We start from the raw sequence: 288358 nt of genomic DNA, 5'->3' as shown, positions 1-288358 counted from the left end.
TATCATGTTAAATTGTGTCTTGTAGAATAACATCGTTTACCTCATAGTTATAATGAAATATAGATATATATACTTTGTTTTCATGTAAAATAAATCTGTATATTATCTCTGTCACATATAGTGAGGAATAATTTTATAATTAGTATAGAGCTAAGAACTTATTACAATGTTAATTTCTATTTAATTTAACAAGCTACGAGTTGGTGATATCAAAGGATTTGCTAAGTTTAAACGGCATTAAATCTAAAATTCAAACGTAACACGTTCCACGCGGCTCTCAATGTCCCTTTGTAAGTAACAAGAGTATAACATCGAGCTAGAGTAACGCGAAACGTCATACGTAGCATTAGAATTGTTGGACATATTCGGACTTTGCCTGAAATTCAATTTTGAAGATTTTCATTTATTTTTTATATAGGAGAGTCATTGAAGGTTCCGGTTCTATTGAATTGCGGGAAATCTGTTTGAACAATTTATAACGTAAGCATTGCCATCAGAGAAGTAACAGGAAAGATGAAATTAGCACAACGGCATAAGTAGCCTAAGGCGAAGGTTTGGAGTTTATTTCACAACGATGCTCCAAAGGCGGTTAGTGGATTGTTAATGGTTTTATTATTCGTTATTCTTAGCTGGTAAATAAATAATAATAATAAATAATAATAAATATTGGACAACATCACATACATTACTCTGATCCCAATGTAAGTAGCTAAAGCACTTGTGTTATGGAAAATCAGATGTAACGACGGTACCACAAACACCCAGACCCAAGACAACATAGAAAACTAATGAAATTTTTCCACATCGACTCGGCCGGGAATCGAACCCGGGACCTCGGAGTGGCGTACCCATGAAAACCGGTGTACACATTACTCGAACACGGAGGTCGTCAGAGGTGACTCCAAAGCGGTTACTTTAGATAGTTGAAGCTTCCCAGTGTTCCGACTCACATTGCTCTTCTATTATACGTCGTCGAGAATTGCAACGTGGTCCGCGAGTAGTTGACTGATTTGCTTCTTTTGGATATTACTTGGTGTAGTAGTTCCGATTTGAAGCATGAGTGAGCGTTGTAACTACAGGCATAAGGGATATGCCAACTTGTTCCCAAGGTTGGTCGCGCATTGGCGATGCAAGGAAACCGTAAAAAGTATTTTTTTGTCGTCTAAGTATTTACTCAGCAAGACATTTTCATTGAAATATTAAAATATATTCTGTTTTAGGTATAATTGTTGTAACTTGGCCTATTAAAAAATTAAAGCTCATGTTAAAAAACATTGACAGGGCATATAAATGAGGCATACTAATACTTAAAGATAAAAAGCGTGGAGCTGGTATTTGATAATTTCTAGTCAGGATTTATAAACGTTTCATTGCACTTTTTTTGATGTACTCTGTAATTAAAATGGTGGAAAAGAGTAAGTATTGAGTTCTTCTCGGTAGAATCTACTTTCTAAACCGGTGGCAGCTTTACATTGATTCAACATTGTAACATGAAAATTCAAGTGCTTTTATGGGTCTACTTGAATAAATAATATTTTGATTTGATTTTCATTTCTAGTGGCTAGCATATAAGGATGGTGATCCCAAGATTTTGTAATCATATTCTGAGACACGTCAATTTGTTTATGAAAATTTTTAGAAGTAGCTTTGCGGCGAGAAGTTGTCGTCCTGTGCATCTGAAAGCACGTAACATCTGATCTCTCTGCAATCATGCGAATTGCCGGACTGAAATCGGTCTAGTGTCTAGTGCTCTCTTTTATTATGCAGCTGCCACCGTGGTTATTAAAAGAAAAACCATTAAACATTAAATTTGACGGTGACATTAAGAAATATTTAATTGCATATTTATTGTCAATGTTCAGTATAAGTCATATTCAATGTTAAGATTCATGTCTTCAGAATATTTCTGACAGTGGAAGGCACTTCTATTATTTCTTTATAATCGCGTCAAAGGGTGCACTCATTCCTTCGAGCACACGAGAGAACTAATCTGCTAATGCACCTATATTTAGTAGAAACGCTATCGTCTACTGCATTTACAGTACGGATTCGGAAATCATTTGGTTTCAAACGTACATTTGTCAGAGTTACCCGATTTTGGCGATTTTGGCAGTCATAAATATCGATGAGGCTGAAGCGATTGCAGTTGGAATTATTATTGGTTGATCATCCATTATTACAATACGGATTTTCCTGTTTGCAAATAGGTACAAATGGTTACAAAACTTGGCAAAGGGGCGACTTAACTGTAAGTATTCAATCACCTCTCAAATTGAAATTTCGTAGTTAAAAATATTTCTGCTGGGCAGTGGATAAATAAGTATGGTGGTGGTAGATAGGGCTAAGCAAAAATCTACTATTAGTATTTTTTATTTATCGTAAGGAGGTTATCTAAATAACACTGTTTGGAACAATATCGCAATCCTGTCAGTATTTTACAGGTTATTTTTAGGATAGTTGACTTAGGAGTTATATGATTGAATATATCTTTTCAATCGACGGACATCTGGGCGCCGTGAAAGCCTGTACCTCTACATCATCGGCATCCTATCCATTTGCATGAAAGCGTTTTGCTCCGTCATTTTACAACATGGAATGATATATACTTCCGGTGTCTGTGTTTCCTGGGCATTATAATTCGGTTATCTTCAAGCCAAGCTCGCTTCATTTTAGACTTTATCAGTACTTGTGGCTATATTTGATGTGTTTCTCGTGCAAAACATATATAATCTTGTGTAGGCTTTTTTTCATACTACATATTTTATTGTTCATATATGAATAATTTAAAATCTAATGTGTCTATGTAAATTTCAAAGCCGAACTTGAAACTTGGCGGAAAATAATGACGGACTCAGATAGGATTTTGTGAAATTCAGTTTTAACTTGCACTCTCTCAATCTTGAACATTATCAAATCGACCCGTTCAAATTGACATTTCTTATATCCAGACATATAAGTCAAAATTAATAATCTGTCTTATTATTGTCAAAAACTCTTGCCTCTCTTACTAAGGAGAAGGTTTGAAGTTTATTCCACCTTGCTCCAGCGCGGGTTCGTAAATAAATAACCAGATTAATACATCATATACATTTTTAGGTAAAATAGGACTGCAGCGATTTTCCTTGGGTGGAGTCTCGTCTAGTCTCAGAGTCTAATCCTAGTTAACCATAAAAGTTACTTAGCCGTTCTAACAATAATTTGTTTCAATTACCGCAGACATAACGGGCTAAATGAAATAGGTGTGAGTGTGAAATATGGTTACGTTTTTTTCCAGACATTTTATTACAGCGCTTAGTAATTGCAGTTTTATAGCGTATATATTTCTCGTTCGTCTTTTAAACGTTTTCCCTTGATCGAATCGATTGTCTAATGGACTTGAGGTCTAGGTGGAACAGTTATGTATTCTATATTATTTAGTGTGCTGAGTTTGCTTGTGTTTGTTACTGTTATTTAATTTTATTTTATTGCAAATAGTGAATATATTTATTTTGAACTGGCTTAAAGCATGTATGTACATGCTTTAAGCCAGTTCAAATTAAACACCCAATCACATCTGTACATAAATATATATATATATATATATATATTTGAAGTTATAGACAATGGCGATGTAAGAAATATTAACAATTTCTTACATCGCCAATGCGCTACCAACCTTGGGAATTAAGATGTCATGTCCCTTGTGCATATAGTTACACTGGTTCACTCACCCTTCAAACCGGAACACAACAATACTGAGTACTGCAGTTTGGTGGTAGAATATCTGTGAGTGGGTGGTACCTACCCAGACGGGCTTGCAGCCCTACCACTAACTAAAATGTAGAAATTGATATATTATTGTATGGTATTCAATTAATAATACCCTATGTTTTTAAAGTTATACTTATTTACGATATGAAAAAATTATAAGAGTGACTTTCAGAGGCGTATAGCGCGAACTGGTAACTACACCATGGTGTTGACAACTTCACAGTGGACTGATGGTGTTGACAACTTCACAATTTATCTTATTTTAGAATGTTTATTTTATTAAAAAATTAAATTTGTGAGTCCTATAGTAGTTACAAAAAGAAGAAATTGCATTCATCAACATAATAATAATTATTTTTTCTATTAATAAGTCGATATTTTTCATCTGAATATATAAAAGACAGATAGGTTGTAATAACGATAAAAAATATGAAAATATTCTAAATATATCTGATAAAATTATACGTGTAATTGGCGATTGAGCGCTACAAATAACTGGGTCACTTAGTCGGTTCTAATTCAGAAAGCAACGATAAATTACAAAGAATAATGAAGTCACCCAAAAAAGATACGTAGAGATACACCCGGATACGGTACAATAAGAAATACAGCCGCTCGGTGTAGCAGGATATTCTACGTTTCGAGCACGTTTAGCAATTCACGCGCCGGCCTCTACGCCTTTGTTACCGCCACTGGCTGTTTGCTTTCAATTAGACACTACGTTTGTGCTCCTGCATCTCTATGCTGCCCTGGTACATGCAGATAGATTTATGCTAATGCCGTTGAAATTTGGTCAGCTCCTATTTACGTCCAACTAATTAAATTAAGCAATTGTCAATTCGACTCCTATTGAATCGTCGCGGGATGCGAATTCGATTTTCAAATTACTAGTAGTAGCATTTATTATTGCTGCGTGTACAATATTTACTCTCACAAGAAGCAATTTACGACCTCCGTAGTCGAGTAGTATGTACTCCGGTGTCGATGTCAGAGTTGATGTAGAAAAAGTTCATTTGTTTTCTATGTGGTCTTGGGTCTGGGTGTTTGTGTTACCGTCGTTAATTCTGATTCTCCATAACACAAGTGCTTCAGCTACTTACATTGGGATCAGTGTAATGTATGTGATGTTGTCCAATATATTTATATTAATATTTAATAACAGGAGGGCTGGTTCGTTTATAGCCCAGAGGATCGGAATTGCGATTCAACGGGGAGTCGGTTTAACTCCCAGGGCGCGCCAATGAATATTTCACTTCAAACGCAACAAGACTAAATGAAAGCTTGTTTTAAAAAAGGTTTTTACTTTTTACTAATTAAACTCGCATTTGTATTCTCATAAGTCCTTTATTTGATACCCATATTATAGGCAAGCACTAACAACTTATTTATCGCCATATTGATTTACAGTGACGTCACGTTTATTATTTGACTTATTCTCAGAACGCACTTTCATTTGATACCCATATTGTAGGAGTTAATTTAAAAAATATATCCGCCATCTTGGGTGTTTCACCATGCAGGATTTAGAATGACGTCACACAGTTAACCATGCATTGTCATCTAAACTGAACGTATATACAAAATTTCAGCTCAATCGGTGAAATATATCTGCTTCAAAATTGATTTTCCTGCTTTAGAAGTCCGCCATATTGAATTAAGAGTGACATAATATTATTGTTCGATTGATTCTTAGCAAGCCCCTTTATTTGATACCTATATTATAGGAGTGCCTTAAAAATAATGAGTCCGTCATCTTGGGTATACCGGCATGTTGGATTTAGAATGATGTCACATAGTTAACCATTTGTAACTTTTGTAATTCAAAACTGAACGTGTATAAAAAAATTCAGCTCAATCTTTAAAGATATGTTCTAAATTGAGTTGCAAGTATATACTTAAAATAAAAAAATGTTTATTGTGTCATACAATACTTAATCTATAACAGGTTAGGAATCAAAATCTAGCAACTAGTCAGGACTAGTACTTGTGTTAGGATGACTTACATTACAAGTTAAATAAAAGCTTGTAAAAACCATCGGCATCACAATACATTTCTGACTAGTTTTTATTACAATCTACTTTTAACACAAGTGCCTCACGAAACTTGAACTATAATTGTATAAAAATATTTTTATTTAGTTGTATTTTTTTCTGGAAAATATTTTCAAATATTATGACACGGAATCCATTTCCTACATAAATAAAACTTCCAACATCCACTTGTACGGTTTGGGGGTAACTTTTAATTGCATTTGCCGGTCAAAGTGTACTCGACTCCCCAGAGCACATGGCATCACGCTTCGTATCTTCTTTAAGTGTATAAACTAATCTGAATTGTGTTTAAAGTTAATATACTTTAAAAATGTAGTTAAGATACCCTCGTTTCGAAAGCAGTTACTTTTCATACCTTTCATTCATATTACATTGTATTTTTACGTGTAACAGCTTCCAGTGATTTTGACTTAAAGACTGCGACCTTATTAGAAATTCAAAATGGCGGATATTGCTTTGTCTAAATTTGATTCACATATTTATTCGTATTCGTATTTTAATGATGTTTAATGATGTCTTTTAAATTTTTTATTCAATTGATAAGAGTAATAAAAAATCAAATTAACGTTAAAATTAAAAAACAATCAAAAAAATAAAATTAATTATCATTTTAATATTAAAAGGTCACAGCAAAATATATTTTTTGTTAATCAGTTGTCATAGACGTTACAGCTTATTTACTATACAACGATGATACGAAAAATATACTGTTTATTTTTTTTTAATTTTAAAATACATTCTTTAAAAAATATTGGAAAAGGAGCGATACATTTCATTTTCTTACAATAAAATCAGTTAAAAGATACGAAATAAGTGCAGATATGTGCATATAAGTATTATTTAACAAATAATTTAATTACTACTGAATTACTTATCGGTTTTTATTTTTAATATAGTGCTGTAAAATGACGATTCAAAAGTGTTTGCAAAACTCTACTTGAACGAAATATATTTTGATTTTGATATTATTTAAACTTAATCAAAAAGGACAAAATAAGAATCTTACAATATTTATTTAGAACTAACGACTAATACAAAAGAAAATGATAATCTTATAACGGCAATTAATTTTATTAAATTTCCTTTTAATTTAGTAAGATAAAATCGTTATGTATATGGTAAAATATTACATTTCGTCGTAATGATTTGCACCTCAATAATGAACCCTTTATACATATGCCTTTGCCGTTTTACAAATTCAAATCATTTGTATAAAATACACTAGTAAAGAAGACATATTATTCGATACAAGTTTATATAGATCATAAAAAAGGGTGGAGTTAATGCTTGTTGACTTCCAGCCAGGATATATAATATGTATATTTAATTGTATTTAACTAACATGTATTTTTAGATGTTGAATAAGAGTAACTATTGATTTTCTTGCCAGTTCTTCTCGGTAGAATCTACATTCCGAACCGGTAGTAGCTTTACTTAATATAGTTCGTTAAATGACGATTCAAAAGTGCCTGTAAAAGCATACTTGAATAAAGTATATTTTGATTTTGACATACTTATGTAGAATAAAGTTTAAATAATATTATGTAAAACCATATAATAGAAATATACAGAGAGAAAGATCGCAAGACACTTTTTGCTTACGTGACGATTTCTGCCAGCTAATTCTTCTGCAAGCCACGTAAGAGGAACTCGTTCCATAAATAAATCTAGAGCTAATATATTCTTAATTCAAATTTTATAAATAATGATTTTTTTTTGCTTTCAGCCAGTTTTGTTCCAATATAGAGCAAGCGACACTTAAAGTCACCAACAAAGTTTATTGAAGTAGGCTCTTCCAAGCGCTTCTGAATTCGTCATTTGACAAGTTTAATTTAACTATAAAGCTACCACCGGTTCTTGTTGTAAATACGGAGATGAACCGGCAAAAGATATTTTTTACTGTAGTTACTCTCTCACCCAAATAAATCCGTACGTTAAAACTAATTACGTGAATAAATTAATACTTATATCCTGTAAGAAAATTAACACTAAAGCCAGATTTTTTATCAAAGGTATATTCAATGTTTTAGTAAAATAATACATAGATTAAAAATATAAAAATAGAATAATTTGACTTCTAAGTTTAGCACAAACAAAATAATCATTCGATTTTTAAATATTTTTTTTGATAATGGCAAGCGGATTTGTAAATAGGCCACCTTATTGTAAAAGGTCACATGCGCCACCAACCTCAGGAACTGTAATATTTTGTCCCTTGTTTGGCAATGATATGTATTTCTCCGACTTTACTCGAAAATAATTTAAAACTATTCCTCTTTTAACAGATTCCATTTAATCTCAGCACGAAATGAATCTGTAAGCGTAACTGTAATATAGCCGCCCCAAAAAGTATGATACCCGAAGTTTCGAGTAAATTCACCCACGTACTTTCGCCACATTATAGCGTTTACGTGAGGACTGAGTCACATAAAAAAGTCAACCGAGAAACTGACACTGATCCCTTAGTAAATTACTTCAATATACAAGCTATTATCCGAACTTCGAAGGACGTTCCGCCCTACGCGTAATAAATAAATGCCCTAAATGAGAGGACCGAAGAAAACCTTCAAACAATTCTTAATTGGTAAGACTAAAGGCGCTTTTAAAATAGATCGCTCAAATTAATATCTGTCATTATTTTTTTTTTGTATTATCATTTTTTCAAAGAAATAAGAATCCATGATAAACGTTTCCGAGGACTTAGTAATTTATCAGTTGTGAATAAAATTGAAGGGAGCTTTAAAGCTTTGTATTAAAGTAAGTACCCGTATATAGCGACAATATTTTTTTTAAAAGGAGGCAATTATGCAGATTCCTTTTTGTTTATACATGGATTGTGATAAAAATAATTTTCATTCATATTATTTATATTATATTCATGACAAGTGGTCGTCTGGAGCTTCGCTCGCGTTTTAGGGGTAGGATGGGATAAACATAAAAAGTAGCCTATGTCCTTCCTTAGAGTTCAAGCTTAGCTCATGATAATGTCCGTGGAAGAGCATCAGACAGTCAGAGTTATAATTTCATGTATAATATTAGTATATAGATAAAAAGTTTAGACTTAGTATTCGTTGATTTTCATGCAAGGTATTAATTTAATTGTACATAATTAATACATATGATGTGAATAATAAAAAAGAGTAACTTTTAAGATTCTAACCGGTTGTTCTTAGTATGTCTATATATCTACATCCGAAACCGGTGGTAACACATTTAATTTATCTCATCAGATCAAATCAAAGAAAAATATTCTTTATTTAAGTTGGGTCATAAAAATAATTTTGATCCTTTTTGTTTTGAAAAAAGTAACTTTGACCCATTTATAGGAATGACTAATATTTTTATTTATTTACCGATCCAATTAAGCATAACAAGCTTGAGCTAGGTGCTCACGACGACAACAGCTCAAGGGGGAAGGATTTAACCTGCGACTTTTTACATCGTTGGTTTGTTCTGTTGACGCATTTGTTTTTTAAACAAAATGAATATTCTTGTTACCGTATTAAAATCAAATATAAAGCTGCAAGCCATGGGAAGTAGATTCTATGTTGTAAAATATAATATTCATCTTGTAAAATAACTATTTAAAGATGCATGTTAGTCGTTTTGAATTCAGATAATTTTAATTTTTCAATATGAGGTCTGTTTTAACAAGTCCTAATATAAGGGCGTGGTTGGTTTATTTATGATTATAAAAAAAAATGTAACTTCATTATGCATGATCCTTTACAAGAACGGGCTTTTAATTCGTACAAGGTTTGAAAATAAGTTTAATTGCTTTTTTACTCGACGGGACGCCTTTGGAGTAATCAGGTTATATCAACGACAATACAATAGCAGCGACGTTTAAGACCGTTCAAACAAAATATTGTCTTATAAAATAACAGATAATACAATTTGCCTTGTGTTTTTAATCCGTCTGTACCTCTTTAATTCTGTCACGGTTCATCGAAAGTAATAACATCATGTTTATGTCAATCATAATATTGATAACTATAGGTAAAAACATCACTAACAACCAGTTCGTGATCTTTTTACCTAAGGAAACCAAATAATATGTCGGTATTTCGCGTTGTTTTTAGTGTTATATTTATATCTGCACAGACAGTCCGAGGCTTATTTTTTAAACGTCATATTAAAGATACAACATCTTTAATATGACGTTTAAAAATCTTTGGACTAATACTAATATCCTAATATCAATAGGCATAACTTCTATGTTTATTTATGTACCGTAGGAAACTATATGAGAAATTGTGTTATTTATTTTAGGACGACAGTTAACTGGTTTGTACTCTGCGTCGCTCATTCTTAGATTCGTGAAACGATGTGTTAATGAAACGTGATTCCCTGACGCCTTTGTATGAACAGGAATACACAAGTTATAATGAAAACTATTTATTCAAAATGGAAGTGATTATACTTATTGATAGTGAAAAATCTACCAGCGGTTCGGAAATTAACACCGGCGATACACATACAATACTGCATATGCGTTTAATTACACATTAGTAACATTTTTTATTACTTAAGTTATTATGTAGTAGTTTTCGCTTGGGGCTACATCTAGGAGGGGGGATTTTGGGTATAAAAAATGTAGCCTATTTCTCCTTGCTTGGGGTTCAAGCTTGTTTCAAACCATATTTCATTAAATTCGGTTCACTGGTTTAGCAGTACAAGCGTAACGTACGTTACTATAGAGTAAACAACAGACACAATAAACTAAAAAAAATATATCTGGCTATACACACACATTCAATTTCAAATATTATATTACAAAAAATCGAAAATCCATACTTCTATACTTAATATTATAAATGTGAAAGTAACTCTGTCTGTCTGTCTTTCGCTCTTTCACTGCCAAACCAATGAATTGAATTTAACGAAAGTTGGTATGAAGCAAACTTTAACTCCAAGGAAGGACATAGGCTACTTTTTGGCATTACACATAAAAACGAACCCCTAAAATGCGAGCAAAGCCGCGGGCGATAACTAGTATAAAATATACATCACCGTGCGCCATGATGTTATTATTACAAACTAATTTCACCAAATACACGAAAATGAGATAGTTTCAGAATTACGATGATTACTTTCAATAAATAATGGTTTATTACTTACAAACAATTCCCAGATTACGGATCTGGTATTGTTGTTAAGATGAATATTGTATTTAAGTGTGAATGAAATTATTCATAGCAATCGAAAACCTAATTATTACCTTCGTAATAATGTTGCTATTCTTTGTTCGATTCAGGCTTAATCTAAGGACGAGTGCAAACGAAGTGGATTCAATGTCGCTCATAATGTAGAAATTACGAATCTATAAAATTGGGTTAATAAAAATGAAATTAAATCGAATTTCGATATAAATTAAAATGCATTTAAAAGTTTAAAAAAAAAATGTTCTTTTAAATTATTTTTATGTATCACATAAGCTCGTTATAAGTATAATCAAAGTGCATTTCAATCATAGAAATGTAAAATAGCTTGCTAGTATTTTTTTTGGCAAGTTAGTGAAGATGTTCTTGGTTGAGGAAAAAGTGTTAACTGCATTGCAATTTTCAATTGAGTAAAATTTAGTGGAAGGCAGTCATAATTTACGATGTAATTTACATGCAACTACACATAAAAGTTACTTTATCTTTATTTAAAATTGGACGCAAGTCTTACTATGAGACTTTGCCTTAATCTTCATAAATATAACGCAGTTTATATAAAAGATACATAAAGGGCGTAAAAAGCAAACTGAAAAACGGTAAAGTATCTGTCAAATCATATTATTTAGATTAATTTTGGGAACTATTTTCATAGAACAAAGTTTCAATCGTCCAAATTAATAAAACCTAACAGTTGTGGCAAATATTAAAAAAAAAGTTAAATGATTTTAGGAATACGAATGAACTCAACACAAGCGTAAAAAATAGTGTTGATAATTTCGTTCGTCAGGATTGTCACAATTGAATCATGATCTTTTTTATAGTATACAAATCACAATTTACTCCGACCATACTTCAGCTGGATTATCTTAATGAACCTAAGAAATAACGCTTAGTCTGTAGATGGCCTTAATATATGTAATATCATTACGAAGTTCCCGTACCACAATAACACTGTGTTATGTATATAACTGCCGTAGTTCGGTACAAATTATAAGTAAATAATGCAAGATTATAATTGTAACAAATGATTAAATATTTGTAATACGTTTTTACCGAATTGGATGCTAAAGTCTAGATATTTGATTATTAATGAACGAATAAAGAGATTTATGATAGAACTAGAGGTACAATTACAGGAATATATCACGTTCGTTTTTCGTTGGCGGTTCGTTAACGGTGAAAAGAATTGTTTACATTTTTCAATATTGTTATAGCTATATGAGAGATTGTCCTTCGGCCCATTTACTTGGCATCTTTCTATTATATATTTAAAAAAAAAGACGATAAATGTTGTTATTCGATCAATGTAATTAATGTTAGAATTTTAATATAAGTCTTTTATACAACGTTTGAACCTAAATTTGTGATATAGATAATAAAATAATTAACCCTTTTTATATACGTCTAATATCATACAAAAAAACTGAAGAGATTCAGTTTTGTCTTGGACATTACATAAGCAGATGGAAAACGGGTAACAAAGAAATGTACCCTTCGTACTTTCCGAAACACAAATACTCGAATAACAAAAGCTAGAACAAGCAACCGCTTAGTCGTAACAGGGGAACGCCATCAAAAAATCAAATGTAAGAAACGATCCTCTGAATAAAATATAGATGTCTAAAGTGGCGCAGAGCAACACATTGTACGACTCATATCTGCGCAAGGAATTTATGTTTTTTGTGTAAATGCTATTTTTTTAATTCTTTTCGTGCATATTCTTGTGTAGAAGTGGTTTTGTTTATATTATTGTTACTGATCATATTAACGTGACTGACATAATGCGTCGAGGGTGCAGTGACTAACCTCTATCCAATAAAACGTTATATATTTGGAAAATTCTCAGTAGCAGAGTCAGGAATTTGGATGTGTGACTGTGATACATCGGCAAGCAAGCAATGGTTTTACATTAGATCTGCGTGAGGTTAATTTTAGTGTAATATTCTCTCATTATTAAAAATGAAATAAACCTTAATAATAATCACAGTATCATCTGTGGTTAGCAGTAAGAAATATGATGTTTATCAATTAAAATTATGTAATATGCTCAAACTAATTCTAATTGCAGACAAATTGTATTCTATATGGTAATAGTAGATTATATTATGTATGTACTTATACTAAATTCAATTTGGGTCCATTCAGTCGTTGCTATGATATTGATTAGCTATTATTCTAATAAACAAACACTAGATTAAGCCCGCGGCGTTGCCCGAATCGATCGATTGCTTCTTTTATACATTAGTAATCATACTGTATTTATATCAATGCAAATGAAAGCGATATAATATTTTCATTATATATATTTATTATTTTATTTTAAGAATAATAAATAATAAAGCTAATTACTTTTTAGATGATCACACTTCTTGGAAGTTAAACGGTCGTCTCCAGGCCGTTTTAAATATAAAACATTGTAAACAAAAATATATTGAAATAAAACTTTATAATCCTGCTGAGTTTATGAGGTGATTCTTTTCAATCGGGGGAATCAATAAACAAATGTAATGCTTCTAAAGTGTATGAATATTTTGAATTTAATTGCCAATCATTAGTTAACAATTACTCTACCTAACCAGACAGTAATTCTTTGTATTGTAGTGTTTCTTGAGTGAGAATCTGTGTAATTGCAGGTACAAGTGATGAAACATCTTAGGTCCTGTAATTGGCGGTTCATTGACGGTGTACAAAGTGGTTTGTATCTTAAACATTATCTACAGCCAGGTGACACATTTGACCATCTTTCCTTAAATGAAATGAAATATAATGAACAAAGAAATTATGTACTTATTAAATTATATCGCTGATAATAATAATTCGTCACAATTAGACGTCATAATGTTAAAGTGCTAAAAATTCACACGAATCTATACCTCTTGGTTTTAACGTTACATGATAAAAATGGTGGGGAATATTTTAATGAAATAAATTTATGGTGAATTTTTATCTTTTATGAAACTGTTCGTACCGTTATTTTATCGTTATACCGTATATCGGTAACCATAATTACTATGTATTGCTCGGTCCCGATTGCAGGGCTAATTACAGGCACAGAGGTGCTCTCAAATATTTATCCTTTTACAATGCACAACTTACAAAAGTGTCTTATCTGTTTATGATATTTGATCAGAACAGTATTAAAGTCTATGTTTACGGAGCGACATTGTATGGGTTTGTACGTGGGTATCGTGCAAAATTAAATAAAGTTTCGATTAATTCACTGTATTTTGTTATATTCACCAACCACAATTTATTGTGATTTATTTGAATTGACTGATTTAATTGACTTTGAAACCTTATAAAAAGCAAACAGTTCCTAGGCGCGGTCAATGTTCACTAAGCATCGGAATGAACGCCAACCACTCGGTGGCAGAGTGCAGCATCTGCTTAACACCATTTATGTTTCACTTCCGCTTATGATATAAAGAGGACGCCTTACAATATCCGTGTTAACGACGATAGGACATTTATTATAGGATAAAACAACTTTGCAAGCATTTGTTGGTAATCTTGAGCTGTGTTACAATTGTTTTATGTTATGGAAGAATTGCACCAATCTCTATAGTAGTATTGACAGTACAGAAGCTTTACACTTACTTGGTGGTAGGGCTTTGTACATGCTCGCTTCCTGGTTCCTTCTTTGATAAACAATAAGTATTTTTATGACATAGGCAGGCGGACTGGGAAATGGACTTTATGGTAAGTGGTGCATTGGCAATGTAAGTCAACACTTACATTGCCAATGCGCCACCAACCATGAGAACTAAGATTTTATGTCCCTTGTACCTATAGTTACATCATTATAATGAACCTCCGCAGGCTATTGCGATGGTGTTTTTTTTATTTATATTTTTTTTTATTGGAGCGATGACGAAACCAACATGATATTCAAATTTTATATTAATTTATGCATCATACAAATGCCCTTACAATCTACGCATCAAATGATTACATTGAAAATACTAATTATTAATTAAATATTATAAATTTTATATATTTGTTGTATTGTAATAAATTTGATACAGGTCTTCGTGATACGGTTGTTGATTGGGTTTTTAAATATAATATAATAGACTCAAAATCATAGCACGAATTACTAATTTCATCTCTTCGATATATATATCACATACGATATCACTATATTCAAACGATTAGAAATGAAGGACAAGGCCATCGAACTATTTAAGCAAGTAATAGACATAATTCAGTGAAGCAAATCAGAAGCGTCATGAACCGGACAAATGTGTAACGAGTAATTTGCTCTAATTCCTGAGAGCGTGTATACTTAGCCGTTCGCGTTTGATCATAGCTGGAGCTCAATGAATGGACGCAAATCGCACAATGAACCTAAGGGCGATTCACACTGAGCTTACAATTAATATATATATATTTTTAATGTCATTTCAAAATTTTTGATTCAACATTGTGGTGATAAGGCCAGATAGAACACGTAAATGTTACTTGGGACTAAGGGCTACTGAGTTTTCATGTGTTTAATTTGCATTCATTTCATGGTTAAGACAAGCATCGTGAATAAACAAACTTATACACTTCAAAGTATAAAACAACAAGTTTTGCTATTTGGCGGTAGAATTAGAATAAAATGTCGGTATTCTTTATTGCACACCAATATTTAAAAACTAAATTTTACATTCGGATTTGCATGAGGTTAAACTTATCGAACATGTATCGTTAACGAGGGCTGTACTGTGAAAGCGCCTTTAGGTCAAAATGCGTTCAGCATTTGTTAGGGTCGGTGCCAATTCCATTTAAATCTCTAATATATTTGGATGTGCTTCATCTGTACCTCCAGTGAACCATTACACTATAATTATGTTAATCTAGCTATGATAGACATTTTAGTTTCCTATTAAATTATTTACTACTATCTGTGCCCGCGACTCCGTCAGCGTGTAACTCCTTGTGTGTTATTAAGCTAATGTATTGGTAATATTGTTAGGATCACGTTCACATGAGACTTAAGTACCTATAGAACGAAAATACTTCAGCGCAAAGCTTCCGGGTAAACTATGTTGAAGATTGACCCGTCCGGCACGTTTACGTAAAGATTTCTAGAATTGCTAGCCCGGGAAAGAGCGACGTACAACTGACCATGCGCGAAACCTGATAGTTATTTTGGAAATATATTTCACGTACAGAATTGACCTCTCTACAGATTTATTATAAGTATAGATATATTCTACCCGTTATGGTTTCGAGTAGGTCTACATAAAACGCTTATAACATAATTCCTATAATTATATTCATTTAAGCAGCACACACCAGTAAAATTCCCAGTTAACAGGTTTTTAACTGGTTGTTAATGAATTACACTTCTTAACCTTTCTCGTGGATCACTCATTTTTGGAGAAAATATGGAAATCCAATTGGTTGATTTTAAGTTTACCGACATACAGACAGACACGGTCACCACCGTGTCGCTTCGATTTATAACAATTCGTAGTATGAATAACATATGTACGAGATTCATAATGAAATCAAACGTAGAATGTACGTTGGTAGCATTTTAGGACGTTAAAATGTAACGGATGAAAAGTAAGTTGGATTTTAAATAGGAAGCAGTTTGCGTTTCAAGTAATATGCAGCGGAACGTGTTAGACGTCTCAACCTCAATATTGCATCAACAACATTCTGTGATATAAATACGTTTAATATTAAATTGAAGAGTTCCATTGTCTATCTTAGAAGATCTTCATCACATCCTCATAAGTTTTATATTAAAACCTTCTCTAAAAACATATTCATTTAATAATTAAAACGAAAATCCTACCTAAATGGTATTAGTAGTTTATAAAAAAATCACGAATATGCGTACATACATAATTGAATGGAGAATACCCTTGAATTTTTTTTATCTAAAATAAAGAGCATCAAATGAACACTCTATTGAAGTATTAGTTATGGGCAAAATACATATTTAAAGGGAAGTTAATAAGGTCTACTTTCGTACTCGAATGTAAATTCGGTTGTTAAGCAACTTTAAAGCCAACTGACCACCGGAAGTTCAGCGCAATGAAATTGTATGGAAATTTAGTTAACGATGTTTACATGGCGCGCAACGGCATCAAAATTTCATCAAACTGCATAGTGTTACACATCCGTTGAGCAATCAACTTAGACCTATTAAGCGATATTTAACATTCTATTATAACGCCATTAATTTTATCCCATATTTGCCCAGGACTCTTTTGGTAACATTTTTTTAAAATTTTCGCGTTTTTCATTGTTGATTAAATGCCAGCATGCATCAGTAAATCCCCGTATGTTGCAGGTGTCCATGGGCTACGGTGAGCAATTTTATCAGCAGGTTGACCTAAACTCGGTTGCTCCTAAACAAGGCCTGTCATAATAATTTGTTATTTTTAGTTATAAAATTGTTAATTATTCAATCTTAATAAAACAATTAGCAGATAAATATTACATAATATTTAGCATATTAATTCTTGCTTCGTTTTATAATAATTGTGGAAAAGAAAACACGTGTTTCAAATTTCAGGGTTATTGAAATTTCCCTACTTTTTGTCTGACTGTCATATCCGGTGCAGAGAAGAATACCTTACCTTGGAAAGTGATATTAAGTCTAAAGTAAGGGCTTTCCCTTATGTAATACCAATTTAAGTTCAGGTTGTTTTGACAATTTCTTGGAAATTGCAAAGAAGTATTTAATAAAATTTTCATATAACAATTTACATATATGTATATAGCTACATATTTTTTTATGTAATATATGAGAGGTTGACTGGCTAACGAGAAACCTGGTTGTAAGTAGTCACCACTGCTCATAGACATTGGTACAATATTAAATATTAATCACCCATGTGCCACCAACCTTGGGAACTAAGATGTTATGTCCCTTGTGCCTTTATACTGACTCACTCAACGTTCAAACGCAAACACAACAAGACTAAGTATTACTGTTTGAAGGTAAAATTTATGATGAGTGCATGGTACCTACCCAGACGGTCTAAACCTATGTCTCATGCTTTTGATGGAATTTTATTTAGCTCTATAAATGGCAATAGGGTGTCGTTTTAATGAAATACTTCTAATAAAACAAGAAAAGGGCTTTCTCAAAGAAAAATTAATATTGCCAAAATTTATGACAACTGCTGATAAATATAGTCTTATTAATCTTTGTTCGTACTCTCAAAATATAATAAAAAAACAAAATACCTAGTTTTATTGTTAAATAAATAATCATCAATAAACATATTTTATTTATTTATTTAGTCTTTTATAAATAAATAAATCTTCACATATATCTAGTCCATGTATTTAGTTTAACTTTTATAATTTTGATCGAGGTTGTTTCAAGTTATTTTTATTATTTCGTATCTTTTAACCTCAGATTATAAAACAAAATGGAGATAGAGCGCAAGGAAAATTGAGGTGACACAACTAAAGCGAATACAAATTCCCGGTAATGCAAAACGATGCGTCTTTTTGTTAATTTATTTGTTTTACTTTATCACTTACACGAATACATTTACAGAATTATTAAATACAAACCTTAAAAGTCACATTACAAATCACACCATAAAAAATAATAGAAACAGTGGAAAAATAAGAAATCATTAAAAAGGAAGAAATAAAAAAAATATATAAAAGCTCTTCAATATTTATTATTCAAGTTCACAATGGGAGATTGTTGTAAAGTTGTGGATTTAATCTGTTAATATGTCGAAAGTGCTGTCACTATGTCATTAATATTTTCATCATCTGTTAATATATTAGGGTCAAAACTGTCTCAAATTGGTCAAATAGTTGAGTGAACTGAATATTCAACCAGATCATTCAACAAATAAAGTTTAGTACTGGCGAGACACAAATCAAGAATAACAAGTTTTATTATTTCCACTACATGTGAAAAAAGTATCAGCCTTCATATTGCCCACTCCTGGACTAAGGCTGTATCTTCTCGGCTTTTCGGAGATTATTGCCCCACGCTACTCTAATGGGAGTTGTTGGGCGTGACAAAAAATATCCGACACATGCAGGTATTTTTAAGATGTTTTTCGTCACTGCTAAGATTGAAATGAATGTTAACAGTAAAAAACAGCGTTAATTGCTTCAGTCACCATCTCGAGCCATCTCGGTTTAAGTACGTAATTAAAAATTGATAAATGATTATAGCTACTATTATTTGTTTAAGTACAATGATGTACACAAACAAAGTCTAACTTGACCTGCGTAATGAATGGCGGTGTGTTAGGCGAAGCGGAAATTCGCGCGTCGCGGTTTTCAAGCCACGGGCAGTTGAGATCACGCTGCAACTATAGACCGAGAGCGACATTGCTGGAAAGGAAGTTTTCTTCATCAAGATATTAAAGGAAGAAATAGTGGAGGAGACAATGATGATATATTAAACATTTCCGGATAGCGAAGCTCTCAGATAGCCAATGAATTCAACTAAACGATTCTAGTTCTTAGACTATTTCTATAGTCCATCGCGTCGCCTGACGCTCGTGTGATAAAGCTGGCAAGGTTCACCGTTCACACCGCTGTCGAATTTCCCGTGACTGTTTTATTTATTTATTTTATTCACGGTGGAAGTATACGGAGAAATGTGTGATTGTGGTATTTCCTTTGACAGCGTCCGTTGCGTTTTGTTGAAATTCTTCCTCTTTACCTGCCATTTGAGCGCTTAAAAATTTATTTTCTTTTACTGACCCTTTTTATGTGAGAGGGTCGTTTGAAATATTCATTTTGTGTAACATTAGTAACGGTGAAATTCGGTTAGTATTTTGTTTGTGGTATATTCACTCAGAATAAGTTTTGTTCAAAATATTTTTTAAAATTATTATATGATTATACATCTTCGTAGGCATACTTGTGTCTGTCGTATATGTAATACGATGGCCATTCGCGCAATCTATAACCTAGGAACCAAAGAATAATTAACGTATAAATTCAAAGATATCAAGATATTAACTGTTGCTTCTCAATATACATTCTGTAACGTTTTGTATGTATGGAAAATTAGTAATGATTTTATGAGAAAATGTGATTCTCATAGCATTGATACAAAGAACAAACACAAACTTGTTACTCCTGTTACTCGACTGCATAGAGTCAGTAACTCTTTTGTGGGGCAATGTATACGGTTTTACAACAGGATCCCCGAAAGCGTTCAAAATGCTTCTGTTGCCAAATTTTAAAAAAATGTTAAGAAACGCTTGTGTGCGAAAGGTACTATACAATTAGTGTGTTTATGATTGATAGCACACCTTGGGAATGAAAGGATCGCCTCCTGGCTATTTCTATTCATATTTAATATATGTATTTAATTAGATTGATATTTCTTTACAGTTCCGCAGTATACGCGGTTAGAAAAGTTAGATAACTAACTGATATTGATACCGGTCGTCTAGTATATTTTGGTTATTTTCACAATATTATATCATATGGCATATTACTTTGGGGTACTGTTGCAGATATTGAATCTGTTTTTATTTTACAAAAGAGAACAATCCGGCCTATTTATAATCTTGGAGCTAGAGACTCGCTTCGGGATGTTTTTACCAAAGTAGGAATTCTCACTGTTGCGTCACAATAAATTTACAACAATATTATGTATATTTACAGTAACATTGATCACTTTGATAAAATCAGCGACAATCATTATATGTGCACAAGAAGTAAGGATAAGCTTATAACGCCTAGTTTCCGGTTCCGCAAAGCCAATATATCCTTCTTGGGGCAGGTATCTGTTTCTATAATAAAATTCCGCAGACATTTTTAACTTTGCCGTTTCATAAATTCAATTCATTTGTAAAAAAGTACATTGGTTAAATAGATGATAAAAAAGCGTGGAGTTAATACTTGTTAAATTTCAGGCAGAATATATTATATGCATATATAATTGTATTTAACTAGCATGACGTTATTTTTATATGTTGAAAAGGAGTATCTAACTAACTATTAACTTGCCGGTTCTTCTCGGTAGAATCTACATTCCGAACCGGTAGAAGCTTCACTTAATATAGTTTGTTAAATGACGATTCAAAAGTACTTGTAAAAGCCTACTCGAATAAAGTATATTTTGATTTTGATATAAAATGAACCCTATCGTATTCGCGTAACAAAAATAACATAAAATCTTCCCTTCCCCTTCTTTTTAAACGATATTTATATTCTGCATGATTGAATTTAAATATAGGGTCTTCAATTGTTTTAAATTAAGTGGTCTGTATCACATCCGTTGCATGGAAGGAGTTTATTTTTCTTTTTTTTTTTTATTTTTTCTTCACGTAATCAAATCCGCAAACGTATTTTCCGTATCATTCATGTATCCTTAATAATATTTTGATTTATTTTATTTAGAATCGACTTCAAACAAAAAAAAGGGCTTTTGTCCATTCGGTTGTATTTTTTTTTATGTTTGATCTCTCAGAACTCTTTAATTTAAGAACCAATTCAGTAATTACATTTTTATTTCGGCGGGTACTTATCTTACTTTCCATTTGCCTAAAGTGATATAAGAGTCATCTTTTAGATCCTGAACTCCTAGGTTATTTACGTGTCCTCCTAGCACAAAACTACGTAATTGTTTGTAAAATTCAGCGTTGCAGAACTACCGATAGTTTGATTATCGATAGTTGACCTCGAAAACTATTCAGGATATCGATAGTACTATCGATAGTATCGTTTGATCAATACTATCGAGCTATCGATAATATCGATAGTATTGACACGTCTAAATACTATCGATAGACTATTGATAATATCGTGCTAACACCTTAACTATCGATAGTCTTTCGATAGTGGACTATCGATATACAACACTAGTTTAATTGGTAGTTTAAAGGAATATTAGTAACTCTTTCGATTGGTAACGAAATCATCGTATAGTGCTCACACAAAAATAATAAAAAGAATTACAACGCAAGTTACCCATATAGTTACATTCCTATTAAATACTCGAAGACTATCATAATTTTGTATATGTTGGTTATAACCTCTTCATCTCAATCACTCAGTCGACATATACATATATACAAGCGATCTATAACATCCGACATAGAGAGAATGCAATGCGTCATCGCTTGCATTTAATAAATCAGGAAAATCGTCCGTTCGTCTGTCATCGCGCCGATGACAAATTGCAGCGTCCATCCCCATGTGACTGCTGTTGATTGCTCCGATATAATTGTGTTGTTTTTATTGTTGTTTATCGATATATATTTTTTTTTATTTTTTGTTGTTTTCCAATCCAATTCTTGTCAGATTAGATGTGTTGACGACATTGTCTTTTTTATTTTCAATTTTTTTTAGTTATATAATAACTTTTTTTTATATATTGTATTCGGATTCGGAAGTATATTCGCTCGCGTTTTTTTATTATTTTACCCGACGTTTGGACGAAGTTGCACCTGACGTGGTCACAAGCCTACTAAGTAACGAAATGACTGATCATTGAATATCATCTCGCGACCACGATATATGCTATTTTGTTGAATTTAGGGCCAAAACAGAAGGATGAGAATGATTTCAGAAATTAATCTATAGATTCAAAAACAAAAGGTTGATGGAGCGCGTAGAACATCAAAGTGAAGTAACAAAAGTGAATACAAAATCAAAGGTGAATCGATACCGGAACACAACAATAATTAGATTGCTGTTTGACGGTAGAGTATATGAAGAGTGGTACCTACCCAGATGGGTTTACATAAAGCTCTACCACCAAACAACAATGTAAATACTAATATTCCTATTTATCCCTCTAATTAAGCATAAAGCTTGTGTAAGGAGGGGAGGGGACAAAAATAGCAAGGGGTTCCAGATCTAATATGCGACACTTACATCACTAGTTGGGTCAGAACCAAATGGAAAGTAAAAAGTATTCCAAAGTTTTTTTTTTTTTTTCAAATCGGTATATAAATGACAGAGTTCTGTGGGAGAGAACAAATATACAAAAATACAACCGAAATGATGAATATCTTCGTTTTTACTACTCGTATTGATTTAATTATTTGTTTAGTATGATCAAAATACTTATGAAACTCATTATGAATTGGTAAAATATTGAATCCAATATTGTTTATGAACAATAATGTATGCATTGTCTATAAACATTAACAAAAAAATACAAATAATATTCCTTTACAAAATTTGAATCGTATTTCTTCGTATAAGTACGATATGTACTAGATAATTTTTTTACCCACTAGACCTATTGCTCTTATTTATGACGAAATGAAAATAAATATTCCACAAAATTGTACACTTTTTTGTCACATTAGATGTGCTGCTTGGTATTGTTTTATTTCAAAACAAAATCCTCGAAAATACATATTTGTGATTGGGTCACCGAGCCAATTGAGTACTAAATCATAACTCTCTTCGTCCAAATAAGCTGTGATAGACAGACAAAAAAAACATGAGAACAAATCTCACTAAAAAAAAAAATCGATAGATAAACCCAATATTTAATATAATTCTACCTTATATCTATCCACTAGACCGACAATCCTGTCATAATAGTTACGAGCAACTTGGCAAGTGCAGTCTTTTTTCACTTTGTCGTGATAATCATTATTAGATGGATTTTAAAGCACTGGACACGTTTCCAATTATCTAATAAATTCCTTTAAATACTCTTTAGAGTACCCGTTAAAGGAACACTTTCAAATGTCTAAACATTCCATTTTCAAAAACCTAAAGATTCAAATAAATTATTCCGATAGGCCCCGCAAACCGAGACTAGACCGACAAGCCTGTCATAATAGTTTTATTGGTTATAAGCGTTAAATAGTGATCAATTTGAACATCTGCCTTCATACATTCATTCAATAAAAACATCCGTAAAAATCTTCATAAACCTAATTACATTCGAAGTGAACACGACGTGTTGCCAGTTCCGTAAATAAATGTTTGATGAGATGTAAACGATGTTTATCTATGCCAAATAATAAATACTTAATACCAGAAATATCTATAAAAGTTTTATGCCGAACATCAGGCGACGACATTCAGTTCACTTAAACATATTGCCTGTATGACATAAAAGATTGCGTTAGAACACAATTATCGACAAAGTTAAAGTATTAAAAATAAAGTAATGCCTCATAAATGTACTACTGTTTGTCAAATCTACACTCTGCTTAAAACAAGAAATCCTGTGAACTTTAAAACTTTAATACGTCCTGTTCGTTTGCCACGTGACAACTTGTGTGAATTCCAGGGAGCGGTAATGTCTGAATTACAGATTTACATATCTAGTTCAGACAAAGGTTAGATTAAGTTTTATATTATATTGTATTGTTTACTTGTTAATTTTGATAAACACGATACTAAATTATCTTATGAAATATATTTAAGATGATGTCATATAGATATATCTATCAATGTTTTATTACACTGTCTATCATTGAATTAAAATAAATATACATAAGGCCTATATATATAAGCTGCGAGTTGAGGATTAGTACGCGTGAGGATATTTAGTTATATTCCGTGTGTGCTATCTATGTATGGGTCGTTTAGATATTATTATTGTTGTGAGAACGATAAATCGGAGGCACTTTAGAAATACTGTATAAATTTATTTAATAATTGTCAATGTGTATTATTATGTTACCCACACGCCAACACACATGCAAGCTCAAACACAATATTGACTGTGTATGTGACAAATTATCGTCACTAATATTCATCAATATGAGGCTCCACATTGAAAAATATTTTCAATATTTATTAACAAAATCAGACGCAATCACGAATAGATATTCGATTCCTATTTTGCCCGATGGCTTTAGTTTTAGTGCCTTAAACTTTTGTTCTTTCTTTACTTATACCGCAATGATGCTATCCGAAGAATCTTTTTAAGATATTTCATAAAATGTATCCTCATAAATTCAATTTATTTTTTTAAATCTTTTATGCTTACTAGTTCGATCTTTTTTATAAATTACGAGAAACTTGGCAAGTGCAATGTCTTTTTTCACTTTGTCGTGATAATCATTAGTAGATGGATTCCAAAGCACCGGACACGTTACCCATTATCTAATGAATTCCTTTAAATACTCCTTAGAGTACCAGTTAAAGGAACATTTTCAAATGTCTAAACATTCCATTTTCAAAAATCTAAAGATTCAACTAAACTGTTGCGATAGGGCCCGCAAACACAATAGTATTTCTCTATCTATTATGGCAATATATCTCGTAAAGGATACTCAATATTATGGACAATCTTATTATTCTATTTATATTATCAATACGTAAATAAATACTCCTATATTGACACAATATTTTATATTTGCTTTTGAAAATGAAGGTCACTTTGATTGCCATACGCATGCTCAGATGTTAAAAAAAAAACTCCAAAATCCACGAGGGAGAAGTCGCGTACTAAATTAATCTAGAATATAATTTAAATTTCAAGCAGCATTTCAACTTTTCGAGAGATGTTTTCATTAGCCAAATGCAAGCTGTGTTCGCAACAGCTTCATTTATTTATCTTCCATTTGTTACCATTTATTGTAAAATAAATAAAGTTTATCTTGAAGTTACATTCAAAGAGCATCAAAGTTTTGCATCGTTTAAAATGCGAAGGGACGCTTCGTGTTCATGAATACATTGACGAGTGAAATTCAAAGCAAATTGTAAATAATACAATAAATAACAAGACGCTGTTTGTTGAAATAAATGTTTTAGATGTATACTATAAGCATCTATATTAATAATTTCGCGCATGTCGATGATAGACCCGGTCAAAAGCTATCCACAATTATACATAGTTAAAAAATAATGATTTTTAATCGACAATATATATACTCAAAATTCGTATAATCGAGATATTTCGATCGAAATCGAATCGATCCATAAAATTCTATGACATGAAGTTCAACGGGCGGCCATGTTTGACGTTTACGGGTGCGGTCAGTAAGTGTGTTGCAAATAATAATTTCGTGCAGGGGCCGTTAAACTCAATGGAAACTTTTTCACAAAAAAATATTAATAAATGATAAAGTATTTGTTAAGTTTTCTTTATTTTACAGGAGTGAAGCCGGGTTTTAAACTAGTATAGAATATTTTAACGCACACTCAGAAAGAACATAGGAATAAAAGCATTAATACATTAGGGATTGTATACCGTAGAAATTTGCGTAGACGATAGAGCTTGTTGTGAATTCAATCAACAGAAATCATTTGACAAATTAACAACGTTGACATTGAAATCATATAATAGCATTTGATCTTGAGTAATTAGGATTATTAGTAGTATTGTATTCTATATTCTAAATAAGGATACGTGAAAAAAAATGCGTTTTTGTAGTCGCAGTTGTTATCAGAACTTTGGAAGTTAATTTGAGATAAGTTAGTAAATTAGTGTTGTATTGTAAATAAATATATTATATATTAATCAATCAGTTTTTGTAGTGCATAATAGCACAGAACTATAAGCAAATCACATGGTATATGTAAATAGAAGATTTGTTCATCTTTACTGCTATTGGAATGTATTAATTGTTAGTCAGAGAGGCTACATAAACTTAATAGTATATATTTAATTAATTATTCTTGTAATGTGACGCCTCCCTCGTAAGAACCTACTCGAATGATTATAAGATGTTTTGTTTTTTTTATAAAATAAGTATATTTTCTATTTAAATGACAGTTTCGCAATTTATAATTGTAAGAGGAATGATTGATTATTGAATGAGTTTAAGATATAACGACACGCTACTACAGGTTTTAGTCTAAGAGCCAGTGATCGGCAGACTTACGGTATAGTAGCAAACTCCATATTACTGCCAGGTACACTGCTTCACCTGCTGTTGGGGAAATGGAGGTTCACTAGTCCCATCGAGGGTTCCTTTGAGCACGCCAAGTCGTCGAAAAGCTTAAAAATTGACTTTCAAAACGTGATCGCAGCATGTCTGCCATTTTGATATCTTAAAATATATTAGAAAAATATAGAAAAAATTAATGACAGACACTTACTCCGGTTCCTACTATATTTTTTATAATTTCAAAGGTACCTAAGTCTGATACAAATTTACGTCATTTCAGCAAAGCCTATATATTTTATATATAATATTTATACTATTATTATATACATATATTTACAAAGGCAGACACTAAAGACATTCTAAGGTGCAGAGCACATAAAAGTATTTAGCTGACGTCAATCAGTGAAGAGACAGCGTCCGATTCAAAAGTTTTTCCTCTTGCCTCGTGAGATGTTCTGCGAAATACTAATACTGTCGACAAATAGAAGTCTGTTTAATTCGTTTATATAAACAGAAATATATTATTATAGTATATTTATTTTATTGATAAAATTATTTTCCCAGAGGTATTGCTAGTATTTTTGTGATGTATTTATCAAGTCTTATTGAATCTGGTAAAATATGATTTTTTTTATTATCAGCTAATATATAGGATATCTATAAATAACATATGTATGTAATATATAGTATACATTAATTCAATTATGGTCAGAATTTGTTCTAGACGTTTAATGTTAGAGAGCCGGTGATATCGCAATAATTATATCACTAAATGCGACAGCGTACGGCTAAACCAAGGTTAATCTTAGCGTACATTACTTTGTATTAAAAGGAAGATTCTACAGGAATCAAATATAAATGCTCTAGGGTAAGTAAAAAAACGCACTGGATACAAAGCACGCAGATTGAAGGATGGGTACGTTTTCCAATACAAATTTAGTTATAAAAACCTCTATTTAGGCGGAATTACATAATTTTATTAAAATTATTATTATTAAAATTAAATGAATTTTAGATAAGATTTTACAAATTGGATTATATTTCATGTTGACTTAACATGAAACATTATCCAATTTGGTAAAAATATCAGTACTTTATTTTCGACATAAGCTTTATTTTAATTATCTTAAGCTCTATAGTCTCTATCAGTCTAAAGAACAATAACACTTTATTTTTTAAACACCGCTCTGACCTGTGCACTGCAAAAACCATGAGGTCAATTATTCGGTCGACTAGTCGGTCTCTACACAACCGACTGATCAGTTAGACGGCTAGTCGGTCAAAGTTATAATCGGCACATCTCTACAAATACTCGTAATTGAATAAATATACGTAGAAAATTTTTAATTAAAATAATTCCGATGTAATATAAATAACATAATTGTGGAACTGCTTTACCGGTTAATTTTCTCCCGAGGAGATGTAATTGAAGACTTATGTTTATAAAAAACGACTAAAAGAGAATCTCTTTTATATATTTATATCAATGTATGTATATCAATAAATATTGTAGTAATAAGTTGCATTATTTGTAGGGTTTAAACAATTATTTATTATTTTTAAATCTTGAATGATTCAAATAATAAAAATAAGGAAAATTAAAGTTATTAAAATTAATAACATTGACTGTAAAGCAGTACTTTTTAAATTACTCAGCTTCAAAACTAATTTCATAGTTAAACCGAATAATGGCAACCCCGGGGGAAAAAGAAACTAATTATATCTTCACAAATAAAATAGAAAAAGAGAATCTTCCGATACGTAGATCTCTTTTTTATCAAATGTTTTATTGAATTTGCAAATGTTTTTATTTGAATACCGACGTTCCACTTGGCTAGTCAACCAGATACAGGGCCCGCGACAGATGCCTGATTACGTGTCTTATTCCGCACCACAGATTCTAAATATAGGGATCGAGTGGAATTGAAAAAATAATAGAAAATTTGTGTGCGAAAGAACACCCTCTATGCAAATGAGATTTATGTTAGCTAAACGCACTTGTATCATGGAATTGGTAAATGTTTTAATTTGTATTTCTTTTTTTTTCTAGGTCAGTCATCAGTCATATATTATTCAAAATTATTCGTAGTTGTAATACCACAGATTAAATATCACTAATACCTTGAGTGATTTGTTTCTTTATTTTTTCATAAAATTGAATAAGTTCTGTTTCTATTATATTATATTATATTATATTATATTATATTATATTATATTATATTATATTATATTATATTATATTATATTATATTATATTATATTATATTATATTATATTATATTATATTATATTATATTATATTATATTATATTATATTATATTATATTATATTATATTATATTATATTATATTATATTATATTATATTATATTATATTATATTATATTATATTATATTATATTATATTATATTATATTATATTAATTTAGTACATCACGTCTGTACATTCTCGACGTTTCAGTCGGTTTTAATAAATACTCCGTCCCGATCTCCAGGAAAAAGAGTATTTATGTCCCCACATATTTTATTAAATATAACCTATTTATTTAATACAGTTTTTTTTTGTTTTTATTAATTCCTTTATTTATTTTTTTTTCCTTAATATTAAATAACAATTAATAATTAAGCGTATCTTAAAATTTAAAAATAAATGATTACAGACTACTCTTCAATGTTGAGTTCATAGCAACTCATAATATTTTTTTTTCCTTGTTTAATTGAATAAAGTAAAAGGATGCATTTGATTGTTGTGCGTAGGTAATGATAGTGTACGAAACTATTAATATTAAGAATCTAAGCGAGATTGTCAATTTCTGTTAAGAGTTCTATTACGTGCTGTTTGCTTGTTATGAATGAGTGATAAATGCTGTCTCCGAGAACTTTGCTGATTGTTGTGGATGAGTGAAGTGAAGCTTGTGTTTGAAGAATGTTGATATTAACGTGTGTATCTAGCTTAATATTAGACCGAAAAACCAAGTTGTTATTAGGTAAGAAAGTCCTTTAAGAGCGCTTATTCCAATTGCCGCTTGTCAATTTCTGTCGTTCTCTCTCTCTGTACTCAAGCTAATCGATAAAAGCCATCGTGATACTATTACTTTATTTATTTTCAATTGTATAGAAAATAAATGTTTTTTTTTATGGCATTGGTTGGCGAACGAGCCTGTGCCTGTGATTACACTGGCTCACTGACCCTTCTAACCGGAACACAACAATAGAGAGTACTGTTATTTGGCGGTAGAATATCTGATGAGTGGGTGGTACCTACCCAGACGGGCTTGCACAAAGCCCTACCACCAAGTGTTATGTTAATAAATAACTGATATTATTATAATATATTGAATGTACACACAATTAATATATAAAAAATAAAAACTTTGAGTAAAATATTAAAGTCCTTTGCCACTCATAGTACCTAACTTTCGAAAACATGCATTAATTTGTCAAATATCAGAAATGTTTATTTGTGATGTTTTCAATAGATTCCACTAACAAGAGACTAAATTTTTGTACAGTATTTTTTTTAAGTAACTGATTAATATTATATTTGGCACACAATCTCTTTTAAAAAACTTGTGAAAACGGCGAATCCGGCTTAAACGCTTGTAATCGTTTACTAACAATGTGTTATTAATTTATGGTTATATTTTATTAATTCGTTTTTGTTTTTTGTATATACGATAGGCTGATCCTGTTTACAATTTTATAAGTATTAAAATTAAGTAGGACTCACTGCTACATATCATAATGTTTAACAGATCAGCTTAAGGGGATGTTCTTAAATTTATTTACTATTCAAGTCTATAAGTTTAGATATCTCTTATGTAGAAAGGTTTATGAAGTGCCATTACAAAAAATCGGTATAAAAGATCAATGAAATACTGTTTTTGAAGAATTAAAGGTAAAATTTATTGTAAGGATTTGCACAGATTTCTATTCGTATACCTTCGTCTCCATCAGAAGCATGCGAGCACACCTGCCGTGATGTATCTTTGTGGTGTGTCGATTTAAAGCTTAGTGTATACAGAGTTTAAAATCAACGCAAAATAAAAAAAAAAATCGTCAATTTAATCTATGAAAATTTGTTTATAATCAGTGCTCTGACATCGCTATCTGTCATAGGTCTGTCTTTTAAAACTCTATGTTTACTTTTTCCGATTTGAAGTGTGAATTAGCCTAAAACTATTTTTTTGTTTTGTAGAATTAATTGTGCCATAATTTATAATTTAGACTAGCCATACAATTACACATACAAATTTATATAAGAACAATAAAAAAACTTTTTAAAAAAATCATTTTCATTACTTATCATTCTATTTCTAAGCGTAAGGCATCAAGTTTAAGTAGGATATATAACTAAAAAGAACTGATGGATGTCTCCGTATCATTACAAGGAGCAAGAATCTTGCATCAACCTTGATGTATTTTAACGGAGCCAATGTTAAGCGACGAGATCTCGACAAATAAATTATTTAAATCGTAAATGTTTTTCTTATAAACGAAACATTCGCATACCTTTTGACATGAAAATTTATTATTTTCATTAAAAATTATCACAATACAGTTGTTAACTTTTTACTTTTATGCTTCGAGCTAGTGTTGGATATCGATAGACTATCGATAGTTAAGGTTCTAGCGCTAGTCTATCGACAGTATTGTCACGTGTCAATACTGTCGATAGGATCGATAACTAGCCATGAGCAATACTGTATTATACTGTACTGTATTGCAAAAACCATTACTTTTAACCTAAACTATCGATAGTTTTGCAACACTTTTTATTATGTCACACGTAATAAAAATGGGATATTTGTATTGAACTAGTGACCCTAGCATCGTTAAAGTTAACTAATTGATGGGCTGAACTATTGAAGTGCCATTTAAGAGACTAGTTACGCCATCTAGCGGAAAGATACGTAATTACAAATATTAAACAGTTTTCATTGTTGGTGGCGCATCGATGATGTTATTAATGGTTAATATATCCAATAGTAATAATGTATGGTTTGTGAGTTTTAAGCCTAGTGGTTAACCGATGATTACGGGTTCAAACCCGGGCAATAATTTTGATGAATTTTGAGGTGCTAATTTGTGTTTATAATTGATCTCATGCTTAGCGGTGAAGGAAAACATCGTGAGGAAACCTGCATGTGTATAATTTCAACGAAATTCTGCAGGTGTATCCACCAATACGCATTGGAGCAAAGTGTGAAATTTTTATAATAAAATAATAGAGATACTAAACCATAGTTGGGTAAAAATATAAAAACATTTTCTCAACAAACGTATGAATTGTCGCACTCGGATACTTTACCCTTAAAGAGGAGCGTATTTCAAGTACGCTCAGCGGTGTTTATTCTGTGTATCAGTTAAGTGTTAGCGACCTTCGTAAACAGTTTTAAACACGTTTATATCTAAAATGAATATACATTTTAATATAAAGTGATTTTTGAAGTGATTCTTTTTCTTCTCAGTGTAACTTTTCTTATAAATGTTTGAGTGATATGTTTATAATTCTGATAATATGTATTTTTTATTTCTTTGGTACAACGTTTCTGAGAAATGTTTACATTTCTGAAGTTATATGTTATGCTGAAATGGTGTAAATGTATTTGTTGTATCTATAAATTTCTGACTTATTTATTTTCTTTGGTGCAATGTTTCTTAAAAATAGAGTCCCGTTATATTTTGAATCTGGTCGGACCAGCGGATAGGTAATCAACCGCGTGATCTTTTGCCTTCAATCTTCCCTACTACAACCAGTTTATTCAGATTGTCTGGTTGTCTTCGGACAATATGACCAAAATAACTTAGGTCTCGTTGGTAGTATATAGTGGATAGTCTGGTAGTTATCTTCAGTTGGTCGCGAATAGACTTATTGGTTCTTTTTTCTGGGTTAGGATATTAAGGTGTATCAATTCATAAAATACAGAATTGTTATGTAAACATTTTAAAAAGTAATACTTTTTTAGCAACAAAGAAGCATGAAAATAAACTTAGTCATTCAACGCAAGTGTGCAAATATTTAAACAAATTAGAAATTTTTAAAATGTGTTTTATATTTCCGTAACTCTTTTTTAAAAATCGGAATCATCGGAGCCTTCAGTCACACTCTCATCGCAGCTATCACTTTCATCGCAAATATCGGTATCGTCGTCATTGTCGGAAGACTTGTTCGTGGAATCACACAGCGCACTCTCAACTTGCGCTGCAATTGAGTCTCCCAGGAACCATGTTGGTTTTAAAAACCATCTAACAGCGGCCAGCCATTATTTTCCGCGCTAAACTTGATACAATCCGGCTCAGTAGCATTTAACCACATCGAATTAACAAAGATTGTCCGCAATAATTTTTGTTTTAAAGATTTCCAGCTTGGTGGAATGTGCGTTGAGTCGAAACCTTTAATTCTTTTCATAATTTTTTTATATTTACTATCTTTAACAGCCAGCAACCCTTATTTGCGGCCAGATTCAATTAGGCAACCGTATATCATAATCAACAGAAAAAATATAGCTTTACTGTACGTTGTGGGTGTATAAACGTAACAAAATCATACCTGTGTAAACCTGGCTGCGAAGAGGTGCGGCCAGATGCGCAACGGCAACCATGATTTTTCAGAGTCTTTATAGGTGTTGCCGTAAAGTGGACGATATTTTATTGAATAAATAAGTCAATGAAATTTTTGACGGAATAAGAATTTTTAATAATTTAATTAATTATACTAGCGGCCACATTTTGATAGGCAACCTGGTAGATATAAATTCTCCTAATCATAAATATGTGTAAAAATTTGGTTCTTAGCAAACACACAATGGGTACACTGATTCTGCAGCGGGACCTTAGACTGTTACTTGTTAAACGATCACGTGCTATTATATTCTAAGCTAAAATTATTACACGCGTTTTTTTTTAAATCTTCAAAGTTATGTATGAATCTTGAGCTCGTGTATTCTGCCCTTACGCTGCAGAATATTTCAAGTGCACTCGACGCTATTTACACCGTACATTTGTTAAGTGTTACTAGCGGTCCGCGTCCACTTTGTATGCCGTCTCTCATTCGATTTAAAAAAAATATCTTTAAGCCAATTATACTAACAGGCGCTTTATTGAACCTTTGATATCAATGTTAATAATATCATCCGTATTTTAATACATATGTGTTGATTGTTTGGTGCGATTTTAATGAAGTGGTTTTAAGTGGAAAATAAAGGCGGATTGTACTAAAGGTTGTTGATACCCGGGTCAGCTCTAATGAGCTTATCACTTTTATATTTTGAAATATTTTGAAAATGAATTTCTTGGAAAAAACGGACACTTGTTTTACGTGAACCGGCAGTCCTATTCTTTGGAACGTATGTCAATTTCGAAATGTTGAAAATCTGCTAGCTGGTGAAATAAAATATGTTTCTATTTTACGGCCTTAACTGCATACGATTAGGTTACCTTCGATTTTATTTTATAAATTAAGATCTGTTCACTTACAAAGGCGAGTCTCCTCGTTAAATTTTATCAGCGTGCATTAACAGATATGTAACAAACACTAGTGGGTCGCCCGCGGTACTTCACGTTTATTTGATTGATTTTTTAGGAATTTCGAAATCTATGACAGGTTTTGTTTTGATTTAATTTCGTTGTTAACTTCAAGTCACTCATCTTTATATTGCGACAAAATAATGCTATATTATTTTAATTCATTTTTTAACATTAAATAGTATAAATTAGTTCAGTTAGAATTTGAGTTTCTCGATGTCAATTTACTTTAATTTTTTTACGTTTTTCATTTTTTTTTACGGCCAGTAACTTTTTTCTGCTCTCTAAAAGTGATTCGTTGTTAAATTGTAACTATTTAGTACATTGCAATAAAGAATAATCTGCCTCATAATCACTGGGAAAAAACAAAATATATTAAGGACTTAACTATTGTAATTTAAGTAGATCAGGATGACAAAATAAATTCCATCTTCATAATAACCCTCTAAAAAATATATTTCTCCATCTCTTGCAATAATCTGATTATTCTGTTACACTCGTGCCAATGCACGTTGATAACTTAACTTGGGCGCGCTTTCGTAAATACATAGATCGATAAGAAATGAATCTTCTGAACAATTTCAAAAGTTTTAATACAACGTATTGAATTTTGTCAGTCTCTCGAGACATGGTTTACTTCCTACATACAATATGTACAATGTATAATATAAAAATCTAAATGAAGTAATGTTTGTACGTGTGATATTTATTATATTGTAACAGCCACATTGATTTTGATAATGCTAATAAATAATACATCATTGAAATGATCGTTCAACAAAGAAAAATTACGATAAATATTAGTAATATTTTAAATTGAATCAACATTTATAAATCAATATTATTAACTAATTGAATTATGTTGCTTGAATTAGATTGAAAGTTTGGTTAGATGGTTCATATCACTTCAGTTGACCGACTTTAATTGTGGTATTTAATGACGTTAATAGATTTTGATGTTATATATATAAATAGCTAATTAACCACAAGGGTTTATAACATGAATATATTATGTTAATTAATTATTAAATAATATGATTTCACTTACGTTATTTATTAATGAGAACTCGTTATGTTTTGATAGGTTTGTGTCAAATGACATAACGAAATTCTTTGTCTAATTCGTCTTACTAGAATTGTTTAAAAAAAAAATCACAATCAAATCAAAATACGCACTATTCGAGTAGGCTATATTTAGCTTAAATTTTTGAATCGTCATTTTACATTATCGTATTGAATATCAAGCGTGGTTTGAAACATAGATTGTATCGAGAAGAACCGGCAAGAAACTCAGTAGTTCTCTGCGCCAGCATTTCAAATACAATTCTTGATCTACCAACAAGGCTGTGTGTAAGACCGCCTGGGTAAGTTCCTCTCCCTTATCTAGATATTCTACCTCCATCAGCAGTACTCAGTATTATTGTGTTCCGGTTTGAAGGGCGAGTAAGCCAGTGTACTTCAGGCTTAAGGAATATAACATCTTAGTTTCCAAGGTTGGTGGCGCATTGGAAATGTAAGGAATGGCTTAACTTTCTTACATCGCCAATGTTTATAGGTGGTGGTGATCACTTACCATACAAAGAAAACTTTGTCGCCCAAATGGGAAATGAACAATTTTTAGTTGTCAAAATATGTTAGAAACAAATGTTTCTGTAAGTACCGCAACATGTCATATAAAATTATACAATTGTTGGTGATATTCTAAAAAATTGCAAACAGTTGTAACATAGAAGCCAACTATTTCAGTGTAAACGCTCCATAAAATGCCATGTAACAATCAGAGAAGATTCTAAAGAAAAGACGCGCGCAACAATTTGTAAACTAATGAAACTTTAGGATTCACACTTAGAAAACATTTTAGTCACACAAGCACTCGTAAATTCGCTTACAGCAAACAGCAAGAGGACATACGTGACGCGAACTCGGTAACTTTGATAGCGGTAAATTGTTTAAAGAAACTCTTATACAATGTACCCTCGAGATGTTTCATGGCTTTTAGGGTTCCGTGGGTAATCACTGAACTTAATTTTGTTTTGTCTTCTAGCCTATTTTACTATAACTACTCTTTATGTTGTCTGAGCTGTTATTTGGGCTCATAGATTAATTAACCGAGTACCTAAGACACCACGTATCTCTTTACAGTTTGAGGATCTATAGGTTACTTTACGCGTATGCCTCAAATTCAACTGGCTCTCGTACTTTTATAAAGAATGTCAATGATATCGATTGTTATTAAATAATATATGAATTAAACGGTAGCAAGAAGTTCTCCAAAGGAATCTTTATTAATGAAAAATAAGAAAGATTGAAAAACAAGATGGAATAATTAATTATTATATATAATTTTTTTCTTGGAATCGTTCATTTTCGAAAATCGGCTGAACCGTGAATTCACTTTCCTAGTGACGCCTAATATACAAGATTTTTAAAAGATTCATAATGGACGTCAATCACTATACATTTGTTTTAATATTGAAAAAAAAAAAATTAAGAAGTTTATGTATTTGTTTTTTTATATTAAAAATAATTTAAAATTATTTCATAAGTATAATTAACTTACAGAGAATCGACAAAATAACAATCAACCAAATAGTTCTCGCGATGGCAGACATAATTAAACTGTAGACGAGGATTCAAATGTCCTCCTAACTGAAATCAGTCACGGTCACTCGACGAATACTACGTAGGCTTTATTCTGTACAAGTATTTGTTTGTGTGCAGACGCACACAAACAAATGCAATATCTATTCCTTCATATTTCGATTCCACACATATTAGAGACTGAGAATAATCATTTTTAAATTTGTATTAATATAGAAGATGTTCTATTTTAAAAAACTGTAAAATAAAAATAAACTATAAAAAAATTACAATAATATCATCAAATCTCTGATAGACATTAAATAGAGAGTAGGATCGTTAAAATGCTGTTTTTTTTTGGTTTATTGTTAAATAAACCGTTCATTATAGAGTTTTATACTAAAAAGAGGAGGAAAAAAAAATTAAAATATATTAGCAGAAACTTAGTCTGATAACAATAAAATTCGAATAATTACAACTTCACAATGTTCGTTCAGTATAAATAAAACTCCAACAAAGATTTTGTAGCTGAATCAAGTTTTAGCGGACGTTTTTCTGTTCGTCTTACTGTTTGGGAAACCAAGCGGCAAGACTTAAACTTTATTGTTAAAGAAATAAACACCAGACGATTTTCTTTTAACAAATTTTTCTTCATTTCGTTTTGTATGAGATAGTCTACTATAATATTGCACTGGTTTGAGCTTTTGGTTTTAAACTTTAACATCATTATTAAAATACCTTTATTTTAAACTGTATTATTCATTTACTTTAAAGTGTTCGTGACTTTTTTTAAATAATCAGGTAAACAGGTCTATAAACATGTTTGTAGCTTTTTAAATTCCCCTACCCTTTGTCACATTCTCATTCGTATAAGTCTCGTGACTTCAGGCGCACGAGCAACGGCTTTTGGCGCACGAGATTAAACAGTTTTACTGTTTGTGCCTGTAGTTATAATCGATCTTTCACCCTTCCAATCAAAACATAATGATATTGTGTTATATATATTGCTGTTTGGCGGTAGAATATCTATGGGTACCTATTCAGGCGGGCTCACACAAAGCCTTACAACCAAATACAGTTAAGTGTCTACTATTCCAGCTCAGCTTCCTTTTTTGTACAGTAAGGATGCTGTAAATAAAATAAATAAATTATTTGCATGAACAATTTTGAAATAAAATTGTCACTCGTTTTTGCCGGGACTGTTCAAGACGATTTTAAATATATTTTTTGAATAAATGTAGAGCTCGTTGAAGAATTTCTTTATAATCATTTTAAAGAAATATTTCTACGGAATAAAGTGCTCTTTTATCTTCGTTCGTTTTTAATAATACTTGTCACACTAACATATAAAACTACCGAGGGTAAAATTCGACTGTCCTATTCTCTACGCCAGACAACTACTTTAGAATGAGCTATTATGAATAAAATTATGTTAGTTTAGCTACCTAGCTTGACTTCATAGGTATTATTAAAATAAATAAATAAATATTGGACAACATCACATACATTACTCTGACCACAATGTAAGTAGCTAAAGCACTTGTGTTATGGAAAATCAGAAGTAACGACGGTACCACAAACACCCAGACCCAAGACAACATAGAAAACTAATGAACTTTTTCTACATCGACTGGGCCGGGAATCGAACCCGAGACCTCGGAGTGGCATACCCATGAAAACCAGTGTACACACTACTCGACCACGGAGGTCGTCTAAGGTGTATTAAACAATTAGTATAGGAAAATTAAATTATTTATTCGCACGACTGCAATCAGCCAGCCTATTATTGGTAATACGAGTTTCAATAGTACTACATCGCTTTTTTCGGTCTTGAAAACATTCTTATTTTTTGTTAATATTTCAATATTAATCAATCATTTACTAAATATGGTTTTTGCTTCAAATAAATAAAGAAAAAAAATCTTTGTTGAAAAGAACATGTTTTACTTCAATCCAATATAAGGCCTAGTTGATATACTTGTATGTAGGTACTAGTATTTCATCCGGCACACACAGATCTTTTAATGACGATTCCCAACGCCGAGTACGAGATGAATTATTATATAAATACAAATTAATTATATAAAAATTCAGTGATGCTTGTCTGGATTTGAACACGCAATAATAGGGAACCTAAGATATTTCGATATTCACTTAATGTATTATTTTATTAACTTTATATAATAATTTAACTGAATATAAAGCGATAAAAGGACATTAAATAATTCTGACATAGTAAAGTTTATTTATTTAGAATAATTATTCTTAAGGAAAATGAATTATTAAAAAAAAGTATGGTACAAACTCAAAATCCTTTATTCAATATAGACGCATTACACTTACTTATTGATAGTCAAATTAAAAACTACCACCGGTTCGGAGAAGAAAATACCTTGACCTGACAAGAACCGGCGAAAGAAACTCAGCGGGTCTTTTTTTTGTGTGAATTTTATTATTTACATGACACATAAATACATACATTTTTAAATAATAATAATAAATACTCACTAAACTAGGCAAACTCTCAGTCATAATACAATTTATATGGTGTTAATTGTATTATGATAAGTTTTATTGAAATTGGCTTGTTAAAAAAATTAAATGTCAAAAAAACATTGATAAAAAAGTCATATTATTGAATACAAGATTATATTAGTATTTATTGCTTCCTAGAAAGGATATACATAATCTTAATTATACTTTATAGACATATTCTGTAATTGGAATGGCGGAAAAGATTAACTACTGAGTTTCTTGCCGGTTCTGCTAGATAGAATCGACTTTCTGAATCGGTGGTAGCTTTACATTAGATTCTGTACTGTAACATGAGTGCACAAAAGTGCTTTTTTGAACCTAATTGAATAAAGAATATTTTGATTTTAATATAACGACACGATAAAGGTTGTGACGTCACATGAAATGTATATCATAGCTCTGTGTGTGATCGCTCGAAAATAATATAAAAAGTATATAGTTATGTACTTAGCAAATAATCAATAATAATATATACTATAGCTAGGTGTGTTACGGGCTTTATAGCAAGTTTTAATTGAATTTCATTTGAGGGGGGCAGGTGGTCGGTACCCTATGTCCTTTTCTCAACCTCAGACAACATACAGGCAATGAATCAAATTTCATGTTGACCAGTTAAGAGATAAGACCCGAAAGCACAACAAACAAAATTACTTTTGCATTTATATTATTTAGGATAAGTAAAAACTTGTTGAATATATTTCAGAAGTTCGTCCACCTCTCGTATCTATTGTTGAATGATGGATACCGTCTTAAAATATTTTCCGTTACATTTATGTAGGTTTCTTCACCGTGTTTTCTTTTGACATTGAGCTCAAGATAAACACAGAGCACTCAAGAGTATCGAGAGGTGCTTGCCTGGATTTGAGCTCGTATCCTTTGGGCTTTCGCTTGTTCTATTCAATGGAACCACTCATCTCGTGATAAATAAATAAATGAAACGTATACGTATCGTTTTTGGTATTAAATTTGCATGCAGACAAAACATTTATTCGTTTTCATCTGTCATATGTGAAAATTCAATTTCCTTATAGAACGTGAACATTTTCCGATCGGCTGAAGTATCAATATTGTTGTATGTTAAGCGAGACGAAATTCCGTATCTGATGTGAATTGTATGATAATATTTGTGTAATGTACATATATGTTGGTTAGATATGAATTATTCTTATGTTTTTAGCTTTAAACTTCGTATGAAACTTCTTATTAATATGAATTGTGCGTATAGGTACCATTTACTTTTAATAACTTCGTTTCGGTTTAGAGTTGGGAGTCGTTCAATAATATCAGCCCGTAAATATCTCACAGTTTCATCAGGGCCTTCTCGCTTTTTGATGAGAAGTTTTTTGGAGATTATTCCACCAGGCCGCCATAATGTGGATTGGTGGTGTATCCACCATCCATGTGTCAGATTTTTATTGATATTAGACATACTAAGGTCTTTATAATATTACACCAAATAGACATGACACTTTAATACCATGATTGAGGGCGTATTAACAACGAAGGGAGATATTACTTCTTCTTATTCTTCTTATATTTATACAAGCTCACTTAATGCAATAGAAACGTGGTTTAGGTGATGATTTAAAACTAAATGATTACCATTGAGTTTTTCACTCTTGTCTTTCATACTCGTGCCGACAGTGTTTTGAATCCTGCATGTCATATGCATCAGCAGCTTTCTCATAAAAAACGGCTACTGGATTGCATTGACCTTCAAATATTTTTTCATAATTGTATAAATTTGATCCAACAGTCTATCAATCGAGTTGACTTTAGAATAATATCCAGATAAATTAATGAAATAGCTGGATAATAGATAAAATACCAAGAATATTACGCTGAATATTTTTTTTTTCTATTTTATGGAATGTAATTTACAGCCGTCCTTAAAGAAACACGTAAATGTTGCTTTCTTATACTTTGTTTATTCAAATTATCCTCATACTTCAAACAAAGAAGATTTTTTTTAGAAACAAAACTTTATGACCAATTAAATTGAAGTTTATATTATTTTTAATACATAAACGTGTATTAGGGACTGATTTATAAGTATTAGACTTTTTACGTAGAAGACAGTTGTCTATACGAATGGTGACTTGAAAACGGGACTGTTTCAGTTAAAACAGAACGCATGGTCACGTTATGTATGATTGGTTGGGTGTGTCTTCCATCCGTGAATATTGTTCAGTGTGGTTCATGGCGTCAGTTCTAAATTGAATACCCGAAAAGTGACCTCTATTTCTATTTCAATTTATTAAAATAGAAAGCGAAAAATCCTTTTTTTCCAATCTGACTACAGATGCATTTATAGTAACATTCCATATAGAAAAAAAAGGACACTGTACATACATATATGAACTATGTACAGTTACTTGGAAATTATTCGGTGGTAGGACTTTGTATAAACCCGACAGTGTAGGTACCACCCACTCATCAGAAATGCTGTATCAGTAATCAGTATTTTTATGTTCGGCTTCGAAGGGTGAGTGAGCCAGTGTCACTACAGATACAAGGGATATAACATCTTAGTTCCCAAGATTGGTGGTGCGTTGGTGATGTAAGGAATCAACACCAACATGATCAGTGAACACAACAGGATCACTTACCAACAAATGACCAATATCCGCCTATTTATATTATAAAAAATAGTTGAAACGATTGTTTAACTTTACTAATGTTTGTTCAAGATATATAATATGAAATATATACTATTTCATTATATATAACCAGTAGTACATTTGTTTTACACAATGCATTTTGTGGTCTTCAGCTGAGTTATAATTGATATAAATAACGCATTCTTGCTGACACGTATTTAAATGTTATAGTTGTTTATCTAACGACGATTATATAAAAAATTACATTATTTTTATTTATATTGCCATTAATAAGTGAAACATTTTATAATTCAATTATTTACAATTTGAATAGTCATTTTAGAAGATTGTCATACGTTTAAATAATAACCAGTTCCGAAGGTAAACTACCAAGAAGAAGACAAGAAACTCAAGTGGTTACTCTGTTACACCAATTAAACTACATGGTAAAATAAATAAATCAAATTATTACTTATTCAACATTATTTACAGTTCACCTGAATTATAACAAACTCACCATAAGGATAAAAAGGAAAAAATGTAAAGATAAATCTTCATCTTAGAAATATTAATAAAAAATAATAAATAAAAACTACCTCCAAGTATTTGTTAAGAGAAGAATAGAACTCGCTTCCGAGTGCGGACAAGTTACGAGACTAAATCGCTCTCTAATAGCCGAACGTACGTTTGATAAACATAAAACCCGAATTTAACTACGTCGAGAACATGTCGAAATTTCAACGTAAGCATTTATTTATATACTAAAACTTGGAGCTAACCTTATCTAGGTCTTTGTCTAGCTTAAACTCAAGTCTAGCACTAACCACGGATTTTATCACCGCTCGTTACTGCAGCCGAGTTCTTAGCACAGATAAGTTAAATTGGAAAAGCGATCATCTTTTTCCCCTTTCTTTGATAACGGGAAAAAATGTACGTCAAGAAATTATGCCTGGAAAAGTTTAATTTCCGATAACGGAGGATTACTAGGAATTATAGTTATAGTATACAAGGGAGGACATAAACCTTCGAAATCAATTTTCGAGTTTATAATCAATTTGTAATTACACTGTTGTAGCATCTTGCCCTTCTCCCCTTCCTTTGAATCGTCAAAAGCTGGTAATTTACCGATTGTCTCTTATTTTTGTTATAATTCTTGATCTTGGCTGAAGTCAAGACCAAGAATTATACTTAATAGCAATCGTTCATTGGCATTAGCGACTTGATAATAACTGTTCTCCTCTATCATCTAGCTAGTAAGTAAAAAGCGTTCCTGTTGCGCGACAATCATTTTAATTTTCTAAGATGTTACATCAGTTGTACTTTTGCTGAACCCTTCAACCCAGAATGTAAGGATACGAGGATTCTATTTTTTGTAACAATTTACAAATATTTGTATCCGAATGACTTTCTAACAAACCTCATTCATAGTACATTCGAAAACATTTATTTCAATTTTAACAAGAAGTAGTCGACAGAACAATTTTAAGTAGGGATTATATGCTTATATAGTTGCTTTTATTTATGGTAAGGTTGCTTACTGATAATACATTTCTGTTAAGATTACAACTTCCTAAATGTATGAAAGTATAGGGTAGTACCAATATAATTTAAAACACTGCTTTGCAGATTGATGATGTAACAGATGTTCTTAAAGCAAGAGATGCGATCGCCGTTAGCCTAGAAATTTTTTGTTACCGTTCTTGTTATGGAAAGGTAAAATATGAATTGAAATTTTGGTTAGTACATGTATTAAAATGTCTACTAAGTCTGGAAAAAATTACATCATCAGAGAAAAGGAACTAACTTTATTTATTGCTTAAATTAACTTAACTTTAAAACTCATTTTCTAATGGCACTATTTTGGCGCTTAAGCGTTTTTTTCTTTTAAGTGATGATATATTTCATAGATAAAAGCATTCGTTAAGTAACAGCTACTAAATGTCCTACTGTTGCATTACTACTGGTCACATACACTTTTACTCCATTCAATTGTATGTGATATATCCAAACCTCACAATGTTTCATTTCATCACCAAACACAAAATAAAGTATGAATATGTCTGAAAATTTTGCAGTGCTTCCCTTCTCTCGGTTTCTAGTCCAACGTCAATTTCTATCAGTTTAATACATGAATCACTGTAATCTGTTGATGGAAATTGAGATTAAAAAAATGGTCACGGAGACGCATAATTAAGATTATTTAATTTTCCTATATCAGTAAGTCACGTATAAATCATGATCTTAATATTTTTTGTGCACTTCAAAAGTATGTATGTACGTCTTTAATAAATCTGTCAGAGAATGCTTGTAGAATTATTCACTTTATCCATATTTTCGTTAAATGAATGTTATATGTGTTTCTATGTAGAAGTATAACAATTTTATTGTTTGTTGTCACGTCAAATATGGTCACGTCCCCGTGTGTCAATTATTCGCTTAACTCTATCTAAGTTGACGCAACTCGCTCGATTTCGCGCGTGATGCGACTACACGCGTAATTTGATGAAGGTCGACTGTTTCTTGACCTCTTCTTGAACAAATTTTGTTTATGAAATATTTTTTTACTTCTTCGTTTATGTTATACAATAAGAAAGCCTGCTTTACGCATATGAAATATTTCTCAGCTTAGGAAATTACTACTCGTAATATGTTGGATAAATGTACCGAATGGTAAAACCACTATAAATTATATCTTTTATTTTCAAGAAAAAGCAAAAGTTTTTTTAAAAAATTTATGCTTTGGGATAAAATAGAACCTCATACGATTGTAACTTTATTTAGTGCTTAAAAAGTAAATGGTATCTTAAACATATTCATAATTTCCATATGCTGAGCAACTCATTGTTTAGTGGCAAAGCTATTCAAGTGAAAATCGACTCTGCTCTTATACAATAAATGTTAGAATCCTCTGTACTTTTCTTGCATGCTCCTATTTGTGGTATGTAGAATATTGGTCTAAGTCGATAGGAAGCCCAAGTTCCGCAATAAAGATAACAGGAACGGTTCTTTCGCTATAACGAATGGATTTTTAATGTGGGACAGATATGTTTACGAAGAAACGAACTAACTTCGAATGTAGTTGTATGTTTTTCATAATTATAGTTTTAGTTGGAACTGATTGTCTTTTATCTTTTAATGGAATACTTAGTTTTATGTTGGAATAAAATAAAGGCTCACAATACGACTCGCACCGGAAGAGTCCGTACTTTTACGCAAATACTTCTGAGTATGACTTAGACAATTTACAAATTGAACAGAACAGCAGTCAGTGAGAAGTTTTTTTCGTAATATTTTATTTTCATTAGGACAACCAACAGTAGATACAATATCACATCCAAAATATAAAAAATAAAAAAATACATTTCAAAATTTTATAGGCAAAAGTTCTACTACTTACAGGTAGTCTCACCCTGCATTATCATATTACACAATGTCATTATTTAAAATATGAATTAAACATAAGCATAATAATAAAAAATAAGAAATATAATACATTTTTTAAACTATTATATAATAAATAATAATTAATAAGATAAACCATATGATTAGAATTGAGCACAAATAAAATTCTTTATTTTACGATTGAATTGAGGTCGACTATCGTGACATATGTCTAAATCTTTTACTTGAATACTGATGGTGATGTATAACAATGATAATCTCGATATGATGCAATTCTTAGTTGCGTTTTATATAATCTGGTATAAAAGAAATGGCTCATATTACGGGAATTAATGTGAGGGACGTTTAAATAGAATTTTGATAAAAGTTCCGGACAGTCAATATTATTATTAAATAAATTAAATAAAAATTTCATTGACAATATTTTTCGTCTATTCTCCAGACTTTGTATATTGAACAGATTGCATCTTTCATTGTAAGACTTTGAATTTATCCTAAATCTTTATGATAGTTGAAGAAGAAACTTTTTTTGTATATTCTCGACTCTATTAATGTGCAATTTTTGACACTGTGACCAAATTAAGCAACAATATTCTAATCTGCTACGCACGAAATAATTAAAGAGACTTAAGACAGTTTCACTCCTTTTCAAGTCTTTGGAGTATCTTAGAACAAAGCCTAGTGCTTTGTTTGCTATATCAAGAGCTTTATCTATATGCAGTTTGAAATTCAATTTATTATCCAATATGATGCCTAAGTCACGAATCCTGTCAACTCCCTTTAATTCTATATTTTTTATATAATATTTGGATTGTATAATTTTCTTTTTACGAGTAAATTTTATGTGATAACATTTGTCAATATTCAGGATCATTTTATTATTATCACACCATTCAATTAATTTGCATAGATTTTCCTGCAATAAAACAACATCAGAAAATTGTTTTATTACTCTAGTTAATTTTAGATCATCAGCGTATAAATTCATGTGACAATCCTCAAATATTGGTACAATATAATTAATAAATATATTGAAAAACAATGACCCTAAATTAGATCCTTGTGGGACTCCCGAGGAAGCAACGAATGGTTTAGAGTGGTGGACACCACTCTTGAGACTTTACCCATTAAGTAAGTTTTGCACCACTCCAGCAATCGATCTGAAATACCATATGATTTCATCTTATTTAAAAGAATGCAGTGATTAACCTTGTCAAAGGTCTTTGAGAAATCCGTATATATGGCATCCATTTGAAGGCCACTACCAATACATTCAGAAATATTAGAAACATGAAGCGACAGATTGGTCAAAGTAGAGCGTTTATTTACAAATCCATGCTGATTGTTATTTATATAATTTTTGAGGTGATTATAAATATGTGTATAAATTAGGGATTCGAAAACTTTAGCCATAGTACAAATTATTGAAATTGGGCGATAATTAGCAATTAACTCATGTTTACCACATTTATATATAGGAGCAGTGCGTGTTTCTTTCCAAACTTCAGGAAATTGGTCAGTTTCTAATGATCTGTTATAAATTATTGACAGTGGCCAAGGGATATTATTAGGTCCAGGTCCCTTGGCTATATCAAGTATTTTTATTTTATTATAGACATCCTCTCGCATAATTTTAAAATCTCCAATTTCATTGTATGGACAAGTAATATTGAAATCTAGGCAATGAGACACGCTATCATCAATAGCATATATCGGGGAAAAGTGATTCCTAAATAATTCACAAATGGATTTTACTTCAATAGCCTTAATATCATTTAAATTCAGAAGGGTAAGAGTTGGAAATTTTGCGAAAATTCTTAAGGTGGGTCCAAAAATATTTGGGATGTTTTCCAATTTCATTTTCGATATCATCGAAAACTTTTACCAAAACTATTTATTGTTCATGCTGAGGTTACCAAAATAAACATATAAGGAATGGACGTCCAGAAATCGCATTATCAAGTGCTTCTAGCTTAGGATACTCCAGAAACACTAATCGATTCAAATACTGTAGTTTCTAGTTCAAAATATTATTAAATAAAGTTCTCGCACTTAGAATTAAAATATCTAATAATAATTGAAAGCAAAGTAGATATGAAAATATATAACAATCAATTATAACATACAAAAGATAAAATACGAGAGACATCAAATGTTTCAGTAAAATGAAATTATAGATCCATTTTTGTTAAGAAATAAAACAATTCATTCCCAGGAAACAATATGAATATTTGAATAATACTACAAAGAAGGCTGTAATAACATAATTTATTGGGGAAGGAATCTGGATTATTTCGGATAGCCGGAAGAAGGTTACTGATCAAGCTGGGAATATTTTCGATAGATTTTTTTACGATCTCCGGTTATTAAAGGCTTTGTTTGTTGTGGTTTTATTGTTATTGAGAAGCTTTAAATTAAGTTTGTTGTGATTGGTCGTTTTTAAAACTTGGAAACGCACTACTGACTTACTGATAGACCAAAAAGTATGGTAGATTGTGCTTAAGCCCTTATATAGGTACCAACCACTTTACTACAATATATGATACAGTGACTTGGTTTGAAGGTTGAGTACTTGTATCAGGACGATCGGCAGATGTGTGATATCGAAATTAGTTGTTAATAATCATTATTTTATTAATTTGTCTTTTTTATTTCACTCAGGCACAAATTTGGAGGAAATTTTATGATTTACGGACAAACTAAAGGATTTGTGTCATTTTAAGTTTGAGATTATTGTCAAATTATTTAACATATATTAAGTCCAACTTGACAATATGATTATGAGTTGTGAGGTTCAAAATTACCTTACACTGAAGATACATTTGATTATTTTTCCACCCCTATTTTTTTTCGATTATACAGTCACGACCAGTTTGTATAAATATCGAAATCACTGTTTGGAACTCTCTTATGACCTCAGAATGTAATTACTGAAATTTAACAATAATTAAATACTCTAAAAGATATTCTATCTTTTAAAATTGGAGTTCGTTTACCCTTCTAGACAAGTACAAGGATAGACGAACAAATGCTTCTTGCTAGGTTAAAGAAAGATTTATAGCTTAATGTTCGCTACTTCTTCTTAAGCATATACATTTCTTCTTATTTATTTTAAGACAGTGTGCTTTCTCCATAAATACAAATATATAATACCATAATAGAATAGTAAGTACTTATAATCTAAAACTGTAGTCATGATTGTAAATCTTATCTGAATATAGTCCGTAAAAACCGTTCAAATCCAAGCTGGATATATGCAGGTCTCGTCTTGTAAGAAAAATAATTCGGAATTTCCATCGCGGTTTTGGAGCTAGAAGTTTAATAAGCGTGAAAGATCGTCTTTTATACATATTTATTTCACATTTCTACTACAATATTTTATTTTCTCTTACATTTTGAATTTTATCTGCTGTAGACAAGAAATTATCAGTTAATTAAATTAAAACTATTGTACAAGGCTAAGTTTTTTAGTAATATGCCCTGAAAATTGACGTTTCTAATCTTCTATGAGAACCTACTTGAATCAAGTATATTTTAATACTACATTGTTTGTACCGATAGCATTTCTTTATTCTTATTTGGATACCACCCATGCATCAGCTATTCTATCTCCAATATCCCGTTCTCCTTTGTGTGTAAAGCATTTAAAGGAACAATAGACTTAAAATCTTAGACCCTACAGTTGGTGACGCATTAACGATGTAAGTTTATATTTCAGGCCCAGTTATATGGATAATGGTAACCGTTTTCCATTAAATGTCCATTTGTATATCTGCCATAATAAAATGTGTTAAATCATAGATTATTGTTTCGTTACAAAACTGTTCCAACAAAGAGTACAATCCAAGAAGTATTTACTTTTATAAAACAAATGACTGAGCTCTTGTTGAAAACCAAATCACGTACAAGTTTAATACGCGGCAATCGAGAAAAATCTAAGAGAATACTAAATACGATATCTTATAAAGTCCGGATAGAAGCGCAATCATCGGCAGATTATGATAATTTAGTATAAGAAGTGTAACTCGATGCGGACGGCGTGGGAATTATAAGGAGCGGGCAAGGTTCCAGGAATCGCGATTTACGACCGTTTCGATGTACATAAGATAGCAGGAGTAAAGCCTGGTTCACACTGGTATTATAAAGGCGAACGAAAGATAATTTCTGATTTTATTTTGACCATGAAAGAATACAAAAATGTCTGAAATCTGAGTAACTGGCCCTTCTTAATGATAATGAGAAAATGTTGCGCAAATGTGTACCCAAACAGAAGCGTTAATTTTATCTATTCTCTCGATTCTTAGTAAACGTAACTTTTAATATTAACACGAAATTCGAACCCGGGGTCATGTGATCTGTAGTCGTATAAGCTAGCAACTAATTCAATTAGGTCATTTACACGATATTTGTATGGACATTTAAATTATTCTTACGGTCGGAAGTTGATGTGTTTGCGCAAAAAGCAACTGCAATGATCACTGTTCCAATCAATCTTCAGAGTTCGCATTTGAAAGCATGTCTCTGTCACCACAACAATTGAGTGGTAGACAATAACTCTGTCTGGTGAGTGAAGCTTTTTAACACGTTCATATTAGTTTTCCATACAACAGTGTAGACATTTTAATAACATGACTTTCTTTTATATCAACTAAAACTTAGTATATACATACAAACATATATGTGTGTATATTTGTCTTTGCAATAAAATATCTCTGATTTTTCAGTCAAAAAAATCACAATAGCAACACGGAATCCGGATGTTGGTAGTATTCATATTCGCATGTCTAGAAAAGCATGTAAAATCGTTTCTGTTGCGTTTTAACTCTATCCGGTCGACGGATGTGATGCGTGACGGATTTGATTTGATCAGATTATGAAAGTAAAAGAATTAAAAGTGAAATTGTTGTTGACCCCTGGGAATCGCCGAGTTGATTGAATTCGGTTATGATGACTTTATCACTACTTGGTAGTAGGCTTTCTGCTCGTCTGGGTAGGTACTCACTCATTATATATTACTACCGCTAACTAGCAATACTTTGTATTGTTGTGTTCCAGTTTGACAGTCGAATGAACCAGTGTAATTAGGGGCACAAGGAACAGAACAAATCGGTTCCGAGTCCACCTAACAATTTTGAATTTATTTCATGAAACATTCATAGTAACATAGAAAAAAACACCAGCGGCTTATATCGTTTTGTGGTTTGTCCCTTAACCTGGGGCAGTAAATATATGTATGTAATTAAAATGATTTTAATTACATAACAACTAAAACCACATCCAAAATTTCGAAAACATTAAAATTTGCACGAAATAGTTCCGTAATAAGTATTTAGTGGTTCATCGTTTATTAAAACGTAATACCGATATTTAATTAAAAAATAATATTATTACAATATTGTTTACGGGTGATAAAACTCTATACAGTTTTTTTTCACACTCTAATATTAGAGTAGTATCTCATTGTTCTACTTGAGATATCAATATAGAATTTTCTGTACATTGTCAGGGCAAGAAAAAAACCACGACTGTTAGCCGTGACAGCTTAATTAATAGAATACCAAAAAGTAATAAAAATTATGAGTTCATTACTATTACTATTAAATTATGATCATATTAATTCATGTTTATAAATCACGTGCTCTGTGATAAAGGAAAAAAATGTGAGGAAAACATCGTGGTGGTATAAGTCAAAGAAACCGCGGCTTCCTTGAAGATCCTTCAAAATCTGCCACTTGAACGAACAATTTGCTTATTTGTATTAAAGATGTACCTATTTAAATTATTACGTAACTGTGGTCGTGTTCAAGAAATGCTTGTTATAGTTTTGGTTACACGTGAAAATACCCAAAAACTAATATATATATAATGTTAAGAACGAAATGTAAATATTAAACAAAGATTTCGTAATATCGTAGGCATCAAATTAGTAACACAAAGAACACACGCACAAAGTAATTAAAAATATTCACAAAGAAAATAAACATAGCATTAAGTAGGGAAGAAATATAATATATCAAGGAAGTTAATTAAAATACGCACATTAATGAGAATGCTTCTTTAATTATTAAAAAAATTAATTAAAATTTGGAGTGAAATTCAAGGTCAATTCTATGCGCAGTATTTTTATACGCCCAAAATGTTTTACTTTTGTCACATGTAACATTTTTATCGATGTGAATATTGCCAAGGACATGAAAACGACTAGTATACCGTGACGGCAAACGGCATAACGCCTATGCCGTTACACCTCTCCGCCGCCTTACCGTCTATGTTTTTATTTATTTTATTCTGGTGAAAAATATTCTACTAGTTTCTTGACTTTATCTGTATTATTTACTATTTGGTATATATCGAAGAAAAAAATATACGCTCTTGCAGTACAAACACTATGCAAAAACTAAATTTTTTTTTATCGGTTACCTTTACCGTTAGTTTTTTAATTCGGATATCCGATAATTTCGGTTACGGTTACGGAGCTCCATAACATCCCTTCATTAAATTTGATGTTTTACGTCTAACTTTCGTGTTTTTTGATCGCCATAATATTTCTCTTTTCATAAGTTGTAGTCTTAAAAATATTTATACGTAATTCTATATTACGGTACATTTATTATATATACGAATAATAAAATACTTTACGGTACGATCGACAATTTTGTGTGCAAAATGGCCCGTGTAGTTTTTAGCTCGGCTTGAATTTCGTCAAGCTCGTTTGTTTGACTTTTGGACGAAGTTATTTAATTAAACCGAGGTTTACCTTTCAGCGCTAATACTTTACCTCATCGTCCTTGATTTAAAAGCACCCTCAATGGTGAACTCAGTTAATTACACCCTTTGTTTTAACTTCATAGTAACCTTTGTCTTTAAGAGGTACTCTCGAATAAGATAATGTGGACTGCGGGATGGTTAATGGTATATTTACTGTGTGGTTTTTGTTAAGACTTTTTTATAATTAGTATTTAATTTAGACGAAATTAGCGAATATTTTAAAATGATGTAGTAATGTTTATAAGGATCTCGTACAGAAACAACATGATTCAGTGGTTGGAAAAAGTGAATCTTAGTCATAGATTCGGTTTCAATCCGCGTTGGAGAATCTTTGAAGGAGAGAAAGATACAGTGGTATCAACAACAAAGAAACACTAAAATACTCGGTGGGAGAGATTGGTGAAAGCTCAGTGTAACAGCATTTCTTGGTATCGTTGTGTTCCGGTTAGAAGGGCGATTGAGCAAGTGTACCTACAGGAAAATGGAACAAAACACGGTACTCAAGGTTGGTGACGCATTGCCAGTGGTGACAATGTCTTAACATCAGGTGGACTATTTGCCTATCTGCATAACTATTAAAAATAAAAGTATAGTATAAATAACGTTATTAACTGAATAACTTCTACCTTAATATGCTTGTACAGAGTTTCAAAGTAACTCTTGTGAATTCGTCGCGACTGTCTAAACACTATTGTTTATTCAAAGCCACGTCTGTTTTAAACTTGACTCTTGATCAAATTAAACTTAAGCATTTCCCTTGAATCCGAAACGAGATGCTAGAAGCGTTGGCGCGGTCGATAAAACTCGTGGATTTACGAATGTTTATTCAAATACGGGCTAGCACTTATGACGTTCTAAGTTTAATTTGTAATTTGTTCTACAAAAATATTATGAAATTGATTGTTTTTATAAATAAAATTTCTTGTCTATACTGTTGACCCCTGAAGAGAACTATTATTTGTAGCCAATGATATTCGAAGGTTTAGATTTGGCGATGATAGACCCAAAACTGGATTCCTTCATCAGAATTATAAATATTTCCGAGAACTAAACGAATCTAGTCTGTAACTGACGGTAGGTGTTCATTAAGAAATAATGATTATGTATAGGTTATCTGATCAAGAGAACTAATCTTTTGGTGACTACAAAACACCCCGATACTAGTATACCTTTATAATTTTCGAGTTTGACCCAAGATTATAATTGAAATATGTAGGCGAATGGATAAATAGGCCACTTGATAAAGTAGTCACCACCGCCCATAGACATTGGCACCGTAAGAAATTTTAATCATCCCTTACATCTCTAATGCACCACGAATCTTGGGAACTAAGTTATTATCCCTTGCGGACAGGCATAGGAGTTACACTGGCTCACTCACGTTTCAAACCGGAACACAACAATACAAAATAACGCTGCTTGACACATCGTAGAATATATAAAGAGACTTATGGAAATTACTCCAGTGTTTGATGGTGTGAATTCTACTAAATCCTACTAAACTCATTGTAAAATAATTTAGTACAGCTAGTATTCAAATAGTTTTGATATAAGAGTATAATAGAACGGAGTCTTACATTTCTTTAAAATATTCCGCGTCTTTTCACTAGTGCACGTGTAAAACGTTTATGCAACGAACTAATACTAATAAATTCAATTTATTTTCTATGAGATGTAGCGAGAACGGAAGTATCTTACGGAGTTGAAAAACATATCATCAAATATTAAAGCAAGGTTCAAGAGAAACTAACAAGGTATCGCGAGGGTAAATATAGACTCAGTTGTGAAAGTATTGTTAGAGGAACAGTAGTTTCAGTACTGAGCTTAATAATTGGCGAATTCATCGTTTTATAATTCAAAGTGGGTTAACACGGTCGAATATAAAAAGAGAATTCGAATGTAATAATCCTAACCCAATTTTGGCCAATATAACCTCTCATCTTATCTTAACTTACAGCGCAGGGGTCAACTTATAATAATTTGGCACAATAGGGGTATTATTATTGTCTGATTGAACGATAATTTGATCAGAGAAAGATACCTAAGTACAGAAAAAACGACATTACAAGCTGCTTGATGTACGGGAGTATAGTACTGCCAAAATACAGCCAAATGAGCAAGCTACTAGACTAACATAAGTTTATCAATACATAACATATATTCATAGCTCAACAAATATTACCTATAGGTAATTCGATAAAAATGCTTAGTGCTTCTATAGAAGTTTTATTAAAACAATTGTTTTCAAAAAAACACAACTTAGCTTAAAAAAAAACTTTGTTAGGAAAAAAGGTGAATAAAGCCTCGTTTCTCGATCCGTAAGTCCGGTTCGTACTTGACCGGGTTTTTAGTTCGACCCATAAAATAAAATGAACTTTAAAATATTAAAGGCAATTGCTGTGGTACTTCACATGCGTAAGTTCTTTTAAACCATACGACAACGTGGTTTATAATTTTAAAAAAAAATAGTATTGTTTTTTATTATACATAAAAATAAGTTCTTATAGTGTATATAAAAGATTTCTTACACTGGCAATGTTTTGCATACTACATACGATTATCTCTCAATGACGATGTAGTCCTTACCCATTTTAGCCTAGTCAACTATAGCAATGTTGTACACTATAATATGTCCTCATGATCTAGATCTCGTAATTTGATGGGACTGCAAATCTGACACGACCAGAAAGATTTCAGGCGAAGAACCAACGGCTTTAAGTGCTATTCGTGGCAGACCCGTTGGCAGTTACAAAGGGTTTTTTCGACAGAAAAACTCAGTAACTCACTCAGTAACACACTCGGCCTTATATCTGGCGACTGGTCCATCGAGGCTGTTAGTATCTCAGGAAGGCTCTCTATATAAGATGTTGAGTGATTGTGTTTACTTTATCCAGTAAATAAGTTCTATTACATATTTCATAATATAATTTGCTTTGAGGTGATATTACTTCGTTTGAGAATGAACGTAAAATACCTATATTGTAAATAACGACATTGAGTTTTATTAACGGAATAGTTTGAGTACTAGATTATGGTCTTCTATTAATGGTAGTGAATAATATCAAATTAAATCTGTAGGCCTATTCTGTATGAACAAATTCGGAACCCACTACAAAAAACAATGGTGAAATTTAAAGAAAATATACACATACGCCATTGATTATATTTATAATAATATGAGTGACCGTACAGTTACAGAATAACACTGTTGTAACTGTGCTGGTCTTTACTGTGCAGTAAATTTAAATATCATTCTGAGATATATAATAGGATATTCGAATACATTATTTCGTGATTTATTATGATTCTTATATTTGTATCTTCACAGACGTGTTTGATGCGTGTGGTTTTTTTTTAATTTAGTGCTTTTATTACAAGGTAGCCTCAAAATCAAAGTTTTTTTTTTTTAATTTTATACGTATGATATTCATAATATATAATATAAATATGAAAGTGTTAGAAGTCATAAATTCCAGACGATCGATGTTATTTATCTTCTTGGGATATTCCCTGATATAAAATAATAATATATTTTATGCGGCCGATAAATCGTACTCAAAATTATCGTACGATATAAACAAACCTTGCCTTCGCTGCGTTTGGGATCTCGAAACAATTTGTATGAATTGTGCAGAACCGGGTAATGATTGCGTTGATACACACCCAGTTTTATTTGTTCCTCTGATCCGGTTTAAATATGGCCGCGATAAGACACGCTTTAATTGTTTGCAGCGGTCCGAGGAGATAAGGCTCAGGTGGGGCGCTCGAGTTAGCGGTTGGTTTCCGTTGTACGGTTTTATACAGAAACATTAATTGGAAGTGTCGAGATAGTCGGATAGTATTTTTTGTGGTCTTTTTTATTTGTCTGCGTTCGTTAAGGGACTTTTTGTTTAACAGATAAATTGATAATATACAAAAATTCTGTTGTTGTGTTTGTTTGTATATAAAATCTTTATTTACTTAGTGCCAGGGCTTATTGCAAGCCCGTGTACTACTCAGCACATATTCTGCCACCAAACAACAATACTTAGTATTCATGTTTTGCGGTTTGAAGAGAGTGAGTCAGTGTACAAGGTATATAACCTCTTAGCTCCTGAGGTTAATATGTCATACCACCTGGGGTAACTTACAACAAGATGGCCTATTTGTCGCCATTTTTACTTATTAATAAAAAATATATAATATTAATTATTTATAAAAAAATTGTCCATCGTATTATATATTTATTAACAGCGCAGTTTCTTAGGCATTTTCTGTCTCGCACAACCACTCCGTGAACCAGCTTTTCCAAACCGATACGACTTGGGAACCTTTATGAAAAGAGCCTACACGTTTCTTAAATGCAGGAAACTCACCTGCAAGCCCCACGGTGTTGCAGATGTCCATGGGCGATGGTAGTCACTTACCATCAGGTGAGCCTCCTATAGCATAAAAAAATAATATTAAAAGTTAAAAGGCATATGAACTTTATGAAAACTCATTGTAATGATGACTGGTAGTTACTATATTATCAGCTACACCGGTTGATTAAAGCTGAATTTATTACGAAATTTTCAATCTCTGGGAAGAGATAAATATCATCCTTTTCATATAAAGTTAATGGCTTTAATAATTTGATTAAGGTCTCTTTTGATCCGTCTTCTAGCTCAGATTTAGATAAGAGATCGCACCTTTGTATATTTCTCGGGAAGATTTAAATAAGCGTAGACGAAAACAAACCTTTACTTAGTATTCGAAAGCAGTCAGTTGAAGGCAGTGACTAATAACGCTAAATTACTGTAAATATTCGAATCCAGATTTATTTATCAGCTTCATAAAACATGCATCGTTATGAATTGATTAATATCCGTTATTATTTTTTCGCTAAATATACATTGCTGGTTATATATGGCACACCCATGTGTGAGGGGAGGGCGCAAGTGTTAGATACCTTATGTATTTCTATACTCATGACCGTATGCAAAATTTCATTATAATTGGTTATTGGTTTTTTAATTTTATGAACAACAAGATTAATTGCTTGTAAAAATAAAAGCAGTTTCAAATTGGAATCGCTTGACGTCTCAATAGCTTAAAAGGTCCCTGTTTTATACTAATTAAACATTATTACGTAATAAAATGAATGTTATATATGTTATCTAAAATGTTCAATTAAAAGTATATGTACGAAACATTAACTTTCAGAACTTATAATTTAACAGCTTTTGAATGTATAATAAACGTAAAGAAAATTCATAGTGAACGAAAAATAAGTGCATATTTCACGTAAACTTGGTACATTGGTAACGGTGATGAGTCGCCACTTATAAGGTAAATATTAGCATAGCCAGGCCGGCGTTAGCATGTTACTTGTTAAAATAAGCATATTGTTATCCGGCTGTCCGTGCAGCGCCCGGTCAACACAAACACAATTTCATAGGTAAGCTAAGCTCCAACGTAAACAACAGCTAAGTTATCGTACGATTTTCTATTCGCGTCGAATGCAAAAGTTCTTCGGAGTTTTTTATATTACAAGATTGGTTACGTACGAATGAAAAACAGCAGTAAAAGAATTGATTAGTCATACAATTTTTCGTTTTATATGATCGATTATATGGTTTCTTTATATAATATGTGACTCGTTCAGAGAATGTTTCTATCTGTTATCTGTCCGGTAATTGTGCATTGATTCACTACGGGTATGCGACCCCGGACTGCTCGGACTGCTGTTGTCATACTCCCCTCACCTTTGACAGTAGATTTCCTAACCATTTTTCCTACCTACTTCAATGAGCCTCCCGCTGACATCGACTGGCGGTCCCGGTCAGTCATAAATAAATAGCAATAGTAGTGCTTAGTTGCGCGTTAGGGGCTTCGCTAGCGCCTAGGGATGTCTCTACCACTCACTGGCACTCCGTTCCATTAGGTACAGGGCGATAAGAGATAGGAGTGGACATGTGTTCGCGCGCACACTGTCAATCTCAAAGTCTCGTGCCTTTTAATATTTCCTGCGCAATCGACTTGGCTTCTGACAACGGAAACCTTATAATGAAAGTCCTGCGGCGATGGGCAGAGGTTTGGTTGTGATGCCAACCGGGCTGATGTCTGCATGTAGGCGGCTCAGGAAAGAAGGTCGTTTTGCATAATATGTGAAAGTATAAAAATATCTGACTAATAGAAATAAAAAAATTAAAAAAGAACTATGTATTTGTCGAAACATCAAGAAGTTTAATAGCGTGTAAGTTAAATAGTGATATCTTGAAAGTGTCATACTTGAGGTGGGAGCAGACCGCGTGCACTAGCACAGTTGATCGGATGAACTCGCTGCGTTACCAGCTGAATCGTGCTCCATCCTGTTAATCTTATAATATTTTAAACTTATTGTGACTTCATATTGAAAATACATTACTAACGTGAACGGCTATAGTTTTATTTTCAAGGTGTCTATTTCTGATTATTAAAACCCTGACGCCTGACTTCGTTATATTTTACACTCCTATCTAATTTTGAGTAAATCTACATATAATGTACTAGCTGTTACCCGCGGCTTTGCTCGCGTAGAATATGAATATATTTATAAATTAACTTAAAATATTACTCATTTTTAATCAGTAGACCAAAAATAAAGTTTCATGCTTCTAACTTCAAAAATTACGGACTGTCATAAATACTGTCATCCCTTATTTTACTCCTTTCGGAGTAGAATATGCAGAAACGCTTAAATGTGTATGTACTTATTTTTAATCAGTATCCTAAAAATAAAGTATTATATTTCCAACTTAAAAATAACGGACTTCCATACAAATGTTCAACCCCTATTTCACACCTTTAGGGGTAGAATTTCAAATTGTGAATATTTCTTACAGCGCCAATGTCTATGGGAGGTGATGACCACTTACCCATTGCTCGTCCCATTTGCTGGTGGTGGTGGCGTGGTGGCCCATTTGCTCGTCCTCCTACCGATATCATAAAAATATGTAGATGTCGTCGATTATGAATAATTTTATTAACTTAGATGGTTTTGTTGTATCTGTGGTGTATGAACGCCGTGACGTAATAAGTCATGTGATCGGAATCGTTTGAGGAGACAACTGTCACATTTTGAATTCTTTTGAGACTGAAGGTAAATTTTATTTTAAAGTGCGATACAGTTCGGGCCTTCTAAACGGGACCGTTGGTTTACGCAACTCTGATGTTATAATATACCTACTTTATAATTTGTGATTGCTGATTACCTGCATAAAGTACAAGAATTGTCATACTGTATCGTTGTGGTTAAATGCCTGAGACCCGTAAGTCTCATGGCGTACCATGAACCCGGTACCAGAAGTCCCTACCGATGACGGTCGTGTTGCTATTCTATAGCAGTCGCCGTCATATAAATCTTTATTAATAATACCATACCCCATTTGACTACGTATATCCAATTTAATTTTGCCATAAAGTTCCGGTAACATCTTTGTCGCCATTTTTTCACAATTATAAACACAAATTAATCACATGGGTTTGAATCCGAAATCATCGGTTAAGATGCACGCGTTCTAACCACTGGGCCATCTCGGCTCAGGAATATATTAGTAAGAATTATATTCACATATTATTTTACAGTTTTGATTTGATTAAAGTATTTCATGTTGGCCAGTCCTGAATCACGCTATCAATGTTTTCTAAGACAATTGTATATATAGAAACAATCACTTACATAAGAGTTGCCCTTCTGCTAGGCTATTAGTGTATAAACAAAAGTAAACTTGTATATAATGAAAACGAAGTCATTAAAAACACATTTAATCGTAGTAGAATATAAATAAAACTCGTGCATTGTATAAACTTTGTTCCGACCAAAATGTTTGGAGTAGGCTAGTATTTAATTCAGTGAAAAGTGCATTTAAACTATCCACAACATATATATTGCAGTGTATGGTAATATTCGTAAAGGTTTTTTAATAGTTTTGACAGTTCTATAGTTTTAAAATAAAGTGGATGGTACATACATTTGATAATTTCATTAAGAGACTTTTACACCATTTAACCGATTACCATGAAAAGTACAGTAAGGTGAATTAAATTAGTACAACTACACAGCACCGAGTATATTTATTTTTTACAAATCACTTTTTAACATAATAATACAATTAATGTAAATAATCAGTGATAGCCTTACCTTTAAGTGATTTCGCCATCAAATCACCAAACGAACTGAGAACTAATCTATTAACACAGTCTTTTTAAAATCCTTAACCCTACTAACAATTATAATTTACTGTTGGGTCACACGCGAAACTTCTTGCTTATTCTAAAAAAAATTACAAATTTCGAAGCCTATGGCAGGTGTTTTTTTTTTATTTAATTTCATTGTAAGCTGACGACGTCTGTTCGCACGATTTTCATTTGTTCTTTTTTTACACAGCCATAGCGCCGCTCTCTGCGTGGCCAGTAACTTTTTTCCGCGCTCTTAAATTAATTCATAAAAAAATAATAAATTGCAATCAAGGAATCTCTTTATTTTTCTGCACGTCTACGGCTGGAGCTCTTCAAAATGAGACAATAACCGATTTTTTATGTGCAGCTGTACCCGCCTTCTTGATATTCTTACGTTTTAATAAATATAGTCAAATCAAAACCATATTTATGTACAATATATCTTACTTATTTTTACATAGCTTACACTACCTACCTGGGTTTCGTAATAAATATTTATATATATTGTGATATAGTTTGGCGGACGGGCAAAACGGCCATCTGATGGCAAGTGGTCACAACCACCCATGGAAATTCGCACTATAGCAAATATTAGCTATCCCTTACATCAACGTGCTTTCCAACTTTGGAAACTCACTCAATTATTATATTAAGAGTGGATGGGTGCCATCCAGAGCTGCTGGGTATATACTTATTGTGAGTTTTTACTAGTTAAAAATAATATTTACTTACTTAAAGAAACTTTTAAACAATATTTATAAGTTTAGGGAATAATTTAAAACCATATTTGTCAGTTTATTTTGCTTTTGACGTTCCGCACGACTCTTGCGAGGCATCAGTATGCTTTACGACTTAAACATGTTTTTTCGCTCCATTTCGGCAACATTTTTTAATATAATACTCTTGTTAGCTCACGGAGTTAAGATCGTTATATTCCGTTGTACAGATAATTCAATGAAGATCAAACCTGTACTTTATTGAAATAGATTTAATGCATGTACGTGTGTATAGCATTAACTATATTTTAATAAAGTACAATGAAGCTTGAAAACACTGATTTGCGAATGTAACTAATTCAGTTAATAAATTCTAAACATTAATTGTTCGTCCCGTAACGCGAATCTTACACAGTGTCGTTTAATTAAATATGATTAATAAAAAACCAAAAGACTTGTATTGTATATATTATAATATATAATTATATTTTCTTTTGTTTTAATTTTCAATAAATAGAATTGTTTTATTTTAGATTCAATGAGCGTTATCAGTCGTGCACATTTAGAATTGAATAAACGTATATGTATATTCAATTCGTATGAATATATTAAAATCGTTTGACGTTTACATACTTCAAAGCAGTAAGACCTCAATGCGCTTATACATCTGGCTCGGCTTTCCCTTATCTGTTCGTGCTCACAACTTAGGATTTGCAGTGACGTCATCGCCTCAAGAATCTCCTTAACTTAAACTGAATAGAATTTAAACATGTAATTTTATTAGAACTATCACCGTAACTATTTATTTAGTACTACCAAGATTCAAAGTATTTTCTTACAGAAAGGACATTTTCAAATATAGGATTAATTTTGATTCAAATTGCTATCAAAGTGCTAATCACAGTGCTAGCAAACGTCACTGAGTTTTTCAATGGGGGTAGATTTTATGATAAAGCTGCATATGAAATAAAAACAAACGACGAATACAATTAATATAAATAACAGATAAATATAATTAATTGAACTCGTATATTGTTTGTTTGAAAATATAGAATATATTGATAATAAATATATATTTTTTAAAGTAGTGATGTAACTTAACGTAATTGATTGAACTGTAACGTAAAAATACGTAATTCTTATTATTCCCAGGAAGTTTTAGAAATTTAATGACAAGGTCAACCCCAAAATATTGAGTTAATTCCTTTGCATTGAATACAAAGTTTGAGGTTTTTTCGTCGAGAAATACTCACAGTAACAGCCCTGCAATAGATGTTCCGTGGTTATAAAAAATGCAGGCACATAAAATAATAAAAAAATAAAACATATTAAAGATACACCTTTAATTTGTCAGTTTACACTCCAGTGACTCGGATAGCACGTGAAGCTGTTGGTTTATCGCACATGCCACTGTGACCGAAATCGATCATGCGGACAATAAAATTTAAACTTGCTTTAAATATAATTGTAAATTATTTTTTAATTAGTAATTAAAACTGTTGTCGTGTAAATTTAATTAAAATTGTTTAATGTGTGCATCTCTATTATAAATTGTTCTGTGAGTTGAGAAAAAAATCACGCTACGCGATGCGCCGGGAGCGTGAAAATGTCTGTGGAACTCAGCATGAATGTCGAATAGCAGTTGTTAATCTAATACCGTCTGTTTTAAACTTAACTCAACTCTTGAACAAATTAAAGTTTAGTATTTCTTCTGAATGCATAACTAGTGTAACTTAGAATTTTTAAGTAAATCTATGTTTTTAACATGCACGATGTAAGTAAATAATCAGACGTTTAATTTATAAAACGTAATGTTTAATTTTCTATCCGGTTCTTCTGGGCCGAATAGACATTCGAAACAATGTTAGCGTTCTATTTATTGTATCCTTTAAAATAACGATATAAAAGTACTCGTCAGAGATTATTTAAATAAAGTAAAATTAAAAATGAGTTTATTATTAATGATTGAGATCACTAAGGTAGGTTGGTAATCGCGAGCTACTAGTTACTTAAATATGGTGTATATTCGCATTCGTATCCAAGGATCTTTGCCAATTTGGCCATGCGGTCCACTGTGCTACAGAGATTATTGTTTTGTATTTGGCATTTGCTTTGTCTGAAGCGATGGTAACCATTTTGTAGAGGAATTATAGATGAAAATTTATTTTGTAATTTGTTTAAAGACTTGCTCGTATTCTTCAACGGCTATTTTTCGGCTATTAGGTGTAACTTAGTAGCTTAAAAAATTAATTGATGATTGATCGACTATGTACATAATACATGGTACTACTTAGGGAGGGGAAGCAGCAATAATTAGTATTGTTGTGATCCGTTTTAAGATAGACAGATATAACATTATAGTTCCCAAGGTTGGTAACGCATTGGCGATGTAAGGAATTGTTAATATTTCACAGCACCAAGGTCTGTCGGTTCTCATTACATAAATATTCCACCGTCAAACAACACTACTTAGTACTTAGCCAGTGTAACTACGGGCACAAGGGACATCATTTTTTAGTTGCCAAGGTTAATGGTTTTGTAAGAGTTTCATTTACCATCAGTGGCCCACGTACGAGTTTCAACGCTTTTGCGAAAAAGTATAGGTAAGATTTGAGAAGTCATTTCTGCATCAGCATTAGTCTTTTATTGAAGAAGATTATAAGATATGTAACTTCACTCTAATATCTTAAGAATATAAGCAGTTATAAACAATAACCAATAGGACAAACAGTATGAAAAAGAAAGACTAATCCAAACCGGACGCTGGTGAATATGTATAGGAAGAATAATTTTTTTTGGTTTATTTTAGATGACCATCGGGTTTAGCTGTCAGAACAGTGGGATAGCAACTCTGATTGCATTATTGAAACTGATGGAATAATAAATTTTATCCATATAAAACGGCAATCGGCTACAACCGTCAGAATAATATTTTTCTTATAAGCGTTTCGAATCCTTAATTTACTACATGATTCGAAGTTTATTTTTTTATAACAATTGGCCAAACCTAGAAACAAAACGTTATATCCTTTATGCGTGAAATGATACTGGCTCACTCACCCTTCAAACAAAGTGATGCCAAAGTTTTTTAAGGAGAAGAATAATTTTAGGCCTTAAAAGTAGTGATTTTCTTTAACTTAAAATATAGAACAGCATACAGAATGATTTGAAGTATTTTTGTAATGTGCATTTATTTATAATCAATCACTTGGACAAATGAAACAATAATATAATTCTATCGATATTTAATTGTATCCTAACGATAATCAACGTCACGATACGTGGTATATAAATCAGCATCAGCCCGTAGCTCTTGCATTGCTGGGCACCCTCCTGACCTGAAGAAGGTTTGAGGTTGAATTCACATTTGCCAAAAATGTATGAACCCAGTGGATACAATAAAACACACGCTTGGTCGCAGGGCTTTCTGCAAATTGGTATGGGTAGGTACCCACTCCTCATATATTCAACAGCAAAACAACAATACTATTGTTGTTGGTTGAAAGGTTGAGTAAGCTTATATATATGTATAACAATAAGGAATATTTTAATTACACACATACACACATCAGCCCGCATTCGTCCACTGCTGGACATAGGCCTCTCCAAATGCACGCCACTGTGGTCTTTCTTCGGCAACTCGCATCCAGCTCCTGCCAGCCGTCTTGCGCAAATCGTCACTCCACCGTGCCTGAGGGCGTCCTACATTACGTTTGCCGAGACGCGGTCTCCACTCTAGAACACGTTTTCCCCAACGGTTATCGGTTCTACGACAAATATGGCCAGCCCACTGCCACTTCAGCTTACTAATCCGGTGGGCTATGTCGATGACCTTGGTTCTCTGACGGATCACCTCATTTCTGATGCGATCCCTCAGAGATACTCCGAGCATAGCCCTTTCCATAGCACATTTAATTAATATATCCTATATTATCAAGGTAACCTTAAGGGCAGTGGTGATCCATTCAGTTATGTCTATCTTTCTTATCTTTCGAGCGTATATTTATTTACATATATACATTTATATAGCTATAATTATATACAAGAAATCACTCTCGATCTCATCAAATACACTTTAGTGCGCTTCTAATAATCCAATGACCATAAAAAGGGTGTAAACCCTCGTCCATCCCATTGCCTCACTAAAATGATATCTAATTTAATGACCACATAAAAAAGTTTCGGATAACGCCTTTAATAGTTTATCCTTTAAATCTCTTCTATAATTGGATCCGGACCATTAAAGTGTGAGTACATTTTGCAATCTCGCGGATATTAATGTTTAAAAACAAAATTTCAAAATACAAAAGTTTCCTTATATTCGAACAAACCGTAATATCCTTGAATCGCAGTTAATTTCATAGTCTCCACTTCACTACGGTCACCACTAAACGTAGACTTTGGCACCATAAGAAATTTTAATCTTTTTTTACCTTACTTATTAGAACTTAGATGTTATGTCCCTTGTGTCTGTTACACTGGTTAACTCATTCTTCCAACCCGAATACAAAGATAATAAGATTGTTTGGCCGTAAAATATGGCGGATAAGTGGGTGGTACCCACACTTGCTTGCACAAAGCCCTACTACTACGTAAACTTGCGTAAATATACTATTGAAATGATAAACTGTGTAAAAAGGTCTGTTTTTTTTAACAATGGAACCGACATTGATTCGATTTTCGAGGTATATTTGTATTTAATTTTAGTATATAAGTAAACGACCTGATGTCACGCTTTCCATATAGTGCAAACAAATCTAACCTGCACCCTGTTTTCAATTCAACAATACTCATAAAGGGTTCAAAATACAATTAATATCGCTGTAAATTAGCAACGAAATGTAAATATAGGCTAATTCAGAGCTAATTTGGGTAATAGATCATTTTAAACTGGTATTAGCTGATCCGAACGAATTCCTTCCCCTGTAGCGTAGTCTGTCCTCAGTCGACATCACTTATAATAATTGACATTTACTTGTACGCGCGCTTTAGTTGCGAGCTTAATTCGTTTAGGATTGCATATTTGTTATAACATTGCATTTTTTGTTTTCTATGATGATAAAACACGTGATGTTATTAAATCTTTTTAATTAATTTACTAGTCTAGATGGCCTAATAGTCGTAGCACGTGAATCTTTACTGGTGATTGTGTTCAAGCCCAGGCAAGCCGAACTCCATTTCCGAGTATTTATAACTCATTTTGTATTAGGTAGCGAAAGAAGACGTAAGGATTCTTGCATGGTTTGAATAAAAATGTCATATGTATTTCATTCTTTGTATGCTTATAATACTTTTCGTCAAAATAAGTTCTTAGCCCATTAGTTTGACGTTTACAGGCAGTTCACTTTACTAGCAGTAAGTAATGACCATCTGATTAGTTGTTCTACCGCCTAGCAAGGGGTGAATGAGAATCGTCAAAGCGTCACGGTAGCATGAAGAGACGGAGGGGGTACTTCTGGTTTTTTAGTGAGTATTACGGTGTACGAGGGGGCACTAGGCGTCCTGGGCACCGACGAGTTCCACAAACTCCCTACTTCAGGCAGGGTAAGCGCGTAAAGCATTTTTACAGCGAGAATAAAAGGATAAGTAAGAATATGTAAAATCTAAATGTAAAAATTTTACAGGAATATTGAATATAATAATAAATAATAAGCAACTTTTAAAGTAATGCTTGGGCAAAAATGAAAGCTATATATATGTAAAATGCTTATTTATAAAGTACCGTCACACTAATCACTTTTAAAAAATTTTAATCACAGAAAAGATTAGGTTCAAATATGTATAAGATTATCACTCCGGCTGCGGAAGCTAAGATTACACGAAAAACATTTGTATGTAAAACGTCGTGGAAATGTAAATAAAACTCGTGGAGGCCGAATCTAATTCTTTAATTATAATATGCAAATTTGAGCGAATCAGCGCAATCAATGGCCCCCGAGAGACGGTTATGGGGTGGGAAGTTGATAGGAATCGTCTGAGCAAACTGCTTCAAAGCTGAACGTGATCTCGGCTTTTGATTCAGATATATTAGACTTGCCGACTTGAGCCGAGATGGTCCAGTGGTTAGAACGCGTGCATCTTAACCGATGATTTCGGGTTCAAACCCAGGCAGGCACCACTGAACTTTCATGTGCTTAATTTGTGTTTATAATTCATCTCGTGCTCGGCGGTGAAGGAAAACATCGTGAGGAAACCTGAATGTGTCTAATATCAACGGAATTCTGCCACATGTGTATTCCGCCAACCCGCATTGGAGCAGCGTGGAATATGCTCCAAAAACCTTCTCCTCAAAGGGAGAGGAGGCCTTTAGCCCAGCAGTGTGAAATTTACAGGCTGCTAATGCTAAATATTAGACTTTATTGCTTGCTGAGATTTTTTGCATTAGATAAAAAAAATCTGAGACATTTTCATTTCTATTACATTCACATAATAATAATCATTATTATTATGATTAGTGAAAATTTATGTATTATAAAGGGAGGATGTGATATATTTTATTTGAAAAGTACTGAGCAATAGATTTGTATAAAAATACGGCCAATAAAATCGTGGCACCGTTGTTAGCATGTGAATTTTAATCAAAAGTTGCGGTATTATATTATATCCACAAAATCAAGGCTAAATTTCTTCAAACATCATCGTAAAGATATCTATGAAAATTTGCTCCATTTGAATGTAACAACCCACATTGGAGATGTACTTCGTATCTTCGAAAAAGGAGGGAGTGGTTCTCAGCTCACTACTTATTGGCTGACACTTTTCACACAGCTCAATGATGCCACGAGAATTTTATTTGACTCGATCAAGGTATTTTTAGCAACGTTTTTCTCTTGAGGTCATTTAGTCGAAATAAACTTTATTCAAGTAGGCATCAACAGCATTTTTAAATCGCCATTTTACAGGATGATATTAAATGTTAAGCTACCACCGCTTCGGAATGTAAATTCTACCGATAAGAACTGCAAGAAACTCAAGAGTTTGTATGTGAAATGTGCACAATAATTTAATACAATAAGATGTATAACGTACGTATTCGTCCCAATATCCTTCCTCACGAAAATTTATCTCACACTGACCATTTCGTCGAACGTTTTACATGCAATTCAAGTGAAATAAATCTGACAGAACAAGTTAATTATTTTAATTGTACCAGAACATCGCTGTGCTCATGATGAGGTCTTTGTTAGTTTGTGTTTCGTTCATTACAAACTATACAAATAGGCCATTCGTGTGTTGTAGTCTGTATTTGTATTTCGCTTATACGAGTGTGTGCGTATTTCTGCATCCATGTAGTATATTCACGAAGAACGGAGTGCTAACCAGTATTTATATTAAATGTTAGCAAATAAGAATCTATTATGCTAGTATTACTTGAGTATTAAGGGCTCCGTTCCATTATAAATATTTAATTTCTTATTTACACTACGAAAGTTTTCTTATGATCATAAGTAATAAGTGGAATGTACCTTCTGCTTCTGAAACACTGATTAATGTAACTATTTTTTTACATCAATCTGAATTGTAATTGGTTAATAGCAGTCGATGACGCAATAGGCGACCAATGAGCGCTCAGTGTTTCGCCGGATTATTAAATCTGACGTGGATAAGCGTTTCAGAAACAGAAAGTTAGTTTAACAGTACATTTAAAACAACGAAAACATTATATTTCGAAATCACAATTAAGTGAACAGAACACACGGTACAGTTTAATTTTTTTTAATATTAAGACATTATTTCTAGAGGAATTATATTTAATTAATCTTTCTATGGTATCTTCAGATCAATGAACCGATGTCTGAGAGATAGGCAGAGAAAATAAACGCTACGTCAGTACTACTCGAAGTCACTTAGTGTTCCCGTTGACTTCATGAATATGAAGATGCTTCTACGATACGCTTGCTTTACAAATATCTACCATGAACGATGTATATCTACAAGAGAAAAACTACCTTACTTTAAAACGACATAAAGGATAAAATAGCGTGTACATACTAAGCAATGTATTTGTTATTTCTTAAGTGTTTTCCGTTGTGTTACTATTTTCAAGCGAAAAATTTCTAATAAAAACATTTGAGCAACTTCAAGCTATGTTGACGGTCTACTAAAGTAATTCGGATGAAAATGTTACGCAGGGCTGTAATCTATTAAAAATACAATAATCTATTTATATTTGTTTATTATAGATGAACCGAATGAAAAATTATTTAAGGATTTTTGTTGCAATACGTATATACATAAGGCTAATCACCGAAAGAAAATATATTATGTAAATCATTTACAGTCAGAAAAGTAAAGTTCTCTCTGTCTTTCTGACTCCCTGTTGCTCTATCACGGCCAAACCCTTTAGCTGAATTTGATGTTTTTTTTATGAAGGGTGATTCAACTACAAGGACACATGTTACTTTTTTATACTTTACAAATAACGACCAACCCCTAGTTATTCATAAAGATACACAATAATGCCGGTAACGTATGTTCAATAAAGACAGTTATCCTAAAATACTGATTGAGTGGTTAAGGATATATGTATGTATGTCAGTTATTGGTCCTTTGTACACCGGATACTTTAATAATATATATATATATATATATATATATATATATATATATATATATATATAATCATTATCTTTATCATTAGCCAATCACAATCCACTGCTGGAAATAAAATCTCTGCCTTCCTCATACACTTTCATCATTCGACCTGGCTGTATTTATACTGAACGCCCATGTTCTGTATATTATATTTTTTTATTTTAACAATAAAGAACGTTTGAAATAAGAGAAAAAACAAATTTTGGAAACAGGCTAATAATGATTAAAGTCGAGTATCGAGTTTTAGGTAAATACTAATTTTAAAAAGCTATTATTTTAATTCGACGTAGAAATAGGAGTTTTACTAGTGGTACCGCTTCGTGTAGACCTATGGGTGGGAACTATTGTCTCTTCATTAATTCTGTCACTAAGCTTTTATACTTTCTATTGCTGTATTGGTCTGAAAATTTAGTGAGTCCGTATTATTACTAGTAGAGGCGCATTATCCTTTGTAGGAAACGAAATGAACAGTAAGGAATCAATCAGACTTCTTTTTTATGGTATGGCTGGCAAACGAGCAGGAGACTCACATGATTTTTGGAGTTGCCGAAGCTTGTATGAAATTGAATAATTACAAAAGATGCCTTCTTAAAATTAATTAAAAACACAAAAATGCATTTAACTTGAGAATTATAACCGAAGATTGCGGGTTCAAGCAGCACAGAATTATCAAGTGATATTTTTTGCATTAATGGCGTAAAAACATCGCCTGGAAACTTAGATGCATTGAATGTAAATATACGAGATGTTTATCCACCAAATCACGTAAGAGCAGCGTGGTGAAATAAACTCCAAAAGAAGAGAGGTGGCTGTTGCCAGGAAATGTGGTATTAACATGTTTTATTTTTACTTTAAACAATCAAAATGGCCGTCTGATGTTTAGTGCTCATGTCTACCACATACATTAGCATCTGTGCTAAATTCCTAATGTGCTTTCAACCATGGCCTAAGTAGTTATCTCCCTTGTGTTATGATAATTAACACATTAAATATTGGTTGTGATATAACTATCTGTCTGTACGTAGTCTGTTTGTAATGTACCTAAATGCTCGTATTGAATAACTTAAGATATATAAGGTAGTGACTCTGTTGACTGTAAATTGAAAAATGTTAATCACTCAAAGATTAGTATCACCCAAAAGGGCAATATGATCAAGAGCAGTTCGTTCGTAATTATGATAATGACGTCATCGTTGCTGATGTAGACTAAGCCTTAGTAAGAACTTTTCAATCATCATTTAAAAGATTAATTATTGTTCAGCTACCACAGGTTCGGAATGTAGAATCTATCTCGGCAAGAAACAGTACTTACGGCTTTCTTTCCAACAGTTGCTTTATCATATTCTAACTTCTGCGAAGGTTTAGAAAATATGGAAGATGAAGTATATAACGGACACCCTTTTGAAAAACACAGAATCGATCTCTAGCGTTCTTGAAACGTGATTGATCCTCTTACTTATCCATCTAAATTCATTTTTCCTTTTTAGATGAGCTGGAAGGAATATCATTAAGAGATAAGCATACCTTTTATATTTTTCTCAATTGACTTTTTCGTATCAGGCTTATTTCTGGTCTCTACGTATACATTAAAAATACTTTTAAAACTGAATCATTTTAAATAGACATTATTAAAATATTTAACGTAAAAATATATATATATTATACATTCAATTAAAAAGTCCATCTGACGTTTCATGATTTATTTAAAAAAAGAGTGCATTCGCGCACACGAATCCCTTAGGTCGTTCGTGAACAGTAGATATGGCCTACCTTATTAATATTTTATATACAGCTTCATACGCCCGGCAAATCCTCTTAGCATGAATTATGTAATACATGGAATGCGGAAATGGTTTAGTCGTGTTTGTCATTTTAAACTCGGTCAAATATTTTTAATATTAAGTGTAGTTTAATATTAAGCGTTTATAACGATTCAAATATAATAAGTACGTTATTTTAAGTGATACTTTTTTTGAGCTGTAATTTAAAAGTAAATCGATCGTGTTTAAATTTTAAAAGCAATTATACGTCAGTTGAATGTATATTAACAAATTAATATTTTTTGTTAAATAATAAATATAAAAAAAAATATAACTTTAATTTTGCCAAATTGGCAAATCATACGTGTGATGGCAATTGTTTATGCGGACCTGAAAATCAGCTACAGCTGAGTCACACCTTCTATCGCGTTTTTTAATACTCTGTTATTAACGCGCTTCAATGTGAAAAGCAATTGATTTATAACTAAATTCCTGATGAAGTAGATTTTTTTTAGTGTTTAAAATTGATTTCAATTATATCTCAGAATTGTATGACAATGCAAGTAAAAAGAAACACAATCGTAGTTTGTTTTTTTTATTATTTAGAATCATTTAAAGTCTCATCCTTAAATGATATTATATTTATTTTATATTTTTTATAAATTACTGTTTTCATAATTAATGAATGAATATTAATATTTCTTTTCATTATTACGACACTATAGCTGTAAATATTTGTTGTGATTTTAAGTATTAAATAAATAAATAATAACTCAAAGCATAATTACAATACATTTTTATTGTATTGTATGTCTAGATTTTGTCAAATCAAATGTAATGTGTCCTACGATAAGTTACATTGATTTACTAGACACCACGAACAGTTTCACTCAGTCATCTGATCTGATGTCTTTCGAATAGCATATACTAGCGCAGTTTTAAATAAACTACAAGGTTACAATGAGTTTCTACGTTTGTTTACACATTTACTTAATTTGATATATTAAATGAAGACGTTATATAAATAAATAATGTATTAAAGTAGTATATAGTTCCTAATTAAAAAAATATCGAATTCGAATTAAATAAGAATTTCCCATACTAAGGTCATTTCGCTATAATAGCAATTTAGTAGGGCTTTGTGCAAGCCCGTCTGGGTACCACCCACTCATTAGATATTCTTACCCTTAACCCTGTGGTTAGAACGCGTGCATCTTAACCGATGATTGCAGTTTCAAGCCCAAGCAAGCACCACTAAATTTTCATGTGCTTAATTTGTGTTTTGTAATCCATCTCGTGCTCGGCGGTGAAGAAAAACATCGTGAGAAAACCTGCATGTTTCTAATTTAAACGAAATTCTACCACATGTGTATCACCCAATCCGTATTGGAGCAGTGTGGTGGAATATGCTCCAAACCTTCTCTTCAAAAGGAGAGCCCAGCCATGGGAAATTTACAAGCTGTTAATGTTGTGTTCCGGTCCGAAGGGTGAGTTAGCCAGTGCACATACTACAGACACAAGGTATATAACATATTATAATAATAGTCCAGGTCCGCCTACCTATCACATAAAAAAAAAGAAACTATGTAGACTCAAACCGTTTCAGAGTATTGATAGATTAATTCTCAGGCCTCTTTTGCATATTATGTTTAAACGCTTTGCTTTGATTATATTGAATTTGAAAATATTATATTCACGAATGTTGTAAATGTCTGTTGATTGTAATAGTGGAAAGTTAAATGTGGTTGACTTGATAGTAGAGATGAAAGGAAATGTCATATTATTAATAAAGTGTTGAGTATGATTGTGAACTGTGATTTTTAGAAGACGAAGCGTTTGTCGGATTATTATGCAAGATATTAGAAGAGACTAAAGATATACTCTTCCAGAGTTTAATAAGAGATAACAAAGGACAATTATTTTATTAACTTCTTCTATATTTGTATGAAAAGTTTCAAGTATCTTGTAAATATTTTATTGGTAACTTGTCAGGTTAATAGTCTTAATTCAAACCGGAACTGTGATGTTCACCTACTGATATAATAATATTCTATATTAAAACCTTCTTTGATTCACGCTGCATCTTCACGGTGTATTTTATGTATACAGTTTAGTAGTTTATTCAATTAGGCATTACGAACAACCCTCTCATCCAAAACGAACGAAATCTATCAAAAATATCGAAGTGTATCCAAGTTTTGTACAAGCAAGGGTTTAAAACCTCTACCTATCAAACATCTCGGTTCTATGGCAAATCCATTAAGTGCGAATTCCCATCGAGACGTTTAAATCGAAAGAAATAAAGTTTCAGAAAATAAAATTCTTGAATTAGCATTCACATTAAGTTATGGGTAGTTAAATGAATTGAAAGGCAAAAAATCTCGAAGTCTACTGTCGGCATGAACGTTTAGCAGTTAATACAATTAAAAAATGCAAATCGGCAGCGAGCTGAGTTTATGAGGAGGGACACGGTATCTACCTATTAATGGTTTTACGCTGGGGGACGGAGATACGATTCTTTTATCGATTATCTAAGTCCATGTTTAAAACAAATAGCTTTTGCTTAGTCGTTTATTTTCGTTTTGGTTAGTTTTTAATAATAATAAAAGTAAAAAAAAAACGGGTTTCTTAAATTTACTCAATATTTTCACTACACTCTATGTTGAAATAGATTCACAAAATCTTCAAAAATATTATTATCCGACAATAAATTAGGAATAACGATCTTGTTAGGATTATTAATAATATATATTTACAAATAATATTTTACAATGTTTCATCAAAGATTATAAACACAGGCTAGTAGGTATAGCGTATTTTTTGTAATATACATGTCGGAGGAGCAGGATGCCGAACAGTTGGGTTCGGGGATTGATCCGACATTTGGAAGAATCATAATAATATCAAAGGATTACAATAATTCATCTCGATTGAGAGCAAATGGGTTTGCAAGCAACCATCGCATTCGAGTAGCTTGTCAAAACATAACGACTCGCGTTGCCATGACACTTACAACTCCATTCGAGGTGACCCGCTCTTAAAAGTAAATCAGCAATCAAATATTATTGCCAACTACTAGATTCATTAATTATCCAAATCAACAACCAAAGTAACTGCATCCCGTTATATATATATATTTATAAATGTATAAAATAGAACTATATAAAAATATCACCGTGAACAAAAGGTGGCTTGGTAAACTGTGTTTTAATATTGGATAATGAAATGGGGGACAGAAATAGGGGCGATAGATGAATATCATTGCTATTTACTGCGTGCAAATAACTTAAATTTTTTCATGAGGGTGTGAGATGTACGTTTATAATGATTTATAGAATAAAAGGGATGGGTGAGAATTTAATAAAATGCAGAAGATTAAATTGATTGGATTCATTGTCAAGTATTTTTAGGGGTTACATGTTACATACTTTGAGATCTAATATTATCTGTACAGTAGAATTAAAATTTCCTGTTATATTTAATTAATGCATTATTTATTTAAGGTGCACTTCTATTAGCTGGAAACTTTCCTAAAAGATAAATCTTATTTGCAGTTTTATATATGATGATGAAACGTTTTATAATACTATGGTCTGAAAAACCAGAGATAAAACATGTTCAGTTTTCTAAAGTTTTAGTTCTTTCAATTGGAATACTATTCGATGTGAAGGGATATATCGTCGATTAATTTAGATTTAAGAGACGAAAAATTAAAAAAAAAATATCATGACAACTTTCATTTTTTTAATACATCAACACATCGGCGAGTCGTAATTCTTTCTAGCCGTAAATTAATAAATTTTTATTTATTCACTGGGCCATAACTTACAATGACCGCATTGACATGGTGATGAATCGTGTAAAACTATGAAAACATTAATAAATCGTCACGGTTTTTAGTAAAGAATAGTTCTATTTATAAATGTGAATATCAATGTTTATCTTATCGTCATTGATGTGTAATTACTTGCTGGTATCGTTTTGTGCAAGTCTGCCCAATCGTATCACTCATCAGATATTTTCCGACCAAAGACCATTACCTTTGTTGTATACCCATTTGAAGGGTAACTAAGCCAGTGTAACTGCAGGCAGGGACAGCTTAGCTGCCAAGGTTGGTGGCGCATTGTCGTGGTGTAAGGGATGGTTAATATTTCTTACAGCTTCAATGTCTATGGGCGGTGTTGATACCGTCCCTTACCTATTGCATAAAATAATCATAATAATAATGGTTTGAGAACAATATTGACATATCACGTAAATTTTAATAAAAAGGCGTGAGTACAAATCCAGGTCAGTAACACATTTTTTAGAAGATAAAGACGGAAGTACAGTTCGTACTTTAATAATTATTGAATAACGGATGTACATGTACGTGAATTAACCTTTACATTTTACAGAATAACAATGTTATAAAATAACGATTATAACGTGTTAGGGGTTAATTAAAAAACTGTTTTGAAGTTATTTAAGTAATTTATTCAATGTAAGAAAGCAAGCAATTCAAGTGTTTAATCATTTTAGAATATATATTTTAATCAGGTAAAAGCTTTTATGTAGATGCAGTAATTATTTTTTGGTTTTAATTAGTGTTTAATAATTATTTTAATAATCGTTTTTATAGAGTAAATTTTCGTTTATAAATTTAATTAATATATGTTAGTAGGAAATTGAAATATATATCAAAAGAAAAAAATACCGTTTTAAATTTTGTATAGCGATTAATTCAAATAACAAGGGTCAACCAGTCAAAGAAAATACCGACATGTGCTCTTAGTTTTCTTTATGCCACTTCTAAAATATAAACTCTTTCATACGCAAGGTTATTAACATAGTTTATATAACGCATATTTTATAAACGATACGGGCTTAAATTGCTTAATTGGTCGAAAATTTAAAGTGGTTTGTTTAAGATGTTACAAGAGGAAGGCCGGTTGCATGGCGCATGCGCTGTCGCCACTGCAGCTTGGCAGTTCAAAAACGTGTTGTGGACCTTCGCTCCTGTCAGTCGATAGACGACCGTCGGAGGGGGTGGTCGTGCTCGCGGTTACAACCCCTTGTCGAAAATACGACCGATCGCAGCTCGTACTATGTTACGAATTTGTGTACTGTTTATGATTTGTAGAGAAAAATAGAACTCTAAATTATTAAATATTAAGCTATATTTTCTGTGTTTAATATGCATTAAAAAATATGTTTTAAGGAAGCGCTTCAATATCAAGAAAGAAAGGTGAGTGGTTTTTATTTGAATGGAACAAACTTTTAGGAGGAAAATTTGCAGTAGGTTGAATTTGTAAATAAAATCTTGTGGGAATTAGTGTTTTAATGAGAAATTCGTTTTCAATTTGGTTTTGTTCACTTCACCTCTTGTTGTTCTGAGTTGTTATCATTTATTGACCTGAATATATTGTTCTACAGTCGACTTTTGTTTTTCTAACATAAGATTTTACAATAACATGAGACATTTATTACAATCAATAAATAGTTTATGTTATTTTAAATCGTTATGAGTTTTGTCAAAAGATATAAACTTGATTCATTTTAGTCCTATGTATGATTTACACAGTTACTTATTTGAAAATTAATTAATATTTTCGCATGTATATATGAATATCTATGTAAGAGTTGACTATTTTTATTTTGCAACATGTCTTTGCAACATGTCTTTCTTCTTTTAAAATACGTTTGGTATGAAGCTTCCTTGCACATTTTTTTTTTGTATTTTGCAGTAAAGTATTTCAAAACGTAAATAATTTGATATGTTTGATATTTACGTCATCTATCATCTAAGCTTTCCGGCCGAGCAGAACAGTTCACCGTAACTCATTTTTATGTAAGATATTACTAAGTATGTTTATATTAAATGCATCTTTCAATAACATAATGACCTAGCTCCTCGATTATGCGTATAGTGTTATGAAAATCAACGCAACTAGCAAACGCATTCACCTGGCGAGTTGGTGTGTTACTTTGGTTATTCGTAAAAGTCTGGACCCCAAATATTTCAGATCAGGTACAACAGATACAATATAAACCATAAGTCGCTTTAAACGTTTAAATGAAATTCAGCTGTATCAACATAATTAATTTGTTATTGCGTTAATATGATTGGTATTTAATTTATATATATCATTCTCGCATAAAACTATATTTCGAACCGATAGCTTCACAAATAGTCCTATAACAGGATTATTAAAGCGATGATGTTTTAAGCGTTATTATTTGATTAAAGTGCATCAATCGCACTTGATCATCAATTGAACAACAATAATGTTAAGAGCACATAGCAATAATATAGCAGCAATCGCCGTTGATTAGCTGGCATTTATTGAAGAGCTCCGTTATATTTCTTTAAAATTCATCATCAGATCTTTAAAAAAAGGGATAATTTCGGAATAAATCTCTTTCGATAAAATAATACCCGAACATATCCTACTAATATAATGAATGAGAAAGTAACTCTGTCTGCTACCTCTTCACGCTTAAACTGCTGAATCGATTAAGATGAAATACTATCACGATAAATCATCGCTTAAAGGCTTGAAAAAGTGGTAGAAGTTTGTACCGGAAATTATTTAATGTAAATACAATGGTAAAATAGGAGGTGTTTGTGTTTGAGGTTTGTGTGCTATAATTTTATAACTTTCACGCGGGTAAAAATTTATATCAACATGCGGATTGAGGACCTCCTGATTTTTTGAACTTGTTTAAAAACGTAAACATGTCTCGTATTCATTTATGTGTTTGTCAATGACAATATATGTTTATCTAATTAGTTGAAATTTAATTAAACGAATGTGTAAATCTTAAGTATATCTTTGTAATTCCCAAGAAGTTAATTTAAATTTATACTTCATTCATGTTTAAGAAAAACATCGCGAGAGAACTCGCATGTTTATTAATTGTGAGATCACCGACCCGCTATAATTAAACGTAGTGAAATTATTGTTTAAATGCCTTACATTGACTATTATTATATAATGTTTATCCAATAGATAAAATTCAAGCGTAATCATAATGTTTCAAAATTTTTAATTTGGGAAACACTTTTAAAATTTGCATGTCTCGAATATTTATTTTTACATATATTTATTACAAAACAAAAAAGGAATGTGCAAACCGCTGTAGATTTGTGTTTTAAGCCTTAAAAGTATTTTAAATCGCTTCACTTTTATTCACTAAACAAAACTAAGTAAATAATAACAGTTTTCCATTATAAAAAACTCTGCATAGAAGTCGATTTTTTTCTTTCACTAAATTAACTAAATTCAAAGAACCACTCTTCCTACGAACTCAAAGTCGAAGTGTGCTTTTACAAGCTCTTTTGAATCTTTAAAAGGCAACATTCGTTCGTGAACTGAGAGGAATTCGAAGGAATTAGGTATGTAGGTCTCAAAAACATTAGACTCTTCTGGAGTGGAGTTACTCGTTATACAATATATATATATATATTAAAACGATTTTAAACAAAAATATTTTTAAATATTATTTCTTTGAATTTTAATTATTATTTTGTATGCTATTACAAAAAAAATCTAAAAATATTAATAAATAGAATGCATTTATTAAAACGTAGCATATAACTGGTAACATATTATTAAATATTAACGTGAACTGTTATTTGTAATAATACTGTTGGTTACGTTTACTGGTTGGTTGTTGGTTTTGATCAATTTGATGACAATAATATAAATTTATTTTTTACAATTTCAATTAAATCAATGTATATTAATTTAATATCAAGAGGATATTCGTGTTTGTTGGACGTGATGTGTTGGAGGGAAGATATTCGCTATAACAATCTCGACGTTAGGCGTTTCTTTAATAGAACTCCACAGTCGACGGAATTAAAACTAACGACACACTGTCAAGCTCTTTTCAATGTCAAATTAAACTAAGGGGAAATGACAATAGTTATTTGTCGTTGTACCGTGTACTTTTAACATATATGTGAGTTACATATTTGTTTTATTAACTAAAGCGGTATTTTTTCGTATTTATTTTAAATAAAAGTTCGTAAACGTTAACTTCTAGAAGGCCTGTAGGATTTCCTTTGTGGGTCTGAGGAAACTAAATATAACTGACATAATTTCAACAGATACTAGTATATAAAATTGATAGAATGGGCAAATAAGCCACCTGATGAAACGTGGTAACCATCCTCACACATTGGTGAAATATTTATCATTATTTTTAACCCATCAAGGTCACTGATTGTAAATTGTTTCCACCACCCATAGAATGGCATTGTGAGGAATATTAATCATCCCTTATATAGTCAATGCGTCACCGACTTTCGCAACTATGTCTAAAGACAACTTCACCTAAACATACATATACATTGAATTTTAATTCTGAGTTATAATTAGTACTATGTATATGTAGATTCCAAAGCCTCCGGTCCGCTTAAGTTAAGCAATCAATTGTTTTCAGTGTAAACATATATTTGAAATTGTAAATATCCAAAATATAATTCGCGCCATTTTTAATAACTGTGCATTGGACAATGTTTGATTTTTCGATTGCTCCCATGATATACTCGTAGTATGTATTTTGAGCTTAATATATATACCTATATTATATATTATTACTAAAATATATATATTTATTTATTATATGGTCTTAGACTTGTTTTAGAATCTTTTTTTTATGATATAGGTAGGCGGACGAGCAAATGGGCCACTTGATGGTGAGTGGTCACCACCGTCCATAGACAATGGCGCTTTAAGAAATATTACCCATTCCTTACATCAACAATGCGCCACTATCCTTTGCAGCGATGTTATGTCCCTTGTGCCTGTAGTTACACTGGAGATTATTTAACTATACAATTTATACAATTTAGTAACAGTTCATTATCCCATTGCTGGGCTAAGGCTTTCCCTTTGAGGAGACGTTTAAGAGCTTATTCCACCACGCTGCTCCAATGACACATATAGCAAATAGCAAATATAGTAAAATTTCACTAAATTAGAAACATTTCTTGTTCCTCAACAAATTAAGCACATGGATATTCAGTGGTGCTGACCGGCTTCAAGCTCAGGGAGGTTTGAACTCACAATGCGTTCAAACTACTGGACTATCCGGGATCGATACAAAATATACAATAAAGAAGATGTATATACAAAGTCAGAATTCAATCTTTTTGGATTACTTTTGATAAAATTCATTACAAACAACTTATGTATACAATTAACATTTGAAGTACTGAGACCCCATGTCTCACGAGGAGTCCTTGTGCGATGATATACAGAATACTTCAGTAAGCTTTTCATTCAGTTAAATTAATTAGGGAGTTTTCTCCATCTGTCCTCATTTATCGTCATTGCAAATCACATCTGCTAAGCAGTTTTATAAAATCTAACAATATTTCATCACATACTTCGTATTTGCAGTCAGCAAACGGTACAATATTTTTAATAAGCTAAATATAAAAACGTACAGTAACAAACATAAATTAAACGCATGAGAATTCAGAGAGTCTTGCTCGGGTTTGAACCCATGATCGGTTAAAAGGTTTTAAAAGGTGAGTTAATAGGCTCTTTTCTAATAATTAAAGTCAATATTATATTGGAAAATCACAAATGATGTATTTTAGATAATTGACTTTATAATGCGTGAAAAATGTCATTATATTCAATTATCCTTATACGTTACTTTAGCACGAATCCCCTTAGCAGGCAATGGGGAGGGAATTTAAAAGCTGTTAGCGTAAGAATCCGGATCAGAGGAAAGAACCGGATAATCCACGGACCCGATCGAGAGCCACGCGCGATTTGTTTAATTAACTATTTCTACTACACATTGTTTCAATGGAATGTAAACTATATAGCATTTTATATCGGCACTTTAATTCTAAGATTTTTGTTCGGAGTTATTAAGAAATAAAGCAAGGAATTCTGATTGGGTACTGATTTTTAATTGTAACATCTTTGTTGATACAATGTTAAGTATTGCTGTATAATTGGAAGTCTGTAAGTATCCCACGGCTGGGCTTAGAACTCATCTAGTTCGGGTCGGTGGACTCAATATCAGTTACAACAAAAAATAATTCAGTGGTGCTTCAACGGGTCGGAACCCACGTTTTTGCTTGAGGTTCTAATTACTGGACGGGCTCGGCTTGGCATCACCGTATAAAAGGCACAGATTGTTTTTTTCAATCGACTGAGCACATATTCTCACATAATATTTGCTACTGACAATTCTATTATAATTATTTTTATTAGTTTTAGGATAAGAAGTTGAGAACGGCATGCATAAAAAGAGTATTAAGCGTATTCTTAACTTATTTGTAAAAGCATTATAAATTTAAATATTTTTCGGTCAATATTGCCGACGTGATAGCAGAAATTCTCATTATGCAAAACACGTAAACCTGTTTCAGCGAAACTTTTTCATATTTATATAAATAAATAAGAAACTACTAAACGATTTTTGATGAGATTCTCATGGATAGATACTTTATATCTAAATGCGGGAGAAACGACCTAAGTTTGAACGTAGCAAACTCTAGCCGTGAATAATCTATCTTGCTATAAACATTTTTCTTTCCTGATCGAGCGACAAATTAACGATATCTTGTAGAACTCTAACACTCTCGAATAAAATTGTTATTTGAATTTGATATTTTGTAACTTACTATGATAATTTTATTGTATAATCTACTAATATACAATAATATTATAAAGAGATGAAATTAATTTGTTTGTATGTAGGAGGTAATCTCCTGAAGTAAAGATCTAATTCCAATTTTTTTACTGGTAGAAAGCTATATTATTCTTGAGTGCTATACGGTAGAAATTATATTTATATCAAAACATTCTCTTTATTGATAAATTGTACACGTGTAAAGCCGGGTTAGGTCGTTAGTTAAATATAACATTGAAAATTATACGAGCAATTTTACATAACATAAATAACATAATCAGCCTGTAAATTTCCCACTGCTGGGCTAAGGCCTCCTCTCCCGTTGAGGAGAAGGTATGGAGCATATTCCACCACGTTGCTCCAATGCGGGTTGGTGGAATACACATGTGGCAGAATTTCGTTGAAATTAGACACATGCAGGTTTCCTCACGATGTTTTCCTTCACCGCCGAGCACGAGATGAATTATAAACACAAATTAAACACATGAAAATTCAGTGGTGCCTGCCTGGGTTTGAACCCGAAATCATCGGTTAAGATGCACGCGTTCTAACCACTGGGCCATCTCGGCTCGAGCAATTTTAATATATTTAAATTATAATAGACAGATTGTTACTGTAGGAAGATTGTGAATAAAACTGTTTACAATTTAAAGCATTATTTTTCAGTTGATTATAATCTGTTGAAATGAAATTCTTTTAAACTACAATTCATTTAAATTATGTTAATTATATATACTGTTATATGAGTGGAAATGAAAATCGTGCCTCAGATATTACTCGTTTGTGATGTTTCTGTTTATCTACTTAGTTGATCTACTCTCATCCCTAGTTACTGCTATTACCCTACTCGGTTATTATCATTCAACCTTCGCAAATTTTTAATTGCTAACGGTAACAAATAAATATGCTTCCACTAGAAATTAATACAGTAAAAATATACGAGCAATATACTTGCTAGAGGTATGCTATTAAAATACATGGCCGTCACAATAGCGAGATAACGTAGGCTCTGTGCGTCCCGAATTGTTATTGAGTTTCAAATTAGTTCTCATTTAGCTGAGAATCGAATGTCTATTCAAATTGGACAGTTATACATACAGCCATTACATTTATATAAAGGTTTATTGTTATTTCTTCAGGCGTTTAACGTTTTATGTTTTAATCGAATCCATGTATAATTTAAATTATTTAAAATGATTTTAAATTTCGAACCGATCGAAATATGTTAGTGATTAAATAATATTAACTATATATATATTTATTTATAAAAATAATAATAATGAAGCTCATGTTCTATTATAATTTGACAGCCAATAATAGTAACTCATGTGATATAAATCTAGATTTGGGCATAAATCCGTTCAAACTATCGGATATTTTATTTAACATTATTATGTGATATTATTTATTTCATTAAAATAAATATTTTATATATTGTTAATAACTTATATTAATTAATCTATTCGTTATTGAAATAACATATTCTATAATAATTGTTATATTAATATAAAATAACTATAATTATTATACACAATATTTTTTATAGCCGTCGTAGAGGAGGCCTACGCCGTAGGCTATTTTTAGTTTTATCTCTCAGCTGATCATCATTTAACTCTAGTATTTCTTATTTAATTATTTTCCCTCTTGTCTATGAATACACATGTATTATTGTTCACTGACAGAATATATTTTTTAAGTTCTCCCTTATATAAATAGGAATCTATTTAAATGAATTAATATGACACTACACAGCAGTGTAGTTGTTGTTCAATGGTTTTATTTATATTATACATTTTGGTCAGCAGTAAAATAGGTTATATATCATAAAAAACAAAAAAAAAACTATTTTTTAATAATGAAGTTAGTTTGTATAAATATAAAAAATAAGTTCTGGAAACTGTGACAAACAAGTATTAGGAACAGATATAAGCTTAGTAATTTAACTAGGTTAATAATGTTTTTGTTAGAAAATTCTTAGTACAAAATCTTTTTTTAGATTAAAGATTTTGTACATTTTGAAAATTATAAAATTAATAGTATCTTAGATGATAACACGGCCTGGGAATTAAATGATTGGCTACAGGCCAATGTAAATGCAAATATATATCATTATTCATGTTTTAAATAACAATTGTTGAAATTCAAGAAAATACACTCTAAGTTTATTTCGTCAGTAACCAGTACATTTTTTTTAATGTTTCTATATGTAGACTGTATGAGTTACAAAAAAAATAATACTAACTACTTTTTATAATGTAATAGACGGTAGGTAATAGAATAAGGTTAGGGTATGTTCGTAGCCTTGCTACATAGCCCGTAGCGGTTGAAGTGGTCAAGCTATGGCTACGGTGCTACGTCTGTCGTAGGTGGTTAACTATTTGTATGCCTTAATTGGGTAAAGTAGTCTCATTTTGTATATAATTAATGTTTTTTTTTAAAGTTAAAACAGACCTATCTTAAATATAATCATTAAAAATAAATAAAAAAAAGATCGTTAATATTTTCTAAGAAAATATTACTTTATTTTACGTTGTTAAAATAACAATAAAAAAAATAAGAGCTAAACTTATCTTATAAACTTTAGTCATTACAATATAAGTTGTCATCCAGAGCGTGTGTACTAATTCATTATTAGCATAAGAATTAAACTTATTTTTTTTTAAATCGATGGCCATTTTGTAAGACAAGATTTTCTGCTTTTCATATAGTACGGACTCGCAGTCGTTAGTCGGGTCTTAGTCCTATTATTCTCTATACATTAACAATAAGTGTATGTATGAATATTCATATCTTTTGTTATCAATATATAAAGTATTCTTAGTTCTTTATATTTATTACAAAAGAAACCTTATTTTAATTTAAAATTTTCTACAAACTTTTGTGTTTAAACAATGTAATGCCTCACCCATGTGTTATTCTTTCTTATTTTAAAACGAATTAATGGCTCTTTGAAGTGCAAAACGGGTATGCATTAGTCGTACAATGGACTTTTTATACATCCACAAAGAGTATTCTTGTGAGGATGAAAAATTTCAATAAAGAGATTGTTTGCCTATCATAATAGAATCTTCAAGTCGATTCTGTGGTTATGCATTAAAGTAATGCCACTTCTTGTGGGTTTTTGATAAAATACTGTATTATGGTGCAACCAAGGGGGTTGTTTATAATACGGGTATATCGTACTATAATCAATTCCCTTGGTTATTAGGCATTGACCGACTATAATATATAAACCTTGATACTTAGAACCTTGATTCTTTGATTCAATCAATTTTTAACTATAATCTTTCACGATTCTAGTGAATTAATATCTATGTTATCTTTATAGGCGTATTATGATATTTTAGTTTACTTTTAAAATAATTAATATAATTTATAATTTAAAATAGCTGACGTTTGATGAGCTTGATTGATAAGATAAAAATTAGTTTGATATTTGATCCAAGTTTCGACAAGTCATATGTTTTTGTGATCCCCAATATTTAAACTTGTATTTCTTTATTATAATATCCTTATTAATTTGAGCTTATGGTGAAAAAAAAATAGATTGTCAACGTGATATAGCGTGATATAGCATAGCATAGCCTCGTTGCTATTATATTAGTATAGTGGTTACCTTATGTGCCAATCCCAAGACTTTGAGCTTAATCCCAGGTGGGTCGGGAGCATGGATAACTTAACTATTTGAGCACATAATTGTGTACCATATTTCCTATTCGGATCGGAGGTTCTTAGTTGACCATTAAATATATCACTAGCACCTGACTTTTTTTCTCTTATTTTTTTTTTCATATTTGTTGCAGTACATTTTTAATGCATTTATAAAGTTAACAAATTGGCGCAGTTTTTCCTAAGGAAATGTTAATTAGTGCTTCACAAACGTTTCGTGTTACACCAAACGCGTGGTTAACACGTAACGTTCATTGCTGGGTCAAAATAAAAAACGTACAGTATGAAATATATTTGTAGTGTATAAAATTTTCATATATAATATTGTGAGATTTATAATGTAACTAACATTTAAAACAAATCCTTTCATCGTTGGTTCTAGACATTCACCCATTTACTATATACTATATATTTTTAAATTAGGAATTCAATGAAAATATATCTCTATCTTACAGCAAAATTTAAAGAGTCGTATTGGTGGTAGAGCTTGTCTGGGTAGGTCCAACCCGCTCACCATGTATTCTACCACCAATCGGTAATACACAATGTTGTTGTGGTGTTTTATTGTGTGTTAAGTCTTAGTTATTAAGATCGGTGGCTCATTGGCGATGTAAGAAATGGTTAAAATATCTTACAGCCAGAATGTCAGCGGTGACTACACATTAAACTTTAGAAAAGTATCGTTAATAAAATAAAAAAAATTAAAAGTAGAAACAAAATAAAAACTGAAATAAACTTAATTAAAGCGAACATTGGGAGCATGTTTTGATTTGGGACGATTTTGTATTTAGTTGATCAATAGTATTGAAGTACAATGATCATAGAGTTTATCGATCATTAATCCTTACTCAGCATAAAGTAATAAACAAGCTTGTTCACATATAGAAACACTTTGTTCTAAAACTATTTACAATAGCTTTTTGAGACTACAAAGCTTTATTTATAAAGGGTTTTATATTATTATGTCTTTGTTTATTGATATCTTATTCATTACAACGCGGGTAAATTGTCTATCGGTAATCTATAACGATTACTAAACAAACGTATTTATTCACTTCTGCTAATTCCACGCCATTGTAATGCAACCTGCATTATAAGGGTGGGCAAGATAATAGATAGAGGGATTCACCAAAAATATGCAGGTTTCCTAACGATGTTTTGTTTCATCTCTACATTGTATAAAACAAAGTCACTTCACATCGTCTTAACGATGAAATCTTTTGAGCTACGTAGCAGTACATACATACATTTACATACATTAACAGTCTGTAAATTTCCCACCGCTGGGTTAAGAGCCTCCTCTCCCTTTGAGGAGAAGGTTTGGAGCATATTCTACCATGCTGCTCAAATGAAGGTTGGTGGATACACATGTGGTAGGATTTCTTTGAAATTAGACACATACAGGTTTCCTCACGATGTTTTCCTTCACCGCCAAGCACGAGATGAATTGTGAACACAAATTAAGCACATTAAAATTCAGTCGTGCTTGCCTGGATTTGAAAGCGCAAGCATGCGTTCTAACCATTGGACCATCTCGGCTTTTACGGCTCTACGCAACGGTATTTATCAATAATCAGTGATTAAAGAGGAAGGTTAATACGTATAATACACGCATATTACAGTAAATAAAAGCCAATGATTTCACTTCCCTTTTTTCTTTACTCTAAAAGTTGTATTTTGATGCTAAGTGAAGCTATTTGAAGTACACGAAAAGTCAGTCAAGTCAGTTCTTTCCCGAATTCGAATACGAATACGTGACCTTCATTTTAAATCAATATTTTATTACCACTGATCCGTAGTATTCCTGTCGATAAGGTTAAAAAAACTTGTTTTATTTTGTACAAAGGATGATAGAGCCAGTGTTATCTCTAAAAGCACTGTACTAGCAATATTAATATAGCTAGTACCGCTTAGAATGGTATGATAATATAAACATAGTTTATAATATTTTCAATGTGAATACTTAATAACACTTTCTTGCTCATTATCGTTTCATAAGAATGTAATTATGCACTTGAGTTTATTTCATTTCGTTCTAATCCGGACTATATCCAATAAATGCCGGCTTTCCCTAAATAAATTACGCTGTGGCATTGAATCTTTCTTTAGATCGAATCCTATTTACATTATCTGTTTCGATTTTGTTTTTTTTTTTTATAATGCAATGGACTAGCGTTAATCTTTTGAAAGCATTCATAGGGTGATCGCTTTGGTGATTTATTTTATATATTACTAGCGCGTCCCGACTTCGTCCGGGTGAAATAAAAAGTGTATTTACTTCCCGTAACGTAACCGGGTCTAATTTCAGAATCTATCCGGTAGGATCTCATCTAAGGACACACAAAAATTTCATGGGAATCAATCCAATGATTCAGAAGTATTTCAGTCACACACACACAGAAGATATATAAAGATAAGCGTTTGGTTGCAGATTTCAAGACAAATTTGACACCTTTTTCAAAAAAAAATTTTTTTATAACACGTCTTCGTTTCGTGCTTTGATGTTTTTAAAAGCAATCGTGTTGTTGTTTAGCTTACCTAATAAAAATGTTATTCTCATTTAGTATCGGAAACCAGAGTTTGTTAGAGCATTTGCTCTTTGTCGTAACAACATTGCTACCAATTGATATACTGTATCGCATAGACAAAACCTATAAAAATAAAAAAGAATTGAAAATTATTTAGTAATATATATTTTTCAAATTTTTTAGGATATTAGGTTTTTCTCAAAGTTTTTATTATTATATATTTGCCAATGCTAAAATATAAAAAAAAGAATAAAGAAAAAATAAAAAAAAACAGTGTATATTATAACGGGGATTACGCACACATAAAGTTATAAGTAAATAATTGAACTACAAATTTTAAAATAAAAAATTGAAATAAATAAATTACTATCAATATTTACAAGAAAAAAGACACAGTGTTAAATATAGGACATAAAAAAGGTATATCCCATATTTAATGATAAGTAGTGAGGATAGGTAATGACAAAAGAGAATCTTCATTAACGACTTTATCTAAAAATCTTGATGTTTATGTGGTGATTAGGTGAACAATGCCGTCCTTTTCTTTAGAATGTTAAAATAATGTTGTGTGAAAGAGACGATCACTGTTTATCTTAACATCCGCTAAATAACGTGTAACTGAAAATTATAGTTAAAGAAGGTCGCATTATTTTTTATTTCAGTACTAATCAAAGACGAAGAGCCGACGAGAGCCAGTCTGACTAAACAAGATAAACCTCGATGTGTTGGCGTGTAAACGTGTAATTCTCAGCTTTGACAACCCTGCCGTAAGATGTACGGTTCAAGTGACGGGAAATTATACTGATTACTTTGAATGTTTTCCTCAATTGTTTTATAAATAAATTAATTTTCCGAACGAGCTGGGATGGTCCAGTCTTTAGAATTCTTGAAACGATGATTGTGGGTTCAATCCTAGGCAATTTTTTTTTTTATATAAATTTATAACTTATTTAGTGTTTTTATCGGTGGATGGACTGTCAAATATTCCACCTACCCATAGACATTATCGCCGTATCAAATTTTAACCATTTCATATAAAACCAGTGCACCACCAAGCTTGGGAACTGAGATGATATATTGCACCAGGTATAGCACCAGGTTCCTTTCGTTACACTAGTGCCCTGCAGTGGTTACCTTCGTCCATAGATACTGGTACTGTAAGAGAAATTATCGACTATTTAAACTAGTCACGCACCACACACGTCATCGTATTAATTAATTATTCCTTGTAACAGAAAATACAGCATTTTATTTCAAAAATATCAGTTTTTTTTTTCATATTTAGCGAATACATAGCTTAACTAGCTTAGTTTAGAATTCTACGTTTGAAATTCAGTAAGTTTTGCCTAAATGCCGTATTATTTTATAAATCCCTTTTCATTGTCGTCCATATCTGAGTAACTAATGTTTGATATTATATAAACTGGGTATATACCGTTGACGTGATTTAATAAACAGGTCACGAGATCTATTGATGCGTAGCATAAAAAAATCGCACGTCGCTAGTGCCTTGTTCCAAATACATCGTATTATCACGTGAACGCCTTTCCCAGATTCCGTCTTCCTCTTAATAATATTACTGTACTTTATTACGTCACTAATGATTGTCGTCCTCACGCTTTCAGACGCCATTGTATTAAATTACTAAAGACGTCATGTTATGAATAACGTTATTAAATAGATTCCAGCGGAGATTTGTAAACGTGGGTTTTATGCCTAAAGAATATTAGAAATGTTATTTTATTTTTTACGTCAAATTACAGACTTTTTGATGCTTAATGTTCGTTTCAGAATCCCTTCTATGTGATCTATATTTTTATTTTATTTTTTAGGTTATATGTAAAATATGAAATTACAATCTATAGTGATTACGTATGCGAGATTTGGTTTGTACTTCTGTCTTGGCTGTTGTATAATAACAGACACATCAATATGATAATATACATATATATACATATTATATTCAATTATTTTTCTCAATTACAGCAAAATATTTGTATTGTGCGAAGGGTGAGTTTTTATTATTACAATAAACATCTTAAAGACCATCATTGATGGCAAAGTACGTAAATTTTAATGCATTAAAATATTCTTTAGCAGCAAGACTTTTTTCGGGTATAAGTACTCAATATTTATTCTACCACTAATCCTCGATACTTTATGTTGCCGTGTTATAATTTAAAGAGGTTAGTAAGTTAGTATAATCAATTATAAAAAAAATAACGGACACACGAGGAACACAATTTTGTTTAGTCAGCTTGTTTATTAATAGAGATTTTTAGTTTATATGTATATACTATAGGCTCTATATATACTACAGAATGTCTTACAACGTTCACAGTTTTACAGTTATAGACAATACAAACTGCTATGTCATTCATTTAAATTACATGCTGTAAATGGCCATATTGATCTATATTAAATGCACAGTGTATTTAAGTTACTTAATTGGATAAGGATTAATGCTGTATTGCTTAAAATCGCTTCGAAAATAAGTCATTACTTCTCGTAATAAGTAAAGTATAAAAAATTGTTATTGTGGGTTATCCCTTAGAGATAGACTTATACTATTGCGGACTTCTTTGAATACCTATTTAAGGTGTACAATACTGTAGTACTTATTTTGATCTATCTCGTAGGGTTCAGCCAGCGTTTGCAATGTAAGGCCAAAAAAATGTGTTTATTTAGGACCTACCTGTAAAACGTAACCTAACTAACCTTTAAAGTTATCAGTATTTCTCTACTATATTGTGCATGTATTATACATATAAACCATTCTCTCGAATCGATCTATTAAAAAAAAAACGCATTAAAATTCATCGTGTAATTTTAAATATCAAAGCATACACAGGAACAGACAGCGGTAAGCGACTTTGTTTTATACTATGTAATGATAATTACATATATCTTCGTTAATTTTTTATAGATTTGTATATTTACCCTGAGCTCCTACTGTTACAGTGCAAACACGACACGATCGCTGCAAGCGTCTATTATACATCGTGCGGTATTTCATTTAAACCGAGCGTTATTTGTGGTTAATTAGCGAGCAAGTAACGTTCGATGGATCACTTTAATATTGTATACCTGGAGGTGATTAGATGAGAATTTAGATAGAAAGGATTGTATGCTATCCTTTATTAATTCATAGAATGATTCTTAGATCATATTATCTTTGTAATAATATCATATATACATAGATCTGGTATGGATGTGTGGTCGTAGTTATTTCTAAATGGCTAGATCGATTTTAATATTTTTATGTACTTAAAGAGTACTTGAGCCGAGATGGCCCAGTGGTTAGAACGCGTGCATCTTAACCGATGATTTCGGGTTCAAACCCAGGCAGGCACCACTGAATTTACATGTGCTTAATTTGTTTATAATTCATCTCGTGCTCGGCGGTGAATGAAAACATCGTGAGGAAACCTGCATGTGTCTAATTTCAACGAAATTCTGCCACATGTGTATTCCACCAACCCGCATTGGAGCACCGTGGTGGATTATGCTCCAAAAACCTTCTCCTCAAAGGGAGAGGAGGCCTTAGCCCAGCAGTGGGAAATTTACAGGCTGATTATGTTTATGTTATGTAAAGAGTACTTTGTTTTTCAACCTTGGCCAGGTTACTCGGTAGGGGGCGCTTTTGCCGATACTTATATTATATTTTTTAACTCTGACCTATATTGTTTAGTTTTTATATTAATAATAATAAAACGATCGCCACCAGGCTATATCAGATTTATAAAATGTTGTCGTTGTAATTAAACCTATAATATATATTCTTAGGTCCGAGGTGTATATTTTTCGACTCGATGATAGATTTACGACAGTCAATAAATGAATGCAGTGCTTCTATATTGAACAAATATTTTCGCTTCGACTTGGACTTGATTTTACTGGGTCCACTAGCAAAACAATATAATATTTCGTGATAGAACATGAACTATTTTTAGAATATAATTTGAAAATAGAACTTCTAGTTGTTATTCATGTTTGGTTTCCCGCATGAACATCAGTCGAAATTAAACTCTCATATTTCCTTGTAAATTAATCAGTGCCGCATTTAAGACTCCGCTATACCGCACTGGATAACAATATCGTTTAATTTTGTTATGCAAAACGTTGTATGTGTTTGATTAGTTCTGTAGAAGCAATATTCATAAATTTACTGTCTTATAAGGTATTGAGATACAACTGATTATATTGAACAATGATGGAACTTACTTTTTTACGCCTGAAACCGACGATCAACCCATAAAACGTAAGCGAAGGCGCGATCGACAGCTAGTATTATTCTAAAACAGAACTATATTAATAAATAAAATAATATAAAGATGATAACAGCAGTATTTACTAGTTTTCCATCTCGATGTTCCTTCATACAAAGATACGCCGTCGCATTTACCCCCACTTTTAAAGTTGATTTTTTTTTAAATCCATAATGAATGTTATACGTTATAAAATAAATTGATGTTCTAAATTTCAGCCTTTATAACTCAGTAGTATTGGTTGTTTGTTGATTATCGTCAGTCAGGACATATCATATTATAAGGATGGGTACCTGTATGTCGTGTTAGAGTAGAGTAATTAATTTTAACTGTCGTAGTACAATATATAATTCTACATGACTCGAGAGACATTAGATGTAGGACAAACAGCGTTACGTGCTTTCCGACACAGTACTGGGAATGTAATACGGCCATGTACCAAAATTTGGGTTGATATTCGGAAATATCTTGACAGGAAATCACCTTAACATGTATCACATTTATTTCAACGCTACAAGATGACAATATAAAAGTGCTTTTATGAGCCTTTTGAATAAAGAATATTTTAATTTTGATTACGATACATGATCTACAACTGTGTGGTCAACTTTTTATTCCAAAAATATATACGAGTAAGCCTCTCTCATGAATACAATACATTAAAAAATGATATTCATTTATTATTTAAATTTAATCACAATGTTTTGTTCTATTAAATTTCAATTATTCACGAAAACAATATTTTGCAATCGCCTGTCTACAATTCCATTGTCTTGGGATTCTCGCCGTTGAAAGTTAATAAAGTTACGACATTGTAATCATTTATTATTTTAAATAGATAAGCAAACTGATAAATTTAAAACGGTATACCTGATTATAAGTACCATAATCATTGATGCTGTAAGAAATATTAACAATATCATAAATCATCAATGTACCCTTGTAGCTGTTGTTGCACTGTCTCACTCAAACTCAAACTTTCAAGTTCCATAACCAAACTAAGTTTGGTTGTTCGACGATATATAATTTGACAAATGCGTGGTACATTTGTATTAACAAAAGTTGCATGAGGCGGCCTTATCGCTAAAGCAGCGATCTCTTCCACGCAGCCTTTGGGCAGAGGACTGATAGCGAATAAATGTGGGTAGAGGAACAATTATTACGAATTACGAATAAATATTATACTGCATATATAATTAAAAATATTTCAATCATAACTACTTAACTTATATGTAATTTTAAATATAATTCTGTATTAAATCATTCGAAGTGTAATGATTTGAACAACTGTATAAAGGTTCTCTGATTACAGAGTCCGTTTAATATCATACCGTAGTGAAGTGATTTACGATGTCACCGGTGAGTGCTCACGGCAAACCACGGATTAGGTCTGAAAACTATGGCTTTGAAGGTTGAGTGAATCTATTTAATAAATCGACCTATTGAAATTCGTCTTTTTCATAGTATTTAAAAGCTTTTTTAATTTTAACTTTTGGGTCAAGAAAACGAGGTCAAAGATAAGTAAATCATGTTATTTTTTTAAATCGTTTTGAATTTTAATTTAAGATTAAAGTTTATATTTCAAAATATGAATATAATCAATGTCAATTTGATTCTTATCACAGTCGTGAAATGTTGAAAACTGATTTATGGTTGTTACGCTTTTTGATACATATATCATCACCATCAGAATAACACTTCGTGATAAGGCTTTGTGCTCGTCTGGGGTACTATCCACTGATCAGATATTCTACCGTCAAACAGCTATATTTAGTATTATTGCATTCCAATTTGTAAAGTAAGTATGGCAGTGTAACAACAGGCACAAGTTACTTAACATCGAAGTTCGGAAGTATGGTTCCGCATTAGTAATGTTTAAAGATTGGTTAATATTTCATACAGTGCCAAAGTCTATAGAAAGAGATAAGATAAAATGGGGACATTTGCCCATATATTAAAGGTGTCCACATTTTCCCAGCTGTCTATATTTAAAAAAAGAAAAGATTATAACCATAATGTCGTATCGTTTTCTAATATTTCTCGTAATATAATATCTTTAAGGGTTATTTAATCATATGTATTATATAATAGAAAGATAATAAAATTCATAATACAAAAAATGTTGTAGTTAATCATTAATTAATGCATATTTCATGAGAAATATAAATTTGTAATTTTTTAACAATTTTTTTTATATTTTTTCCTGAAGTAAAAAATGTTGTTTAGGCGTCTGTTATTTGAAAATCTTAAATAAACCTAGTTTAAGTTTTAGAGCAAGTGAAAATTTATAAACACATAAATAAAACGAATAAAAAATAAATTGTTTGACTAAAAACTACAAGGAATGCTTTAGTTATTAATTAATATATATAATAGATTAATAAAAAAAAATCACCTAAATAATTTATATTTTTAAAGAAAACAAATGAAGTTATTAAATAAACGATACGATTTTCCAAGTATATAATATCACACTATTTTAATTTCATAAACAAAGTATCATTTATACGAAACATAATTAACAAAAATTAAAATAAAGATTCAAATTATGTTATAAGTACTAAAGTCTCAAACAAACTATATGACATTTTTTCGCATGAAGTCGAAAATTTATAAAATGATTTATTTAAATTAAATTCTAATGTAATACACTTAAGACGGTTTTTGATAAATTTCCGTTATACACATACGACATTACGGCTCGGAGCTACCGTAAGAAATGTATTTTATATTATATGGGTCAAAACATATTGAAGTAAAAAAGTAGATAAAATAGGCGAGTTTGCTAATGGCCATTTTGACATAATAAGAAGTTCAAGGTTTCTATTACAATACATTAGGAGTAACCTTCGCTGACTAAAGTCAGTCGCCAACAAAGGAGCCGTATGAATAGAGGGCTTTCCACAGAATTTACAAGTTTTATGTGAAATGTTCGAGGTAAGCATTTACCTAAATATTTTCTATTTAAACTTACGTTCTTTTTAATTTGTGATTTGTTCGGTACAATTTATCCATGTGTCGATATTTATAATTGAAACATTTGTTATAAATTTACTTGGTTCTACCAGCTCTACCAGCTTTGTGCAAGCTCGTCTGGGTGGGTACGGTACCACCCACTCATCAGATATATACCGCTAAACAGAAATTAGTATTGTTGTATTCCTTACAAGCTTACACAAAATCCTACCACCAAGTAATTGATTATTAAATAAGAAACACAAATATTAATAGTAATTGCCCGGATATTAACCAGATTAAATTCTATCCTCGGGGCTATTTAGCATTTTAAATTAATATTAATGAAAATATTACATTTTTATAGTTTGATTTACGACACTATTAACTAACAAATGTTTGTTCTCATTTAAAAAATACATATTTCATTCATTTACTAATATTTGTGTTACGATCGTTTAAAGGCAACAGTAATAGGGACATTAGTGGGTATATTTACCGTCGATCCTATCGCAGCTCCATAAAAAGTGTGTTAGTATGACTAATGCGAATCTTGGATTTGATTGTTGACAACATTTTCTGTATTAAATTAGAACAATTTGTATTAATATCCTTGATTTGGTGTCTGAATGTTGGTATATAAGTAAATTCATGGTCAAATTGGTAGCATCTCGTGCGCGTGCGGTCTATTTTATTTTTTACTATAACTTGTACAATGATTTTTGTTTCATTTTTGTTACCAATATTCTGCCATCTCTCGGAGAAATGTTTTATGATAATTTTATAAATATAAACATATAATACAGTTTTTTATATTTTTGGCAAATATAATAATATAATTTCCACAAGAAAAAAACAGCTAAGTGTAAAAAATATGAAGCTGTTAAGCGCTGCACTAATAGGTGAAATATTTTCTCTCTATACAAACAGAACCCCGCTCAAGGTATAAAAGACTATTCAATAATATAAATCGCTTTATACGGCTGAAGTGATCGACTATTACACACAAAAAACAATTTACTGTGCAAATAATAGTAAAATTATGAGTATTTTTTTAATTCGATTACAAGTAAATATATCCATTACATTATCAATTAAACATGACTATACCTAATTGAAAACAATAAATATATATATGCCGTAATATGTTTTAACTTAAATAACAATATCCTTAAAAAAAACAATTTAAATTTACATACGTTTTAGATGGTAACATTTTTTTATTTATGAGCAGTAATAACTGATCTTACTTATAAATTTCAATTCAGCTTCACCCATAAGTGGAAAATACAACTAGTTTCACCAAAAACAATGATCTGAAATTGCACACACATAATATTTGGTGCTAATACATTAATTTCAAACCCATAAAGTATTATCATTAAAACTAGAAGAGTAAATTAAATGTTAGAGAGAAACAGCAGCATCTGTCTCACTCTGTCTTAATTCAAATATCGATACTACGTGTTACAGTATTTACATAATTATAAAATGTTTTTGAAGTTATAATATGCTTTATACGATTTTAATTCCTCACACGTATATATATATGTACGTAAATAGCATGCACTTATTTCGTCTCATGACATTAACAATGCGACAAAAGAAAGGCAATAACAATGGCATCGTTATCGCTAATAACTCATCGTTAGCCTTAAATGAACTCCAGTAATGATTGCGGAAGGAAAAGCGGCCTTTTTACGGTGTCAAAAGATTTCTATGATAAATTATCATACGCTTTATTTGCGAAGTTATACGTTTTATTACCGGACCGCAAAGAAGAAATTCAGTAACATACCTCTATATATATTTTACCACCTCCTTCAAAATCGTAGACACACGCACACACACATAGACGTTTTCTATCGTATAGATGTGATTCGCTAATTCATCTAGATTTGTTCATTATTTATCGTTCGTTTCGGTTCTGCACCCAGAACCGATGGTTAAAATTTAATGGAATTTTGTTAAAGGACGATTTAAAAGTATTTGTATGAGTATATTTGAGTAAAGTATTAAATTTACGTTATGACGTTAAAAAAATATTTAGTATGTAGTCACGATCTGCCCGCACAATGGCGTGCAAAGTTTACACAATAATTATAATATTAATGTCTGTATTATTATATAAAACATTCATAAAAAATTATACAAATTTTAATAATTAAAAAATATAACTAACTTGTTAAATTTTAACAAATAACTTACGATGATACGCCATTTTAATATACATTTTATAATTATTATTAAAGTGGATGTCGCATATCACATTCTGACATGTGACGTTTGTTTTCTGCTGTGAGTTTCAACTTTCTTCTTACAGAATGCATGAACACTCTCTTAACTTTATACGACTTATTTTTTGTTTTTAACAGATTTATTGCAGATTAATAATATTTTACTACATCGGAAGGGGAGATAGATATAACCGCTTCAATAATGTGTGTATGGTTTGTTTAACAAATGATCAATTCCTCGCATGAACGTGTTTGTGCTATCGATCATTATGAGAGTATTAGTTCTTAAAGTTTTTACAGCAGACGATCGTCTAGTGACGTCATTCGCTTGAATTTCACCGAGGTAAAATTTTCGTTGACCAAGTTAAATCCGTATAAAAAATACCTCCACCTTTAGGAGACTGTTCTCCCTACACTATCGAATTTCCTTCTGATGGCTTTACTTGTTAGATCCACTTTTTATAAAGACACACGCACACTTGCATATGAGTTGGTGTGTGTGTTCGTCAAGCATTGGAAGTAGGAATTCATAACTAAATAGATTTTATTTGACCTGATTAAAATTCGAAAATAGTTCTTTCTTGGTTGGTTATGTCGACTAATGATTAAGCATTATTAAAAGTAAACACAGTATATGTATAATATATATTATATAAAAGCAACTTTAGTCAATAGGAAGCGTTCAAAGATACTTAATTCTAATGGTAAAATAAAATCATATTTCATTTCCTTAGAAAATAACAAAAAAATTACATAGCGTCTGCAACTTGTAGGTTTTATGTAAATTATTCATATTATGCGTATCAGGGGCTCGAGTCAATGACCTCTCTGTCTGCTGGACGAGATATAATCACGCCCACGGGAAAAGTTAAAAGGGTCTGCTAACGTACACTAATTTAACTCATATTTTTCTTGCACCATATGACTAACTTATAACATAAATATAACTATTTGAGAACTTTGTGGTAGAGTTTGGGGAAGCGACTCATCAGATATTCTACCGCCAAACAGAAATACTCAGTATTGTTGTGTTCCGGTTTGAAGAGTGAGTGCAAATACAGGCATAAGCGATATCATATTTTAGTTGCCAATGTAGGTGGCGCATTGGTGATGGAAGGAATAGTTAATAATTTTTATAGCGCTAATGTCTATGGACGGTGGTGACCACTTGCTATCAGGTAACCCATTTGCATGTCCGCCTAAATATATCATAAAAAAAAATTGTATTTTTTTGGTTCCAAGATGCCTCAGTGGATAAGACATATCAAGTTTCACAAAAAGTGTTTCTGTGGGTCGAGTGCACCTTTTCCTCCGTGATGAAGGCAAAAATCGCGAAGAATTATTTTATATTTTAAAAAAATACACTAATTTTATCGAGTATAATTATGTGTTAGTTGTTGATCTATTAAAAATATTCATAGGTAACATTGTACGTTAATTAATCACATAGGAATCTTACTATTGAATGAAACGTGAACATACTGTTACTAGCAAGTTAAATATTATCCTTCCAACCTCTTGAGTCATAGCTTGATGTTATAATCTGTAACCTTTCTCAATAAACGGGCTGTCAATCGATTTTATGCAGTGATTTTTCTCTTTTTATGAAATAAAAATATATAATAGTTATGTCCCACCTCCCTGTATACTGATTTAATCACCAGAACACAACTGTCAGTTTTGTTGTTTAGCGGTAGAGTGTATAGTAAGTGGGTAGTATCTCTACAGACGGTATAAAGATGCGAAGGAGCGACATCCTTCAGTTACTCATAAGAGCTGTTAAAGAAAATGGGTCCAGTATCTCATAACACCAATTATAAATATTAAAATCAAAATAAACAAAATATTTATGTTAAAAACGTAATTAAAAGATAAACTTGCTTTTATTTGACTCCTCTATATTGGATGTCGATGGAACTATAATCTCCGACGCTGTAAAAGAACACGGTTGTTATACAAAATCAACGTTATATGGATTCTAACTTACTAGAAGAAATTACGAGCAAAAAGGATATTTAAATATTAAAAATATAAACTTGAAATTATATTTTAACTAAGATAGGCAGGGAATAGTCACAACGGGCTTGAACAAAGTCCTATAACCAATATTCGAGCGTTCAACAAACTCTTCGGCTTTATATCTTACCGATTACTGGATATTCTGGAAGGTTCAACATATATAGTCTTTTATTAACGAATATCCGTAAATGTGATTTTGAAAACACGTTGAATGTCGAGTATTCCTCGATAAAATCTGTTAGTAATGCCGGTATAGTTAGTAATAATAGCAAAATAATCTTACTTTAGGCGATTTTTATAGGAATATTACCTTATCAGCTTATTTTATAAAGTTTTTTGAGCTATGTTCTTAAGCGCGGGAAGGTTAATTGATAAAGCATACTTTTAATATTCTACACTGTAATAAGAAATAAGCGCGGAGTTAGTTTATTGATTCTTTTTTAATTGCATTTTTTGTTAGCTGGAATTGAAAATTTAAAATAATAAATTGAGTTTTTATTAATTTTTAATTATTCAGTTTAAAGAAACGAAAAATTTTCATCAATACGTCATGGAATTACTGATGATGATGATGATTGTTGAGACGAGATGATTAATACTAATTTGGATGATGTTTTAAATAGGTCCTATGAGTATTTTCTCCTGTATGAAGCGCTTTCACATCGCAACCGTAAGCCAAAGCGTGATTTTAAATAACAAATAATCTTCCTTAATAATTGAACCATTAAATACAGAAAAGATTTTTCCAAATCCGACTGGTAGTTCAAAATATTTAGTTTTTTTATATTACTTAATATTTGTTATTAGTAAGACTTTGATTTGTGTTTAAATCTGATATATGAATGCTTTTTAACTGTAAAAAATATTAACCAATCTTAAATCATCAATGCGCCACCAACCTTGGGTGATAAGGTGTCCCTTGCGCCTGAAGTCACACCGTCTCACTCACCAGTCCGACCGGAACGCAACGATACTAAGTAAACTGGTTGGCGATAGTATGCATAATTACAATAATATTCATGATACAGTAATACTGAGTAATATGGCGATAGATTATATGGCGTGAGTGGTACCTACAAAGAAGGGCACAAAGCCTTACCACCAAGTTATGATAAGTAAATTTTTATATTCAAGAAATATCTTTACAGAAAGAAGAACTTAATGCGATATTGGTTAATATTTACCCATTCATTCGTTATTTAAGAAGCATTTCGATTTGACAGATCATTGAACCAAACACACACACACATACACACACACACACACACCTGTATATATAGAATTAATGCTTACATACACATGTGTGCTTGCAAAAAGCCTTTGACACTAATAGGAAGGTTTCATCGAGATGTCATCTGCTTGATTAACATTATAACTACCTGTAATAGAACCACAGTTGAGCAAAAGGCCTACCCTCTTGATGAGGTTTTGGAGCTCACTTCACCAAGCCACCCCAATGCTGCGGTGGAGACACATATGCCCAAAAAACATGTGAGATGTCCTCACGATATATTCCTTCAATAGTTTATAGCACAAATTAAACACGTGAAACACTCAGTTTTACCCGTGTGTGAACCTGCAATCTTCAGCTGATATTCGAATCTCCTAACCACTGTGCCATTGTGTCTCTTTACAGTATTCTATACATTAAAATTGTATGTTTATTCGGAAGCACGATGTGTATATACGAATAAAATTCATTCAATTGGATATAATATAATTTGTATCATGTCCTGTAATACATAACGGTAACACAATTTCGAATAACATTAATTTTCAATATTCACAGCGTAATACGAGATTCGTACAATTCAAATTATGTACCGGATTGCAGTGACGGCAGAAATATCTCTTCGAAGTGAATTGTAAGCGATAAATTTGCTTACCGTGAAGAAAAAGTACGTATTTCGATGTATTATTGATTCGTTTTTAACGGTGTTACAAATCATGTTTCTTGTAATGTCGCTGAAAAAATATATACGTTAAGCTAACTCGACGTGTTTGTATTTTTTTTTAACTTAGGCTACAAAATGACGCATGAGATCTTCAAAAAATTAATGTTGTGAATTAAAATGGAGATCTATTACCAAATGAAAAGGACATCAGTCATTGACCTAGATCCAACTTAACTAATATTATAATTCCGAAAGTGAGCTTGTTATTAACGTCAAAGCATAAGGAATTGCGGGTGAAAATAACGAAATTTCTTTAAGCTTCATTATACTGTGGCATTGTTACTAAACTTAAAAAAAAACAAAAAAACATTGGTGTTGCTATTATTTTAAGTATTCATATTGATAAACAAATAAACAGAAGAAATAATTAGAAACAAAATTCCGTGGGAATTAAAACGATTGCAAAAAATAAATTTAAATAAACCCGTATATAAAAGAAAGAGACAGAGAGAATGAGAAAGGGAGGGAAAGGTCATCTGGAGGGCACATCGTTTTTTCCTTACGTGATGATTTCAATCAAATATAAGCGGCGTAAAAAAATATCGAAAATTTAGGTGTGCTGAATTTGGTTTTATATTTCACCTTATGTTCAGTGGTAAAATAAAACATCATGAATCTTTGGGAAACCTGCATTGTTTAATCGTAGCAGGATTAATTCCAAATCTCTTCAAAGGTTGAGGCACCCTTAGGGAGATATGTACAGGCTGTGACTGTTATACAAATGGCATTATGTACCTTGTTTGATTATGCTATTGATAAAAATGTCAATATACATTTTAAGTGTTAAAATAATCATAGTTCTTTATAATTCTATTGATCGGTGAATTATAACTGGGACTCGATTTAGAGATTATGTATACGAGCGTTACAGTAGCCGTATGTGATGTGTAACATTTGACATCTCATTCTGGTGATGAGCAACATTAAAATTACATCCTCTCGGAAAACGAATTCGTACCATCTGACGTTCAACTCTAGCTGTCAGCGCGCACGCTCATTGGTCAAATTAAATAGCGCGCGCTGCCCCGGCTTCCTGTTACACATTTCCGTCCCTATTCACGAAATCATTCCCACAGATTACAGGAAAGTCATATAAAAATTATAACGAATTACAATTAATTGTGACTGTGACATAATCGAATAGTAACTTGCCAATTTATCATAAGAATAATTTATATCGTAAACACAAATAATATTACTTACAATAATAACACAAACTAAACAAAAAAAAAAAAATCCTTGGTCTTTGCTGCTGTCATGGACTCGACGCTAATTGGTACTTAATATTAAACGCATGTCGTGTCTACATCATGAAAAATGTAATCATATATATTTTTTGATTGTCACTTTGTTTTATAGACGTTTGAAAAAAAAAAAAAATAATAACCTTGCTTTACAACAGGTGAGTTGATACTACATGCAGATTAAATCTCACTCACACAATTACAAGTCAATTGTAACAGCATTATCGTCTAGTGTCCCTCCATCGAGGCCCGGTTCAAATATTTGCTCATCGATTACGGGAATCGGCCGCGCCTCTGTCAACATGCACTCGATACCTCAATACCAAGCACTCATTTACCTAATGGCCTTATAAATAATACCACTCGTATCGAATCCATCCAACATCGAGTATGATTAATCGGAATTATATACTGTGGGCGCGTAATGTCATATATAATCGATAATGTCACTACATACGGGTCGTTAGGACACATCAGTTTGCAATTGAAACAAAATATACTAGAGGAAGCGCTGTGATATAAATTCGTGTGGGCGAGTGGGTACTACGCACACGTCAACATTTTCGAGAATGAGGAAACTTTTTGAATATATTTAATGAGTAGCAGCAACATTTTTTTGAATTATACATTATATTAGAGCAATACTTAAAACGTCTTATAAGTATAACATATAAATATTACAACTCCGATGACAGCAAATCATAGATTAATGATAATGTCAGTATGTAGACTGATTTCCGGGCAGTATTTCTTAGCGTAAAAAAACCATCTATGTATTAAGCGTTATGTTCAAAAGTTTTTGATGAAACATACATACATGTACTCTGTTTTCACTCTCATCACTCGATAGGATCTTATTCTGACACTACGGTATAGTTCTGATGTAGATTAAACGTACTTACTTGCTTTCCGAAGCACGGAAGTGTAATAACTACAGATTTATTGCATTCATCATCATAATATATGAAACCTTTGCTTAATCCGTAATTATGAATTATGTATTTTTTAAATTAACTCATATCGGTAACAAAATTTATTCCTTTTTTTTTAAATGTAACTTATTACATTGAAGTCACAAATTCACACACACTCATACAACCACAAACACACGCACACACACACCCAGACACACACACACAGATAAAAACTTACATCCTAATAAAAACAGAATCGATCTCTATTCAAAGAACTGCGTCTGTGTGACGTCAAAACTTTTGGATTAAAATATTTCTCTCCAAATGGTGATGAGAATATCGAGATAAAATATATTTGTCCCTTAGTCTTTTCAATTGTTCAAGAGTCGGGTAATTAAGGGTTTGTAGAACAATGTATTCATTATAACTGTTGAAAGTAAATTACTAAACAAAATGTTCTAGAGACGTTTAACTTTTCGACTAAAAGGTATACAGTTAATGAGTTATTCATTTAAGTCTAAGATATCGTTGTTTAAATTAATTAAATGTTTTCAATTACAAAACAGTTTTAGCTTCTATTTATTCGTTTTAAAAACATTAAAAAAACTTTTTATGAAATATTATTTCATAAAAAGTTTTAATTTTTTAAATTAATTTAAATGAAGAACACACGTAATGTTTATAAAGCGAGGGTCGTTCCCTATGTTTTCCCTTTTTCTATATTGCATGAAGTGTAGAGAACAATACTTCATGTCCAATTAGCAAGAACCCTAAGGGTAAAATCAATTGCAATTATACTTGCATAATAGTTGGTGCAATCATGACATAGAAAATGCCGGGCACGTCGACGTTGTACTCGGAATGTGTATGCGCGCCTTTATCACGATTTGCTTGTAATATTGCCAACTTAAAATGATTACTAGCATATACATGATTGGAGTATGGAATACAACGTTATGACGTATGCTAAAGTAATAAAAAATGTTCATACTTTACTATGCCGAGATGGCCCTGTGGGCCGAGATGGCCCAGTGGTTAGAACGCGTACATCTTAACCGATGATTTCGGGTTCAAACCCAGGCAAGCACCACTGAATTTTCATGTGCTTAATTTGTGTTTATAATTCATCTCGTGCTTGGCGGTGAAGGAAAACATCGTGAGGAAACCTGCATGTATTGAATTTCAACTAAATTCTGCCACATGTGTATCCACCAACCCGCATTGGAACAGCGCGGTGGAATATGCTACAAACCTTCTCCTCAAAGGAAGAGGAGGCCTTAGCCCAGCAGTGGGAAATTTACAGGCTGTTAATATAATATAATGTAACACTTTACTATGAACCTTGTTGTCATGGGTAACTCGAACTCGAAATTTGGCTAATGAGCGTTGTAAAATTCATCCAACGCCAAAGTTTTATTGGCTGACAGGTAAATCAAAATGGCGGCTGGTTTAGGTCAATATTCAAACAAATCTATATATAATCGTACATTGATTTATGTTGTAATATCTAAATAATTCAGTGACATTACATTTTTTTTTAATTTAAATAAGATAACACAATATCTGTTTTGCCCAGCTTTCATACCGGAACAAAGCCATACAAAGTATTGTTTTCGAACAGTAGGATCATTATCGATTTGATTATTACTGAGCTTGCAAAAGGCACTACCAAATGTTATGGCTGGAACCATAATGACGATTATTCTAACACATAGGATTTTTACTATAATTATATTGATGGGTTTTTGAATAATAATATAATAAGTCACCTGGCCGACCATGACCAGCAACAATTTTTATTGCAGGATTAATTTTTCTGGTTTGAATTGTGAGTGAGCCCGTGTAATCTGCCAGCGTCACGCCGCTTGCAGCCAAGGCATATGAGTCAGTCTTACCCCTAAGACGCGCCTATATGCTTCACATCAATAACACAAAATATAATAATTGTGTAAACTCAACGTAAGCTACATGAAGCAGGGTACTATTTAATGGGAGTTCAATCACGAGATCGCAATTACTAGGTACATTCGCATCCATGTCACAGCCGCACGTGTGCCCACTCACCACGAATTGTTTTATTTATTCATGTCACTCATGCGACGTGGTACCATCCATTTTAATGACTTTTAAATGTTTTTTTAAATGTCTATCATTTGATCTAATCAAGCATATTTTTACGATAAATTTTTTTCAGCGATTTTTTTTTAGCGTGTGTTTATTTTATGTAACATTTCGTTTTCATTACATAATAAGGCGGTAATTGGGTTATCACCAAATACTGCCTATTATCCTAGTTGATCTCTTGTGGGATAGATGAGTGTTATGATATTTAAATCTTGTTATATAAATATATATCATAGTGGATATTGGCTCATAGTTATATTGGCTCACTCAACCTTCAAAAATGAACAAATAAATATACTTTATTCAAGTAGGCTTTTACAAGAACGTTTCAATCGTAATTTCAAAGAATTGTGTTTAGATAAGAAACTCAGTAATTAGACTAGATCACGACAATACTATTGCTGCTTGGAGGTAGAACATAACTTGATTTTTACACTTTTGTTGATTCAATAGAAACTTAAATGCCAAAATTAGGAGAGATACGTACGTACCCTCATACACCATTTAATTGATCAATACAAGCCTACAAAAAGCTTTATAACATGTTATACTAAGAAAAAAAAATTGACATTTAGGTCATAATAAAATTCTAAAATGTTATTTCGTTATCCCTGAGTTTTTAGGGTATAAATTATATGGATATCATATCATATTCTTTATTGATAAACCCTTGGAAAGCCGAGGTAAGTCGCTAGTAATTTATTTAATTCGAATGAATACTACAACTTCGTAAAGATTTAAGGCAGTAAAATAAAAATAATAGAACAAAACAAAAATAGGTTAAGTGTATCGAAGTCTTATTGCTTATTACAAAATTTTATGAAAGAACTTGAATGCAAGTTTATTTTTTTTAATTCCTGCTCTTTTAAAACTAATAATATTATTTATGTTCTGATATGCTATTATCACTAAACAGAAATTAAACAATTAAATATTGCTTGACAAATGTGACAGTATCTGTGGTATGTTATAGAAGAAACGAAAATCTTGCCCCAGGAAATGTGTAAAGACTTTGCAGACTTTGAAAACTTGGTGTTATAAGTTCTCATATCCAGACATATACAGACTAGGGCCGCGGCTCCATCAGCGTCAAATTAATTTTACCGTAGTTCCTGTAATTTATAGACATATTAAAAATATATCTTTATCTAAGCTTTATTTATGACGAATTTAGAATAATAGGTTCAGTGGTTTAATTTTGATATGGTAACAAACTGTACTGGTAAACAATCTACCTGATGGTAATAACTCAACACTGTCCAAAGCTATTAGCGCTGTTAGAAACATTAACCGTCGCTTACATCGCCAATACTCCATCAACCTTGGAAACTACGTGCTTTATAGCGATGTCATTTATACCTGGATTAAATCTGGCACACTCACCCAGAACACCATGATACTAAGTAGTATTGTTAGAAGTAGCATAATGTATGATGACTAAGAGCATACCTAGACGTATTTGTACAAAGTTCCATCACTAAGTTGCTTTGGCATTTGTTATATTCAGTCAAATAAAAACTGTTTCTATGAAAATATTAATTTACGTGTAAGGTAAATAAGGTGTAAAAATCAAAGAATCCATTACACTTAATTTTAAAAATATTACTACTGACAACTGAAGATTCCTTTATAATAAAGTAAGAGAGACGTGAATTTAAGTGGAGCGTTCAAAAATAATAAAAGCCACAATCAGAGTTAACGAGGACTTAAAGTCAAATTACTGCGAAGTGCGGCAATAATTACTAAGAACTCAGCGCTCCTAACTTTTATATTCAAATTCGGAGCAACATATGCTAGAGTTTTATAAACGTTTTTTAATATGCTAACCTTAATTTTTTAATAAAGATGTAACGGTTGAAAATCCCAGGTCAATTAAACGCTACTTGTTTTTTTTTAAGGAGTTTTTCAGTGCTGCAGAGCTTTAATAATTTGGATATATGTATTAGTAAGAAAAATTCAATTAATAATCTTATAAGTAATAACTTATATTTAAATTGTATTGAAGCATGCTTTTTACCAAATCGATTGTATTGTAGTTTGTAAGTAAAACGTGTCCAAAAAATCATGAAAAAAGTTTTATCTGAAGAAATTTACTATAATTTTTGCTGATGATTGCTTTCATCGTGAAGATCGAAATCAGATCAGAACAAAATGAAACTATCGACCAAAGAATATTCACAGTTCCGTTTTTAAAATTTACTTTTTTAAGAACTGGTATAATAAAAATGCCAGCGTACTACAAGTTTAACCGTGCGAAGTTTATTATATCTTTCCATGTCAGTCGTAATGTCGAGTCTGTCATGATTTGTTCTGTCAACGCTTGCTAAGTACGGAGAAACGATAAAATGTTGCCAAATGAAAATGTATTTTAACATATCACAATTGAGGTTGTATCAGCTTGTACGGTTTTGATGCATTTTACGTTCATTGCAGTTACGTATCGGCTTAAAAGTCTGAAATGGAATTAAAAATACGATTTGAAGGCTTTGTACGGTTTTGTACCAGATTTGTTGAGGCAAGAATTAAATAGGTCAGCTATAAACATTAATTTTGTTCAGTCCTTTTGTTCATAAACATTTATATCGGTAAGCTAATAATTTGTGATATGGTATAAGGTGGGTTTTCTGAAATGGTATTTTGAAAAAAAATTAATCACCATGGAAATCGATTACGAAATTTATGTATAAAAGTATCAACGTAAGTCGATTTTTAACATATCACGAGAAAGATACGAAGTGGGTTTAGCCGAATCGTGCGTGCCCTTCTGAACTGCCCGTTTATTATTTATTATACAGTCCAAGGTCAATACTTTCGATTGCTGTAATCCGGTTTAAGGTATGATCTGGCCAGTGTTATTGTAGACAAATGGTACATAACATCTTAGGTCCGTGCTCCGTGGTGCATTAAAATTGGTGGTTCAAAGTCATTTTTACTGCTTGCTTGCTTTGCTACTCGTCTTTCAGTCTAAGCATAAGTTAAAGGAATTAATTTAAAAATAATTTATCCTCCGATCATATAATAAATTAAAAAAAAAGTTTATACCAACTTCGAAAAGGAGGTCGAAGACAAATTGTTAATATAAATGAGGCAAGACAAATCTGTTAGTTGTGAAAATCGGTTCCATATTTATGTAACTGCTTAAATATTTTTAATTTAAAAGTATCTATCATTTATAATTTTGTACATGCAGCAAAAAATATGAAGTAAATTTTTATATTTTTTTATTAAAATTGTTTAAAATTTTCGAACAGAAGTTGGCAAGTCTCATACTTCGTGAATATTTTATTCCCTTTTTGCAGTATTAGCTGGATGCCTGTAAATATTAAATGACTTAAAGGTCAGCGAGTTCAACCCTTGTCGTCTGTATGTCATTTCGATATCATTACTAAGGTAATAAGAAAATATTTCCTATCTACTTTTCTACCCTTCGCTTTGAATAATATACTATGGATATGATTGGATTGAATCAGCAGATGAGCTAACTAGAAGCCCGTTAAAGTTTATCACGGATATAATAAGGCCGAATTAGTTATATGTATTATTCAAATTTAATAATAATACCGTGCACGTTTAAGAATCACACAAAACAAAGATGTTATAATTTAAGTTACATTATTAAAACTTAAATGATGTAGTAATTTTGTGACGTAATTAAAATAAGTTAAATTATTGATTCATAGAAATATAGAAAACAGCAGACTAATAAAGAAATCAAATACTCGTATAAATAATGAATGGACGACTTATTGTGCTCGGATTACAGTCATAGTATAATGTTAGGTTAGTTATTCAAAATAAAATCGATTCTATATTTTAAAGTCGATAACAATTTTAATATAAGGTATCTATAATGAGGCTTGGTATTGGTCGCCGGTATAATTAAACATATTTATAATTCACATGTTTTTTTTAATATCATAGACTGACAAATGGTCCACCTGTAAGTGAGTCACCGCTGCCCTATACATTGGCGATGTAAGGAGTTTGAACAAATTCTAATATCGCCAATGCTCCAGCAATCTTGAGAGCTGTGGTGATGTCTCTTGTGCCTGTAGTTACACTTCCTCGCTTATTTTTCAAGCCGGAACACAATAATCTTAAGTATTTCTATTTAGCAGTTTTATTACTGATATTAATAATACACACAATTGAAACCTATTTCACTATGCCTGATATATTATAGTGAATTCTATTGCTAGGCAAGAAATCGAACGACAATTAATTTATTGCAAGCAAAGTGTATGTAACAATTCTTATGTATGAGTAATGTTTTATTGAGTTTAATGTCGTTGGATATGTGTAGGCGATAAGAGAAGGCGTTGATTATTATATAAATACTATTAATGGTATTGCATCCAAAACTTGTGGACATGGGTATATGTTACGGACGGGCTTCAGTCGAACTAACTTATAGAAATAATACAATATTATCAACTACAAAATATTGACATAAAATGATCTGTAGCGTGGACTTCATGATATAGAGTTCAAAGATCAGGGTATGTTTAATACAAAGTGTTTGTGTGTCACTTACGTCAGCGTTCACTTCGCAGATTCTCCAAACGAAAATGTTCTCTGGCGTTCATGTCTATCTCGTAATTGTAATCTATCATAATACAAAAACAATAAATTCAGTAGTTTTTGAAAAAATAGTTCGACGTTACACGTCATCTTGTAACATAAATAAAAAAAAAATATCAAAATCTTCATATTCATTTAATAAATTTGTACATTACCAATAAAGAGACCGAGCATTAAAAGCCAAAAGTAATACAATTTACACAGAAAAGAAACTAACTCTAATTCACTTCAGTGAGTAATGTAAGCGAATATTCAATCAGACGCCAGACCGACTAAGCAGACTTCGAAGAGGCTGCAACTATGTAATCGAATGAAAACTTGCCGAAAGCGGAGTTCTGGCCTAAGACTTACGACGAATTCTCTAGTTACTTATTTCAACCAATGCTTCTACTCTAAGTTATTTATCTGATTTAAATAATAGATGGCATAGAATGGTATAGCATGGAATGATCTGACAGTTACTTCTAGAACATTCGGTGCGAGAAATATCGGTATATTTGTATTGATGATTTATGTTATATTTGGTGGCGGGGCTATGAGTAAGTCCGTCTGGGTTACTACCCACTATGAGTAAGTACGTCTGGGTACTACATCAGAACTACTGTACTTATTGTTTTGTGGGTGACTCAGTATAACTACAGGCACAAGCAACATAATCTTATCTCCCAAGTTAATATTTTTTACAGCGCCATCACAATATATCATAAAAAATATTGCAGGTATATTTATTATCATCATCAAATCGTCTTATGTACCAATAATCCTACCAATCAGGTAACTTTTGTCTTCGGCCCGATATCAATTCAGTTGCGTTTTCTCCTCTATTTATGAACCGATTTTCTTTTATGTTTGGCTAATAAAATTTGGAAACAAGATGCATACAAATTAATTTAATGGTTTCTAAAAATTTTAAATAAAGAATTCGAACGCTGAGCGAACACTAATTGTGATAAATAAACGTTGCTAGCTTGTTTAGTGGTTATTCTAGATCTCGAGGGCCTGGGTTTAAAAATCGGGTCATTAAAAATTTTGGATTTTGAAAAGATTTTTGAAGCCCGGTAGGGTCTAGTAGCGTTGTTTACATACGAAGCCATTGGCCCGACCTGAGATTTTTGGCCTTCGTGTTATGAGTTAAATATAGAGAGTCCCATTGTGCTTGTGCTAACAATAAAGCACTACAATATCTCCTACGCAGTTGGCTAACACCTGCACCGATTAGGATAAACGGCGCGCCGTGACCGAATTCTGCTGAATATGTTTAATAAACAATTCTAGTATATGAAGTAAAAATAATATGAAATTTACGCTTCTTACGTTATTAGTATAAATGTAAAGCGGGAGAAACTGCAAAGTACAGCCATTTATATGATAAAATATACCCAAACCTCGTCTGAAACGCGTTGCATTTTTTTATATAAGTTTTATGAACATTGAATTAGTTTTCACAGCTTGGCATTGGGTACATAATAAAGTGTCCCAATTTAAGTACAGATGTTAAAAAAAATGCTTTTTTTTTAAATTAAAGAACACAATATAAATTAATTGTTTATGAACAACAAAAGAAAAAAAGTCTCGTTTGGTACCCACGTATCAAGAACCAGAAACCATTCATTACAATGATTTACAGTCGTATTATATGAAGAAAATCCATATTAAAATGTCATTTAAAACAGTAAGTACGTGAAAGTTGTAGTAGAAGATATTTCTCCCTTTCGAGTGTGCTTCAGCAGGAAGAGGCGAATCGTGCGACTTCGAGAGATTTACCTCAATTCACTTCTCAATGACAATTTTAAAATAATATTCAACGTTTGCTTTTGAAACTTATCTGATATAAACAAATGTCTTTGTTTTTTTTTTGTGTTTATTTTATTCGTAGTTTTTATATGTAATGCATTCGAGATAAACTTTTTTGATCCAAATAACAAATTGAGAGCACATGTTGATTATTACGTGCCGAGATCTATCTATATAAATTAATGAGAAGTATTGCAGCAATATTTAGTACCGTTGTGTTTTGGTTTTGTTTGCGTTGACTATGTAGGGTTAATATTTCTTAAAGAGTCAATGTATACGTACGACCCATTTGATAATCTGCCTACTTATCTATAGTTATATTATAAACGCGAAAGTAACTCTTACGAAACCACTGAACCGAAGAATTAATTTCAATTTGATGAAAATTATACGAAGCAAGCTAGAACACCAAGAAAGGACACGCTACTTTTAAAAATTACTACTACTACGAGGTATTTTTTAATGTCTAATAACTAACAACAAACCCCTTCAACGCGAGCGAAGACGCAGGCGACAACTATTACGCAATAAAGTAAAAGATAATTTAGGTGTTGAATAAAGATGAAGCTTAGAAGTTAATAATGATCATTAAATACAAACAAACAAAACCAGATTTGGTGACGATGAAAAAAAAATCCAGACGCGAAAGGCGTCGATGAGCAAACAATCTTTGAATATAATGGTCTCTTAATCCAAGGCACAGCGACGTAATTTAAAGAAAAATAACATTAGCAATTCAGATTACGCCTCTATCGGGCTTTTATTAACCGTCAAAATGGGAACGTTGGGGGACGAGGCAAATTGACTTTTTAGAAGGTCGCTGTTGATCGCTAAACTCGATTTATCTGACAGAGTAGATGTCATATTTCTTCAGCGATCGTGACTCGATAATTAACGATGGCTCGAGATTTCGTCTTCCTCGTTTCTGAATGTGATATTTTAATTTAACTCTTTTATTCGTATTAAGGTGCAAATATTAGTTTAATACAAATAAAAAAAATACATAAATAAAATATTATTTAAGTAAACTTTGCAATAAATCATTTTCAAACATCCTCTGAATCTGAGAGAAGCCTCCAGCGCGAAGTAAGGGCAAAAAACCCATAGTTGTTTTTTTTAATAACAAGATTTACCATTATGTTAGTATAAACAATCCTGTGTACTAAATACCTGTACTGCACTAATTCCTCCCCATTTCTTTAATTTAGTGACGAAGACAGTTGTTGTGAAGAGACCTTCAGAAGCTGCAGTAGAACACACGGGTCACCTTGGTGACCTTGAACTAACAGTACGTTGCTAGACATTAAAGCACAGCTAAGCGTCTCTCCAGGGTCGTCATTAACTCAGGATTCTATTTTATGATATATATTATAAGGAGTATTTGCTAAATATTTATAAAAACTCGTATAAAAAAGAACATTGTTAAATAAGGCCTATTACCCAACACAAGAATATAAAAAAGATTCCACCAATAGAGTAACTGAGTACTGAGTTTTTGTCGATTCTTCTCGGTAGAAGCTACTTTCCGAACCTAAAGTTGTGGTATATTTAAATTTAATTCAACACTATAACACTGAAAAAATTACTAATTATTATAAAATGTTTAAAATATTTTAGTATATAACTTCAGAACTGGTATAGATAAAAATACATGTAGTAACAATGGTTTTTCAATGATAAACTTGGTAAAGTAACTTAATTCCAAAACTAAATCAGTGAAACGATAACATTGTTCAATCAAATGATTTAGTAAAATAAAATGTTTTCAAATTAATACATTTAAATTGCATGATACGTGTTGAATATTTTATTTCATTTTATAGTGAACTATGGGAAAGTTCAATTTCAATGAATATCCTAGTCGTCAGTCGTCGACTGTCATGACGGAAGTTCGCCAACTTCACGGTAATTTTAAGCAATTGAATGATTTCTTTGTATTGTACTAATCAAATTTTCCTTAAACTAAAATTGTTTCTGAAGAATTAAATCTTTAAATTAAGGAATACTATTATATTTAACAGAATATATATTTAAATATGTTTATTTCGAAACCGATGTTAGATTTTTGACAATCCAAGCAAGTGTAACGCTTCTGTATTATAAGATTTATGACTTTGACTTTGTCAACTTAATGATCGATTAGTGGATTGTTTGTATTGTTATATTAAAAAAAAATCCTAAAAATACGAAGATTTATAAGAATCGTATTTATTTGTAAGCATATTTAGTTTTTTTTTTATGATATCGATAAGCGGACGAGCAAATGGGCCACCTGATGGTAAGTGGTAACTATCGCCCATAGACAATGGCGTTGTAAGAAATATTAACCATTCCTTACATCGCCAATGCTCCACCAACCTCGGGAACTAAGATGTTACGTCCCTTGTGCCTGTAGTTACACTGGCTCACCCTTCAAACCGGAACACAACAATACCGAATACTGCTGTTTGGCGGTAGAATATTTTTTCAGTAGAATTTTTTTTTACGATTTTTGTGGCAAATGATAAAGAGTCAAATAAATAATATTTGTAGTAACGTCTACCACTACAACAACTATTATGTAAGATCAAATTCAAAATAACCAGTCAAAGTCAAAAAGTGATAAGTACCAATGACTATAATAACAATACCTATTTCTATACAACGTGAGTCGATTTTCAATATTTAACTAGTAAGTTGTATTCAATTAGAACTGCTAAACTATGTGCATAATATCCGTAATACAAATTAATTAGTTAAATTTAATATAGATCTTATGTCGGTAATCTACGCGTTGAACATTTGCTTGGAGCATGGGATAATGGTGTCTAGGAAGATTGCAGGTCCTTGGCGTGTCCCTTAAATTAGGAGGGAAGGACATGCCGCCTTTAGTTAACTTATACATTTGTGAGGTTGTTTTAGAGTTTACTTATATGTATAAAATTAAAATTACGTGTGGGTACCTATCTATTAGTACATATTATTCTGTCAAAAAATACTACTTAATGTTGTTGTGTACCAGTTTGAAGTGTGAGTGAGTCAGTATAATTACAGGCACTAGGGGTATATAATCTTAGTTCTTTAGGTTGTGGGCGCAATGACGATATTAAGGGTGGTACACTGATTGTTTAAGAGATGTTTTCTTAAACAATCAGTGTATGTGGGTTACCATTTACCATTAGGTGTCCGATTTGCCATACTGCCTACATATTTTCAATAAAATACCTTTTTATATTCATATATCCAGGGAAGGTTTTGAAAATCAATGTCAGATTCAATCCAAATTTTTTTCATAGAATATGAAGAATTACTCTTTTTATTGGTAATCAAAATTTTAACATCGTTTCGAAAGAAAATCGATACTGAATCTGAAAGAAATGTTAAAACAAATTCAGCAGAATATTTATCGTATTAATTTAATTTTCAATGACACGATTACTACGAGACCATAATGATAGTCTAAAAATATCCCACTAGTGGGAAATAGTATCTTTCTCCCTTAAAAGTAAAGTCCGGATTTCCATCAGACACATGCAGGTTTCTTTTATGCATGCCAAACACATAATTTTATATCATTCGTGTATTCTATTGAATTACTTATTTAGTCAATTGAATTAATTAATTTAGTTTATATACATTTTAATTGGTTTATAGATCTATGACGCAATAGACAACCAATGAGCGTTCAGTATTTATTTACAGTAATAAGTTACTATTATATAATATACTACTATATAATAGTTATTAATCAGTGTTTTAAAAATTGAAGGCTAACGACTCCTTAGCGTATTTTTGTTCTGACCTAATAACTAGTAGAGGTAGAAATGTATGGGCTTATACAGTATGATGTATTTAATCATCAATTTGTAATCTACATATAAAATATATTCTTTGGAACAATATATAATTTATCAAATTACAAAGGTTATTGAAAGTTGACGAGGAATCGTATTGACCCAGGCGGATTTAAATCGGTCTAGGTATTTAGGTCAAGTTTGTGAAAGGGTAAAATTTATTTGGAATTCCTAAAGTCACGATAAGAATAAACAATTAAAAATATATATATATTTATTTTAGTATAAAAGTTATTTAATATATTTTTAATTCAAAGTATCTAAAACGATTTAATGTATGATTTGGGTTGGATATTTGACTTTCATCTGTTTCAAACATAAACAAATAGATTCCAATGTATAAGCCAATGCTTTACTTTAATTTCAGAATACTATAATATATATATACGTAGAACTTAAATTCAAACAAACGAAAAACCAAACTAAACATGAACAATTTCCTTTCATTGCGCTTATAGACGCTAAATTTAAAAGAAATAGTAGTCGTTTATCTTTTATAACGTGAAACAACGTCCCCGCTTAATCTTAACCTTTGAAAGAAATAATTCGTGTAAACGACCTTCTCTAAGTTCCGTTATACGTATATATTAGTATGTTTCATATTGCAACGTGTAAGTGCTCATCTACACGCAGCGGTTCACTTGCGCAGTACGGAATGCGCAGGAGAATAGCTGCGAAAAGACGAAACACGTACGTGGCTACACTTTACGGGTAAGCTTGTGCAATTCTACACAGCGTGACAGTGTAACCGCAGAAACCGAACGCTGTGCTGTCCTATGCCTTTGTCCATAGAACGATTATATAACGCTTTAGAATTTCTGCGAGAATTTAAGTGTTTTATGTTCAATCATATAGCCGGGTAATGATGTCTTAATAATTAACATATCGAAATTTAGGACTAAAATTCGCCCTTAAGGAAAAATATTTTTCTTCCGCACTCTAAGTTCCGATGCCCGGACATTTTGAAAATTGTTCGAAAATTAAAAAAAAGAATTGTTCTATACAGAATAAATCATTCTTTTCGATTTTACTCTATGTAAATATTTGCTAATATCCAACCTAATCCGTGGATCCCACACTCACCGCTCACATCCCCATTTGATTACATTTAATCCTATGAAAATTGTGTGTGCAAATAATACTCGATATTGACGGAGAGGAATTAATGTCGGATATTCTTCGTAATTCATAATGTAGATACAAAAACATATGAGCTTGTAATTCTGCGTCATCGTGTGCCTATTTTAAAACCATTCGATATAAACATGCTAATATTTTTTAATTTGTGTGAAGTTAATTAAAATTATTATTGCGTTTGGGTTTAATATTGCAATTTCATTTTAAAAGAGCTCCACTCGATATGATCTGAAATTTTGCACACACTTTGTACTCCATAAAAGTGTAGTTTAGTCACCAGTACACTATACTTTGCTAGATAGTAGGAATTCATTCTTTTTTGTTTAAATAAATTAATGATTACAACTGTTTGTGTTTACATTACATTTTTTTTTACATTAACAGTCTTAAAAAAATCCCACTGCTGGGCTAAGGCCTCCTCTCTCTTTGAGGACAAGGTTTGGAGCATATTCCACCACGCTGCTCCAATGCGGGTTGGTGGAATACACATGTGGCAGAATTTCGTTGAAATTCAACATATGAAGGTTTCCTATCATTTTAAATAACAAAATCCTTCATCAACGTGCACTTTGATACCAGTGAATAATTAATTTATTAAACTAGATTATATATTCGATACTAGCAATATCAATGATGACTAGATGTATATTATTAAGATTAACTGATTTAAAATTAAAAGCTACTCGTCATTGGTTTCGAAGTGTTTTCCAGAACTGGTAAAGAAACTGTTTTTTTTTTTACAAATAGTATGTTAATAAACGCTCAGGTCCAATTTTGCTCAATACAACGCCGCAGACTCCAGGCCTTTATCCATCTAGTTATACCGTTGGATGAAACATAATTTAAATAATTCAATTTTTTTTAATGTATTTTAAGTAAAAAAATTAATCGTTACTATAATACAAGTCCAAAAGAAGTAATGATATTTTTTCCAACTAAAACACTGATGCACTTAAAACGTCATGAAACTTTTCCGATTATCGCATACGGAATTGCTCGTTCAAAATAGCCACCGCATTTGATTTATGGAAGTCGGGGAGTTATTAAGATATCCAACCCGTGCGATAAATCATAGTTGGACAAAACGCATTTGCGGGATTTCGCGACAGTGTTTTTGTGTGGATCAGCAAAGTGTGAACCGAGTTAGCTGTACGTTGGATATTGGATGGAGATAGGGAGATAGGAGGGAGGAAAATTATATGAATCATTTAGAATTATGGTTGTTTACATTTGATACAGAAAGAAAACGTTAAGTTTGTTCACCTCTACGTCAAGGAATAAGAAAATTGTTTTTGAATTTAAAATAAATTTAATCGAAAATTTACCTAACGGTCGGAACAAATCTTTGAGTTTGTTGCTTAGTGACAAAACTTTTTACAGATCGTACGGATTGTTATCGTAATATTTTTAGTTTAGTATTGTGCTTATTCCAAGAGATGAGTAACATTGAGACGGTAAACAATTTATCAACTTAAAATTAATGCCTTATTTTGACTCAGATGTTTTCTGAGACTATAGGACCACTCGTTCAACATTTTCCTTATACCGTAGTATATAGTTATTTAGCAGTGTGATGTTTGTAAAAAGCAAAGGATATATAAAAGGTCAATAGGATTTCTTATTTCGGGAGGTTTACATTTAATAGAATTCTGATAAATGATTCAAAAGTGCTTGTAAAAGGACTTGGACTGTTTATATATATTTATTTGAACTAAATAAATCACCTAATTCAAATAGCCTTCTCTATATCTATGGTTCGAAATATTTAATGTATAATAATAATTGAAATGTCAAATACTACATATTTATAGTGTAGGGCTTGAAGTATTTTTGGTACTTATGAAACTGAGCCTCAAAGAAGTTGCTATTCAATGTTATGTCCTCTTAATTGAAATATTAGACTCTTATCATGTCTTGTGAGTACTTACTATATTCTCTTAACTGAAATAAAATGAAATTATAAAATAAATAAAATTTCAAACGTAATTTCCGAAATAATATTCAAATGAGAAAAGGACGAAATATTTTAGCTTCAACCGTTCCAATGAAATAAAATAACTGGAACGATTATGAAAGATAGCTTAGATTTTTCTATCGTATTAAGAGCACTTACGGATGAAATATCGTATCGATATCTATAAATAATGTGTCTAGACTCACTCCGAACTCGACGAAAAATCGCATCTAGCTGAACTGACACTAGTGCTCTTTGTAAATTATATGAATCAGTCAGGTGATTTTATGAATGATAATAAGTATTACGTGAATCAAATAATTTGTGCCACATTTTTATGCCCGATAACGAAATGTTTTTTCACATATTATTGACACTTAAACGTTGAAAAAAGTAAATGATTGTAAATCAAACATTGAAAACAAGGTTTTATAGCTCGAATTCACAAGTGTAAATATTTCTAAGACAGGTTTTAGACACATTACTATTTTAATCGACAAAAATTGTCTTCATGATATTTTGTCTATATTGTTGGAATGGTTTGCTGGCATCATTCCTTTTTTTCGTGTGCTTTTTTAACTTCATAAGTGCAATATAAAGAATTAAAAAAAAAAATCATAATCATAAAAGAACCTAAAAGAAAAATCCACATCAGTAGTGGAAGAACATAGTAATGCAATAATTGTACAAATATTAATTTCAACTCGATTCGCAAGAGAAGCGGAATAAATAAGCGATAAAATGTTTAACAGCCACCTTCATGTAGTTTATTAGTTAATCCCCACAAGCCCGTATCTCGACCCTACGTCGTAACGGGGTGTAAAGGACCCAACTATCGCCTTTTTATGGGTGTCGATAAATGACTCAACCCGCGTTTCCCGGGCACCGTCGACCGCGATGGCTTCCTGAGTAGGGAAATGAAAATGAAAGTCATGTTGAGTTTTTTGTTCTGTGAGATAAGTGTTGTACGTGAAAATGGGGGCCTTTTAGGGCCGCACTGACAGAAGCTAAATAACCCGCTGTCATTGTGAGGGTTGGGTACGTGCGATGATTTTGTACTTTCTCTTTGTAAGCGTTATTTGTTGTTAGAAATAGAGTGACTTCAAATGTATTTGTCTTACCGACTTCAATATAGAAGGGGGCTATCTTAGGTTTAATTTAATTCTCTTTTTTTTTGTCTTCCGTAATAACTTTGCTGAATTAATTTTGATGATATTTTTTAAGGTTATTGGATTCGATATGCGAATATATCGTATATTCTTCGTCAAACGATGACCATCTCTAAAGCTGGAATAGAAAATTGGGCAGAATTTCCGCAGAACATTAAGTGCTCATTTAGAGCTAATTTAACGCAGAAAAATTAAACTAAGACGTTAACGTTCACCAGTTTAATTCGCTTTCAAAAAATCTTATTTTGAATAATGAAGTTGTTTTGTACAAGTTGCTGTGCATAACTTACCAGAAGTTTCACTACTCACAATGTCATCTCGATCTTATTTTCTGTTAAATCAAGGAACAGATCTATTATAATATTTTTATTTACATAGATATTATGACTACCAAATTGGTCTAGTCAGCTCATAAGGCCGCAGATCTCGGGGACCTGGGCTCAATCAAGTCAGTCCAAATAAAGGTATTGGACGTATTCTTGGTAGTAATTTTGGTATACATGTCATATATGGTGATGATGGTAAGTGATCACCACTGCCCATAGACATTGTTAGTGTTAAAAAATATAACTATTCCTCGTATTATGACTGGTGCCTTTAATTACACTGTCTCATTCATCATTTAAACCGGAATATAATAAATAAACTTAGTATACGTAGCTATTTAGGATGGATTATGTGACTTGATGAGTTGCTGGTTATATGGGATCTACCCAGACAGGCTGCACGATGCTTAGTATACTTACAATTTGGTGGTAACCAATGTAATGAGAGCTAGCAATGTTAACACTCCCGTATCACAGGAAAGACGTAACGACGCTGGTCCATGTGCCTTTACGATGTCCAGTCGGTGCCGTTCCATCGGATTATGAGAATTAAGATACAGAGAATGAAAAAAATATTATATAATATTTCTTGCGTAGTTGCCTAATCTCCAATGAGAATGGCCATAAAAATCATCATTATCATTACTATAATTAAATACGTTTGGGATCTCAAGTAATAAGTAAATAAAAGGGAGAGTCTGTAAAAGTTCCATAGTTGGGCAATTGTCTCGTTTGCAATAAAGGAGAGAATTTGGAGATTATTCCACTATGCTGTTAAAATGCGATACCCAGGAGAATACGATACATTATCAATAATAAGTTTTGTATCAATCAGATTTCACGACAGTTCTAAGCCGTTTGTAACTATTTCACCAATGATTGGAATGTCTTGTTCTAGGTAAGTTCTAGCTTTTTTTTGTTTGTAAAAAGGTGTTTTTATGTACGAAGTTATTTAATGTTTATTTGTAGGGGATTTATTTTAAGTCGGCTTCAAAGAGAGTATAGAAAAGTTATAAATTTTGAGTTAATATATTTACGTCAATATTTTTTGATCACGCCAGAAACAGTCTATATAATATATGTAACATTCAATGAGTGTTACGTGGACTAAGCTTATAAGTATTTATATTAAAAAAAAGAACACTGAAATGTATATAGAACAAAAACTCTTTCATCCAGAACAAAAGGATACATCCAGAACAAGGAAGGATGTATTCAAAATACATAAATCCGTTGCATACATTTCCCGCCATTTTTCTTTTGTGCGAAAAAGCGGTCTAATCGCGCCATTATGGTTCCGAAACAACTATTAGAGTCGGCTTTTAAGCCGGTCATTCGCACCCTGGAACAATTTGCGACTAAACGTCGAAGGAAATGGACGCGAGGATTACGCCGGCAGCCGGCACTTGACTCGACCGCGACTACGTAATAGCCGGATCGGAGCGTTTATGGGCTAGAAAGTTGACTTAGGTTAACTTTGAATGAAAACAGGAGGTTTTGTTTTTTTTTTCAATGAATGACTCCACTTTGTTATGTGGACCTGGCTTGTATTTTTATTGTGAAAGTTGAATGTACAAGGTAAACGACCTTTAAATAAAATCAAAATATTCTATATTCAAGTAGGCTCATAAAAGCTTGAATCGCCATCTTACAGTGTTGAATTGAACGTAGAGCTACCGATTACCGATTTAATACTGATTTATTCACTAAATTATTTAACTTTACTCTTTATAATGATACTAGCTGTTACCCGCGGCTTTGCCCGCGTAGAATATGAATATATTTAAAAATTACGTTATTGTAAATTTAAAATATTACGTTAATGTAATACCTCTTTGTATACCACATTGGTGTGTATTTCAGCCCTTAGGGTAGAATATCCAGAAACGCTTAAATGCGAATCAACTCATTTTTAATCGGTAGCCAAGAAATAAAATTTCATGCTTCTAACTTCAATATGACGGACTTCCATACTATTCTATATACGAAATGTCAACCCAATTTCTCTCCTTAGGCGTAAAATATCCAGAATGGTTTAAATACGTATCTACTCATTTTTAATCAGTATCCCAAAAAAAAGTTTTATGTTTTTAATTAAAAAAATGACGGACTTCCATAAAAACTTTCATCCCTTATTTCACCCCCTCAGAGGTAGAATATCAAGAAAAGCTTAAATACGTATCTACTCATTTTTAATCAGTAGCCCATAAATCAAGTTTCATGCTACTAACCCAAAAAATGACGGACTTCCAGTTCATTCATTCATTCCACTTCATATTTTTAGCTTATAAAATGACGACTTCCATAAAAACTTCCAACCCTTATTTCACCCCCTTAGTAGTAGAATATTAAAAAAACATTTAAATACGTATTTACTCATTTTTAATCAATACCCCAAAAATTAAGTTTCATATTTTTAGCTTATAAAATGACGACTTCCATAAAAACTTTCAACCCTTATTTCACCCCCTTAGTAGTAGAATATTAAAAAAACACTTAAATACGTACTACTAATTTTAGATCAGTATCCCAAAAACAAAGTTTCATGTTTCTATCTTAAAAATGACGGACTTCGATACAAACTTTCCACCCTCATTTCACCCCCGTAGGGGTAGAATTTCGTGGGCGTCATGATATCTTAGTTTATAAGTGTAGCCTAAAATATAAGTTTTGTGCTTCTAGTTCTAAAAACGACAATATTTTCAACAACTTACAACCTTTCATCCCCCTTTTCAACCAAATAAAAAGTAGCCTATGTCCTTTCTCAGGCTCTAGACTATTTGTGTACCAAATTTCATTTAAATCGGTCCAGTAGTTTTGGCGTGAAAGCGAGACAGACAGACAGACAGACAGAGTTACTTTCGCATTTATAATAGTAATATGGATTGTATTAAATACAATACCATGATAAAGAATTTATGTCATAAACCAAATTCGTAGAATAATTTCAAATTTTTTTGTTCAGATTTGATTTTAATAATATCAAAGTTATACATTCAAATAAAGAAAGAAAAAGAAATTTTAAACTAAAAATTACAACTTTGTAGTAAAAAATTGGAATGTCTCAACACGGATATGTCTATCACGGTGTTTATTTTTCTATATCTGCACGAGATGAGAATTAGTTTGCTTGCCCAGATTTGACCTTGAATTCCTCGACTCTGATTTACGTGTACTCCGTCGTTCATGAATACCTTGATTTAGTATATAAGATATATTCAACGCCTTTAATTCTAGTAAAAAAAAAATGTTGAGAATGATCCGTAAATTTACAAAAATCTACCGTTATTATTATATTTTAAATTATGAAATAATTTTTACATTATATTTTAAATTATGAAGTAGTTGGTAGGGCTTTGTCTAAGCCAACTTAGTACATAACATACACTTATCAGATATTGTATCGCTAAACAGTAATACTTAGTACTGTTAGGTTTCGGTTTAAGAGTGAGATGTATCAGGCACAAGATATAACATCATAGCGCCCAACGTTGGTGGCGCATTGGCGCTGTCAGGAATGGTTCATATTTTTTATCATTTATCATCAGATAGCCCACTTACTCGTCCGCCAATTTATACTATAAAAAAAAACGTTTTATAAACAAAAAATAAATTTTTCGAAGTTCCACTGAATAAATAACGTTATTTACAAATAGCTGTTCAGCGTAAATGTCTTTCGTTAATATTCAAAGCTACGTCTGTAGTAATCAGATAGAGATGAAATTGTCATAACAAAAAACATTCGATCAATAAAATTTATTCAATGAAAATATGTACGTCGTCTAAAGAGTTCTTAAGCTTTTTATTTAAGGATACGCGTTATAAATATATTATCCTGTATTTCTACATGTTACAACTTACGTATACTGATTCGCACTTGTCTAATTGAAGTTCTATCCCGAAATTAATATATTTTATTATGGTCATCACAAACATAAATACGAGTAAATTATTTATGTTTATAAAATAGACTGAGTGCGAGACCCTGACGGGAATCATAATTCCTGCTGTGTATTATTCAAATTATTCCTAATTGTTTAGTTCGTTAATCTTATAACTAATTCTGATATTACCAATGGCCATTGGCGCCCAAACATTTGCTTTAATCACACTAACTTGTCTATATTCGTGTATTTTTATAAATATCATATACGACTATGAATTAAAGGGTATTATATTGATAAAACATTTTTAGTATATGAATTTAAAGTCTTATATTTTGTAGATGTTACTAATAGTTGTCGGCCGGGCCTTCGACCGCGTGTTAGAGGGGCAGGAAATTATAAAAAGCAACCTATTTCCTGCCATGGAGTTCCACGGGGTTCAAGCTGCTTCCTTCCAAATTTCATCAATTTCGGTTCAGTGGCTTAGTCGCGAAAGCGCAAAAGATAGACAGAGTTACTTTCGTATTTATAATATTAGTATAGATTGACTATAAAATTTTGATACTTTGTTGATTGTTCGATTAATATCGTTTTTAGTACAAAGAATGAAAAAATCTAGGCTTTTCGTTTCCTTTCGGAGAATGTCGAGAACCACTCACCATGATTTTCATTACAATCTGAACAATGATTTGGGAACGTATAGAGGCTAAATATACAAACATTCATTTTAACTTAAATAGATAAATAAACTTGTAATTACGATACATCCAATCTAAGTTGTTAGCCCGATATTTAGGCTCTCTAAGGCCAAGTTACGTACGTTTTCTACGTGAATGAAATTCTCCTCTGATATCATTCGAACATCGTACAAGAGGCTCAAGGACACATGAGCGAAGTTTTCAATAAGAAAATATCTCGAATTGTAGTCATTACAAAATAAAACTACGATATTTTCTTCGTCCGTACAATGAAGTCTACGTTCTCTGTAATTGAAAGGGGTTTATGAGATGTATTCGTTCCCGATTGAATGCGCGCAGGATGTCTGTGACACCATTGTGTCGTGGACAATGTTAACGATGGATTTTTATTTATATTTTACGATTGTCTGCGCTGTACTTACAATAACGGGTTCCGTTTGCGAGAAAAGGACTTTGCTATATTTTGATCTATATTGAACGAGGTGTAGCTTCCTTTTAAATGATACCATAGATTATAAATATATTCACACGGACTATTGGCGTAAATAATACTTAAGATAAAAATGACTTTAGTACATAAACTTTAATTATAGATAAGACCTTTCTATTTTGTTTTAATACTAATAAATGACTTCTTGCAAGTAATTAATAATAAATATTTCCTTTAAATAAGTGTGAAGCTAGTGCTAGCATTGAAACCTGTATATTGGGGGTCAATCTACATCAGATTCAGTGGTTTCATTCCATTGCCCGGGTTTAAGCCTAAAATACCTTTAGCCGAATGGTTAAAATTCCAATAGGGCATATCGCCTCTATTTATACTTATGTGTGTACTTGTATGGTTATATACTATTTTCACATCATATATGTGCTATATATAAAAATTTAAATAGGCTTTGGTTTTTATTAAAACATGTGTATTTAACATTAATCAAATTAATACGAAATATATATGTACACAGCTGCCATTGGTGAAATTAATTAAGTTCATGATGATTTCACATCAGCGAGTTGCGGTCCTTAAGTCAAACATAATACTACGTAAAACTAACTATTGCCTGTAACTTTGTCGCGTAAAATGTTCGATATTTAAATTTTGACGCGGATATTCTTACTTATTGGGATTAAAAGGAACATTATACAAGACCTTTGTAAAGTCCTCTACTTTGATGTAAATTTATCGTGAGTATGGGATGCGATCGATTTGAAAATTGGTAATATCTTGCACATATTTATAGGGGCTTAAGACAGCGTCTACGGGCAAACTTAAACTTCACGTATCTCTATAAATACATTGAGCGTTAAGTACCATAAAAATATTTTTGTTTCTTTGACTTTTTATGGAAAACTCATAGATTAATTATTATTTAGAGTAATAAAAAAGATAAAAGATTATATACGACTAAGACAAATAATTATAATTCAAAATAAAATCATGTCTTTTTTAATATAATGTTAAATTAATCTGGAGTTGATAACATCATCTTGAGTTTTTAAACATGCCAGGAAGAGAGTTTCACTAATTTAATGGGTATGTACCACCCCGTCATCATATATTCTACCTCAAAGTAGCAATACTTAGTATTTTTATTTTCCAGTTTGAAGGGTCAGTGAGTTAGAGGAACTACGGGCACAAAGGACATTTCATCTTAGCCTTTGGTAGCGAATTGGCAATGTAAGAAATAATGTTTCTTACTTCTAGTGTTTATGAGCGGTGGTAACCACTTACCATCAGGTGGCCTACTAACCACCACATCAGCCTATCTATATATTAAAAAAAGACACATCGACATTGACGGAAATTGAAATAATTTATGATAAAAAAAGAGAGAGATGAGATGAGATTAAAATATATTGTATTCACGCCGAAGAGTCAAGGGAGTAAAGGTCGCTGGAGTGGAGGGGGCCCAACGACATAAGCAAGCGTCATGTCAAAATTACCCACAAGACGCGCCAATCGATGTTTCATATCAAAAATATTTTTTTACAGATTTCGAAACCTATGACAGGTTTTTTTTTATTTAATTTGATTGTGAACTGACGACGACCGTTCGCACGATTAACATTTTTTTTATACAGCCATAACGCCGTTCTCTACATGGACAGTAACTTTTTCCGCTCTCTAAAATTTATTTTTTTTGTTAAATCATAACAATTTAATAAACTGCAGTCAAGAATCCTCTTTATTTTTCTGCACATCTATGGCTGGAGATCTTCAAAATGTATCAGCTATTGTCCCATAATCACTGGGACAAAAATCGGCTTACGCTATTAATATATAACATTTTTTATAGAACAGTACACTTATTATATACATATATACATATTATTACATATAATACATTAAATTTAATCTAGAATCACGTATATTTATTAAACAGTGAATGCAGAGTGCACCTCATTTATACTTCTGGTGACAGCGGGGCATATTTAAAGCTACTATCATTATTACGAGCGTTCCGCGCCGACATTTTTGTGCGAAAATAAATATTTTCACCGTAATTTTGCTCTTAATGATGTGTACATATTTTCTCTTTAAAACCGAAGCGCTCACTGGTTAAAGTTTGGGTAAAAAAAAATATGAACCAAAAGGTCCCTTAGTAAAAAAAAAAGTGAACCATTTTTTCAAGTAATAGGTAGCGTCTTTTGTATCGTAGCTAGTTTACAAGACTGTAAGCTATTAGGTCCTGCATTCATATCTGGAGCTGGGACACTATGAAACTTGGAGTATTTTTTGGATAAAAACGGACGTGTCGTGGGAAACTCGGTTGAAACGAAATTGTTATGCATCAGAAATGAGGTGATCCGTCAGAGAACCAAAGTCATCGACATAGCCCACCGGATTAGTAAGCTGAAGTGGCAGTGGCCCGGCCATATTTGTCGTAGAACCGATAACCGTTCCGTGTTGGGAAAACGTGTTCTAGAGTGGAAACCGCGTCTCGGCAAACGTAGTGTAGGACGTCCTCAGGTACGGTGGAGGTACGATTTGCGCAAGACGGCTGGCAGGAGCTGGATGCGAGTTGCCGAAGAAAGACCACAGTGGCGTGCATTTGGAGAGGCCTATGTCCAGCAGTGGACGAATATGGGCTGATGATGATGATGATGATATATTATGTATTAAATAACAGTCACAATGAAATAATTTAAGAACGTTTGAGATATACATGACAAGAAATAAAATTTGTATTAAAAATCTTGTGTGAATTAAAACAATAACAAAGTTTAAATAATTTTTTGGTAAAGTCTTATTACATATTTTGGGTTCTGCATAAGAACTTAATCAATGTAATTTGTTTTTTTATTTTTCATTTAACTCAATATAAACGATTTATTACTTGTATTATTTTTTAGTAGAATAAAATAACAGTAAGTTATTTTCAAGGTCGTTCATAGAAGTCAGAAGTCAGAAATCTTTATTCAATATAGAAGTGTTTACACTTGCTTATTGATAGTCAAAAATCTACCACCGGTCGGAATTTAACACCTCGGATCTGAGAAGAACCGGCGAAAGAAACTCAGCGGGATATATTTTTTTATTTTTTCCATTTTGCATGTACAATGATAATTATATTTTAGTTATTTGAAACAGCCTGGAGGCGATCATTTCAATCCCATAACAGTAAGATTGAGGGTTACACGAACTACCAGTGTTCACACTCACTTAAAGATAAATAGAATAAATTTAAGCAGTCAAATTAATTATATACTTTATATTAGTAATTACAGGTTCTAATTATAGGCGTAATAATACTCACTTAACGTTTTAAAGGGAACATTTTGAATTTAAACGGTTAAATTTCGTACGGGTGGAATATTTATTTATTTAGTTATTTTAAACACGACCTCCGTGGTCGAGTAGTGTGTATACCGGTTTTCATGGGTACGCCACTCCGAGGTCCCGGGTTCGATTCCCGGCCGAGTCGATGTAGAAAAAGTTCATTAGTTTTCTATGTTGTCTTGGGTCTGGGTGTATGTGGTACCGTCGTTACTTCTGATTTTCCATAACACAACTGCTTTAGCTACTTACATTGGGATCAGAGTAATGTATGTGATATTTTCCAATATTTATTTATTTAAACAACGGTGATTAAATATTCGCTAACCGATCTACGCGCCCGTTCTGGCATTATGCGTCATATAACACGCTCCGCGGATTTTTCACGCGCTTATTTTAATATCTCGTAATATTTCTATACTTCGACGAAAGGTCAAAACAAAAAGGGATTTGGTATAAGACTATTCAGCCACAGCCCTGCGATATTTCTTGGATAGACGTCATCACTAGATTGTCCCGACAAGATATAATTACAGCATATCGACTCCGCTCTAGACACATGCCGTTAAATAAATTTGCATCTTTACTTAAGAAAGTACCCTCCCCCTATTGCCCTGACTGCCCGGGTTTTAAAGAAGATGTGTATCACATATTAACGGAGTGTGTCCGAAGTGAGGTGCCAGATAGAACGTTAGGATTCAAAAACATCGTCTTGACTAATCCTACATCCGCAGCAGCAAAGAGGATGTATAAGTTGGTGCGCAATAATATGAATCGTAGAATGAATTAGTTTTAAGTTACTGATAGTTTAGTTTTTGCTTTATATAAGGTAGCCTTACGAGAACTACATAGTCATCATATTGACTCAGTTCTAAAAATGAAAATTAAAAAAAAAAAAATCTGGTTCGAATTGAAAAGGTTGAATAACTACATTATAGACATGAAACACTTTGAATTGGTATGTCAATTAATTTGATAAGGATTAATATTCTACGGCAATTAAACTATTAATGAATGTTCTCATTATTTTTCCCCTATTTTTCTATGTAACATCATTTATCTAGTATAAAACATTAATAGGCATATATTTTGTTGTTTGCTTTTAAGAAATTGGTATTTTATTAAAAGGACCCAGAGCGACAATTTACTCTCCAATTGCGCTTAAATAATGAGCTATATTAGAAAAAAATCTAAACATACTATATCATACAGCCTTTGCCCGTTTTTAATCTATAAATTAAGAAAAAAAGAAACATGTAATTTCCATCGCAATCGGATTAATAGTTTTTGTGCGAAGCCTGAAAAAACAGGTTCAGTAGAAATATGACATGGAACACAAACGTTCTATCAATAGTAAATGATACGAGATTAAAAAAAAAAACTATAAAGTAATGCCTACGTTGCATTTTCAATTATATTTTTTTATTATTCGAAAATGACGCCTATACACGCAACAGTTAAGAAGTAACAACTTAAGTATTTGTTTGTAAAGCAAATTACAGCTATTAAGTGTTTACTCAGTCACTAGCTGCTACTCTATCTTAAATCTAAGGTTTTGAACAATTACCTTGTCTTTACAGTTATTCGAGTTTATTATGTGATTATGTACAATAGTTATATGAGTTTTATGTGTGTAATAATTCTTCGAAAATTGTTGTTAGATATCGTCTACTTTATTTTTGTATTGGAACTTTATTTCATAACTAATCTAAAACTAATATTATAAAGCGGTATAATTTGTTTGTTTCCTTGTTGAGGGAAGTTCCGATGATGATTTCTAAAATTTTTTACTGGTTATAAACTACATTATTATAAATTGTATTTATATAATATCATTGTCTTTAATAATAAATTGCACCGGCGCGAAGCCTGGTCGCTAGAATATAGTTAATATATCTCAAGCTTTTTTTTCGTTTTTAAATTTTTAGGCAATATAGGGACAGAGGGAAAGAAAAGTGTCTCGTTAACCTTATGCACAATGGATTTGTCAAACATTTTATTTTTAATATTGTCTCTTTATACGACGAAGATTACTGGAGTACATTATATATATCTGTTTAATAATTGGGACACTTTGAGATAACAAAAATTTACGCATAACAATAGATCTGCGACTTGGAACAGCGCTGTGATTTGAACACAGAAGTCCCTGTCTAAAGTAGGTAGACTCTATTGCATTACTCAGAACTTTCCAGAGAGTTCCAGTAACCTCTATCGCTGAGGTTCTTTAATTACACAATGGAATGGTTTTATCCACGATTTAACTCTTATTCAGCGAACTGAAAAGAGTCATGATGATGCCAAGAGATTTGACAAGCTGACTTCGATCTCTTAATAATAATCTGCGTTCTTCAGGCCACGGGCCTCAATTTCATCCATATATAATTTATTTTCTTAATTTTTCAATTTCAATAATCTGGATAATTTTGTTGAGAAATTCTCAGTGACAGCCCAGAGTCTAGCAGGGTTTACTATCCCACGCCTCGCCCTAAAGCCAACCAATGACATAAAAAACGATTGTGCCCTATAATAAGCCCCACGTTCTTGATAAATTCCCTTGAGAATGGCTGACGTTATTGAAATCGGCCTTGAGAACATCTGATGATGGTCAGATTTTATACCAATTACTAAAAAAGTTAATTAAAGTCATGTAGTTCAAAATACTTTGAAAACAAAACTCTACAGTCTAGACCGATAATAATAACGCTCCACGCTCTATATATTCGTTGAAAAAAACTTCGGAATTTTGATTGGAGATTGCGAACAAAAATACGAATATGGAATTTCAGGAATATTAATATCGATACGATATTAAATTACTCGGCGGTTAAGCTGAATTTCATTATATTATATAAACGACTTAAATATGTTTTAATGATATTATTTAAATACGACCTTTTTTAATAATACGACAATCATAACAATGAATGCTATTTTATAATAATGACATACAGGAGCTCAGATCGTTCATATATAGTACTAGTTGTCGCCTGTGGTTTTGCCTGCCTGTTACAGGTTGGTGGTCCGGTGTTATGTATATAAAGATCCCTATGTCCTTCCTTGGAGTTCAAGCTTGCTTCATAAAGAAGAAAGAGCAACAGACAGAGTTACTTTCATACTGACAGAATAACATTCATTTCATATTTCAGATATCTATATATATGTGAGATTAATAGACTTCAATACTTTTTAGCCGATCACCAGAAAAGGTGGTGTAGGTGCATAAGTATTTATTTCAAGGAAACTAATTTTTGATATCGACCTTGATGCAATTCATCATTAGATGGATTTATTTATGTCCTCCGGATCGATTTCGGCTATTGAAGCCACTGGGCAGGACATATAGTACACAGGTGTGTACGCATAAAAAGACAATAGGAGATACAGAAAGTGCAGTAATTTGTCTATTTTCGTCGCTCTCATAATCCAATGGGATGGTAATCCAATACGAAGACCATCAGCTTAAAATGCTTTGTGAGGCAGGTAAGTATAATAGTGCCAATCCCCAGACTCTAGACAGAATGAGAATTTCGCAACCTAGAAATTAAATTTTTCGCCGACCTTTAACAGGACGCTGGAATTTTCTTTTAAAGTAGCCACTAGACCACCGAGGCATCCCTAAATATATAAACGGGTCCTACGTAAAGAGTCGGAAGTGGCATGTTCGTCTTTTAACTACTTTTGTGGTAAGAGCCTAATGTATGATAGAAATATATTTTGACTGGCCGTAATTCATTTGATTGCTAATTAGCCAACGGCATAAATTCCTTTAGAGCTATTACTTGTAAAGTTACCTCTTATATTTACCTCGTTCTAAAGATATCAAGGTTCAATTGCCTGAAAAAAGGCACAAGAGCACTTCATTAAATAACAAATTATATTATAGTAACGATAAAAAAGACATACTCAACAAACTCAACTAAAATATTGAACAAACAATACTACCGTCATCTACATGAAAATATATAATTTGCGAATATTTTCGGCATAAAATTATAAACGAACTCCATCAACCGGGCCGTTCATTAATTTTATGACGCTAATAAACACGGGAAAGTACACTACATGCGATAATTTAAGCAAACCTACCTGTAAATTAACCCCGCTTGATTGTTACGCTACGAACAGCTATGTTAACAATAAAATGATACATAAAAAATCAATATTCACGAATTACTCTATATGATGAAGCTGAAAAATATTAATAAATTTCAAAAAGTTTTAATGTATTTGGAGAATATCGGCTGAGAAAGATACAATCTTCGAATTACACATGCAAGGAGCTAAAAAAAAAACCGCGGTAATGATTAAATACGTTGCAGTTTAACGTAGTTACGATTAAACAAAATAATCAATGTTTCAGCGATGCCATAAATATTCAATATAGCTTACAAAGCCAATTTGGTTCTAAATACACGAATTTTATATAAATGAAGGGAGATAAAATAATGGCTGACTGGATATTGAGGTATTAGGTATATTGCGAATAGGCAAAAATATGATTGGTGTTCTAAACCAAATTATAATACTGCAATGCTTAGTCATTAAATGCATTGTAATAAAGCTGGCTATTAATATTTCACGCTAAAACCGAAGCCGTGTTAGCGCAGCGCATAAAATATGGCCGATTAATCCCATTCAGGGCGGGCCTGATCTAAATAACTATTTTTCAATATACCCAGCAATATCGGTCTTATGAATTTTCGTCTAGTTCGCGAACGTGCCTGAAATATATTTTTTTATACCGAAAAGGAAAAATTTGTAGGGTCAGTACATACTACATATAAATAAGGGGGATTGTGGAGTACAATTTATTAAGGAATGATAATATAATACTATAATTATATTTTGTAAAGATGTTAAAAAAAAATTACATCTATGTTATAAAAAAAAGTATTTTATCATGTATTTATTGTAATATAAATGAGTTACAGGGTGTGTTTATTTGTTACGCTTTCACATCTTAACTAACCAATCGATCTTTATGATATTTTATAAACACGTTTTCACCTTTATAAGTGAGCAAAACCACGGGTGTAAGCAAGTCTTCTATATTTAAATTATTTCTGATTAATCGATTTCGTAGTTCACTGTGTGGCGTTTAACAAATGAATGGGTTTCATAATTTTCAATTGTTTTTTTTCAAGCAAGAATCGCTGTTAATTCTTATGTAATTTGTTAAATACCTTTTATATATTTATAATTATCTCTGAAATAAGTTTGTGTGTTTATTGAGAGATACTGATTTATATAAACGACAAAACAAGTTTTAACTTCATAACAAAGTTTAATCTCAATGTTAGTTATCTTTCCGATGATCGTTCTTCATCTTTATATAACGTTTACTTGTGTTGCATTAAGGAGTTTTACGTGGGAACAGAACTTTGTTTCAATATTTGGAGTGTTAACATTAGTTTTTTTATTCAAACTTGGTGTGTTATTATTGTGTTCTGGTTTGAAGGGTGAGTGAGCCAGTTATTACACAACATGCTCATAGACCATAACGTCATAGTTTCTGAGGTTGGTGATGTATTGGATACGTAAGGGATGGTACAAATTCTTTACACTGACATTGTAAAAAATCACCAGTGGTCACCAGACCACATATCGTATGGTTGAAAGGCCAATTTGCCAGGCTGGCTATCAATTTTTAGTAAAAAAACGCCCAGCCTTTATAAACTGCATGAATTTCTAGATCGATGTAACATCAAAATTGATATTTCGGGCGTGAAGGATGCGTTATAAAATACTCCCTCAACATGAGGTTTTCAACGGCAGGCGTGCATCGTGCATGTAAGATTAATGATGGCTCTGAGAGGGATCGTGGGCTGTCATGTACCCTTAGTAAAAACCATTAAATGAAAATGAATAATTTGTTTTAAAATCAATAGATTTAAGTATTTAAATCAACTTTTGAAGTATTGTTTAAAAGCATATGATATAACCAGTATTATAAGAAGGTACTATAGAATTCCCTCGATCTTAAAGCGTACTTTATATCGCAGAACTTTACGTAATAGCTTATTATATATTTAATGCATTTTCAATATACACAAGATATACAAAATAATGAATGATTTACAAATTGTAATGGTTATAAATATAATAAATAAATATTGGACATCACATACATTACTCTGATCCCAATGTAAGTACCTAAAGCACTTGTGTTATGGAAAATCAGAAGTAACAACGGTACCACAAACACCCAGACCCAAGACAACATAAAAAACTAATGAACTTTTTCTACTTCGACTCGGCCTCGGAGTGGCGTACCCATGAAAACCGGTGTACACACTACTCGACCACGGAGGTCGTCATCAGTGGTAAATAATTAATGTATTTATTACGATTTTTCATTGAAAGTTTTATATTTCGAATCTCTTTAACGTAGACACTCGTATCTTAACAACGATTTTTCTTTGTTACATACAGATGTACTTTTATATAATATGTATTTCTAAAACTTGATTTGCAAAAGTCTGGATGGATGGACGTTTGTTACTCAATCTCACCAGCATGGCTGAACGGTTCTGAAGGAAATTATATTATTGCCACAGACAGCATATAAAGTGAAATAGTACATAGGTTACTTTTTATACCGGAAATTATACCTCACACTTGCATCTCCAGTCAAAGCCAGGTAAAGCCGTACTCGAAGACTTTGTACATCAAAAAAGAATTTAAGAATGATAACATTAAATCAAATTTTAAGCTAGCACCGGTTCGGAATGTACATAGATACTTTTGAGAAGAACCGGCAAGAAACTTAGTCACTACACTTTTTCAATGTAATTACACTGATTTCATTACATTCATATAAAACTATTTATCGTTTTATAATTATGAAAATAATTATCTTTCGTTTTATCATTACTGGAATTCAATCAAATAAAATCAATTGAAACAAATTAAAACTTAAACAGTTTTAACTCTATTTAACGTACTTATAAATGTATAAATTTCGAATTTTATGTTTCAAAAGTTTCGTTTTAACAATTTAATAAGCAAAAAAAGAAATAAATGAAATCAGTAAGGCTTAAGCTAATCTAATAATAATAACTAGCCTTTAATAACTCGTTTAGTTTTAGGATTTTTAAATAATCTGATCAAGATATCAAAACAATGTACCATTTTATGATTCAGTTAGGTGGACAGACAATTGGGCCAACTTATGGTAAGTGGTCACCAACCATAGACATTAGCGCTGTATGAAACATTAACCATTTCTTACATCGCCAATTCGCCACCAACCTTGGGAGCTAAGATGTTATGTCCCTTGTGCCTGTAGTTACACTGACTCGAACCGAAACAAAGCAATGAACATATGAATTACTGTGTGAGTAACAGAGTAATTATATATTAAATATTGTTTAGTACAAACTACTGCACCTGACTTCGTACGTAGAGTAAGGTCTATATAACGTTTATCATAATATACATCTCCATTTGTCTTTATATTTCAGCCAATTTACAAAAAAATCCTAATGAATTATACATCTGAACCTTCCTCGTGAATCACTCCGTCCATTAGTCAAAACCGTATAAAAATTCGTTTGGTAGTTTTTGAATTGAGACAGACGCCGCAGGGGACTTTATTAACATGTAGATTACTACATATTAATAAAGTCAACGATTGTTATATTTATTTATAACTAGCTGTGCCCGCGACTTCGTGCGCGTTGTTTGAATTTAAGTTATTTGATTATTGTAGCGTGATTTTATTTTTATTCTATATATAATTCTAAAATAAAAGTAGACTTAGATTAGCCGGAACAAACAGACAGACTGACAAAAATAAAAAAAAATGTTATTTTGGTATATGTACCGTATATACATACATATGCATTTAGTAAAAATGGATTATATTAATATTACAAACAGACACTCCAATTTTATTATATGTATAGATTTTGACTAAACTTAAACCTTTCTAAAATCTTTAGTTTTATTTTCGTCTTTCACACAATATTTCAAATTTCGAATATGTTAAAATAACACAATGTTTTTATGCTTTTAGAAAATAATCTTGAATTTATAATTTATTGACGATGTTATTTTTGTTACAGGTAGAGCGGGCCTGGCATTACAAATGTGCAAATGTAGAAATGTGCCATTAAGATCACCAAGAACTAGTCCGAAGATGAAACGTCGTTTGACAACGGTTAGGGAAGAGCCCAGGTCCCCAAGAAGCCTTTGTAATAGTGACTTAGCTATCTATACTATGGTTGTTTCAACGGCTGTGTTGAGTTATGTTAACAGTTTGAACGGTGACTTCGTACACGATGACATACCAGCTATTGTGACGAATGGGGATGTTGTGGGTACGAACAGTTTGAAACAGTTGTTCCTTAATGATTTCTGGGGGACCCCAATGGCTGATCCTAATAGCCACAAGTCTTATCGACCTCTCACGACGTTGTCTTTTAGGTAAGTGATAGAATTAATACGAATATTTAGGATAAAATAGTGCTGAGATGTTCAATTTATAGTAAACTTATTACCTTAATACTTTTACTTTGCAGTGGTCTGCATGGTTAATACTAGTTGGTACCTTGAAGGTAAAAGCGTCAATAGAAAAGATTCAAATTATTTTTCGTTATTAATGCATAAAAAAAAATACAACTCATCCAAAGAAAAAAAGAAAAAAACTAAAAAATTTAATAACAAGTTTATACTAATGACAACACATTTTTTTAAGCGGACTGGTTAAAATTCAAGTTGCAATATTTAGCCCACAAATGTATAATACGAGAAGTTCAGTGGAAAGGTCCAAATTATGATTAAAACAGAAGCCATATTGAAACATTTCACGAAAAACATTAATCGAAATGATTCACTATTAAAGATGGATCACACGCACAGGTTTGATAGATGATGTGAATTACTTTGAGATGCAGACAGAGAAAGCGTTATAAAAATTAAGAAGTACGAAAGAGATAGATGTGCTTCCTCAAATAAATGGTCATAATGTCGTGTATCCACCATCCATTCTTTCTCAACGTTTAGAAGTCAGCCATAAATTTAGCTCGCGAAGCCTCTATTTATCATGAGCCGCGGACTTGAAACTCAATATATCAAACTGAAAATCTTATTCATCTCGTTATAAAATCAAATATAAATTTTAATACTTTCTTCTAATTAGAGTTATAACAGCAGTTTTTCCTAGATGGATTGATAATAATAAAAAATACCAATTTTTAAACAACTATACTATACTGTACGTACATAAACTAAAACGTTGAAATGGTAAACAATATTGATGTATTACTGAATTATTTATGTAGAGGACACTTAGTTACTAAATATTATTTACCTGGAGGTATTTATTATTAAATAATAAATAAGTATTAAGATTTATATCTAGATTAAATAATAAATATATAATTATGACTATTTGCTTGGTATTCATCAAAACAGAGAATCCGAATCGTGGGAAACTGACCCGTTCTTTTCTAACCTTACTTTGATCAAATCTAAAGCCATATAACATAGTTGTAATGTGTTAACTTGTGTTTATAATTCATCTCGAGCTTTGCAGTGATGGAAATAATTGTAAAGGAATGTGTCAACCAAATGCATTGGAGTAGCGTGGTCAAATAAATGCATTGGAGTTGTATTCAAAGCCTTAATGAGCGGAGGTCTTTGACCCGCAGAGCGATTACAGGCGTTTATTTTTACGCCTAGAGTCATCGTTAGAAAAAACAACTAAATAAACAGTTTTTGTTGGGTTTTATATGTTTGTTTTTTATTACCGGTCGTTAAGGGTATTTACAACGAATTTAATCATTTTTATTGGCTAAAAGTATTCGTTTGCATGTATTTCATATGTTAAATTATTTTTATATGGATAGCAAAAATGTTTTTTTTTTATTCAGTAACTTTGATTTAGCATGTGATTGCTTAAATTCCACGTGTAATTTATTCAAATAGGCTTTTACAAGCACTACGAATCGCGAGTCGTAAAGCATAACTTAGAATTTTATTTTTATATTTGAATTTGTTTACATATATTGGCAAAAAAAAACCAAACTCAAAATAAGAATTAATAAAATAATTACTTATAGAAATAAAGTAACAATCATCTCTCATTTCTAAGTATAGGCCTTCTTTGAGGGGAAGGTTTTTTAATAGATACTTTTAAGTTATAACCGACCTCGAGATACATTTATAAACACAAAAAAACACATGAAAAATCAGTGGTCCATGCCTGGGTTTGAAATTACAATCGGTTAAATTGCACGCATTCTAACCACTGGGCCATCTCGGTTCTACTAATTATAAGTTCTCTTTATAGTTTTTGTAGTTTAAAAGTGCTCGAATTTCATTTTGTTATGAACATCCTTCCATCATATATTTCCACGAATCGTATTTCACATGACATGATTATGTTTATTTAGGTAAACGTGTTTTTCATTGATAACATAAACAGATAAATACTTAGTCGTATGTTTTCATAACGATTATGGATTATTAAACACAAAACTCGCTTCATTTAACTCTACATATAGTTCATAGAATTCTAGTTCATTTTTTCGTATTTTTTTGGTACAATCAATAAATGTGTCGAAGCACTTCAAGGTGGAACGAATACTTTGTATTCGGGATTTCGGAGAGCAATTTAACTCCCACCTCATTTCACGATACAAAATTGTGTTCTACGACGACATTAAGTTATAAAAGTTGTTAAGTTTACCGACAAGCAAGTTAAGGTCTAGCCCGCAGCGTCACACGGAAATCCGACGGAGTTGATTTCTCTTCAACATTTGTATCTGCAGTTTCCAAGAATCTAAGTTTCGGTAACTACTCGAATGACACGTGTGTATTCAACTCTCACGAGTTATCGACAAGTTTATCTTCGGAGCTTGTTTAGAGTTGCCACTCGATAACTGTTACAGTTTGCAAATATTGTCTCTGTTCTGTTGTCACAATTTATTGGTTTGTTTTCGGTGTAAAAACTGTTTCACACGATACGGAGAAAAATATTCTAGAATTTATTTTGCTTTCGTACACAGTTTGTGTATATATTTTTTGTTATATCAACGAATTAGTATAACTTATTTATTTATACCATAGTTAGGTGGACGAGCTAACCACCTGATGGTAATTCACCACCGACCATTGATTTTGGCACCGTAAGAAATTTTAAACGTTCCTTACGTCAATGCGCCATTAAACTTAGGAACAGAGATGTTATGTCCGTTGTGCCTGGAATACGTTGGCTAACTCACATTTTGAACTGGAAATATATGATGATACCTATCTAGATGGGCTTGCACATTGCCCTACCAAATAAACTTATTAGACTGTAGATCGGATGTTTGAGCTCAAATTTATTGGGTTTTCTGTCAAGAAATTAACAGCCTAGAGTTAAGTACTTTGGATATATATGGTTTTTCAGTATCTGCAGCACTGCAAGCTGTTAGTACCTCTTAAGTAAGTGCCTCTGATAATTTTATATATTATTTGTTGCCATACATACCTTCCTAATTATTATTATGTGAACAAATTGAAAAATACATAACGAAATAAATTTAATAAATAATATATACTGAACTCATGTTAAAATTTTAAACAGAATTACATTTAAAGCTATCTCGTTAGCCGTGTGAATGCGTACATATTAATTAATATCCCAATACACAATGACGTTAAAACTAACACATGTAAAGAAACAGCTTACAGCAAGCGTAATAAATTATTAACATATTCCATTAAAATAAAACATATACGTTTGTAAATAAAAACGATTTTCCCTTGAAAGCGGAAAGAGAACACCTACGTATAATAAATTATGATAACGTTTGACATCCGTGCAAGCAAGAATCACTCTTATCGCGTGCCGAATTTGCGCATCATGAAATTTGTATTTATGGTGCTTTTGGATACTAAATTTTAACGAATTGTCATTTTAATCTCGCGTGTTACACATCAGAGCGCAGTGGAAAACTAAAAATAAATAACGGTGTAGGCAATGTGAGCGCCAAGATTATAGCTTGATAATGGAAAATTGGCTTACATGAGAATTTGTGCTATAAACTTTATACGGCATAACAACAGTCATGATCATAGGTTGGGTTACACTTGCGACCCGCCCCGGTTTTACACGGGTGCAATGCTGATACTAAATATACTACAGAATGTTTTTATATACAACGTTCACAGGTTTTTTGTCATTAGATAATACAAACCGCTATGTTCCTGCATTTTAAATCTGTAATAATTTTAAAAATATTATATATAACCGGCAAGAAATTCAGTAGTTACCTATTATTTTCCGTCATTTTAACTACAGAGTATGCCAGTAAATTACAATTATATTTTTATATATCCTACCTAAAAAACAACAAATACTAAGTCCACTCATTTTTGTTTTTTTTTAATACAATCTAGTATTGAGTAACATATGTTATTTATAGATGTTTTTTTGACATAAGTTTTAAATTTTTTAATAGGCAAAGTTAAAAATAACTGTGTAATCTTATTATAGAAACTTAATTCCTGTTTTAACGCTAAGTCGTATTTTAATCATATTTGTTATTGCGTCATACGTATCACTTAGACATTATTATTTCAAAGCGGACTTATAATATTGTTTACCGTGAACAAAAGACTTTGGTAATTACGCGATACAATTGATAGGACTTAACACCATAACATTGTGCCCGATGTTGAGATACCATCTCAATGTACACGTGTTATTATGTTTCGATAATAACGCACCGGAAAATCAATATAGGGATGAATTTAATGGTGTTTGTTATAATGCGATATAATATTAATAGTATATTGTTTGAAAAGGTTATAGTATTTAGCAAAATACCCCGTTAGTACAGTAGTTAATTTCTCAGCTGCAGATAATGTAATGGAATAGTACGTATTTATATCCCACTGTTGGGCAAAACCTTCCAATTATTTTTGAGGAGAATATTTGGAGCTTACTCCATCATGCTTTTCCAATACGGGTTGGTGGCAGATTGTCATCCATCACGTGCAGGTTTCTTCATGAAATTTTCCTTCAACGCCGAGTACGAGTTTAAATTCTATACATATAATAACATTGAAGTGTCTGTTTGTAATATTTAAATAACCGCTTTTTACTAAATGTATATTTATGTATGTATACACGTACATATACCAAAATAACTTTTTTTCAATTTCAGTCTGTCTGTTTGTTCCGGCAAATCTCTGGAACGACTGGACCGATTTTGACGGGACTTCCAATGGCAGATAGCTGATGTAATAAGGAGTAACTTAGGTTACTACGATAACTTTTTGTTAAATTCATAAGCGCACGAAGTCGTGGGCTCAGCTAGTTATAAATACAAATTATACACGTTAATTCAGCGATGCTTGCCTCGGATTTGAATTAAGAACAATTCGTTAAGATTCACGTTTTATGAAGGTAATTGTGTGTTCGCTGTTAAAATGTTTAGTCAGTAGCAACTCAAAGTTCCTTCGCAGTTCTATAGACATATTCTTGCGCTTGTTCTCTATTCGTGCTGAATAGCGGACTTACGGATACGGATATATGCGTAATAGTTTTGATATTTAATAAAGGAAATTGTTATTTATAGTAATCTAAATAAAATTCTGTTATTTTACTGTTAATTGTTACGTAAATACAAAAACGAATTTAACTAAAATATAGTAATTAAATGTCAAATCATTCATAACATATTATTTAATTGTTATCAATGCAAATGAAACGTTAATTGACTCTGTAACATATCGAAATCTATACTAATGAGCTCCTTGAGTAGCCGTTAAACCTCTGAGTGCGGCAGTTTCAATTCATTTATAGAAAAAAATATTTCTCTCAACTTTAGGACACTTATACTAAACAAAATATACTTTTATCAAGAAGGTTATTAGAAGTGAGAATTATTTTGATCGCACTACACTGTTTACAGTACGTAGATACAGTATTCTCTATTCTAAATCAGTCTGGGAGTAAACATTTTGCTATATCACTTATTCTCTTTGAATATCCAAAAATAAGACTCGTCCAAGCATTAACGAAGAAAAATTAAATTGGATGAAATATCACAAACAGTTAGGAAGAAATATTAAGAACGTGAATATTTTACGTCTAGGAACGAGAGAATTCAACTAGACTAGAATTAGATGTTATTCAACAGTAAATACAGCACTTGATGAATTTAGTGTTTCATTTGTTTTTATTACTTTTCACATACACTGTTCTGATCTGACCTTAAGGATAAGGTTTGGAGTGTATTCTGCCGTCGTGGATACAATGGAGTAACAATTAATTAATTTGACGACCAATGAAAATTTATCATTATCATCATTAGCCAATCACAATCCAATGCTGGACATTAAACTGTAAAGTCCCCAAAGCTTCTCCACCTTTGAGTTAGGTCCCGCTATCTTCTTCAGGTCATCGGCCCACATGAGAAAATTAATAAAAACAGTGAACAATGTTTTAAATTATTTCGAATTATTATAATATTTTTTATTATATTAGCAGCCTGTCAATTTCCCACTGCTGGGCTAAGGCCTCCTCTCCCTTTGAGGAGAAGGTTTGGAACATAGTCCAACACGCTGCTTCAATGCGGGTTGGTGGAATACACATATGGCAGAATTTCGTTGAAATTGGACACATGCAGGTTTCCTCACGATGTTTTCCTTCACCGCCGAGCACGAGATGAATTATATACACAAATTAAGCACATGAAAATTCACTAGTGCCAGCCTGGGTTTGAACCCGAAATCATCGGTTAAGATGCACGTGTTCTAACCATTGGGCCACAAATATAAATTTTATAAAAAAATAGTTTATTATTTATTATTGAACAATTGTAACTATTAAAATCATATAACATGTATTTATTATAGGATATATATCTATGACTCCAAGTTAATAAATTTATTTATAACATAAATATATTCTACATACTTTTCCCGTCTTAAGCCAATTAGTAGTTCATAGCATGTTCATAATATTATTTTTATGTATCAAATTTAGTATAAAATGAATACAATTCTTTGTAAAGAAATCGGAAACATTTTTTTATAAACTTTAGTACTTAATATACATATCAAACAACTGTATGTAATGAACGCGTAAAGACGGCGTTATCAGTGATACTTATTTTATAACAGATCACCATCACAGGCATGAACTATTTTTTATTACGAAATTTCATTAAAACATTTTAACATACATAATATTATGTAAGGAAAATATAAAACAGTCGCATTATTTAGATGCTAAAGCACTAAGTTCTTACAATTACAATTACAAAGCAAACTACAAAATTTGTTGATATTAGGAAAGCGAAAAAACGACGCCGAAATCGGATTACATGGGTAGGCTTTCTCGAAAACTTGTAGGTTCGTCTGCGGGTCGGTTATCTTATTTGGTCGACAGAAAACTGTAGACTTATGTACAAGATACAGTATTCGCAGTAAATGTATTTCATACAACTTTATAGTTTCTTGCTCGTACAGGTTTGTTATTTATTTTTTGTTTACTTTTATTGAACATTAAATACGTGACTCAAAAAACTAAGGTCATTGAGGCCTATCACTTGGACAGTTTATTTAATACTATAAATCAATTATTCATACCGATTCAATTGTCTTTGATTTAATCGAAAAGAAAAAGTATGTTGATGATTATGATTTAAAGCTAAATTTGAATTTTAACATTCAAAAAAGTATTTTTTCAATAACTACAAAGAATATAAGTACGAGAGACTTGAACCACTTTTTATTTACGATATCATAATTTCATGTAAAAACAGAACACTGTAACGACGACTGACGGTTCAAAAGTGCATTTTTGAGTCTATTTGAATGAAGAATATATTTATTTTGATTTTGATTTTGAAAGGATGTCGAAATTCGACAATGATTCTATATGATAACTTTAACATTTTTTTAAATATTCTATTACTATAAATATATATTGCGATTAAAGAAATAAATAACATTAATAAATAAAATAATAAACTTTATCGGATATTGTAAAATGGTAATTAGACATAAACTTTATTTTACAAATTTTTAAAAATTGTTTTTATTCTCATCGGCTTCATTTAAAATATTAACAATAAGTTTTATAATACCATAAAATATAGAAAATAAACATTTTTATTTTGGAATTGAAACGGTCATCGAGAAAAGATTACTTGATCCACGGAAACAGCACGGAAATTGGAAAAAGTCAATTCGGTATACGAGTGTTCAACTTCATATAAACGAAATAGATTTTGTTTTATTGGTAGTACACTATTGCGATATTATTAAGGCTTTTAAATAATAATTTTACGATTGTTCTATTACATTGGTTAAGCGGAAGAGTGAATGAGCGACCTCATTCATTCATTTACATTCATTTACTCAATAGCATAGCAAAAATATTAACCATTCCTTATAACAATGCATCAGTTTTGCGAACTAAAATGTTATGCCCTTCGTACCTTTAACTCAAACTCAACTCAAACTCAAATTCCTTTATTCAATATGGAAGCATTACACATACTTATTAATAGTCAAATTAAATACTACGATCGGTTCGGAAAAATAAATACCCTGAACTGAGAAGAACCGGCGAAAGAAACTTAGCGGGTCTTTTTTTTGTCAATCTTATTAAATATGAATAGAAATAGCCAGGAGGCCATCGTTTTATTCCCACGAAAATTAAGAATAGTTAGAAAGAATCCGAAACGAAACGAAACAGCAATAATAATTATTGCTGTTTGGCGTCTTATCAATGATCGGTGTCTGGTACCTATTCAGATGAGTTTGTACAAAGCTTCACCACCAGATATATTTTAAAATTTGCCTAAATATATTTATTACAATTTTTTTTAAATATTGATTCGTATTTTCTTAGGCCTAAGCTAATTTTATAAGTAAACAAAGCTGAAACGTTGTTATGGCGAGTGTTATTAATGATTTCACATTCGAAGATACAGCAGTGTTTATCAACACCTTCCCGAATACTTAAGTATTCTGTACGGTTTTACGTACTGTTTTATATCTAACTAGTTTTCCACCCACGGATTTGCCCGCGTGGGATGGGACGGGGCACGAGAGACATTCGCTGAGAATGTTTGGAATAAAAAGTGACCTATGCACAATGCCGGACCCAAAATCGATTTCTATGCCAAATTTCAATCAGATCGTCCATCCAAACTTTCGACATCATTTACTAGTGAAAAGTAAGTTAAGATGACATTGTACTAACAAAAACTAATACAGTAAAACAAAAACGTCCTCATAAGTTTGATCTTGAATATATAGTCGCTGCTCACCGCATTTAAGATGAAATTTCTTACATTAGCTGAGGTGCCGAGATGGCTCGTAAGTTGAAATAAACACAATATTGCGGTTATAAACTGGGGCAAGTACCATTTAATTTTCACATGCTTTTGTGTTTATAATTCATCTCGAGCTCGGCGATAAAAGGAAGCATCGTGAGAAATGCTCAACATGTCGGATGAAAAACATGAGTATCCACCAACCCGGATTGTAGCAGCTTGGTGGATTATTCAATCTCAAATTAAGAGAAAAGCAGTATCGGTCAAACAGCGGGACTTTTATAGGGTGTTCTACATTATAATAAGGTCTATATATACGATAATAAGTTGTACTGAATAAATGAAATGCATATTAAATTTATGTATTACATTACGTTCATATATGTTATTATTAATTACAAGCTATAATACACCCGAGATGGCCCAGTGGTTAGAATGCGTGCATCTTAACCGATGATATCGGGTTCAAAACCAGGCAAGCACCACTGAATATTCATGTGCTTATTTGTGTTTATAATTCATCTCGTATTCGGCGGTGAAGGAAAACATCGTGAGGAAACCTGCATGTGCCTAATTTCAACGAAATTCTGCCACATGTGTATTCCACCAACCCGCATTGGAGCGGGGTGGAATATGCTCCAAAACCTTCTCTTCAAAGGAAGAGGAGGCCTTAGCCCAGCAGTGGGAAATTTACAGGATGTTAATGTATGTTAATGTAAATACAATAAATTTTATCTTAACACCATGAGAAGTAGACACAACCTATTTCGAGTATGTTGAATGTTGGAATTTTGTTTCTCGATATTGCAATTAATCAAAGAGTGTCAATTTAACAAGTAATTAGGAAACTTTAAGCGTAGTTATTTAATCGAATTAGGGATCGATCAGGTTGATTGAGGGTGAAAGTTGATGAAACATTGGACCAGTTATGTGATCAATTCGCTTATAATTAAATGTATGTTATTTTAAATGTATACTCTATTTTAAAGTCTCTTTGGGTTGTCTGGTTATCGTAAGCATTTTTATTACAATTTTCTAGCCCATCAATAAATTAATAAAATTACATAATGACATTTCATCATTAGAAATATTTTCAAACCAAATTATAAAATTTACGGATTTATTTTATTAAAAATAATTACAATTCTTTTTTGATATTTGATGTGTTACCAGTATTACAGTTGCTTTTTTTAGGAGTGACAAAATTATTGGCCGAACATTAGGTTATAATAAGTGTTTTCGTACGTATATTATCAATATTTATAAAGAAATAAAAAAACATAAGAATGAATAACATTATGTGCTTAAATATATACAAATATGAATTAAAAATAGTTACTGTATAAATCTTGACCGCGTGCAATGGTGGCAAGAATGCTAGCAGCATTTCCCCGTTGAATCGCAATTCCGATCCTCTGGGCTAAAAACGAACCAGCCTGTCACCAGTGGAGGCAATAAGTCGAGGTGTTATGCTTTTGATGAAGCTTTTTGCACCACTACTCCAAGGGCCAAGTGTTTCGACAGCAAATGGAACAAAAAAGTAATTTGACATAAAACACGAATATTTACGCTCTTTTTTTTAAATACGCATCATGACATCAGATGAAATTAGTAATTATTATAATATCTATTCAGAGTGTTTTAGGAAAGGTTTTTGACGAAACGTTATCATATAATATATATCAATGTATAACTTAGCCGTAATAATTTAACGGTATTGATTTTTTAATAAAAAGAAAATAAGGCTACGAGTTGATTCGGTACGGATGAAGGCATTACTTCTTATGATCTGAGGTAAGAATTTATATTACATAAAATATATATGTTATTGCGGAACGGTTTATTGTTTATACATAAATCCTTACATACGTATATACGCTTCAATACATTTTTACAGCGAAATTATTGTAACCACAAAAGTATAATTAGTTTTATAATTGCTTGTATTTTAGTTTGTCATTTATTCTCGAATTAACCTTAGCCGTGATAGATTAATTATCCGAACAAAGGAGACGTTACCGTTTTTTATATTGCTGTTAATATCGTATATGTCAATCTTAATTATTAGAGTTATATAGTTTCCCGTTTCATGATTGATATTAAAAAAAAAAAAATTTGGAACGATCTTTCGGCATTCGTCTTTATCGTGTAAGTGAATTAAATGATTAAATAAATTAATAGTTTAAAAAACTAAAAAACAAGCTTTTAGCACGCACTAAAAATTACAAATGCAAACCCTTTCATTTAATACCCACATCATGGGGGTGCATTTCAAATAGCCAATCCGCCATCTTGGATGTCCGCCATGTTGGATTTAAGTCACGTGACAATTTTTTTCGTATTATTGACAGCAAACTCTTTCATTTGATATCCATATCATGTTGGTGGAATTCAAACAGCCATTCTGCCATCTTGGTTAGGCCGCCATATTGGACTTGTAATGACGTTTCTTAGCTAGTCATGTATTGTTATCAGAACTCAGAGCGTGCAAAATTTCATCCTAATCGAAGACCGGGAAGTGAGTCAAATTAAGATTCCAAGATTTTCTTACATACCTACTTAGTTACAAGTGAAGCTAATATAAGCGTGTTCAAAAATATTTTTTGTGTCTGTATTGTAGTGATTTTTTTAAAATCAATTCAATTTTAATAAAAACTCCGGTTTACGTTCTATTTTTGACACGAATCAAATTATTTTATAATCTTTACAAAACCGTTTTAAATAACCTTCTTTATATTTATAGTTGTTTCATGCTTTGACCTTCTAAGAGATGAATAACACGACCCATTGAATATTAAATCCATTACTTTGATCATATTTTATTATAGAAATCATTATAAGATCCAAAAATAAGTTGTGAATTTTTTGAGGTCAAATATATAATTTTATCCTAAATTGAAAATGGACGTTGGAAATAGATAGAATGAGAGATATTATGCTCATTGTAGTGATTTATTTTTTTCACTTCAAATTCGTAGGAAGACTTTCAAATAGGCCACGTGGTGGTAAATAGTTATTATACACCACTTAATTGGTGGTAGGCCTTTGTGCAAGCCCGTCTGGGTAGGTACCACCCACTCATCAGATATTACACCGTAGATAGTATTCAGTATCGTTGTGTTCTGATTTGAAGGGTAAGTAAGCCAGTGTGACTACAGACACAAGGGACATAACATCTTATCTTCCAAGGTTTTGACGCATTGGAAATGTAAGAAATGGTTAATGTTTCTGACGACGCTAATATCTATAGGTGGTGGTGACCACTTACCATCAAGTGGCCCATTTGCTTGTCCACCTGTCTATACAATAAAAAGAACCACCAAATATAAGCTCTAAGATTTTATATATATTGTGCTTATAGTTACACTAACTTACTCACCAGACCGGTAACTGGAACGGCAAACTGTAACACAACCAAATTGAGTACTGCTATTTGGTAGTAGAATTTGAAATTAGTAGGTGTCATGCCCTATCACAAAGGTAACAGAAGAAATTTAAAAAATCAAGGAAGAGTAAATCGAAGTAAAGCAGCGTAGAACATCGTTAGCGTTAATATTATTATTTATAAATAAGATCGAAGACATCTCCCACGACATATAATGATAATTTTCGTTTATTGTATCATAATACGTAAATGTTCCAATATTATCCATTAAAATTGTGAGATGGATATTAAATTTTGTATCAATATTGGAAAAAGTTACAATTTCCTACGTCTTTAATAATACTATGGTCACATGAAACAAAAGCAATTTTATTTTAATTGATATGAGGTTCGATTTGAAATATTTATCAGTGTTTATAGGGAATCCTAAACAAATAAATTAATTCGAGCACTTCCGCCACCATTGTAATCAAACAATGAAACCTTACTTAATTCCATTCTCCGCAAGTATTTCATTTCAAATTGTATTATTGATTCAGCGGGCTTTGAAGAATGCGAAAATATATACCGATATTTATTTGTATTGCCGAATTGGCATTTGATATAAATCCAATGATCAAGTCCGCAATGAAAACATTTCAGCTAACCAAAGGACCGTATTGTGTGCCCCATAACATAAACCGAGTAATAATACAGACGTTCCTGAAGAATATTTTATTTAGTGGGTCGCCTTTGCTGGCGGGTTTGGGGACTGCTATAAAAATATTATATACCTAAGTGCTTTGTGGTCCTGTTCTAAGATGCTGTCCGAAATACAGGCTGGAGAGAATTATTGCTGAAAAGAGTTTTTGCGTTATTGTTATTGTAGAAAGAAAAATGTGTATTTATTTATTGTTTTCAACTTCTGTAAACTTCTTCTTAAATTAAATTCTTTCTGTTAATCTCTTTTATAATGGACTTTTTATTTTTTATAGTACGAGATTAAGTCGATTCTAAAATAAGATGGAACTTAATTCGCTTCCGACACTATTTAAAAAAAGTTTTATTTAAAAAGTTATAATTAATTAAATATTTAAGATCTAAGGAAGAGCCATTTTTTCACTGTTAAGTGATTAATAATAAAACATTTATTTAAATAAATTCAATAATAAATTTGCTGTATAATGATCCTCTAGTTTAAGATGGTACGCGCAGGAATTCCTGCTCGTACGTTCTTTCCGTGATCTATTATGATTATATATAATTGCTCCTATTTGAGCGCTTTTGCGAGAAAGAACAATGACCACGTGGACTTGATAGCGCTCGCTTAAATCTGGACAAATCAAGATGAACTGTCAAAGCTGAAGACACGTCATATTACTTTATTAGTGTGCGTGTAAAAAATACACACACTATAGTAAAGTAATATGACGTTTGGCGAGAGTTAAATTTAAGTTGTCATTCGCACCGATAAAATAAAGTCAATGTACTGTGACACTATATGAATATAATTTAACCTAATAATATTTATAAAATGTAATTTGTAAATATAAAAAAATAAAAATTATACTCTTCCATTTATTCTGTAAACAAAAGGTAACATTTATAAAACATAATTGATATATTTTTAATAATATATGCGTTTTGTAATTTATTTTTTAAATTTCAAACGCTATCTCCAGTACGCGAAACCACACATACTGAAACACTGGGCAGCCTTCCGTTGCGCAAGGAATCCGTACGGTTTAAGTTTACTCGGTTTTATTACAAGAGTACACGTTAAGAATAAAAACGTATCTTTGTATAAAATATATATGAAGTTTATTGGATTGTACATATTAATGTTTGATATAAAATTTACGATTAAGTTCGTAAAATTTCACGTTGCACATTTGTGTCGCTTGTACAATCACTTTCGTAATTTTAACTGGTTCGAAGTGGAGTTAGACTAAGTAGATGAGACAATGCATCATTCAAAATCAAAATAAAAATATCCTTTAAATATAAATATACGACCTCCGTGGTCGAGTAGTGTGTACACCGGTTTTCATGGATACGCCCCTCCGAGGTCCCGGGTTCGATTCCCGGCCGAGTCGATGTAGAAAAAGTTCATTAGTTTTCTATGTTGTCTTGGGTCTGGGTGTTTGTGGTACCGTCGTTACTTCTGATTTTCCATAACATAAGTGCTTTAGCTACTTACATTGGGATCAGAGTAATGTATGTGATGTTGTCCAATATATATTTATTTATTATTATTTACTTTATAAAGTAATTTATTATACAATAATTGTTAAATATTACAAGCACTTTTGAATCCCCATTTTACAAAACTACACATATTAAGTGATGCTACTACCGGTTCGGAATGTAGATTTTACCTAGAACAACCGTCAAGAAACTTACTAGTATTTTCTCTTCTTCAACATTTAAAATACAAAGTTATGTTAGTTAAATACAACTATATATGTATATAATATATTCTGCCTGGAAGTCAACAAGCATTAGGTTCAAACTTTTTTATCATCTATATAATTTTTTATTGAATAATATACTTTTTTATTAATGTATTTTTTTACAAATTATCCGAATTTATGGATCGGCAAAGTTAAAAATATCTGCAGAATTTTATTATAGAAACGGATACCTTGTCCCGAGAAAGATTTATTGACTTTGCGGTGTCGAAAACTTGGCGTTATAATTTCACATGTTTCGGGCAAGTCTTTTTATTATGGCGTTGGTAGGTGCACGGGCAAATGCACCACAGTAAGGCCAATGTGGTACTCACCACTGCTCAAAGACTTTGGTCCTGTAGGCATTTTAAACCATTTCTTATATAACTAATGGGCCAAAAACCTTGGCAACTCAGATGTTACGCATGTTACATTGGCACCTTCATCCTTCAAGTCAAAACACAAAAATACTAAATATTGCTGTTTGATGATAGTATGTATTTATAATAGGGTGGTATCTACGCAGGCTTGCACAAAGCCATTGAACTTGACCTTTGATGTTAAATGAAACCGGAAATTTTTATTTTTATTGTTAGTGTTGTGTGGTGGAGGGAAACATATGGGAAACTCTATCAAACCACAATTGAGCAGCGCGGTTGATTAAGTTCAGCATCATTGCCCTTAATAAGAGCGGTGTATAGTGTATATCAAGATGAATATTTATTGTTTTCATTATTTTGTTCTGTTTTATTAAAAAAATATTTTTTGTGATGGTATGCTATTATCATTCCATCGTGATCTGTATTTCCGTTATTAATAACAATTAGTAATTGACTATTTACATAATTAATTATTTTTATTACTATTTGAATTGAAAAAAGAAAACCGGTATCTTTTATTCTTAATATACCATTGATAAAATTAAGATGTTATGAAATCCACTATAACTAGAAATGACACGGTAGATTGCAGCTGAGAACAAACCCTTTCAGAAATAAGTTTCAAATATAAACACTTGTTGCCCGGAAGAGGTCGCTGTTGCCGCCTCTTGTACATCTTTCTTGTTTGTATTTTACTTTAAATTTAATTGATGTACAATGAAAAGCTATGTTTTGAAATCATTTTTTCTTTAAGTTTTACAATTTCTCTAGATACGTATGTATATATTTGTTTATATTATTTTAATTTATACGTTTTTTTGCAAGAGAACATCACAATCTAGATAATGTGTGTAAAAATTGTTTATGTTTTTTTTTTCTTTTTTAATTCTTGCATTGGTCTTATGTTTTGATTTCTTAAGTCCTATTTGAGAATAAATATCTTTACCTCATTTCTATTCCATTTTCATCGTTGGTATATTAGTCAGGATCATTGAATAGACAAAGTAGTATAGGTACGAGTAGGTAGCGTGTTTCAAAAAGTATTTTACGATAGCACGCAGGTATTTTCTGTTTTGATATGAGCAAAAATTTGTTTTGATGTATCGTCCATGACATGCTCTGAGAGCAGTCGCCACTCTCTGATTTTTTTCTTTTCCGGGTCAAAAAAATCAGGTCATAACCCGTCTCAAAGTTTTGCATGAATCTCGGTCAACAAAGACGGACAAAAAATGGTCCAGAACTTTTTTATTTCCAAGAAGTTATGGTTTAGCAGGAATTCCGTTTGTGTGTTTTTAGACGAATTCGTATATATTTATTCGCTATTAAGTTGTTAATGTTACTTTTCATATAAAATAATCTTATTTTTTAGTTATATCTATAAACGATTGGAAGGAAGAACAGGACGAAGTCCAACTAAACCCATTTTACTCGCTGTGATCCTTCCAAACCTAGACCATAGGATATATTATAGTGCACCCTCTTCTTTTCCCTGCACTTGTTTTTGGGTCGGCATAGCATGTCTTCTCATTCCATTCTCCTCTATTATTCGTCATCTGATCGTGCAGTTCTATCTCTTGCATAATTGAAAAACTCTATACCTAATTAGCCCGACCCAGGACTCGAACACACTCGTCATAAATCTACATAAGTTAGGTATTCAATAATAGAGGTAGGCTACGATTAAATTAGTATGTAAACTATTCTTGTAATATGCAAGTAGTAGGTAAAAACTTATATCTAATAATAATTTTAAGGGTGTCATTTTAATAAACTTCAAACACAAAAGTCAAGTAGCGAGCGCTCATATTTGATTACGGCAATAAAGTCAACGAACCTCTCGGCGGGTCCCCAAGGAAGGTAATAAAATTGACATAAGGCGCACCACCACATCGCTTTAATGTGAGTGCCATACTGGAGATGCTACGGATGACTGCCTGTTGATATCTCACTAGTGGGTAAATTATATGGTCCACATCGTGGGAATAAAGTTTATCTAGACGCATACTTTTCTTGGCAAGAGTGATAATTATTTTTAAATTATCCAATTAATATGAAACCAAAAAACAAAAAGTTTTTACAAGTACATTTGAGTCAAATGAAATGTAAAGTATAATTTAGATTATACAGAGAAGAACGAACGAACGAAATAAAACGATTTTGTCCATTATATACAATACACACTTTCCACGGGTTAAATTGATATTATTTCTGGGGCAAAATAATATTTAAGGTATAATCTTGACTTAAACTCGTTAATAGATATGATATCAAAATCAATAAAAAAACTACGGTTTATTTGTCTATAAACTATTATTTGTAGTACATTTTTTTGTAAATGGTTAAGTTAAAATGTATCCTTGTATTATAAACAAAGTATTTTACTTGTATCTTTACGTAATACGGCAGGCGACGATAGCATGTCAGGTCGCAATTAGATTTCATATTGTTCCAAATTTTCGGCAAGACATATCAAAGATATATATATCACTAAAAGTGACACGAGAAATATATGCTTACGTATCTCAAATTAGCCATGATATTAGTTTCAGTAAATTCATCGAAATTAAAAATAAATACGTATATAATATTTCGCTATTACGTGCAATTACATAACTCCGCAATAGAATTTAATTCTGTACTTTTATTACGTAACTAGCTGCATACGATGACTTGCTTGGTAAAATAATAATGCATTTTATATTACCCGTGCTCACTACGGTTCATTTATAATCGTAAAATGTGATTCAAACGAAAATGAGCGATTATTGCGGCTAATTAATTGCGAGATTTTGCTGTTTAGCGAGCTAATTAGTCGCTGTAACGTTACCGCGTGGACGTGGAAGTTCTTATGGGTAATATATTGCTAACACTTTGTGGCTAACGAGCTGTTTGTAAGCTGTGATTGCGATTGCTTCGAAATTGAACGATCGCTGTGCCTAATTGATTGTGAGACGCGATTGTTCGTCGACTCGTTTAAATGCTATACAATAAGAGCCGAGATGGCCCAGTGGTTAGAACGCGTGCATCTTAACCGATGACTTCGGGTTCAAAACCAGGCAGGCACCACTGAATTTTCATGTGCTTAATTTGTATTTATAATTCATCTTGTGCTCGGCGGTGAAGGAAAACTTCGTGAGGAAACCTGCATGTGTCTAATTTCAACGAAATTCTGCCACATGTGTATTCCACCAACCCGCATTGGAGCAGCGTGGTCGAATATACTCCATACCTTATCCTCAAAGGGAGAGGAGGCCTTAGCTCGGCAGTGGAAAATTTACAGGGTGTTTATGTTTATGTATGCCAAAAAAGTTAATGGACATTAAAAATTTCGTACACAGATGTTTTGAAAATAAATTTGACAACTATGTAAGTGATACTATAGATAGAAGTACATAAATACGTACAATTCTATAGAGCGGTCGGACCAGTCGCGGATATAGGATTGTCGCTTGAAAGGGTTTGACTGCACTGAGGGTAAGTCTTAGCAAATACTATAAATCACCCAACATATTATTTGGCAGTGGGCTGTGTAAAACTTACTAAAGTTTAATTAGCATAATAACGATTAAGTTTATTCTAATATTGTCACGGAAAATCTCAGATGTTGATGGGATCCCTTAGTCCCTTAAATCCGTCGCTGGACCGCACGATAGTCAGACAGAACTGGAGAGAGATTAGGAAGTAGTACCGCCTAACCTAAATCCAGGCTTTTACGGCCACTTCCTCCGTGTCTCGAAAATCACATAAAACCGTTAGTAACCGTTGATTTATCTCTTTTGTCATATACAGATTTAAATATAAAAATAACCCTCAATGGAATTTAATCGGAATATAAACAAAATCTATACATTATTTATTTTTATGATCGCACAATTATATGTCCAGTAGTGCTGTAATTGGATTATCATCAATTGAATTAATTTGAAAATTATTAGGGTATAATTTAATACTATGACGTGATGATGTCGATTTCGGCCACAGCTACCAATTTCAAAGGAGACCAGCCAACTACGCATGATATGGCCAACCACGGGCAGGTTGACAGGTCTTCACGTGCTCTCCGAGAAACGAGAATGTACGCACTTCGTACGGCTGGTAAGCTCTAGGCTGGTACTAAGAATCTTTTGACAGAGAAACCCAATATTTTTTTATCGGCCTGACTTTCGGGCTTGTACCTAGAACCTCGGGATCTATGTCGTTATATCTAGACCCAACGCTTTATAATATATTATAATATATATTTGATTCTGTTTAATGTTATATATTCGAGTTTTCTTAATTAACAACCTAGACGCGATTGAGTATTGATTTACTGCTAGGGAATCCTTGCAAGTTAAATGATTAATGTATCTAATTAAACCAGAAACATCTGTTATCTGCCGTAGTTATTTCAAAATTTTGATAATAATTATAATTTCAATCATAATTTTCCTTAATTATACTAGTATTCTTTGTTTATTATAAAACAAGGTTTTCTTAATTAACATATTCATAAAATCTTTTATAATAAATAATTTATAATTTTTTAAATGGAGTTTATAATTTATATCTAGCACGGCGGTAAAGATATCGTTTGGAAAATTTCATGTTTTCATTCCTTTCTGCCATCAGCTATATCGACCAATACTGGAGACGTATAGCGTGAGAAATAAGCTATAAATCTTCTCGAAAAAAGGCGATGTAACGCAAAAGCGACACACTTACGACTAGTACTGTAACTACAGACAAGTGGAATAAAATCTTAGTTAGAAATCGTATGGACGATGTTATATGACTTAAAGTGCCAAAGATAGTTTGCTTATTATAAACAAAAATTGACTGCCTTATTGGTCTAATGGCTAGATATAGGCAGATCTCGAGATCCTGGGTTAAAAAGCCGATAATAAGTTAGTCACTTGGTGGTAGGGCTTTGTACAAGCCCGTCTGGGTAGGTACCACCCACTCATCAGATATTCTACCGCCAAAAAACAGTACTCTGTATTGTTGTGTTCCGGTTAGAAGGCACAAGGGACATAACAAATTAGTTCCCAAAGTTGGTGGTGCCTAGGTGATGTAAGGAATGGTTAATACTTCTTACAGCGCCTTTGTTTATGGGCGGTGGTGATCACTTACCATCAGGGGGCCCATATGCTCGTCCGCCAACCAATGCCATAAAAAAAGTCATAAGGTAGAGTTTTCTGTAGAAAGACTCTTAGTAAATGCTGAGTTTGGAAGTTGGAAGTGTGTGCACTCTCGTGCCTGGGAGAGTACGTGAAGCCGTTGGTCTTGAGCTTGAACTCTTTCCGGTCGTGTAGGATTTGGCTTTTGAGACTGGCCACCGCGTCCAAAATCGGTCAGGACACCGTCGTAAACAAAAATGTATTAAGATTATATTAGATAAATACTAAAACCATTTATAATTTGATTTACATGCAAATCTAGTTCATCATAATAACTAGTTGAGAATGTTAATATCATGAGTATATATTTTTAGTATAACCTTTGCTAATAATTCAGTCGGGCGTATTCAAATACTTTATATCCTTGTTAAATATTATCACTAAATGGTACCACATGGTACCGAGTAACTCCCAAAATAATTAAGTACCGGGGAATGTCTGCAGGCAATCACTGGTTTTTATATCCTGTTTATAAAAATAATTTTCATTATTAACCATTTTCAAATAATAATAAGAGCCTTGGTAAAAGAGATTATGATATCGTCAGTCAAGGCAAGAAAGGCTTAAGTACCAAAATAATGTTTTTCAAAAAATAGCTTTTATTTTAAGTTAGTAAACCTCGTTGTAGAAAAGTACAAACATGGCACGTTCCAACATGTTGGGCCGTATCATCTTATGTTATAAACTTCGTCAAGAAAAGGGCTATCAAACCCAAAAAATATATTTGCTAATCTCTGAAACTAGTAGTTTTAAAACAAAGAAGATCTTTACGTTTATTATATAAGCATCGATTTGACTGATATAAATGAAGGTTTCGTATTGAGCGTAAGCGGGGTTCATTTAGTAAAGAGTTACGACTACAGCTTTTACATCACGTACACGCAACTTCGAAACTTACAAGATGTTTTTATTGAGTCGCTGACAATTCTGCCTTCCGAAAGCAAACGAATCGTTTCTTGAATATTAACTGGACATATTTATTGAAAAAGGAAGACATACAACAATAATAATATACATATAATCAATTATATTTATTAAATTTGAAAACAATCGCAATCATTATATTTAGTTTTTTTAATATTGTTTATTTCGAACTCAAATTGTTCTCAACGTAAAGGAATTGCAATAAAATAAAATTTCAGCAAAGCGAAATAAAATACTGAGAAGCGTAATTATTTAAATGAGTAACTTTATTTAAAATTGAATAAAAAGGCAATAATACAAGTTGATTTCTATAAGTGTTGAACAGTTATTTATTGTAATAGAAAGAGCGTAAATAATTTATACAAATTTCATGAGCTTTTCGAAGTTCTTTGTTGTCGCTAAACGACATCAGTTAATCTATTAAATATTCATCGTTATTTATTCAAGTTACGGCTTAGGTTGCCTTTACAAAGATAAAAAGAATTATTATTCAAACGAATGAATTATATTTGTTTTAATTATTGTACTTTGTAAATGTTTTGATTTAACGAAATTCGTTTTAGAAGAAAATAATTACCTTCTACGTATCTAAAGGAAGATACTTCAACAATTCAACAATATCAATGTTGATCGCCTGTTTTACTCAGAATCATAGCAGGTACTCAATTCTTGAATAAAGTTTAAGCTCCTTGTTGGTCGTGCGAGTTCACCTGGTTAGGTACCACAAACTCATCAGATATTCAACCGCCAAACAGCAATACTTAGTACTGAATACATAATTTCACTCTTGGTGGGAAGACTATTTGCAAACCCGTCTGGGTACCACCTATTCATAATTTATTCGACCGCCAAACAGCTAAATACTTAGTATAGTTGTGTTTCGGTTTGAATGGTGAGTGAACCAGAATAACTACAGACATAAGGATAATAACATCTTAGCTCCCAAAGTTGGTGGCGCATTGATGATGTAAGGAATGCTTGATATTTCTTATATCATTAATGTCTATGGCCAGTGGACTACTTACCAACAGTATGCCCGTCCGCCTATCCAGATTAAAAAAAAAAACAACCTAGGTTTGAACCAACAGCCTTCAATTAAAGTACACGTGCCTTATCTAACGGTTATTGAATGTTAATTACATTGTTTTCTGTCAGTGCAGGCTTATTTAATTATTTCATAGAACTTGTATCGTTAATTCATGAATTTGTCGTTAAATAGTTGCAGATATGTCGGTGAGTACAAAAAATGCACTGAATTAACGGCTTCCGTATAATGTATTTCTGCGGTAAGCTTGACCGATATTTTCTTGCAGTCGGTAATGAGAGCGAACGTTAAGAACACTTGTCATTATTTTAATGAAACGCCATAACGAAACTAAACCTGTAACGAATGTTGGATTTTATTTACATTTTTTTTAAAGATTTGATGTTCTACTTTTGAATATTTAAGAGGTGACTTACCATTGGCTGAGCTTTGTTCAGATAGTAATACTTTAACAAGAAAAAAACAATTCTTCGTGTATGTGTTTATAAATGGTGGAAAAGTGAGCCGGTGTAATTACAAGCACGAGGGCAATAATATTGTATTGTAAATTGGTGTACGTGGCGTAAGAAGTGGTTTATATTTTTTAGTTCCTGAGTCTATGGAAACGGAACTATTAACATCCCGTGGTCCATTGACACGTCTATTTATTTTAATTCTAATATTTATAGGTTTTTTAGATGAATAATTTTATAAAAAAAATTATATACATTTTTAATGACTGGACTTTTAAGTGAGTAAATTTTATTTTTTGAACTAAATAAGAAAAAAAAAATTTAATTTTATAAAAAGTCTTTAAATAAAGTCTTAGAGGGAGTTTGATGATAAAATTTAATTGAAGTAAAAAGTCGGTAAGAATATTCGTATGATGACGTTGCATTCGTCGAAGTTTTGTTTAACTTATAAAATCAAATAAACATATTAAAAAAATATTTGCCACATCAAAGGAGTTTTATTGTTTTCTTATAAAACATTAATCTAGTTGGGTGGTCAAATAAACCACTTGATGGTAAGTGGTGGTGATTATCCATAGAAATTAGCGCTTTAAGAAATATTAGTAACCCTTTGCGTCGACAATGAGTTGCTAACTTGGGAACTAAGATATTATCCCTTGTGTCTATAGTGTCACTGATTCACCCACCCTTCCAACCTGAACACAACTATACTAAGTATTTAGATGTTTGACGGTCGAATATTTGATGAATAGGTGGTACCCAGACGGGTTTGCAAGTAGTCTTCCCACCAAGAGCAAAATTACTTTCTAAATCTAAAAGGCGTTATTCAAGATGGCGTAGTTGAAAAAGTATTTTGATTTCACCAAAGATTCAAACCAGCAAACTCCGTTAAGTTTAATATCGCTATAATTATGTTTAATTAATCTCACGCAAGCCGGTTAAGGAAAACATCGTCAAGAAGCCTGAATCGGATAATATTCAGCCACAAGTGTACCTTGGAGCTTATTCCGTACACAGCTGTGGAATATTTAAGAACTGATACTTTTTACTCCAACGATGACTTAAACAATTATATAACCTTTATTAAAATTTGAAATGAGTGAGAAATATTGAGAAGAATAATTTTACAACGTACGTATGAAAAAAATATTTTATGCATACAAAAAATATTCTTAATGATTTTTTTAATAAAATGAATTTGGCTTAAAGAAAAATGCGAATGCGCCACTTATGGGAAGTGGTCACTTCTACTCCACGCAAATATTTAAAGCTGTAAACAGTTCTCCAAACTATATTGATTATATCCATACTTCCATATTATTTTAATATTATAAATGCGAAAGTAACTCTGTCTGTCTGTCTGTCTCGCTTTCACGCCAAAACTACTGGATCGATTTAAATTAAACTTGGTACACAAGTAGTCTAGAGTTTGAGAATAGGCTTTTTATTTGGAAAAAAGTGTTGTAAAGAGTGGAAAAGGGGGATGAAAGGTTGTACGTTGTTGAAAGTATTGTCATTTTTAGAACTAGAAGCATAAAACTTATATTTTAGGCTGTACACTTATAAACTAACATATCATGATACCCACGAAATTCTACCCCTGAAGGGGCGAAATAGGGGTTGAACGTTTGTATGGAAGTCCGTAATTTTTTAAGTTAGAAACATGAAACTTTATTTTTAGGATACTGATTAAAAATGATTAAATATGTATTTAAGTATTTGTAGATATTCTACCTCTAAGGGGTTTAATAGGGGTTGACATTTCGTATATAGAATAATATGGAAGTCCGTCATTTTTGAAGTTAGAAGCATGAAATTTTATTTTTGTGCCACTGAATAAAAATTAGTTGATACGTATTAAAGTGTTTCTGGATATTTTACGCCTAAGGGGAGAAATTGAGTTTGACATTTCGTATACAGGTTAGTATGGAAGTTCGAGGTTCCGGGTTCGATTCCCGGCCGAGTCAATGTAGAAAAAGTTCATTAGTTTTCTATGTTGTCTTGGGTCTGGGTGTTTGTGGTACCGTCGTTACTTCTGATCTTCCATAACACAAGTGCTTTAGCTACTTACATTGGGATCAGAGCAATGTATGTGATGTTGTCATATATATTTATTATTTTATTATAATATTTCGGTAACTATGTGAGCTAATATTTTATAATAATACACTGGTTCTCTCACCATTTAAATTGGAATATACGTATAGAAGTAATCAATATTTAGCAGTAGAATCAGATAGGATTGTACATAACAATTCCTACTAAATAAAAATATAAAATAAATAATTTTCATACAATGTGACGAAATACGTATGGAAATTTATGCAAATACCATCAAGGTCAAGGGTAACGGTTGTGACCGTAAATAACATTTATGGCGGGCAGTGTGCGCCATACAAGTAAAGCATTAATTTAATAATATTCGCTTGGTTCGTCGCAGACTTGGCTTGGTACCAAATGCAAGGCGCCTCGTGCGTGAGAAGGGAGGTCCAATTTGTTGCCGCGTAATTATTTTAATGTATATAGTGAGGAGAAAGCGTCAAACAATATTATTTGCCAACACTTATATGTAATTCTCAACTGTCTGTTGACAACTGCTTCGTACTTACGCAAATAGTGCTAAGTGATGTTGTGTTACGATACAAAACTTGAGTGCACAATGTTTATAATGTGTCTCCATTAATTTGTAGATCTGATTCAGTTTAGCCTTCTTAGATAAACTCATAGATATGGCGATGAAGATAAAATTGATTGATTTATTTCATTTGATGGTAAAATTTAATTTGAAGGAAAAAAAAAAACTAAAAGTGTAAGATTTTTTTTAATTACCTGAGTTCGTCGATATCCACCGTTAATAGGTGAGTTTGCTATAGCAAATAGGCTTATAGGCCTGTAGGCCTCTCCTTGGCTACATTGTGGCGGTTCCTGCCTCTGATGACCCCAGTGGTTTTCCCCCATCTTCCTCAAGGTTTCGATAAACCGATGACTCAGTGTCCCGTGCTCTTTATCCTGAGGTTGAAGAGTTGTTCGAGTTTATTTCATGAACTTCCTTTTTCCATCAGTAATTAGTTTATTTTTAGTTATTTAAAGTCATAAGCATGGACATAATATGCTTAAAAAACTTTTAATTTTGATAGAAATATCTATTGTCTGTTTTGTAACACATAATTTTGCACATATTCGTGTATTGCAAACAAAGAGATATGTTACATAGCGTGTCACAGCTCTAGAACATTGGTATGGTAATAGACGTAACGTGCCAAGCTCAAGATTGCATTGTTTTGAGTTATTCGTCGGAGTAACAGCCGACGAACCTGCCAAGCATTTAAAGGCAACACTGGAATTCCAAACACATTCCTTGTAGCACGTAATTAAGGATTTTAGACTAAGACATGTATATACAAACAACCGAAGATTTATTATAAGCGTTATTTTATTGAATATAAATATATATACATACATATATACATACAGATATATACATAGCATGAAAATTACATAGTTTACCAAACTTCACTAGTCCTATAATGCAAATTGATATCACAAACGAGAATGAACCCTCAAAAGGAAATTAAAGAGGAATAAATTTCCCTCGGACCGTTTCTGTTACAGAAATATGTCAAAATGTATTTTTTTTATTCGATTTTCAAAAATGACGTCTCCTAATAGACGTGGAATGCAATTTAAAATTGGCATTTTGGTATTGCCAATTTTTTTGTGAAATGTATTTAATTATGATTAAATTATTCATATTTTCCGATTTGAGTCACATGTTAAAATAAATATAATGAATAGATTTAGAAATATCAAGATCTGTAAGGTTTTACCCTACCTTCATATTTAAAATACAACGGCTCTTGAAAGTTAACATTATCAAACACACGATTTTCAGAAAAATAGTGCTTACTGAGTTTTCATTTTTAAAAGGTTATATAGATGATAAGAAAGCTTGGATTAGATATTCGTTGATTTAATATTGAATTATGTTTGAATTGTATTTAATTATCATAATAAAGTAATTTAGTGGGTGGAAAATTATACTACTACTCAGATTCTTGTAAATTCTCTGTGGCAACTTACGACCTTTCGAACTCATAAACCGATGATCAAAATTTGTGTAGACTACTCGAGTTAAGTATTATTATTTTAATAAACACCAGGTATACACCAGAAGAAGTATACTATTGTCAAAAATTAACTAGAAACGCCATCATAAAAAAATTCCGCTCATCTGTAATTCTTATCTGTGTACACAGAAATAAGATTGATAGTAAAAAAGAGTAAAGTAAACAGCCTGTAAATTTCCCTCTACTGGGGTAAGACCTCCTCTCCTTTTGAGTAGGAAGGTTTGGAGCTTATTAAAGCGCGCTGCTCCAATGAGGGTTGGTGGTTTTCTTACGATGAATTAAACATAAAATGCATGAATTAAACATAAATTAAGCACATGAAAATTCAGTTATGCTTACCCGGGTTTGGCCCCACAATAATCGGTTAAGATGCTCGCGTTCTAACCACTGAGTCATCTGGGCTCAATACTAAGAGTATTTTAACATAAACAACATGTTTGTTTAAATTAGGGTCCCATTATAATAAAAACACGACGAAAATATTCACACACTTGCATTTAAACAAAGAGTCTTTAAGTTATGCTGTATTTTTTTCTTTCAATGGTAAAAATAAATTAAACATAAGGCCAAGTGAAGAGATATCTCCGGCCTTACCCGGAAAATTTATACAGGACACGTACTTAAATAAATTTTACGATACTTCCGATTGCTGAATCAATTGATTTGCTACCGTGACATATATAATAAATTATATATGTCACGGTAGCAAATCAATTGTTATATCACATAAATAACTACATATATTAAATTATTTTCTGTAGATATTTTTAATTATTATTTGTTTTTTAAAGTCGTATATGTGTTCAAATCAAACACACACATTCTTTTTTTTTTCTTCAATAATTTATATATAAAAAAATTCATAATTTTCATTCAGAGTTGTTGCAAATTTTGTGTTTTGTTCGTGGATGCAAATTCTTTTCTTTTTTCAAGTATGTCTGTCTTTCCTGTAAAGTTAAAAAAAAAAAAAACAAATAGAAATATTAACATGGATCTGTTGAACATGATATCAAACTTTACCACAATTACAAAAGTTTATCGATGAAATGTTTAAACAAATAAAACCTACCTAAGTTACCTACCTACCTAAAACTTACCTAAAACTTGTAGTAGAACCTAGGTTTTATTAAACCTAGATTAGGACAGTTTTATTAAAGTGGTTGTGATTTATTTCATACATTAAAAAGTCGAATTAAAATTACTGTTTATAAATTCGGCTTCATAGTGACCTTACATTATTTCATAGAACAACTTTCATATTTGTAATTTCAAGACTATTTTGATATAACAATGATAGTTATGTAGCTAAGTTACCTTACGCTGTGTTGCCTAACTCATACTTGTATTTTTTAAATTATGTAGTACATAGAACCATACAATATAGACATTTAATTTTAATAAATAAATAACGTACTTCATAACGTGATCTGGATGAATATACTATTGTTTTTCCACTGTTTAGAAAACTGTCTAAGAACTTATAAGAGGGACTATTTAATCTCCATTTTATCACTTGAAATAAAATATGAAGATGCCAGTGGTGCGGAATATATTTAGATTGTTTTTCATAAATTGAATTAGGTATAAAAATATTATGAATTTAATTTCCATTTACTTTATTTGTGTTTATAATAAATCTCGTGCTCGGCGGCGAAGGAAAACTTCGTGACGAAACCTGCATATATCTAATTTTAATGAAATTTTGATACACGTGTATCCTACCATTAAAGCAGCGTGGTGGAATAAACTCCTACCCTTCTTAAACAGGAGAGTTGGCCTTAGACAAGCAGTAGATTTTTAACAGGCTGTTTCTGTACTTTGATAAGTGGTATAATATAATAATAATACAAATGATTATATAGAACTGGAAACGATTATATGTATATGAAAAGTAAATATATGTACATATTATATAAAAATCGAGGACCGATATTTCGTCGTTATACGATACACGTTTATGTGAACTTTCAGTCTTTATATTTAAAGTGCGTGTGACCTCTAAAGAAATGTAAAAGGTATTGAAGCGCGACCATAATTCTCGTACTAAGCCTATCCATTACTATCAGTCAAAGGCGAACCTTCTGAACTCCGGGGTATACGCTCTTTTCACGCAGTAAATTAATGTTAAGGCTCACGCGAAGTTTTTTATTTAACATAGTACGGTTTAGAGAAAGGCGATGAGCGATTTAATTCGTTTAATATTATATATATTTCGATATTACTATTTTTTTACTGGTATGCAGTATAAATTCACTGTAATTGATGAAGTTGTGTTTTTTTTAGTCACGATGAACATGAAAAATAACATTGATTCACAATTATATATAACTAGTTGTCCCTCGCGGTTACGCTCGCTTTTTGGGGGTCGGTCTTCAGATATTAGGCATTCAAAGTAGCCCTTGAAGTTCAAGCTTGCTTCATAACAAATTTCATTCAATTCGGTTCAGTGGTTTGACTTTTTTTTTGGATTCAATTGTTCTTCGAATGAAGTTTAATTTTAATAACATATTAGATCCTAAGGTTCGTGGAGCATTGAGGACGTAAGGACTCGTTTACATTTATTATGACGTCATTATCTATATGGAGAATTCACCTCCGTTCACTTATTATGGGACAGCCCATCTCGCCTGAAAAATTACCCTCTAGAAGTTAATGACTTGAGCCCCACTGTTCAGAGGATCTGAGTTTGTCATGCTTACGTTTACCGTGCTCAGACCTGTGCCATTCTGTGACAGTCGCAGAAATATTATTTGTGTAAAGCGCTGCCAACCTGTACCTTTAATTAGTGCTCATATAATTAGTCTTGGTTAATTCAATTCTACTTTGAAGCACGATACGAAATAATAACGCTTTTTTTAGTTTGTTGTTGGAAAATTTACTTTAAGACTTTTTTCGAAATTTTCAAACGCATACTTTTTAAATTCATTATATATTCTACAAATTATACATAAATCAACAATTAACAAAGATCAGAATAAAATAAACTTTTATCAATTAGTCTTAAATTTAATGTATTAACAGTTACTAAAAAAACTTAACACAACAATTGAAGAATCTCATAATATTACGCTATTAATAATTGATACAATAAATAAGAACTTCATTGATCAAATAGAAATAACTATGAAAAACGTATCCTTTGTGCAAATAAAATGTACGCAATAAGTGTCATTTTGCAAGAGCTGGAAAAGTTTGATACTGATTTTATCACAACATTTACCTTAATAAATCTCGCTAAATTATCCGATTAAAGTCGAGAGGTCCGCACGTAGACAATGATAAAGTTCGATAAACAAACAATATTCAGTGTACAGAATGTAGTTGTAATGATGGCTTACTTGTTAACAACTCTAATGACTGCTTCTGCATCGTATAATGCAGCCGTGGACGGCATAATGCGACATGGAGCCACGGGCCGATAATGGGCTATATTTTGTTAGGAGACTGTTTAGTAAAGCTTAACACAGTATTTGTACCATATGACAAAACGTTATTTATAAAACAAAATGTTTAGTCAACGTAAAATAAATTTGATTAATGCATTCGCATAAATATTTAGCTGTTTATTATGATGGTTAGGAAGACATTGCTAATAGCTCAAAATAAATAAAATCAAATAAATATAAAGTTTATTTAAGTAAACTATTGCGAACACTTTTACAGGATTAAATTAAATATAAAGCTGCCTGTTCAGACTGCAGCTCTACCGACAAGAACTGACAAAAAAAACTCAGTAGATACTCTGTTCCGACACTTAGTTACATATATTATTAAAAACAATTGAATTATAAATTATCATGCACGGAAATCGACGAGTACTAATTCCGTACTTTTTCCATTTATAGATACTATATCATTGTGTGTGACATATATACACAATTGTATATACAAGCAAATACAATGTACAAGTGGAAGGTAAATCCGATGTGACCGGAAAGAGTTCAAATACAGGTCCAACGGCTTGACGTGCTTTCCGAGGCCTTTGAGTGTCAACGCTGCCAGTTTCCTATTGGTAATATTTCGGCAGAAAAACAAAATAACTTTGACTGTTAATATAAAAGGATTTATATAAATCAAACAATATTTTCTTCAATTATTTTCATTCAATGATTTGTTTCATTGTAATACACGTACTCTGCGGTTAAACTTCAATGAAATAATGCTTTGAAATAATCTCGTGATTCAACGTTCTCTCTAATCCAATATATTCTCTTTTTTTCGTTTAGCATTAGGCAGTTATAGATTTTTATTACATTATTATTATTACTAATATATTAACAATAAATCAATATTTGAAATAAAAATCACGGTCAGTACAGTACTCTTAAAGACGTCTCATAAAGTATTACAGTAGCTTCATCGTGTCTGAGATACTTTCTGATATTGTCTGAGAAATATAGATACAAGAAATAACAAATAATATTTACGTATTCATAAGATATGTACTGATGATGATTAAAGGCTTTAGATCTCACATATGGTACAGACTATTTACTTGTTTTGTATACAATTATCCAATACGTAGAGCGCTACCCATTGTATGTTAATAGTAATATCCCAGAAATACCGTACCATACCATACCCAGAAAACAATATATAATATATTATAGAAAAAGAAACAATATCTAGAAACTTCTAATAAAAAAAAAAAAAATACACCGCTTATTTAGAAACGTATGAATTACATGACATAAAAATGTAAGAAAAACTTATCATTAGTCATGAATCATAGAACAGTTAGTACAGGAGCTCATAGTAATGACAACCAGTACAATACTATACTAGTCTTATAACTTAAATGAAGCAAATTTTAGTCCATTAAATAAATATCATGTACCGAATGTTCAAACAAAACATTGTCATTCAAATGAGCTGACTATATATTAGTTTATTCGAAGTGCTTACTACTCAGTTTAAATTCGTGAGATCAAAGCTGATTCGTCGCAAATGTTAATGTTATAATAAATACTGTCACGTAATTTATTCACTGTTTTGTCGAAATGTTGTTTTCCTGCGTATAATTTATACGCTACATTATTTGGCGTCATAAATATAATCCAGCCACGTGAAAATGTCACCGTTAACCATGGATGTAATAAAACTGTTATAGAGATTCGTTTGTCCAGTGGAAAGTTGAATTTGTTTAAATATATTAAACTAGTCATAAGCGTTCATCCCACTCATGTTATAAATGTGAAAATTTGTATGTTTCGATATTTGTTACTCAATGTCGCAAAGAGGCTGGGATGAATTTGGATGAAATTTACTTGGTGGTAAGTAACTCATTGTAACTACAGGCACAAGGGACATAACATCTTAGTTGCCAAGGTTGGTGGCGTATTGGTGATTAAGGAATGTTTATTATTTCTTACAATGCCATTGTCTATGGGCAGTGATTACCACTTACCATCAAGTGGCCGATTTGCTCGTCCACCTACCGATATCATAAAATAAGTAATAATCTAAAGTAGCACCTGCGCTCCTGCTAGTAATGTTATAATTATTAAATTTTCCGGCATTGAGGGAGCTTCATGATTGAATATAAGACATATTTCGTACTATGTTTACTTATATATATGTATATATATATCTTCATCGATCACGTCTTTGAACAAAAACCAATAAACCAAAAACAAGAGTAAAACTGATTTAGAATATGATGTTCAATATAAATACAAGTTATGGTTACAAAATCTATGATCATACTTTACAATTTATCGGTTCTTCTGTTATATTTATTATGTTGTAAGTTATGTGCAATAAAAACTTGAATTGAATATGAATTCCTATTGAGTTAATTATATGGTGTAAACTATTGTCGGAGAATCTAAATAAATAAATGATCTATATAACATAATCATATTATCCAAGTAAACATTTCTTGTCCCTCTTATCTGGATTTAGATTAATTGATAATCTGATCCGTTGTTAAATTCATCCTATTAAAGGACGATGTAAAACTTAAAAGATAGCTTTTTTTTGAGTCATTTTAAGGCTTATCGTCTTTTATTATTCAAGAGATAGTAGTTATCAATTTATGATATGCTCATAAGAATCTTTTGTATAAAATTTTTCACGTAAAAGAAAAAATATCGGGACATTTTATGTTTTTTTTTTTACATTAACAGCCTGTAAATTTCCCACAGCTGTTTTGAGGCCTCCTCTCCTTTTTGAGGAGAAGGTTTCGAGTATATTCCACCACGTTGCTCCAATGCGGGTTGGTGGATACACATGTGGCTGAATTTCGTTCAAATTAGACACATGCAGGTATCCTCGCGATGTTTTCCTTAACCGCCGAGCACGAGATGAATTATAAGCACAAATTAAGCACATGAAAATTCAGTGGGGCTTGCCTAGATTTGAACCCGAAATCATCGATTAAGATGCACGCGTTCTAACCACTGAGCCATCTCGGCTCTTTTTATCATATTTTATGATAACATTAATTAATTAATATTAAAAGTCGTGCACCTATAACAGAAAATAACCAAGTATTTTCCAATCATCACCTTGTTATTTGTGCAATTGTTGCATAAATTTTATTAAATAGAAATAAACTCATAAGAAAATATAAACAAAATTTGTATTTTAAATCCAAACATTATAATAGGTTTAGTAAATAAACAGAGGATGTATAAGTATTAAAATGCGACATAGCGGCTAAATTGTAAGGTAATTTATCAAATGCGATTGTTGGAATCACAGCCAAGCGTATCGTAAATAAAATTTAGCAGTGTGGCAATGTCCCGCGCTATCGCCAAATATATTCCCATAGTTTACTTTATCATTCTGAACAAAAGTGCCGACCGTACCAGCCGACATTGAAGTTACAGATACAATACGCTTCGAAATTAAGTGCTTATATACTTAATATAAATAGAACGCGATGTATGGTAGACCTGAATTGTCTCACTAATTTTGTTTCTCGATATTTCGGTAGTGATAAATGGTCTAATTATGGACTGACTCAATATATATAGACGTCCGTATTCGGTAGAGTTTATTTGCGTACTACTTATTCATTCATCAACGATTTTTCGACCCACAATTTATTCACGTGTAGCTTATTTTGGTATATGTCAATCCAGTCGCTATACCATGCGACATGCGACGTTATGTTATGATTTATGACTAAACTTATTTCATTCCACTTCATTTTACGATAATTTTTGTTGCATCATGTAGTTACTGTATTAGTAAAAGCAATTGGTTTCGAATTATCATGCCTAATGATTTATCGTAACGTGTTTATTATTAATTTTAATATACTAATATAATAATGATGCAATGTCACTATTAAAATTACATAAGTGTACGACAGGTGCAGTCTATTCGCTCAATTTTTGGGATGATCATACAACAATATTGTAGAAAAATCAAATGCAGAAACACATTCAATCCCTTTCCTGGGCTTAGGAGTTTAACGCTACCGGATACTTAACTCTGTGCTGCTCCTGAATAATAAATGTCGTAATCTGCCATAAAAGTACACTAGACCAAAAGGGTAGTTTATAATTGTACACGTAATTAATGTTTATATTTCAACTTATGAATACTAGATGTAAGTGTCCACGTCTTAAGATCATGACCGGTAGGACGCACTGGTTGAAGACTTTCGTCTTCAGACACTGGGGTATTGGTGACGTAAAGACTCGACGACATAGCTCAGAAGATTAGCCAGCTGAAGTGGCAGTGGGCCGGTCACATCTGTCGAAGAACCGATAGCCGTTGGGGCAAGAAGGTTCTAGAGTGGAGACCGCGAATCGGCAAGCGTAGTGTACGACGCCCTGTGGCACGGTGGAGCGATGATGTACGGAAGGTGGCTGGTAGGAAGTGGATGAGAAGAGCCGAATATCGGGCTCAGTGGCGCGCCTTGGGGGAGGCCTATGTCCAGCAGTGGACTAATACAGCCTGATTATGATGATGATGATGAATACTAGATGACTTTATGTCAAACCGTAGACATTTGTACATCGCGATGGCAAGATTCGCTAACTGTTTTATATAGCACTATGAAAATATTCAAACAAAAATGGTTAACAGTTGCACCTATTAGTTTTATTATTAAACAATAGTGTCGTGCAGCATCCTTAGGATCGAGTGAGCTAAGTGTTCAATAATAAAAATAAAACTATATTAAAAGAAGTTCATTTTTAGTTATCCATAATATTGATACAAACTTTAAGCATGTTTAGTATGCTCCATACTTCGATAAAAGAAACCCAATGAGTTTTCTAAAAGGCGACGAGAAAGGTTTCGAATATTTATTCACCGCCCATTGGTCCGGAGGTTACATAATAAATGGCATAAGTTGGTAAACTGGTCTACCGACAACGGCTTTGTTTGTCAAAGTATTAAGAGGCTTATTACTTATACAGTAGAATACAAATTGATTTGTCGTTCGTTGCAATAAAATGTAAACCATAATTTATTTATAGCCCGCGTCGTTACATTATAAATGAATGTTTATTAATGATCGTTAATGTATTGCTTGCGGCAAGAGAATTGTTAAGGGTCTTCCTTAATTTTACTTATTTATTATCAGCCAATATTCGTGTACAGCTATTTTAATTTAAACGTGGCAATAATGGAGCCACAATTTTGTTTCTACATAAGTTATTGAGTTTCACAGTAAAAATGCAGGCTAGCAAGAATCTACGCTATGGCAAGTTGTATGAGAAAATATCATAACTTGATTATATTATATCGTCATACATATTATCCGTTCATTTTATATCATTATAGTACTTTTAACATCCCCTTTGAATGTTTTATTGTGAGTACGAGAAGCCCGGAGTTAGTAAACTGGTTCCGTTATACGCCCTTGTTTCGGGAAGCACGTAAAATCGTAGCGTTTGCCTCGCCTGATTTGTGTCACGTCGCGTCAGTATGCTATCCCTGGAATGTTTGTAGGAGGAAATATGGAATGAACCTGCATCAGCGCATAATTGCAGTCTTTAAAATATGATGCACACTTGTGTTTGTTTTTATTTATTATTTCATTTATATCTAACATTTTTTATTATATTCGTAGGCGGATGCAAATCGACCACTTGATGGTAAGTGGTCACCACTAAGCATAAGAATTATTAACCTTTCTTACATCACCAACGTACCACAAATTTGCTTATGCCTATGACACTGGGTCACCAGTCAAACCGAGCTACAAAAATACCAAGTATTACTGTTTGTTGGTAGAATATCTGATATTCGGTAGGCGGGTTTGCACAAAGTCCTACCAGAAAGTAAGCACGTAACTTTAAAATATCAAAATGTAAACTTATTAAAACCTAATGTATTATTTATGATATTAGAATTATAAATTATATGGGAAAAATATGTAGAAAAGATTTTATTTGTGTACGTTAAAGCGTTTTAAAGAAAAGTATTACGAAAATATTACTGGCTATTCAATTTATAACTTTTTTTATACGTTAAGTTAAAATATATTTGCCTTAAAGATCCAATAAATCTGGTTATAAAAAAATCTTATCTGTGCTCTGTAGAATGCCACGCTTCGTATTGTGTAAACGTTTTCGCTGCAGGTCCATTATCGACTGTATGCGATACAAATTAATGTCAGATCGCTTTATTTTTGTTAATAATATCTTACATAAAATTAAAATTAAAATATTGTCTCGCTTCAACAAACGACAATAATATATACATATATAAGTATATTGTCGAAATTATTTGTTATCTTACTTATTTATTTCTGAAAACATCGTAAGGAAAATAACAAATGTTTTATGATATTTTGCCACACGTGAATCTACATGCTATGTTGGAATAGTCTCTCAACAAAAAAAGAGGAGTTCTTCTACACTAAACTATGTTTTAGAAAGATTATTTAATAATACATTTTCACTGATTATTATTTACTTTTTCCTTATTTCTTGTTTTTTTTTATTTAAAATATATTTACTTGTTAATATTAAAATTCATAAAATCATTGTAATAGGTAGAATTCACATTTCGAACCTGTAGTTGGATTTTGGACATTTAATATTATAATCTTGTAAAAATTGCGATTTAAATTTGCATGTAAGTTTCTATTCTAATTATCTTGTATTCATTTGTATATAAACTATATGAATGAAAAAAAACAACTATCGTTTTGGATACTATTGATCTTCAAAATTATCATTACTTTCCCTTTAATCTCGTTAAAAGAAGCCTTTAATAGCCTTTTTAGAAAAACGTCTTGATTTTAAATACTATTAATCCGAGTGTGCTAAAACTTTAAAATATAAATATATTTGAAAATAACAAACTATTTTACTTCTACATAATACAGTGTTTTGTTAAATAATCAAATAACAAAGGGTATAAATGTCACAAACTCAATTTTAACTTGAATAGCCCGAAGTTATTTTGAGCGATAGTTTCCTCACGATGTTTAAGACTATTATGCTCACGATATTTATGGTGAACATGTTTGTACATAATAACACTTGACAATTTCACGAAGAACGAGTAAACGTTCTTAGACAATTAAATTACAAAATATTTGGTGCGTAGGTATATGAAACACGATGTCTTTCTAACTGTTTCTGCCTCGATTGATGCATAAGAGGGAGAAAACCTAGATGCAGGATAAATTATAGTAAAAGTGTGTCCGCATCATATTAATCTTGGTAAATGCGACATGATATATTAATCACCTAGGCCAAAACTGCTTTGGCAGTATGATTTATCGTTTTTCTGTGTTACGATGAGAAATAACCAAGTACTACTAGTAGTAGTAGACTACTACTGCGATTAACCAATATGAAATTTGACCTTCAATTTTTTTTTATTTAAATAACAACGTTATTTTAACCTTGCTACGCGTGTGCTACGCCATGCTACGCTTTTCGTGATTGTGTAAGATTGAATAGTCAAGACAGTGTTTAATTACTGTATCAGGTTCGGTAAGATATTATTAATATTAAATTATTATTAATAATACACTATTGATTAATTATTAATATTAAAATTATAATATACTATCAGGAAAATGGAAAGAGTTATAATAGAAAATAAGTTATTTACTTTACATAACATCAATTTGTATAAATTAAACAGGTATGTCTGTGTATTGAAATAGTTTTAATGTAGTTGCGATTAATGTTATGAATTCTAGCACATAGCAAATCAATAGACAAACCAAATTTGATTCCAAAAACATTTAAGTGCAAACGGTATTCATATATTTCCATTGTTAATATGTTTGTTATGCAATCGACCGTGTACATGATAATAACTATATAAAGCGTTGTTTAGTATTTGTCATGTCATAACATTATAATTATTTTATTTAAATATTTGTCATTTAATATCATTAAATGAATTCAAAGTTCTTGTATAGGTATAATTGTGTGAAGTAAATTTTTGTTTCAATTTTAAAGCGTCAATAGAGTAATATGGCTTACAGCCGCCTTGCGATGTAAAAAGTCGTAGGTTCGATCCTAGCTCCTTGACCTGACGTCACTCCCATTCCTAGCAAAAACTTTAAGCTTAATTAAAGGGTGAAAGTGAAATGAATATTAGTAATTCGTTAAAATGGGCCATTGCTACAATACTTTAAAAAATGTTAACCCAATTTCATAAAATCTTATTAAGATAATAACTTTAATAGTACCTTCGCTATTAAAAAAATCTGATAAAATTGTTAGAATATACAGATTAAGTTTGTAACTGCTATACGACTGAGTATGTCATGCAATTTAGAGCCAAATTGAATAAAGGTCAGTGAAAGATAACGTAAGTGTACGATTTAGATACGAGCAAGATTTACAATATTTTTGTATTATTTGATGTTTTGTCATTAGAAGAATCACTTATTATCAAGTTTATCTAAACTAAACTAAATATATGAAAATACATTATATGCGAACGTGTTAGAGTGATAAAGAATATTGTTTATATGAAATAGGTAGGCGAAAGGGCTAATTCATTTGATAGAAGTCATCTCCGCCCATAGACATCCGTGTCATAAGAAATTTAAGCCATGCTTTGCATCGATTTGCGTCACTAACCTTGGGAACTAAGATCACTCAACCAAAATACAACAATAATAAGTATTACTGATTGACCAGATCAGATTAAACAAAATACTTTTGTAGGTTAGGTTAGATTTTGCTTTTGTAATGTGTTTGAACATATAACATATATAAAATATATCCAATTAGTTACATTGATTTATTAAGTTATATATTTTGGTCCACAAAAACGATTTTATTTTTATAAAAACATTATAATTATTTTATTTAAATCATATATAAAATCGCTTAAAATACTATACAACTAGGTATCATTATAATATTATTGTTTTCCAAAAAGTTTTAATTATCGTTGTAATTATGACATAATTTATCAAATAAGTAACAAAGAAAAATATGTACGAGCATGAATTATTCATACAAAAACGAATAAAATAAGCTGTTTCAATCGATCGTTAAATTTAATCTTTAATCAAAGAGTTGAAAGCTGGAACTTCGAAAAATATCAATTATTTTTCATATTTTCATTGCATTTAAGCAATGCCGAATAAAATATATTCGCTGTAACAGAAAACTTCCATTATCAAGGCTTTTTCTCATAATAATTTAACGAATCAAAAGTAAGCTGTGAATATATAGAATAATCCGAAAAAGCGTGAAAGCGCTTTCTGAAATTTGTACTGTTTTAATACGTAAAAGTTGCAAGCGCTACATGGAAAGTTAAAAAAAATATTCAAAAAAACCTGTTCAAATAAGGCAAGTGATATAACGATACCTCAATCGAGCTGTTGCAGTTCAATCAATTCCACATATTGAAAGAATCCGAATTAAAAAAACGCAATTTCGATTACGATCCGCTCTTGCATTGCGGAATGCAACTGGCCCGCGATTAAACTCGTTACGTGTGTTAGGCATCGTCCACAATAGCGGACATGTGTATTATATTCTTACATTTTTTCTATAAATCAATACGGAGTTGCATATTTTAAAACTTCACCATAACATGATTTTATTAAATAATAATTAATCTCTCGTCTCATCTCAATATTTAAATAAAAGTCCCTAAACAAATTGTAATTTTTTTATATGTGGCTCAAGAGTATATTTCTGGATATTTTTATTCTGTTGATAATGAATAGATATTTATACTCCAAGAAAGATTTTTTGAATCGATTGAGTGATATAAAAATTACAGTAACCCTTGCAAATGGTTTATCTCTCAGTGTGCAGGGTATGTGGGCCAGTGAAAATACAGACAAGTTATCTAACATCTAGTGCAATTGCAGTGCTAATATTTATGATTTGAAGTCACCAGGTGGTAAATAGTCACTACTCACATATGCTACCGCTGAGCACTATTTAGTATTTTTTAGTTCTGATATAATGTGAGTGAGCTAGTCTAACTAAATGTACAAGCCAAATCCTAAGGTTAATGGCGCATTGGTTATGTAACTGTACCAATGTTTTTGGGTAGTAGTGGCCTCTTAGCATCAGGTCCTATATGCTAGTATATCTACGTAATTTAAATTAAAAAAAGATGGCTGATCATCTTCCTTGCCAAATAACTTTTATAACCTAGAATATCGTAACACAGATTGCGTCTATAAATTCTATACAAAATCAATTAATTAAACTTATTTCAAATAAGGAATAAAGTAGAAAACCAGCTTAGTATCGAATTGTACATTTCAATATACAATGTCGACTACAATTATCCGGTTCACCAGTTGGCTAGAGTTTTTGCCGAGGACCGAGAGTTGAGGATAGTTAGAGAATTAAAGTTAAGGGCTACTTAGTTTTGGATATCTCTGATATTCCAAACTTTGCCGTTATGAAAACAGTAAGTGGTAAAGTTTTTGAATACTTTAAAGTGAACTCGTTTTAATTAACATTGTTTTATTAAATTATAAACATGGGACGGAATTTTTAATGAGAAAACGTTTTGTTTATTTATAATTTGAGGTAAATTGCGAAGTTGTTACGATTCGCTTAGAAATATTTAAGTGAACATATTATTTCTTATTTATTATCATGAGCCAAGATGGCTTAAGTTGTTTCAAACTCTGGCAAGAATTACAGAATTTCATGTAGTAAATTTGTATTTCATTCGTTCACTTGGAAACATGATTTGACACCAATCCCCTGTTGGGGCAGTATGTTGGAAGAAGTTTCTAACCTTCTTCTCAAAAGGAAAGGAGGGTTTAGCGCAATAGTGGGACATTTAAGGGCTGTTTTCTTTACTATCCATCTATGTCCTTTATTCAACTAGTAATTAGCTTATCATTATATGCTAAAGAGGAAGTGTTCATTATAATCCTACAACATGACGATTCAAAAGTTTTAATAGAGCTTCTTACAAAACGTTGTGCCTGCATTTGCGTTTAAAAAATGTTAAATTAAATTATTTCAGTTTATAATAAATAAATAAATGTTAAATTTGTTAGATGAAATTTTAATTTAATTAATTAATTAATTTAATATAAAAGTTATGATTTAATCAATCTTAATATAAACTACGATTAAATACCCTATTGTTAAAAAAATAATTATAATACTAAAATTGTAAACAATAATTAATTGAAACTTATATAATATATTTTAGTTTATTAAGAGGAATCTGTCTAATCATTATTAATCCAAAAATTAATTTACTTAATTTATAGTTTTGTATATCATTGCTAAATAAAATATAGTCAATTTAAATTATTTTCTTTGAAATAAAGGGTACCAGCGTCAGTATAAAATTCGACATGTCTTCTGGTATAAACTTGCAATACATTTTTCTTTTTAAAAGCTTTTATTTAACTTGCAATGTATGTATATATGTATGGCGGGTGGAATCTTCCTACTCAATTTTGAAGCACACTTGACGTCATAATAAGTCCAATATGGTGGAATATTCCAGATGGCAGAATAGTTATTTTTTATGCACTTCTACAATATAGGTATCAAATGATAGGGCTTGTTGAGAGTAATTCGAAAAATAATGTGACGTCATTATAAATACAATATGGTGGAACATTCGAGATAGCAAAATAGTTATTTTTTATGCACTTCGACAATATAGGTATCAAATGATAGGGCTCGATGTGAGTAATTCGAAAAATAATGTGACGTAATTATAAATTCAATATAGTGGAACATTCGAGATGGCAGAATAGTTTTTTTTTATGCATTTATGTAATATGGGTGTCAAATGAAAGAGGTTGTCAAGAATAAATTGAAAAAATCATTAGAAGGTCTTGTTATTGAAGATTTAGACTGTTCGAAATTAACCGGCAAACGACCTTGCAACAATGATGCGTTGAATGAGATGAATAGACTCAGATCTATAATAACATATTTATTAGCATTAGATTTAAATTTTATATAAAGATATATTATCTGTGTATTTATGCATCTGTCATCTCGAGTGACACACATCGCAAAAGCGCGGGAAAAGAGGATATATAAAATGGACGAGCCGTGAAGACGGTGTGTGTGCACAGCTGATATTTAAATATAATATTTATTTTATTTAATTGGTAGATCAACTTTAAATGTGAACATTACAAGTGGCGACGAGGAAAATTGTGAGTTATTTTTTTTTATGTTTTCAATTATAGGAAACGAAATTCCCAGACAGATATATTCACTTTCCTAACATTTCTAATTATATCATAGTTATTTATTTAATTATACTGATGTTCAAAACATACTAAACAAAGAACTTTAATATAATTAATAAACTTAAACATAATTAATCACTTTGTAGTAAATGTATCAATACATTGCCTCCTACTACAACAACTGTTGGAAAACTTTAATAGTTCATTATCTTATTGAAATATTAGACATTGTGATATATAATAATCATAAAAGGGACTTATTGTTATTGAAAACAAAAATCAAGACGAATTCGATTCCCGATGAGGGTGGATGTAGTTCAAGCTAAGCATGATATGGTAGGCAATAACTAGAATCTTGTGGTAGATGTTCGATGTTTAATTTAAGATTTTATTTCCAAGGACTTAAGTCTATTTACATAGGACGAAGTTAATAATAATGTTAATCTATTATTAGGTTTAAGTTAATAATTAAGTTAAATATATTATACCAGTGAGTACAGGACGATAGCAGCATATAAAAGGTCGGTTATGGTCTAATTTTGGAGGGCTGCAGCCGTAGATGTGCAGAAAAGTGGGAAGGATTCTTGATTGTAATTTACTTAATTGTTATAATGTAGGTACCAAATACTTAATTTTAGAGAATGTTAAAGGTACTGGCTGGTTAGAGAGTGGTACCTACTACGGCTGTATAAGCAAAAGTTGAATAACGTAAATAAAATTCAAGTAAATTGTTATCGACAAACTCCAATTCTAACTGAACTAAAGACTATTTGAATTTAAAAATTAAAAAAGGTTCCATCATTTTGAGTGACTTGCAGTTTATAATGGGATGAATTCAAAACAAAACCTGTCATAGGTTTCGAAATTCCTTAAAAATCTGTTGAATAAACGCGAAGTTTCGCGGGAGACCCACAAGTCAATAATAATAATTGTTAGGTTAGGTTACTCTTAATATACGAAAATAATTAATTAATATAAATTACTCTTAATTACTTTTAAGTTTACCATATACAATGGGACAGACGTACCTGTGTTGGACAAAGTCCAGAATAAAATATATGTGTCCCATATGTGATAAGCATATGGGTAAGAGACATATGAGCAGCAAAATGTGAATGGTGTGATATCAGCATTAAATTGCGAAATTGGGATAACACGAGCATTCAATTGGTAAATGTATTAAGTACTGATTTCTGTAAGTTATCATTGACTAAGCGAGTCGTGGTTTTGGTGCATTAAATTGCGAATATCATGAGCATTAGATTGCGTTGGATATTTGAGCATTAAATTGCGAATATCGTGAGTATTAAATTGCGTAAGGCATTTGAGCATTAAATTGCGAATATAACGAGCATTAAATTGCGTAAGGCATTTGAGCATTGTATAGCGTAAAAAATGTTTGCGCATTCAATAGGAAGTGTGTAATATCAACATTCAATTGCTAAATTGGGATATTTAATTGATTGTACTCAAAGTCGTTATCGACAGCAAAAGGTTATTTGTCTACAGATAACTTCAATAACGCGATATACCTTAGAAAAGTTCGAATGCGAGGGAGATGTAGGTTCAGCTTCCATTAGATGGGAGAGATGGAAGCGGGGCCAATATATATATATATATTGAGGCAGTGGGTATTAACACCGAATAAAAGAAAATATGTCTATTACAATTATTTGTTAGGAAACGATTTACAGGAAATATTTTATAGTATTCCGGGAGCTAATGATAATGAAGGTGATTTATTTAACATAGCTATTCAAAAGTAACATGAGTATTTTGCTCCAAAGCAATGAAAAGTATATGAGCATCATTTATTAAGATTTCATCACTTATTAAAGCAAGACTCTGATGAGAAGTTTCAGAAGTTTCTAGTAAAGTTAAGACATCAAGCTTGTAAATATCAGTTCTTGATCAAGAGGACCACATTAGCGATCAAACAATAGAAAATATAGATCAGACGATTTGAGTAAGACAATTTTAAAACCTTATATATATTAACCTATTTTAAAACCTTAGATGAAATAGTAATAGGAGCTCATGTGTTAGAAGCCATAAATAGACAGTTGGAAATTTTTGGACAAAAAGTGTGGAAGTACAAAGCTTTTGTCATGTGTTAAAATTAGACCTGCGAGAGGGAAGGCCTATTTAAAATGTGGAACTATAGACCACTTTAGGGTACAATGTTGAACTAGAGACCCTATAAAGAGCAAGCTAGAAGAAGAAAGAATAGATAACATTGTAAGTTCTTATAAGACCGAATCAACATATAATATAATAAGTAATTAAAATAAAATTGATAAATTTTTAAAGTGGAAAATGATATAAAGACAAAATGTAGCATTGGTGGAACGAGAGTGACATGCTTATAGACTCTGGCTGTATGTGGCATAATTTAATCACATGACAGACCTAGTAAATTATGAAACAAAATAAAGCTCAAGTAACAAATATGAACTGGAATTCTAACAAGACTTTTGTAGCTTATGGTAGTGCAGTACCGCTAGATCTATTGAGATCATTTCAAACCAAATTTAAATTTAAAGACGTTTCAGAGAATACGACATTGTATGTGATAGGAAGTTGGTCCCGAAATTTGCTAGGGCGGCTTACCGGAACTTCTTTAGGAGTACTTTAATCCAAAATCCATACTTAATGAGTTGGTACAAAAATATATATTAGAAGAAGTCAATGGCTCATCTAGTTGGGTATCACCTATTGTTCCAGTTGTGAAAGAAAGTGGCGTAAGAAAATATTATCGTATATGTATAGCTTAGTAAATTTTGTGAGGAGATGGATTCCTCATCTATATCTATACTAATATATAAAGCGGAAGAGTTTGTTTGTTTGTTTGTTTAAACGCGCTAATCTCAGGAACTACTGGTCCGATTTGAAAAATTCTTTTTTTGTTGAATAGTCCAATTATAGAGGAAGGCTTTAGGCTATATAACATTACGCTGCGACCAATAGGAGCGCAGCGACAGTGAGAAATGTTGCAAAAACGGGGAAAATTATTCACATTTATGGACTTTCGATGCGTGCGCAGCATAAACGTTTTAAGTTACTCAAAAAATGTGTATGAAAGATATATTCCTCTTTTAATAATAAAAAAAAAGTCCGTAACACTATATGTCTATTTGTTAAGAGTGTGCTAGCAGGCGGGGCGCGGCGGCGGATGAGGGGGAGGCGGGTCAGCCCCGCCGCCGCGCTCGCCACTCTCACCCGCGGGTGTAGTTCTGCGAAGTAGCAATGCACATAACGACTTAAAAAAATTAACATTCTTAATAGTTAAATTATTTATCAAAATTAGGTTTTGTTATCAGCTTATTTGCTCATTATTTTTTATCGTTTAAAATCGGTTACATTTAAATCATAATCTGCTGTAGTTTTAACTTACGATATAAGATAAAATTTCAATGAACATTCCTTCGTACTTTGCAAGTAAACAATTCAAACGTTTCACGGTATAAATAAGGTATAAAAATTACATTACACACGTAAAAAAGTTCAAAATGGCGAGCGATACTTTCACCGATGCAGATTAATCATCACTGAGAAAATAAATTATGCAAATAAGCAAATAGGTGAATATCGTTTAAAATGACTACACAAATAAATTAGTAGTTCAATATTTCAAGTAATTTCTATTACGTTCAAGCATATTCAACACGGTTGTACTATAATCACCTTATGAAATAATAACACCAAAGGAGAAACAATCTAAACTTCTTATTGTTCGGTTTGTTTATCTTATTACGTTTAAGTTAATATTGTTTGTTTTCAACCGACTTCAAAAAGGAGGAGGTTATCAATTCGTCTGTATTTTTTTTTTTATATGTCTGTTACCTCATAACTTTTCACTGGATTTTGATATTTTTTTTTTGTTTGAAAGGTAGTGCTTCCCGTGGGGCCCCATTTTAATTTTATCCTGTTACGATGATGGTATCCTTATGAAAACGATATAAGTCTTAAATGTGCATTATGTATGTGCGCGATAAATAGGTGAATAACTCAAAATTGTGCCAACCAATTTTAATGATTCTTTTTTTATTATAAAGGACAATAATTTTAACTATAATATATTATCGTAATAACTTTGCTGACTTTTAAATAGTCTAAATATTTTTAATTTCATTTTACATAGTTTAAATCTAAAAAATATTGTGATCATTGTTTGTTATTCATAGGTTTGTGTTAAGTTAGATTTAAAGTGGGTAGGTACATACTTATCTCCCTGCGTGGAAACACAGAACGTACCTACATATTGGTAAGTAGAATAAGTTACTTGATTATTAAGTTGTAGAATAATAAGCAATTATTTTTTACTTTTTAGAGCATATTATTTTTTTTCTCTTTTGAAGTCGGTTTTTTTTTTGTCAAAATTTTTGTTTATTAGAAGTGGTTGTCATCTGCATAATTATTCTGATTTGGTTAGGTTTTTGTTTATTAAAACATATATGGTTTTTTTATTACGATAAAATATCGAAATAATTAAATAACCTTTATAATACTTTTTTTTTTCAATACAGATTTCATTATATTATCGGGTACTTAATTATTTACCATATGTTTGTTTTTATTGATTACAAGATACGTTTTGGTTTAAATTTAATACCTACATTTTTTTTATCTTTTTCGTCACTATAATGCTAATGCAAAGCGTCTGCGGCTTTTGCGTAGCAATGAAACAGCTGAAGACAATACGCAGAGGTTAGCTAATCAAAGAACGGTCAGTGAACAACATCGTGCTAGGGAATCGAGCGTTGAACGTTCACAGAGGTTAGCCTTACAAAATTTCCGAACTTCGATGAATCGACAACGGGAATCAAATCATCCTTATATTTTGCCAGCCATCTTACCCCTTATAGTTATGGAATAAATTTCGCAATGATTTATGTGAAGATATATTAAACAGAACGCGTAATGAAAATCAGGATATAACATTAGCCTATACTGATAACGTATACAATGATAGACTTATCTTAATTGAAGATAAAATTCATGAAATTTCAGATAAATCATTGACTGATTTTGGGCTTCCTGCATCAAAAAGGAATTATTCACATAATAATTTAGATCCTTTAGAAGTAGCACTACGGAAGCCGTATGATGTAAATGAATTAAATGAGTATATTACTGAAAATGAACCAAAATTAGTTAATGACCAGGTGACGGCGTACAATCGTGTTATGTGCAGTATTCGTTTTAACGAAGGAAAAATATTTTTTTTGGATGCTCCAGGTGGAACTGGAAAGACTTTTATTACTAATTTCATATTAGCAAAAGTAAGGTCTCAGGGAAAAATTGCCTTGGCAGTTGCGTCGTCAGGAATTGCGGCAACTTTATTAGCAGGTGGACGCACAGCTCATTCCACTTTTAAACTGCCTCTAACTGTTTCTTTACAAAAAGATAGCGTCTGCTCTATTCGCAAAAATGGCCCTCTGGGTAAAGTTTTACAAGACGTTTCTTTAATTATCTGGGACGAATGTACCATGATCCATAGAGCTCATGTAGAGGCTCTAGATAGAACTCTCAGAGATATTAGAAGTTGTGATAAAATTATGGGTGGGATTACCGTTATGTTTTCTGGGGATTTTCGACAAACTTTACCGGTAATTTTAAGAGGAACTAGAGCAGACATTGTAAGGTCTTGCCTTAAAAGTTCACCGTTATGGGAATTTGTCCATACCTTAAAACTATCTACGAATATGAGAGCACATTTGGGGGGAGGAAGTACAAATTTTCCTTCAAAGTTACTTTTAATAGGAGATGGAAAAGTACCTCATTCTGAAAATAAAATTGAAATTGATCGCGATTTAGGAGAAAAAGTGACTAGCATAGAGGATTTAATATCAAAAGTTTACCCTAATATCGTCGAAATAGAAAATAAAGATTACCAATGGATGTGTCAAAGGGCAATATTGGCGGCGAGAAATAGTAGCGTTGACAAAATTAACGACCTAATTTTAACCAAACTTCCAGGCGATATAACTACCTACACATCTATTGATAATGTAATGGATCAAGAAGATGCTGTCCATTACCCACAAGAGTTTCTGAATTCTTTAAACCCGAGCGGCCTTCCACCACATTCCCTGAAGTTAAAAATAGGTGCTGCGATAATTTTCCTCAGAAATCTTAAACCACCAAATTTATGTAACGGGACCCGCCTTCAAGTAAAATTCCTTCGCAATAACGTGATCGTTGCAACAGTTTTGAATGGTCCGGCAGTTGGTCAAACAGTGCTTATACCTCGCATCCCAATGATTCCAAATGATTTACCTTTTAATTTTAAAAGAATTCAATTTCCCATTAACTTATCTTTTGCCGTAACCATTAATAAATCACAGGGCCAAACATTTAAACACGTAGGAATCGATTTACGTCAAGACTGCTTTTCACACGGCCAACTATATGTCGCGTTGTCAAGATCGGGTTGCGGGCAAAATCAGTATGTTCTTCTACCACAAGAAAATAAAACTAAAAATATAATCTACGCTGAAGTACTGTAAAACATATTATTAAATCTTATTGACGATTATAATAACAAAAACCAACGTGAGCAATCAAACGATAATCATGATAGTGTTTCCGACAACTACGCGAACGAAGTCGCGGGCACAGCTAGTGTATAGAATAAAAATAAAATCACGCTACAATATGCAAATAACTTAAATTCAAACAACGTGCACGAAGTCGCGGGCACAGCTAGTAGAATATATAATTTATTATATATATTTATTATAATATATATATATATATATATATAGTAACAAAAGTAGACAATAGACTATAATAATAAATAATAAGTCGCTATATTTGATCAGATCGAATCATTAATGAGAACATTATCCGAATATTCAATACAAAGCCATATCCCGCAGATAGCCCGTTCGCAAAATTCCAATAATGGCGAGCAAAGTAAAATACCGACATGATTGTGAACAAAGGCCGCAAATATAACGCCCAGCAACAAATGCTCAGGTGGCGGTCGTAATAACTGTAAATCAAAATAAAAAAACCGTATAACGCTTTCCGATCTTTTCAATACGTGAGAGCAGTATTAAATACTCGCAGCGACGTATAAAAATTAATTACCCCCAACGGAAATATGCATCAAGTGCCCAGTGGAAAATATGGATTTTAACCAAAGGTCACGAAGTCAAATCCTCGCAAATATCAGTGGGTTGTTTATGTAGTTAATTTTTTTTTGTAAATCATCTCGTTACTTTTTTGCAATATCTTATTTATATAGTATTTTTGAAAATTCGAATGTTTAGTTACGTTTTAGTTAATCATGATGAAAGTGATGAACATTTTTTAAATAAAATAATTTTTGGAAGCTTCGAATTTTGAATGAATGTACGTTTGTTCCTCGATCGCGTCAGAATGCCTGAACGGATCTAAATGAAAATTGGCACAGAGATAGATTATAGTCTGGAATATAACATAGGGTTTTTATCTAAGGAAAAATTAACTTAAAACCTGACCTCACACGCGGTCGAAGCTCCGGACAAAACTAGTATGAAACAAAAACATGAAACTTGATAGCTACTCTTGTTCATGATGATGATGTCATCCTGACCAAATTCAGCCACGGTGGCTAATATCATGAGAAATTAACCAACTACGAATTGTAGTGCACAAGTATGTGCATAAACACTTATTATACTTATTCTGTTAAGCACTCTCTATTAGCTCGATATCGTGATCCGATTGGATAGAAAATCCAGGAAAAGAACAGGCTTTACCCAATAGCTTTTTATGTGTTTGAACCCAAGACTCAGGGATCTGTGTCTATATAGCCACTAAACCGATGCTTATTGTTTATTGAATATAGTTAAAAAAATGTTCGATGTTATATATTAAGCAACAGAAACAATGAAAACACGTAGTTGGAGATGAATGCACAATATTATGTTACAACATCAAATGGATGATTCACGAAGTTTTGATGCATGAAATTATATATTTTATGAAATTTAAGCATTTTTATCGTGTGGGTTGAATTTTTTTATACAATGTTTCGATACTGTTTGTAAAGAGAATATTGTATGCACAAAAGTGTAGACAATGTAGCTGTTTATCAATACGTTATAATTTAAATAACGTAGGATAATTTGATTACGCGAAAACTCTAGGGATATTGCAAAAATACGGATTATTTGACGACATTGGTAACATTTCTCATTTGATTGTGTAATATTGTCATAAAACTGACTGTACTAACTCTAACTCTATGTTATGGTCTTGTGGATCTTACCTCGAGACTGTTTATTAATAGACAGAAAGCGTAAAATGTGTCGTAGTTGTGACTTGTGATCCTGTAAGGCTGACGTCCGAAAATTTTTGATAACCGAATTTTAAGATTTGATGAGAATGTTGCAAGAATTCCAATTCGATTTCGATTCGAAAAGAAATTATCCTTTTATATATATACAAAATGACCACCTCATTGATTTAGTGGCCAGATCATAAGACTGCTCCATCATAGATAAAAAAAATCCAGATCAGACCATTAAAAAATTATAGTTTTTCTATCTAGAGATACTCACATGCAATATGGAGAACGAGACAAGACAAGAAATGGTCAGAGAACACTTCCGTGCCTCTAAAAACACGCAAGGCCGTTGGTCCAGGCTTAAACTTTTTGCGTTCGTGTTGCATCTACTATCTGGAGAGTGATGGAGTAGAGACTGCACACACTTGTGCACTTTAATATGGCACAATACAATCATTTACTTTTTCAGTCATCACCAGTTTTGATCACAGAAGTATGAAAATAAATATTGATAGTTTTGGCTCTGGTAACTTTCAAAAAGCAATATTATATTCCAGCGAGACAGATATTTTAAAATTCGAGTGATTTCTATTTTATTTATTTGTATAGGTTACAGCTTTTCCTCTCTTGATAAAGTTATATTAACGGCTAATACTAATAGCACGGCTTGAATGGCTTTAAATTCGTTTTGAATTAGCGCGATATCCTTCAATCGAGATAAGCTTCGCATTCATTCGTTTTAAGTCATTTATAGTATCGGTAAATAATAAACCTATTAAAATAAATAGCCTACGTCACCTACATATGTTAACAAAGAACAACTGAATGTTCTAATCTCTGAAACAACCAATCATATTTGAGAAAATATTTTTGAATTTTAGAGCCCAATACTTGACGCAGGATAGGTTATTTAACATCATGCAATGGTGTTCGGATGAGGGATATTAGTGTTATATATAAATTGGGTGAAAGTACGCGGTACATCAGTATAGTGATTGATTGCCACGTTACCATCATAAAGATTAAATAAATCAAACATCCTTACTCGAGATGCTCCATAACATATTTTAGTTAAAAAGTCCGCCATGTAAAATGTGTTATTTCTATTTAGAGTCGTACCTCGGACAAGGACAGAAATGAATAATAATGAACAGTTTTAAATAGATTATGCGCTGGAAACAAAGTTATCAGGTCATTATTATACCCATGAATAAATAAATTAAGAAAAGATGATCGAAATTGGATGTATCGATCAAATTGTTGTTCAAGTCAAAACGTTTATAAATTTTAATTAAAATTGTAATCTTGTTAAATATTTAAATTTTTCTAGTGCTGTTCTTCCAAATTTTTTAATTCTTCGTTAAGACAGTCTACTCACCCTTCAAACCAAAACACAACAATACTATGTATTTTTGTTCGGTGATAGAATATGTGATTAGACTCGTCTTGTCTGCCTCGTTGATCTAGAGGCTAGATATAAGGCTGCGTATAGCGAGGTTAATCGAGGAAAATCTTTCGATCCATACTGTGTTCTACATATTTGGTTGGTCTTCCTTATGATATCCCGAATTTGAACCCAGATTTAAGACTAGAAATCGCAATCATATGTATGTATTTATGTATGTTTGTATATATAAATGAAGTTAATATCAACAAATTAAAGTTCGAAAATCACATCAAACGACACACCGTAAACGCTAAAACAGCCGACGAATGCTCATTACGGTGCCTCCGACCACCCGTGAAATATTTGAGGTATCATTTGAGCGGGATTTAGTCGTAAACTAAACTGCAGTAATGTCCATTGTTGGAGCGGCCGTCCTGTCGTGGGTTCTGTACAATTTTGCGGTCCATATGCGGCCGCTGACCGGTATTCCGCCGGCGGTCAGAAATTGTAAGCTTTGTAAGTATTTCCCGCTATATTTCAGTTGTTTTAAGGACATTTGGACGTTTATTAGTATCATTATAATTAGTATAATTTGAATAAAGAACCCTGTTTATTAAGTTTTAGGACCGGCAAGGATGTTTTGTTACTCATTTTGTTGATAATAATTGTCGAATTCGACCTTACTTATCGTCACACATGCTGTCTGGAAAATTATTAAGTATTTTAACGCAAAATATCGTCATCATCATCATCATATATTTGTGATGACTACAGTACCATATTATTTTTTTATATGAATTATGATGTTTTATTATAATACGTAAACATGATATTTCTAGAATTTTTGAAATCGAACGTTTGCGTCGCTTCGCTTTTTTCATACATAATAATATAGTAATGGCACATTAAAAATATTACCTTATATTATCATACAATACTTTATCATGGACATAAATACGATAATGGTAAAAACGTATTATTGCTAAAACAGTAATCTCTTTCATATCCATTAGATAAAGGTAAGTATAGTCAAAGTCAAAGTCAAAAATCTTTATTCAATATAGAAGTGTTTACACTTGCTTATTGATTGTCAAAAATCTACCACCGGTTCGGAATTTAGCACCTCGGACCTGAGAAGAACCGGCGAAAGAAACTCAGCGGGATATAGTATAGTAGAAAAGTATGCGGTTAGGACTAAAAGGGAGTAAAGATAAACAATAATACCTATGAGTATTAATACTACCAGTTAAACATACAAACAATACACGTGCCGAGGTAGGTTCGAACTCTGGCAAACATCAATGAATCCCATGTACTTATTTTGCATTTTGATATCATTGTGTCGGATGAAAATATCATGTGTATCTACATAACCACTGTAGGGAGCGTGGTGGAATAACCTCCAAGCCAGAGAGCACCGGAGCGGGGCATGATAGTATAATACTATAGAAATTTAGGCCATGTGTCGTCAATCGAAACGAGTCGGTTTTAAAACTAACATGCCAATAGATTCACAACAATAATACACAGTTATCTAGTCTTTAAAAAACAGTATTATCATAGCAAGGAATTTCATAATAAAACTGCTTGTACAGAGAAAGATTTAATATAACAGGACAAAGTGTGAGTCAGAGTTTTGAGGATAAGATTTAAAGTTTATGAACGTGGTATACATTCTTACTGTATTTCCTATATTTCAAGCAGTTCTTCTTTCTCCAATGTCATTAAGTCGGGTCAAGCAAAAGCTAGTATGAACAAAGCACCACATAAAATTGCTAACGTAGTTTCTCGACCATTAAACGTCACTAGTTGAGGCATAGTCTACGTGTCAGCCTATATGCAACGTACATTCCAGCGGGACCGTGCCAAAAAACGGCCTTCCAGCTTCCGAATAGATTTTCTTCAGAGCCGATTTAAATTTTTAATCTTTTAGCCACTGGATTTGAATTTTTTTTAAAGTATTTCGTGAATATTGGATTTAGAAGATATAATAAATGATGATATATGATCCTTCGCTTTGAACAGACGTAATGAATTGGTAGTATTATTAAAAACACTGTTCAAATGAATTATACATTTAATAAAATAATTCTACCAGTACATCTATTATAAAATAATGAAGCTTAAATATGATTCCATGCAACCAATAAATAAATGTCATTTATTATTTTGTAAATAAGCATAAAAGGCAAATAATGAAGATTGAGTAGTTAGGACCTTTTTTGGAAAGAAACAATTAAAATTATTTATCAGTATTTCTTTTGTTTTGTAAAAGGAACAGCCTTTGTCTCATTACTGGCCAAGTTAGGCACGCTAGGCCAGTTTCATATTGTCAAGCTCTTTAAGTCTAATCACTTTCCTGGAAAATCTGCAAGATAGGCTTATTATTTTTATCTTAGACTACTTATGTATGTGATATTGATTTTGGATAATTCATGCAAGTTGAGCGATTTTGCAATGACTTTTACCCAAAAATTGCAAGTTCAAATTCAAGCCCAGATTCCTTTGAGGTTTTATGGCTTTAAGGAAACCTGCATGTTATGTTATAATTGTGCTACATGTGAGCTTTTATTAATGATAGCTAGATAAGCTTCTTATTTTGTAGTGTTAATATAGAAAATCGTATTAAAAAATAACTCATACCAAACAGACAGTACCTCAGGTTTTTGCGTACGTATACAAAATCTCTTCATTATATAAATACAGATTTAATTATTTAGATATGTAATAAAAATAATGGAAAAAAATAAATAATAAAGTCTTTTAATGTCCTACTGCTGAGTTAAGGCCTGCTCTCGGTTTTGAGGAGAAGGCCTGGAGCGAGTCGATCAAGCTGCTCCAATATGGTTTGGTTTTTTTGTATCCCAATTTCATTAATATTAAACACATGCAAATTTTCTCACGACGTATATCTAAATTACTACCACGAGGTGAATTAACAATAAAATAACATAAAAATTAAGCACATGGGAATTCAGCGAGGCCTGGTTTCGAACCCGCAGTCATCGGTTAAAATGCTAGTCAGGAACAGCTCGGCTCTCATATTATTTTTAAAATATTAAACAATTATCCTAATTGACATAGACATCGTTTCAATCTCGATATAACTTCGTAATTATGGGCTGGTTTTATAGAAGGATGTTGAATATTTTAGTATAAGTTGTGTTTCTATTTAACTTGGCTCGTAACCAAGTCGTGACATTCGTGGATTTAGTAAAGTTATTTCTGTGGTAAGGAGAAAAATGAATAATTTATTGGATTGCATTTTTGCCTCTGCTGCCGGTTTCAGAGTTGAGTTTCAGAGCGAAATCATGAAATATAAATTCTTCTTTAAATGAAAAATGCTTTGGTAATTCAAAGGGATTCTTGTCATACACAAAACAAAGATTAATTGTTTTATACGATGTACAAACATTAAGAGAAAATACAAAGGACATTTTTTAATCTATAATATTTCATAAATGTATAGGTTTGATTTATTAACAATAAATTAAAACATGTTTATTTACAAATACGTAGTTATTTTTATTTAATGGTGTTTTTGTTTTATAAATTCTAGAACACTATAAACTGTCTTGAATGTGAAATATTACTGGACGTTTCACATTAACACAAACCACTAAAGATGTTCTAGCTGAAACAGTGCTGTATACGTCCATAAATTTAATTCATACGATTTAAAAGAAACGGAAAATTTACAATATTTACCGCAATGCAACATAAAAATTTTACTTGCCAAATGGTTCGAACGACTTCGGAAATACGGAGCCAACGTGCCTTACAAGTACTTACTCGGAGGAGCAAGTGTCAATAATATAGCCATTACTTAGGTACTTTGTATCAAAGATTCTTGACACGGCGACATTTAGTAGAGCGTCAAATAACTCTACTACTCCGGCACTTAGGCGACTTTGTACCTGATTTATAATTCCCCACGTTACTGCAATCCTCTTAAATATGTATGTATTCCGGGCGTCTGTTTGACAAAGTGCTAAGACAATTTAGTAGCGAAACATAATTGTGAGAATCTACGAAATTAATTTAATAGTGAAATCCAACGAAATACAGCTTCTCTTTTGTGCTGTTTACATCGAAGCTGTATTAATGAATGAGCAGACATTTTGTTTGTATTGACTAACTGATAAAATACCAATATACATAAAATATATGTACTAGAAAATGCAGCGCTTTTCGGGGCAATATTTAGTTTGTAATAAAGGCAAATAACGTCTGCCGACGATATTACGTATTTATAATATTAAGAATAGGATTGTTTCAACCCACTTCAAGGATGAATTATAAAATCGTTAATATTTCTTACCGCCTACAGACGGCAGTGTCTACTTATCGTCGGGTGACCCATTTGACCGTTACCTAATTAAAAAAATAATTAAAAATATGTTTCTTACATTCAAATTAAACATTTATTCATGACTCAGTCGATTTGAAATAATTTTAACATAAATAATTTAGAAGTTGTGGTTATAAAAGAATTGTTTTCAAAAAAACAATATTAAGTGTAAAGTTACTACAAGTCAATATTCCACGAAATTATTTGTTGATTTTATTGTGTTAAGTTGCATCATTCTGTATCAATATCAGTTGTATCCAGTTTTGAAAATGAAATAAAGTAAATACCGTTGATGTTTTAACGAAAAGTGCTAAGTAATCTTAAATAAATTCAAAGTAAAAATACTTTTTAAAAATAGCTTTTATTTAAATGCTCTAAAAAGAAGAAAATATTTTTTTCCTTTAAAATTTTAACTATCAATTTATAACCTCATTATACACAATTTCTTTAATCATAACAGCTTGTCGCGTAATAACTTTGCGTAAATTAACTAGTACCATGTAATTTAGTAATTTAATCTGCGAAGTTTCATTTTTTTTAAATTTCAGTTTAATTAAATACTTCTATGTATGTACTTACGAAAACCTCGCGATAGTATATGGAATGAATAATAAACTACGATTTCTACAATAAGTTTTTTTTTTAATTATTATACAACCAAGTAGACAAAGAAACCAAGAACCTATAAGAAGAAGATAAGGTAACCGAGAAGCTATCTGGAAACCGGCTGTCTTGGTATGGGCATGTTATGCGGAGGAATGAGGACCATGTTGTGAGAAAGGTTTTGAAAATGGATGTGGATGGATATAGAGGTAGGGGACGACCCAAGAAACGATGGATGGATTGTGTGAAAGACGATATGGTTAGAAAGAATGTTACTAGTGAGATGACGTCCGACAGAGAAGTATGGAAGAAGAAGACATGCTGCGCCGACCCCAACTAGAGTTGGGATAAGGGCAGGAGGATGAACCAGGTAGACAGAATGAAACATTTTACTTATCTCCATTCGTCTTAAATGATGGTTACTAATATGTACCTCCACATCACTCTTTAATTGGCTTTTCACCGGGATCAATACTATCGTTATCCTTTAGTACATGCCATTGTCCTACCATAATTTTTAGGTGTACTACATTTCGCCTTATTTGTTGACCTGTCTCATCATTGTGGACTATTACGTCCCCGCTCTTACTTGATTCTACAGTGTGAGGAATTGGATCGTAATTTAAGGTTATCTTATTATTCTTTATCATGTTTTTACGTATACCTATCCCCTACTATTAGTTTACAGTCTGAAGACTGTCTCTTTTTGTCTGCATTCTTTTCCCTTATTTTTTGTTGTTTGTCTCTGATCCTCACTTCCTGATCTTCTGCATATGTCATTGTCTTGAAGCATAGGTAATTTATCTCAGAAATTAGGATGAAAGAATAATTCTGCGGGAGTCTTTCCTGTTATGGGGTGTGGCGTATTGTACATTATCATATATTCTCTTAGAACTTCTTTCCAGTCCAAGGTTCAGATAGCAACTCCCTCCGCTTTAAAGCGTTCTGGGAGATCGGAGCAGACACCAAGGTGCATCCCATACAGGATTTGCACCAATTTTCAGCATCTTTGTCGCACTTCGGCCACCAAAATTTAGTTCTTAATCTAATCTCCATTGCAACGATGCCGAGATGGCCTTCATGGGCAGATCCTAACACTTGACTTCTTAAATTTGTTGGAATTTCGATCACAAAGTTCACTTTGTGTTATATTATAAGTGTTCACCCCAATAGTATTATAAAGTTCCTTTACTTTTGATATCTCTGTATCCTGATATAGATTTCCTGCAGTGGTATCGTGACGGGTCATGTCAGTTATACTCAGGACGTAGTCATGATCAATTACTTTCAAAGCTAAAGCCAATTTGCAATGTCTAGAAAGTGGATATGCTATATTTGTTTTACCTGATCTATATTTGACATCAAAAAAATATGGTTGTAGCCTTTCAATTCTGGCACATGGCTTTGATTTTGGGCTAAATACTACCTCTAATGGTTTATGGTCTGTAATTATTACATTTTTTTTTTGCTATAAAGTAACATATCAAAATATACAACTACCCATACTAGCCCTAAGAAGTGTTAACTTCTTTTTCTGATTCGGTCTTATTACCGAATACAATACTACTATATTTCTCACCAATATCTTACTTCGTTTGAACCTTTTTTAGTGGTTCTGTTATTATTGCTAAACTAGCTGTGCCCGCGACTTCGTTCGCGTAGTTGTCGGAAACACTATCATGATTATCGTTTGATTGCTCACGTTGGTTTTTGTTATTATAATCGTCAATAAGATTTAATAATATGTTTTACAGTACTTCAGCGTAGATTATATTTTTAGTTTTATTTTCTTGTGGTAGAAGAACATACTGATTTTGCCCGCAACCCGATCTTGACAACGCGACATATAGTTGGCCGTGTGAAAAGCAGTCTTGACGTAAATCGATTCCTACGTGTTTAAATGTTTGGCCCTGTGATTTATTAATGGTTACGGCAAAAGATAAGTTAATGGGAAATTGAATTCTTTTAAAATTAAAAGGTAAATCATTTGGAATCATTGGGATGCGAGGTATAAGCACTGTTTGACCAACTGCCGGACCATTCAAAACTGTTGCAACGATCACGTTATTGCGAAGGAATTTTACTTGAAGGCGGGTCCCGTTACATAAATTTGGTGGTTTAAGATTTCTGAGGAAAATTATCGCAGCACCTATTTTTAACTTCAGGGAATGTGGTGGAAGGCCGCTCGGGTTTAAAGAATTCAGAAACTCTTGTGGGTAATGGACAGCATCTTCTTGATCCATTACATTATCAATAGATGTGTAGGTAGTTATATCGCCTGGAAGTTTGGTTAAAATTAGGTCGTTAATTTTGTCAACGCTACTATTTCTCGCCGCCAATATTGCCCTTTGACACATCCATTGGTAATCTTTATTTTCTATTTCGACGATATTAGGGTAAACTTTTGATATTAAATCCTCTATGCTAGTCACTTTTTCTCCTAAATCGCGATCAATTTCAATTTTATTTTCAGAATGAGGTACTTTTCCATCTCCTATTAAAAGTAACTTTGAAGGAAAATTTGTACTTCCTCCCCCCAAATGTGCTCTCATATTCGTAGATAGTTTTAAGGTATGGACAAATTCCCATAACGGTGAACTTTTAAGGCAAGACCTTACAATGTCTGCTCTAGTTCCTCTTAAAATTACCGGTAAAGTTTGTCGAAAATCCCCAGAAAACATAACGGTAATCCCACCCATAATTTTATCACAACTTCTAATATCTCTGAGAGTTCTATCTAGAGCCTCTACATGAGCTCTATGGATCATGGTACATTCGTCCCAGATAATTAAAGAAACGTCTTGTAAAACTTTACCCAGAGGGCCATTTTTGCGAATAGAGCAGACGCTATCTTTTTGTAAAGAAACAGTTAGAGGCAGTTTAAAAGTGGAATGAGCTGTGCGTCCACCTGCTAATAAAGTTGCCGCAATTCCTGACGACGCAACTGCCAAGGCAATTTTTCCCTGAGACCTTACTTTTGCTAATATGAAATTAGTAATAAAAGTCTTTCCAGTTCCACCTGGAGCATCCAAAAAAAATATTTTTCCTTCGTTAAAACGAATACTGCACATAACACGATTGTACGCCGTCACCTGGTCATTAACTAATTTTGGTTCATTTTCAGTAATATACTCATTTAATTCATTTACATCATACGGCTTCCGTAGTGCTACTTCTAAAGGATCTAAATTATTATGTGAATAATTCCTTTTTGATGCAGGAAGCCCAAAATCAGTCAATGATTTATCTGAAATTTCATGAATTTTATCTTCAATTAAGATAAGTCTATCATTGTATACGTTATCAGTATAGGCTAATGTTATATCCTGATTTTCATTACGCGTTCTGTTTAATATATCTTCACATAAATCATTGCGAAATTTATTCCATAACTATAAGGGGTAAGATGGCTGGCAAAATATAAGGATGATTTGATTCCCGTTGTCGATTCATCGAAGTTCGGAAATTTTGTAAGGCTAACCTCTGTGAACGTTCAACGCTCGATTCCCTAGCACGATGTTGTTCACTGACCGTTCTTTGATTAGCTAACCTCTGCGTATTGTCTTCAGCTGTTTCATTGCTACGCAAAAGCCGCAGACGCTTTGCATTAGCATTATAGTGACGAAAAAGATAAAAAAAATGTAGGTATTAAATTTAAACCAAAACGTATCTTGTAATCAATAAAAACAAACATATGGTAAATAATTAAGTACCCGATAATATAATGAAATCTGTATTGAAAAAAAAAAGTATTATAAAGGTTATTTAATTATTTCGATATTTTATCGTAATAAAAAAACCATATATGTTTTAATAAACAAAAACCTAACCAAATCAGAATAATTATGCAGATGACAACCACTTCTAATAAACAAAAATTTTGACAAAAAAAAAACCGACTTCAAAAGAGAAAAAAAATAATATGCTCTAAAAAGTAAAAAATAATTGCTTATTATTCTACAACTTAATAATCAAGTAACTTATTCTACTTACCAATATGTAGGTACGTTCTGTGTTTCCACGCAGGGAGATAAGTATGTACCTACCCACTTTAAATCTAACTTAACACAAACCTATGAATAACAAACAATGATCACAATATTTTTTAGATTTAAACTATGTAAAATGAAATTAAAAATATTTAGACTATTTAAAAGTCAGCAAAGTTATTACGATAATATATTATAGTTAAAATTATTGTCCTTTATAATAAAAAAAGAATCATTAAAATTGGTTGGCACAATTTTGAGTTATTCACCTATTTATCGCGCACATACATAATGCACATTTAAGACTTATATCGTTTTCATAAGGATACCATCATCGTAACAGGATAAAATTAAAATGGGGCCCCACGGGAAGCACTACCTTTCAAACAAAAAAAAAATATCAAAATCCAGTGAAAAGTTATGAGGTAACAGACATATAAAAAAAAAAATACAGACGAATTGATAACCTCCTCCTTTTTGAAGTCGGTTGAAAACAAACAATATTAACTTAAACGTAATAAGATAAACAAACCGAACAATAAGAAGTTTAGATTGTTTCTCCTTTGGTGTTATTATTTCATAAGGTGATTATAGTACAACCGTGTTGAATATGCTTGAACGTAATAGAAATTACTTGAAATATTGAACTACTAATTTATTTGTGTAGTCATTTTAAACGATATTCACCTATTTGCTTATTTGCATAATTTATTTTCTCAGTGATGATTAATCTGCATCGGTGAAAGTATCGCTCGCCATTTTGAACTTTTTTACGTGTGTAATGTAATTTTTATACCTTATTTATACCGTGAAACGTTTGAATTGTTTACTTGCAAAGTACGAAGGAATGTTCATTGAAATTTTATCTTATATCGTAAGTTAAAACTACAGCAGATTATGATTTAAATGTAACCGATTTTAAACGATAAAAAATAATGAGCAAATAAGCTGATAACAAAACCTAATTTTGATAAATAATTTAACTATTAAGAATGTTAATTTTTTTAAGTCGTTATGTGCATTGCTACTTCGCAGAACTACACCCGCGGGTGAGAGTGGCGAGCGCGGCGGCGGGGCTGACCCGCCTCCCCCTCATCCGCCGCCGCGCCCCGCCTGCTAGCACACTCTTAACAAATAGACATATAGTGTTACGGACTTTTTTTTTATTATTAAAAGAGGAATATATCTTTCATACACATTTTTTGAGTAACTTAAAACGTTTATGCTGCGCACGCATCGAAAGTCCATAAATGTGAATAATTTTCCCCGTTTTTGCAACATTTCTCACTGTCGCTGCGCTCCTATTGGTCGCAGCGTAATGTTATATAGCCTAAAGCCTTCCTCTATAATTGGACTATTCAACAAAAAAAGAATTTTTCAAATCGGACCAGTAGTTCCTGAGATTAGCGCGTTTAAACAAACAAACAAACAAACTCTTCCGCTTTATATATTAGTATAGATAGATAATTCTAAAATAAAAGTAGCCTAAGTTACTCCTTATTATATCCGCTATCTGTCAGTGAAAGTCCCGTCGAAATCGGTTCAGCCGTTCCAGAGATTAGCCGGAACACACAGACAGACAGGCAAAAATTGTAAAAAATGTTATTTTGGTATACGCACCGTGTACCACATACATATGCATTTAGTAAAAATGGGTTATTTTAATATTACAAACGGACACTCAAATTTTATTATATGTATAGATGATTTTAATATTATAGTGACGCTACATATAAGTGATTTAATTGTTGGACATAGTTTGGTTGTTTTTGAATACTGTAGAACAAACTCGAAACTCACAACAGAACACGATCGAAGAATATCAGAATGTATGTGATGTTTACTTCAATAATAACTTTAACATTACAAGAATACACGCATGAGAAAAGCGTATCACCATTAGTTGATATTCAACATTCCACCAGTGAGATGGGAAATCCTGTTATTTTAAATATAAGATTATCATATTTCATTATATAGTACAATATAGTACATATGTATATTACGTTATATTTTTCTTTATGGTATATATTGGCAGACGGTCAAATGGGCTACCTGATTGTGAGTGGTCATCATCGCCCATAGACAATGGTGCTTTAAGACATATTAAACATTCCTTAGATCGCCAATACGCCACCAACCTTAGGCACTAAGATGTTATGTCCCTTGTGTCTGTAGTTAAATTGTCTCACTCAAACCGAAACACAACAACACTGAGTACTGCTTTTTGACGGTAAAATATCTGATGAGTGAGTGGTACCTACCTAGAAGGGCTTGCACAAAGCCGTACCACCAAGTAAAAGTTTTCACCTTCAATTTTACTTTTGTTCACTTTTATATTCAGTAAAAGATTTTTAATTTGTTCGGTTTCTGTAAATGTTTTATATTTTTAAGATAAATCGTGATATTGATGTATAATGAACTCGTATTCTATGAACGTAATTCGGCAACATACTCCAAATACTCCGGTTTAAAATTTATAAGCGCTGAAAAATATAGTACAACGAAGTTCATTCCTCTATCGAACCGTTCGCTTCCCCATTCTTTCATTCAACAGCTGACGTCGCCTAACGAGTCCAAATGATATATTAAATTCTTTCTTTTTTTCGGCGCTTTTCAAGCTATTTTCCTATTCAAAACTGGCATGCTGAATATTGTCAGTATAAATCAAACAATGGGATAGAATGAGCTTTCGGCCATTGTGTAATACGATTTTTGTATAGCACTTTTATAGGGATTAAAAAAGATCCGTGAAAGATATTTGAAGCGTATTTTTATAATCTTTTTGTTGAAAATAGAAGGCTCGCCGAAACGGTGATTCAATTGACCCAATTCCAACTTCTATTTTACTAATTAAAACTAGCAACTTATAAAAGCGAAAACAAAATATTAAACGCCACTTAACCGCTAATTAACTTACGAATTTTAAATTTTCAAGCAAAATATGAGTGGATTAATTGCCAAAAATGTAATTTTATGCTGAAATTTAAAGCATGCAATAGAAAAAGTTTCGACAAATCGAAACAGGAAAGTGGAGTACTGTCGAAATTCAATTTAAGTCACCCGCAGTCTTCTTTAACGAAATGTTACACTCGTCACTCTCCTAACGAAGGGGACTTCCTGGAATCCATTCCAATTGATACGATGCCATGTTAAATTTACCTCACGTGTAGAGAATGGATATAGACATTATTTCATATTGACAATATCTTCCTATGGTGGATGGTCTAGAAAACAAACAGTTTGCACTTAACACATGTATGTGAAAATTGATAAATAAAAATGACTGTTGTTACAAATGGACCACTCAATGTTAAGTGGTGACCACCGCCCATTAGACGTTACATATACATAATCAGCCTGTAAATTTCCCACTACTGGGCTAAGGCCTCCTCTCCCGTTGAGAAGGTATGGAGCATATTCCACCACGCTGCTCCAATGCGGGTTGGTGGAATACACATGTGGCAGAATTCCGTTGAAATTAGACACATGCAGGTTTCCTCACGATGTTTGCCTTCACCGCCGAGCACGAGATGAATTATAAACAAATTAAGCACATGTAAATTCAGTGGTGCCTGCCTGGGTTTGAACCCGAAATCATCGGTTAAGATGCACGCGTTCTAACCACTGGGCCATCTCGGCTCTTATTTATTAGACTTATCTTATTAGACGTTGGGCTGTATAAATTATTATTAACCATTCCTAATATCGCCAATTCGCCACAATCTTCGGAGATAAGGTTTTACTTTACTTGCGCCTGTAGTTATACCTTCAGTTCAAAACAGTAGTAAATTTTTTGTTTGGCGCTAGAATATCAGTCTGAGTAGTGGACGGCACCTAAATACATATACATTGATAATCTTTTCAAGATATCACGACTGTTTTATAGTTAAAATTAGTTATATAATTATATCGTTATGGTAAACGTATCATTTTAACATTGTAGCTTACCAAAGCTAATTTAAAATAAAAACATCAAGTGTCACGGTCCTAGTAACGGGGAATTTCGCTGAATCCTCTACGATTGGTTCAAGATCACCCAATCCTTTATCCAAACGTGCTGTGATCAGAATAATGCGACGTTGCCACGGAGTATTGACAGTATATTATTTAAGGTATCACGATCTTGTCTATATATGAATCGAAGACATAAATTTATTCCAAGATCAATTCTCGATTTTCATAATAAAAATACCAACGAAAGCAATATTGAAAATCAATTCCTCGATGTTTCTGAAGTCTAATAATTTAAATATAAGAACTAATAAAACTGTTTTTCAGTAATTCATTTCAGATCGATAAGATAAATAATTAAAATTCCTCACTCAAATCTAACCCAATTATACTTTGGAAATTTTTGTTATTTGTTTTTTTTTTAAGCTCAATTTCATTTTGCCTTATGACTTAAGTATACTATGTAATTTGTATTGAAATATCTTAAGGCTCCGTAAATATTGTATTTGTTGAAGGATGAAATGAAATATTTTCGTGTGGACTTATAATATCTACTAACAAAAATGGAGCCATCAACTCTCAGGTACAAAGCTAATTTAAATTCCGAAGTGGGTATCTCACAATTCACCCAAGGTTGTCAGATAGATTTATTCTCACTTACGTGAGCTCAACGCGAGTTACACGGTCTTCCCGATAAGGGCTGGATGAAAAGTTGGTGAAGGCTGCATGAGGGATGTACTCTTTACAACGTAAATGGTAGCAGTTTATCAGGCAGGCTGTTTTATATCCGTGATGTCGAACGTGCGTGTTCGTTTACGACGCTAGTACGAGTATGAATGATGTCAGAACGTCTCCAAAAATATGATATGATTTATCGTCAAATGATGTATTGATTTGTTCAGACCAGCTTTTACGGAACATTTTCAATATTTTGTTGGAGATAATTCTTGTTACAATTAAGGCTCAAAATAAAGTAACCGTAACACTCTCAGAGCTGTGATAGATTAATTTTAGAACATTACGATATTAATTATCAAGATTTATTCAGCATTATTGTTATACTGTTAACGTCTGTCTTTGAAACCAGATATATGGATAGTGACCTTTAAATAAATGTAATCTTGAATATATTTATGTGCAAAAATAATAATGTTATTTTTTTCATACTGATTTGTTTATTATATTTATATACATTTCTTCCTGTTTTAAGTATCGATATCTGGAATAGATATTTAATTTTATTATTATTGTTTTAAATTTCCATGAAATGCAAGAAAGAAATAATATCTTACAAAATATTATACAATATTGTGTACCTAACCTTACCTTAAAAAGGGTCTTATTAAACCTTAAAAGAATGATATCGTATATACTAAAACAGGGCTGTCCGAAGCACGACAGCAAATACGAATATTACATAGAGATACAGTACACTGATGAAGTAATTTTAGAATTCGAATTGAGGCAATTAAAAATTATAAAAATATATTTAGTATTATGAAAAAAATGTAAAGTACTTTACTACTAATTTATGACTCGGCAGTTCGTCAGTATTTTTATTGGCCCGGGAAAGCACATGGATGTAACAGCCCTGTTCTAGATCAACTCTAAGGATACCTTTTATTCCAAAATATGAAAGATTTCTCAGGGGATAGTATATAAACTAACTCCATTTTCAACATTCACAAGAGAGAAGTTATACACTTTGAATACATTACAATAATTCAAGAGCTTAATAAAATGTAAGAGTTAGAGTCTATATAGTTCTATTGTCAATCATGGAACCATTTCTTTTAAAGTACTGCTAATAACGTCTAACTTATTTTATTTCTTCAATCTTGTAAAAGCTGCGCAACGAATTGAGTTTGTATCGTGCGAAATTCTTGAATTATGCTTGTAGAACTAATACAGAATCTGATTGTCTCTTCGGTGTAGTGGATAGCGTATAAATCTGAAGGCCCTCCTGAGCTCTGGGTTCGGGCCCGGGGTTGGATTATGCCATTGAATTTCTTTCGCGAGTTATTTTCAGCTTGGAGGTGTTTCATTACGAACCGGTAGTATATGTATCACGTACAATAAATAATTACAATGTTTCCGTACTTAAATATTTTCACTTTGACATATTAAAATATAACTAAGCCGAGATGACTCAGTGGCTAGAGTACGTGAATTTTATCATGATGAGGGTTCAAACATTTGTGGGGAGAGGCACACTGAGATTTCATTCCTGTTTATAATTCATCTCATGTTTGGTTTTCGAGGAGAACATTTTCAAGAAGACGTCGTGACTAATTTCAGTTAAATGCCACACATGTATCAACTAACCGATGTTGGAGAATAAGCTCTTAAAATCTCCCTCGAAGGGAGGGCCTTAGACCAGGATAATATTTACATACTGTTCCTTTTACTTTACAAAATTTACACAATTTTTTTTATTGCATTGGTTGTCGGACGCGCGTGTGGGCCACCTGATGGTAAGTGGTCACCACCGCCAATAGACAAAGGCGGTGTAAGAAGTATTAACCATTCCTTAGATCACCTATGCGCTACCAACCTAGGGAACTAAGATGTTATGTCCCTTGTGCCTGTGATTACAATGACTCACTCACCTTTCTAACCGGAACACAACAATACAGCGTACTGTTATTTGGCGGTAGAATATCTAATGAGTGGGTGGTACCTACCCAGACGGGTTTGCACAAAGCCCTACCACCAATTACAATATTCAGTAGGAAATAGTTTTACTATATCATTGTAAATTAATTAATATAAACATGCTTGAAATTAATATACAGTGTACGCCTCTGTGATCTATTCTGTAACCTTACGCGATAATATTACCCCTATTGTGTAAATGGCCCATAAATATCAAAAAATGTAATACCTTAACAATTGTGTTGAGATTGTTTTGTACTATTACAACAATAGACTCAAAATGGCACGCCTTTTTACTTGGTGGTAGGGTTTAAGGTACTATCCATTAATCAGATGTTTTCCCACCAAACAGCAATAATTGTATTGTTGTGTTCCTGTTCGAGGGGCAAGTGAGTTTGGATAACTATAGGCACGATGGCCATCACATCTTGGTTCCCAAGGTTAGTGGTACGCGATTTAAGGAATGGTATATTTCTTACAGTTTCAATGTCTATGAGTGGTAGTGACCATTTACCAACAGTTTGTTAATTTGCACGTCCGCCTACCTATGCTATAAAAAAAACAACATAGCATACTAGATCACAAGATTAATGGCACATTGATGACGTAATTGATGGCGAATATTTCTTATAATGGCAATGTCAATGGCCGGTGGTGACCACTTCAGGAAGGCCATTTATCCGTTTGATACAATTGCTATATTTATAAAAAAAAATCCTTTTGTATGTTGAAGTATGAAACTTTTGTATCAATTGTTGTGTTTTACTTTTAATACTAACAAGCGTACACTTTTTTACAGCTGTTACTCAACTACATAGGTTTTATAATTCGCATATGAGGCGATACTTTTACTGGATCCCAAACAACGTTTAAATATTTTTAGCTGTAAAATAAACAAAAATGTTTATGGAATGTTTTTGTGTGAAAATTTTACAAATTAGATAACTAATTATGACGATAACACGGGAATGAAAAGATCGCCTTTTTATCGGACACATTTGGTTGAAGGTACAAAAATATTTAATATAATACTATAAACGTTTTACTATAAAGACAATTGAACGCGATTATTTCAAGGACAACCAGTCTAAATTGAAACTTATTTTCATATTAAATAGCCTTTTTTATAGAGGTATTATTTAGAGCATACATTAACACTTTATGGCATGATATATTACCAAAACATAAAGCGAATGCATCCGGTTATAACCAGCGTATAAATTAAATCGTTCACCTTTAAGGGACAGTGATGTGATTATTCATAAAAAGCTAATATAAATTTTAAAATGATGCTAATATAACCAGTTTATAATGACAGTGATGTTAATTAAACCCATTTGAATATGTATAATCTAACATAGTATCTAGCATAAATAAAGACTTCAAGAGCATCGCAAGTCATTATTACACTTCGCTCCTCTCAGGAACACGCATCGCGTCATGCATAATGTATATGCAGCGAATAGTTATTACGTTGAACATAACGCTGCAGAATATTATAGTATTCCGCATACGGAGACATTGATTGATATTCTTTTAATCATTTTAATATAGTGACATGTTAAAATTAAATATGTAGCGACATAAAATGTAGTGACTATATAATATACTCGTCATCAATAAATGATACATTACATTTTGTTTTGGTAGTATTATGATTACCATAATAAATAGTATATTCGATTATTATACAATTTATCTGTTAGTAAGCTGGTTTTATGGTGTGAAGATAATTAAATCATACTATTGAATATTAAACAATTTCATTTTCAAATGATATTCAATAATTAAAGTATTCGGTAGACGTTTATAGTCGCACGCCTAAAGACAACTTGGAAATAGTTTTGTCAGTAGCTTCTAATCCCGCTGCTATACGGGTCGCTAGGCTTATAAGCCTATGCTTATCATATGGCTGATTGATGAGCTTGATATAAAAAAATCCTTATCTCATGACTACGGGCTGAGATGGGGTGCATCAATTAATTATATAAGCATCATAAAATTACAGCAATATGAAAATTACAATACGAATTACAGGATGTATAATGTCTTATACGATATTATTGAGACTTCACTCAAATGTGGTTACCATAGAAGCTTATAAGCAGTGCATTGTCGTTTGCAGGGCTTAAGGTGAATACGAATATATTACGAAATTTACTCAGTACTGGGTTCTAAGAACAATTCGCATCTCACTAGTGAGATGTTGAAATCCGATTTTCATACGCGATTTCTTCGTGTGTATGTTATGTCGATGTTTAAACATAATATTTATTATAATTAATGCCTGATTCTGATATTTCAAGTTCTTAATCAACGGAGAGTTACGAGTTTGTTTCTAAGACTAGCTCTACAGAGGTGACATTCAGAAATATTGTTTTAACATTATTTACTCGTGGAATACATGAATAACTCATTTCTCCTTCAAACATTAATTATTCTACGACCTTGGGCTTAGAGTGTATTAACTATTAATGTCAATTGCTCGCAACTGTACTTCCCACGATACAGACGAACGTAATTTTGTTTTAATTTCTTCGTTCTACACATGCTAGGCAATTACTTTAGGCACTTAAGCTATAAAATACTCCATTAAAGTAATCTTTTTTAAGCACTTTTCTCACTATATTACATAAAAAATTATCAAGCTATTATCAGTTCGGAATAAAGATTCAAATGAGAGGAATCACCAAGATAATCAGTGTTATCGATCTTTATCTAAAAAACCGTTTGCTCTGATTGACTATCAATGCACAGGCGAAACTACTGAGTCTAGAAAGCTGATTTATGTGATAGGTAGGCGGACTGGCAGATAGGAAATCTACCTTGGGAGCTAAAATGTTATGTCGCTTGTGCCTGCAGTAACGCTGAATTCACCCTTCAAACCGAAACACGACAATACTAAGTAAAGTTGTTTGGTAGTATTTGGAACATATGTTTATTTTATAACACAATTATTTTCTAAGAAAAGATGTTTGGAAATTTTAATCTTAAGGGAGAATGGCAGCGATGGCTGTGTATGAATTTTACCTGTACGAATTAATTAGCTTGTCAGAATCATATGTCCCAAGTCTTGCATGGGACGTATGATTCTGGTTTTGGATGGTTGGATTCTGGATGGTTTTTCATTACATTTCAATTCTTATGTTTATAACTTTTTAAACAATATGCCTTGCAAACAAAGGCCTGCTTAAATATAAATACTATGGTAATTAAGTTTACGAATTTAATAGACATAACTACCGACAAAAATCGTACTTGCCAATATTTTCTCAATCTCAACGTCGCACTGTGACTTAGCCTTTTTATCTTAATCATGTTTTTTAAAAAAAAAATCTCAAAATAAACGGTGTACTTGTATCTATATAAATTTATCATTTTTAATTAATCTTATTGGAAGAGGATTTCACGCAATCAATATTTCTTACAGCGCCTTTGTCTATCTGCGGTGGTGACCACTTACCATCAGGTGGCCCATAAGCTCGTCCGCTAACCAAAGCCATAAAAAAAAAAAAAGAATTACTTTACCAATGCAAGACCATGTTGGACTAGTTCTTAGTAAACTTTCAATGTTTTCGTATAGCGTGTAATTGTACTCGCTGTTTTAATTTCAACTGGGTCGTTGGAGCGACTTCATAATGCTCCGAGGCTAGTTCTGGTTAAAGGAAATTAACTTATCGGTGTCCAAGTGCTCGGATAAAGCTTTAGGAAAGCCTTTAACTGCGACAACAGACGTTATCTCGGGGACTGTTTTTGTATTAATGTTTTTCTAGCGAATACTTTTTTTTTGTTCGTAACTTTTTCTGAGCCAAATATATTTGTGTAAAATTTTAATCAACAGCTCTTATGCTTTTGAGTATTTGCTTTTGTGACTTTAGTAAGACATTTTATTTTAACTTCATATTTATTTAAAAGAGCTGGGATGAGTCAGTTGTTAGAATAAATAAATCTTAACCTAAGATTTTATATCAAATCCTGACAAACACAACGAAGTTCCCCTGGTTTTGATTTGTGTTGAAGTTGAAAAATTCACCGCTAGGAGACCTGAATTTGTGAAATAAAAATCTGCAACAACTATCTATGTGCGCAAGAGAAGTCTCAGTCTAGCAGTGGGACATATTCGGAAGAAGAAAAAGAGTAATGGCTACCCTACGAGACTTTGACCTCTTTCTCTCCGTCGCGTTCTATTATAACCGACTTAATGTACCATTATTTGAACTATTTTTTTGTTATTGTTTGAATTCAAAGATTGTTAATTTATTCCATTGCGTCTGTTATTTAATACATAATGTATAGTCAAAGGAATTTCGTTCCAACCGTGTGTCCCACGACAGATCTTTTTACTCTTTAGCCTAACCAATTTAGTTGTGTTCCAGTTTAAAGAATATTCAGTGTTATCCAAAGTACAAAGTATGTAAAATATTAGCTCTTTTGTTTAACAGAGCCGTGCCCTTGGAAGTGCCAGTATGAATGTGCGAAACGAACTATTTACGTTTTTATTGTATTTCGATTTGGTCAATTTAATATATATTCTAAAATTATTCATTTTATCATTTACGTAATAAAAATGAAGTTAATTTCGAAAGCAAATAGTTTTAGTCGGTTTTCAAATAATACGAAAAAAAAACTTTTGTATGAGCAAACCTTTACTTGGAACGTGCTACCATATTTATCCAAATTAAGTCATTTTCATTAAACTTCCTGACCTAAATATATAATTATTAAAACATATTTATACGCAATTTACAAGCAACATTATATTTTTTTTAAATTTCAACTTCCTTGAAAATTAAATGTCCATAAGCTGACTTAATTATGAGTAAATTTGATTTCGGAACTTCGAAGGAGTTTTAAAAATGTTCTAAAAAATAAGTCCATTGCAGAACAGGGAATAATAAGCGCGTTGTTCTTTTGTAAGCGACCCTGTCAGCAGCGAAGCCGGTCAGATGTTGAAATATTTTCTTCATGGCCCGGGGCGGAGGCGGGCACGACCGACGCCTTAATTCCCAGGCCTTTTTACATCATGTTGAGACAATAGCTTAAGTCCAGGATGAGGCTTTTTGTTCCAATATGAATAAGCGGTGGATATAAAAAAATACGAGAAGGACTCGCGTTATTAAATCGTTTGGAACTTTTGAATTAACAAAAAGAGTTTGTCGTTATTGTTTGTTTTTAAATATTTTTTTGTTGATTTTTTTTTAGATAAGATCGAAGCGTTCATTAATTGCTTTCGACCATTTCTGTCCTGATCGTTTCAAGCACGAATCGATTAACGTTAATGATAACAAAATATGTCTTTATATGGTTTTTTTCTTATTTCAATTCGAATAAACAATACTGTATTTTATTATTATTTATTATTTGATTATGAATATAACGTTTAATAAAGTATTCTTATTGTCTTTCTCTACTCTTATAGATAAAAAATGATTTAACAAGATAATTAAAATGTAAAGATACCACCGGAATTTAGATGATAACGTAAACAGCAAGACAAGAAAATCAGTAGTTACTGTTTATCAACTTAATAATCTAAAACTAAATGTACATATATATCCTAATGTCATACCAACCGGAAATAACATTGTAATGTCTATGGAATTTAACTATATTTTATAGAAGGAAAGAAAGATTTTTTTTTTTAAATAGTTCACATTGGAGACAAGTAATACAGCGATAACATTAAACATACATATGATCATGAAATGAGTTACTTGACGTACGTTACGAGCGTATAACGTACATCCATCGAAGTATAAAGTTGTTATATATGTATATATATAAACATATATGTGACATAAGAATAAAATAAATATTGGACAACATCACATACATTACTCTGACCCCAATGTAAGTAGCTAAAGCACTTGTGTTATGGAAAATCAGAAGTAACGACGGTACCACAAACACCCAGACCCAAGACAACATAGAAAACTAATGAACTTTTTCTACTTCGACTCGGCCGGGAATCGAACCCGAGACCTCGGAGTGGCGTACCCATGAAAACCGGTGTACACACTACTCGACCACGGAGGTCGTCTAAGAAGTACATATATGTGAGTGAATTCACTAATACCCGCCCCTCCACGCACTTCAGCTGTCTGGACCTTAAGTATTTCTATTTATTTGTTTTTTTTAAACATTATCTATTTTCTTTCTCATTTAATTTCACACTAATTGTCACCCACGATTACGTTTGTATTTTATTTGTTGGCTATCAGGTCTTTTCATAAAAAGCTACCTATGTCAACCAAATTTCAGTCCGTGAAAGAGCAACAGACAGACAGAATTAGTTCATTTATAATATTGATGTAATAGATTTCTACAGAAATAATTTTTAGTACTAAAATATAATAATCAAAAAGCCGAGATGGCCCAGCGGTTAGAATGCGTGCATCTTAACCGATGATTTCGGGTTCAAACCCAGGCAGACACCACTGAATTTTCATGTGCTTAATTTATGTTTATAATTCATCTCGTGCTCGGCGGTGAAGGAAAACATCGTGAGGAAATCTGCATATGTCTAATTTCAACGAAATTCTGCCACATGTGTATTCCACCAACCCGCATTGGAGCAGCGTGGTGGAATTTGCTCCAAGCCGTCTCCTCAAAGGGAGAGGAGGCCTTAGCCCAGCAGTGGGAAATTTACAGGCTGCTAATGTATAATAATGAAATCAATTCAACGATACACTAAAAGACAACAATAAAGTTTAGAAAATAAGTCTTTAAAGTTCTTTTATAGAAGCATTTAAATCTTTAATTTCTGTAGGCAGCACAAGAAGGTTTGTTGTCTTACTACCAAAACAGTTCTTTGCACTAGTAACTTCAGATTTTTTTCGAATCTTATTCGTCTCGGCCCATCAAAACATAAGGGCAGTGTTTTGCATGATGTAACCAAGCCAGCCACTGTCACTCGTCAGGGTAAGGATCATTTGTCAACCGGCGCCACAAAGTTTTCAAACACATTCGCGCTCCACTGGTTACATTTGCGGCGGCCGCTTACTTTGCTTTGAAAAATTGTTTTGTCGGTAAATACCGGTGTTAATATTACCATAAGGACGTGATCTATGACGCTTTTATTGAGTACTTGAACCAACTTTGGCACGCTAAAATAAATTCTGATTACACTAGCACACATGATACACCATTTTAACGAAATCCATACATTTTGTGAATATTGTTCTAAAAATATGTTAAGAAAAATGAATTATACTAATTGAATTGAGGTATGTTTTTTGTGGTGTACGTAAGTGGATAGTTTTTTTTTATGGAAAAATCCAAAGAGAATGATAATTTTGATTACAACTTAAATTGCCAACTAGAACGCGAAATCTAGACAACTATAATCACGATATTTGTTTTTTTTAATAGACATTTAATTCTACAAAATAAAAAGTTTTCCTTATGGTACAAAAATTATTATACCGGTACTAAGTACAAGTATTTTATATTTATTTGTTTATATTTATTTTTCAATACAAATGAAGAGCAGTTTTAATAAAGATAAAGGCTAGTAAGGTTCTCCTCTTAAGAAGGCTTGAAGATAATGTGGGATAAGCTCCAAGCCTATACAACGCTCATATGCGAGTTTTTCGAGAAGAGAGTAGACCTTGGCCAAGCAGCTGGACATTTAGAGGCTGTTTTTTGAGTAATTTTGACTCGATTGACGTTATTGATATGATATTTTCCAATGAGATATTCAATTTGAACTTGTCACCTATTCTTATTTGCCAATGCAATAAAAAAAATGTAATATCAAAGCTTAAAGAAGCAGACGAGAATTCCCTTTGGCCTGCAGTGCTTTTACTAATACTGATTCACTCGCCAGCTGTACCGAAACATTGATTTTAATAGTCGAATAAGTGTTACTTTCTACGAAATGAATGTTCAGAACTCTGTATGAAAATAAATGATATTAAATACAATGTATTATTGATATGAAATATGACAAAACATATATTACTTAGTCTGACAACTATTGAAGAAGTCGAATAATTAATATTGATTTCACGCCATATAGTTCAAATACCTTCGAATATATGTCAATGAAGGTCAAAGACGTATGTTTGTAAATTGAACTAAATGGTTTAATATTTATATAGGGTGTTCTAGATTGTTAAATCCAAATTACTGTCATTTATTAAAATGTTTGTGTTTACGTAATAATATATATTCATAGCGTAAGCCAATTTTTGTCCCAGTGATTATGGGGACGATAGCAGCACATAAAAAATCGGTTGTGGTCTCATATTGAAGAGCTCCAGCCGTAGATGTGCAGAAAAATAACGAGGATTCTTGATTGTAATTTACTAAATTGTTACGATTTATCAAATAATTACTTTTAAATAGCGGAAAAACTATAACTGGTTAAGAAAAAAAAAATCGTAAACAAAATTAAAGTAAATTGTTTTCAACAAACTCCAAATCTACCTGAACTATACTATTTGATATTGAAAATTTCATTTAAAAGAGGTTTCATCATTTTGGCGCCAAATATAGGCAGTAAGAAATGACATCAAAATAAAACCTGTCATAAGTTTCGATATTCCTAAAATATCTTTTAATTAAACGCAAAGTTTCGCGAGAGACTGACTAGTAGATAATATATTGGGGTCAATTAAATTACGCTTATCTTCGACCTCGAGTGTGGTCTCTGTGCGGCCGAGGCATGTTCTTCTTTAAGACTATCTCACTAGTGCCTAACGTAGGCAACCTGTTAATCAGCTAAAACTCAGAACTCGGCCACAATGGTAAATGTCGGACCAACAATAATGGTTTCATAACAATTTTTCTAATTTACTATTGTAAATCGTCCTAGGCTCAATGTGGTTCATGATATAAATGAATTGAACTTTTTATCATTTAAATATAAAATAAACTGCTTGTTTGTGAATATAGTTGTGTGTCTAATTACTGTCGGTATAATATAATTTGATAACATGTATCACTTTCTTAGTAATGAGTAGATAATTTTTTTCCATTAAACATTACTTCCTAGACTATGATATGTATTATCAATACTAATTTATACTACAGTGATACTAGTTAAAGAGTGTTTACTCAAACCCAACAAGTTCGATTGCTGAATAGGAAAATGGAAAGCGATGTGATTTTTCATAAATTTTACTTTGCAATTTTAGCTTGTATCAAAATTAGCCTTGATTTTCAGCATCTTTCGCTCGTCCATGTAGATCATCTTATTTGGCTAAATATGATACAGACGAAAACAAAAAGATTAATTATGTTTCGAAAATGGAATACCGTATTCAATAAAAATAAAACAAATCATCAACATCAAATGGGGAAAACATAAATTTCCGTCGACATTATTATTGATATAGGAGCCAAAAAAACATTTCATGTAAACATTTGCTCATTTTGCTCGTTTTTTAAATGAGTCAGTCGTTTAAAAAACATTACACGGAAACCGTTGGATGGATTTTAATGAAACTTTGTATGATAAAATAAGTAAGATAAAATGAATTTGATAATTTTCAACGTAAAATTGCCATTGTCTCGAATAACTGACTATTTAAAAAAAAATTTGGGACAATTATTCTGAATGTGGAGGACAACTAAAGATTTTGATGCTTGAAAGAATGATGCTAAATCTTGATTTTCAGAGATTTTTTTCTTTTCATCACTGCACTTTTGGAACGAAGTTCGTTTCGCGGCTTATAGTAGCGTGAACTCACAGAAATCGTCACGTAAGAAAAAAGCGTTATGGCTCAAGGCAACCTTTTCCTATATTTCTCTCTGTATATTTTTAAATATTATATACGGTTTTATTTACGAAACTATTGCAATGTTATTTATACATATATTATTTCACACGGAATTTAAGCAAAAAAAATATATACTAATTATTCTCATATCTAGTTATTTAATTTAATTTTGTCTGTTATTTAATACATAACATAGGGCGAAATTAAATCCGTTACGTCGGGGTCCCAGCTCTCGTTTTTTTATAATCTCATCTTTATCCAATCGACCGTTACAAATGAAAAGCGAAATATGTCGCGCTGAAAATGCACTAATATCCATGCCGATTCTTACACACTAGTGAACTTTATTGCTGGTTAAGACTTACAAGTTAAATTTTACATAAACGAAATGATTATAAATATACCCAGATGATAACTGAAAAGAGCAAGCACTAATGCATATTTCGCGACTTTATAAAATGATAAAAAAATTTAAGAACATAATGACACGTTGAAAAGTCGTGAAGGTGTATTTTTAGATGGCTGCGCTGTCGCTATTTGCGGGAGTTCCATTAATCAAACATGTCAGTCTAAAGTAGGTAGTCACTGTCGTCTGAAGGGGCCATGGTAATGGGGCGATGTACCGTTTCAGGAAAATGAAGCATTTGACAATGCTCTGGAAACACATACCGTTAAATATAAAACTGGAGCTCGCGTAGTTTTCGAATTCGTTGATTTTAATTAGATACATTGAAGCTGGATTTTCTAATGCATATTTTGTATTCATAATTCATCTCGCGCTTGATAATGAAGAAAAATATTGTCAGAAACTTGCGTGTGTTATTATGTCTATACTAATATTGTAAAGGGTAAAATTTGTTTGTGTGTGTAGGTTGATCTACAAAACTATTGAATCAATTAAAAAAAAATATACATCGATGGACGATATAATTTTTCTTATTAATAAATTGCATCAGCGCAAAGCCGTATGTGAGTCGCTAGCATAAACTATAACAAGCCACTTTGAAATAGCGTAAACGATTAATCATAAGAAGTTCTCTTCGAAAGGAGATAAAATATAGCCGATTTTTGGGTTGATGATGATGATTAAATCTATTAAGAATACTCATTACATTTTAGTTTTATTTACTTAGATAAAAGATGATTAAAAATATAAGAAGCAATAATAAAGGTCAAATACAATGTCTGTAATATTAAGTGGTTATTGGACACTACTCAAACTGATTACTTTGTCAGTCTAGAGGTAGCGTTGTCCGTTGTTGTATATGACGTGAATCTCGGACTTACCAATTAAAAAATATTAAGTCAAAGGAGTCTTTTTCATAACCATTTTCATAAACATATTACACTAGTCTCGAGAATCTTAAAATCAAAATATTTCTTATCCCAGTACGCTCATAAAAGCTTTGAATCATCATGTTCCAGGTCGGAAAGTAGATTCTATCGAGTACTCTTTTCCACCATTCCAATTATAGTTTATGACTATAAAGTACTTAAATAATTCGATCATGTCTTTTGTTCCCGTAATGTCGAATTACCTGACTCTCCAGACTATAAGACCGGAGGTATAGAGTGTGTACACTAGTTTGCCCTCACAGTTCTACACTACGATAGCTGCATAGTTGGTTAGTCTCCGTTGGAATCCGTTGAGGTTTAAATAAGTCACTAGATCATTATTATTCTCGAAGGCAGTGTCGTTGCAAATCGAATACAATTTTGATTGCGTTTAACAATTTATATTCACTTAAATTATTTTAAACATTTTATCGTGAAAATGTTATGTATGTCATTGTTTTACTTGAATATGAAGTTCAGATTAAGCGTTAATTGGAAAACTCCATACACTGGATTGATCGACACGACCTTGTGCTTATTTTTAACCCGTTCGTGTGTTTATGAAGCCTATGTTTCATTTGATTATTCTGACAGTCGAGTACGTCAATGAATAATTTTAAATAAGGAACACCGGTGATTTTTTACATTCGCGTGGACGACATTCGATGACGCTGAGGATGAGGATGCTTTATCTCATTGAAAAAGGAGGCCGATTGGGAAATAAAACCTTTTTATGGTACAGTTTTTTAAACCTGTTTACAATAATATGACTGTTGTATTAATATTCAGTATATAAGACTTCAAAACGACAATTTCAGTACACTTGTTGGTAACATGATGCCTGATAATGAAATGAATTGCATGTCATGCAATTTTAGTTTTTATGGCACTTTTACCCCTTCTGTTAACTTCTTTCGCGAAAGATTGTCTATGAAAGTAAAATTTAAATTAAGAACGTAGTTCATTTCTGAATTTATGTGATAGTTTAAATAAAATTATTGGACCTTATATAGTCTAACGAATACTTTTATATTAGTGCCAATCGAATAACTATTTTCCTAAAAATCTAATATTTCTACATGAATTTCCCAATAAACTTTTATTTAAAATTCAATTGAATATCTCAAATTACTAACCAGTCGACGCTATAGAAATTTTAACTCTTTTCTATAAAAGTCGATACATCGATTTTCTTCTTACAGCAAGTATATTATTTTACGCGTTTATAGCGCCAATGGAACTCAAAAATTTAATTGAAAAAGCAATCAACGATGACAATCGAGTGTGGATGGTGCTTGAAATTGGCGTGACCACGCAGTGAAGGCTTTCATTTTTAGATTTTTCGCCTATATTGGCTGTTCATCGTGACACATTGGAAACACAGGAAACTCTGATTGGAAAGCATTTATTAACTTCTCGCATAATATAATAAAAGTTATTACTATTGGTCCGATTTTTGGATATCCGATTTTTGACGAATTTCGTAGTCCCGAGATTATGATCCTCTGTTTCTAGACGTGTACGCCTTTCGTTGTATGTTGTTAATTTTTCCTTGAATATTTAAAAATGATTATAAGGGTAATATTTCATTCGAAGATTAATACCGGGATATGTGTCTCTCTCCTATTGAGGAGAATATGAGAATATTTGAATCACCGTACTGATCTAATGCATTTACATAAATGATAATGGTTTTCTCACGATTTTACTCCACTGTCGAACTCGAGTCAAACACAGGTTCACACCCTCAATCTTTAGCTATGATTGATCTCACCACTAGTGGATATCGGCTCATATATTATTAATTATTTCTGGAACGATGTTCTTTTACGCGGCTTGCAGTAATGAACTGGCAGAAATAGACAAGTAAGTAAAAAGCGTTATGCGAAACAGGAGATATTTTCATCTCTTTCATTCTCTCGCTGTCTCTTTTTATAATATACGGTTTTGTATAATATTATTTAAACGCATTTTTTATTATTGTCTGGATGACTTTTTTGAAGATGGTTTTCACGTGTACAATACTGTAATACATTATTTTGATCTATCTTTTAGGGTTCAGCCCACGTTTGCAATTTAAGCGCAAAAAATGTGTTTATAGTAAATAAATTCATCACATCACATTAGAAACCTCTAAAATTATCAGTATTTCTCAACTATATAATGCATGTGTTATAGATACAAATATTCCTCTCGAATCACTCAATAAAAGAAAACCACATTAAAATCCATTGCGTAGTTTTAAAGATTTTTTTTAGCATACATAGGGACAGACAGCGAGAAGCGACTTTGTTATATACTATGTAGTGAAGGGAAAGTAACTTCGTTCCAACTGGGTGTCACACGATACCTCTCCTTATATTTAAATATATTAAATTATATTATAAGTATGTATTAATGTATAAAATTATAAATTATATATAAAAAACTACACAAAGAAGTGGATGCATATTGTCTTCTGACCTGATTGATGCTAAACAAGTTAGAAGTACGAAGTTCGATTTAAAAAAAAAAAACTTTGTATAAGAGCGTAATAAATCGTCACCGTTTTCCAAACTTTCGTTTTATATTTTAAATTCATAAGAAACGTACTGTCAAAACTCCGTACATAAACTTTTCCCGAACGTTACATTCGCAGTTGCTTTTTGGCCTGTTTCATTCCTGAGTTAACGCATGACTTAGTTTGAGAATAGTTGGCATAAATTAGCCATTTCGCTTGACTTTGTAAAGTGCTCCGGTACTTGAATGCCGAGTGGTATTTCGCTTATTCAAGTTTAGACTTTTATGAACTTATAATCGAGTTAGCTTCGCGAAAAATTCTGTGAGCAATATTTAGGAACAATTTATTATTTAGGTCAATAAATTTAACAGTTTGTTTTGTTGATTTGCTTTTCAATTTTATAGCAGGGTTTTTATAATAGCAGCAAAATCTGAATAGGCTTCTCTCCTTATATAATTTGTGGTTTGGTTAGAACACTTAGATTATGGTTTTAATGTTTAGTTATCTAAGACGTTCGAGCTCCCTTCGACTCAAAAGTTACTTCAGTGAGAAATTTTAAAGTGAAATCGATATTTATAATTAAACTTTTTAGCAAGCATTACATTCCATTGAACAAAATAATCTGGTTCTGTCACTGTATGACGTAATCATAAAAGTAATCCGAATCTTACCGAATACATTGAGCCTTCTATGTCTACAAATAAATATATCACGATAGATGAGCTATGCCATATTAGTAATTGTACGAGCCAGGCAGCGCGTACAGTGCTATGTATCGTCGCATAAGCATTTTCACATTATTTCATCAGTTCGTGTACGGCTAGCAATCACACCGCGCGCGCTCATATCATTATATCATATAGTTCGTAATTACTTACAATCAATATATCAATCAATGTATCAATCAATATCATATATCAGAGACTTTCATTCCACTCTACAATCAACTATCACTAAAAGGTTGTACGGACCGTACATCCTTTTACTTGGTCCTTCGAGCCGGATTTACAGGCAAAATAATAATACCAATTCATTTCAATTCAATTCAATTCATTGTGGTTTTGTTTAGCCTTGAACCCTCTAAGTACTCTGTTAGAGGGTTCAAGGTTGGGCTATTGTTTGCGGAGAGGAGGTAAAGTAATATCTCACTTACTATACATGGATGACTTAAAGCTCTTTGCACCTTCAGGTTCACAACTAATGGAGTTACTAAAGGTAACAGAAACTTTTAGTAATTCTATTAGAATGGAATTTGGAGTTGACAAGTGCGCGATTATGCATGTAGAGCGAGGAGAGATTATGGAATCTGACGGATTACAACTTTCAGATTCCATAAACTTTAGATCACTGTCCGCAAACGAATCATACAAATACTTGGGTGTGTCGGAAGCGTTAAGCATCAATGTGACCGACATGAAACAATCACTGCAGGAGCGTTTCTTTGGTCGTCTGAAAAAAGTACTCAAAAGTCTTTTGTCGGGTGGCAATAAGGTTCGCGCCTTCAATGGTTGGGTCATGCCGGTCTTGATGTACTCTTTCGGCATACTCAAGTGGACTCAAAAAGAACTAGACGCCTTGGATAGGAGAGTCCGTGTCCTGCTGACTGCATATCGGATGCATCATCCTCGGTCTTCGGTGATGAGATTGTATATCCCACGGAGATGTGGTGGCCGTGGCTTTTTAAATGCCAAGACCCTACATAACCGTGAGGTATACAAACTCAGGGAGTATTTTCTCCACACTGACTTGGATATGCACCGAGATGTAGTTACAATGGACAAGGGGCTAACTCCGCTCTCCTTAGGCAAAGAGAACTGGCGCAAACCTGTAGTACTAAGTACTGAGAACCGCAAGGGGGTATGGAAGAGCAAGGAGTTACACGGACGCTTCTATCGGGCCCTTCATGGACCCGATGTGGACTTTATAGCATCCGTATCTTGGCTACGGTTCGGCAACCTATTTGGTGAAACCGAAGGGTTTGTCTGTGCAATTATGGACGAAGTTATCATGACGAACAATTACCGGAAGTATATTGTGAGGGATGGCACGGTGGACATATGTCGGGCGTGTCACACTCCGGGCGAATCCCTTAGACATATTATTTCTGGTTGTTCTCGTCTTGCTAACGGAGAGTATTTGCACAGACATAATCAAGTGGCCAAGATTATCCATCAACAACTTGCACTTCGATACGGTCTTGTGGTATCAGAGGTACCCTACTACAGGTATGTGCCCGACCCAGTTCTCGAGAATGGTTGTATCACACTGTACTGGGACCGATCTATAATCACTGACAGGACTGTTGTCGCCAACAAGCCTGATATAGTGGTGATAGATCGGTCAGAGCGCCGCACGATAATTGTTGACGTCACCATCCCTCATGACGAGAATCTCGTGAAGGCTGAGAAGGATAAACAAATAAAATATCTTGACTTAGCTCACGAGGTTGTCGACATGTGGGATGTGGATACAGCAGTTATTGTGCCGATAGTCGTTTCAGCGAATGGCCTAATGGCCAAGAGCCTCGACCAACACCTTAAGAGGCTCTCGTTAGGCAGCTGGGTCAAGGGCCTGATGCAGAAGGCAGTACTCCTCAGCACGGCGCGTATTGTGAGGAAGTTCCTCTCTCTGGGGCCCTGACCACTGGTGGCTTGGACCTTGTTCCCGCCACTGGTTGGCCTCTGTATTTTATATTTTTAAATATATTTTATATATTTTGTATTTTATATTTAAAAATATATTATGCATGAGTGTAAATAAATAATAAATAAATAAAAATACCAATTCAAAATTGCGAAGTGAATATAAACATGTGCATCTTAAGTAAAGAGCGCCTCAAATACAAGAAAGGTTATCATGTATTGAATGGGTCTATATCGATTATTTTCTATCAAATGGCGAAGAGAAATGAAAAATCTCCATAATATTTTAGGAGTAATATTAATACATATATATGTATTAATATTACTCCTAAAATGTATATACATACTTGTGTTTACCAAGTCATTATACGAGTAAAAGATTAATTATGGATAACTTCTCTATAAATCATGACGGGAAATGCAATTTCTAGAAGAGGTAACATACTGTAATATGTTTTAGAAAAGATCAGTGGTGGATTAATAATAAACGAATATGTACTCGACGTACAAATTATTGAATGGATCAATGGGAAGCTGTCAGTATAATATAATTAATATAATTATGTTGAATAACTATGTATGAATTTATTAATAAATTTTGTAATAAAAACGGATGCACTCAAGTGCAACTGCAATCTTAGGTTTTACTGGAAGATTTACCGCAGTTCGAGGTTTAATTACTGTCTAAAATTATTATTTATTTATTAGCTATAAGCGAAACAAGAAACTTCAAACATTCATTGACAATATCATACTTGGTTGTAAATTGTAATCAAACCGCACCCCCCTTAACGAAGCCGACTTAGTTTCAAAAGTTTAATCGCTTTCGCGTGATCGCTATTAATATTTCTGTGCAGACAACCGGTTGCGGTAAAGGCTGCCTTCATTACGCTCAGTACTGAACCACTTAAATCACAACTGACCCTTGTTTTAAATACATTTTTAAAGCTTAGACTGGGACTAATACTAGTTAAACCGCTTAAATTATGTAGCAATATAATTATTCTTTTACTACACAAATAGAGTAAGGACAAGTCTGTAAGAAGCAACAAAAGTTGTTTTTTAAACAAATTGTAGTTTTGTTTACCCGACTAGCGAGTAAGCTAATGTTATATTTAATATTGTATTCAATTACCTTTTAAAGTTGTGTATTCTCTAGTTGTAAAATAGTTTTTTTTTTTACGTTTTCTATAATTCCACGATTGTAATGAATGAAAAGGACTCGCACGCACTTGCTTAAATAACAGTTTAAGGCTCTGCTCTGACAAAGAAGGGACGAGTAAGACAAATAGCAAGAAAACATAGATTTAGTCACTTACGAGGTTTCTCCGTGTAAAATTAATGTCGGTATGGATTAGTGTGAGTGAGTAAAGCTTATGCTTACAAAATGTTTTGGTGTGCGTGAGATGACTAAGTGTAAAGGCGGCAAAAAATTTTTTACCTAAGTTTATTGTATTAAAACGTCGATAAAATGACGTAGAGGTGCCTACAGAAGTGAACAGATCTAAAATTAATTTATTGTATTCAGATATAAAATTTAATTGAATATGAATGTAACGGAACCACAAGTTAACATACAATACGAAAAAAAACACTTGGAAAAGTCACGAACGCAAGTCTGACACAAAATGTTTCTCTTATGTTATTCAAATTCTTATGTATATTCAGGTTCACATTGATCACTTTGATAGAATCAGTGATAATCATTGGATGAACACGAGAAAGGATAAGCTTATAACCACAAGTTTCCGACTCCGCAAAGTCAATAAATCGTTCTTAAGGCAAGGTATCCGTTTCTATAATGAGGTTCCACAGATATTTATAACTTTGCCGATTTATAAATTAAAATCGTTTGTTACAAATCATCAATAAATAAAGCATATTATTTAAAAAAAAGATTATAAAAATCATAAAAAGACGTGGAGCTTGTTGGGATATATTATTCATAATTGTATTTAACTAATATAATGTATTTCATTTGTTGGAAAAGAGTAACTACTGAGTTTCTTGCCGGATTTCTCGGTAGAATTCATTGAGAAACGACGGTACCGTTAATTTTAATATAATTAAATAATTTTATGATTAAACTAGTTTTTAGTTTTAGTTCTAGGTGTAAAAGTAGTCTACGACTTTCCTTGGGCTGCAAGCTTTTTCCATTAAAAATTTTATCAAATTCGGTTCAGTAGTTAAGCCTTTATTAGAATAGATGGAGTAGATCTAATGCATGTCAAATGATGAATTTATAGAATCAGTAATAATATATTTGTAAAATGAATATTTGACATTTTTGAACGAATGACAGGATCCCTTAGTAACAAATATATCGCTATATAATCAAACATCTATGGATATATAATAAAAATATCTATGGATAGTTTTACTCTGAGTGATTATATTTTGTTAATTTAAATGTCCCTTTTTTTTTGCAATTAGAAAAGGGAAGCAGATTGAAGTATTTAATTACAAAAATATAACACGGATATTGATTTTTCGACACAGTATTAATAAATATTTGTGATCCTAAACACAACGTTATTTTAAACTGCGTCGGTAATCGTCGGTTAAACGCGTGTCTCTGATGAACCGAATAATTGGTTTATAAAGTTTGATCGTGTTTGCGTGATAATGGTATTATTATTTTTGCGATGATATTCAGTAAAGTTTAAACTTTCGCGATGTATACCTATCTCCATATACGTATATCTATCCGTCCATTATTTTTATATTATATTTGAATTTTACCAGTAATCATTATACTGGACAGAGTTTGGACAGATGAATTATGTAACGTAAAAATTTATTTATATAAAATTGATATCGGGTAATTATATAAATTTCATAAGACACATTTTACACGAACTGCTTCCTTATAAACTAGTATTCCAATAAATTTTATTAAACTTATCCGTGTTGCGACTTTGTGCGAGATTGTCTGGGGTTGGTACCAATCACTCACCAGTAAAGTTTTATTGCCAAACATCAATAATTTGTTCACTGCGTATTAAACGGATTCATTGCTGTATTTGAACGGATATTGGGTAATAACTGAAGGCAAAGTTTGACGAACATTAACGGCGTTATAAGTGAATCTCACTTCGCACAGTACCAACGGAATTGTTGAAGGTAATCGGTTATCAAGTGGTTCATCATAGCGAGCTTCATACATACTTTCAAAAAAAAAATTAATTACCTATATAAACAGGTTTACATAACACGACATTATTTTGGAAATATTCTTTTTTTTTTCATGAAATTCCTCTTTTAATGTTCATGACTTAAAATATTGGGGTGACCTTTCTTAAAGAAACTCTATTCTTAGGCGTTTTGCAATTTCATGATACATATAAAGTTCATTTAAGTAAAATAAATTAACAGCCTATAAATATCGCACTGCTGACAGCTGCGGACGTGGCTGTCTATCATTTTGAGGAGAAGGCTTAGAGCTTATTTTACCATGCTACTCGATACACACACACTTACGACACTTTTCTTCGCAGCTGAGCACGGTATTAATTATAAACATAAAATTGCTTACAGAATTAAACCGGTAATTTTTGTTAAGTTTCACGTGATCTATAAATGATTTTAAATGTTAACTTTGTCATTGTTTTGTTTGCTTTTGTAAATCAATAAAACCGTGCATTGAAGCAATAACGGCTTACAAATGGACGCCGTATCCACACTCGGCTTGTTAGATTCGATGCAGCAACCTAGATAGGACAGATTCAGGTAAACCCGAAGTTACCTAGATCGACTGGCACTACGTCCGCTTGATTGCTTTTTAATAGCTCTCACCCAGATATCGCTGGAACCTATACTGTTCTTTTAACTTGTTTTCAAAGCTATCTGGACATTGATGGCCTTGTTTTGAACTAATATCCCCTTTCAATCTCATATCGAGGGTTTTATATCGTATAGTAGACGTTATTTCCAATGTATTGAAAATGTGTCGTATTTCAAGGATCCTTTCTGGCTGTAAAATTTTATGATAGGCATAAAATGAGGAGTGAAAATTTCTATTTGTATGAATAGTCTTCGTTTCTTTTTCTACCTTTAATAATTTACAATTTCTTTGACGTTTGTCACTTCACCTTTAACGTTATCTATCTTTAATCTTCGAGATTGCTAATCTGCCAACGGTGTGGACATGTCGTAGGCATTGCAAATCATAAGAAAACCTATTTCTATAGATTTCTATCAATAAACAGCAAAAAATACTCTCTGTGTTGGTCTATCAGGGCCAAACCCTGATTGGCATTTTCTCTCAACCGAATTTGATGAAAGCTGGCAAAGGAAGGACTAGGCTACTTTTTTGCCTAACTCTTGGCGATCATACTAAAGCCCGAGCGAAACCGTACGTGACCATATGTGTTTGTTTGTTAGTATTTACTGCTGTGATATTTGCATGTTTGGTCGCGTGACGCTCGCTTCATGCTGTCACCGAAATCATTAATTTTGAAATAAAAAATACAGCGATGTGTGACATTTCGTGTCGCTAATGCTCACGATAAGGGATTCAAATTGTTCCTGTCATTATAATTATATCATACCGAAGCATGTCGCTAGCGGTATCTGGATAAGGTAATATGGACGTTTGCTGTAAACAATTAGATAATGCCTTATGTGTTTGATGCCGATTCAATGTTGACGTCACGATTTTTTTAATTTCATAGGAGTCGTACAATTCGTGCGATGCAGCTATTTTAATTATAATTATCAATATAACGTAATATTATAAATGCGAAAGGGATGGATGGATGTTTGTTTCTCTATCACGACAGAACGGCTAAACTGATCAGAATAAAATTAAGCACAGATATAGATTATAATCTGGAAAATCAAATAGGTTACTTACTTTTACCCCGAAAAATATACCTAACACGAACTGATGCTATTTTGTATTTTATTTTAAACATAAGAAATTGTTTTTAATTCAATTTTGATACCCCTAAGGCTACCTTTTCGACAGCGCCGTTTCCTTTGTAATACCGCAATATGTAAATACCTTAATTCTAGCGCTAATTGATGTATTTTACATCGATAATATTATAAAGACGAGGTTGGGGGAAATTTCATAAAAACACACACTCATTTCGGATATGAAAATCACTTAGGACATTTAGTTTGAGCTGAATCACCTAGCAAATAACGGAGACTTTAATCTGGGCGTAATAAAATCTTTATCCATTTTTTTAAAGGATTAATAATAAAAAAAATTAATGATGTTAAAGATTTTACCATCTTGTCATGTCAATAGACTGATTGGTGCATTTTGAATGAGTCATCTCATTTAGTACGTGGATCTTAACAAAGTTCAAATTGTGTGAAAAAATCTGCACGTATCGGATGAAATACTAGGTCCCAGATCTGTAGTGTACTAAATTTAAAAATACTTATTTAACAGCACATTTATTTACGAATGCTTTGGATTCGTAGGCATTAAAGTGATGTAACTTTATCGAATACAGTAAATTATATGTTGCAATCCCTAATATTATATTCTATCGGTTGAAACGTTGAAACACGGGAATAGGATATCAAGTAAAAGATAAGCGCATATAAGGAACATTATCTGCAACATTAACAAAGATATCCTACGTTTAATGCTTACTCGTAATATGCTCAAACTTATGGAACGAACAGATACATATATCCCGCCTCTGCAAGATCCTCATGTTGAAGTAAATCGTCTGGAAGGTCTAAGGCATAGTTTGTTGTTCAAGTCCCTAAAATACCTTCAACTGGTGATAACATTTGTTGAATAAAATTTAATATTAAATTGTAATTGTGTTCATAATATTTATGAAATATAATGTTAATCAATATAATAATACTATCGAATACCCCGTTATTCTATTCACTAGTACAAGCCGAGGTCCTTGATTCAAACCCAGGGTTGTAGGCCAATTAAGAATAGATTTTTTAAATACAAAAAAAAAAAAAAAATAGATTTTTAATATAATTTTTTTTTAATATTGGACAACATCATATTATACATTACTCTGATCCCAATGTAAGTAGCTAAAGCACTTGTGTTATGGCAAATCAGAAGTAACGACGGTACCACAAACACCCAGACCCAAGACAACATAGGAAACTAATGAACTTTTTCCTACATCGACTCGACCTCGGAGTGGCGTACCCATGAAAACCGGTGTACACACCACTCGACCACGGAGGTCGTCGCACCTCGATAAGCACTTTATACCGTTGATCCTATACCTAACTTCCCATAGATTGTGTGAAATAGTTCAAATAAGGAAGATTGCACTTTTTTTTTGGTATAGACTTAATCGTTTACCTAGTTAGCTATTGATTGCTGTGAATGAACTCCGAGATCCAAATCAGTTGAGAGAACGTAATCATTTTAATCACTCGTAAATATACAATTTCATATTACTTTCTAATCTACCACCAAGGAATTCCGTCACATTGAATTTGAATCATATATATAAAGGGCATATCATCTTAGAACTCAATGGCAGCACAATTCTGACTCTATAAAACTGGTTCATCGAAACGAGTATACGACAACGATATTTGTTAGTAAACTTACTTGTAACTGGATAATATCTATCCAGACGAGCTTGTAATGGTGCCGCAATTTCGTTCGATATTTGAAACGAAAAATATGTCAACAAATATACATACAATAGGTACATATTAAAAAAATAGGACGCATTCTCTTTCAATGTTCCATCAGAAATATTATCTAAAAACGTTTGTAAACACAATCACAATAAAACATTTTAATTCAGTAACATCGATGTGATTATTTAATTTATATCGAGAGTTTCCATACGCGTTAAGTCAGGTCGTTGTTATTATATTTGACACTATTAAAGCTAGCGTAACAGAAGCAACAAGCCAGCAAATAGATGGAACAAAAGTTCGTAAGCTTCAAAACAATTATCCCAGCCCTTACACCCTGTGCAAACTTTAACAATGCGACGAGTACTTCGCAAACAAGGCGAAGTTAGCGTCAGTAAGCTCATGCTATGCTTTAGTTTGTGTGCCGTAAAATATTTTAAAATGTCCTTTAATAGAATAAACAAACTTATGTCATAATTTAATGGTTTTTTTTTACACGACTGCCCAAATAAGGAGTGTATTTTTTTCAGAGTTTAAGTATTTATTTGAGCTAGCGTGATTTATTTAGCGATTATTTACCGTTGAAATTTGAGGTAATAAAGTGTATTTATTTGAATATCTTAATACGTTCAGAATATTTTAATGATAATTGCTTAGTAATAAGCAAACTGATCAGACATTCGAGTATTAATTATGTATCTCGATCTCAGACAAATTATATTAGGCAAAAATGTAATTGAATCGTTTTAGGAATATTTTCTAGTACGCTGATAACGTCTAGTTATTAATTTGTTTTGCTTTTTAATTCTCGTCTCGTTAAGTTTGAAAAAATACCAAATATAATTTTAGCACAAAAAAGTTATGGTAAGTAATATATATTTCCAGAAAATAAGATTTAAGTAATTTGAATTCATAATTATTTAATAAAGTTTAATAATGTAGCATTTCAATACAATATATACTTATATATTTATAGATATAGGAAAATATATATAATAGTTATTTAGCCATCATTACGGTTTTCTGAAAGAGATTGCTCTAAGCGATAATGGTGCCTCGTCAGGCTTTTGTTGTACTGTTAAACCTCATGATCTGTGAAGTTATATGCAACAAAATATTTAAACAAAATTAGTTAAAGAAAATGATTATATTCTCTTGGTTGAATTCGACTTCTGTGGCCACTCTCAAGATACACTAACCGAAAGTAAGTAATCAAAAGAGTACTTACTTTCTATTTTCTCGATCTTATAATCCATCGAATTTGGTACAACCGGAAAGAGTTCGATGTTCAAAGGCAGGTTCTATGTGGTTTTCAGTAGTGTAGCATCTGAGCGTCGAAATTGCGTTACTGAGAATTCTTCTAATCATATGGTTTATCTTATTAATTATTATTTATTATATAATAGTTTAAAAATGTATTATATTTCTTATTTTTAATTATTATGCTTATGTTTAATTCATATTTTCAATAATTACATTGTGTAATATGATAATGCAGGGTGAGACTACCTGTAAGTAGTAGAACTTTTGCCTATAAAATTTTGAAATGTAATTTTTTATTTTTTGTTTTGGTTGTGATATTGTATCTACTGTTGGTTGTCCTAATGAAAATAAAATAAAATAAAACAATCGGACGACATTATCGCAATAAAAAAAGTTTTTTTTGTTACTTAATTACTATCCATCAATACCGATCTACTCGAATATTACAACCAATATAAAAACTTTAATTTGACCAAAATAATATCTGATTACAAAAGCAATACACCTATACTATTATTAATTCGAACTTTTATTAAAAACGGTAACTAAATAGTATATAATATATATTTATATACATGAAACTGATCGAATATAATATCGAAAAGTAAAATCAAATGTATTCTTCCTTTTTGTTTCAGACTAAACTACGCTCTGGCGGGGTTAAGGCCGTGGTGGTGGCACGCTTGTAACGTGTCTCTCCACGCCGCGTGCTGCGCACTCGTCGCTCGTGCGTGTGTCACCATAGCACGACTGCAACGGCCATTTGCAGCATTAGCTGCCTTGCTATTCGCAGTTCATCCTGTACACACTGAGGCGGTACGTGTCTATATTCACCGGTATTGAGACGCAGGAATCTCAACGTCTTAGCGTTGTGATATATTCATTCCACTTTGTCATGAGCTTGACTGATTTTAATGATACCCAACGTCCAACGTAGACAGAATCCTAAGTCGAGGTCTGGTCTCACGGGAGGCACCCTTAGGATGCGCGTACCTTGAGCCCCGATGTTAAGCATCAGGCTTGAGTAATTTAACTCGCCTACCCGTCCAGTGGCGCTGTAGAGGCCATTAGGGCCAACAGTAATAAATTCTAATAAATGTTATATAATTCCACAGTGCTTGGGATTCTTCATTTGAATTAGTAATCATTAAAATTAACTATCATAAAATGTCGTAGTGTGATAAAACTTATCATTAAGATTGAAGGGTCCATATCACCTTTTGTTTTAGATGTTTTATTGTTATTATTTTTTTGTCTTTTTTTTATGATATCGTTAGGCGGACGAGCAAATGGGCCAACTGATGGTAAGTGGTCACCACCGCCCATAGACAATGGTGTTGTAAGAAATATTAACCATTACTTACATTATCAATGAGCCACCAACCTCGGGAACTAAGATGTTATGTCCCTTGTGCCTGTAGTTACACTGGCTCACTCACCCTTCAAACCGGAACACAACAATACTGAGTAGTGCTGTTTGGCGGTAGATTATCTGATGAGTGGGTGGTACCTACCCAGACGGGCTTGCACAAAGCCTTACCACCAAGTAAAGCAATTTGCACGAAGCGGTTATATATAATTCAATCTGTCGAAATGTCCACTAGTTAGCTTTTTTTTACTCGTATAAAGGATAAACTCTTACGAAAACATTGCATAGTACAATGTTTAAAAATGATTGTGTTCCTTCAATTACAGAAGACCGCAAAATGGTGTACAACAAATTAACATAGATCTACATACATTTGTTATTTTAGACAATATTATGCAAATGTTAATATATACATATATACCGAAGACGCGACATTTTTTTAACTTATTTAAAACTCAAATAGCTACTTAGTGAGTGAGTAGAGGTGATACTTACTTACTTTAACAGTTCACGGCAATTTATTTCTGAAGAGATCAAACGTAGTCGAACCCAACCTTTGTTGCACGTTGCGACGTGTTTTTAGACGTTCTCTCATTTCCATTTCATGAATATGTAGGGCCATAACGATGTCGATAAACATGTAATATTGTTGCATTTTTCACAGGTAGCTGGCGTGGTTGGCCGAGCGGATGTGCTGGCATGTATATTCTTCCTATCGTCGCTCTTAGTTTACCATAGGTAAGAATAATTATTATATTATTGAATAATTATTATAAAAAAAAATAATTATTGTACATCGTGCTACATATGTAAACTTTGCAATTACGTTAAACACCCTTAATTCAGAGCAATGAATGTTTAGAGACTTAATAAAGTCAAAGTAAATAGTATAAAATATAAATTTATAAAAGTAATAAATAATCTATGTTTCTCTTAAAAAATAAGTTTCAATAAGTAAACGAACATGATATTTTTATTATAATTAACAACAAAATATTGCGAACGAGCTATGAAAATTTAATAGAATCGTTTATATGGAAAATTTTGGCCCCGTCGAGGGACGCCCAGCAGTTTTGAAATATCGAAATTGTAGGTATCAATAAATAAATAAGTAGTAGAATAAACCAAAAACATGTTGTCGTATGTATATGTGGCAGGCAGCCTGGCATAAGAGAACGTCATGCCGAACGTCATAACTCCAAGGAACTGCAGTAGTCGTTTCAGATTAAAAATGTGACTATCAACATCAACCAAGGATTATATAAAGACATAACTCTTTAACATTGCTATAGCAAACCAAGACATTAAATCGAACCCACATAATAATATTCATATCAACGTAAACAACATAGTCTTACAAAGTTTCGAAGTCTATTTATCAAAACGGCAATATTACAAAAACATTAAGATAAAATAATCTCGTGTGATTTATAAATGCTATGAACGGATTTTCTTGAAGGCAGCTGTTTCTAAGCGCTTAGAGCGGAGACAGCCTCATTTTAATGGTTACGAAATGTGTAAAGAGTGTTTTACATGATCCTTTGAGTGGAGAACGAGCATAAAATACAGTCGGATTATATTTCAGTTGCGATGGAAAGTTACGTATCTTTACGATTGAATGTGGTGTGTGTACGCGTATGCGTGTACACTAGCGAGTCTGTGTGTGTGTGAAGAATTTCTTAACCACATTTGTTATTAAATACGACTCTTAAATTAATTAGACTTATATTATACACGCAAAAAATAACTCTGTCAGTCTGTTTGATACCTCATCAGGACTCAGCCTAAAGGCTTACTGATAGTATTGGTATGACGTCATAAAAATAATATTTTGTTACATTGGTGTGACATTATTTTTACCTCAATCAGCGTTGGTACTATCGGCAGTATAGGTAAAATATAATGTAGTCTTCCCTGACAGTAACAACCTGTAATTTCTCGGTCATTTACAAAACGGTGATGGGCGGTTCTCGGCCGAGTAAAACGTGTGTTCTGCATAATTACCTAGTATTACTATGCGTTCATGGGTTAAAATATTCTGTAAATCATTTTAACGCTATATAAAGTAATCTTTATGTATAATTAATATTTTTAGTTCATATGACAATGACTAGCATTCTTGAAGTACTTCTTGAAACCTACAGATCTATTAGAGATTTTTTTTTTCTTTCCGCAGACGCGTAGGCAGAACCCTCCAGGTTTCATTTTTTTATTTTGTCCTCAAATAGTCAAATACAGAGATTATACGTATTCTTTGTACCTTTTACGGTATTCTATTATTAAGATACTAATTTTTTCAGACTTTACAAATTTTAAAATTAAAATGGACTTTTATCTTGTAACATTTTGGTGCCCTATATTAGTACCTCTCTTGGTGCTATTTTTTGCATAGGAATTTTGTATGTGAGTCTGGTTTAGAATTTGGTGGAATAAAATGTTTAAGAATCATTTCTTTTTTAAATATATGAATGTACAAATTGCAATATTTATAAATGAATCTTCAATATGATATTAATCCAATCAAAGGAATCACATAAGCAAATCTTATATTTTTTCTGTATCTATTTATTTCTATAAAAAACGAGATTGATTCTACAAAAAGTTAATGACGAAAATAAAACTGATAAATGGCAAGACACGAATATTAGTACTAAGAAAGTGTTTTTAAATATATATTCTGAATATAATCGCTCGTAATGTAAAATATAATATATTTTTAGGCCTACGAGCAATAAGAAGTGCGTCTGGCTCAGCGTCGTCCTCGGAGCTCTCAGTATGCTGGCCAAGGAAACTGGAGTCACAATATTATTGCTCAATCTAGCGATTGACTTTTATAGATGCTGGCCACTTGTAAAGCGGTATGTATATTTTATTGTTACCCATTCTCTGATTATTCCTCTTCGTGAAAAGGCAATGACATAACGTCGCTGAAAATAAGCATGTGTTTATTTTTATTATAAATCCTACGGTATATTTAATAATCAAATTCTATAATAATTAAAAATTTATTATTAATACAGTATTAATACAGTGTATAAGCTTATAGCTATCATATTTTAGTTGGAAATAAATAATTAATAATTACGAGGGAGAATGTTGAGAAATATATACAATTATTTGAAGCATATTATTATAGGATACAAAAATGATGTCATTAGAACCAGTCATAATAGATTAACTTTTAGTTATTCTACACCTGAAGTTTGTTTATTATGAATAAGTTTCACTGTTCCATTAGTATATCTTGAAACTATAAGCACAAGTAGTTAATATTCTACTAATAGGATTGCAATTATTATATCTATTGGTTAGATCTTTCACTTATACCAGTAATAGGGTTTACAGCACTCATTCGACAGATATGGAGCCACCGAACAGCAACATATTATTTTACTTTTATTTCTTTCCGTGGGAGCGTATATGGATAATGAACCCATTTATTATTACAGAATTTGCTCGTTATGGAACTGTGAATGTTAATAAAAAAAAAAAATATGTTGTAACTTGAACCTCTGCCCGCGTCGTATCGTGTCATGCCAATTAAGTTGTAACGGATTCCCGCGGAGCTGATCAGTGTGATTTTATTTTTTTTATAAACGAACATTAAAAACAAAAACATTTAAACGTACTTGGCGAATGTCAACGTCATAAATAAAAACAACTCTTTAAATTATATACTTTAGTAGTTTGAGCTTAGCGATTACAAGATACTTCAAAAGCTAATTTCACTAGAATATTTATTATCAATCGATGGTACTAGTATATTGAATTTGTGTTTTAATAACGATTCAAAAGTTCTTGTAAAGTAATTACATGAAGTATGCTTCGCACATTCAGAATATAAATTATGAATATGACAAGATACTTAAGACCGTTAATATTATAAAATATGAACTTGGCTTGTACGTTGAACGTAATTGCTTCCAAATTTAAATGTAATAAAATTTTCCTCATTATTGATACTGAGCACTAAATTACATAACGAGGGAGCTTGAGATGAAATTGTCTCATTAAGTTTGAAATAATTTATTAAACGTGACACGCTACTGGTAATTCAGTAATGCTGATGTTATACATACATACATACATATGATTCGTTCGTAATATTGATTAATGAGTTTTGATTATTGGGTACTGGTTAGATATGAAATAACACAGACGGTATTTCAGACATAATATATTTAAATTTCATGTTATATAGGTGATTAAAAGTAGTTAGTATTCGTTAACTGAGAAAACCGATGCGCCAGAATCAGAATCAGAATCATCTCAGAATATAAGCAACCTTGGGAAGTTATATGTTATGCCCCTTGTGACTGTATTACTCTCATGTATTCTGGTTCACTCAACCTTGAAACTGGAACACAACAAAACCAAGTGTTGCTGTTTTGCGGAAGAATACATAATTTTCTAGCCCAACCACTCATCACAATGAGTGGATGGAACCTAACCAGAAGGGCTAGTACAAAGATCTACCAGCAAGTACTCGTAGTTCGCGAACGAAATCAGATGGTTTTATTATATAGACCAAGCGATACATAGACAGTTTAATGGTATAATCTCCAAACATAGGGCTTAGCATACTCTTAATAAAGAACACTCAGTGAGACAGATACGGGCAGTCAGAAATAACTAATTAGAATACAAATTCTTGAATTATTTAAAGTAATTATTTGATATATGTATGTATATATATTTGTATTGGACGTATTCGAGAATCGAAGTCAGATATTTTTTTCGATAATATCACTCGTCTAAATGAAATATTTATTGATTATTAATTGAAGGCACTTTAGTGGATCATTTTCGATCTTCGATTCTCGTTAGGACGAACTGTAATTAGGCTGGATTGACGGATTTCAAACAAGTTTGCACATTTCACAGAAATTTACAGAATGATCGTTTAATCTAGAGAACCGTTAATTTCCTGATTGAAACACAGATTTTACATTTATAATAAATTCAGATAAGTTAAAAACTTTCAATATTAATAATTGCATCACAAACCGGGACTGAAATTATCATTATTGGTAAACAAAATAAAGTCATACCTTAATCTATTTAGGGAGGTAGGTAAACGAAAACCTGATCACTCAACGTGCTATCAAACATGGGATTTAGGATGTTATGTTCCTTGTGTATATTGAATCACTCAGACGTTTTAGATTATTAATGTTTCGAGGTAGAATAATTGACGATGATAAATTATCATTCTATTGATAAGAGCGTGGTACCCTGGTCGATGTGTACTCGCGTGAGAAGTTTCACTTCTTCGGCGTAATTAAAAAATATTCTTATTTGCATGTAAATAATTAATTAAAATAAAATAATAATAATGATTACGATAAATGTAACTTTTTTCACCGCTAATATAACAGTCTCATATACAGTCGCGACAACTAAAATAAACATTCTAATATAAGAAAAAGTGTGAAGTTGTCTATTTTGGATATATGACACTTAACAGGCGGTTTAGCGAGCAGCTTTGACATGTAGTTTTCAAGTCAACCTTCGACATTTCTATTACAAAATTCAAATGCATCGTTTTTTAATAACCCATCAAACGTTTAAATTATATGAATACCGTTTTTAAGTGATAAAACTGGAACTTTAGTCGGTAAGTCTGGGTAGCACTTTACTATAATTATTGCCAGATTCGAACGGTAAGTGTAATTACATAACAGTAACATAGATCATATTTCAAATAACAATTGATACCGTAATGTGTTCAGTATTAGTTTAATGTTTCATATGTTTCTTTTAACTTCAGATCCTGTTCATTACGTTTTCTTTTTTCAAGATTAATGTACGATGTATTTCCGACTATTCTTATAATACTAGCTTAATTTTTATAGATGATGATTTTATATCTGTATTTGTAATCCGTAGACAGTCTGGAAAATGGGTCGTCTGATGGCCACCGCTCACAGTGACATTGTTTGAATTATTAACATTCCTTGCATCTTAACGGAGACATAAAATGGTGTTGCAAGTTTTATTAACTCCACGTGTTTATACATTCAATTTACTAATTGGTATATACAGACACGAGAGGCTTGCCAAGAGATTGGTGGCGCATTGGTTATGTAAGAAACGCTTAAAATTTCATACGCCACCAGTGCTGACCATAAACATTTGAAGGTCCGCATACCGATGCCATAAACAAAATGCCATGCCATAAAAAATAATTTATTTATCGTTGTAATTTGCATCAGGCTTAATCATATGAACGTTTTGATAAATAATATAACGTTACTGTCAAATTGGAATTTGATGGTTTTCTCCAAATAACAACAGTAACTCGTGTTCTACGATTTCCAGTTTCAAAACTGAAATGAAACAAACATTTCATAATTTAAATGATGTATGAACACGAAATACATAGTTAGGTTTATTACATATTTAGAACAGGATTCAAATTTCACGAGAATTTATTTAGTTCTATGAAAGCTATTTCTGGTATTTATTACAAACTTCGTAACATATTTATTATTAACTTGTTGTCGCCCGCAGCTTTGCTCACGATTTAGGGGTTATCAGATGTTAGGCATAAAAAAGTAGCTTATATCTTTATCAAATTCGGTCGAGTGGTTTGGCCGTGAAATAGCAAAATATATACAGATAGACGGACGGACAGACAAAGTTCCTTTCGTATTTATAATATTAGTACAAATATGTAGGTCGGGTGCCAGATGCAAAGAGGGGTAACGAACTTCCTATATTATCATTATATTGAATCCGATGATATTTAAGATGTAATTTTCTTCTCCAAAGGAATAATATTGTAGATTATTTAGTTCGAAGTAACTTAAGCCCTTATAATTTTTTTAAATGGTGAAATATGTATGAACTACTCATCGATAAGCTATTCGCTCTCACATTCAATAAGACAGATAACCTAATCGAGATATTTCGTTGGTTTCGTATCTTCCTATTATAAATATAATTATTATTACAAAGTTCGTAAAAAATACACGAACTTGTTTTCAGACTAATTGCTATCTGTAAGTTAAAAAATGTTGCCAACTATTAAAATAATTTATTTCCTTCAAATAATTCATAACAAAAGTTAGAATAAACAACTAAATATATGTAGCAATTTCATGTTTATGATTTGTTTAGACACATATTCCCGTATAATAATTATTCTACCGCACTAAATATTTTGTTTAGATGATTTCCGGCTTGAAGGATCAGTGTGCTAGTGTAATTACTGGCAAAAGGGATATAACATCTTTGATCTTTGATTGTAAGGAGGGGTTTATACTTCTTCCGGAGAGTGAGCGGAGTAAATCAGTTATAATTAGTTGGCTCTTTTGTTCGTCTGTCTTTCTTAAATAACTTCAAACATGGCATAAATTACAGTTTTCTTTGAAGTATGAGTGAGTTGAATTGTGCCTGCACAAGATTTTAGATCCCCTGGTCGGTGCCACTTTACCAGTATAAGGAGTGATTTTTATTTTTTTTGGAGTATCATTATTTTATTAGCAAAGGCAAACTCATCATCATCATAGTGTTAACTCTTTGTAATAAATAATAGTTAAATGAGTTTTTAGAAGTAAAGATTCGTGGATAGCGGGACATGCACTTGAATTTGCGGATACGGATCATTTGTAAAAAACTCTCCAGTTTTCCAGATGCAGGTTAATTGGCGAAACAAAGTGGTTTAAAGCTCAAGTGCCGTTGCATCGTAATTTTCGTAACATTTTTAAGTGGACTCTTAAAAGCATTTTTGAATCATCATTTTATCATATTAAATTAAAGTTTAGTTTAATCTCGTTCTATTATTGTAAGCTGTTGGGTATTTAGGTTATTCCTAAAAACCGACGTTAAAGTAATACTATTGTTAACAAAAAATGTGTAAAAATGGATGTCGTAGTGACCATATGCGACCTCAGCAGATTTTATATAGGACTGTAAATTCCGAAGTCCTTAGTTCCATCCTCATAATATGATCTTACCAAAATTTGAAACTATAACTGATGTATTTACTAATACATAGGATTGTTACTGAGGTCACATTTTTCTGACAAAAAATAATAATGAAATTCGTAAAACCTGGTGAAATTATCTCTGAACATACCTTGAAAACATTGAGATTATACTCTTGTTATCGAAATCGCTTAAAAATAGAGTAGATCAAATTAAACTTGTCATATTAGTATGTCAGTCTGCCAAACATTTTGACGTATGAAAGAGCCAGTGTAACTACAGGCACAAGGGATAACATCTTAGTTCCCAAGGTTGGTGGCGCATTGGCGATGTAAGGAATGGTTAATATTTCTTATATTTTCATGCCATTTTCTATGGACAGTTGTGACCACTTACCATCAGATGGCCCATAAGCTCGTCCGCAAACCTATACCATAAAAAAAACATAGGTCATTAGAGTTCAGTAGGTAGAATACGTAAATATCAATCAAAGACTGCAGGTTTAAACACTGAATTTTCATTCGTTTTAGCTTTTTTATAATTCAACAATGAACAAAAACAAATAAAATAAGAAGCCTTCTCCTTGAAAGAAGATGTCGTCAACTCAGCAGCGGGACTTTTAAAGACGTTCACTTTATTTTTCAAATTTTATTATCCAACAAAAATATGTATTTTTTTTCTACTTTAGCGACAAACTTAAATGTCAGTTTTTATCGACCCCATAAAAAAAAATATATATTCGCTATTTATTTTAAATACCATATAAACAATGCTCTTTTTATCTTTGTAAATCATTTTGGCTATCTCTGAGACAGTATAAATAGGGCGATTTGAAAAAAAATAACATATACATATTTTATGCAAGTAGTATAATAATATTATGCAATCAATTTAATAATATTATGCAAACGAGATGGCCCAGTGGTTAGAACGCGTGCATCTTAACCGATGATTTCGGGTTCAAACCCAGGCAGGCACCACTGAATTTACATGTGCTTAATTTGTTTATAATTCATCTCGTGCTCGGCGGTGTAGGAAAACATCGTGAGGAAACCTGCATGTGTCTAATTTCAACGAAATTCTGCCACATGTGTATTCCACCAACCCGCATTGGAGCAGCGTGGTGGAATATGCTCCATACCTTCTCCTCAACGGGAGAGGAGGCCTTAGCCCAACAGTGGGAAATTTACAGGCTGATTATGTTATGTTATTATGTATTATGCAATTACAATTAAATATTATTTCTTCAGGTCACTATGTTCATTGAAGATTGAAAAGAAATGCACGGGGTTGTCAGTGAGGACGACCAAGGTTCTGGTGTCGTTATCATTACTAATATGCCTTCGACTCGCGCTGCTACAAGGAACCTGGCCCACATTCTCACCACAGGACAACCCTGCTGCGTTCCATCCAAGTTTCTTCGTCAGGTGAGATCATATTAGAATAAGCCATTCGTAATAATGATTGAGTTGAGTAGCAGTAATTCCAATTACTGGTTTGGTTTGCCACAGGATCGGAATTCGAGACCTTATGATTTGCAATCGTATTGACTGTTTTGAGGCAGACTTTAAAGTTTGTAAATATAACAAATGAATGCAGTACTCTTTTTGATTAATCCAAGTTATTCCTTATTAAACGTAGCCAACGGCTTTGATTTGCCTAATCTACGTACAGTAAATTATTCATAGTTTGTTTATCAAAGGCCACGCGAACTTTAAAATTATTTGATAGTTTTAATACTTTACAAAACTTCTTAATAACCACGTATTTTTATCGCGATATAAATATTTAAACATAAAACCATATAAATTATAGTTTTCATTTTAAAGTATTTGTTCTAAGATTATAATATAAAACAGTTCTGCTCTGGTCATTTCGTATTTTATTCGTGAATTATTGAAAACCAATTTACAGTTATTCTTTAGATATACGCTATTTTGATATTACGCGTATTATTTAAATGCTATAATAATTAGGTATGGTCACTGTCTTGTCTATAGGCCGCTTCGCTTCGTTGATTTTAGTTACTAATATATTAACTCATTTCATTTCGCCCACGTTGAGGGGGAATTCAGGTACGTTTTCTGTACACCAGATAACGTCAATTCCAAATTCAAATGGTAGATATACACACATACACACTCACTTCTACATTTATAATATAAGTTAATAAATACGAGTCTGATTCACATTCATATTTATTATTATCTACTAAACTTGGAGGAAGAAATTTGATATAATAATTGATAAGTCTAGACTTTAACATCAGTATTTTATTATTATTCATACAATGCTCACGATGGAAACGCACAAGTTTTATTCACGGAACTTGTAATACTAGACGAGGTTGTGCCGGAACCAGCTTGTTAGCCTAGTTGGTTATATCTCCTGTCTACATAGAAATATAATTTATACAAATATCTTCGGATTTTTTTATTTTTACTTCGGCCATATTGTTTGTTATATTTTAGGTAACATAGATATGCTACTCAATTTGGATATTTAACAGTATCAAGTCTCGTATATTGTGATTATTTAGGTTATCGCTATAGACATAAAAATTAAAATGTATTTATCCATCAAAATAAATGTGATGACTATTTACAATCTCATAACTTGAGACACCTTTCGGGATATATTTGATACTATTGACACAATTACCTGCTTGACATTTTTATCAACATTGGAACACTTACGTGATTGACGCCGCAGTATATTTAAAGTGAAGTAACAGCCTGTAAATATCCCACTGCTGGGATAAGGAATCCAATAACGCTACTGCAATGCGGTTTGGTTGATACGCATGTTGTCACATGCATATCAACCAAACCGCATTGAAATTAGACAGTAGGTTTTCTCACGATTGTTTCTTACCATTAAGAACGTGATAAATTACAAACATAAAATTAAACATGTTAAAATTCAGTGATGCATGTTTGCCTTTGAACACTGAGCCATCTCGGCTTTTATATTTACAATAATATTAATATGTATATCCACTGTAATGTTGATTACATTAATAGAAATAGTGACAAACTTTTACCTATATAATAAAAATCCTCAAATACTTTTAGCTTAATTAATCAATAACTTAATATAATTGAAATTGTAGAATGCGGTGAAAGATTATATGGACGATGTAGACAGCATTCTTTGATATTACGTAGCAAAAAAAAAAACACTAAACATCTGAAAAGAGTACCTACTGAGTTTTTTTTTTTTTTATGTTAGAGGTGGCAAACGAGCAGGAGGCTCACCTGATGGAAAGTGACTACCACCACCCATGGACATCTGCAACACCGGGGGGCTGTTGCCAGTTCTTCATCATTATTCCACAACGATGATATCTTTAAATTCAATAAAATCTTTCGATTATTCATTTAGATTTTCAGTGATACATTTCGTAATAAAAATAAGATGCAGTATTTTATTTATACCCGAATACTCAAATATCAAATATATTTTAGTAATTAATTCTTCGAACTGCTGTTGCGTGCTTGAACTTGTTGAGTATCCAACCAAAATCTCCTCCAATTTTTATGCATGTGAAAACCGTTACTTATATGAATTTAGCTACTTCGGATTTTATTCTCAAAAGGCAATTAAAAATTGAAAATAAATTCAGATGCAATTTAAATAAATTTACCGTCCTAATAAAACAAAAAAAAAAATTATAATTTAACATCGAAATGATCATTTATTATAATTAGCAAAACTTTCTAATCAAGAACTCAAATAAAATTACGTTAAAAACAAACAAAATTAGCTGCGAAAAGTTTTCAAAGTTCTTCTAATATTCTAAACCGAACGACTTCATAATTTATACGCCATTGTAAACTTCACCCTGCTTCACTTGACATTAATTTACGTTCTATTGTATCGTTGCCAACTTCTAACTCGGTTCTAATTTGTTTTCTATTGTTAGTCCTTGGCTAAACTTTAACTCGTGGCCCAATGACTTTGAATACGAATTCAAAATCATTGAGCATCCTTTTTTTGAAATTTTGAATTTGTTTCACAGTACCTATTTAGTCAATAGAAATATACCATTAGAATGGTAATTGATCTTTGGTCAATGACAGCCGATAACGCAATTAGTGGTTAGAAAAAAGTCATCTTAATTCATCTGAATTTACCGACGTCCCAAAAACTATTGGTAATTGTTGAATAATGTGTCAATAGTTAAATTTTGTTTTTGTTTCAGATTGATGACGTTTTGCTATTTGGCTGCTTTTAACTGGTGGCTCCTCATCTGCCCTTGGACCCTTAGTCATGATTGGCAAATGGGTTCAGTGCCTCTCATCACCAGTGGTTGGGATCCGAGGAACTTTATCACGTGTGCTGCCTTTGGTGCCTTGATGCTTTTGTGCTACAGGTGTATTACTGATTTGGAGGTAAAATATAATAAATTCATATTTTTATAATTATTATCACTTTATATTGAAGGTCAACTCTGCTCATAGTTACTGCTACTGCAAGAAGTGAAGGAACTTCTAAAAATGTCATAAATCTGCCAACTATGGAATCTAAGCCCCTATCTACAAGTAATGACATTGGTTCAGACCCATTTAAACCCTCCAAGCTCAAACCCACTAAGCATACAGATTACGGATATTTGGCGGTATATTAATTTATGAGTGGGAAGAGCCTGCACGAAGTCGTAACCAATTTGGTTAATAATTTTATATGTGGAAAATCAAAAACTCATTTTCAATGAAATCACAAATCTTTCTATTTTTTACAATATTACGAATGATAGTAACTGTATTCGTAGATTTAAATTAATGTTACATAAATTAAATTGAAAGCTGAAATCTGTGTTTATCATAAAAGTGATACTTTTCTGCTTTACAAAATCTACATTCGAAGCTGGCAACATTAACTTAATACAACTGATATGTAAAATGTTACTCTTACGAGTACTATAACAGAGATTCTTTGGTACAAGTTGATCGATGATTAAATTTTAAATATTTTATATCAATTATTTGTTGGACCAGTGGGTCACTTAGTGTTAACTGCAAATTTCAGTTTAAAAATTGGACAAAACGCACCGAATTTTCACCTTATTCATTTGTGTAATTTTTCTCGTGTTTTCTGTTGAAGCAAAACATCATCATTAATACATGGATCAAATTTAAATCTGCCATGGCATTATGTGTATCCACTAACATTATACCGGCGTAGAATAAGCTCAAAACCTTCACGTTAACGGAGAGCCTTAACCCACTATCGGGACATTTACAGTCTGATATTAAACAAGACAAAACTTACATTCAATTATAATAATTGTTTCTCACGCTTAATGATCGTGTATATAAAATGCGCTATGTATTTTATTGTATAATTTTCTTTTATCTACTGTTGTTAGAACCACATATCCATATTCGATTCATTTGGTGGGAGGTCAATCAAGCCAATCTGGGTAGATACCGCATATTCTAACGCCAAGTAGACATGCTTATTATTGTTGTGTTTCAGTTTGAAAGGTGAGTGGACCAGTGGCATAAGAAATGTAACATCTTACTTCCCAAAGTTGTTGGCGTATTGGCGAATCAAGGGATTCTTAAATTGATAATGTCTCTAGGCGGTGGTGATCACCTACCATTAAGCAATGCATTTGCTAATCTATCTACTTATTTCAAATTAAAAAAAAACATTAGTCTTTATTTAAAATTGTATAAAATATTATCTCGTTTTCAGTAAACGTAGCTCAAAAATAATGATGCGCCATAAAATTTACAAAAAAATAATAATTACGTATTGAACATTAATGAGAATTCCTATATTGTACAAATATTTATTGGTTCAAATGAAAATACCTATATGAAAACGGTTTTGATTGAAATAAAGCCGCCGTGTAATTTATCTTACGTATTTGCTAACATTAATAACGATTCATGATTGATGTGTAATCTCTTTGATTCTATATTGATAAGTAATTTTTGTGTGACATTTATGAATATTTTATACTATATACAAAGTAAATTAAATATTAAATTGCTTTAGATTATATCGAAAATCGGTCTTTAAAAGCTTTTATTTAACTTGCAATGTATGTATATATGTATGTGCGGGTGGAATCTTGCTACTCAATTTTGAAGCAGATCTCTTTAACCGATTTGGCTGAAATTTTGTATACACGTTAAGTTTGGATGACAATACACGATAAGCTGACGTCATTATAAGTCCAATACGGTAGAACATTCGAGATGGCAGAATAGTTTTTTTTTATGCACTTATGTAATATGGGTGTCAAATGAAAGAGGTTGTCAAGAATAAATTGAAAAATATTCTGACATCACATCGCGAGGTTTTCGTAAGTACATACATAGAAGTATTTAATTAAACTGAAATAAAAAAAAGATAATACTTAGCAGATTAAATTACTAAATTACATGGTACTAGTTAATTTACGCGACAGGTTATTACGCGACAAGCTGTTATGATTAAAGAAATTGTGTATAATGAGGTTATAAATTGATAGTTAAAATTTTAAAGGAACATTTTATTTTCTTCTTTTTAGAGCATTTAAATAAAAGCTTTTTTTAAAAAGTATTTTTACTTTGAATTTATTTATCATTGTGGCGTATTATATACACAGCTATTTCGACTCAGCGTTGGAAATGTCGCTTAAATTAATTGCTTGATATTTATATTTTATTTCTACGCTCACAAATATGATATAAAATTATCCGTAACACTATTTAAAATTACTTTTTTAAACCTATGAGACATGTGTATAGATTTGGAATAGCATTCTATATCGCCATGAGAGTCGTTTAGAAGTTGATTACGTAGAAAATGCATCATCTTCTTCTTTTATACGTCAAATCAATGATATCAGAAAGAGACAATATGTGTTTAACTAAACACTCACAGAAATTATTTTTAAGGTTACTTATTGTCAATTCCAACTTCTATAGGAATAAATTAAATTAAACAATTGATTGAATGAAACATTTGACGTGATATCATTGGTCAATTGGTGGTTGATCTTGTATAATATATGATATTCATTATGCGCGTAAAATTATGTTTTGAATGTCGTCGATGTTGTTATCGAATCTTTGGTGGTAAAATGAAAGTGGTGATAAGTCGTGAAGTGGAATGTTTTGAATCATACATAATACATAATCAGCCTGTAATTTTCCCACTGCTGGGCTAAGGCCTCCTCTCCCGTTGAGGAGAAGGTATGGAGCATATTCCACCACGCTGCTCCAATGCGGGTTGGTGGAATACACATGTGGCAGAATTTCGTTGAAATTAGACACATGCAGGTTTCCTCACGATGTTTTCCTTCACCGCCGAGCACGAGATAAATTATAAACAAATTAAGCACATGTAAATTCAGTGGTGCCTGCCTGGGTTTGAACCCGAAATCATCGGTTAAGATGCACGCGTTCTAACCACTGGGCCATCTCGGCTCATCTTTGAATCATATCTAAAGATAAATTAATCCACTGTTTGTAGTTCATAATATTACAGAACTATGTTTATTATTAATTTTTAGCTTGAGTTGAGTGCCAATGAAGGATTTTTGTGTAGGTACAAAGGCACACGCCCGCTGTGATCGGTTTGTTACTGCTGGTGGTACCCTTCGTGCCAGCCAGCAATTTACTCGTCACCGTTGGATTTGTCATCGCTGAACGAGTTTTGTACATACCGAGGTACGGTTTTAATTTATATTGAGATTTTTATCTCCTATAAATTTCATCTGTTAGTATGTGTGAGTCAAATCATACAACTGAATTTTAAACCAACTCCATACAACCGTTGAGAGAAAAAAACTTACCACACATTTGTTGCTGGTGGAGGTGGTGGATGCAATCTAGTATTACTAATTGTTTGTTTTAAAGCATATTAGATGAAATAAATTATTAATTTAAAAACTATTAATTGTAAACCAAAATGTTATATACAATATAAATATTATTATACAATTTCGAATCTTGATATTTAATAATTTAAACTAAAAACTTAATCATTGTCATAATAATATTTTCACGAAGTAAATATTTTAGTGTCGGAAGCGTGATAATAACTGCATATGGAGTTCAATTGATGTGGTACTCCAAGCCTGGAACTAAAGCTGTCCTAGTAGTTGGACTAGCAGTTCTGGCTGCCAGTGGAGTTGCTAGAACACACAGGAGAAACGCCGACTGGCGTGATCGAGCGACATTATTACGGTTAGTTTTTTATTAATTAGATTGTTATATAAAAATTATAATTTTCAATATAATAGACATTTTAAAAGTTTATAAAAAATTGAGATTCTTCAGAAAAGATATGATATTATTTAAGTAAAGACAGTGTAAATATAGCGTGAATGAATATTTTCATTGGGTTATATAAAATAGAACTTTAATAATGAAACAATTAAGGTTATCGTTATCACTGAACATACTCTTTAAATAGCAAATATTTAAAAATTCTTGAAATAGTTTTTGTAGCGATGACAATATTGTTACATTTTTATCGAGACACGGACAGTAGCAACATTATTAATATAACATAACATTTTCGCAAAATTCATAAAACCCGTGACAACGCTAGTTACTCGCATTACGGTCGGCGTATACGATGAATCACCGCCCAAATGTGTTTTGTTTCAGAGCGGATTTAGTGAGTTTACCTCAAAACGCCAAACTGCACTACAACTTTGGAAACTTTCTCCGCGAGACCGAACAGCAAGACAACGCTATCAAACATTACAAAGAAGCTTTGAGGTACAAAGCGCTTGCCGTAACTCGAGGGCGCATAGGTGTTAGTTCAGCTGTCGCGATATTGCAAACTTTTGTTCAATGTTGTTCCTCGGCAGCTAATAATATGTGTTGGATTGTCTTGTTGCTTGTTTTGGGAATATTGTCCCAGCGAGTCATGTCTACGAATAGTTAACTCATAGAAGGAATAATTTAAACCAAACATCTAACTAATTTGACTATGAAAATATCCGATTTATTAAGGTTTTGGAGTATAGTAAATATAGTTTATCATAGCGACAGAGTATAAAAATTATAATTATCTTTCATAAAGTAAAAGCCCTTATCGATCCCTGCTCATAAAAATATCGATTTTATTAATTTTAGGGGGAAAATTATTTAAATTGTATATCATACATATTAATAGAATTTAATATTTAGTTCATTATATGTTTATTTTTGTGTGACATCGTTTGTTTGATTTGTGGATGTATTCTGAAGGTTATGGCCGACATACGCCAGCGCTCACAACAACATCGGCACTCTCATCAGCGCTGACAGCGCTGAACAGCACTTCTTGAAAGCTATTAAATACAACAGACACCATGTAAACGCACATTACAACCTTGGGAAGCTATACAAGTAAGTAAAGAAGTAAGAAAACAGGATATCTGCTTAATTGTGATTAAAATTAATTCTTCAGCCTTATTATATTTTTGTGCTTCTTTTCCTCAAATGCTTCACCGAGAATGTAGGCTAAGAAAGCGTTTACATAATTCCATAATTGTGGATTAGGAATTGTGGAAATTAGAGTATTCGTCATTGGTTATTTTTTTATACTATAGATACCGAAAGTCAAGAGGGCCACCTAATGGTAAGTGGTCGTCACCGCCTATGGATATGGTGCCCAATGGTCCTGTAAAAATGTTAACCTTTCCTTCCATCGGTACGCCACTAATCATCGGTGCTATTATCTTAGTCTCTAGTGCCTGTAGATACACGGGTTCAACCTTCGTATTGGAAAACAAAATAATAAAATTGCCTTTGACGATAGAATATTTATTGTAATTTGGCGGCTGGGGTTGCACATAAATATACCACTTAAATTAATTTTACGGGTATCATTCTAGATATTCATCATTTGATCAAATTATTTATTAATTATTTTAATTTAATATTTTATGCCACGAGAGTGTTGCCATATCAATTAGTTAAAAACTCAGTGATACTGGTAGGGGATCAAACTTCGTAATATAAGGCCTTGTTCTAATCTACTGAGAAATTTCGATTCATTTAAGGTAAAAAAGTAAAAATATTTTTACAAATTTTACAAATAAAATATATATTAATTCCGTCAAATTATGACAATGAGTTTCCGAAATACCTATAATTATTCATTGTAGCAATAAAATAATTATACATTTGTTTAACTCGTCATTTCCTCATTAAAACAGAATAAAATGTAACCGCAAAAGGAAACAGTATTATTGTAGCGGTCATTTGTGCAGTTTTATTATGACATATTTTAATTAAATTATAATTTATTTTAATAAATTAATAATAAATGCGACCAAAAACGCAAATTTGATGCATAATTATTACGCAATCATTACAGGCTTCTATCTGACGATTATAACGATAAAACATTTTGGAACCACAAAATTAATGACGCGTCTATAAAAAGTGCCAATGGAAATTTGTATTTAGAATTTCAGAATAAACATTAAGCATTAATAATCACTATTTAATTGTTTAAAATTATATAGATTAATGAAAACGTAGATGGTTCTGAAATATGAGATTTGTGTATTCCTCAAATTACAATGGTAGATCACGGCAAGCTATGAATAGATTTTGCTCTAATATATAAGGATAATTGCTTAAGGATAGTCTATAGATTTCCGATTATAGTTTGTTAAAAAAATATAGCTGAATATCAAACGATTGTCCTCAGAAAAAACGGTCGTATCATTCAAGCAATAAAAATGCTGGAACGATGTATAGTCCTTCAACCGCGGTTCGTTCAAGCGCACGTGGAACTTTTATCTCTGAAACCGGAATCTGAGAAACCGAAAATTTTGACAAGGTTGTTGGAATTGGAGCCGAATAATTGGGAACATTACGTGCTCTATGGAAACTGGTTGAGGACAAAAGGTACCTATTTTATAAATTGTTGTTTTGAAATTGCTTATATACGTTTTTATTTAAGTGATATGACAAGAGATTTAAGAGCTCAATATGTTAATACTTAGCTAGAATTCTGTTGGAATGCAATTATGAGAGTATTTTTTTTTTGGAACGAAGTTCTATTGCTCTTCTTACAGAAATCGTCACATTAGGAATAAGGGAACAGGGGGGGAGTCTCCAGGTGTTCTTTCCCTCTCTTTCTCTCTGTCTCTTTCCATTGTATGCGGTTTTAAATAATTTATATTATTATTATTTAGATTTATTTTTTGTTATTGTTTTAATTAACACGAGATTCATAATAACAATTTTGTCATCGTCATATTATATAATTAAATTGTTCTCAAGGGTTGTTAATTTATTTTATTGTGTCTGTTATTAAATACATAATATATATATCGCATCTCTGTTTTCTATTTAGTCTTGGTTCATCACATCTGTGGAGATGCCACAGACGTGGTTTTGATGTTTCTATTTTTTTATATTATATTTCCATAGTTTGATATGTCTGCATTTTCCCCACTACAATTCAATTTTATGGTTTGGTTTTTTGACTGGTTTTCATTCTAGTTTTGTGTCAGTTATCTTCCTTGTGTATTGATATTATGGAGTTCTAGGCTGGTCTTGATATTATTCGGCTAGCGTATAATTTATATCAGATTAAATAAGTAACATTGAGAGTAAAAAATAAAACAAAAAGTTGTACAAAACTTTTTTAGACTTTTCAATTTCGAAATTAAATTCAATACAAAATTAAGTTCTTGAAATTGAAGTCAGATAATATGAATAAATTGAATATCTTTTGTATAATTCTTGGGTAAGATCTGAACAATGTTTTAGCAATTGTAATATTGTTATTGATAAACCTGTAATTATTTGTGATATTAATTTCAAAAGAGAATGACTTGAGGGTCACGCTAAGTGAAATCCTACGTAATTTGATTTTAGTTATTTATTTACGAGAACAACACTACTTTCACGTTCAAGTGAAATTATTATTGTTCTCGTAAATAATTTTATATTATATATCCATTCAATTACAGTAGAACATAACATACTTAAATATTTTTTTGTTGAATATATAGTTTAGTTGACTGTCTAATGGGTCACCTGATGATAAGTGGTCACCACTGCCCATACATACTAGTGGTACCTATTATGAGTAGATGGTAGCTACCCAGACGAACTTACACGAAGCCCTACAATTGATTAAAATTAAAAATACAAACGTAACAATCGTGGTTACATGACAATTAAAAATAATGAAAAAACTATATCAATTTAGAAAATGATTCGATTGTAATTATGGTAATCTTACACAATAATTTATTAGTGTTTATTAATCTTGTTACAAGCTTCACAATAGCGTAACGTAATTGCCTGTATAATATTGTACTGCTGAGGTAGGGCCCCCTCCAAGGAGGTTCGGATTGTGGGTGTAAGCCGGGACAAGCACCTCCGAATTTTCACATGATTAATTTGTGTTTATAATTCACCTCGTGCTCGGTGATGAAGGAAGACATCGTGAAGAGCGAAGCCGCTCCAATGCATATACAGGTTCTATATGCATTGGAGCGGCTTGGTGGAATTATCTATACCGTAGGATAGCCCAGCAGTGATATCTTTGCAGGATATTACGTTTCCTTTATACTTTTATAACGACATAGTATCAAACGAATTTGAAGTATTTGAAGTATTATTTATTAAATGTATTATTATTTTACGTTAATAACTATTTCCGCTTAAAGTAAGTGTAACTTGTGCATAATTTTATCAGAACTCATTCCATTTGAGTCGTAATAGCAAATATTAAATACCAATCAAACTTACTAGATCGGTTTCGCAGAAGCCTCAAAATATCGGAATCAAATACTCTCAGAAACCTTTTAAATAATGAAATATAAAATTTATGTTTATTTAAAACGTTCTCAGGCTTACCTGGAGCTGCTGCCAAATATTTTCTCGAAGCAACAAGACTCAGCTTTCGAAATCGGAATATGGAGAAACCAATCAGAGGGGATTTGATCTCGTTTAGATCCACGGCTCTTATGTATAGGAGCCTAGGTCAGAAGTCTAGAACATTACAACTATTAACTAGGTAAGTTATATCTATATATATCTTATCTAAGATTAGAAAGTCTTTTGTAGATTTTTCTTGTCTGTATTTTATTTCTAGTTTCATTGTTATATATTAAATAGTATTTAAATTCTATTGTATTGTTTGGTTAGACAGGTATATGAGTCACGTGATCACCACATTCGTCTTACCTATGCGTACATATACTTTACTTTACTTTACTTTACCGTATTAGTAGGGCTTTATGCAAGCCCGTTTGTGTAGGTACCACACGTACATTCGATACTCTACCGCCAAACAGCGGTCGTTAATGTTGTTGTGTTCTGCTTTGAAGGATGAGTGAGCCAGTGTAGGGTAAGGCACCGAAGGGATATAACATCTCGGCTCGCAAGGTTTGTGAGGCATTGGTGTAATATAAAGAATGATCAATATTTCTTACAGCACAAATGTCTATAACCAAAAGCACTTTGCATTAGGGAATTACATTGATTAAAAGCAAATATTAACAATTCTTCAGAGCGTCATTAAACCGGGAGCCATGAAATCTTAAGCGAACCGTCATTAGCTTCGCAAACCAATATACGGGTAAACGAAATAGTTTTTAATGGCAGAATGACTCTTTATCGAGACTTCTCAATGACTACTGGATACTAATCCATTCTATCAATTGTAGGACTTTATGCAAGTAGTAAATGTCGGACTGTTGAGCGATGTTTTTTCTATTGAGGATAAAGTTTGGAGTTTACACAACGCTACCTTATAAGTCAATGCAGTTTGGTGGATACACATAGGGTTCAGGCAACATGTAGGTTTCCTCACGAAGTTTTCCATTACCGATCACGAGATAAATTATAAACATAAAGTACATCAAAATTTAGTGGTGCTGCCTGGGTTTACTAATGTTACAACTTATTAAAATTAAATATTAATGTTACAATAAAAGACAATAAACTCATTACCTTTGACATATTATAATCCATTCTAAGATTTCAACAGGTATCAGTATAATTGTATCTATTGTTTTCCTTTGATTGATTTGGACGCTTTGATATTCGATAGGACTTTATTATTTTTTATAATTGGAAGTGGATAAAAAAATGGAAACTTATATTTGCTTGACAAATTCTATTTATATAATAAATACAGCACTGATTCAAATTTCATTATTAAAAACCCTGAACTTAGTAAAATTATCCTTTTATACTTAATTTGTTTATATAATGATCATTAACTCTGCAAACAGAGACAAATAGTTTTATATACTTTTTTGAGATTACATCAACACAGTCTACGGTAAAAACCTTATTCATTTACAATTATAATTGTATTATTGATTTATATCCGGTGCAGCGCCGGGCTATATTTGTAAACTTACACGAGGACATCCTAGAATAAATATTTGTTCGATTTACAGCAAGCATTGATGGGCTTTTATAGATTTTCAATTAGTTTTGTTATTCACGATGTACAATGCGTAGCAATCAAAATCAAATTAACGTTAATAACAATATGTGGTTTCCGATGATCTCATATAATTATGATTTTATCAAATACCGGACTCGAAAAAAAATGTGGTCTATTGTAGTAGTATAAACATAGATCAAAAATAAATTACCTGATTATCATTTATTTTTAGTGTAGGGACTTATCGAAATATCAGTTGCGTCATAGAAAGATAGATAAAGATAAAATAAGTTTGTTATTATGGTTAGATGGCATACGTGGCGGCGCGGTTGGCCGAGTGCGGCGGCTGCGCACACATATCTACGCGACTGGCGCCTCCGCCTCGAACTGGAGGGACGCGCGCTGCTCTACTCCAAGGCCGTCAACCCAACGGTGAGCTGAACCACTCACTGCTACTTAAAGACCACACTACACCTTGAAGTTGCTAACTACGTTAATTCAATTGTAATCCAAAGTTTATCATAGTGCTAAAATTAGACTTCTTATATAAAGGTAGTATTTCGTAAATCAATTCAAACTAATTTACTTTTTGTACAGAAATCAACAACGTGCTTCGATCATTCTCAGCTAGCAGCAGGAGCTGGTAACACAGAAGCAGATACAATAGCAAAAGACGAAGAAATAGTTAAAAGTGACGAAATAGTTAAAAGTGAAAAAAGGGACGCTGAAGAAAGTGTAATAGTTGACAGTAACGCTTGCGATCATAAAACGTGTGCGATTAAAAAACGCAATCTATCAATATCAACGCAAATTAAGACGACTCACAATAAATCAGAAATTGGACTCAAACAAAAAAAGTGTACAATGCATAGAAAACAAAAAACCGTCAATAATAATGATGTGATACCGAACATAGCGGCACCGCTTGCCGAGCACGTTTTGATGAAGACCTTTTAAACTAAGAACGCTTTTCTAGAAATTTCGAGGAAAAAATGTGTGCTTGCAAGTGATTTGAATAAGTCAGTGAGGTTAGTTGTAAAATATGCCGACAATATCGCGAGGTTAATACGTAGTTAAGTAATGATTTTGAAATGAGAAATTTAAAAAAGGTAGCTAAGGTCTTTAAATTATTTGTTTGTACCTTAAACGATTAAGAATATAATACAAATTTATTTTCATGGTAAAATATTTAAAATTTCTCATATCGAAATTTTTAGATAGGAAACTAATTCTAAAGACAATTTTGTAGAAAAATAAAAAAGTTATATTTTTGTCAGTGAAGGATGGTTGACTGTGTAGGGTGTTGACGCACCGATGTTTTTACGCTAGATTTAGGTATTTATGGTAAGTTAATTTAACATAAAGCTTTCTGTTATGATGTTTGAGCATACAAATACTTAAAGCGAGATTTCGTTTGAAACAAAATGTATAATTGTATTACCTTTTTAAGTTTGATATACGAATAGTATATATATACCTTTATTAGAGATAATTGTAGTTGAGTTGGTTCCTTGTTTTTGATATATTTTTGTAATATCATACACTTTTTTCGTAATCTGGATATTTCTGGATGTCCTATGTATAGTGAGCATACGATACGCATGTTACTGCCAATTCATATTTTTTAATTAATTATTGGGGAGTTGATTGCAAAAGTTTATAATGATTATGATGATGATAATATTTTGATATAAGAAAAAAATTACTTACATTAAAATATTCTAACTATTCCAAATTCTAAACGACTTCGACGAAACCAAAAGCAACAACAGCATATTTTAAAATACATTTATAATTAAAACTAATATATTCATTTCATTTCAAATTAATATTTACCAGATGCAAAACAATTAAAACTTTCATAACAGAAAGCGTTATTCGAGCACGGCTAAGGACTGTACCACTGATATTTACTGCTTGGCCTCAACATTTCTATAATCAACTTCATATAAAACATTATCCATATCGATGATATAATATATTATTTACAAAAACAATGTCTAGACACAAATAAACAAACGATCTGTTAATTCATCTATGATGTATATATTATTTTTAAGTGTAGGTTAAAGGCACTTGACATTGCTTTGAATGTACTGAAAATAAACAATTGAATTAATAGTTATTGTTTCATTTCGTCCGAATAAAATATGCTTAACATATAGTTTATATAGTTGTTTTATTTTAATTGGCTAAAAAGTAATTTGGCCTTTAATATATTCAGACGGCCTACCACTAAGTCAATATATATTATATTGCAAAAAATATTGCGTCGTTCGTTTAGTGGCTAGATTTAAGACCGCATCTCAGTTCCCACGATTGGTGGCGCATTGCTTATCTAAGAAATCGTTAAAATACTATACGACTCTATGTATGTATGTATGCTATCAGGTATCCCGTTTGCTAGTCCGCCTACTGACGCCATAACAAAATAAGATTCCGAGGTCCTTGGTTCGAACCGTGCTGATGAAAAGTTATTGGGTTTTTCTGACGAAAAATACGTCACGGACTCCGAGTTCATTTTCTCTTGTATATAACCGTTAAGTTGAATTATAAAAAAAATTTCGAGAGAAATGGTAAAATGTTCTCTGAAAAATAAAATCGATATAAATAAAAATATCTAAGGACTGGCAGAGATACGCACTTGATCACCAAAATCTTAAATATTGCATTCATTAAATAGTCTTTTATTCCATACTAATAACTACTTGTAATGAGATGTTGTGTGTGCATGTGTGTATTTTGTACATATTATACTAGAATACAGTCACGTATAATTGATTCCAAGAGAGTGGAAACTTATTCTCATATATTAGTGTTCAATCAAAAATAAAATTTCAACCACACTTTTTTTTTTTTTTTTTTATGTTTCCAATAAACCTTGGTTGTGTTCACAAAACGCGCGAAAAAGTACTAAAATTCTTTGAATATTTATAGTTTATATGGTCAAAAATTTAGAATGAAAGGAAATACCGCTAAGCTGAGAAGAACCGGCGAAAGAAACACAGAAGCTTTGATTATTTATAAAACACGTCGAAAATAAATATTGCGCAAAACCAAAGATTCACGCGTTTTTACCAATCGGCCATCGGTTCTTCTGTAGTGCAATACTCTATATTCTCTATATCTATATATACAAACAATCTAAGCTTAAATTCTTGCAATGGGAACAATTCACTTCATAACTGTGACGTAATTAGGTACTATTAAACTTTGAAAAATTCAATCAAATCCAGTCATTTTTTTATTAAAAAATAAATAAAACGCTCACAACTTGTTAAAAAAACGTACTGAAATGTAAATAAAACCATATTCCAATAAAAGCGATAAATACTCCAATTATTTCCAATTTGAAATTAAATAAAACAAATTGTTCAGATTGCTTTGTTTGATCAAATTTATTTTCAGCGATAAACTACAGAACAGACCGAATATTCTCGAACATTTTGATATATTTCAACTATTAACTGTTTAGTTACGAAAATTTATTCTCCATTTTATTGAAGTTGAGATCTATTTTTGTAATCAAAGTTTTGAACAGAAAGCATCTATTTTAGTCGATTTAGTGTCGAGCTAAGGGTGTATTCATAATGCTTGTAATGTTTATACATCAATATAAAACTCCCTATTCAGTTTCAATCTAATAAAAAAATATGAAATAAACTTAATTTGAATGGGCTCTTGATGAATTTGAAACGTCTAGGGGACGGTGATTCACGCCCTTCGGGACTCGTGGTCCATGACGTGCTCCGTTGAATAAGAGATCCCTTGTTTTTGAGATAGTCACTCAAAGCCCAACATTCCGATGATCCGACAAACATATTCATTGAAATCTAATTATGTAAATGACAATTTAATTAATATTGTATTTGATTGGATTAGGATCAATATTATGTTTAAGACACCTTCAAAAATAAAACATTATTTTATAATAAATTTGATTACAAAAAATATGTTATAGTAAAACAAACTTAAAAGTCTATATTTCAAGGTTGCTTTACTCTGCCTCTATTTTAACTTGCCTCGATAAACGGTCTAATAATGTTTTGTTTAAATCAGAGATTAGCGCGTTCAACCAAAAAAACAAACTCTCCAGCTTTAAAATATTAGTTTAGATATATCTAATATTTAATATATAGATTGCCTAAAATAGTTTTATCTGAAAGCACCTTTAACAGTATACAGATCAACTATATACGGATATGGTTCGGTTGAATCTCTCAAAAACAATTGTTAGTTGAATGAAGGCAACGGGTATTCGTTGTGTTCAAATATGCAGCAAACGAAGGTAAGAATTATATTTATACGTATGCATATACAACATGTATGTGAGTTATTTATAGTCTAATTGCCCTCGCCGATTTCAAAGTGTGAAGGTATTTTTTTGTTTCTTCGTTCATTAGCAAAAATAGAACTAGAAATCTTACAAAAAAGGTAACTTTGTCGGTATTTTTAGCCGTCTTCAAAAATAAAATTAACATCACAATATCTTTGTAAACGATCTTAGTAATTAGTTTCTAGAATTAAAATAAAAAACAACTATGAGAATAACTGCTGGATTTGTCACTATTTTTGGTATATTAATTGATATCTTCAATTATTTCTAGCCGACCCATGTCTAAAATACTAATTATTATTTAATTTTGAAAAAAACTTTTTCATTTGTTTTTTTTTTAATCTATTATCTTAGTTGAGTTAAATAGCTTGATGTGCTTATATATTTTGATTACCAGTTTGCAATAACTAAATACAAAATAAATAAATACTGGAAGTATACCTAATGAGTTCCTTTCGAAATCGATGTTTATATACAAACAAATTTAATAGTCTCAATTTGTTTGGTCATCTGATGGAAAGTGGTCACCACCTCCCCTACATATTGGCTCTGTAATAAATAATAACTATTCCTTATATCAATAGTGACCTAAAAATATCTGCTTTTATTGACATAAAAAGCTGAAATTCTAACATAATATTTCTAAAATAATAATTTTATATACTTAATGGACATCAAAGGTGTTTTCATTTAAGCCGCTTATCGACATGTATTGACTAAGATTTTTTTAAGATATATTATTTATACTAAACTAGCGATCTGCTTCGTCTTCGCACGAGTACACTTTATTATTATAATATATAAACAACACACATACACACAAACACATAAATAACATGGTATGGTATAAAATATAACTTATACCCTGTAGCAATAAACAATAATGTAGCTTACTTTCAGTGTTGTTTTTTTTGTTAGAATTGGATCATAATTCCGGGGAATACTCGACATATATAAAATAAATTAAATTTTACCTATTTATAATATTGGTATACGTAATAAATAAGTTTTTTTACGTAAAGAGAATTTACATTTTCGCTTCTAAGTTATTTCTAATTTAATAGAATAAGTAACAGCTTCATAAGGCTCATCTGTATAGCTAATACCTTATAACCCCATCAGATATTTCACGAGCAATATATTTAAAATTATATAGTTGTTTATAAAGCAGCGTTCCAGTAGTTTAAGTGAGCCGGTAGGGGGTGAAGTTTTTAAATTTAACAAGCGTACATTAGTATAATGTACGGGAGATACATATAATCTACCTATCATAAAGTCGGAAGTGATCATTTAACTAATTTGTGCTAGTCTTCTTGCCTACTTTTAAAATGGAATCAACATTGTATGAATGTGCCTCAGTTTAGTGGTAGGGCTTCGTGCAAACCCGTTTGGGTAGGTACTGCCCACTCATCATCTATTCTACCGCCTTGCAGGGATACTTAGTGTTGTGTTCTGCTTTGAAGGGACTATGTAACTAGAGGCACAAGGGTCATAAAATCTTACTTACCAAGGTTGGTGGCGCACTGGTGATGTAAGGAATGATTAAAATCGTTGTCTATGGACAGTGGTGACTCATCTTCAAGTGGCCCATCAGCCTATCAAAAAAGAGTCAATATTGCAGACATCGCTCCTTTCGTTTGGAGTTAATAATACTGTTATTGCTGAAATTAATTTACGTTTACATTTTATGATATATAACAAAATTAAATACATATTTTACGTTTCTCGTAGGAATTTATGGATTTGTTGAATTAGTGTAACGTTCCTCTTAAATTTTAATGAAGGTACAATCCTAATTATTTCCCACATTTTAAACTAACATATAATATGTATATTCCAAGCTATTTTGTTGATCACAGATATTTTAAGTTTGTTTTTTAAAAAATATTTATTATAATGATATTTCTTATTACTTTATAAAATTAATCTTGAAAAATATATTTATTTTGAAATTTCTGGTTTTTTTATGATAGAGTTGGTAAACGAGCAGTAGTACCGCCTATGGACATCTGCAAAACCGGAGGGCTCGTAGGTGTATTGCCAGTACGTACCAAAATCATCAATCTATCTTTGGATCGGCAAACAACAAATATAAATTATTTTCTTGCTGTGTAATCGCAGAAAGTAGACCGTGATAGACAGATACGACAGTGATCCTTTTAAGGTTTCATTATTTCGTGGTATGTACGAAAGCCTAAAAATAAATACTATTTTTTATTAATTTTATTGGACAACAAAAATTACAATTATATTATGTTTACATGACTTTTTTATAGTATAGCTAGGTGGTCAAAGGGCCACCCGATGGTAAATGGTCACCATCGCCCATAGACATTAGCTCACCAAAGATGTAATGTCCCGTATCTCTGTAGTTACACTGAGTCATTTATCAAAGCAGACCACAAATGATACTATTTCTGTTTGGTGGTAGAATATCTGATGAGTAAGTGGTACCTACCCAGACGGGCTTGCACAAAGCCCTACCAAGTATGTATATAACTAAAATATAATGTTATTACTTTTATTCATAAAATTAACAGCATTGTCATAGTTTTGAGCGACAGAAGACGGCATAATTGATTTAAATCTCAGTTGTGGTTTACAACGTACGTTACTTCATATATGATTTTATACATGTGATTTTGGTGGCTCTTTTATTTATTCTGTAATCTAAGTTCTACAAACAGCATTAACAATGACCTCTGAATTTAAAACAATAAATATTCTACCAGTCCATTTATTTCATATTAATATTAGCCTGAAAATATTCGATAGTTGGGCTAAGTGCGCAGGTCCTTTTGAGGTGAAGGCTTGGATACACAAGTGTGTCCGAATATTATCCAACTCATACATGTTCTATCGCTAACCAAGAAATCTAATTGTATTATTATATATGATCAGTGTATTTACAGTGACATACGTGTGCGTTTTCAAATGGTGTGTGATCCAGTATAGTTATAGGCATACAGGAAAAAATATTTTACATGGTTGGTGGCCGATTGACTGTGTTAGTTGTATATTTATTACAGTGCCAGTTGATATATATCTGGAAAGACCACTAAACGATCAAAAGACTAATTCACTGCTGGACATAGGCCTCCCCTAGAGCGCGCCACGTTGCTCGGTCCTCTGCTTCCCTCATCCAGCTTCTACCGGCGATCCTGCGATTGTCGTCGGACCAGGGGGTCGTAGGTCGCCCTACTTTACGCTTACCGAGACGCGGTCTTCACTCTAGGACTCGTCTGCTCCAGCGGCCATCGGTCCTATGACAGATATGGCCAGCCCACTGCCACTTCAGTTTGCTGATTCTCCGAGCTATGTCCGTTACTTTGGTTCTCTCACAGATAGCCTCATTTCTGATTTTATCCGCGAGAGAGACACCTAACATAGCTCGCTCCATCGCTCGCTACGCGACCTTTAAGTTGTGGACTAGCACCACCGTCAGTGTCCACGTCTCGGCACCATACGTCATCACCAGTAGGACGCAATACTCAAAGACTTTCGTTTTCAAGCATAATTACTACATAATAATTCACTCACGCCTTCTCAAAATACATAAAACATAAAATATGAAGATTTTTGTAAGTTAAGAGATAAAATACATAAGAGGAAATAAGCGCGGACAAACAATCGCCGCTCGGGTCTAAGGTATTGTGTTTGGAAACTGGAATCGAATGCAAATTTGAACTTCAAGTACTATTGCAATTCTATTCCTCTTTGTTATATTTGAGTAGCGAACTTATTTGATATGACGTAAGGAAAAATTGTAAAAGAATCTTTTCCTTTATTAAAGTTTTTGTATCAGCAGTTCTTTTGTAACTGTCTATTCAAGGTGGTTAATAAAGTATAACCTCACCTTATAATGTTGGCTTAGTTCATAATGTTCTACTGACCTTTATTGTGACCTGATATTGATATTGTAGTGCACAAGTGTGTGCTCTGTCTATTTTATCGCAATCAAAATTTGACGGAACGGCAGTCCAATAAGACTGGAATGGATTTGCCAATATTTTATGACGTTCTGGCGATGCCAACACGATATAGTTGTGCTATGAAGATATTCTTATCCAAAACATGGGTGGTTCAGGCATGAAGCTTAAGTATTAGGACGTTTTTTGCATGTTTTTTTTTAATTTGTAAGTCACGATTTAAGTCATGATCATCCATAGACATGGGGACGCTAAGTTTATTTACCATTACTTACAAAGCTCTCCTAGTGCTCCCTCTAGTGATCTTTTATGTATGAATGGCGTGTAAACGAAAATTTTCGTTCCATTTATGACAATAATGAAAAATACAGATATTTATTTTATTAACAAAACATTTTTTTTTTAATACACTCCTTTTATATTTTTTTAGTTTTATTTAACTGTAAATTATTTCTAAAACTATTTTGTGTCGATGTTACATAATATATGTGCTTGCATATGCAAGCCTAGATTATTTATATATCTAAATAGAGTCTCGCACTACTAAAGATCTAAAACAAATGAGCCAATTTAAACATCTTGGTGTGCGTGACCCTCGCCACCTTATTACCGTGCGTGTCCTTAGTGGCCCACAGTTGGCCACAATTTTTTTCAAGGCTTTCTCAGGTTTGTCTTTCTATTTAGCCATATAATAGTCAAATGTAAAATTTCCAAATATTTTTACCTTCGCTAATAATTTATTTTCAAATATAATATCATAAAATCAAAAGCTCTATCATATTTGCCCGTAAAGTTGAATGAATTTTAGATTAAGTATTCCGTCCGTTGTGCAATCTTATTCCTATAAATAACAGACTCATATATGTTTCTCAAAGCGAATCAAATTGTATGTTTCAAGTGTATTTCATTCCTTCAAAATATATTGTAATATTCAGAACTATGGAAGACGTCACACAAAGGATGTCAACAATCGTCTTATGCAAACAACGGTTTATATCAAGCTTCTGATTTACTGAATCGCATTGATGTATCTGTGACAGTCTTCATATAATAGCGTATGAAAATAATTTAAATTCGTAAATGGAATTGACTGGAATATAAAGCTGACTTGCAGTGAGATTCAGTTACTGTTACATCTGATATGTATAAATAGGCCACAGACCAAACAATACAGTACCCCAATCCCCTCAATTTGTCATACGATTCTCTTTATTTTAATTTGCTTTCTGCTTGAATCTTTTCAATTAAAAATATTGGAAATTATGAATAAATCTATTATTTCTCTTTACTTTCTGTAGTTACAACTTTATACTAATATTACCTGAGGCTTCATACTAATATTAAGATACGGTAAGTTTTGTTAGTCTTCTCTAAAAACGCGCAATTGGGTTTAGGTACGCGAGGTTCTTACCCAGTTAACCCTTGAGATCCATACGAGGTTCATCGGGTAGTGGATTTATTCTGCAAGCATTTGATGATGCTCGCCACTTGAGGAAGAATCGCTTCGATATTTTCGCTAGACCGTCCGCCATTCCTCTTAGCTTAAAAATCACTCACGGTGATTTTGAAGGTCAAGAAGTTTCAGTAATACAAAATTGTTTTTTAATTATCTAAAGAATCGTCCAAAATAATAATAAGTTGAAAATTTAACGACTTGATAAATATGTCTAAAGTATTTAGACAAAAGATAGCAATAAAATATAATAATACATTTGTAATAATGAAACGACGTAGAAACTTTATCGTTTCTCACGTTTACGTGATACGAAACATGAAATTCGACTTGCTTATTTTCATTTACGAGTATTAAGCTGGAAATAAAAATGGACGATGAGTTAATGTATCGTTACAAGCGAACTACCGTCACGCTATCTTTTAAGATCTCTACAAATTATCAAACAAGGCCTTAATTACTGAGGTACACGAAATTTTTGGACATTTTATTGTAGTTACAAGTATTTATAAAAAATATCCGAATTTTATTGCAAAATGTTTGTACATTCAAAATTATTTCAGATTTTCCATTGAATATTTTATTGGAATACTTTATGAAAGTAAATATGTACATTTTAACATATATTTGGATACAAATTTGATTTGTATGTATGTATTTAGCTGATGGAACTTCCACGAAGACACACAGGTATTTATATTCCGTTTGTAGTCATTATTTTCTCTGCTAGTTAGAGCTAGTTCATTTAAAGAATCTTTATTAAATTCGGAATGGAAAAATGTGCCTCCGTTCTGTAGGGGTTGTGCAGTGCTAGTATTATTTTTTATCAGTGCGTATTTATTTGTATACCATTGATATTAGTTTATTATATAAATAAAACTGTATCTTCGTCGTCACGTTATACGTATAAGTCATAATTTATTTGGTTGTGATATTTTAATATATAATGTCACATTTTTAATAGCATAGATGTGGAATTTTATCACCAGATGGTAAGCGGTCACAGTCCGTACACACTGGCGCCAAAATGAAATTTTAAGCAATTGCTTACATTACCAATCTAGGTTACCAGCCAACCTGAGATATTATGTCCCTTGTGTCTGTAGTTATATTGGATATGGATATACTCACCGTTCAAACCAGAATACAATAATACTGAGTATTTCTGCTAAGTGGTAGAACATACCCGACGGGCTTGTCCCTACCACCAAGTGTATTAATATTGCACCATCATAATTGTATGCGTTCGCCTCAGTCGTAGTGTTAACCGTTTCAGAAAAATATCTTACAATGTATATAATTCCTAATTAGTTAAATTTGATAAGGCTAAGTGATAGTCAAGAGAGCCGAGATGGCCCAGTGGTTAGAACGCGTGCATCTTAACCGATGATTTCGGGTTCAAACCCAGGCAGGCACCACTGAATTTACATGTGCTTAATTTGTTTATAATTAATCTCGTGCTCGGCGGTGAAGGAAAAACATCGTGAGGAAACCTGCATGTGTCTAATTTCAACGAAATTCTGCCACATGTGTATTTCACCAACCCGCATTGGAGCAGCGTGGTGGAATAAGCTCCATACCTTCTCCTCAACGGGAGAGGAGGCCTTAGCTCAGCAGTGGGAAATTTACAGGCTGATTATGTTTATGTTATGTAAGTGATAGTCAATATTACGTATAAATTAATCATAAGTGCTCATAACATTTGTAATTTTAAATATTACAATTTGATTTCCGTAATTTATCGTTGAATATTCGACATATTTCGGGAATACTACAAACTTGTCGTCTGTCGGGGACATGATTTCCACACGTCCGTTAAATTACTACGGGAACTTGCTGTCGATGAATAACGTAGTGAAACCGGGATATTAATAATAACTTGCAATATTTTATAGCTTTATAAATTGTCAATTTGTAAATGTCTATCTTTCTTAAATACCCTGTAGATAACCTTATAAATATCTGTTAATATTGAGTATTAAATATTGAATAAAAGTATTTAACAATTTCGTTATTTTAAGGAACTTATCAAATTACTTTTTTAAAATAAAATGTTAGATTGTGTTTGAATAAAGAATATTTTGTTTTGATAATTTTTTTTTGTTAATGTAAGTTGTTCTTACCCACAAATAAAAAATTTAAAAAAAGTAAGTTACAAATAATTTACTTTATAAATGTATCTATGTCCTTATTGTTTTAGCAAACTTCAGATAAACTTTAACACAGGAAAACATAATTAAAGATCGGGATAGTACCTTATTCTAAAGGCATATGTAGTAGCTAAAATTTAATATCTACGTACTCGTAAATAATTATAACACATTTATGACAATTCAATACAAGACAAAATAAGTACCTGTAAATATACATAAATATATGAATACATGTGTATACATATAATTAAATATAATTTTAAGTAAATACAATAATATAAAAAAAAAATTGAGAAATAAATGGTACACATAAAAATATATCGGCTGTGAAGCAAATTAGTAGATTATATTATATATTTTATCTTAAAAGTACATAATATTGTTCCAAACTATATATATATATTTATATTTATATATATTACACGATTACACATCATATAACAGTAATAATGTGACAAATTAAACAGATAAAAAATATGCGATATATTTTAAACGATATTTTAAAATAAGCGACCCTAAACTAAAATGATATCGTTGCATGCTTACCTGCCATAATGGTGGGGAAAGGGGCGTCTGTCTTTGTAAGCGGGGAACATTTATCAAATATGATATCCGGTTTTAAATAGCTATCTATTTTTATATTAATATTACAAAGATTGTGAGTCTGTTGGTATAGAGACAATGAATAAAATAATATATTTAGAAGAACTTATACAACGGATATGAAGTTGACTTTACAATATTGTTATGGCGATGAAACGTAATTCTTTTTTATTACTGGGCAGTAATTTAGATTACAAAAACTTAAATAATCTTTCGTTTATGTTAGGCAAGGAATTATGTTCCTAATTTCTAGCCCGAAAATAAGGTATAGGATTATTTTGAGTTAATTCAATATTATGATCTACTTTTTGTAATTTTACGAAACACGGAAATACATTACATTCTAATTGTTAAAACAGAGTCCTTCAGAATAAAACCTACTTACAGATATTAATTAAAACCAATTTTAAATATATATAACGTGGCATGGATATACATAAAGGGAACTATGGGTAAGTATTCAATAATATCCGTTGTCATCGAGCATGAATTTTAAAATATATTAGAAAAATTTAACTTGAGTTTTAGTTTCGAATCTAAAGTACACTATAAATTACAAAAAATAACTTTTTTTTTATTGGAACTTCATTTAATTGTTATTTCGATAAGAATGTTTAAAAAACAATAATATATTTTAATTTAAAAGAGGTTTTAAGCAAAGTCGGTGAAGATTGTTAACTGAATGTGGAATACATTATGAACTATAAGCAATGGGCTAAACGGCTATTAAATGGAATTGGAATTTAAACGTTTCATTTGTCAAAAGATAAATTGCTTTATGCTGATAATGTCATGCTTACTCACGACTTGACTTCCTTGAGAAGTAAGAATTCAGAACTATGAAAGATATATATTTCGCTTATATTTTAAATGCAATTAATTTTCTCGTGATTGAATTTTGTAATTAATAAAATTGATATATTCTTGAAGAAATATTTACATATATAAATTTACCGGGATTAGGGCATTCAGGTCTATTTGGATGGGTACCAACGGCCGTTAAATTATTGTACCACTGAACATTTGTTGTGTTTTAATTTAAAAATATAGGACGTTAGGCTAGGTGTCAAAAACACTAAATTAATAATCAACTATTAAGTCGATATAAGTATCACTGGTCAGTAGCTCTCTTATGTTATAAGACATTACATACTGTTTAAAAATGATTAAGTTCTGGCTTTAAAAAACAATTTATAATTCAACAAAAAGTTAGTGGCCCAATAAACATCATTCGCGCATCGGTGGTGTAAGAATTGGTTTATGCAGTGCCAATGGCTATGGGTCAGCAAGTGACAACTTGCGATCAAGTATATATTGTATGCTTTCAGAAATTTTAAAAAAGGGAGTTGTCGTGGGACACCCGGTTGGAATGATGTTGCTTTTACTATATATAACGTATTAAATAAAAAAAAACAGACAAATTGAAATAAATTTACAACGTTTAATTTATACATATAATAAAATGTCTGTAATATTAAAATAACCGCTTTTTACTAAATGCATATGTATGTATACACGGTACATATTTTTACCAAAATAACATTTTTTGCAATTTTTGTCTGTCGTTTGTTCCGGCTAATCTCTGGAACGGCTGGACCAATTTTGACGACACTTTCCCTGGCATATAGCTGATGTAATAAGAAGTAACATGGGCTCCTTTTATTTTAGAATTATATATATAAAATAATAATAAGTCAAGCCGCAATGCCCAAATACTGTCCAGTACAGCGCGCAGCCCTCGAGCATGCCACCAATAAGCCGTCACGTCGCTTGCCTCCCACCAATGACTTAACATCACAAATACAGCATTAATAAGTTATAGTAACATTTGCAAACTGCACTTTTTTGTTAAATTCAAACGCGCACGAAGTCGCGGGCACAGCTAGTAATAAGTAAACGACAAGGACAAAATTGTTATTAAAAATCTCATCTGATTTAAAACAATACCAAAAAATAATATTAAATAAAAACGTATACAATAGAAAAAAACAAAAGGAAGTAGAAAGAGAGAGAAACGCGATGACGATCTCTACCAGTTCACTCTAAAGTAAGCAGCGTAAAAGAACTTCGTTCCAAAAGCATTGGAACGACAATACTTGTAAATATTCTCTAATAATCCTTGTAAGATAGTCTATGTAGAGACACTGATAGAGCGTTTATTTTTATTATGGTGACAAGTTTTGATCGTGTCGAGGCTGAGTGCATTGCGATTCAAAGTCGTTAAGTCACATCGTCCGATCCGAAAGAGATCTCAGATATGCGCCCCACAGGGGAATGGAAATGCACTTAATGCATACGTAATCAAATTATCTCGGTGCGCGACTGGCTTGCGATTTGGCGGCTGCATGTGACACCGTTGCCTTATAAGAATATGCATAATTTAATAATTTAATTTCCCATCAAAACTCTTATATATTAAAACGAGAGCTGTCGTGTGATACTTGTTTAGCACAAAGTTCTTTTGCTTTATATTATATACTAGTTTTTGCCTGCGGCTTCGCTTTTGTACAATTAATATAATAAAACGATATTAAAAATACATTTATTAACATAAGAATTAAATATATACAAATAAAAATTAAAAATAATTACTGTACAAAGCCTGACCGCGTGGAATGGCGGCAGAAACGTTATTTAGTATAATACAATTCGTTTCATTGTTGTTCATTATAACTTTGATAACAAGTATGGTTTATTACCTTATACGTCTAATAGGTAGATAAAACTCGGAAAAGTGCCAATAAAGTGATAAGGACATTTAACAACATAAAAATTACGTGATAATATTATATACAAATTTATCTCCGATCGTGTTGAATTACAGATTATGGACCACGAGAGTGAGTTAATGGAGAGTGCACCTGCGTAAGGTTACACCAGTGTACTATACCATTTCCTGTGCAGTTGAATGGTTCTTAAGATAAGCTGCCATTCGGCGTATAAGACTTACTCGCTAAGTGTACTTATAATAAAATTAGTTGTGTAGTGAAAATGACGTTTCAAATCTGTTTATAAAAGCCTACTAATCTAATACATTTTACTTAAAGCCTATGTTTGTATAAACGGTATATGTACCAAAATATTTTTTTTACAAATTTCGTCTGTCCGTTTGTTCCGGCTAATCTCTGGAACGGCTGGACCGATTTTGATGGGACTTTCACTGGCTGATAGCGGATGTAACGTAACGTAAGAGGAGTAACTTAGGCTGCAACGATAACGTTTTTTGTAAAATTAAAAAGTGCATGAAGTTGCGGGCACAGCTCGCGTATAATATTTTGATTTCATTTGGATTTGATTCAAGTTACTGGCATCGTCATTTATTTGATTTTTAATAATAACGTGTAAAGTTTAGACGGCAATATAATAGATAATTTTGCAATAAGAAAACGACGGTTAAAGGTAATATAAATATAACGAAAAAAAAAAAAAATTATAATAAAAAAAAAAAAAAAATAATGAAACGTGTAATACTTGGTAATAATAAATAAAGTATTTTAATAAAAAAAACTACATTGTCATAACTTTACCACGAAATCCACTTACAATTTATCAGAAGTTATCAAGTTAGATGATTAAAGTGAATCTCGAGATAATTTAATGAGCTCTTGGCAGACGAGAGATTAATATTATTATTATTTTTTTCAATAATTAAATAGAAATAATTACACGCCTTAGACTTATTAGAAATAAAGGCCACTGAACTCACTATACACTATCTAATTAACTATAAAATTAGTTATTTTTTTTAATTTTGTGCAAGTGTCTCAGCTAGCTATAACTCACGTATCAGATATTCTACTGCCAAACAGCAATACCTAATATTGTTGTGTTCTAGTTTGACGAGTGAGTGGGTCAGTGTAACTGCATATATGAATGTCCCATAACATCTTAGCTTAGGTTCTTAGCGTATTGGCGCGTTATTTTAGCGTATTGTATGGATGAAATGCAAGGAATGGTTAATATTTCTTACAGCACTAATGTCTATGGCCGGTAACGTCGACTTCCCATTAGGTGGCTCACTCGCTCGTCCATATACATAAACTATAAAAAAATTGTGCTCATTCGACTTAACATATTTTAGTCAACTTAACAATTCGCAAAATATTTGGATTCCGAGCTCGGCGTACACAGCCTATCCATAATATAAGTAACGATATAATATGAACATATTAATAAAATTAAACAGAAAAATTTTCAATAACATACGGTGTAAGAGACGGTAGCTCAGTGGCAGGGTTAAACATACATTGATATAGCGCTACGTCGTGCTGGGGACAACCTGTCAGTTACTAATGAGGGATCGCCTGTGTGAACACGGTTTCACACTCGTACATTTTTAATCTGTTATCTCTCTCACCTTTGTTTGAATCCCGTGTGGGGTTTACAAATTCTAAGGCAATATCCACGGAATTTCTAGCACGACTGAGAGCGATATATTTTTATGAGCTGCTCTAAGTGACTAGGAAAATGACGATAGATATGGAGATTGGAATTGAATGTATATTTAAGGATGACCCATATTTATTTTCCTTTATGTATTGAAAACTCAAATACGAGCACATAGCTTTGGCTATTTTCACTATGGTTTTCTTTTCGGAATGAGTTTTCTTTACGCGACTTACAGTAAGTGAAATGGCAGAAATATTCACGTAAGCAACAAGCGACATCGACCCTCTTTTTCTCCTTTTAATTGTACAATTTTATTTTAAACTTATTTTTTTGTTATTATTTGAATTCACACGGATTTTAAATATCAATTCTATTTTTTGTTTTCTAGTTATTCTTAAATTCTTTGTCTATTATTTAATTAATTATATAGCGAAAGCAAACTTTCTTTAGTGTAATATATAGACGAAGCAGTACCATCGCCCATAAACATTGGTGCTGTAAGTAAATTTAACCATTCCTTAGAACATCAATGCGCCACCAACATTGGGAACTAAGATGTTGTATCCCCTGTGCATGTAGTTCCATAGGCTCACTCATCCTTCAAACCAGAATTGCATTGCAAACAATTCTTAGTATTGATGTTAGGCGGGAGAATATCTGATGAGTTGGTGGTACCTACCCAGATGGGCTTGCACAAAGACCTACCACCAAGAAATTCGATCGATTATACATATATTGATACGATCATAAACATGTTATTAAGATGTCAATATTAACTGTAGAAATAAATACATTTGTTCCAAAATAAACAGTCAATAATTATGCTATTGACTGTATCGCTGATGTTATATTTTTGTTGCAACATCGCGCTTTATAGCACTAAATAAATGGAGGCCCAGTCTAACACATCCAGTGTATTGAAATCATTGCGTCAAGTCTCGTATGTATTAGGGGGAAACTTAATCTGAAATATACTTAGCATTTATTAATGAGATTTGAAATTCAAGTTTCTTTTTATTAAACTATCAACTTCTTTTTTTAATCGCCGTAAAATTATGTAAATTTAGATTTCAAAAAATATTGTACTTATTATAAACCGAAATATCATCATCATTATAAATATTTTAGTTGTGGTGATGTCTGCCTGACAGATATCGGCTACAGCAGCCTAACTTAAGGGGGACTAGCCAGCTTAGCAAGGCATAGTATTGCACAATTTTACGGAAAACAGATGCACTCTATATTTCCGAATGTGGTGTTAGAGAAAGAGTTCAAGCACAGGATCACACTGCCAAGTATCAGACTCCAGGCTGCTACTGATACTTTATCGATAGAAAAACTAAAAACTCGGGTTATATATCCACTTGACCAACGAAGCAGTTCCTATTTTGTAAATAAACAAAATAAATTACAAACTGAAAACACACACGTACTTATTAGGTTACGTGACTAGTTGTTAGCAACAGAACATTAAAATGCCAGCACCATAGAACTAACGTTTATTATTTAAATAGCAGTTTACAACAAAACTAGATTTATCCGGTTGAATCTGGTTATGAAAGGGTTGCAAACAACTACGCGCTAAGGGTCCTCACGCACGAATTCGAGCGAGCGTGCATTTAACGGTAGTATCTTAGCTTGATTTACGGATAAAGTTTATTCTATTTACGCACTTTTATTGTTCTGTCGACTATGTGTGATTTATAGATTATTGAACTCACATTAGGGTGTAGAACTTGTAAACTGCAAACTTGAATGGTGCCAGAGAATGAAGATTTTTTTTAATCTTAGTCGCTTTATCCTTGTTCATATATTCATTCTGAGATGATGATGATGCAAGTGCCGAGTGATTCGTTCGTGGATCAATCTGCATTTTCTACATTTATCACGGGTATAGTATTTTAAGGCATTTCTGCCTCGCACAACCACTCTTTGTTACCAAGTCGTTGGTTTATTGCGGTTTTTATGAACCGATACGACCGAGCCGGCAACCCATCTGCAATCCCTCCGGTGTCACAGATGTGCACGGACGGTGGTAGTCGATTTCCATTAGGTGAGCCTGCTGCTCGTTTGCCACCTATACCACAAAAACATTCATATATAATTATTAAAAAATTAAAAAAATTAATCAAACCATTAAAAATTCAGGATAACATTAACTAATCCAACCTTAATTTTAAAATTGGTATCTAAATTGGTATCGACTCTAGCTGTAGTTTGAAGTATCCCGTATGAAGCAAAGTGTACCCTATATATTTTTTGCTGGTTCTGTAACTATTGGCCTTACTGGAATTTAGCATTACAGGAGGAGCATCTGATCTTGAAATTGAGGATAGCATATTATAATTAAGGTACTCCACAACTGAATTGATCGATTCCATAACAGAGAAAGAAAATAAGGGAGGAGAAGACCAAAATGACGCCTGATAGCATCAATATCTGATACTTATATTACAGAGTATTTCTTAGATAACCGCGCCTCGTAATTTATCGTAATAAGTACGAACAAAGTCATCAATATAATCTATAAAACTATGTTACTTGACTAAATATAATCTGCTTTTAAAATTGGACGTATTTAATGACCAAAATAGAGGATAAGAAGAGATGATCAGAATTACTAGTATTAATTATATATTCTGATATCAGCAGCGTAGTCGTTATTAGAAGTTGTAGAAAATGTATAAAGTCCTTGTAAATTAAAAAAAAAAAACCCGCAAAATATATTTCAGGGTGAAATAACGTAAAAATAAGTATATATTGCTTGCACTGTAAAAAAGTTAATAGATAAGATCTGATGAAGAAACAAGCTACACGCCTTGACCTAACACTTTCTAATTGTCATCAAAATGTATCACGTTTTGCGTGAATCTTAGACTTAAGTTTTCTATAAACCCTTTTCTGTAAACCATGGTCAAAAGGTGTGGATTTGCTTCGTAAAAGTGACTTAGATGTAAAAGTTGATTGTTACTCTCGGTTCGCTGACTTTTCTCAGAAATCATTTAAATCTGTTAACCTTGGGCTTGATCTCTCCAGTCGTGTCAACGAAATTGAAATGATATATCATATCATACGCACGTGATCATCATTAATCAGGTATTGGCACTAAAGTTGCCCAAAAGAACGTTATTTGTATAAATTTTAAACTAATCTCAATGTTCTTTTTATATAGTATATATCCCAAACTATATATAAACAACACTATTGATTCTGGTTTGAAGGGTGAGCGAGCCGTGTTATTTCAGGTGGAAGGGGCCTATTATCATTATAGTTCCCAAGATCTGTGGCGCATTGTCGATGTAAAGAATACTTAATATTTGTTACAACGTCAATGTTTTGACCGTTGGTGACCACTTACCATTGGGTAGTCCATTTGTAAGGCTATCGATGTAGTACAAAATAATTAAACAGGATATACGTGATTTGTTTTGTTTTTAATTTTTTTTAGTATCACGATTTAAGTTACAATAATTTAAACGGTTATAAAAAAATTCAAATGTTCTTAAAAATACAAGTTTTTCATTTTTAACGTGACACGAATAATCTAAAAAAAAAGTTAAATGTTTGAAACTGAAAAGGTTACATAAAAGCGTCTTAGTTGAAAATCCCCGAAAAAAATTCCGAATCCTGTCGACCCACGTTACGATTTTATAATCAAAAATTCAAATCCGAAAGTTAAAATTACACTCATTTGCAAGTCTGCGTCGACAACATTTTTTGAAAGTTCATCGACCTTTTTGCAGTGCTATCATTTCTTTGTATTAATATTATATTATGAAGAATCGTTAACTTCGTGTAAAAGTACCTCGATTAACAACACTATGACATCATATTAAAACACACATAGCAGATATAACGTGTACCAAATAAACACGTAACGAGTTTGATTTTTAATAACAAATTTAATTCATACTTGTTAATGTAAATAACTTTTTATTCTTCGACTGGTGGTTACAATGAAAAGTCACTATTTTTATAATGTAAAACTAAAGATTTTATCGTTCTGGCTCAATATGGTCACAAAATACATATATGGTCAAAAAATAGAATTCATTTTAAAAATGAAACTATAAAAAGTTTTTTTTTATTTAGCTTAAATTAGAATTAGTCAAGAGCGTGTAGTGAAAAAGTCCAAAAATACTCGACTGTGCTGAAACCGACGGATTTTATTTATGCATAGAGTGCCCCATTGGTCGAAGTAGAGCGGTCCGACAGGAGCGAATTTAACAGTTTTTCATATTATTCCCTATGGAATGCAACATTCTGGTTGCATCTGCATCACAAACGTCGGCGTAAAATTTTTCAGATCGCGACAAAATCCGGCTCGCAAGCGAACCGCATACATTTTCATAAAATTTTGCATATTTGATGAATTTAAAAAAAGGTTCGGCCGCGTATCGCCATTTACCTCGACGTTGTTATTTTTAACCTTTGATAAGAGCCTGCGATCATACATTTTAATGGGAATATTGAATTACCGATATCATATTATTTTAATAGTATAATAATTCACATACTAACCATAAGGTATGTAGATGAATATATCGTATTGTATATTTACCATTACTGTACTTCTATAAATCATCTTGAATTTTTTACCTTTCATATAATTTATAATAGAATAAATTGTATTTTTATATGATACCACGTTCTTCTTAATAATTGTGTTTTTTTGTAGTTTTAATACTAAATATTTGGATTTTAGTGCGTCTACTCTGAGCCCTAAAACCTATATGAATATTATGAGCAATATCCAACTTAATCTTTTCAACTAAAAGAAAAACATTTCATGAAGTTCAAAAAATAGATTTAATACCGCAGCATAAGTGTATGTACTTTTTTGTACATCACATTCAGGAAATTTGTTTAAAGTGAAGCGTAACTTACGTAGACGCCATCTTCATAAATTAGTTTTTATCAAGCATTGATCTTACGAAAAGATGTAGTTTATTTGATAAATATATCCTTTATAATTTTTTTCCAGTCAAATTCTATTCTGTCGATGTACACGCACAGAATACGTTTCAGCCAAAAATCAAAACATATTTTAAAATGAAATCTTTTTGTCTCCTCTTATTTCAGGAGTCCTCCTGTAATTCATGTTATCACCTAGATAACCAGAACTTTGATTCTACGTTACAATACAAAGGAAGTCTTTGCCTAGTCGATTTACTGTCTTTTACTTTAAATATAAACACAACACTGTAACAAGATAAAAAGTACAAATTTACAATACTATAAACTGCGAAAACAATTCACCGAATATCCCTTAAAAAGTCCGTCGCGGACGAGGGTTTTGTAATCAAAAATGCAAATTAAAATGTTATATTATACTTATTTGCAAGTCTGCATTTTCGTCAACGAATTGTTTGTATCCCATAGTTTGTTGCCTTTTTCATTTCTTACATATTTTAAAAGATACCTTATATATACGTCCTTGCACTTCTGATAGCTTTAAGCAAATATCTTTCATCTAGGTATTTTAAAATAACAATTATCTTGTACTTCGATCCTGCCTTCCGATGTTGCAAATGTTCAATTGTTCATGGACGGTGGTTGTCACTTTCCATCAGGCTTTTCATACGGTTTCTGTTCGTTTACCATCTATGCCATAAAAAATACTAATACATACCAATAACCCACATTGATACAACGTAGTGGAATTAGTTTCAAACCTTCTCTTCAAAGGGCAGGAGAAGCCCCCAGAGTCAGATAGCCCAGCAGTGGGACATATACAGGGTGTTACATTATTTTTACTTTTGTACTTAATACGAGTACACGCGTTCATTCATCATTGAACTGAAACTTGAAAAAATGTTTATGGTACAATACAAAAATTAGACATTTTTTGCCCAAAAATTGGTGTATATAAAAGAGCAGTTCGTGATATCTTAAAATGTTAACTGTTTTTAAATTGATAATGTACTTATATGCTGTTTTTATTTTTGTTTTAATTTTAATTTTAATTGTAAATATATATATATATATATATTTGTGTATTAGCTCGATGTGGAAACTTTATTGATTTGTGTTTTATGTTATATTTTTGTTTTATATTACAGTGTTTTTAAAATTGTTTGTTTCCCAAATAAATAAATAAGTAATAAATAAATACCATCAATGTACTAATATATAGCGGGAGAATCGATTCGAATTTTCTTCAAGAATTATTTCTCACAAAAAGAGATTAAAGAGAGATACTGCAACAGAAGCTGGTATTAAATAAAATATTATTTATTTATTGACCGAATTTAGGCCACGAACTTTCGAATCTCAAAATTTTTACGAATAAACTTAGATGCACTCTCTACTCGCTTACTCTCATCGGATAGCATATAATACGGCTTTACGTGCAATTTTCAAAGTTTTCAGATTGGAGCAATGATAACTACCTCCTCACCGATCTTGAATATAGGAGAAAATCTCACGCGTGTCAAATGTTTGCATAGGTAATGTTGTCGTATGTCGTAGCCCAACTGATATTGTAATCCTTACAAAGGTATCCTGAGGCTATCAAGAGGGGTATTGTTATTATTATTCCAACACACAAGTACAAGCAGTATAATGATACGAACATGCAACTCTAATCTTAGTTAGGCATTCTGGATTCAGACATTTTAATTACTCAAGTTATAATATATGTTTGTGATGTACAAATACGGAGTTTATAGTCTCCGGGCTTTGCGAAGTGACTGTGTACACACAATAACTAGTTGCAGTTGGAATATAAGAGCCGAGACTGGGCTAAGATAAGTGGCTACGCTACATTTGGGGAGACACGTATCTAGCAGTGGACTAAAACGTTCTAATAAACTGATATCCAATTCGTGTTCTGCGCTTGGACGCGTACATATTATCGTGCACACATTTGTGTTATGTAACGACTTAACAAGTACATTAATAATTGTTGCGAGACCAAAACATTAAATTTGATTTAAATAATTGCAATAAGTTTTCAATGTTAATAAAAGTGTATAATTTGAATAATTATCCCAAAATGATTTATAGTGTTTTTTTTATCAATTTGACCAATTTCTTTAAATATATAGCAAAACGTGCGGTCTGATTATCGTCGACCAATAAATTGTACTTTGAAATATTCTTATACCTTGCGACAATTTAGATCAATATATTTCATAAGTATAACTGAATATACAAAGGAGACAGAACTTATCTAAACGCGAACGAATTGAATTCGGTATTCGTATATCACCAGATGAGATTTGAGTAATTGAAAGTTTCCCTGAAATAAGTTGAAATTAAATAAATGATTCAGATAGAAGTTCTGATATAATCCCAACTTTAACGCAGATCGGACGGGAACTTTTAATGATGATTTATACCCGGATTCAAGGGAGAAAAATATTATATCTGCTAAGATCAAGTGATGTAATTAACATCCTCTCTCTTAATTGAGGAGTATCATGTGCGAAGGGTTGATTAAAAACAAAATTTTACGTAACGCACGACTTATTAAAGTCATTTGGATAATTTTTGCTTCAGCACAATGTTTATTATTTAATTTGTATGTATTAATTAACTGACTTCAATGTCGGTTATTGCTTAATATTTCACCTACAAAACGCAAAATAACTATCGGCACTGATTAATTAGTGGTTAAACCTTCTTCGTCGTTGAACGGTTTTATTTCACATTGAATATCAATAATACCTTCAAAGCTGCATTGTTCCAATGTATATAAGAGGACGATGATAGCCTCGGTTCCATTGGCTTTAGGGCTTTGCAGCCATTTACTCATCACTTGCGGTTCTGGCAATGCCAGACTACGTTTCATTATCTTCTCCAAGAATCATTGTCATTAACATCCGTTGAATTTTCATGTCAATATCATATGAAATCTAAGTATTAACATTTTTTTTATGATATTTACACAACTATCAATTATCTGTAGTAGGAGGAGTCTTATAGAAATAGCCGTAAAAGGAATTTCAATACTATAACAAGAGACATTGAGTATGAGTAGAGTGTTTTTTTGTTGTTGTAAAAACAGGTTCACCTAATGAAAAGTGATTACCACCGTTCATGAACATTTGCAGCACCATGGGGCTTGCAGGTGCATTGCCAGCCTTTAAAGAATGAATAGGTTTTAAAAATTTACAATATTTCAGACAAACTGTTTACACCTTCTCAATATACGCTGCAAAAAAATAGCCTGTTACTTCACGTCGTCGACTTCAGTTTTAAATCCCATTAAGAGACATTTTGTTTTTTGTAAACGTAAACTTGGCTATCTGTATAATAACTTAATTACAAAAGATGAACTACGAGGGGAGATGATAAAAGGCGAAAAAATTAGAAAAGGGAATTAAAGAAGCAATGAAGAATTTTAATCGTGAAGAAATTCGCCTCGCAATGATGTCTATTGTCAACTTAATTATGTTTATTTCGTGAGACGCAACTTTTTGTAGACATTAAAACTCATCAAATGTACAATAAGCTGTGTAGTAGTTATATTTTAATGCGTCTTTGTTAATTTCTGAGGATAAATGAAGTTTAAGTTTTAGGGTAACATTTTTGAATTTTTTTTTTGTGATATATTTTTTTTATGATTTTTTTCATGACTCGTCTCACTGCCTGTTTAGCACTTTGTCATTGGGTTCTTGCCTGGACTCTTTCCAGTTGCCGAATTGCGTCCCCTCGGGTTGTGAGATGAAATAATATAATATGCACCTATGTATGTTCGTACCGAAATCGGTATACATCGATACCAAAGCATGATAAAGAGACTTGAAGTTTAAAGGAGTTTTTTTATGATATTGATAGACGGACGGCCAAATCCGTCACAGGGAGTGGTCACCGCCGCGTGGTAAACATTGATGTTGTTAGAAATATTAATCATTCCTTACATCGTCGGTAGAATATCTGATGAGTGTGTGGTACCTATCTACAAAGTTTGCACTTATAGAGGCAGCAAGAAAGAGGACGTTTTTTGGGATAGAAAGTATACGAAATATTTTTCATAATACCGCGGAAGGTATTAGTAGTTGATCCTTATTATAATGTCAGTAATATTATATCTATATTCTAGTAGCTGTAAGTTTTATCATCACCATCACCATCAGTACTATATTCATCATTGCATTGTTCAATCAACCACATACTGGCAATAAATATAACTACTTGTTTTGTTATAAATAATATAATATATCCTAAGCAAGTAAGGCTGAAGTATTTTAATTTCGTAACTGTATATGATTTTATTGAAACCGTTATCACTAGTTCTTTGTTAAAAACTATAAATATTGTAAAGTGTGACACATATCGTCCACTTAAATTATTGTGTGTCACGGTAACATGTAGGCCATAAATTTACTGAACTTTGACCGGTATAACTTTGTAAAAAAACGTGAATGAAATAAAATAAAATCCATTTAGCGGTCGACCGCTCCCATCGGAGGTTGCGGCTATTCGCAGATTTACGCGTTAGATTTTTAATTCCAACTTTATTTGAAAGTGGTATAATATTATAATTTTTGTTCATTTAATATGAGCAATTGATTAATTACCTATTGAAAAGGACAACTTGAATAAAGCTATATTAAATAGATGGCTAACCTTATCTTTTTTTTTTAAACTCTTTGACTCTTAGGTCATTCAACTTTCAATCTACGATTCAGAAGTATTAAAAAGAAGGGAGAGCATTTGCCTGTGAGAAATTAAATAGCTGTTATTTATGTTCATAGGTCTACTGGTCAATTTATATCAAGATACCTTGTAGTCATTTTGATTGTCGTGTAGGATAAGGTGTTTTAAAAAAAAATATGTGTTTTCTCATGTAAGAAAGAGACAAACAGATACGCAAATTTGTGTTCAAATTCGGTAAAGTTTGAGTTATTATGATTTTGATTTGTATTATATTTGTATGTTCATATGGTGATACATTTAACTCAAATTTTCGTATGGTATTAGTAAAATAAAAAATATGTACTTAAAAATAAAAAAGTGATCTCATGTTTTGCGTTTAAGTTACATTCAAATCGGTATAAAACTACATATTTATCATTACATTATTACACGTATTTGCGCCAAATATTTTCCTTAAGAGGAGAAAGGGTGTTTACCCTGCAGTGGAATTATACAGACTGTTTATGGCTTGTAATTGCATTGGCGATGTAAGGAATGGGTGATATTTCTTACAGCGCACATGACAAGATTTTGCCTCAGTAGCATTACATATTGAAAGTAAGAAAAAAAGAAAAAAAGAGAGAGAGGTAAAGAAAGAAAGAAAGAAAGAAAGAAAGAAAGAAAGAAAGAAAGAAAGAAAGAAAGAAAGAAAGAAAGAAAGAAAGAAAGAAAGAAAGAAAGAAAGAAAGAAAGAAAGAAAGAAAGAAAGCAAGAAAGAGAGAAAGAAAGAAAATTTAAATCTGACCTCAAAATTTTAGTTGTTGTTGGCGCCTGAATAATATTTATAATACAGGATGCGATACACGAGGCATATTCTCGACTAATCAAGACGATCGCAATGACGACGAGTGACGCATATCAGACCATTATAATTTAGTTTATTTTAACATCATATACAATTGGTTAAATTGTCTGAAAGGTCGAATTACATTGTTCACCAATATTGGAAGTCGTTTTATTGAATACACAATCAACGCAGTACACCTTATGAAAAATTGATGAAAAGTATGTCACTGTTTACAAAAAAATATAGTTTCCCAATTTTGAATATTTAATCTAGAGTAGCAAATGTTAAAGTGTACTTATGACACCGTTAAAAAACCAATTTTCTGAAAAGTTCTGCACGGATACCAGCTAAGTCATCACTCTTCTAATAAAGTTACAAATTTAATCTCAATATCTAACTGAAATAGATAAAAATAATTTATCGCCAGGGGAATAAAGGCATCAGAGAAATCAGTTCACGTAGCGTCCCCAACGATAGCGCACTCTGGAAAAGTTGAGCTAGTTTTTTCTCAAAGCTATGCCTTTTGTTTCACAATTTGGTATGCAGCGAGGGCTAATTGCTGGCAACGTTCCAGTTATCTGACTCGAGTTTGAGACACAATACCAGTTGTTTTAATTTGTTGATTAATATCTGTTAAGAAAATTGTGTCACGTGTAAAGCTAGAATGAAATCCTAATGATGCAAAAAAGCGTTGAACTTAGGCACTGGAAAACACGTATTATCATTTCTCTTTTGTAGAACGCTAGGAGACACTGGAAATATACCTCCGAGAGGTCGAAAATCACATATAACCTAGTTAAGGTTACGTAATTTTCACTCTATACAGATCCTAGATTTCGCACTTAACCCAATTGTAAATATGATCGTTACGATGTAACTAACTTGGATCTGCAGATATTCTATTCTTTAAGGTTGTTTCAGGTTTTAGAAAATAAAGGAAAAAGTCCACGCAGCGTCGTCTCCTATCCCTCATTCTTCTTTGGCGAAAAAATAACAGCATTTGACTCAACCGACACATTTATTAAGTTCTCTTAAGCCAATATTCGTAAAATTCGCCAAAAATATGCGAGCTTCTTGTCAAATTTCATGATTCCAGGTAAACGGGAAGTACCCTACAAGTTTTGACTCGGGAATTCCACATAAAATGCCATATCTGCGATCTAATTTTTCTATTTGATGGTATAGACTTAGAGATTTTTTTTTTTTTATAACGCCAAGGGAACATATATTATATTTTGATTTAATTTAAACTGTATACATCAAGGCGTTCCTGACAAAAAAGATCTTGAAGGACAGACAGGTAGAGGGGCAACAATGTAATCTCATATGTATGTTTCCTTTTTTCCCTTAGAGGTACGGAACCCTAAAAATAAGCAAGATAATGTTATATACGCATATAATGGGAAAAGGCTGAAAAAGTAAGCGAGGTCGCCTGCGAGGACGGAGCATAACGCTTCCACCTTACGTGACGATTTCTGCAAGTCCAATCTACTGTGAGCCGTGTAAAAAAATTTCGTTCCAAAAGACAATATAAAAGTGTCTTTAACGGAATCACCATTACGAATAACGATTTTCTATCCGGCGAAACACTAGATTTATAAGTTAGGAAAAAAATCGTCCTCTAAAAACAATTTATGTGTTTGTCGCTCTTGAAAGTTTTAGGGTTAGGACTTCGAACAAGTTTTTCTTTGGAACGTAATTGAGTGGTCACACTTAACTTTTGCTTTGATATAAAGGCGCTAATAAATTAGACGGGCGTAAGATATTATCACTTGAGTTTTTTACAAATAAAACTGACTAAGTTTCTATAACAAGAAATGAGTGGCTATTTGCGATATACCTTCGTAATTCGGATGTCAGGTCAAGTGTCGTCCATGTAATTTTTATTGTAGACAAATTAAAAAATATATGCATCGCTTTGCACTCTGTCTGTCTGTCAAGCAAACAAAACAACATATCATCAATCATCTTCGTAAAATTCATAACTGTGGTCTAAAATATTTTTTCATTTTTTTTTTAATTCCATTTGCTAGACCTTTATTTTTAAAATCTTATAAATTTTTGATGAGGTACATTTAGATATGTATCACTAATTCATCTAATATTTTATCACTAAACAGCAATACTCATTCTAAACGGTGAGTGAGCCAGTGTACTTATTTTGGTGGCGTTTTGCCTATGTAAAAATGGTTAATATTTCGTACAAGGACAATGTAACTCCCTTTTCTTTTACTATGAATATTTATTCATATTATATTAGATGTTGCGTGAGTTTCTGGCACAGTATCACTCACGTACAATGACAAGCGATTCGCATCGGATAATTACAAAAAAAGAAACACATTATAAAGCTATTAACAAATAGGCATAAGACTTACTCTTCGATAAAATATTTTTTCAATCCGAAATTAATGTCTCAATATCGAGCAAGTTTTCAATTGAGGATAATAATTCGCGTCCTAATCCAATGCTAACACGATAAATAAATCAAAGTATGAAGTGGGTTTTCTCGGGGCGACTGACTTAAATATAAAACGCGCTCATGAACAAGTATATTGTAAACGTAAACTCAAAATGTTACTCGCTATCAAAACCAAATTCTGCGATTAATCTGAACAAATGCTTTATGCGTAAGTTTAAAAAATGAAATTTAAAAAAAATTCGCGCAATAAATACAAATTAGACGTTTATTGTAAACAAAACTTTTGGATTTATGAAATACCAAGCACTCGGACATGTTTCAATATTCATTATAAACCACGCGTTAATGTTTTCAAAGTTATCATTATAAACTTTATTGCTATCGCCGTAAGGACTAAGAGGATCATTTTGATGACTATTTCTTAATTTATTCGTCTCTCCTAAATGTTTCTTGTTGACATTGACATAAGGGCTATAATCCTTAAATAACTTAATTTAAAGGTCATTTCATGCATGTATTTTTAATGACGCATTTTTATGTCACTTTTTAGTTTTATATAGAAAACGACATAAGTTAAATCTTCTTTGGCCTGTCGTCGTTTATGAAGCAGTAAATATCAAAATGTATTTACAGTGACGAGAGTACGGCTTCTTCCAAATGAACATCGGACATGAAGTCTCAGTATAGACGCTAAATATCAGTGGCCGTAACTCGATCATAATTATTATTATTTTACATTATTATTATTATATTTATAAATTGATGACTGTAATAAATGGTGAATTATAAATTGAAAAAAAGACCTACCTATATAGTAAACTTAAAATATACTCGAGGTACTTTTATACAATTATAAAAATAATTGCTCATTTAATGTTACAAGATACTCGTTTGGACTAATCGCATTTTATCTTTGCTTAAACAAAATTGTTACATATTGTATTTACTCATTTAAATTAAAATATGTCGATCCTATTGAAAACTAATTAGCTTTTGTTGCTTCAGTATACTGAATCCGCCCCTTTTATCTGCTTAGTTAATGTTGGACAAAAAAGACTATATGATATTTTGCAATTTAAATTCTATGTTATTTGATTAATCGTACTGGTTTAATAGTACTATATTAAATATCAAAATCTACAAAGAGAACTGAAAGGTTTTTTTGTTAAGATAATTTACATTTAAAATTTAAAAAGTATTTCCAATTAATAAATTTAAATCTTTTAATTAATAATATAAATATTTATAATAATGGAACGTTATATAAAATGACGATTCCAAAGTGCTCGTAAAAGCCTAGTTGAATAAAATATATTTTGATTTTGACATTATTTTCTACAAGAAACAGACGTAAGAAGCGTAGATTTTTTATCAATTTATTTTGACATCGGATATATAAATTGAACTGTATATGATTTATTATATGATTATGATACATGAAAAAAGTTAATAATCAATTTTTTGCTGATTTTTTTTAACACTTACATAACTAAATGCGCCACCATATAATTAATACGCCTTATGATAATTTTATTTAACTTATTAATTGTCAAATTCAAAGCATGTAAGAAGGAGCCTATTTGAAGATCTATATTTTGAATCAAATTCATGAAACATAACAGCAAACTTAAAAGCAATATAGTATTCTATGATAAGCCCAAATAATATGTTATACGGAGGTAATTTCCTTATTTATCGGTAGTACACGGCTAGTTCGATCTCAATAATTGTAAACTCGAGTATCGCGGAAGCCTTTTAAAGCTATAGGGGAACAAAGTTAGACAGTTAGCGCTTCCAGAATATGCTTGCACGGAAATTGAATCTTTGAACTTACTAAGAGTGTTCTTTAGCGGACAACTTCGCTGAAGCACATGACTAAAGGACATGTACTATGTTCTACATGAGCCTAGCTTTGGAAATAGGTTTAATACATTCTTAAATAAATAAATATATATATATATATATGTTAGATGCTTCTAAGGTAATTCATTATTATGTCAATTGAAGAGCGACAATGATCTTTGCTAGAACCGACTAGAACTGACAGCGATTGAAAGGGTTGCGTTTAAATTAGGCGTTAAATTATTGATGCGAGGAAGATGCTTCACTAAACTGGAATATGCTCTACCGTCAGTATAACTTCCTTTTTTGACATAACTAGACGGACTGGCAAATAGTCTTCAAATGGTATATATAGTAAGCAAAACTGGTCATACACAGTGGTATTATATGAAATATTAGTCATTCCTCATACGCCAATCTTGGACAAAGCCCTACCACAGTAAACATAGTACATGTTTCTAGATTCAAATTTCTTAATCAAGATTAATAGATTTTTAGTTTAATTTATTCAGCTTTCATTTACACTTCTAAAAATAAAAAATAAAAGAGCTTTTATTCGGTCCAAGTATTTGACTCTATGCTTAGTGCACCTATGACATATAGATATAATATATACAAAATTACGCTGTACATATAGGTATATATACAATTTACGCTGAATTGGATCCGAATTTATAAAAAAAAAATTACAACTGTAATAGACAGTAGCAATTTTAGGTGAGCTGGTTTATGGTTATATTTATAAATGTCTGAGAAATTCGGTAACAAAAATATAAGTGAGTTGTTGCTAAATATAAGGTTGGTTTCGAAATAAAGTCGGTTTTTCATTTACTTTTTCGAAAAATCATTTTGTTATTTCGCGCTGCTTTGACACGTGATAAAAATAACGTAGGCGATGACGTGGGTCTTAACCACAACTTCTATTTTATTTGCTTTGAAATAACGCATTAAAAGTTTTCATTAGCAGGTCAAAATAAATACTTATATCAATTTGAAATAGCACGAAAGATATATTTTTACCATAAGGATATACTGTAAGTTATCGCTTCAGACAAAATTACATTATTATAATACAATACATACAGGTAGATTTTTATATAAGCACACTGCCTAAATATAGTACTAGTAAATAATACTTACTCATTGAGATGACTGAGTGCACTCATCACACGTTCTACTGCTAAACAGCAGTGCTTATCATTTTTGTTTTCTGGTGTAAACGGCGAGTAAGCCAGTGTAACTACAGATGTAAAATCTTAGTTGACATGATTGACAGCACATTAACTATGAAAGGGATGGTTAAAAAGGCGGTGATCACTTACCATCAGATATTCGGGATTCGTCAGGACTTGCCAGTACGCCTCACCATTTAAATGAAGTCTTATGCTCAACAATGGTATTTTCAGACCATGTATATCCATTCTGTGGTTTTTATGTAATTCCGGGATTTTGTATTCGTATCTGTTGCTTCACTATAATGTTTTACAAAATCCATCTGTCTTTAGTTTTATAATCTACAAAATATACTGAGAAAATAAATGTATAGAACACGAATTTATTGTACATGCTATATTATTGGATTTTAATAATCCGTAGGCAGTTGAAGCAATTGACGTATCAATCTGTGCGAACAAACTGACCTAAAGAGACGCAACTATAAGGAGAAGAAGTAAATTTTACTATTTGAACTGCTTATTGATTTATGTGACAAGAAATCAGTCAAAACATAAGGAGTTTCAAACACTGTTTATCTCTGTATCATCTTGCTTTGCTTTATTTTAAGAATTGTGAAATAACTTTTCAATAATATATTCTGACTGAAAATGATTCTTAATTTAACCGAATCGAAAGGCTTCCCTAGTTATGGAATATTTGAAGTTTGTTATAGATTTCGGATTGAATACTATGAAATTTGATCACATAAGGTCCGCCAATCGCATGACCCGATCGTATCACCATCGGCTTGTTGTTATTAGGTCGTCTAAATTAGTCGGGATTAGCGCGTGGCCAGCATTGTTGATTTAAACCTGATGGAGCGATTTGATGAGTTAATTATACACGCTCATTATTATAATCAACAAATTTGTTCAAATAATTAATATACACATATGTATATGTACAAATAATGTTATTATGTCATCGACTGATTAATATTTATTTATAAAATAAATATGTTTGATAATTTCATAATTATTTTTGATAAAGTATTATCATTTCAAATTTCTAGTTACTAGCCTGCAGATCCTGATGTCGTAAGTACCAATGATGATGCAAGATAAAACATACATTATGTTTTCTGTCCAAAAAATATCATAGCCGCCCTGACTTGTGATTTAGCAGTCTAAGACTCAGAAAGCACGTATAAGCCACTCCATTGCATGCTGTGAGGAGTTAAGTCATCGACCGTCGAATTAACCTATTTATTTATTTATTAACATCAAAAATTAGTGCAACTTACGTACACAATAAATCAAAAGGCAATATCTGCATTTAATGGTCTACTGTTAACACTTTTAAGAATGTATTCAACATTGTTAATAATAAGTAGTAACATGTTATCAAATTAAGAATAATATGAATATCGAAATATATAACCTTTATTATATTTTTTTCAATAATAAACTAATTAAAAATATTTTTTGAATTACATGCAATTACGATAAGACCCAATATGGCCCAGTGATTAGAAAATACGCACCTTGACCGCGATTGATTGCGAGTTAAAGTCAAGCACATAATTCGTATTTATAATACATCTCATAGTCTAGAAATAGCGTGAGGAAACCTGCCTAAAATATGTCTAATTTCAGTGAAATGATACCACGTGTGTATCCGCATTGGCGCTGTGTCTTGGAATAACTTCAAAAGGGATTAGCCGAGCAGTGGGATATTTGCTCGCTGTAAGTACTATTTAAGTACACGTTAGAATTTAAAAATTTGACAGAGTCATAATTATTACACGTTTCATTATTACGTATTATTTATATAGTAAGTGTGTGTGCTTTCTACTATACATTTATTCTAATAGTCGCCGTATACCTGATGGGGTATCCCATCAGAAACATAATTTCTTTGAAAATGGTAGAGGTGCAAATTTCCGTTTCGGATTTCACCTTTATGAGTGGGGAATTACCAAAAATACTTTAACAACTGTTTTATCCCATTAACAGAAGCCTAAATAAATACCAATGTCCATATTTCAAACATAAAAATTAATGACAAATTTCTATTCAAACTTGCATTCCATCCTAACAATCTTTTTTTCAAAAACGTTCTTAGTGCTCGCGTATGTTCCATGAATTTTCAGAATTCCCGTGCAAAGTTTCATCCTATTAGATCTACCGACTTAGGATACACATAGACAGCCAGTCATTTTTAAATTCTATTAAGTTGATAAGTTAACTCAAAATCAAAATAAAAATATTATTTATTCAAGTAGGCTCATAAAAGACCTTTTGAATCGTCACGTTACAGTGTTGAATTAAATTTAAATCTCAGGCATAAATCCGATTTTTTCTAAAAATAAAATATAACTATCACTTATGCACTAGCTCCTGTACTAGCTTTGGCTTGTTTTTGATATAAGCTACTGCGGCCATACTTCATTATAATTCTTGTTCCATTAGTCAAACATAATCAGAGTAGACTTTAACAAAATATAATACAATTATAATGTTGTCATTCATTTTGTTAAATGTTGTCGTCTACCTAAATAGCCGAACGAAGATAATTTCTTGGAAAATAGGGAAATATATATTTATTAAGGTTACATTTCTTGGAATTATCTTTTCGCGGCTTAAGGTTCTCACAACGTAACACAGGATTGTAAACATTTCCGTAGATTTGTGAGAAAAAAATTAACTTCCAAAATATTTGTTCCATTATATAAGATCTCTGCTAACATAAACATAGAGATTGCTTGGAACAGATACATTTCTAATAAGGGAAATGGTACGGGACTTAAGTATGACATAACAAGAAAA

At 32.0% G+C, this 288358-nt stretch overlaps 1 protein-coding gene across 2 annotated transcripts; it reads left to right on the top strand.

The window, feature by feature from the left end:
- Window positions 1-76377: 76377 nt before the first annotated feature.
- On the top strand, window positions 76378-254235 carry LOC113397386 (protein O-mannosyl-transferase TMTC1-like). 2 transcript variants are annotated; one of them, XM_026635702.2, is made up of 15 exons: window positions 76378-76610; window positions 137161-137521; window positions 229787-229964; window positions 231182-231255; window positions 233238-233375; window positions 239700-239876; window positions 242654-242843; window positions 245998-246119; window positions 246474-246638; window positions 247065-247178; window positions 247653-247793; window positions 249106-249305; window positions 251268-251433; window positions 253125-253248; window positions 253414-254235. In XM_026635702.2, exons 2-15 carry the CDS (start codon window positions 137184-137186, stop codon window positions 253771-253773), a joined length of 2487 nt encoding a protein of 828 aa, XP_026491487.2. In that variant the 5' UTR covers window positions 76378-76610; window positions 137161-137183; the 3' UTR covers window positions 253774-254235. The 2 variants fall into 2 exon arrangements, with proteins under 2 accessions (XP_026491487.2, XP_064073609.1); XM_064217539.1 differs by having other exon boundaries at window positions 76379-76617; window positions 137167-137521.
- The last annotated feature ends 34123 nt before the right edge of the window (window positions 254236-288358 follow it).

This window comes from Vanessa tameamea, chromosome 3 (assembly GCF_037043105.1).
Source record: "Vanessa tameamea isolate UH-Manoa-2023 chromosome 3, ilVanTame1 primary haplotype, whole genome shotgun sequence".
Lineage (NCBI taxonomy): Eukaryota > Metazoa > Arthropoda > Insecta > Lepidoptera > Nymphalidae > Vanessa > Vanessa tameamea.
This window is presented reverse-complemented; position numbering and strand designations above follow the sequence as displayed.

What these genes read in the sequence shown, in the direction of transcription:
- LOC113397386 (XM_026635702.2), top strand. Translation starts at nt 137,184, where the DNA reads ATGTGCAAATGTAGAAATGTGCCATTAAGATCACCAAGAACTAGTCCG. An exon ending in TGCTGGCCACTTGTAAAGCG is followed by an intron (nt 233,376 to 239,699) that starts GTATGTATATTT and finishes TTATTTCTTCAG; the next exon opens with GTCACTATGTTCATTGAAGA. An exon ending in CCAAGGCCGTCAACCCAACG is followed by an intron (nt 253,249 to 253,413) that starts GTGAGCTGAACC and finishes CTTTTTGTACAG; the next exon opens with AAATCAACAACGTGCTTCGA.